Here is a 288,358-nt window from a genome sequence, read left to right as displayed (position 1 = left end):
AGGACATGGAAAGAGCTTTACAGGATGGGTGGGAATGGATGGATTGTGGCATAAATCATTGGAGGGATCATGCACATGGATAAAAGCTACACTGGAGTATCCCTGATCAAATTACTCCCAAATGACTCTATAATCCAGAGATTCATCAGAAATAACAAGTGGCCTCTCAAACTAGTGCAGTTTTGTCTCTATATTAAGAGTAAGACTCTCCCACCCTCAGAAACCAAATTTTTTTTAAAAATCAATATTCCCTCTGCATACTGAAATGTGTCATGCCAAGTATAAGCTTTGCCCAAAAGATTTCTCAAAAACTCACATATCAAGTGAATCCTCCCCTCTCCATCATCTAAGCAACAGCAGAACTAAATATCCTGCTTTCTTATCCTATGGCAAAGAACAGGCACCATGAAGAATCAAATCCAAGGTAAAAATCCACATCACTTGAAGAAGTCAGCCTTGAAGAAGAAATTGTAGAAATTTTCTAACCCCTCTCTTTTTTATAAAAACAAACAAAAACAATTATTTTTGCAAGGACTGGTAGGTAGATCTCTAACTTAATCAGTATAGAGAACTACCATTGTGGAAACTCCTTCTGCTTAAACAGATCAACAACTCATTTATAACATGTGCCCTCAGAGTGGCATAAAGAGCTATACTTAACCAAAATTCCACCATTTTTGGTATAATATTTTCTTTATTAAATGCTAAGGAAGAAAAACTCCATACTGGGCATGTATTTAACGATGCCAGCTAGGTGGCACAGTGGCTAGAACACTGGCCCTGGAGTCAGGAAGACCTAAATTCAAATCTTACCTCAGACATTAGCTATGTGACTCTGGGCAAGTCACTTAATTCCAATTGCCTTAAACATCCAAGGCCATGTCCAGTTATCCTGATGTATATCTTGCCACTGGAGCCAGATGCCTCTGGAGGAGAGAGGGAGGTTGGTGACTTTGCACAGCCCTCCCCCATTTAAATCCAATTCAAGGCAAGACATGACATCACTCTGATGTCATGGTCCTCTCGGGAAATGAGGGACAAACAACAATAACCACCATTGTCTGTCAATGGCAACTTGCTATCTTCAAGCATTACAAATGAAAGTTTTTGTTACATCAAAGATATTAGATGTGATATTCCAGTGAAGGGTTTAAAACCCATATGCTTGACCAATCATATAGAGGGACGCACACATATATCTGCTAAAAGACTACAGCATAACTTAGCTTTTTACCATTATTTTGAAATGGAAAAATGTTTTAAAAGAAAGAAAACATGCAACAAAGAAAATTTTTAAATTAAACACACAATAATAAATACATGTCAGTGGAGCCAGTGGTGTAGATATGAAAAAGTATTTGGGGAATTTCTTGTATTATTGTCAAAAAGTCTGAGAATTTAGAGGAATTCTGAGTCACCGGACCAACAAGATGGTGAACTAGACATTTTTGTAGTCCCTATTAACTCTAAAGAGCCTCCAAAAAGAGGAATTATGTGTTAAATATAGAACTTCATGTGAATGCATAAGATGAAAAAAAAGAGAACCCTGAAAAGGTAAAATCCTTTAAAATTAACATCAGAAGATGTTATCCCCTAGAGCTATCACTCAGAAACACTTCCCCACTAGCTTTTACACTCACATCAAGGACATGAAAACTGCCCTTCCACCCACTGCTTGAGCCTAAGGCCCATGTCAAGACTCCATCCTGTTCCAAAGACTTTGATAGCATAACTTAACTTTTGCCCACCCCCAAAAGCTCACCATAAGCAGCAGACATTAATTCTGCCCAGCTTTGTGAGGAGGGAAGAGAGTGTGCTACCTTCCGACTGGAACAGTCCTTTTTTTTTAGGGATCCCCAAGGCTGCATAGACTTTCCAGGACACCCTCTTTGTCCTTCTGAAATGTGAAAAATTAGCAGATGGTGATTCATCTCAGCCAGAGAAAGAAAGGAAATCCAAGAGAGGAACTGGGCCAATATTTGATTGTACCAGACCCGAAAGAAAAGTAAACTTAAATAAGGCTAGTCTTGTTCTTTCAGAGTCTTCTTAGGGCAAAGATGAAGACCAATAAAACCTAAATCCCCCAACACAGGAAAAGGCTAATGAAACACTGTAATCCAGATCTAAGAGGGTATCAACCAGAAAAGGAGGAAAATCCAGAAAGTGACAGAGGAATATAATGTAAAACCTTTAAAGATTTCAAAAGAAAAAAAAATAATAAAAATCCAGAGCATCATAATAATAACAGTAATGATGACAGACAGACAGACAGACAGACAGACAGATAGATAGAGCAAGCTTATATAATGCTTTAAGTTTTGCAAAACACTTTACAAATATCATCACATTTCAACTTCACAACAACCTTGGGAGGTAGATGTAATTACTATAAGCAAATAAATCAATAGAAAGGATACCCAAAATTAGACAAAATAATGAACTTTTGTTGTTCACTTGTGTCCAACTCTTCATGACCCCTTTTGGGGTTTTCTTGGCAAAGATACTGTAATGATTTGCCACTTCCTTCTCCAGCTCATTTGACAGATAAGGAAACTGAGGCAACAGGATTAAGTAACTTACCCAGGGTCACACAGCTAATAAGTTTCTGAGGCCAGACCTGAACTCAGGAAGATGAGTCTTCATGATTCAAACCCCAGTGCATTATCCACTGTGTCACCTAGCTGCTCCTAGAATAATGAGTATTTGTCCCTCAGAGAGAATACAAAACTCCATTAATTTTTTTTTAATTAAGAAAAAATACCAATTCTTAATGAAACATAGACTGCTGTGGAATCCCAAGAGCATGGAATGAGCAGGAAGTTCTAAAATTGCTTTCAAAAAAGAGAATGAATTAGGAATTAAAATATATAAAAATGTATAGCTCCAAAAGTAGACATTTTTGTTTGTTTGTTTTTGCGGGGCAATGAGGGTTAAGTGACTTGCCCAGGGTCACACAGCTAGTAAGTGTCAAGTGTCTGAGGCCAGATTTTGAACTCAGGTCCTCCTGAATCCAGGGCCGGTGCTCTATCCACTGTGCCACCTAGCTGCCCCTTGACTGATTTTTTCAAATGTCTACTTTGGGGGCAGCTAAGTGGTACAGTGGATAAAGCATCCATCCTGGATTCAGGAGGACCTGAGTTCAAAATCTGGCCTCAGAAACTTGACACTTACTAACTGTGTGACCCTGGGCAAGTCACTTAACCCCAATTGCCTCAAAAATAAAATAAAATAAAAAGACATTAAAAAAATCAATTGGGGCAGCTAGGTGGCGCAGTAGATAGAGCACCGGCCCTGGAATCAGGAGTACTTGAGTTCAAGTCCGGCCTCAGACACTTAACACTTACTAGCTGTGTGACCTTGGGCAAGTCACTTAACCCCAATTGCCTCACTAAAACAAAAAACAAAACAAAAACAAAAACAAAAACAAAATCAATCAACAGATTGGAGGAGAGGGGGGAAGAGAATCAAGCTATATCAAAGACTTTCTCCAAAGAAGCAAAAGAGATGAACAGATGTGGAATTTTTAAAATGAAGGGAAGTAAAATCAAGCAGGAGAGAAGTAAAAAGCAACAACATGAAAAACCACATTGATTTAGCTCACTTCAGCAGAGTATATGCTGAACATGGAGTTATCCCACATTTTTAAAGTTCTAAGAAACTATTAAAGAACAAGTAACTATACAACACAAATTATTCTTTAAAAATAAGAAAGAAAACACTATCAGACTCCTTTTATGTGACAAATATAATCCTATTACCTAAACCAGAGAAGAATAAAGCAAAGAACAAGAAATACAGACCAATTATTAATGAATACCAATTCAGAACATTTAAATAAAATCCTGTCAAACAGATGACAGCAATTCATTCAAGAAATCATTTATTATGTCCAAGTTAAATTTACACCAGTGATACAAGGATGATTCAACATTAAGAAAACAATCATTATATTAAAAACAGTAATATCCCAAACCACGTGGTTTTCTCAATAGATGTAGAAAAAGATGTAAAATTTGATACTCATTGATTACAAAAACCCTACAAAGTAAAGACATCAGATCTTTTTAATATCATTTTAAAAATACCTGTCTGAAACCAAAAGCAAGTATCATTCAGGGATACAATAGAAGCTTTCCCAGCAAATACAGCTGTCAAGCAAAGATGTCCATTTTCCTTGCTATTATTTTATATAGTCCAAGAAATGCTAGCAATAGAAATAAGACAAGATAAATAAAGGAAGAAAGAGAGGAAGAGAGAAAATAAAAACAATGCCTTATTTGCTGATGGCATGATAATTTACTTAGAAAATCCTAGAAAAACACAAAAGTTACTGAGATAACTAATGACATCAGCAAAATGACAGGCTACAAAATAAACATATAAAAATCAACAGTATTTCTACATAACAATAGAAAAAGAAATCCAATCCCAAATAATGCATAAAATATTTGAAGTCAAACTGCCAAAGCATACTCAGTATTTTTATAGATTCAGCTACAAAATGTTCATTAAAGAAATTAAGATAACTTAGAGAAATACTCATTGCTAAAGGCATTTTATTGCACATATATCTATTCTAATAGAATAAAAATGACCATAATACCAAATACTGTATATTAGCCAAATACTATATAGGTTAATATACAGTTTTAATCCTATCCCAGACTAACAAAGCTGTACTTTAAAGAACTCAAAAAATAGCAACAAGACTTTAAGGGAAATAAAGTCTACAATATCAAGAGACTAATGGAAAAGGAAGGAATGAAGGGGCAATAGTACTTCCAGATTTCAAACCATATTATAAAGCAACAGTCATCACAGCTACTAGCTACTAACAAATATATATATATATATATATATATATATGTCAATAGATTTTCATTAGACTAGACAAAGAAGAAACAAAAATAATGGAACTTAATAATCTAATGTTTGATAAGCCTGAAAATAAAAATTACTTTGGAAAGAATTCCCTGTTTGATGAGAACTACTGAGAATAGCAGAAAAAAACTGGCAGAAATTAAACCAACATCTTATAACATATTCTACAATCAATTAAAATTGGATGCACAACTTGAATTTTAAAGATTGCACAATAAAAATAGTTAGAAGAGAAGCTAATCATATCCTTTCACAGTAGATGAATTCCTAACCAAGCAAAGGATAGAGTTAATTACAGTACAAAAAATAAAATTGATAATTTTGATTATATTACAACCTTTTCACTTGTACACAAACAAAATTAATGTATCTAAATAAGAAGGTAACTGGTCAACTGGAAATAATGTATTATATTTGTTGGATAATGGTTTTGTATCCAAGATAAATAGAAAACCAGTAGAAATAGGAACAGCAAAAGCCATTCCTCAATAGATAAGTAGTCAAAGGATATAAACAGTTCTCAATAGAAGAATTATAAGCTCTTCACAATTATATGAAAAAAATGTTCCAAATCACTAACAATAAAAATACAAATCAAAACACCCCAAAGGTGACACCTCACATCCTGCAAATTGGCAAAGCTGGAATAAGGTGGGGACAGTCCATCTTGGAGGGGTTGCAGGAAGGGAAGGGAGAAGAGTTTGGGTCAAATATATATCAAACTTGTCAGTGAAACAAGTAGAAATAGAGGGATATTTAGGAAGGAGAATGATACTAGGGAGGGAAAGATAGACATAAAATAAAACTCCTGATCATAAAGTGGGGAAGGGTCAAAGGGAAAAAGGGAAAAAAACCTAGGATCTAGAGGGTGCCTTAGATTGCCTCTTGGACAACTGAAGAATGGCTGAAAAAAGTTATGGTTTATGAATGTAGTGAATTATTGTGCTGTAAGAAATGATGAAAGAGATGATTTCAAAGTCTCTTAGGTAATACGAACTGATGCAGAGTAAAGTGAGAAGTGGGAGAACAATTGATACAAAAATAGTAATGTTGTAAAGAAAAATCACTTTAAAAGATAATAACTCTGATCAATGCAATGATTAACTATGTCTCCAGAAGACCCACGATAAAGCATATATTTTTGATGTGGTTATTGTATTCATTCATTTTGCTGATTATGCTTATTTGTTACAAGAGTATTCTTTTTTCTTTCTCTTGCTCTTTAATTGGGATGGAAGGTCAGGGAATGATAACAATATCAATACCCCCCCCCAAAAAAATGAGACATTATCATACTTTTTAGAAAATAGGAGATCTTTCAGAAGGAAACACAAATAAGCAGAATAATCTTGAACATAATACGAAGAAAATACATACTTTTTTCAGCATACAGTATAGAAATTGACAGTTTCATAATCGCGCCCTCTTTTAGTGTTTTGCTTTGTGCAGGGAAATTGTGTGAGTTTTTAGATGTATATATAAGACCAGAATTTTAAAAGTTTAAAAAAAAAAAGACATCTTTTTGTTCCTTTGCAAAGCAAGGGAGTCCCATAAGCACATGATGTCAGATTTTTTTAATGTATTCATTGATTTTGCTGGAGCTTCTCTTTTTCTTTTTTCTTTAAAAAAATTGTTTTAAGAAACAGCTGTTTGATGTATAACCCATATCTGATTGCTTGCCACCTGGAGGGGGGAGGAGGGAAGAAGGGATAAAAATTGGAACTTAAAACTATAAATAAAAATGTTTATTATTTTAAAAAGAAAGAAAGAAATGGCTGACAGAAGGATTGGATACTTGGGACATTTTATGCAACATAAAAACAAAAGATAGCAATAAAATTTATTTTAATGACATTATTTCTATATAAGCCAAAGTCACTGAAATTAAAGATAAGAGACAGAGAGACAACTTCATCATCAGAGATTTCCCAAAAGAATATGACTTTGTTTTTTTTTTAATTATTATTTTTTTTTTTTAGTGAGGCAATTGGGGTTAAGTGACTTGCCCAGGGTCACACAGCTAGTAAGTGTTAAGTGTCTGAGTCCGGATTTGAACTCAGGTACTCCTGAATCCAGGGCCGGTGCTCTATCCTCTGCGCCACCTAGCTGCCCCATGACTTTGTTTTTTTAATGAACACACCATTCAGGAAATAATACAAGAAAACTTCCCAGAACTTCTGAATCTAGAAAACAAATCACCAAACAAAAGAATTCATGGATTTCCTCCAGAAAAATTCCTACACTTCAAAATCCAAGAGACATAGTGGTTAAATTTAACAATTTGAATGACAAACACTAAGCAAAAAGTCAGGAGTAGGATATTCAAATATAAATGAAAGAAAATTTAAATGACACAAGATTATTTCACACCCACTAGAAAGTGCCTATTTCTCAGCACCACCTGGCATTTTTACTAAAATAGATTATGAATTAAAGTACGTTAAAAACTGCAAATATATGTGTAACTCATATTGCCATGGAGATGAGACCCTCTAGCAGACACAACCTCAGAATCTACCAGTTAGTCATTTGTGTTTTGGACTAGGAATTCCAGCACTGCTTTGCAAAGATTTGAGAGAGAAAGATGACAAAAGGAATATATCCAAGTAATGATTGAGTGTTTAAAGTTCATTCTCCATCTTGGGACTACATGGACATTTCAGAGTTGAGCACTGAGCTGGGTATCTGGGATTATGGTTACCACCTGCTCTTCCCCTCCGGAGAGAAACTGAAGCCAGTAGATGTTATTGCCATTGCTGCTGCAATGGATGAATACATTACTGTACACACTATCAATTCATTTGATGAAATAACCCTAGCCCCCTTTTACAGATATTTTCTGTGATAAAATGGGTAATCATCTCTTCTCAATGAGGATATAACAGTTAATCATATTCTTCCTGACCTGTTTTTAGGACAAAGGTCTCAGATCCCCTCCTCCCTACCTCTGGCTAAAAATCACATGGTTCAAGGAGCCATGGTCTCAATAAGGTCCCTCTGGAGTTGTGTCCATATAAGGAAGAATAAGGTCCACTCCCAAGTTATTCATATAGAGAGATAGAGATAGAGATAGAGATAGAGATAGAGATAGAGATAGAGATAGAGATAGAGATAGAGATAGAGATAGAGATAGAGATAGAGATAGAGATAGAGATAGAGATAGAGATAGAGATAGAGATAGAGATAGAGATAGAGATAGAGATAGAGATAGAGATAGAGATAGAGATAGAGATAGAGATAGAGAGAGAGATAGAGAGATAGAGAGATAGAGAGATAGAGAGATAGAGAGATAGAGAGATAGAGAGATAGAGAGATAGAGATAGAGAGAGATAGAGATAGAGATAGAGATAGAGATAGAGAGAGAGATAGAGATAGAGATAGAGATATATAGCTAGTTTTTGCCAATAGATTGTAACCCTTGAATAATCGGACCAATGATGAAAAAGGGGAGGGTCCATTCATGTTAGGGACTAGGGTTTAAAACAGGGCATGCAAGTCCCCATTCTGGGCACCCACTAGCTGCACACTAGGGTTCCTCTTTCTCAGGAGAAGGAAATAACCAAGCCTTTGTCACATTGCTGCTGAGTTCCTGAGAATTATTGAGAAGGTTGTTTTCCCTCACAATTTCCTTCTACCTTGTGACTGAGTTAAGGAAAGAAGTAACTACAATTAATTTAGTAACTCTTTTAGTTTCCTAGTTTCGTTGTGTGGGGGGGGGGGGGCGAGGGGGAAGATTAGGGGAGGATCAAAGTGTCACAGAAGAGGGAGGAGCCTAAAATGGGAAAAGGCAATTCTATTGAGTATTTTCATGAATTTTACCCCTCCTCTTTAAGCTGTTTTTTTTTAATTGCTTCCTCCTCCCCTTGTAGGTGAAAAAAGCAAAAATACTAAACAAGTCCCTTATAGATTAAAATGTAATAAAAAGAGTAATCAATTCAGGGAGCACAAACAAAATATAGAGACCTAAAACTTAATAATGAAATTCTAAATAATGAGTGGGCCAAAGAACAAATCATAAAACTATTAATAACTGTGAAAGAATGAAAATGACAAGAAAACATGCCAAAATTTCTGGCATGTAGCTAAAGCAATCCTTGGGGGAAATATTCCATCCCTAAAAAATAAACATTAACTGGAAAAAATAGGGCTTTAGTGAGATTAATATGCAATTAAAAAACAAAAAGCCAACAAATTAACAAACCCAAAATAAGCACACATGAGAAAATCTTTAAAAATCAAAGAAAATAAATTTGAAATCAATAATACTATATAGGTCTGATAAGCAAAACTAACAACTGGATCCATGAAGAGACTAGTAAAATTAATAAACCTTTAGCCAACCTATCTAAAAAGAAGGGTATGGAAAATCAAATTTTAAAAATTAAGAATGATGGTAAAATCACAACAAACCCAGGATATTTTTTTAACATTACCAGAATCAACCATTCACAGTCAGATACCTAACAAAACTGAGAATTCAAAAGAGACTACATACAAAAACATCAAATACCCAAATTAACAGAATACCAAATAGAGATTTTAAATCATCTAATGGGGTGGAATAGAATTAGCTGCAAAAGAACTAACAAAGTTGGAGAGGACCCTCTTCAAGATGTAGAATTCTATCAAACATTTAAAAACAAAACCTATCCAAATTATTGTCAAAATCAAGAAAGAAGGAACACTATAAAAACTCCTTTTATTAGTTGTAGTCATGATGCCTAAACCACAGAAGAATAAAGCAAAGAAAGAGAACAATAGGCCAATATCAATAATGAATATAGACCCCCCCAAATAAAATCCTAACAATAAATGCTTTTTTCTTTATTCATAAATTTAATGGAATATTACTGTGCTATAAAAACTGATGAATATGATAAATACGGAGAAGTATAAAAAGACTAATGCAAAGTGACGTAAACAGACCCAGAAAATGATATGACTACTACATGTAAATGGAAAAAACAGCAAAACAATCTGAAGTGAATTACAAAATTATACTTGTCATGGGGGGAAATAGGTGGTGGTGTGTGTGGGGGGGTGGATTCTTAGGTATTACTCTTTAAAGAATTATACCTCTTCTAACACAACCTGATTAGAATAAAATGGTCTTTTATTTGAGTGCTAGATAAAGTGACCAAGAGGGAAGTCAAAGCCTTCCCTTGAGGGGAGACATGATTCTCCAAGTCACCTTTCTCCTCAACCTGGGAGGGAAGCCAAAGCCTTCATAGAGGATGGATGGTAGGGGGAAGGATGGGGTGACCACCTGATTATGAAAAGTTCCCTTTGGAGGTGGGGTCGGGGAAAGATTCCTGAGTGTCAGGGAGAATTTTCTTCTGGAATGATAGTCCTGACCTCTGGTAGTAACTTCTGGCTCAGGTAGTAACCACACCTAACTGACTTTCTTGCTATAGAATTTAATCTCCCCCTACACTTCTTAGATGTGTCCATTCTTTAGTTTAGCTTCTCAAGGAGAATTATTACCCCAGACCCATATCAATAATGATGTGCAGTTAATTTAGAGTAAGGCATATATCTTTGTAAGAATAAGGTAATCCTAAAATTATAAGACTTTTTACTAGGCTAAATTCCCTATTCTGGCAGTTGGAGAAAAGTGGGGTGGGGTTGACTAAAGGTTAAGTTCTGTAGCTCCCCTTCTCCTGGACTCCCTGAAGTAAGTTCAAACTACAGGTCCCTTTAAAATAAGCTTTTTAATTGCAAAATGCTACACCTGCAGAGCAGAGATTAATAAAGCAATCTCACTTTGACAGACAGGAGATAGACACAGGACCTAATCCAGTAGAATATCACATTTAATAGTTATCCCATCCTAGAAACTCCCCATTATGCCCCACACACACCCAGCAGGCAAATATTGCAAATCAGTCTACTGCCCTATTCTTATTATATTTCCCTATTCCTGTAATTTTTATGCCTCTTTTCTGTTATAAAAATAAGCTCTCTAAATCATTCTTTTGTCTCTGATTTCTGAGGGGGTCGATGACCTGATTTGATTTGCAAAATTCTAGCTTTGCTAATTAAATTATTATACTTGGAAGTGTTGTGCCTGAGGATTTTTCTATTTCAGATCATTAATTTAATACAACTCAAGCATACATACTAACAGGGTATAACTCACGTGAGGGCTGCGCTGTGTGGAGGAACACCAAAGCAAGTCCCTTCAGCAGAAAGGGGGAGGAGGTGTTCTGATGGGGGAGGGGTGCACCTACTGGAGGAAGGGGAGGGTGTGCTCCACAGTGCTATTGTGAGAATGAGGTTCTTTTACACTGATTTTTGATGGACTCCCTGGAGGTGACCAAATCGTGTATCAGGGGTCAAGACAAAATAGTATTTGGGGGGGTTGTTATCAGGGAGAAAAACAAGCTGGTGGTTGATTATAAACTCCTTGAGGACAAGTATTCTTTCTTTTTCATATTTGTCTCCTCAGCACTTAGTCCAGTGCCTGGCATATAGTAGGCCCTCGATAATTGTTTACTAACTTTCTTTACCTTTTTCCCTTATGATTCTCCTAGGATGCAGAAAGGTTTGGAAGAAGAGGTTTCTCCCTTCTCTCCTCCTCACTGCTCCCTCTACTCTGCCACTCCATAGCTGCAGCTGATGACCATGTGCATGGCATAATCATAAGACAGCAGTACTTAGGTGGCACGGTGAATAGAACACTGGGCTTGGAATCAGGAAAATTCCTCTTCCTGAGTTCACTTAACCCTGTTTGTTTCAGTTTGTTCATCAGCATTATGAGCTGAAGGAGGAAATGGCAGACTACTCCAGTATCTTTGCCAAGAAAACACCAAATGGGATCATGAAGAGTTGGTCATGACTGAAATGACTGAACAACAACATAAGCAGTACATACATAAATGCTCACAGTCCAAGAAGGTAGTTCATGGACAATGCACCTAAAGCCCAATGTTCTATGTAAAAACATAGATATTTTCAATTACTTAGGCAATGAAATCCCAGAATCTAGCTTCCTGGACAGAGCAGGAAGATTTCCAGAACTGCAGGAGGTCAAGAGATGGTAGCAGGTGGAACACTGAGAGATTCTCTGCAGAAGCAAGTACCCACACAGCCAAATTACAAGAGTTCCCAAGCTCAGATATTCACGGGTCTGACCTTTTAGAGGAAAGATTTCCTAATGCAGTATTCCTCATGGAGAAACAAGAATCTAGTCCAATGTTCTACACAGCATCTCTTGGAGAGTAAAGAGAGTTACTTGGGCAGGGCATATCTATTTGATTGCTTGTTTAGCAGCCCCTAAATATATATTTTAGAGAGAAATCTAAACCACAAAGAATAAAAAAAAACTGTCACAATATATTTTTAAATCACTGTAACCTCAAACTCTCAGAGAATTTATTCTTCATATAACACAATACATGTAATTAATTCTCTTCTACTATGAACTACTCACTAAATGAATTCATCTGGTCTGAGGAACTGACTAATCTAATCAAATGAAAATATTTTGTCAATATTTCTCTATATTTTTGTTCCTGACCCTTTGCACACAACTAAACTACCCTTTGTTTACAGGAAAATTGTTAAGAAAAATAATTATCTGGGGCCATCATCACTTCTACTACTTGGGATCTCTACTTCCACTTTTAAAATGAAAAATTCAGAAATGGTCTGGCCAAAATATTACAATAAATTCAAATTTCAGAGCAACTAAAATGATCTTTAATAATTTATTTTTAAACATTTCTTTAATACAGTTTTATTCTTTTATTAATGGATATCTATTTTTTCTCTTTCATTCCCATTGAAAAAGAAATAAAAGAAACCAAATTCCTAGTAACAAATATACAGTCAATGGGGCAGCTAGGTGATGCAGTGGATAAAGCACCTGCCTTGGATTCAGGAGGACCTGAGTTCAAATCCAGCCTCAGACACTTGACACTTACTAGCTGTGTGACCCTGGGCAAGTCACCTAACCCTCATTGCCCTGCAAAAAAACAAAACAAAACAAATATACAGTCAAGCAAAATAAATTCCCTTACCCACTATGTTCAAAAAATGTATGTTCCATGCTGCACCCTAAATCCATCACCTCTCTGTCAGGAGATGGATGGCACGTTTCATCCTCTGGAAACAAGGATAATCATTACACTGATCATAGTTCTTACAGTTTTCAAATTTGTTTGTATTTATCATTATTCTAAAACATGTAAAAAAACATAAAGAGAACTAGACTTTTTATTCATCAGTTTATATAAAAGTCTTCAGAATTTTTTCATAATATTGATTTTATAGTATACATTGTTCTTATGATTCTGCTCACTTCACTCTGCATCACTTCATACAAGTCTTTCAATTACTCTTTGAAATCATCTATTTCTTCATTTCTTACATTATTATATCATATTCATATAACACTGTTTGATCATCCATTCCCTGGATGATAGGCATCCCTTTAGTTTCCAGTCTTTTTCCGCAATCCAAAGAGAGCTGGATCTTTTATATATAGGACTTTTTCCCTCTTTCTCTGATATCTTTCAAGTATAGGCCTAGAGCAGTGGCATATTTGGGTCAAGGGCATACACTATTTAATAACTATTTGCATACAATTCTAAATTGCTTTCCAGAACAGTCACAACCTTTCACAGGTCCACCAGAAGTACATTGATGTGTCTGTTTTCACAAAGCCTTTCCAACATTTGTCATTTTCTTTTTTTATCATCTATGCCAATCTGAAAGGGTGTGAAATAAAACCTCAGAATTGCATTAATTTTTATCTCCCTAATGATTAGTGATTTGGAAATTTTTTCATAGAGCTATAGGTAGTGGTGGTTTCTTCTCTTAAGTAGGGCCTATTCATATCCTTACACAATTAGGTAAATAGCTCTTATTCTTATATATTTGAATCAGTTCTTCATATTTCTTTGAAATTAGATCTTTATCAGACCCACATGTACAAAAATATAGCAGCTCTTTCTCTGGTGGCAAAGAATAGGAAATTGAGTGGATACCCATCAATGGGGAATGGCTGAACAAGTTGTGGTATATGAATGGAATGGAATATAATTGTGCTATGCTAAGAATTAATTGTTATTTGAGGTTTTTATGACTCCATCTTTTGGCTAGAATTTTTTTAAAAACCAGGCAAGCACACTGGCCTGGGGATCAGGCGCAGCACCTCCGCAAACAGCACGGTGCTCCACCCACTGGTTGTAGTCGTCACCATAGCACTGGCACCTCACATCATCACCACTCCCTGATGCCTACATGGGCCTGGCAAAATTATAATGACTGGAAGCCCAGTGAGGGTAGTCATGTGACTGTCAGTCAGGGCTGCCGGCCAATTGGCTTGGGGGTGTGTCTGGTCAGCCTGGGGTCTGCTGGGAAGAAGAAGGGAGGAGTTTTGCCATTCTAGCTTGAAGCTGGAAGGCACCAGGATGCAGCCATATGTTCTCAGCTGATTTCTGGGCGGTGATGTTATTCAGGTCATATCATGTCCCTTCCCCCATTTTCTTTCCTTTCCCTTAATTCTACTAATCTTGCTTGTGATTTTAAGTTCGTTCTTGTTAATAAACCCAGTTCTGTTTTTGAGGGAGGCTGTTGGTCTCCTTCTTTGCCCCAATATTGCAGTGAGCCGCCTAGCTAACACTCCCCAATTAAAATTTGGTCCCTACAGCTATAAAGAATGATGAGCAGGCAGATTTCAGGAAAACCTGGAAAGGCTTATATTAACTGATGCAAAGTGCAGTAAGCAGAAACAGGAGAACATTATACACAGTAATAACAACATTGTGTGACAATCAACTATGATAGATTTAGCTCTTCTCAGCAATACAATGGTCCAAGGCAGTTCCAAAAGATTCATGATGGAAACTCTCCACATCCAGAGAAAGAACTATAGAGTCTGAAAGCAGATTGAGGAATACTATTTTTCACTTTTTGTTTGTTTTGGTTTTCTTGTTTTCTGGTGGTTTTTACTTTTGTTTTGATTTTTCTTTCACAATATAATTCTACTATATGACCTGTATCAGATTGCTTGCTGTCTAGGGTGGAGAGAAGGGAGAAAGGAAGGGAGACAATTTAAATTCAAAATCTTACAAAATCTTACCAAAATCTTTACATATAATTGGGAAAAAATAAAATACTATTAAGTGAAAAAAAATTAAGTAGAGGACCAAGAAATAAATACATGACAAGGCAGAAAGCAGCTACTTGCAAAGGCTGAATCGTTTCCATTCCCAGAGAGATCCTGAGCCATAGAATTCATCAGCCTGGCTTCATATCTCCCAGGATGACAAAAGGGAGCTTGAATGCATTCAAAATGAATGCACCATCTCATCATCTTCATTATCATCATCACAGTACCTGCTCTACTCCAGGTACTGTGCTGGATGCTTTAAAAATATTATATCCTTTAATTATGCCTTCCCATGGCTTGGTTTTGCTAGCAAACTTGCCTCCTACTCTGCTGTATGCTCCACGTGGGATGTGGTGACCTCCCTGAGCCTCAGTACAAGGCTCTGCAGTCAGGATGCATTTAAGAAGTGTTTCACTTGAATTTCATTAGGTCTAATTGAAGATGTCAGGAGAACGAAAGCTCCTTGAGGGGAGTTTTTCATTTTGGTCTTTGCTTCATTAGTGACTGTACCATAAGAAGTACTTAATAAATGCTCACTCAAGAAGGAAGGAAGGGGGAGAGAGGGAGGAGGGAGGGAGGGAGGAAAGGGGGAAGGAAAGAGGGAAGGGGAAAGGGAAAAAGAAAGGGAAAGGGGACAGCTAGGTGGCGCAGTGGATAGAGCACTGGCGCTGGAATCAGGAGTTCCTGAGTTCAAATCCGGCCTCAGACACTTAACACTTAATAGCTGTGTGACCCTGGGCAAGTCACTTAACCCCAATTGCCTCACTAAAAAAAATTAAAAATAAAAAAAGAATATAAAAAAAAAGAAAGGAAAAGGAAAAGAGAAAAGAAATAGAAAGAAAATAAAAGAAATTAGACCTTTATAAGAGAATTTGATGCAAAGATTATTTTTCCCAGTTGTTTCCCTTTCAATCATAGTTTTATTGGATTTATCTGTACACAACATTTTAAATTTTATGTAACAAAATTATCTATTTTCTCTTCTGTGATTCTCTCTAGCCTTTGTTTGGTAACAAATGTTTCTCTAAATCTGATAGGCATTTTTTCCCATTTTTCTCTAACTTGTTTATAATGTGACATTTTCTATATAAATCATATATCCATTTGGAACTTATCTTGGTATATTATGTGAGGCGTTGGTCAAAATCTAATTTCTTTTATACCTGTCCCATTTTCCCAACCATTTTTAATTAAATAGTAAGTACTTCTCCCAGTAGTTGGGGTTTTGATATTTATTGAGTACAAGGCTACTAAATTCATTTGCTTTTGTATGTTGTGTACCTAATCTGTTTCACTTATTGATCTCTCCATTTTCTAACAAATACTAAATTATTTTGTAAATTATTACTTTGTAGTATGGTTTGAGATCTGACACTGCTAGGCTCCCTTACCACTTTTTCCCCCATTATTTTCTTTGAGATTCTTGATCTGTTTTGCTTCCATATGAATTTCACTATTTTTCTAGTTTTACAAAGTAATCCTTTATTAGTCTGATTGGAAAGGCATTGAATAAGAAAATTAACTTAGGTAGAACTGTCATTTTTATTGTATTAACAACTGCTACACATGAGCAATTATTTTTCTAATTATTTAAGCCTATTTCTGGAAACAGCGTTTATAATTATATATGTTTGTATGTGTAGTTATTAGGTGTAACTTGGTGGGTACACACTCAATAATTTTATACATTCTGTATGCTAAATGGAATTTATCTGTACCTGCTGGGTTTTACTGATATCATACAGAAATGCTGATGATTTGGATTTATTTTATATCTTGCAATTTTGCTAAGTTATTATTTCAATTAATTTACTAGTTGATTTTTTAGAATTCTTTGAGTATACCATCACATTATCTGGAATAAGTGATAATTTTGTTTCTTCTTTAAGTATTCTTATTTCCTCACTTTTTTTTTCTTGCCTTATTTTTTATATCTGGTATTTCTAATACCATGTCAGATAGAAGTAGTGACAATGGACATCCTTGTTTCACCCTGATTTTCTTATTTAAACCCCTTATATATAATAATTGGTTTTAGATATATACCATTTGTCACTTTAAGAAAAGGTCTGTTTTTTCCTGTTTTCTAGTATTTTCAACAGAATCATGTGTTGTATTTTGTCAAAAGCTTTTTCTTCACTGATATGATCATATGATTTTTATTGTAACCATGTACATATGGTTAATTTTATGGTTTTCCTAATATTAAACCAACTCTGAATTCCTGGTATAAATCCAGTCTTTTCATAGTGCCTAATCTTTGTGAATATTGTCATAGCCTATTAGCTAATATTGGCTAATAATAAATTTTTATTTTAAAATTTTTGCAATAATATTCATTATGGATGTTTGTCTATAGTTTTTCTGCTTGAGGTTCTCCTCTGCTAATGAGTCAGACAACATCTGCTTTAGAGAAAGGATTTTGTAAGATCCCTTCTTTTGCTATTTTTACAGAGTTTATGCAAGAGTGCGCTGGTAAATGTTTAACAACTGGCTCTCTAAAAATGTACAAGAAAATGTTAAGTTTAATCAGCATTGTTAACATTTTCTCCAGCATTTTCTTAATTTGTTGTTTAGAGGTGAAGAGCTGGACTCTTTCCCAACTTGAGGCATACTCCTTGACTGAACTGCTAACCTCTTAAATTACTGGCTTGCTACAGGGGTTAGCTGTTGAAAGTCCCAAAATGTGGCCATTCTTCAGTCCAATCTCACCACCCTTTCTGATTCAGAGATAGATGTTCATATTTCATAAAGGGATCACCAAATGTTAACATCTCTCACAGTGGATAGAGCACTGGACCTGGAGTGTGAAAGATGCCTCTTCTTGATTTCAAATCTGGCCTCAGATACCTACTTTGTAATGGAAATTGATAGATGGCTTCCCTCCATTTATTTCATGTGGATGACCAATGAAGATGATGCCATATGATTGGCCTAATTCATTTCATTCCCTCCCCCTCTTCCCACTCACCCAACCCATTTCTGCCTCCAGTTAACAATTAAATTGATTTGGCAGCTTACTGATCAACTGAAGAAAGTGGTTGGGTTTTTTAGACCTAACCTTAGTTTACTACTTCACAAACACTTAGGAATGCTTTCCAGTCTTTGGAAGGCCTTAATAAGCTCCCAATTCCAGAGTAGAGGAGTTCATTGGATTTGGGGGTAACAGGACCTATCTTTGTATCCCCTTGTTGATAATTCCAGACTATATCCCATACCTGGGGCGGCTAGGTGATGAAGTGGATAGAATGCCAGGCCTGAAGACTCATCTTTCTGTGGTCAAGTTTGGCCTCAAATGCTTCCTAGCTGTGTGACTCTGTGCAAGTCACTTCACCCTGTCAGCCTCAGTTTCCTCATCTGTAAAATGAGTTTCCACTACTATCACCTCTCCAAAATGTCACCAGTCACGTAAAATGTCACCTTTATGTAAGAAGCACCACATAAGCACATAATTAAAGATCAAATTAATTCAGAATAAGGTTTGTCCACTTACTTAATAAAAAAACGATGTCTCTCACAAACTTGTTTCATCTTTACTAAACATATGGTGTTTCCTTCACTCTAGTGCCTTGTTCTTCTTGTCCCACATCATCAATTTAACTATCATTCCTCCAGTTCCCTAAGAGCATAAAAGATCACATAACAGCTGGCAGCTATGTCTCCTTTGGTTGAGGGCCTACAAGGTACTCTAGACTTCAAAGTGGTTACTATGATAAACAACATGCCTTTCCTTGAACAGCAGAGGAAAAAGAGACCTTAAAACACCCCCACTGGCTGACTAAGTCAAAACCCACGTTGGATCTGACTCAAATTTTCCAGAAAAATATTCTGACACTTTCCTCTAATCCTTAACTTCCACAGATGAGTCAGAATAACCCCATTCATTTTTCTTCTACACATATCATCTTTCCCCCAGTTTGCAAACTCTATTCAAATTCAAATCAAGTACAAGAAACCAAGAAAGATCACAAATGGGCACACTATATCTAAGATAGGTAGATCCCAGAACTCCTTCAAAGACTTGAAGCAACTTTATACTCAAAGCAAGGAAAGCCTCTAACCCAGTGGTATCAAACTCAAAAGAAACAGGGACCACTAAATCATACATGAGGATCCCTGAGGCCACATTATTTCAGATCAAATGGTAATTTTTTGGTTAATCTATCAACACATTCAAATCAGATAGGAATTACATTTAATCTGGTTCAAGGTGTGTTAATACCTCTGCTCTAAATGTCTTAAAACAGTTGTCTCACTTGTCAATAACTTAGCATGTCCACACTCCCAACCAATCATTTCTACTTTCTCAAATGGAGTTGTGATCTCATCTTTTTTACTGTTCCCTCCAACAATTTAGAACAAATATGCCTGCCCATCCTGGGCCACCATTTATTGTTCATGACCCTCAGTTGGGTCATCATGGGATCCACCTAATCTATGGGGTCCTCTAATATGGAATCTCATGTTCTCTACATCTTACTGTGACTTTATGATGGTAAAGATAGGGTTTACTTTGAAATAGTATTGTTTTGTTTTGTTTTGTTTTTTGGCAGGACAATGAGGATTAAGTAACTTGCCTTTGAACTCGGGTCCTCCTGAATCCAGGGCTGGTGCTTTATCCACTATGCCATCTAGCTGAAGGGGGGTAGCTAGGTGGCACAGTGGATAAAGCACCAGCCCTGGATTCAGTTTTTTTGGTTTTTTGTTTGTTTGTTTTTGGTGAGGCTATTGGGGTTAAGTGACTTGCCCAGGGTCACACAGCTATTAAGTGTTAAGTATCTGAGGCCGGATTCGAACTCAGGCCCTCCTTAATCCAGGGCTGGTGCTTTATCCACTGCGCCACCTAGCTGCCCCCGAAATAGTACTTTTTTTAAAGGAGGTAGACTTCATTCAATATCTTTGAGATTAGTTGTTTGGTATTTTTATGCCCTTAGCCTGATCTGGCACATATGAAATAACATGGATATACCAAGATACAGCATTCAGTGTCAGGTCTCCTCAAAGATGAGCAACATCAACTTAGTTACCCTTTAGGGGCAGCTAGGTGGCACAGTGGATAAAGCAGTGGCCCTGGATTCAGGACGACCTGAGTTCAAATCCGACCTCAGACACTTAACACTAGCTGTGTGACCGTGGGCAAGTCACTTAACCCTCATTGCCCCACCCAAAAAAAAAAAAACCCTTAGTTACCCTTTGTGAGAAAATGGGTAGTTGTCTCCTCTCAATGAGGATATAACAGTCAATCATACTCCTCCTGACCTCCTCGTAGGACAAAGGTCTCAGATTCACTCCTCCCCCTCTGGCTAACAAAATCATATGGTTTAAGGAGCCCTGGTCTCAATAAGGTCCGCTCTGGAGTTGTGTCCATCTAAGGAAGAATTAGGTCCACTCCTGAGTTATACCCATATAAAGAAGAGGGGTGGGAATACTGGGTTCAGATTAGCTAGTTTTTGCATGTAGATTGTAACCCTTGAGTAATCAGGCCAATGATGAAAAAAGGTAGGGTCCATTCACATTAGGTACTAGAGTATAAAACAGGGCCTTCAAACCCCCTTCCTTTGCACCCACTAACTGCATACTAGGGTGCCTCCTTCTCATGAGAAGGAAATAAAAGAGCCTTTGTCACATCACTGCTGAGTTCCTGAGAATTATTGAGAAGAGGATTTTTTCCCTCACACCCTTATAGTTTTCACATTTATTGAATAAAGCCTACTAAAATGGCTAAAATACAATGTGTACTTGTTTATCCTTGGTTAGCAAAGAAGACTGTGACCTCAGGAGGAGCTGTCATGACTTGTGCTGAATTGGATTCAAGAAAGCGTGAGCGAGAGCTGTGCAAAGTCACCAGCCTCACTCTCTCCTCCAGAGCCATATGAATCCAGTAGCAAGATATACATCAGGATGACTAGAGATGGCCCCAGATGCAGTGGGAGACTTAGACCTTTTTAAGCTAAGGTCTTTCCCAAGTGTTTGCCTGAGACAACACCCATTCAGTGATTAAAGCTAGGTAAAGAATGGCCTCCTTTACTTAGTCAAAACAAATAATGAATGAATGAATAAGGGAGGGAGGCAAGGAAGGAAGGGAGGGAGGGAGGGAAGGGGGTCTGGTAGGACAATTGGTACTTGTACATTATTAAAAGTCAATCATTACAAAAGCCTGCATTTTCAGCAATACACAACTGCAAAAATTCATAAATGCCATAACTGCTGAATACTATTTCTTGCTCTATATATGGCACAACAGGTATAATCTAAACTAGCAAAAAAGAGGATGGGGGAAATGCACAAGAAAGGAGACACAATGGGAGTGAAAAGGAAGGACAAGGGAACTATGAAAAGGCAGAGAAGGAAAGTACATGCACTGGTATTTAACAGTCAGAAGCTAAACAGTTCAGAACAAGGCCTGCCCTGTCAAAACAAAAGCTAAAAAGACAGTTATATTAAAAAATTAAGGTTAAACCCCACTTGTTCTCCACTCTGATTGGCAATGCCTTTAGTGCACATGTAGATTATTTTTGTCTAACTTTTATGTCAAAGGCCAAGTAGGAATAAAAGTTAGTAGTAGTTGATGTTCTGGCAATCTTTTTCCAGTATTAAGAAAGTCTGGGGTTATTCCCCAGACCTCTTTTGTACCTTCCCTCCTTCAGTCACCTCGTGCATAGATCCTTCAATGCCTTCGCAATTGCGCTACTGCCCAAATCGATCTCTTCTCTGTATCTGGGTCTCATATAGCTGCTTATTCTTTTGGCAACATTTTTGCTCATTTTTAAAGCATCTAGGTCTGTGATGTTTGCATCCTACTATAGTGTTTCCACTGTCCTCAAGGGTGAAAAACAATGTTGTTGTTAACTCCTGTCCCATCTCCTCACTGGTGAAGAAGACTGCCCTGCCTTGGGGAAAGGGTGAGTGAGGCTGGGAGAGAGCAGGGGAGCTCCAGCCTGCTTCGGCATTCTTCAGGACCCCCGGAATATCCCTTTACTTCAGGCACTTCTGGCTTCCAGATTCAAGAGGAAAGGCAGAAGAGGCCAACTCCACTCCACATCACTGAAAGAAAAGAACCTGGGAAGATAGGAGAGGAGTTGGCAGCCTCCTTCACATCCCTCTGCCTAGCAGGCTACTCTAGGGACTTCTGGGAAATTCCCCTTGGTCAAGATCTCTCTCTCCTTCCCCTCTCTGTCTCTCTTTCTCTGAGGGGTAGAGCTTCACTCTGTGTTGTCTGGTGTATATTCTGTGTACACCTCTGATCTGTTTTGCTACAATTTCCTTTGCTATTTGTTATGTTGGTTTGTTGTGGAATTGATATTTGGTAGGAAAAGAATTAAGCCTTAGATATTGAGGGGACCAAATTTTAATTGGGGAGTGTAAGCTAAGCGGCTTGCCACAATATTGGGGCAAGGAAGGAGACAGACATCCTCCCTCAAAACAGAACAGGATTTATTTAACAAGACCAAACTTAAAAAAAAACACAAACAGGATCAGTAGGATTAAGGAGGGGTAGCTAGGTGGTACAGTGAATAGGGCACCAGCCCTGAATTCAGGAGGACCCAAGTTCAAATCTGGCCTCAGACACTTGACACTAGCTGTGTGACCCTGGGCAAGTCACTTAATCCCAATTCCCTCACCAAAAGAGAGAGAGAGAGAGAGAGAGAGAGAGAGAGAGAGAGAGAGAAGGATTAAGGGAAAGGAAATAAAATGGGATAAGGGAAATTATACAACCTTAACACCACCACCACCCAGGAATCAGCTAAGAACACACAGCAGCATCCTGTTGCCTTCCAACTTCCAGCTAGAATGCCGGAAAAACTCCCTTCTTCCCAGCAGACCCCAAGCTGACCACACACAGCCCCCAGCCAATTGGCTGGCTGCTCTGACAGTCACATGACTGCCCTCACTAGGCTTCCAATCATTACAATTTTGCTAGGCCCATGTAGGCGTCAGCGAGTGGTAATGATGTAAGGTGCCAGTGCCATGGCAACGGCTACAACCAGTGGGTGGAGCACCATGCAGTTTGCAGAGCCCCAGGCCAGTGCATACCGAGGTGGTTGGTTTTTTTTTTTTTTTAATTCTAGCCAAAAGATGGGGTCATAAAAACCTCAAATAACAATTAATTCTTTACAATATAGAACTTGGCGTTCCTTCTCACACACACACACACAAGAATGAGAAACAGCAGTTGGGAGCTCTATTGAGCCTGATCACATCCCCTAGACTAACAATATTTAAGAAAGCAGATAGATAAAATCCCAACCCCATAGTCCCTCTCTCCAAGGAGAGCAGAGTGACCTTCAGCTCCAACCTCCTGTTTCCCCTTCTGACAAGAATGAAAGTCTCCCTTGGAGAAAGGTGGAGGAAGAAGAGGTTAGAGATGTCTGTTCTACACCTCCAAACTATGGGTGGTGGTGGGGAATGACAAGCTCTTGTTACATAGACCTTATTATACACAGACTTCTCTCTACATTATCAAAATCCTTATATATCTTTTCCATTTCTTTGTTTGTTGTTCTTCCAAACTTAAATGCCCTCAGGATGACTTAGCTTAGTCTATCTCTTGCTGAGTTTTCTTTAAACTGATTATATCCTATATGCTTCTCTCTATTTTAATGGGAATATTGTTCTTAATCTTCTTTAAACCAATTTTAAACAACTTTCTATTCTAAACCAGTATTGCTTTTAGCTGCCAGATCTCTTCCCTTGAGAAGTTAAATATTTGCTGACTAAGGTGCTCTTAAAAAAAAAAAAACTTCTGATATCTTCTGGCAATTTACATCAATTAAACTTGTGTATTAAATAATTATAGTCTGTTTATAGCCTTTCCTCTATCCCTTTCCCTCTTTCCATTATCAATAATTTATATAAATAGGTCATAAGTTATTTCAATTAGTCATCATACTGTATCTGATTCTCCCCTATATCCTTTTTTATAACTTTGTACTAATTTTTTTTTACTTCAACAAATTTGTGGTGTAATTGTACACATTAAATGAGGAATGATTCCCATATCAATACAGAGCTATTTCCTATCTTTAAAATATAGTTAATTTCATGTTTGTGATATTAATCAGGGCCACATCCAGTTCGTACCAGTGCTTTTCTCAAAATAATTGATATATAGGCATGAGCCTTCTATGAAGTTGTTTTTCTCTGAAGTAACTTAATAATCAAGTATATGTAGACTCTTGTAAAGTTTTTCATAGAAATTCTCTCCCTCTTCATCCTCCCCAGGAAATGATGATGCATCAATTGAAATTATTTTCATGGTGGCCTTTCTGTAAGTACAAATTATGAGCACTGGAATATAAGAAGGCCAAACATCCTATGAGATGATGTTCTTTATTGTCTTGGGGGACATAGTATAAGCAACTCCAGCAGTTCTTTTACTTGCCACTCAAGGGAAGGGAGAGGGGAAGGACCATCTGTGAATAGCAGGAGAGCTTGTGAAGAGAAAAATAATATGGAATGCAAGGATTCTGGAACATAAAGACACAGAATCTCATCTCCGGGTGGTGGCAGCGGCAATATAGATGGCATTGTTTTAATGCTCACAGTAATGATTGCTATGGGGACTTGCAGGTAGAGAAGGGAACTAAAATCTGTTTCCTTAAATAACTCACACTCATCATAATAGAATAAGAAAGAAATTGACAGAATCTAAGGTTTATTGTTGGAAGAGAATTTAGACATCTAATCCAATTCTTTGATTTTACAAACTAGCAAACAAACTCAACAGTGAAGTGATTTACCCAAGGTCACACAGTTAATAAGCAGCAGCAGACTTGGAATTTGGAACCACGGCTTCTAGTTCTAAATCACTGTGGGCAAGATCTAAGTATGAAAACAAAATGAAGATTTTTGTCAAGGCAAGTGTATATATATATATATATATATATATATATATATATATATATATATATATGATGTTAGTTTTGCATAACAAAACAGCAAGAGTAAAAACAATCAGCACCCAGGTGTACATCTGAAACAGTGGGATCGGCCTTGATCCAATATCATGGGCAGTGTACACTGTGAAAAGAGCACTGAATTTTTTTTTTTTTAAGTGAGGCAATTGGGGTCAAGTGACTTGCCCAGGGTCACACAGCTAGTAAGTGCTAAGTATCTGAGGCCGGATTTGAACTCAGGTACTCCTGACTCCAGGGCCGGTGCTCTATCCACTGTGCCACCTAGCTGCCCCAAGAGCACTGAATTTTGAAGTCAAAGAACACAATTCTTGGCTCTTTTACATGTGTGACCTCAAAATAAGCTCCTGATCCTCTTTGGACATCAGTTTCTTTATTTGTAAAATGAGAAAATTGGACTAGATATTGTCTAATGCCCCTTCTTGTGAGAAATCTATGATCCTATGAATTAATGAATTTTGCCTTTGAAAGTGTATATATTTAACTTTGATTTATTGTTTCTCAAGAGCCGAGCTCTCTCTTAATTATAACCCAAAGATCTAAATAAAGTCCATCAGGACTATGAAGTTCTCTGCAGTGGTTGATGACACTGTAGGAGTTCTACTCAAAACTCAAAAGCAACACAAACAAATCCAAAATCACTAATCCAAAGTTACTTACCCTAAAGAGAATTTAAGTGGTTTTTTTTTTGACTATTCAACCCTGAAAATATTTTTATCAACATCTCTTTACCCATCTGTGTTTATATAAAGGAGTGTCTAATGTTGAAATCCTGCCCTGTCTTCATTGACTCCATTATAATTATGCCAAAATAAGTGTTTTGTTCTGTTTGATCCCAGTTCAATTTAAACACTGATTAAATAGGATATAAATTAATATAGTGTAAGTGGGGGTGGCCAAATCTTACAGTTGCACTTTCCAGCTGAAACAAACCACCTACTAATGAGTTAATAGTATTTTTATTTGAAGTAGAGCATTTGATGTAATCAAACGGAGTGAACATTTATGTGTCCCAATAAATAAATGGGCTCATTAGAAGAACTATAGCAAATGGGACTAATTTCCTAAAGACTTTCCATGCTGCGATAAGCAGATTGTAATTAGAAAAATAATATGATTCTGGTAAGTAACACAAAGATCTTCTGAAAGAGTTCTGGCATATCACCCTTCCCTTATCACCTGGGCATCATAAAGTTATAGCCCTCTTAAACCGGAAAGACCATGACTATCAATTTCCAAACCCATGACAGACCCTCATTTAAAGCAATAAAAAAATAATGACTTGGCAACCTGTATCATATATGCCCTCATAAATCAGTAAAGAAGAAATCTGGAGGTACTTGTGGAATCATAGAACTGGGAAGAGACCTTTAAAAATCATCAGATTCAATACCCTTTACAGATGAAGAAATGGAAGCTTGGAGAAGTCCAGTATCACATAACATCTCTTGTCACAGGTCTAATCTAATTAGATCTGAGTGTTGTGGGGGAGGGGGGAAATCCACTGCACCATATACTTTCTATCATCCAGGCTAATTTCCATTCCCTATATTTGGGGTTTGTAAACTATTGTCAGGTACTCCCTGATTCATCTTCATTCATTGGTCAGAGAAAAGATGTCGAAGATAGCAAAACCACCTAAGGTTTGATAAACCATGATCCCCAACATGGATTTCATCTGGCATCGTTAGACAAAACTGTGCAGAATTTACTTTAGTTGATCCATTGCTGGCTACAACAGTGTCTCAGACTCCACAGTCTTGATTTCCGTTACTTGGTCACAGTCCAAGTTAATGGGATATATCAATCCTGAGGGTCACCAGAACAAAACCCATCAGTCTATTGGTTAAACCCAATAATAAAAATACATGGGAGGCAGCTAGGTGGCCCAATAGATAAAACACTGGCCTTGGATTCAGGAGGATCGGAGTTCAAATCCAGCCTCAGACACTTGACACTTACTAGCTGTGTGACCTTGGGCAAGTCACTTAACCCTCATTGCCCCACAAAAAATAAAAAATAAATAAATAAAATAATTTTTTAGGGGCAGCTAGGTGGCACGATGGATAAAAGCACAGGCCCTGGATTCAGGAGGATCTGAGTTCAAACCTGGCCTCAGACATTTGACACTTACTAGCTGTGTGACCCTGGGCAAGTCACTTAACCCCCATTGCCCCACAAAAAAAAAAATACATGGACATAACATTAATCTAAATTTTTAGGGCAGCTAAGTGGCACAGTGGATAAAGCACCAGCCCTGGATTCAGAAGGACCTGAGTTTAAATTTGGCCTCAGACACTTGACACTTACTGGCTGTGTGACCTTGGGCAAGTCACTTAACCCTCATTGCCCTGCCCCCCCAAAATTTAATTTTCTTTTTATTGTAAACTTGTTAAAACTCATATCTCAAGATACAAAGAACAAGAAAGCAAATTATATAAGAAACTATCTGCTACATACTTTTTAAAAAATAAATATACATGTTAAGTTTAACAAAGAGGCAACAAAAGTGCTCTGTCTCCTCTTATCCATTTATTTTTTTCTCTGCATTTTAAAAGCTATTTACTACATGTTCCTTTCCCTCATGTTTATCACAATTCAAGGGGCAGCTGGTTGGTGCTGTAGATAGAGCACTGGCCCTCAAGTTGGGAGGACCAGAGTTCAAGTTTCACCTCAGACACTAGCTAGTGACCCTGAGCAAATCACTTAACCCCAGTTGACTTAAAACATTGGGAACCATGTCCAGTTATCCTGATGTATATTTTGCCACTGGGCCCAGATGGCTCTGGAGGAGAAAGTGAGGTTGGTGACATTGCACAGCCCTCCCTCACTTAAATCCAATTCAGTGAAAGTCATGACATCACCCCAATGTCATGGCCCTCTTTGACAAACAACAATCACTATCCAAAAACTCACCCATATCCCAACAACACTAACGAAAACCCTCCCTTATATCGTGTATAAACCAAGCAAAACAAATCAACATATTTGTCATGTCTGAGAATGCATGCCTAATTTTATACCTCTAGTTTATCATATTGATCAAAAAATAGGAGAGATTTTTTTTGTCAGTATTTTGAAGTGATAAATGAACACCACTTTGGTGAGAGTTAACGGCTTTCAAAACTGATCATTATAAGAGGCAGCTAGGTGATGCAGGTGATAAAGCACTGGCCCTGGATTCAGGAGGACCTGAGTTCAAATCCGACCTCAGACACTTCACACTTACTATCTGTGTGACCCTGGGCAAGTCACTTAAGTCTCATTGCCCCGACAAAAAAAAAAGAAAAGAAAAGAAAACTGGTCATTATATAAGATGTTGTTCTGGGCTAAGTCTGATTCAGTTTAGTCCTCCGGCAGTTTAAGTTGGAAATTGGAATAAAATGACACTTGTAGGTCATACAAATGTAGACAAAAGGAAACTTACTTAACCATAGCAGAAGAGTATTCACCAGAATAGACACTGAGAAGCCCTGAATGGATTGAGCTGAGCGAACCTTCCATCTCATCCATCAGCCTAGCTTCTGAGAACCTCTCTGGTTCCTGGAGGCTGCTTTGTATTCAGGGGATAGGGAAGTGATGTCTGAACTCTTAGTCTCCTGAACCAACCAGCTGTCAAGGAATGTCTCAACATATTTTGAAGAAAAACTAGACTAACCTGTATGGAGTAGGGGTTAAGATAATTCTTCTATGAGAATTTTTTAAAATCCATCATGATCTCGTAGCACAAAATAATTCCATTGCAGTCATGCCACAAAATTTTAGGGTCCCTGTTTTTTCCTCCTTAGTTCTTCAGTAAACAAAAAAAAAAGTCTATAGACATATATATATATACACATGTGCATGCATATATGTGTATATATATATTCCTATAGATTCATTAAAATGTAAGAACAGTTTTTAGCTGGATATAGATATAGATTTTTATAAATGGCTAGTACATTTGACCAAATATGCATCACCTCAAACTACGTGGAATAAAAAGCTTTCAAAACATAGAGACCTAGAAGAAGGAATAAATGATTTTTTAAAAAACACATTTATTAAGCAATTACTATGTGCAAAGCACTGAGGCCACACATATAAATAAGCATGACTGTCTGACCTCAAGGAGATTACACTCTAATAAAGAGAAATAGCACATTTAGGGGAACCAAAGATAAGGATTGGGGAGCAGTTGAGGGCACATGAAATCAAAACCAGATAGGAACAGGATGAGGTACACACAATCCTACCCTCCTAATTGCTACTAGAGTTGTCCTGACAATGCTTCCAGTGAACCTACACATGAGTTCGCTTTCCTTCCAATACTTGTTTGTCAATTACACAAAGCAGCCATTTTGCCCACCCATGCAATATTCCACAGAACATAAAATATTAAAAAAAAATAGGACAGTGACTTGTACCCAGAGCATTTCTAACCAAATTGCATTGAAAAAATGCGATAATAAATTTCATACTTATAAAGCCTTTTACAAAGAATTTCAAAGCCATAGGATGCCCATGACAACTGACTGTAAGGGCTCAGCAACTTTTCTGAGACAGGCATACCCAAGAGTATAGGGAAGGACTCAGAAGGTTATTGCCAAAGACACAGCTGCCAATGAAGTTGCAACAGCATCATCCCTGCCCAGATGTAGTCTATGCCTAAAACCACCAGCATCTTAAAGTAAAATGCAACATATAAGACTTTCCCCAGAGCAATACACAACTCAGAGGAAGACAAACACAAACACACACAGAAAAGTACTTGGGCATTCAGTGCCAGAGCCAGAGCTACACTGTAAAATTACATACAATGTGTTCTCACCTGACTCTCTTATTCTTTCTCCATCTGAAACCCACAGCCCCACAATTACAAGAAAAGAACTAGTCTGATATCCACCCAGAGTCTGAGGCTCTGCCTGGCTTTATATGCTGCCTACAGGCAGCCTCCGAATGGGGAAGAAGCTGTTACCCTCCAAAGAAGTATTGACAACAGCTGCTGCCTTCTTGACCTTTGGTTCATCTCCCCTGCTTTCCTGATGATGGTGAAAAACAACAGCTAGAGAAACAACTTCATGACCAAGTACTTCGAGGATTACCATCACCTACAATTTTACAAATGAAAAAAACTGAAGTTCAAAAAGGTTAGGAACTCACCAATAATCACAGATCCTGGGTTGTCTGACTCAGCCCAGGGTTCTTTCCATTAGAGTCCCCAGAAGTGTTAGTTTGCCAGATTAACACAGTCTTTGAAAATAAATGAATGTGTCTGTGTGTTTGTCCTTCATTCTCAAAGAGGACCATGACATCAGGGTGATGCGATGACTTGCAGTGAATTGGATTTAAGTGAAAGAGGGCTGTGCAAGGTCACCAACCTCACTCTCTCCTCCAGAACCATCTGGGCCCAGAGGCAAGATATGCATTAGGACAACTGGAGATGGCCCCTGATGTTTATGGCAATTGGGGTTAAGTGACTTGCCCAGTGTCACAAAGCTAGTAAGTGTCTGAGGTGAGATTTGAACTCAGATCCTCCTAACTCCTGGGCCAGTGTTTTTTTTTTTGTTTGTTTGTTAAAAACAAATATTCCCATTCCAAAAACATTCCAAAGGAGTGCATGCAAAAAAGGGAATATTCTAAGGAATCATCGGAGCACACCTTTTGATTTGCAAGAGATTATATAGGACATGTAGTCTAGTTCCCTCATTTTATGGATAAGGAAACTGAGGCCTAGGGAAATCAACTGACCAAGGTCACATAGGTGATAAATGGCATAGTGGTGATTTGAAAATACTCGGGTCTTCAGATTCCAAATCCAAAATTCTTTTTATTGCAGCACACTGCCAAAATCTGGCACTGTTTTCTGAGACAGTTCAGAATTCTGGTGAAAGTTGGTGGCTAGCATACTGACCAGGTCCTATAAAGTGTTAAAAATTTTATACATTGTGGCAGCTAGGTGGCGCAGTGGATAGAGCACCGGCCCTGGAGTCAGGAGTACCTGAGTTCAAATCCGGCCTCAGACACTTAACACTAGCTGTGTGACTCTGGGCAAGTCACTTAACCCCAATTGCCTCACTAAAAAAAAAAAAAATTAATTTTACACATTTTTCAGGTTTTGATGGGCTTATGTAACAGTCTGCTTTTACCCAGCAAGAACACATTTGAAGCTAATCCAGGAATTACATGTGTACCATTAACGTACTATGAATCCTGAGTCAAGAAAAGAAATGAGGATGAGTAATGCAGGATTTGGATGTAAAACTCAAGAGTCTGATGGAGGCTTCAGTAAATACACACTTTGGAAAAATTACCTGGAAGCTCAAAATGAAGTAGACCTGTGGAGTTTAAATTGCCAACCTTGCCTCTCAGCCACCTGCTCTGAACAGCTGTATGTGTTTACAAGGTATTCCTATGTAAGCGTGTTTTTTGGAAGCTCTACTTGTTTCCTACCCCCATCCCCCTTCCAGGTGTCTTTCTCTGTAATAGCTGTAGCCAATAGAAGAATGGGTAGATGAAAAAAATCTAGGCTGTGAATATGCCCAACTTTCAGATTTAAAGTTGTGGTGGAGAGGTTAAGGGCAGAGGGTGCAAATTAGTCACAGATCCCAACCAGCTCAGATGCTAAGCACCTACTGTGTTCATCTGCTTCCATGCTTTCACTATAATTTCCAAGCAGGAAAGAAAAGGGTGAAGGCATAAATCAGAGGCTGAGGGATATTGGATACTGTTTTCCATAGATGTTTGCATATGCTGTTGGGTTTTTTTGTCCTTTGTCTGGAAGAGTACCAATGACATGGGGGAGGTGATATCACAACTTGCAGTGAATTGAATTCAAGAGAGGCAGGATCTGTGCAAAGTCACCAGTCTCACTCTCTCTCGCTGGAGCCTTCTGAGTCCAGTGGCAAGATACAGATCAGGACAACTGGAGATGGCCAGATAGAGTGGGAGACCTTTCCCTTTTTAAGTTAAGGCCTTTCACAGTTTGCCTGAGGTAATGCCCATTGAGTGATTAAGGCTAGGTAAGAACTGAGGCAAAGAAAGGCCTCTTTCACTTAGTCAAAAAGAAAAAAAGATAGATAGATGGGTGGAAGGAAGGAAGGAAAGATAGATGGATGGATAGATAGATGGATAGATAGATGATAGATAGATAGATAGATAGATAGATAGATAGATAGATAGATAGATAGATAGATAGATAGATAGATAGATAGATAGATAGGGAGGGGGGGACCCGCAGGGTTTCTGACCAAAATAGAAGCAATTGCTATTTATACCCACTCTGAGCCATCCAGAGGCCAAACAATGTCCAAATGAGACCTGGGCTGAGACCTATTGTTGGCCAAGCAATGAGAACCAGAGATATTTGAGTTTAAGAAGTGATCCTTAGAAGAAATCTAGAACTTGAGAGGGAAGAGGGAGAAGGAAAGGCTTTATTGCCCAACTGAAGCTGGCCAGCTGGATCCCCAGTGGGAACACTGTTACTCATAGAATGTCGGTTGTTGTTTGTCCTTCATTCTTGCATAAGATGAAGCTCACATGCAAGGTGACTGAATGATCAGTCTATTATTGTGGCTTTGCCTGTGGCATATGAGGAGAATAGCTAACATTTCTATAGCACTTTAAGTTTTGCAAAGTATGTTACATAAGTTATGTCATTTTACAGGGAGAAAAACTGAGGCTGAGAAGTGATTTGTCCAGGGTCATAGAGAAAGTATCTGAGGTAGAGATTTGAACCCAGATCTTCCTGTCTCAAAATCCAGAGCCCTATCTATTCACCACCTAGCTACCTGCAGATATTTCTGATTAGTGGGCATTATGCCCTAACAAGGGGGAAAGCAGTAATCTAAATTTTGTAATATGTTAATAAAAATAGTTTAATTAATATGATTTATTTCTGCTATTGCTTCCTACAAATGAGGAATCACTCCTTTGTTTCTAATATCCTCTCCAAGATTATTCAGAGATTTATTTTCTGTAACAATATACCTAACCCAAGAGAGACACTGGATATATTTGAAGAAAACGGAAATTGATCATTTTTTTCCTCATTCAGGAGTCATGTGTGTTTCAGGCCTCATCTACTTATAGCTAAGAAAAAAAAAATGTATATGATAGTTCTCCCTAGCCACACTGGCCTGAGTCTTAGGTACTCTCGCTGATAAGGAATTTTTTTGGCATTGATGATTTTTCCTTATCAAGATATAAAATCCGGGGCAGCTAGGTGGCACAGTGGATAAAGCACCGGCCCTGGATTCAGGAGTACCTGAGTTCAAATCCGGCGTCAGACACTTAACACTTACTAGCTGTGTGACCCTGGGCAAGTCACTTGGCCCCAACTGCCTCACTAAAAAAAAAAAAAAAAAAAAAAAAAGATATAAAATCCCTCATTGCCTCTCCCCCGAGAGAGACAGAGACAGACAGACAGACAGACAGAGAGAGAGAGAGAGAGACAGAGAACACAAACTAATGAGGACTCTGTTCTGGCATTGAAGATATCTCCTTGATAAGGTGTGAATTCCTTGCCTTGTCCTGGTTTGCCCCACTGACAGCACCTTGAAGATTATTGATTGAGTCACAGCCAATCACTAGCCCACACCCTTGGACCTCCTCTAAAAGAGAGAGAAGAGTCACAGAGAACAGAGAAAGGAAAAAGAACTGGGAAGTCAAACAGAAATAACATTTGGGCAAATATAGATTCAACTCTTTGAAAAGGAGCCCATGTGGCCCTTTCATGAAAAAATGTGCTCTAGGGAACCGTATATCATGGGGTTTATGAACCAACAGAGGAATGAATGAATACTTGAATCAGATGGGCACTGGGGCTGAGGAGTCACAGAATACAGAGCCATGATCTGGGAGCAAGTCCAGACTTTCCCTTCATCCTTCCTGAGAGGTCCCTTGGGTTAGTTACAACAGCACCAGCCTCTATTTAGGCCTGCCTTCAGACTGGGCTTCCTGTGGTCCCCTAGACACATCAACACCTCATAGTCAAACTGCCTCCTGGCCAAGATTCGGGGTGTCCCCCAAGACACAATAATAGCCCCAAAGGAGGCAGTTTAGGGTAGTGAAGACTCCAGGTTGAAAGCCATGACCTCGAGGCTTCTAATTGTTTGCCTTCATCATAAGAGCACCTCCCATCCATTGATATTCTACCTATAATCACTTCCCTAATGGTTGGTGTAGTCCTACTCCCTCTTGCTCTTAGCCCATCGAACCTGAAACTACCAAGGAAAAACTCTCTTGCCTATTCCCAACTGTCTTCTTCATTCTCATACACCACATACCTACCCTAACAATGTACCACTCCAGGTCTGTCTGTTCCTTCCAATGTGCCCTCTGGAAGTCCCTCTCTATAATTAATAAACTTTCTTTCATTTTAGACCTTTTCCCTCTCTTCTTGTTGTTTTCATTTGGTGGTATTCACTGAGACCTGGCTTCCCAAGATGACACTGAATACCTGGCCATCCTTTCCACTACTTGCAGCACATTTTCTCATAATCCCCTGACTCATCAGTAGCAAAATGAGAAGGAATACTCCTTACTTTCCATATCACTTCTGGTTCTCCTTCCTCTGTCATCATTCAGCAGCCTCTCCTTTGAAGTTCACTCTATCCAGATGTTATGACCAATCCAGATCCTGGTGGGTGCTATCTCCTTCCTCTCTCTCTCTTTTTAATTGAAAAAAAATTTTTTGAACTTACCTAGTTCCAAAAAGTATTTCCACATACAAAAGAGAACAAGAAAATAGGATTGCCTATGAAGCCATGAAATTTGTATCATGAACAGCTTACTTTTAAGTATAGGCTCCACACTAGATAGAGCTCTGGGTCTAGAATCAAGAATACCTGAGTTCAAAGACAGCCTCATAAACTGTGTGATCCTTGGCAAATCATTTAACTTCTGTCTGCCTCAGTTTCCTCAGCCACAAAATGGGGAAAATAATAGGATCTACCTTTCAGGGTTGTCATGAAGATGAAATGTCTGTACAACATTTAGCATAGTACCTGGTACAGAGTAGGTACTATGTAAATGCTAGCTGTTATTATTACTATTATTGTAAGTAGTAAGTATATCATAAATTCAACACATTATTTTCAAAGCTATCCTACTTATCTGTGTTTCCCAATGACCTATGTTCTATTCTCATCCATGCATTTTAAATGCATCAATGACTTATTTTTTTTCATTTTGGTAACCCCATCCCTAACCCCCTCTTCTATTTCCAACTCTCCCCCAAAAATGAAAAAAAAAAGTCAGAAGTGTATAGTCAAGTTGAACAAATGCCCCCATTGGCTTTGTCTGAAAATGTATATCTCATTCTATGCCTTGAGTTCATCATCTCAGTGTCAGAAAGTGGGTTATCATGTTTTATCACATGTCCTTTAAAAGTATTTCTGAGGGGCAGCTAGGTGATTCAGTGGATAGAGCACTGGCCCTGGAGTCAGGAGTACCTGAGTTCAAATCCAGCCTCAGACACTTAACACTTACTAGCTGTGTGACCCTGGGCAAGTCACTTAACCCCAATTGCCTCACTAAAAAAAAAGAAAAAAAAAGTATTTCTGGTCATTGCATTGATCAGAGTTCTTTAGGCTTTCAGAGTTGTTTTTCTTTTGTTGATGTAAAAATTGTTCTCCTGGCTCTCATTTCATTCTGCATCAGTTCACACAAGTCTTCTGATACTTGCCTGGGCCTGGTCCTTTTGTCATTTCTTACAGTATATTTGAGAGGAGAGACTGGATGAAGGCAGACTAATTAAGAGATTATTCCAGTATTCCAGGTAAGCAGTGATGAGGGCCTCAACTAGGCTGATATATATTTTGGGGAGATAAAGGGGATGGATTTGAGAGATGTCATGGAGGTAAAATAGACAAGGAAGAATTGATGGATGGATAAATGAATGAATAAAAAAGCAATCATTAAACACTTACAATACAAAAATAACTGTGCTAAGCACTGAATATACAAACACAAAGCTGAAACTATTGATGTCCATAAAGAGTTCATGTTCAAATGGAGAGACAACACTTATAAGGATAGTGGTAATAGGGGGTTAGGGTTCCTCATGGTCAAGATGGTATAGCAACATGCAGGGCAAATGGCAAGATAATGGCTGGGGTAGAATATGAAGCACAGAAGCAGACAGCTAGTCTATGTCAAGAAGACATCAAGGGTTCTAGGGGAGAGGTTCCATAAATGAGAAGATGGAGTCACCCAGGGAAATACAAAAGAGTAGTAGGAGGCATGCTTCTTGCTCTTTACTGCCACTTCCAAATTCTCCCTCTATTACCATCATTCCTTTTTTTCCTTCTTTTTTTTTTTAGTAAGGCAATTGGGGTTAAGGGACTTGCCCAGGGTCACACAGCTAGTAAGTGTTAAGTGTCTGAGGCCGGATTTGAACTCAGGTACTCCTGAATCCAGGGCCGGTGCTCTATCCACTGCGCCATCTAGCTGCCCTGATTACCATCATTTTTTAAGGCTGAATGCCCAGATATATCACCCAATACAGAGCATCCAGTTCTGTCCCCTTTTCCAGGCCACCATCCCTACTCTGGGCTTACTTTTCCTCCTTCAGAATTGACTTTATAGTTAACAAATTCAATTTTACAACTCCTTGTATCCTTGACTTCCTTGCACCCTGGTCCTATTACCTTCAAGGATGAAAGCACAGGCCATGTAAACAAAAGATTGCAGGTTCAAATCTTAGGATATTTTTAAAGGCATCATAACATAGCAATATAGTGCTAGATTTGGAGCCGGGAAGACCTGGGTTCAAATCCAACTTCAGACATTTACTAGCTTAGCTGTGTGATCCTAGGCAAATCATTTAACCTCACTATAAAATGAGGAGATGGGACTAGAGGGCCTCTGATGTCCGGCTCTAAATCTATTAGCCTATGATCTCTTTCCAAATTCCAACCCTGTATTACTAAAACCATCCACCTTCATTTTCACTTACGTTTCTGAGTACTCCTTCTTCTTGATGCCTTCCCTCTAAGATTACTCCCCAACTAATCATATCTATCTTGTTTGTACTTGGTTTTTAAAATGTTGACTCCCCCATTAGACTGAACTCCTTGAGAGCAGGGACTGTTTGTTGCCTTTCCTTGTATCTCCATTGCTTGGAGCAATGCCTGGAACATACTTAGTGCTTGATAAATGCTAGCTGACTGACCACTAAACACCAATATAGGAAGTCACACAACCACATTAAATGGCTCTGATGCAAATTTATATTTTGTATGATTAGCTAGGCCCTTACTACTACACATCAATCCTTTTACTTCTCCCTGATTAACTGTATCATATTTGGCACATCAGTATCAAAGTATATACTGATTTAATTTGGAGGCTCCTATCAAGTTCTTTGTAGAATTTCCCTTCTCTTGAAACCTTTGAATTAGATGTTTAAGCTATAATTATTGTCATGGAAATAGTTGTACAGATACTTATCATAAACACTTCAACACAAAATGACAAAACATCTCATGAAATTATGTTCCTTGTTACCTTTAGATGCATAAGAACCACCCCCCTTATTTACTTCTCAAATATAAACCTAGAAGGCATCCTGCCATTTAGCTACATCTTTGTGGTTTCACTTATACAGAAAATATTAGTTGATATGATTCAGTTCCTTCAGGCCAGTTGTTGATTATTGAACAATATATGTTTATAATATTTAGAATTAAAGTCTACAGATGGTACAAGAATGATGTGATTCTTAGCACCATCAGCCCCCTTTCCATGACTCTACTTATTGGCACTGCAGAAGCTAATAGGGGCCATTTTGTATTTTTCTTTGCTTCAAACCAATGTTTCCTTCCTTAAAATAGGAAGGTCTAGGGGGCAACAAGGTGGCACAGTGGATAAAGCACAAGCTCTGGATTCAGGAGGACCTGAGTTCAAATCCAGCCTCAGACACTTGACACTTAGTAGCTGAGTGACCCTGGGCAAGTCGCTTAACCCTCATTGCCCCACAAAAACAAAAAAAAAAAAAAACAACAAAACAAAATAGGAAGGACTGGATTATAGTCCTCATGAAAGTAAGAGACCAATTCCATCCACAAAAGTAGCTGGGCAAACACTGGAAAAATTTCTCAGAGAAATCAGCTAAAACATCTCCTGTCTAACCTTTACTGTGCTTCAGCAGGCAGGTAGATGTTCAAACCAGATGCAAAGATATACTTGGCAGCATCAATTTTCATCAAAAACTAATCAAATCACCTAAAAGACAGTAGGCATCAAATCCAGTGCCAGCTCTCCTCCTCAACACATGTCCCTAACATAAGCATTTTTTTTTAAATGAGGCAATTGGGGTTAAGTGACTTGCCCAGGGTCACACAGCTAGTAAGTGTTAAGTGTCTGAGACCGGATTTGAACTCAGGTACTCCTGACTCCAGGGCCGGTGCTCTATCCACTGCGCCACCTAGCTGCCCCTAACATAAGCATTTTAATGTCATTTTTCTGTTGGACAAGCCATAGAAATTACAAAATTGGAATGTTACTTCCCAGAGACTATCATCATTACCAGGCAGTTTCTATTCTTGATATATCCTAGAGAACCTCACAATATATCTAACCTTTCTCCATATCTTGCTTTATATAATTCTTAATGTCTTCTTCATAGATAACGTAATTTAATTTCCTATTTAAAGAAATAATGACACATATAACTAATAATTACACATTATTTCATATACTGAGAAGGAAATGTCTTTATTACAAGAGGAAAATGGGTGGACAATGATGGATCAAGTAAGAAGAGGAGTAATTTAGTGCTAAAAAAGGTTTTGCATCATATCTTTGCTGTCTAAAACAGTGGGTTCTTAATCCCAGATTAGGATCTGGGTTCTGTGAATGTTTTTTTAAAATATATTTATAGGGGCAGCTAGGTGGCGCAGTGGATAGAGCACCGGCCCTGGAGTCAGGAGTACCTGAGTTCAAATCCGGCCTCAGACACTTAATACTTACTAGCTGTGTGACCCTGGGCAAGTCACTTATTAGTTGTACAGTGAGCACCTGAAGTGGGAGAAGGATTCACTACAGAAATAAAGGAAAAACAAAGGGGAATTCAGAAATATATGAGACAAATATGAGTGATTGGTGTCAGATCTTAGTGGGCTTTTAAGCAAGGACAAGGAATACTACAAAAGAGGAAATGTGTGCAAAACAGACATGGAAGGCAGACTTTCCTGACCTCATAATTTTGCTAAGGGCTTGTCCCTTTTACCCCCATGTTCAGAGGTTGCCTAGGGAGGTATTTTGTGTCATATGGAACTAAACATAGCTTAGTAAGAACTTTTGTCCCTGTGTTGTGCACAGAAAAACTTGCTCTGCCCAGGGCTAAATCTTCAGATCCATAGAGGACAGGTAAATTATAATTAAATAGTGATTTAACTTACACTATGCAGTGCCTTTAAGAAGGGCCAAGATTCAAAAGGTAACCAATATATCTATAATGTACTTCATGCTCATAAGCCTTAGAGAAACTGGGTGCCATTTTGGGATCCATCCCAAAAGCCTAAGTCATGGGAAGATAGATTTGAAGATGGGAAAGGAACTTGTAGGCCATCAAATCCAACCTTCTACAAGAAACCTTTCCTGAATCCCCTTACTGCTAGTCCTTTCACTCTGTTGATTACCTCCAATTTATTCTGAATTTATCTTATTTGTACATAATTGTTTTCATGTTATCTCCCCCACCAAACTATAATGTCTTTGAGAGCAAGGACTATCTTTTGCCTTTTCTGTATGCATAGTACTTATTTAGCACAGTACCTGCTAAATAGTAGGTACTTAATGAATACTTATTGACTTACTGACATAGGATCCAAAAAAGATCTCAACTGACTGATGTGGACAAGATTAAATATAATAGAGAAATAATATGAGAGAGTGGTTTGGTTGAAAGAATAATTCATTTGAGGGTGAAAGGAGTTGGGTTCAATTAACACATCTAAAGTTTAGAGGGAGTGGGAAGTGCTACAGTACCCAGAACTCTGGGCTTAGTTAGAGTCAGGAAGACATGAATTCAAATCCTATCTCTGACACTTACTAGCTATGTGATCCTGGCCAAATAATTTAACCTCTTTCAGCCTCAGTTTCTTCTAAATTGAGAGTTTTTGACTTGATGTCCTCTAAAGTCACTTCCTATGAAGTGTGTGCACTACCTGTGTGACTTTAACCTCTGAAATGAGGGAACTAAACTAGATAGATGGTTTCAGTGATCCCTTCTAGTTCTAACTCTATGGGTCTAAAGTTTTAAACTTTGGGTTTTTTAATCAATCAATCAAGAAACATTTATAAAGTACCTACTTTATACTAGGCTCTGTGCTGGGGATACAAAAAGAGGCAAAAGACAAGTCCCTGCCCTCAAGGGACTTAATGAGGAAGACAACATGGATACAAATACATACAAAGCAAGCTATATACAGGATAAATAGGAAATAATTAATACAAAGAAAGCACTAAAATTAAGAAGCATTATAGAATGCTTCCAGTAAAAAATGAGATTTTAGTTGGGACTTAAAGGAAGCCAGAGTTAGGTGGAGCAGGGGATGGAGAGAGTTCTAAGATGGAGGACAGCCAGAGAAAATGCCCAGAGCTGAGAGATAGAGCATCTTGTTCATGAAACATCCAGGAGACCAGTGTCATTGGTTTTTGCTACATGTAGAGGTGCAAGGCATAAGAATGGAAGGGTAGGGCCCTAGGCTATAAAGGGCTTTGAATGCCAAGCAGAGTATTTTGTTTTTGATCCTGGAAGCTATAGGAAACCACTAGAGTTTATTGAGTTGGGGAGCAAGGTGACATAATCATACATCTGCTTTAAGAAAAACACTTTAGTAGCTAAATGTAGGATAGATTGAAATGGGGATTTGAGGCAGGCAGAGCCACCAGCAGGCTACTGCAGCAATCCAGGTGTGAAGTGATAATGGCCTGCATTAAAGTAGTAGTAATGTCAGAGGACAGAAGGGGCTGTATTCCAGAGATGTTGGAAAGATAAAATCAACAGGCCTTGGAAACAGAGTTGATATTGTGGGGTGATAGATGCAAGGAGTCCAGGATCACTAAAAAATCAAATGTGCAACTGGTGTCCATTTGTAATAGTGTACAGATGGTAAAGATGGAACTAGAAAGCAATTCATGTGAAAACACATTAGTGATCTACAAGCTTAATGAGGCAACAGTGTAACCTGGAAGCCAAAGATGCTAATGTATTCCTATGTCACAATAAAAGTGGTGTCCAGGGGGTTTGAGCCAAGATAGCAAAATGAAGTGAACATTTTTGTTGAGCTCTCTTAACATACCCTCTAAACAACTTTTTAAAAGTGCAGTGGGAAAACCAAAGAAAAGTCACAGCAAATCATTTTTATAGTCCAGAGCAGCTTAGGAAGACAGAGAAGTCTGAGGATACTGGGGTAGGGACTGGACAGGAGCATACTGCACTGGAAATGGCACTGGCTGTGAGCCTTGGGGGTGGAGACAGCAGCCCTGGCAGTACCAGGAGATCAGCATAATAAAAGGAATGAATACCTGGTAAGAAATAAACTATTCAAATACCGGCGAGCCACTATAAAGGAGAAGAGTACTCAGAATATGATATTCCAGAAGGCAAAGGTGCTAGTATTATAACCAAGAATAACCTACCCAGAAAGTCTGAGAATAATCCATCAAGGGGGAGAATGGATATTTAATGGAATAGAGGACTTTCGAGCATTCCTAATGAAAAAAACAACTGAGCTGAATAGAAAATTTGACATTCAAATGCAAGACTCAAGAGAAACATTAAGAAAGGTCAACATAAGTGAGAAATCATAAAGTTCTTAATAAGGTTAAATTGTTTACATTCCTATATAGGAAGATGATTTTTATCATCATTAGGGAAGTTATAAGGAGTCTACTTAGAAAGAGGTAAGGGTAGGGGCAGCTAGGTGGCGCAGTGGATAGAGCACCGGCCCTGGAGTCAGGAGTACCTGAGTTCAAATCCGGCCTCAGACACTTAATACTTACTAGCTGTGTGACCCTGGGCAAGTCACTTAACCCCAATTGCCTCACTAAAAAAAAAAACAAAAACAAAAAAAAAGAGGTAAGGGGTGTGACCATTATATTAGGATGATCTCAAAAGAAAAATTTAACAGTGAAAAATAGGGATGGACTGAGGGAAGAGAGAAGAATGAGATAATGTTTTCACATTAAAGAGGCATATAAAGGAGGAATTTTTACAATGAAGGGGGAAATGGAGAGGGGGAGCAGTCAATGCTTGAATTTCACTCTAATCTGAACTGGTTCAAAGAGGGGAGAAAATACACACACATACACACACACACACACACACACACACACACACATGCATATATACATGCAGTTGGGTATAGAAACTCATCTTACCCAATAGGTAACTAAGGAAGTACGAAGGGAAAGGGCTAAGAAGGAGGTAGGGTAAAATAAGAGGGAGACAGTAGTTAGAAGCAAAACAGACTTCTGAAAGGACAGATAAAAAAAAGATAAATAGAAGAGAATAGGACTAAGAGAAATACACAGTTAGCAACCATAACTATGAATGTGAATAAGATGAACTAACCAATGAAACAGAAAATAGCAAAATGGATTAGAAACCAGAATTCATACTCTATTTATTATCCAGTACCAAATAGTTTTGATGATTTCAGCTTTATAATATAGTTTTAGGTCTGATATAGCTAGGTCATCTTCCCTGGCATTGTTTTTCATTAATTCCCTTGATATTCTTGTCCTTTTGTTCTTCCAGATGAATTTTGTTATTTTTTTCTAGCTCTATGAAATAATTTTTTGGTAGTTTGATTGGTATTGCACTGAATAAGTAAATTAATTTAGGTAGAATTGTCATTTTTATTACATTAGCATGGCCTATCCATGAACAACTTATTTTTCCATTTGTTTAGATCTGATTTTATTTGTGTGAAAAGTGTTTTGTAATTATGTTCATATAGTTCCTGGGTTTGCCTTGGCAGGTAGACTCCCAAATATTTTATATTTTCTTCAGTTATTTTAAATGGTATTTCTCTTTCCACGTCATGCTGCTGGACTTTGTTGGTCATATATACAAATACTGATGATTAATGTCGGTTTATTTTATATCCTGCAACTTTGCTAAAGTTGTTGTTTCAAGTAGCTTTTTAGTTGATTCTTTAGGATTCTCTAAGTATACCATCATATAATCTGCAAAGAGTGATAGTTTGTTTCTTAACTGCCTATTCTAATTCCTTCAATTTCTTTTCTTCTCTTATTGCTAAGGCTAACATTTCTAGTACAATATTGAATAATAGTGGTGATAATGGACATCCTTATTTCACTCCTGATCTTATTGTGAATGGCTCTAACTTGTCCCCATTGCATATAATGCTTGCTGATGGTTTAAGATAAGATACTGTTTATAATCTTAAGGAAAGCTCCATTTATTCCTATACTCTGTAGTGTTTTTAATAAGAATGGGTGCTGTATTTTATCAAAAGCTTTTTCAGCATCTATTCAGAAAATCTTATGATTTTGGTTAGTATTGTTATTGATGTGGTTGACTATGTTGATAGTTTTCCTAATATTGAACCAGTCCTACATTCCTGGGATAAATCCCACCCGGTCACAGTGTATTATCATGGTGATAAATTGTTGTAATCTCTTTGCTAATATTCTATTTAGAATTTTTCCAGCAATATTCATTGGGGAGATTGGTATATAATTTTCTTTCTGTTTTTGTTCTCCCTGGTTTAGGTATCAGCATCATATTTGTTTCATAGAAGGAATTTGGTAGAATTCCTTCTTCACCTATTTTTCCAAATAGTTTGCACAGTATTAGAATTAATTGTTCTTTAAATGTTTGGTAGAATTCATTTGTAAACCCATCTGGCCATGGAGATTTTTTCTTAGTAAGTTCATTAATGGTTTGATCAATTTCTTTTTTTTTTTTTTTTTTTTTAGTGAGGCAATTGGGGTTAAGTGACTTGCCCAGGGTCACACAGCTAGTAAGTGTTAAGTGTCTGAGGCTGGCTTTGAACTCAGGTACTCCTGAATCCAGGGCTGGTGCTCTATCCACTGCGCCACCTAGCTGCCCCTGATCAATTTCTTTTTATAAGATAGGCTTATTTAATGATTTTTATTTCCTCTTCTGTTAATTTGGGCAGTTTATATTTTTGTAGATATTTATCCATTTGGGGGGCAGCTAGGTAGCACAGGGGATAAAGCACCAATCCTGGATTCAGAAGGACCTGAGTTCAAATCTGGCCTCAGACACTTGATACTTAACTAGCTCTGTGACCCTGAGCAAGTTACTTCACTCTCATTGTTCCACACCAACCCCCAAATCACCCATTTCATTTAGATTGTCAAATTTATTGGCATGTAGTTGAGCAAAGTAGCTCCTAATTATTGCTTTAATTTACTCTTCATTGGTGGTGAGTTCACCCTTTTCATTTTTGATGCTCGTAATTTGGTTTTCTTTTTTTAATCAAATTAATCAAAGGTTTATTTTTTTTCATAGAACCAGCTTGGTTTTATTTATTAATTCTATAGTTTTCTTACTTTCAATTTTATTACTCTCTAATTTTCAGAATTTCCAATTTGGTATTTAATTGGGGATTTTTAAATTTGTTTTTCTAGCTTTTTTAGTTGCATACCCAATTCATGGATCTTCTCTTTCTCTATTTTATTCATGTAGGCATTTAGAGATATAAAATTTCCCCTAAGAACCGCTTTGGCTGCATCCCATAAGTTTTGGTATGTTGTCTCATTATTGTCATTCTCTATGACTTGTTGTTTGACCCACTCATTCTTTAGGATGAGATTATTTAGTTTCCAATTAATTTTTGGTCTATCTTTCTATGGTCATTTATTACATATAATTTTATTGCATCATGATCTGAAAAGGATGCATTTACTATTTCTGCCTTTCTGCATTTGACTGTGAGGTTTTTATGACCTAATACATGGTCAGTTTTTGTGTATGCTCCATGTACTGCTGAGAAAAAGGTATATTCTTTTCTATCCCCATTCAGTTTTCTCCAGAGGTCTATCATATTTAATTTTTCTAAAATTCTACTCACCTCCTTAACTTCTTTCTTATTAATTTTGTGGTTAGATTTATCTAGTTGTGAGAGGGGGAGGTTGAGGTCCCCCACTAATATAGTTTTGCTATTTCTTACTGTAACTCATTTAACTTCTTCTCTAAGTATCACTTGGTGCATACATGTTTAATATTGATATTACTTCATTGTCTATGGTACCTTTTAGCAAGATGTAGTTTCCTTACTTATTTCTTTTAATTGGGTCAATTTTTGCTTTTGCTTTGTCTGAGATAAGGACTGCTACCTCTGCTTTTTTTTATTTCATCCAAAGCATAATATATTCTGCTCCAGCCTTTTACCTTTACTGCGTGTTTCTGTCTCAAATGTGTTTCTTGTAAACAACATATTGTAGGATTTTGGTTTTTAATCCACTCTGCTGTTTCTGTTTTATAGTAAAGTTCATCCCATTCACATTCAGTTATGATTACCCTGTATTTCTCTGCATCCTCTTTTTTCCCTGTTTGTCCTTTCCCCTTAGTTTTGTTTCTGCCCACCTCAGTCTACCCTCCCTTCTATCAGCCCCACCTCCCTTTTATCCTTTCCCCTTTCACTTCCTAGTTTTGCCCTCCCTTCTATCAGGCCCACATCCTTTTTGTCTTTTTCCCCTTTTCCCTCCTAGTTTTACCCTCCCTTCTATCATATCCCACGCTTTTCTTTCCCCTTTCTCCTTTTATTTCCCTATAGGAAAAGATAAAATTCTATACCCAATTGAGTGTGTGTTATTCCCTCTTTGAGCCAAATCAGATGAGAGTAAGATCAAAACAATGCTCACCCCTCCCTTCTTTCCCTCTATTGTAATAGGTCTTTTGTGCCTCTTCATGTGATGTGATTTATCCCATTTTGCCTTCCCTTTCCTCCTCTCCTTTTTGTTTGTTTTCTTAATATTATCACATCAGAATCAACTTATACCCACACCTTCTGTGTGTACTCCTCCTATCTGCCTTAAAGATACAGTTCTCAAGAGTGACAAGTATCTTCTTCCCATGTAGGGATGTAAACATTTTAACCTTATTAATATTTTTACTGTTTACTTTTTCACACATCTCTTGAGCCTTGTATTTGTAGATTGAATTTTCTGTTCATTTCTGAGCTTTCATTAGGAAAGTTTTAAAGTGTCCTATTTCATTGAATGCCCATCTTTTCCCCTAAAAGAGAATGATTAATTTTGCTGAATCGTAATTGATTCTTGGTTGTAATCCCAATTCCTTTGCCCTCCAGAATATCATATTCCAAGCCCTCCAATCCTTTTATGTTGAAGCTGCCAAGTCCTGTGTAATTCTAATCGTTGTTCATTGACATTTAAATTGTTTCTTTCGGGCTGCTTGCAGTATTTTCTCCTTTACTCGGTAGTTCTGGAATTTAGCTATAATATTCCTTGGAATTTTCCTTTTGGGGTCTGTTTCAAGAGGTGATTGGTGGATTCTTTCAATGACTAATTTTTCCTCTAGTTATAAGGGCAGTTCTCCTTGATAATGTCCTGAAATATGCTGTCTAGGCTCTTTTTTTAATCATGGTCCTCAAGTAGTCTGAGTATTCTTATATTGGCTCTCCTGGATCTATTTTTCAGGTCTGTTGTTTTCCTGTATTTTATGTTGTCTTCTACTTTTATATTCTTTTGATTCTGCTTTACTTCTGTCTGTTGTCTCTTTGTGTCATTAGCTTCCATCTGTTCAGTTCTGATTCTTAGGGAACTATTCTCCTTTTCCAATTGTATTTTTAAGACATTATTTTCTTTTTTGAAGCTATTGACTCTCTCTTGCATAACTCATTTATTTTCCCAATTTTTCTACCTCTTATTTAGTTTATAAAATCCTTTTCAAGCTCTTCCAAGAGGGCTTTTTGGTCTCAAGATCAATTCTTCCCCTTTAAGGCTTCACATGTAGATTTATTATTGTCTTCCTCTGAGTTTGTTTTGATCCCCCCTGTCAATGGTAAGGGTTCCTTTTTCTTTCTTAATATTTTATTTTATCCTCTTTTGTGCCTTTTAAGGTTGAGTTCTGCTCCTGGGGTACAATATGCACTGTCCCAAGCTGCTTTTGCTGGGGACTGGGGGCCAAGTCACCAGCTCTGCTCTGAGGCATCAGCAGTTTGCAGCTTCTCACTGTACTAGAGTGGCCCAGATTATTGGGCCTTTTGGGTAACCAATACCCAGCTTGCAGATTGCCTTCTGTGCTGGGGTTGGAGGCCTCACAACTGGCCTGCTGTGCCACTAGCTTGCTGTCCTAGGACTGCAGGTCCTCAGCTATTGATCTGTACTATGACTAAGAGCCTTTTGCTTGCTTGCCCAGACATTCTTTTTTTTTTTTTTTTTTGGGTGAGGCAATTGGGGTTAAGTGACTTGCCTAGGGTCACACAGCTAGTAATTGTTAAGTGTCTGAGGCTGGATTTGAACTTAGGTCCTCCTGAATCCAAGGCCAGTGCTCTATCCACTGTGCCACTTAGCTGCCCCTTGCCCAGACATTCTTTACACTGAGCTGTGCTCCCCTTTTACCGAAATGAAACAGACCTTTCCTGAAGATCTTCTAGGTTATCTTAAGTCAGAAAACTGTTTCACTCCATTTGTTTTTTTGCAGGTTTTGCAGCTCTAGAATATGTTGAGAGGTTTAATTTACCATTATTTCTGAGGGAAATTTGGCAGAGCTCAGGCAGCTTCCTGGTTTCACTCTGCCATCTTGGTTCTGCCTCTGGAACTCCTATACTGCTCTTTCTTAGTTCTCACCAGTCTGATCACTCTTTCTCGATCTCCTTTGTTGAAGTATCCTCCATGTCTTCCCCAAGACTCTGTCTTGAGCCTCTTAATACAATCTCTCTTGATAAGCTTCATTGGCTCCCACAGGTTCAATTATCATGTCTATGCAGATGATTTCCAGATCTATTTATACAGCCCTAGTCTGTCTCCAGTCCCACATCCAAATTTTCCTATAACTTTTGAGGATATTATCATTCTCCCAGTCACTTGGACTAAAAAATTCAGCATCATCCTCAACTCTTCATTTGCACTCAAGTACCCCAAATAGCTAACCTCATATCAAATCTCATCATTTGTACCTTTCACAACAGCCTAATTTATCTGTCCCCTTGTCTCCACCCAGAGTCACCATCTTTGTATAGGCCCTCATCACCTCTAGCCTGGACCATTACAGCCTTTTAATTGTTCTCCTTGCCCTAAGTCTCTCCTCAATTCAAGCCATTCTTCACTCAGCTGTCAGTGATTTTCTACAACATTCCTCAAGAAACCTATAGCTTACTCTTACCTCTGGGATACCACCTAATGCCATCCTCTGTTTGGTATTTAAAGCCTGTACCAGCTGCCTCCTTCTTCTTACTCTTCCAAACTTCTTACATTTTATTTCCCTCCACACCGTCTATGATCCAGACATATTGGTCTCCTTTCAGTGCCTCAAACACAACACTCTATTTTCTTTCTCTGTACATTTATACTTAATCTCCTCCATGCCTAGAATGTTCTCTCCTTCCTTGCCTCATTTCTTTTAAGATTGCTCAAATCCCAGATTTTCTTGATCCTATCTGATGCTAGAGCCTTCCCTTCTAAGTTTGCCTTCTGTCTACTCAGTATACCTTATGTACCTAATTATTTACACTTTGTTTCCTTGATTCAAATATAAATTTCTTGAGGGCAAGGACTATTTTTTGCCTCTATTTGGAGACCTATGACCTAGCAGTATCTGCCAATAGTAAACAATAAATATCTGCTGATTGACATCAAATGGAAGGATTAACTCCTGTTCTGTTTGGTTCCAGAAGGGTGAAAGCTGTAAAGAGGCACGTTTAGATTTAATTAGAATGGGATCAGGGGCAGCTGGTGGCACAGTGGATAAAGCACTGGCCCTGGATTCAGGAGGACCTGAGTTCAAATCTGCCCTCAGACACTTGACACTTACTAGCTGTGTGACCCTGGGCAAGTGACTTAACCCTCATTGCCCTGTCCCCCCCCCAAAAAAAGAACCTCAAGAAGGTAATTAATTTCCCTTTCATTGAAGGTCTTAAAGCAGCTCAATGACCCTAGATTTACAATAGAGGGATTAATTTTTAATCAATAGCCAAGCATTTATTAAGCACTTGCTATATGTGTCAGACACAAAGGAAACAAAGAATGAAACAATCTCTTTTCAAGGAGTTTTCTGTTCTAACATTCATTTCAAGTAAAGATCTCATGAGGTGGCCATTGAGGTAGGTCCCTTCCAACTCCGACATTCAGAGATTCCCTCCCTTCCAGAACAATGCATATATAATGAAACCTAATGTAGTTTGGGTTTTTTTTTCTGGATGGTTCAATATGAATAGCCATTGTTTAACTGTGATGCAGTACAACTCAGTGCTTCAGTTTTCCTGTCTCCTCCTCCCAGGGCAAACTCTTAGCTTTAAATTATATAGCATCTTACCTCCTCCCCTTTGATTGAAATCTGGCTCTTCCCTGAGGATACCATATAACCCTCTCCCTTAGACAGCTCCTACCACTTCCTCAAGCTCATAGGGATAGAAAGGTTAAGTATATTCTTCAAATCCTAATGCCCCTTCCATAATATTTCCCTGCTACTACTATAGCTCAATGTTGGGGGGCATTTTCCTGAGTTCCATGCAATGTTTTTACAACTCTCATTCCCTTCCTCACTAGTCAATCAACTAGCATTCATTAAGCACTTTCTGTGTGCCAGGAACTGTGTTTAACACTGGGGATACAATGGCAAAAAACAGTCCCTGATCCCAAGGAGTTCTCAGTCTAAGGGAGACAAGAAGCAAACAACTGGTTACAAACAAGATGCATACAGGATGAGTTGGGGATAGTTTCAGAGGAAAGGCACAAAGATTAAGGAAGGCTAACAAAGATTTCCTGTAGTAGATGAGACTCCAGGGAAGCTAGGAAGTGGACAGGAGGAGGGAGAGCATTGTATGATAGGGAGAACAGGTATGCAGGACAGCAAGTGAAAAGGCTGTCAGGAAATGCAAAGTCATGTGCCAGCAACAGCAAGGGAACTTGGTTTCACTGGACTGCAAAGTGCAGAGTACTTGGAGGGGAGTAAGATGTAAGAATACTACAAAGGTGGGAAGGTGAGGTTAGGAAGGGCTTTGAAAGCCAAAAAGAATTTTACCTTTGATACTGGAAGTAAAGGGGAGCCACTGGAGATTTTTTAATGGAAGAGGGGAGTGATAGGGTCAGGTTTTCCTTTTAAGAACTTTTTGACAGCTGAGTAGAAAACAGATTGGAATGGAGACCTGAGGCAGATAGACCCACCAGCAAGCTATTACATTAGTCCAGGCATGAAGTGCCTGCCTTCACCAGGGTGGTGGCAGTGTCAGAGAGAGAAGGAGGCACGGGGAGGGAGTAATAAGGAGCAAAGGAAGACACCTAGACTAGGAACATTGATGACTGGGAGGATGGCAGTGCTTTCAAATAGTAATAGGGTGGGGCAGCTAGGTAGTGAAGTGGATAAAGCACTGGCCCTGGATTCAGGAGGACCTGAGTTCAAATCCAGCCTCAGACACTTGACACTCAGGGCGTAACCCTGGGCAAGTCACTTAACCCTCATTGCCCTGCAAAAAAACAAACCAAAACAACAACAAAAAATAGTAATAGGGAAGTTCTTAATGGGGGCAGGAAAGAGAGGAGCAGGCTTAGGGAGAAAGGTGAGTTCAGTTTTAGACATATTGAGTTTGAGATGCCCTTGGGAAATCCAGTTCAAAATGTCCTACAGGTAGCTGGAAATGTAAGACTGGAAGTTGGAAAGGTTAGGGATAAATAGATCTGGGACTCATCTTCATAAAGAGAACATCAGAGGTTGACTCAAACCTAAGTGTGGGGAACTCCCAATGGTCTGTCCTGGGTAGTCATCTTTTCTTTTCCCTCTATGCTATTTCACTTGGGTTCAATCATTAGCAAAATTGTATGTGTAGTGGATGCCCATCAGACAGACTCCTAAGTCTAAATTAAATGGTAACTTATCTTATGTAATAATAAGATGCTACTTGCATAATTCAATTTTCCTAAAGAAAGGTCACAAAAAATCTCTAGGAAAAAAAAAACTATTGGGATTCTTTCTCTAAAACTATTCCTGTGCTAGAAAAATGAAACTTCCCTAACCCAGCATCCTAAAATGGGACTTGAGGACAATACAAAATGCAAATGAACAAGGCTAATGCCACTTCAGTGATGAATAACCGCATCTTCAACCAAGCCATCCAACCACAGCCAAAGCAACCAGAATGTTTGTGCTGCTTATAAAATTAAAGTATTCTGCATTCAATTGTTCTAATAAGAGAATAGCAAAACAAAATAGTAAAACTTTAGCTGATAGTAAGATCATTTATAACCAATTACTGTACAAACTTAATTCAATAAACAGTTCTATTCCGCTCCCAGGACAATAAAGGGAGGACATTAAAAGAAATGTTTTATTTTATACATCAGTGACCTTAAAGTACAATGTAATTATGGCATTAGATAAATGTTGGAAGTCATTATCCAAATGATACAACCATATTGTTTCTATGCACTTCTGTAATTACAAATAGCATGATCATGACTTACAAAAGAGCACCCATTCAATGTATCTTTGACCTTGAAATACACACTCCCCATAATTTGATAGTTTACAGACAACAATGTGGAAGAAATGTCTTTTAAATGTTCTCTGATTTTACTGAACTAATGTGAAAAATAAATCAATGATGCACAAGAGTTCCAAGGTTCTGAAAAATATTTTTGAGAGATACAAAGTGAAGTTTGCAGAACATTAAGATTTCTAAGAACCATCTTCCATGTCCACATCCTGTTGTAATTTGAGCACCATTTTTTCTTCCAACTGTTTTCCTTTGCCTTAAAAAAAAAAGTAGGGAAAAAAATCATCTCGTGACCTCAGAATTCATAACCACATTCTCTACAGGAGTCGTGTACTTTGAAATATGCATTCAACTATTTGAAAAAAAGTTATGTCTCAAAGTCACCTTCTACCAGTCCAATATCATTATCTACCAGTTATAAATCTGAATTACCTAGAAGTTTTTACTGTGAATTCAGGAGACTTCAAACTTCTTGTTATACAAGTAATTTTTATAAGAATATTCTTTGAAAGAAGTGGGCCATAGGCTAGGCATTAGAAATCTTTTTGTTATACAGATGTTACCACTCAATATTTGTTATAACAGAAGCTGTCCTATGCTAAGACTTAAACATTCTGGAATCTAGTTTGAAAGCAAATTCTACCTGTCTCTGCTCTCTAAAAATTATTTGGGGTATAAATTTATATCAATTTACCATGCCCCAAACTGACCAAATGGTTCATGTAACAAACTCATGTAACAAAAAGTAGTTAGATGAACTCAAAGGGAAAGCTGTAGTTTAAAATATTACTCTTTGGCCAAAATCAGATGACAGGTATAAATTATATGTGTACAAATATTATCAGCATTATTTTTAAGATATTTTGTGCAACCAAGACTGTAATAAACATTTTTCAAGTATCACAAGTACAGCAAAAATCCCTTTATAGATGCAACAAAAACCTCAATATAGTAACAACCTGCTCCCCTAATTTATCTTGCCAATAAATCCAGTCTTGCTTTAAAAAGAGCCCACATGTACCGTATTTACCTGCAAGAGGTGCTCGGATAAGGTGGATGTTTTGTTTGACTTCATTGATGGCCTGGACTTTCTGTAGTTCTTTGCTCTTCTTTAACCTAAGGTAGGAAATACAAAATAGCATCACAATTTGGAATAATAATCTCATTAAGAAGCAGTACTCATTATACAGTGTCCAAATTTTATTATTAAGCCAACCAACAACTAGGAATGCCTATACTTAACTAATGTTAAATACTAATTGAGACATTCCTAATGTAGGGAAACAGCACTTAGGGCCTACTCCCCAAGGCTCCTCAATCAGTCCAGTCCATATTGCCTGAACATTTGTTCTGGCACAGAATGTTATTTAATTGTTCCACGTGGCTAGCCCTTGGCTCCCAAACTAAACTGTAAGTCTACCTAACAGTAGAAACTGTTTCATCTTTGTGCTGCAACAAGAACTTTATATATGTCTTTATATTTGGCTTTACTAACATAAAACTGCACTAAGATTTTTGGGATGACCTATAGACTAGGTATTCACTAAATACTTGATAAATAAATCTATGTTGTTGAACTGTTAAAAATTAGTCCCATATAGGGGAAACATGCTTCCTGACCACTCTAGCCATAATGGATTTCTATAGTCTTTAATTAGTATTGCTCTTATATATCTCAGGACTTTAGAAATTTCATCACACAATTAGGGCTTTACTAATTATTGCCCTTTTCTCTAATTATATGCTGTATATGATAGACTTGCAAGATTCTTATAAGGAAAGACTGTTGTCCTATTTCTTGTGAAACTGCCAGAGCATCTAAGCACAATGTAAATAGTCGATGAATTCTCAGTTCATGGAATGAATGACACTTAAACATCAGATGTCCCCTTTCTCCTAATTCTTACAAATAAAGGCTAGGAAGTGAAGTACATTTTTCCCTCTGCAATAAGATAGCCTTTCTAAACAACACCAACAACCCAGGGAATTTCTGCAGCAATTATTTTCCAATACTACAGTTTGATAAACTTCAAATGATTCGTTGAAAACACACCACTTAAAACAATACAAACTGATTAATACCATACAAGTAATACTGTACTTGAGTAACTGGTCAAACAATGTTACAAAAGTATTTTGAGGTATTAAAAATGAAATCGGATCTAAAACATTAAAAATGTTCATCAGGACAATGTTATATATAGTATAACTATAGTTACTTTACTCAAATATTCCTACCTGTTCATTATAAATTTAGCTTGACGTTTTTGTTTGATCTCTTCTACTCTCTTCATGGCATCAACTGCAATAAAAAAAGATAAAAATATATTTACAAAACTCTAACATAAGCATATGCTTTCAACCCCTGAAATTTAAATGCACCTGTCCTTTAATGTAAAATTTTTGTTCATTATCCTAGAGTTCCTAATTTAGAAAACACTGAAATTGAAACAGTGATTTCAAACATCACCACCACAAAAAACTGGGGATAATGTGGACATCTGCTGATATGTTACAAATTCTTAATTATTCCTCATTAATTCATCCTTTCATAAATACCGTTTCTCTTAATTTTTTAAGAAGCTTAAAGGCTGTTCAGTTTTGATCTTGTGTGTGTGTGGTTTTTTTTAGTGAGGCAATTGGGGTTAAGTGACTTGCCCAGGGTCTCACAGCTAGTAAGTGTTAAGTGTCTGAGGCTGGATTTGAACTCAGGTACTCCTGACTCCAGGGCCAGTGTTCTATCCACTGCGCCACCTAGCTGCCCCTTGTTCAGTTTTGATCTTAAAGAAGTATTTTAACAAGGAGATGACACACTGTAGTTGCAAAGAATGTGAAGGCCTAAAGTTAAAGAGGGTTACAGAATATGCTTTACCAACTAACAATACCAGGAAAACAAAAGAAGGAAGGGAATTATAATAATGGATAGATATTTATCTATTCAAAAGTATGTGCACTGCTTAGCTTACACTTGCTTCTTAATGACATCATGAATGCTATTTAATGAAGACTATACAAAATATCTCAGTTATAAAGCATGTAAAAACAAAACTGGAGCTGCTGTCCCCAATAAGCAGTAAGAAAATACTGCAAGGACTAACACACTTATACTGAAACCTTGCAGAAAAATTTTATGGGTTAAAATGTTAGGAGTGCTGGGCTAGAAAATTTACAGAAAACCCAGATTCTAGTGCCAACTATAGCATACTTGCAAGTCACCAAACCTCAGCAAGCTGCAATTACATCTTCTGCAAAATGAGGATACTACCTACCTGACTACCTCTCCAAGGATTAAGGTAAGGATCAAATAATAAAAATAACATATGTAGAAAAGCAAGTTTTGAGAATATAGAACACAGTTGTACCACTACTTAGAAGCACAGGTGAAAGTAAAAGCATTAACAAAGGAGACAAATTCATGCTCCTACAAAATTTCTGAATCCAAGATTCAAAGAAAGGAAAAGTACCGCAATAGGAATGAACCAGACTACAAACTAAGCAGTACACATTTAGGACTTGATGCTGAAAAAAGTGCTTTCAAATATCACAGCATGTTTGGTCAAAGAATGCCATGTGGGATTCTGACAAGCATATCTCTCTCCTGAAACATAAGATCCAGAAAGATATTCGCAAAGCACATCCTCTAACTTTTCTTATTTTTCATTTACTTCAGATTCCACCATCATTTGCAAGCTGTGAAACTGGCCTATGTTGATAAATAAATCAAAAATTAAATTAACATGTGAAAAGGTACAGAAGCTTCTATCAACATAGACAAAGTTTTCAGTTTTCTGAATAATAACAATAACTAGCATTCAGAGCTTTATGGTCTGTAAAAAACTTTTTAAAAATTACTTTATTTGATCCTCATAACAACTCTGGGAAGTAGGTGTTTTTTCTTATTATCCCCATTTTACAGATAAGGAAACTAAGGCAAATGGAAGAAGGTAAGTGACTTGCCCAAGGTCACAAAGCTAATAAGTGTCTGAGGCTGTATTTGAACTCAGGTCTTTCTGATTCCTAGAATAGCACTCTATCCACCTCGACACTTAAGGTGCCTTGAAGTATATGAAAATAACAAAACTGAAGCATAGAAAACTGCTGACAGAGAGCTCCCGGTGACTAAAGTTAAAGTCAGTAAATATGGAAAACCTCTGCCCTGTCCACAGCCCTTTTGCCCATGAATAATTTTCTGAAACGAGTATTTTCAAGTAACCATGTGCCATAGTGAAAGCATCAAGCCCAAAAGAAAACATTTTCTTTGTTTTGCAAGCATCTCCAATGTTCTTGTGAAGACCTACTAGATCCTCCCAATGAAAGTGCTATAGATATAGAGAAGTTCAGACATATTCACAATCCCCAACAGAAATGTCCATACAATAAGGAAAGGAACATTAACTAGAAATTATTTAGTTTTATGACCTGTCAGATCAAGACCTATTATCTACAAATAGGGGACTCCTATTTAACATCAGTTCTTTCTTGTGTTCAAAGTTTTCTGATTCTCATAAAAATACCTAAGAATGTAATAAAAACAGCATTTTAAAAGACCAGTAAGTTCGTTTGAAATTTTATTTTAATGAAATATATTTTTTATGAAAATTTTATGAGCAAACCATATTATACATTTTTATACTCCTAAAATAACAAAGTAGCTTTGGATCAATAAAGAATATTAAATTAGTAATATCAATATTCCAGTTTTTTTCCCTTGCCTGCCCCCAATTGTAACGATTGGAATAACGCCACCTGCTGGATACTTACTGTAGAGGAGTTCTGCCCATGAAGGGAAGGTCTTTGAGGGCAAGACCAGGAGTCAGGAAGTGACGCGGGCTAGTGGGAGGAGGAAGGAAGAGACTGGTGCTCAGTCTCGCTCTCTTTCCTCTGGACTCTGGCGGAGAAGGGAGCTAGAAATGTGCTCTCCCTTTAATAGATAGGAATCTAGGCCTTTTTCTCTCTCTTTACCAAATTCTTATTCTCCTTAATAAATGCTTAAAAGTCTAACTCTTGCTAAAGCTTATAATTTATTGGCGACCACTCATTAGATATTTTAGACAGTTTAGCTAGAATTTTAGCCCTTAACAGATGGTGACCACGAAGAGGAAAGCTAACCCTCAGTCTTCTTCTGATCTGCTGGTTGGGTAAGAAATTTCCCCTCCCTCTCCCTTTAACTGCTAAGTACTGGTGTACTGGCTGTGTTTTTCCTTTGAATTTTTTCGAATGGACCTTTTAAACTCCCTAATTATCCTATTTTTGATTTTGGTCTGTTTAACCAGACAAATGGGAGATAAGATCATGTTAATGCTTTGTTTTTGTGGATTTTCTATTTTTCTTTTTATTTTTGTTAAAAGAGCCAGCAACTTACTCACACAAGGAAATTGTCTTTTATTGTTCCACGTGTATCTTCTTCTATTCATTCATCTATCTAATTTTGAAACATGGTTTTGATTTCATAATACAATGTTAATTCTAGGAGTATTGTGCTCCCATATTCTGAGTTGTTTGTTTTTGTTATTTTTTTTTTCCTCAACTGATTATTTGATCAAACTCTTTAAAGCATTTCCCTGGCAAATTGGTTGCCATGGCAAGTGTAAATTGATTCTAGAAGTATTATTTTTGATAAGCATATTCCCAAAAAAAAAAAGAGAGAGAGAGGAACATTTGTAAAAGTTTTCTTTTTTCAAAAAAAAAAAGTTCTTTGAGATTCTGTTGTGCTTTAACTTGTATTTAAGTATGTTCTGATTTTTCACAAAAGTAATTGTATACTAAGTAAAAAAAAAGGGGTATTATTTGAAATTGTTGCATAATTATATATTGTGTTCTGAGTCAAGATGTATTCACATTTTTTGCAATCATTTATTATCCTCAATTTTTAAATCCATATGAGACTTGCATTATGGGAACTTATCATTTAAGACATTAATTGCCTTTATTCTGAGTTATCAGATGCCAGTTGGCCAAGATGCCATCCAATCACAAGAGGAATACATGCAAGAGCAGACACTGAACTGTCACATGAGGGGAGACATGCATGAAGTCAAGGTATGGCCGAGGGAACGGCTTTTGACAAATGTTGAGGTTGGATTCTCTTGGTTTAATATTTTATTTTATTTTTCCCCACAATATTGTACAGATGGCTGGAAGTATTCATCCCACCCATCTCGCTCCTACACCTGGCTTCTATGCTCCCTCCTATATGCCTGATGCCATGGACATCTCAATCCCATGCATCTGATTAAGTCTGACTCAGTTTCCTCCAATATGTTCGGTGGCATGGACATATATTCCATCCACCTATTTTAGACCTGGCATACTGCATGGGCAGTATATATTGCTCAAGTGTGGGAATGCTCATATCCCATCATTTCTCTGTTCTTTTATGGTAACCCCCATAATTATCTCAGGTGTCATGATAAATACAGTGTTGAATTTGGCCTTGACACCTGTTACCAATTATATTAGATTTTTTAATTTCTCATAATGGCATGAGGATAATTAGGCAGATGATGCAAAAAGTGATGAAACAAAGATAAAAAATTATTTTTAATAATTAATATCGCAGCAATTGTCTTCTCAATTACCCTCCATAAGGGGGGGACTATAGTAATATTATAATTTTAAAGAATGGTTCAATTTTTGTTTTATTATATGTTTCATGTGTAACAACTAAGATTCTGAATTCCCTTAGACATGTTTTTGAGAACTTTCATTGTTTGATTTGATTATTGATAAAGCTATTTTAAAGTTGTGTTAAGCTCAATTTTGTAGGAAATTTTCCTGGCTGATTACCAGCATCCACACATCAACCCCTGAAAAGACTTCCATTCCACGACTACACCTAGAGGACATCTGAGAAAAGACTTTCAGAGACTTTAAATGAACAGTTTTGATTTGTTGTTTTTGTTGGTTTTTTTTCTCTTTCTGTTGTAATATACACCATCTGTAACATGTATTCTCTGCAGAGGCCCTCCCTTTGCAAGACTAATGTCAAAGCGTCGGTTCATGAGGACAAAAAAAATTGCCCCTCTGGACAAAACTTTCCTCTCTTCCTTTTCTATATTGTTGTTCACATATTATTAGTTAGCAATAGTTATCATATTGTTTTTACTGTTCCGTCAAGGAAACATTTTGTTTCTTGAGGAACAACAGGGGGGACTGTAACGATTGGAATAACGCCACCTGCTGGATACTTACTGTAGAGGAGTTCTGCCCATGAAGGGAAGGTCTTTGAGGGCAAGACCAGGAGTCAGGAAGTGACGCGGGCTAGTGGGAGGAGGAAGGAAGAGACTGGTGCTCAGTCTCGCTCTCTTTCCTCTGGACTCTGGCGGAGAAGGGAGCTAGAAATGTGCTCTCCCTTTAATAGATAGGAATCTAGGCCTTTTTCTCTCTCTTTACCAAATTCTTATTCTCCTTAATAAATGCTTAAAAGTCTAACTCTTGCTAAAGCTTATAATTTATTGGCGACCACTCATTAGATATTTTAGACAGTTTAGCTAGAATTTTAGCCCTTAACACAATCTCGTTATAAAGAAAATTTGTAGGCAAACTCTTCTACACATCTTAATAAAAACATTATCTAGATAGTTATACTTTGGCATTAAATAAAGTATTACTTATTAATTTCTCTAAACCAAAGGTAGCTAAGACATAATCACCCACAGTGTTATAGAGGAGTTGCAATTTAGTGGGGGTGGGGAGAGTTCCTTTATCAACAAAGCCACATAACAAATCAGTCTGACTTGAAGAGCCTTATAAATCCCTTGCATGTTACCTGTCTTATTCCATAGTTCTCTCTGGTATTTGACAGGCTCATTTCTACGTTTTTCAAATTCAAATGAATTATCCTGCATAGAAAAAAAAGAAAAGTTATGCATTTATGAGATAGAAACTTTAATTTGAACAAATAGTTAAAATAGCATCTTTTACAAACAGATCAAACTATGTCAAACCAAGCACATTAATTTCTTATTATATAATGACCCCAGTAGAAGCATTTTTATCCATTCACTCAACTATATGGGAGACACGGCTAGCTATTGTGGAAATAAAAAAGAATAAGCCATAGTCCCTACCCAAAGGGCTTACAGAGTAGAGGGCAATAAGATATACATAAATGAAGAGAATACAAGATAGAATTGAAAGCAAAAGGCATTGAGAATAGGAGTTGAAGAATACCTGTAGGATACTTTTGTACTATAGGAGAACAGAAGATCTAATTTAAAAGGTGCCATCTGAGTCAGGTCTTAAAGGATGGGTGGAAAAATGAACATGGAGGGTTCATTCTAGAAAGATGGAGAGAGGATCACTCTAAAAACAGAAGATGAGTCAAGGCCTGAAAGGAAGAAAGTGGCAGGCATATCTCTGACTTCATTCAAATTTGATCTTTTACAAGAAGCTTTTCCCAGTCCTCTTCAATTCTAGTGCTTTATATCTAAGACTACCTTGAATTTATCCTGTATATATATCTTATATGTATATAGTTGTTTGCATGCTATCTCCATCTGAATGTGAGCCACTGAGGAGAGAAACTATTATTGTCTTTGCATACTCAGGACTTAGCATAGTGATTGGCATACAGAAGACAACAAATGCTTATTTCCTTCCTGACCTTAAAGTCTGGAAAGTACAAAAGGGGTTAATGGAAGATAATGCTGGGAAGTTAGGTTGGGCAAAATTGAAGGGGTCTTAAATAGCAAAATAAGAAGTTTCAACTTTATTGGCAGCAAGTGGGGAGTACAATCACAGAAGCTTCTTGAACAGAGATGTAATGGAATCAAAGCTGTACTTAAAGATTAATTTGGTAGCAATATGTAAGGATGGACTAGAAGGTAGAGAAACTGAAGACAAAACAAGTTAAAAGATTAATGCAAGAGTCCAAGAAAGAGTGATAGTAAGTGCTTAAACCATGATAGTAATAGCAGAAATAAAGAAAAAGAATGTATGCAAAACATTTAAGGGGCAAAATCAGCAATGTTTATTTTTATGATGCAAGGAAGGCTAAAGTCAAAAGAGATTTACACTGCAATTTAAGTCTGAGTGCCAGTGAAGAAAGTGGTACTATTATGAGAAAGAGAGAAGTCAAAAGAAGATTTGGGGGAAAGGTTCATTAGCTTGGTTTTGAAAACACCAAGGTGGAAATGCCACCTTGAGGTAGAGATATTCAGAGAGGGAGAGAGAGCACATGTGAGCGCATTCTGGAAATCAAAATCTGCAAGGCATCAATACGGAATTGTTAGTTGAGTGTTAGGTGGTAAAAGAAGTTATATTATGGAAAAAATATTTCACATGTTCTTAGCCCAAATTGGCCAAGAATACAGAGCCAGTAGGAGACCCAGGAGTTCATGCTCTCACATTTACTAGTTGTTTGATCATTGCCAGGTCACTTAATTTTTCTGAGCTTCAGTTCCCTCATCTATAAAATGGGGATAGTGATACATATGCTACATCAAGCTAAAGCACATTATAAATCTTATACAAATATAAGTAAATATTGTTATCACGGGGTTTCTGCAAGATCAAATGTAGGAAAAGAGGGCCAAGAACAGAATCAGGGGGAATAATAGTATTTAGAAAATAGTACAAAAAAGACTTTTTAAAAAAATGTACCAGGAGAGTACATTATCAAAGAATTCAAGGGAGAGAAAAATTTCAAAAAGGAGGGTCATTTATTAGTGGTATACAAACTCAGACATAGGATGAAATTTGAAAAAAAAGACCACTAACAGTTACCTGATGACCTTTGAAGGAATGATTTCAGCATGTCAGGGGAGCAGAAGCCATATTGCAAAGAGTTAGTGGAAAATTAAAAGCCAGCTGGTCAGACTACTCTTTTTTTTTTCCTTTTTTCTTTTAGTGAGGCAATTGGGGTTAAGTGACTTGTCCAGGGTCACACAGCTAGAAAATGTTATGTGTCGGAGGCCAGATTTGAACTCAGGTCCTCCTGAATCCAAGGCTGGTGCTCTATCCACTGCGCCACCTAGCTGCCCCCAGACTACTCTTAAAAGAGTGTTGGTAATAACGGAAAAAAAAAAACCAATAAGAATATTCTGTAATGAGGATATAAAAGACGAGAATAGAGGAGAGACTGAAAATACAACAGAGGAAGGATAGAGCAGGATATCTAAAATGGCAGAAAAGGAAGGAAGGATGAGATAGGGGAAGAGGAACACTTCTTTCTGAGTCAGGAGGAATAGAGAAAAGGATGGAAAAAGACAAAATCTAAAGTGTTAAGGAAGCTGTAAAAACGTAAAAAAATGTAGCTAATATATCATTCTAAATAAATTGTTCCCATAATCTATTGGAGTTAGAAAAATTTAGAGCAGAGACAGCTGCAAATAAGATCAAGTCAATCTCAAAATATTTTTAAATGTTTAGAGTTGAAAATTATGATGAAAGTGTCATTAATTATGCTATTAGATACTGATGTAAATATTGATATTGAAAAATAGTATTCAAAGGAAATCCACCAAGGTTAGCACTTTGCTTCTATTTATGACCTCTCATAAATGACAACTATCACTACTACATCCATTTATACAGAATTTAACACTATTAAAATCTTCACTGAATTTATCAAATAAACATTGACAGGCTTAGAGAAAAAAACTACTGACATTATCAATTCATTGACAGTTTCCTCAGCATTAAAAAAAAATTTTCTAGAGTACCCAAAACACTAATTTCAACACAAACTGGCTAATGTTTAAAAAAAAAAAAGTAAGAGATTAAAATGCTAGTGATTGAAAACACTAAGTTAGGGAGGGGGAAAAATATTATAAAAATCTTTTTTTGAACAAATAGCCATCCCAGCTATGCAGACTAACATTCACCATAAGTGATCCCTTCCCTCCAGGGAATTCCCACTTTGTATATCTCACTTCTGCACTCTATACTGTGTTTATTTGGGGACATCATACTTTCTTGGTGGATTAAGAGATCAAGAAGGAAAGGACAAAGTTGTCACATTATACCCCCTCAGTACCCAGAACTGTATATATATCGCATAATAAATCACAATTAAGAGCTGACATTTTAGTGAAGAAGACCTAAGTTCAAATCCACCCTCTAACAAACAGGCTGGGTGATCAAAAGCAAATCACCAAATTTCTGAGTGCCCCAAGCAACTGTAAAAAAAAAATTATTAACTATAACTAATCTGAAAATTTTATAACTGTGGGCTATATGAAAAAATTATATCTAAGAAAAATTATAACTTTAGAAAAATTATAATTGGGCCATAAATCCCTTCCGTGGTTGCCATTCAAATGTAGAAATATTTTAACTGACTAGCTGGGGTCTAATCTAACTGGGGGCCTAATCTGTGGATGTTTGACTGGCTGGCTATCTGACTGCTATTAACTTAGTACCGGCTGTTTAAAAATTTCTCCACACTGCTCCACTCCCAAATTGATTAAGAAGCCTCTTAATTAAATAATCAAAGCAGGGTTTATTTATAAAAATAAATGTAAGAGATAAGAAATGCAAAGTTATACCAGACCAGACTGCTTTTAATAAGGGCCATTGTGCTCCCCTCAGGGCAGAAGGAACTGGGGCTTTCCCCAGCTGTGCTGCCCAGGCAGCCTCGGCCCTGCTTCACCACAGAAGCTGAGGGGGAGGGGCACCAGCCCCTCTTACACAGAGAAGACTCCTGAGGGCCTAAGGCTTTTTAATCTCAGCCCAAAGGCAGTGTCCCCACATCACAATAAATTTCCACACAACTCTCTAAGTCTCTAACTTGCAGGGAAGGTGACATCTATTTTAGGAAAGAAAGGCCCTTCCAGGAAGCAAAAGTAAACAGATGAAATCAACAGATCCATAAAAAAGTGGATGTCATTCACCTAAGCTTATCCAGTTTGCCCAATCCTACATAATGCTGTCTAGATGACTATTCACTGTCAACTCAAACTGAATATGGCAAATATTAAAAAAAAAAACAAAAATGAGCAGCTTTACATCCAAGTATGATCACCATAATGCCATAACTTTCCCAAGATTCTAAACAAAGAATATAATCTTCAATTTAAATTTGACCTCTTAGCTTTTTGCATACAATGAAGGCCAAATCAAGTTCTTTTTATATCTCTAGCATCTAGCCCTTCAATCACAAAAGGCAATTCCAGGGTTTAGTGTACTTGAAATTAAGGTCCTATCATCACAATATCTACAGTAAATAGTAAAATGATCAATCCAAATAATAAGTCACTCTCCTAGTTTTTTTTATGCCACATAACATTTAATTACAATTCTATTCACAGGTTTACAAATGACAATGCTAGATTTTTAAGATGCTGGACTTCTTTTTGTTTAGGGATTCAAGTCTTTTAGGAATCTGCATGCATGTGAGAACATAGACACAGAAATACACACAATCTGTTTCTGCCTCTTTCTCAAACAGAAATTATCACTGCAGTTACTCACTTAAGCCTGTGATTTCCACATCCCATTAGGCTATTATTTCTGGAGACCTAAAAGCTAATCATTCTAGAGTGACTTTATGATATTTGCATGACTCCAGCAGTTACTGAAATTAAAGTAAAATCACTGAGATTTCCCTAATGAAATAAGATCTGTGCTATTGAATTACTTTTAAAATGCCCTAGAAACTGCTAAGTTAGTAAAACTTGAGTTTTTACTTTAGTTGTGACTTTGTGGCTTCTAGTTTAGTTAAATCTGAGTCAATTTCTAATGTATTACTAAAAAGGAGGTAGGTTGCATGCACTTGACAGAAGTCCCCAGCTAATGGGTAAACAGATGGTAATTGTGAGAAGGTAGGTGTCAGATCATACGCTCTCTGAAGAGGAAAACTGTTATTCATTTTTGTATCTCCCACATCAACCTACACACTGTAAGCACTCAATATGTATTTGGCTGAATCAATGAAAGAGATAGGAAGGTGAGTATTTCATTTAGCAAACAACCACAGGATACTAGTAAACTGAAAATCCCTCAAAAGATGCTTATGATCCTCAAAAAGGTAATACAAAGGATCCTGAATTCAAATTTTCTTATATTTTATACCATACAAATGCATTTCTCCATCTAAAGATTTTTTTTTCCCAAGGATAAACCTCTAGGGTGGGACATAAAAGGTACAAATCAGAGCACAGCTGATAAGTCACATTCCAAAGCAGACTGAGTCGCAGAAAAATATGTAAAATTGTTATAGATTCTCACCAGAAAGGCTTGAGATTCCTAATTTTTTCTTAATAGTCTAATTACATCTTGATAATCTTCTCAGTTCCTTAAAAATTTCTATAATACCACAATTCCAAAGAACTAAAGTTGAAGTATTATCACCCACCTCCTTCTAGAGAAGAATACTTTGGGACATGGCCAACGTGGCATTTGTTTTGCTTGACTAAGCATATTTGTTTATGAGGGTTTTCTTTTGCTTTTAAAAAATTGTTCGATTTTAGGCAGAGGGGGGAGCTAGGTGAGAAGCAGAGAAAATAAATGCCTATTCATTGGAAAAAAAATTTTAAACTGTTGAAGTAACTGCTACAATAAAGTGCTTTTCCCTGAAAAGCTCTATAGATTTTTAACTACTTTAATTTCTTTGATTCTGAAAAATACAAATAATCCTTGATAAGGAACAGCCTTGACCAGAAAGGATAACATTAGAACAATTAAAATAGTAAATTAATATTTTTTAAAGAAGCCTATAAAATACTGCAATTGTGACCATACTAGAGGCATGGCTGAATAGATTTGAATATTCCTTTGTTAATTAGCCAGCTACCAGATAAGGACAAGAAGCATTACAGAGTATGTTTCACATGTATGTTGATGGAAATAAAGGGCTGTCCATAAGATAAACAAACTGCCCTAGATTAATAGAACAGAGAGGTCACTTAGCATGGTGAAGATTAGGAAGCCCTGATTTGAGTTCTGGTCCTAGCTCTAAAATTTCCTATGTTCTTGTTTCCTTAGAAGGTGGTAAAAACAACTTTTTCCCTATATATTTTTATTCTTAAAACTTTCAAACATCATACCATACTTTACTGCCTAATTATGTCCTTAAGGCATTTTAAGTGTTATTTTTAAATGAGAGCCTGTTCATTAACTAAGTCAAACCTTACTACAAACAATTTGTCCACTTAAAGTGGATGTTTATACAGCACTTTCAGGTTTGCAAAGCACTTGACATACATTATCTCATTTGTGGGTAGATACAGTAAGTACAGGTACCACTTTACATAATTTACAGAGGCAAAATGAACAACAAAAGCAAGGCTCTGCACTAGAAGGTTCTCTCTTCAATTACCTAAAAAAAAAACCCTCTTGAGGGAAGTTCTAAAATGTGAAACAAGCAGCTATGCATTTACTCCATCCTATGACTTAAATCATGTAATAACTTGGGGACACAAACTCAATTCAAGAAGAGATTAGAATTTACAATTTTAAAGCTTCTATGGAGAGGTTATCTTAGTTACCCTAAACAATTTAAGATTATTATTATTGTTGCTGTTGTTTGTCCTTCATTCTCAGAGAGGACCATGACACTGGGGTGATTTCATGACTTGCAGTGAATTGGATTTAAGTAAGGGAAGTGAGGCAGGGCTGTGCAAGGTCACCAACCTCACTCTCTCCTCCAGAACTATCTGGGTCCAGTAGCAAGATATACATCAGGATGACTAAAGATGAAAGGCAATTGGGGTTAAGGGACTTGCCCAGGGTCACACAGCTAGTGTCTAAAGTGGATAAAGTACTGTCCTTGGATTCAGGAGGACCCGAGTTCAAATCCAGCCTCAGACACTTGCTAACTGTGTGACCTTGGACAAGTCACTTAACCCTTACTGCCCTACCCAACCCCCCAAAATGCTATCCATCCCCAGAGATAGAACTGACAGTATCTGAATACAGATTAAAGCATTTTTTTAACTTTATTTTTCTTCAGTTTTTTTTTTCTGTTTTACTTTCACAACGTGACTAATATGGAAATGTTTTGCATGTATAGAATTGATTGCCCTCTCAATAGGGGAGAGGGGCATGAGGAGGGAAGGAAAATAATTTGAAACTCAAAGTTTTAAAAACAAATGTTAAAAATTGGGTTTTACATGTAATTGGGAGAGAATAAAATACTAAATAATTTTTAACACACACATATATATTTATATATTTTAAATAGTTTGTCCTAAAAAAAAAAACCTACAAGTTTTGCAACTTCTCTGGTTGGCAGGAACAATGCTCCATTATCTACCTATCTTCTCTGTGACTGATAGGGCCTTACTGTGCAGACTTTCTATACACCATGTATAGCCTCTAATTTGACTTTCTGTCTAGGATTCAATTCTGCTGACCCTCATAATTTTCTTTGGTGTTCTCAATAGTTCTTCACTATTTTTTTTTTCCATTTTAGAATATTAAAAATTGAAATTCACTCTTTAGTACCTCAAGCACTTTGCAAAAGTTATGCCACTTAAGTCATCCCTAGGTTATAATATACTGAGCTCTCTGTATCCCCCCAGTAATTAGCAATAAATATCAGCAAGGTTCTTCATCAGCTTTGTCTGATTAGAATACTGCAAGTTACCATGGATGGACTCAAAACTCCTTAAAAATCATTAAGTATAGTACTATTACTCTTTATCAAATATTTCCTAAAAATGCATTTATCTAATATCAAATCGTGGATTGGAGAAATTATCTACCAAAATGAATTATCCATACCACAGTTCCCTTCTATTTTCATAATGACAAGAAATCTGAATTTTTCAAAAGACTAAATATAGCAGAGTGCTCCTGCACACTGTAACTTGACTGGCTTTTATTTCTCTTATTAAGTTCTACAGAATTATAATATTTAACAATTCTTGAGAATTACAGATTATTTAAAAAATTAAAAGGTAAAATTAGTCAATCATTTTTACTAAGAATCCATCTGATGATCAACTATCACATATTGCTATGATAAAAATCAATGTTTTGAAAAATATCCAGACTACTCCCCAGTCCATTGTACTCACCACTGTAAGTTCTTTGCCAGCTGCCTTTCGGAAGGCTTTAGTCCATCTGACCTTACGAGGATTGCGCTTCTTTTTAAAGTTTTTGTGGCATTTAGATTTGCAAAATCTGAAAACCTGAAGGAAAAATAAAAATAAAACCAAATAAGTTAGCATTAAGGCTCCTCCTGAAACAAAATGTTATTGTCCCAAGCCAAACATAGTTAACTAAAACCAAGACACAACTGCTATGCACTTTATTTCCTGTCACCCACTTAATTTAAAAATTGATCTGGGACCACATGCAACACTTGACTCAGAACAAATCCCAGGGAGTAATTCACTGAACAAGCTGGAATCACTAGAAATATAGAGTCAAGGTTTACTTATTTACTCTTTTATAAATTTAAAAAACATGGGGTGGCTAGGTGGCGCAGTGGATAAAGCACCGGCCTTGGATTCAGGAGTACCTGAGTTCAAATCCGGCTTCAGACACTTGACACTTACTAGCTGTGTGACCCTGGGCAAGTCACTTAACCCCCACTGCTCTGCAAAAAAAAAAAAACCATAAGGGGGCTAGGTGGCGCAGTGCATAAAGCACTGGCCCTGGATTCAGGAGGACATAAGTTCAAATGCAGCCTCAGACACTTGACGCTAGCTGGACAAGTCACTTAACCCTCATTGCCCTGCAAACCAAACCAAAAAAAAAACAAAAAACAAAAAGCAAAAACATTAAATCCTCCAAATTAATCACCCAGAATGAGAAAGTCAGTAAGGTCAATTTCTAATCACCCTTTATTCTCAAGAACTCTTGTGCATTTCAAATGTCTTTAAGAGAAAGAAAAAAGACAGAAAGCAATTAAATGCTAGGCCAGCTGATTGGGTTTTTTTTAAGTAATATTTTTATATGGACTCAAATACTGAAGGTGAAAATCCAATCGAATATCTCTCATCTTAACAAAAAGCTAAATAGATTTTAAAATTCACTGAATTTTAGCATTGTTATTTTGATAAATGAGAGGCATCATAAAGCGAGCTAGAATCACTCATGAAGTCCTGGATTCAACTCCACCTCCTGATACATACTGGCTGTTTAACCCCTGGTAAATCACTTAACCTCTCAGTGCTCCAGACAATTCTTCGAGATTAAATTGGAGGGCAAAAGTTAAACTGTACTGGTAGAGAAAATACCTCATCTGAAGCTCCCAATAAAGATGAAATTACAAATCTTGTTACAAGTTGTGGGTTTTTTTAAACGGATATTGTATTTACATTTAAAATTATACCTATTCACATATCTGATTAAAAATAAATAAAATTCTTTAGTAGTCTCTTAATAATGACTAATAATCCAACTTCCTTTTATAGTTGAACATAGACCAATGCCCTCTAAAACTTTGTAATGCTGTACTACTAAAACTATTCATTCAAGTATCATTATGTAATTAAATTGTCATTAAATGTCATTTGTTCTACATTCTGCAGAAACAGTGGAGAAATTTTTTTAATGTATTTCATCATTGTGGAGTTTTGTAAACAAAATGAAACTGATTTATTGTACATTACTGAAGGTGACTCATAATGAGAATAGGGTAGCAGGCAAACAAGTAGTCATACTCAAGGAACAGTTTGAACTGCTGAATTCAAAAGTATCAAGAAGATCTACAAATAGATGACATCAACCATCACACACCACTGTAGCATTAATATAGAACTTTCTGATTTGAGAACTTAAAAGCAAACACTCTTTAACCCTTAAGACAGTCCTATGAAAACAGCAGGTATAGAAGATTTCTATTCTGCATAAAGTACATAAAATATCAAGATGTTTCTCATATACAAAAGCAAAATATAACATTAACTTTTGTCTCAGTTCAGTCAATAAATATTTATTAAGCCCTACTACATGCCAGGCATTGTACTAAGTACTGGGGATACAAAAAGAGGCAAAAGACAGTCCCTGACCTCAAGGAACCGAGGAGATAATAGGCAAACAAATATATACCGAATAAATAACTGAGGAAAGGCACTAACATTAAGAGTTGTGGATGGGGGCAGCTAGGTTGCGAAGTGGATAGAGCACCGGCCCTGGAGTTGGGAGGACCCAAGTTCAAATCCAGCCTCAGACACTTGACACTTACTAGCTGTGTGACCCTGGGCAAGTCACTTAACCCCAACTGCCTCACCAAAAGAAAAGAAGAGTTGTGGATGGTTTACAGTAAAAAATGGAATTTTAATTGGGACTTCCAAGAGAAGTTAATAGGTGGAGCTGAGGAGGGAGAGTATTCCAGGCATGCCCAGAACTGAGAGAGTGGATCCAAGAATGTAGGGAGTAGGGCATAATAAGACTGGAAAGATGGGAGGGGGCTAGGTTACAATGGTTTTATGTGTCAGAGTATTTTTTTATTTGATGTATTTGAGGTAATAGGGAGCCAATGGAGTTTACTGAGATGATGTGATCAGATCAAAACTACAAGAAAATCGCTTTAGTGGCTGAATGGAGGATGGAGAGATGGGCTTTATATCAAAGGTTTTTAACATTTTTCTCAGAGCCCTTCTTAGAAAAAAGCTGTTAAATAACTGAAGGAAATTCTAAATTTCAGTTAGAAGTTAGTGAAAATAAAAATGTATTTTTTCCTATTCCAGTTCAAAGACCCTCTGAAATCTGTCCATAGATCCCATATTAATATAAACAAATACATGACTATCTTCCTTTCCTGCCTCACCTTTCCTACTCAATTTTATCCTCCTCTTTAAGAATCAAAAGATAAGGCAGAAGAAAGAAGAGTACAAAATGCAGGGATAATAATTCCACTACATTCTTTCCATCACCAAGCTTTACAAAGTTATTCAGATCTCCAGTTTGTACAAGGGCACAACTCGTATTTAGAAAGCATTTCCTTCTTACTTCCACTTCTTAGAACTCTTTAGTCCCTAGTGCCACCTGCTCCAGGAAGCCCTTCAGCACCCCTCAGGTATTAGCATTTCTCCCTCTAGGGATCACGTAGTAGTTTTCTTTAAATTTTGTATTTACTTACTGGTCCCTAAACTCCTTTAAATCAGGAAATGGTTTCACGTTTTTTTGTCTTTAGTATCTCCCAACATTTACACAGTACATATTAAATGCTTGTTAGCATTGAGTTGTTTCTGCACCGTACCCTACCCCCAAATAAAACATATGCTCCTTTACTGCAAAGTATATTTCCTTTTTCCTTCTAACCGCCCCCCCCATCCCTAGCAAGTGCCTCGTACAAAGCAGAACTTCACAAATGCCTGTTGAATTTAAATGAATGGAACTGTATCCCCCAAGCAGGATGTTAATTCCTTAAGGACCATTTCATTTTTGTGTTTCTGTTCCCTAACCTAACAGTGTCCCCTGCCCTTCCATGGAAGAGGCTTAATATTTATTGAACTGAATTGTTCGGTGTTTAAATTATCTTGTCCTGTAGCCCCAAGTGAAAAGTGGCTCAAAAGGCGGCCTTCTCTATCTAAGTCCGTTTCTCCGGTGCGAGGCTCCCAGTCCCTGACCAGCCCGGGACTTGACCACAACCAAAGGCCTGGCCATAATCAGGGCCTGATCTGCCCCGCCGACCACCCGCAGCAGGTCCGCAAGCTACCCACAACACAGGAGCTGGGGACCGGAAGCGACCCAAAACACTACGGCAAGTGAGCGAGTCCTTTAAAGAGAGCATAGTCACGTGGTGGAGGTTGGGGGAGGGAACCTCCGAAGGGCCGGGGAACGCACGCCAGACCCAACACGCGCTCACCCCAGCGAGCCCACACCTAACACCTCCCCCAGTCCCTCGCCCGCCAGCCGTGGCCTGACCTTACAGTCGTTGCGGACAAACATCATGCCGTGCCCCGGGTAAACCGGGCCGGAACAGAAATAACACTTCTCTATGCGCATCTTGAAGTCGAGCCGCCACCTTTCCTAGAGACCAGGGCGCTTGAGAGGAAGTGACGAAGAGGGCTTTTCCGGAAGTACGTTTCTCCTTCCAGGGCTTCTTGCTAGCTTCCGAGACGGCGCGACAGAAGGGGGCGGGCCCTCTGGCGCCATCGTGTGGGCTTTGCTGGGGGAAACAATTGATGGGATTCGCCTGCGTTGCGCCCTCTGGTGGAATGCGGGAGATTCAGCCCTGGAAGGTCCGTGAATCCTAGGGAATCATATATAGATCTTTAGCGGAGAGACCCCAGAGTTCATCTACCCAGGCTTTTAGAAGTGAGGAAACTGAGGCACAGAGAGGTTATAGAGTCAGAGTTCGAAAGAACGGTAGAGGATCCTTCCCCTTCCCGTATAACAAATAATATTTCAAGACTGAGTTAGCTGTAAAGCAGGAATTGTCCTAGTGAAGCTCCAGCATTAATTATGTTACATAACATAAAATGCAGAGTCATCGTTGACTCCCCAGTTTCCCAATTTGTTGACAAATCCTTATATCTTATGTGTCTCCTCCTCTTTATCCATGTCCACCACACTGTTGGAGGTTGTCATCAACTCCAACTTTGCCCATTGCAATAGCCTCCGAATTGATTTGCCTGTTTCAAGTCCTACCTCTTTGCGGTCTTTCCCTTTACACTGCTGCCAAAGTGATGTTCCTAAAACAAGTCTGATAGTGTCCCTCCCCTGCTCAGTAAACATTACTAGCTCCCTATTACCTGGAATATCCAATACAAATTCGTCTGTCTCACATTTAAAGCCTGGCTTTAATAACGGCTCCAATTTACTTGATCACCTGACACCTCATCTCCTTTTCCACCTTTAGACGCCTCCATGCCTGGCATGTATTCCTTCTTTAACTCTTCTCTTAGACTCCCTTGCTTCCTTTGAAGCTCATCTTAAGTATCACCTTCTACTGTCTTTTTCCTCAGATGATAGCACCTCCCCCCAGCAAAAATAATTACTTTGTATATATTTTGTACTTATTTCTCTTTATGTCGTCTCTTCTGGTAGGATGTGAGCTTGGAGGACAGGAAATATTTCATTTTTTGTCTTTGGATCCCCAGTGCTTGGCACAATACCTGGCCCATTGTAGGCTATTAATAAATGCTCGCTGGTTGAGTGTAGGAAGGGGAGGCAAAAATTAAGGGACTTCCACGTAGAGTCCCAGGGACAATGCCCCCAAATACCTCCCTGGTTACAGCCCCGAGATCACAGAAAACTAATTTGAGAGAAACCCTCAGGTGAAACCCTCTTTGATATTTGATTGGTCATCCAGCCTCCTTGTGAAGGTCTCCAATAATAAGGTATCTGTCGGGGCAGCTAGGTGGCACGGTGGATAGAGCACCAGCCCTGGATTCAGGAGGACCTGAGTTCAAATCCGGCCTCAGACACTTGACACTTACTAGCTGTGTGAGCCTGGGCAAGTCACTTAACCCCAATTGCCCCACAAAAAAAAGAATAATAATAAGGTGGTCTCCAGAGTCCATTACACATTTGAATTCCTCTGAATCATTAGGAAATTTTCCTTGTATCCATTTGAAATCTGCCTCAATGCCCCTGTTGTGAACCGCTTCAAGATCCTTTTGACTCTTGAATAATTCAACATGTTAGCCATCCTTCGAACTTTTTTGTGTTATCTACAAATTTGATAAGCATGCCATCTCTGCCCAAAACAAAGAACATGCCACAGTCAAAAATAGATAAGGGACTCCTGACTGTGAGTCCAGTGTATATTCCATTACAACATGTGGCCTCAAAATCTAGAACAATCTAAGTGCAAAATTATTTTTTGGCTTTTTGTGGATGGTGAAGATAAATGTAAGAAAAAAAATGATCTTCTTAAACATCAAGGGGTGTCCCCTAGGTCTAGTATGTAATGCTAAGTAAACATTTAAGAAATGCTGTAGAATTGAATTTGAAACAGTCCAGGAGGATTTGGTGAATCAGGTCATGCTACCTCTATCTGTTTCCCTCATGGATTTATACAAACCCAGTCTAGTGGAATTTTTCACTAGGTTCCATGTCCTAGGGCATAAAACCTAGAGAATCTGAGTTCAAGATCCCTTCACTAGCTATCTGAACTTGGGCATTTTATATAATGCTTTATAATTTACAATGTGTTTGTCTGCCAATAGGCCTGAGAGGAAAGCAGCAAAAAACTATCATCTGTAAGCTCAGGGAAGTCAATTGACTCACTCATGGTCACCCAGGTACCATGTCTTCAAACCCAGGTCTCTCAATTCCAAGTTTGGAACTTTTTCCACTATATAGTGCTAATATCTTCATGCCTCGGTTTCTTTATGTATAAAATTAGGATAGTAATACATGCATTATCTACTTCATAAAATTATTGTGAGGAAAGCCTTAAAATGCTCAGAAAAGCAAACAAGCTATTATCACTATTATTGAGGAATCTCTTTCCAGACAGAATGAATGTTAAGCCTTTCCTCATCCAACCAGCCCCATCCATTGTTCAGCTGGTCCATCACCACTACATAGTAATCCTTTCATTCATCTCTCATTGATTTCCTATTACTCTTTTTTTTTTTTTTTAGTGAGGCAATTGGGGTTAAGTGACTTGCCCAGGGCCACACAGCTAGTAAGTGTTAAGTGTCTGAGGCCGGATTTGAACTCAGGTACTCCTGACTCCAGGGCCGGTGCTCTATCCACTGCACCACCTAGCTGCCCCTCCTATTACTCTTTATAACTGTTGTACACCTCTTCTCTCCTCAAGAAAGTACCTCAACCCCTTCCTCAGTAAATAACCTCACCTACTTTGCTGAGATGGAACTATACTAGGAATACCACCATCACTTATTCTCCAAAGCTCAAAATCTCTCTGTGACCATACCCAAACTATCCTCCTTTACTCCAATCTCAGAAGGTAAAGAGTCCCTTCTCCCCTTCCCTACAGATCCCTGTCTTTTATGGCTCTTCTGGGAATCTACATCATCAATCATTCCTTCTCCCCTTTTTTTTTTTTTTTTTTTAGTGAGGCAATTGGGGTTAAATGACTTGCCCAGGGTCACACAGCTAGTAAGTGTTAAGTGTCTGAGGCTATATTTGAACTCAGGTACTCCTGACTCCAGGGCCGGTGCTCTATCCACTGCACCACCTAGCTGCCCCTCCTTCTCTCTTTCTTAACTCCAATTTCTCCCTGTCTACTGGCTCCTTTACATCTACCTATAAACGCAGTCTTCCCTACCCTAGAAAACACTTTCTCTTGACCTTGCCAAATCCCTTAAGCTATCACACTCTTTCTTCTTCCCCCTAGAAGAGAGCAATGTCATGAAAACACAAAGAAGAGAGAATGTTCAGGAGGAGAAGGTCACATCAGTGACAAATGTTTCAGAAAAGTCAAGAAGGATAAGGATTAGGGGAGAAATTATTATATTTGGCAGTTAAGAGAGACTTGGTAACCAAAGAAAACAGTTTTAGTTGACTAATGAGGTTGGGAGAAAAGGAAGTGAAGGCACTCACTGACTTTAAACCACTTTTTCAGGTAGTTTAGAGGAAGGAAGGAGATACAGAACAAGAGCTAGCAAGAACAGTTAATGGGCTCCTATTCTGGGTGCATTCCTCTGGATTCAATTGTCACTTTTATGTAGAGGACCTTCCAATTCATATCTAGTCCAAATCTCTACTGTCCACTCCAATTATATATCTCCAAATGCTTTTTTATGGGCATCTCCACCTGGAGGTTACACCAGCACCTTAACTCAACATATACCAAATGGAATTCATCCCTTCCACCTCTAAACTTCCTTATTTCTCTGGAAATCATCATCATATTGCCAGTCTCAAAACCTCAAAGATATATTTTTTTTCTTCCCTCCTTACTACCACTAATAAGTTACCAAGTTGTTGTTATTCTACCTCCAAAATATCTTACAAATCTCTTACATGTCTCCTCTCTACTTACATAGCTACTGCCCTAGCTCAGGTTCTCATCACACATCATCTGGATTAGCACCCAGTTTCTACCCCCTGGTTAGTCCATACTTCACAGAGCTTACAAAATAATATTACTAGGGGCAGATAGATGGCACAGTGGATAAAGCACTGGCCCTGGATTCAGGAAGGCCTGAGTTCAAATCCAGCCTCAGACACTTGACACTTAGTAGCTGTGTGACCCTGGGAAAGTCACTTAAACCTTATTGCCCCAAACACACACACACACACACACACAAATAATTATAATATTACTAATACAAAGAAATAACCTTCCTCTCAAAAACTGGCTCCAGTTGGAGCTCTGGCTAGATTTAGTCTTTAATTAGTTTAGTTCTTTAGTCTAAATTCCAAAATCTGGTCCTCATCTACCTTTCCAGCATTATTTCACACAAAGAACTTCTTTTCCCTTCATACAATATACATTATAGGTAAACTGTAGTGCTAGCTGTTCCTCAGGCTCACTATATTATCTCCTGTCTCGGTGTATTCTTGCAGGCCATCTCTCCTAGAAATGGACACAGGGCACATTCCTTTGTCACTATTGGTCTCTTCTCAAGCCTCATCCTCTCTGAAGCATATGTTACTGTTGATCAACTTCTCCTCTTGGATATTCTCTCCCTTCTGGGTTTTCACAATACTGCCCTCTCTTGCTTTTCATTCTACTCCTCTCTCTCCTTTGCTGCATGATATCCTCCTGTCTCTTAACTGTGAATTTAACCCAAGTCTCTGTACTGGGTCTTCTGTTTTCCTTTCATGCACTCTAATTTGGTGACCTTATCAGCCCCCATGAATTTAATTGTCATCTTTATGCCAATCATGCCAAGAACTATATAAATTGGGCCATAATATCTCCCCCAACTTCCAGTCTCACATCATCAACTGCCTATCAGACATTTCAAGCTGTATATCCTATAGGTATCTTCAACTCAACACATCTAAAACAGAACTCATTGTGTTTCCCCATCCAACCTATTCTCCTTCTTAACTTCCTTCCCTATTTCTGTCAAGGGCAGAATCTTCCTTTGTCACACAGGGTCATCATCAACTCTCCCTTCATCTTGCACATTTACTCCCTTGCCAAGTCTTTTTTTAAGCAACAAACATTTTATTTTTTCCAGTTACATGTAAGGGTAGTTTTCAACATTCATTTTCATAAGATTTAGAGTTCCAAATTTTTCTCCCTCCCTCCCTCCTTTTCCTCCCCCTTCCACAAGACAGCAACCAGGTTATATATGTACAATCCACAAGTGCTCTTTTTATTAGTTCTTTCTATAGGGGTGGATAGTAAGCCTCGTCATTAGTCCCTTGGGATTGTCTTGGATCATTGCTGAGAGTAGTTGAGTCATTCACAATTGCTCATTGAACAATACTGCTGTCACTATACACAATGTCCTCCCAGCTCTGCTCACTTCACTATACATCATGAGTCTTTGCAGGTTTTTCTGGGATCATCCTGTTTGTCATTTCCTATAGCACAAGACCATTCCACCACAATCATATACCACAGCTTCTTCCATCATTCCTCAATTGATGGACATTCCCTTGATTCTCAATTCTTAGCCACCATAAAGAGCTGCTATAAATATTTTTTGTATTTTTTCCCCGTTTCTCTTTTTCATGATTAGTATTGTTAACTGTTTCCCTTCCATCCTATTCCCTTCCCCATGATATTTATTCTATTATCCATCTTCTTTCATCCTATCCGTCTTCAAAAGGGATTTGCCTCTGTCTGTCCCTTCCCTCAATCTGCTCTTCTTTCTTTTGCCCTTCTCTCTTTATCCCCTTCCCCTCCCATTTTCCTGCAGGGTTAGAGAGATTACTCCACCCAATTGAGTGTGTATGTTATTCCCTCCTTGAGCCAATTCTGATGAGATTGAGGTCTTTGAGCCAATTCTGATAAGTGTTAGGCTCATTTACTGCCCAGATTAAATAGATTACTCCACCCAGTTGAGTGTGTGTGTGTGTTAATCCCTCTTTGAGGCAACTCTGATGAGTTTAAGGTGTTTGAGCCTTTTCTGATGAGTGTAAAATTCATTTACTGCTCCTCCCCTATCTCTTCCCCAACTCCATAAGACTTTTCCTGTTTCTTTCATGCAGGATTTCACCTCTGCCCTTCCCCCTCCCCCAGTGCATTCCCCTCACCCCTCAATTTAACCCTAAAGATGTCTTCATGGGGCAGCTAGGTGACACAGTGGACAAATCATCACCCCTGGACCCAGGGGGATCCCAGCCAAAACCTGGCCTCAGACAAAAGACAGTCACCCCCTGCACTATCCCAGGTATGTCCCCCAACTCCAATTTTTATGGTTCTTTAGGGTCTTGTATTTGAAAGTCAAATTTGCCATTCAGTTCAGGTCTTTTCATCACAAATACCTGAAAGTCCTCTTTTTCATTAAAGTCCCATTTTTTCCTCTGAAAGATCATTATGATCAGTTTTGCTGGGTAGGTGATTCATGGTTATAATCCCAATTCCTTTGCCCTCTGGAATATCATATTCCATGCCTTCTGGTCCTTTAATGTAGAAACTGCTAGATCTTGTGCTATCCCAACTGGGGCTCCACAGTACTTGAATTCTTTCTTTTTGGCAGCTTGCAATATTTTCTCCTTGACCTGAAAGCTCTGGAATTTGGCTACAATATTCCTAGGAGTTTTCCTTTTGGGATCTTTTTCTGGAGGTGATCAGCGGATTCTTTCAATTTTTATTGTAGCTTCTGCTTCTAGAATATCAGGGCAATTTTCCCTGAGAATATCTTGGAAGATGATGTCTAAGCTCTTTCCTTGATCATGGTTTTCAGGTAGACCATAATTTTCAGATTATCTCTCCTGGACCTATTTTCCAGGTCAGCAGTTTTTCCCAGAAGATATTTCACATTGCCCTCTATTTTTTTTTTATTGATTTGGATTTGCTTTATTGTGTCTTGGTTTCTCATAAAGTCACTAGCGTCCATTTGTTCAATCCTAATTCTTAGACAATTATTTTCATCAGAGAGCTTTTGTACCTCCTTTTCCATTTGGCCAATTTGACTTTTCAAGCTGTTGACCTTTTTTCATGTCTTTCCTGCATGATCCTCATTTCTCTTTCCATTTTTTCCTCGACCTCTCTAACTTTATCTTCAAATTCCTTTTTCAGTGCCTCAATGGTCTGAGACCAATTAATATTTTTCTTGGAAGCTTTAGATATAGGGTCCCTGATGTTGACATCTTCCTCTGAGGGTACACCTCTATATTCCTTGTCACTGAAGAAACTTTCTATGGTCCTCACGTTTCTCTGTCTGCTTATCTTGCCTTTCTTTTACTTGACTTTTTTAGCTTCTTAAAGTGGGGCACTGTTTCCAGGCTGGAGTATCTCAAGCTTCAGAAGTCCCAGGTGGTATGATTTAAGGAGGATCAGGTTCTTCACTCACCTGGCCTGTTCCCTGGTCTGTAGATGACCCCAGACCAACTTGCTAATAAACCAGCTTTGTCTGTTGTGGTTGTCAGCTCCAATGAGCCTGTGCCCCTCCTCCACCTGGGCCACTGCTACTCAAGCCTACCTCCTGGTTCCCAGCAGGGGTGAAAAACCCAAGTTATGCCTCAGCACTAGCAGAGACCCCTGTAGTCTCCCCCCTGCCAAGGGCTCAGCCCTCTCACCAGACTGTGAGCTTAGTTCCAGATGACACTGGTTCTTCAGCTGATTCAGAAGCTCTGGGGGGTCTCCTTCTCTGGTGAGGCCTTCCTGGACTGGATCTGTGTCAGGGTGACTGTGGGGTTGGGGGATCCACTCCTGTCTCAGCACAGCAGCTCCCTCCTTTTGACCTTCCAAGCCGTTCTTGGTTAGAAGATGATTTCAGCATATTCTTCTCCCTTGCCAAGTCTTACTGATTCTCTCCCCCACCCCCCATAGTAGTTCACATTTTCCTCTTCTCTCTGTTCACACAAACACCACCCTAGTTTTCAAATCCTCATCACCTTTCACCTAGATTATTACAGTCACCTCCTTAATTTGTTTCCAGCCTTACTCCTCTCCATTCCATCCTCCACATAGCTGTCAGAATGCTATTCATAAGGAATAGGTTGAACCATATCACTCCTCTGCTCAGAGAAACCTCCAGGGGTTCCGTGTTGCTTTTCAGATCAAATACATACTCCCTCTGTCTGACATTTAAAGCTCTTCACAACCTGCCTCCAGCCTACCTTTCCAGAAGTCCTATATATTAGTCTTCTTTGTACACAGTCCAACCAAAGTGACCTTGCTTTTCCCCACAGGTGACATTGCATCTTGTATCTCCATGTCCTTGCCCAGGTTATTTCCCATGCCTGGAATTCACTTCCTCACCTCCAATTCTTAGAATTCTTAGCTTCCCTCAAATCTCAGCTGAAGTATTGCCTCCTCCATGAAACTTTTTCAGATCCTCACCTGACCCAATTACCTTGTATTTATTTCGTATACAAAATATGTGTGTGTGTGTGTGTGTGTGTGCTGTCTCTCCTGATAGAATGTGTGTTATTTAAAATTCTAAATGTAGGTTCTGATCTGTCCCCCCAGTTTTTGGGGGAAACTGACTAAAATCTCTGATAAACAAGTTTAGATTTTTAAGGGTTTATTGAAGGATAGTAAAAGAAAAAGATTGAGAACAGATTTCCTATAACCTGGCAAACCTAACCTTCCTCAACCTCCCACTTCTGAAGTTCTCTGCCACCATGCGATGTCTCGAACCAAAAAGAGAGAACTCTCTCATCAGTGTCTGCTTCCTCCTTCATCTTCCCCTCCCAGAAATGGGAGGTTCTTCAAGCCGATTGGCTAGTGTCATTCAAATTCATTGGTTCACTGGACCTGAAGGTGGTCTCAATGTAAAGTTCCAAGTTTTTAGCTTCTGAGAACAATACCTTCTTAAGTGCCCTTAAGTATCAGACAGATCTAGTATGATCTAATAAGCAGTAAACAGTCAGTGGCCTTATCCAATTCGATCAGTTTAAATCAATCTCCAGGTGGGCCTCTGAGTATCTGCTAAATCTCATCTACCACATTCCATTATCTTGACGCAAATGTATGTTCCTTGAGGTCAGGAATAATTTCGTTTTTGTCTTTGTACAACCCAGTGCTAAACACAATGCCTAGTATGTAGTAAGGATGGGGACTGAACCCATCATTTCACTGATCAAGGAAACTCTTGATGAGGAACTTCCTCTACTGATGTAGGTCAAGCACCTTCCCTGTAGCATAGTCTTAAAGTTGCCTAGGGCACTGGCCCAGGTTCACACAGACAATGTCAGAGGCAGTCACAGAGATACCAGCTAAGCCTAACTGGATCTCTGAGACTAGCTTTCTTTCCACTATCCCACAATGCCTCTCATGGCAGATGGTAGACGATTAATACATACCTGTTGATTGTTTGACACAGTTGTCTCTCTTCAAGGCCAAGCTTAGGTGCAACTTCTTCCATGAAGCTTTTCCCTGCTCCTACCTGCTGAAGGTGACAACTCTCCACATTCTACAAGTTCACTTTGCCTTAAACTCTCCTTTGTTGCTCTCCTAGGCTACATTCTGCCATACTTCCTCGTGTACATGTTGTAATCCTCCCTACCTGAGGGTATTGAGTTTTTTCAGCTTTGTATTCTCATCAGCTATCACAGTGTCCTGCATCTCATAGTTGCTATAAATCCCCAGTTTTTAGTATTCCTTTCTCAGCCCTTAATCTCCATTATATTTTTCTTAAGAGGCTACCAACCAGAACTAGACACAGTAATCCAGGAATACCTGAAATAGTTTTGTAACAAGTCAGGTGTTCTCTTTTCTTTGCTTTCTCCAGTGGCTTCTCCTAGCCAAAATGTCTAGTATTTTGTTGACCTTTCAGTCAGTGCTTTAGGGGACCAGACTAGAGTGACTCTCTCGATTTGGAGGTATTACTACAGAGACTCTTATAAAAAGAGTTAGATTATCCTGCCCTAAATGTAGCACCATACTTACCTGGGCCACCCATCTGGTATTTCATAAACAAGAATTGTCACTTTGAGACCAGCACTGGGGTTTTTTTTATTTGTTTTTTGGGGGTTTTTTTGGTGAGGTAATTGAGGTTAAGTGACTTGCCCAGGGTCACACAGCTAGTGTTAAGTGTCTGAGATCAGATTTGAACTCAAGTCCTCCTGACTCCAGAGCCGGTGCTTTATCCACAGTACCACCTAGCTGCCCCAGAGACCAGCATTGTTTTAATAAAACTAAAAGAGAAGGTTCTTTTCCAAGGAATACTCTGACCACTTAAATTAAAATATAGATACCACTAGAAATAAAAGTCAAATTCACATACAAACTTGATAGACCTTTTTTAATTATGCATAATATGTATAAGTGACACAAGATTAAAGCTCATTAAAGATACATTTTACTTTTTATATAAGACTATAAATAGAAAAATATGTTGTAGGACAAAAATATGGCACTTTAATATCAAACCTAAACAAATGACTCCCCAAGAAAATGGACATCATTTATTTCAGTAGCTAAACATGGCTCTTGTGTGGGCACATAACACTTTTAAAAGAATTGCATGAGATTTAAACCTTAACTTTCCTTTAAGGCTAATGGAGTGGGCAGCTAATGATGCATGTAGTTCTTTAAAATTAAATATTAATGTTTGACCACATGTAACCTGCCTTGAGAGACGAATCAATCCCAGACATGTGCCAGCAGGTTACACACAAAACATAAAAGTATAGCATATGTAGATACTTATTTTAAATATACAAATTATCTTACAATATACATTCTGGTTTCTACTAAAATCATTTACTCTACCATAGCACCTTTAGAAGGCACTCCTGAGTAAACTAAACTTGATCCAGTGATTTCAGAATCCATTTTCTTAGAATTGCACATTATAACAATACAAAATACAGCATATGCACAAGCCTTCACCCCTGTCCATTTCTGAAAGAAGTTCTCTCAGACATTTCAGGTGCAGATCAGAAATCAAAATTTAGTATTTCTATATTATTATTAGCAGGGAAGAAAAGTACATAATACTTTAGAGAGCAAGAGGCAGGAGGGAAGCCCTACACTTGACTGCCTTTAAAAATTCATCAGAAAGTTATTCTGTAAAAGTAACTATTTTTTCATAATTTCATTTTCTCAATTTTAAACAAACATATGATCTGTGCAATGCATTTTCATTTTTAATTTAAAGTATATTAGATATCATCACAGAATAGCTGGCCATTGGATTTTCTAAGGAGTTTACATTTCTTTATTGAAACTCTTAATAAATATTATTCCCCTGAAAGAAGTAATCTTGATTTCTGTAAACAAAAGTCTATGAAAATGCCTAAAAAGGACCTGCAAACCACTTTAAATTTGGTATAAAGCCACTTTGGCAAGGTATTGGGGTTACATGTCCAGATGCACAGTGCATGGTGACCTTGACAAAAAAGGCTGCAAAACAAATACTCATTAATCGTTTTTATACTGCATTAGAAATTAAATGAGAATTTAAAAGCAGCAAAAAATATGCCTTCCACTAAAATAGCAAAATCAACATTAATTCCTTTGATTTTTCTAGTAAAAAAATAAGAAAGAAATTTGAAAATATCAGCTACAAACTGCCCATGGGTCAAGTGGAAGATTACTTGGTTTATAAACTGAAAATTAGCTAATTTAAAACATAACCAGTTGGCAACTGGACCAATGTTAGAAATTTAACCTAAATTTGAAAGAAATTGTTCAAAATGTTTTCTTGTTTACAAATAATTTCAGTGCAAAGCACCAGCTATAATAAAAAAAAAATTTTGCTGGCCAAATATAACTGTGTCAACCAAAGTGAATTAGGCCCATAAAAGACAATTATGCTGACTATTCTCTATGGTAGAGACACAACAAAGAGCCAGAAGCACCAATTTTACTGCTCATATGACATTGAAACAATACCTAAAAAATTAAAATAAGTGGCTTTGGGATCTTGGTCCATTTAACCCACAGTCACACAGATATAACCACAGCCTGGCACATATTCCTATTAAGACATAGGGAAGTCATATTGTAAGGTGGACAGCAACCTGGGTGTCAATGCAGGAATTTGGGCAAAAGTAAAAAAAAAAAAAAATCCCCTTTGTTTCCCCCTCAGCAGAACTAGCTCAGAGCCACTTGCTGTTTAAGGTGAGAATAAACAAATTCCTTCTAGCTCCTATCATAGAAGAGCTAATATTATACAAATTGCCCCAGAACATCACTGAACAATACTAGAGAGGTCAAAGGTACAGTAAGTTTCACCCTGCATTTCTAAAGTATCTCCAGATCACTGTCTCCCTTAGACTTGAAACAAACTGGACATATGTGTATGTGTGTGCCTTCTAATTTAACATTCAAGTGGCATAGATGGTATTTTATAATTTCATATATGGTACAGCTGGAGATTTTTAAAAATCAGCTTCACAACTGCAGCTTGCATACAGTAGTATAGTCGGGTTTGGTTTCGATTTTATAAATACAGTCTCGAGAATTCCCTAGATAATGTTTTCAATTGCTTATAACATCACCAAACAGGAGATACTCGGTGTTCCTACACCAAGTATCTGTAAATAGCTGTGAAAAAAATTTCAGGACTAGATCTCTGAAAGACCCTTCTAGCCATAAATTCCATGATTGTATTATTGGATCTTCCGATGACACATACAGTTTTGTTGACTGTTACTGCTGCAAAATGCTGGATCCCTGAATGAATAACTCTCATGGACTAAGCAATATAAATACATTTTTTCAATTAAATCCCAGGCTGAATATTTTATTTTTTTTTTTATTTTATTTTTTTTACCCAGCAGGAGTCAGTTAAATCAGTTAGGAAATACTACTTTCTGTTTTCATAATTCCTCACGGAGATCCATTCAGCTGCAACTGTACCAAACAGAAACTATTTTTTTAAATTACGTGAAAATACACAGGTTACTCAACTCATCACAGTTCACTTTACTTTTTTAGCAGCCACATCCCCCCTTTTCTTTGTTTTCATTTAAATGTTCCGTTGAGTTGTGGCCATTAGATCTCACTACTCCCTCAGGGATCCAAGACTTGTCCACACACCGCTCCATTCTTTTCATGATCAGGTCCAGGAGCATTTCAATTGCCTTGCTGATGTTGGTGCCATTGGCAGCACTGGTTTCAAAGTATGGGATCCTGGAAGAAAGAGCACACTTGGGTTAATGCCAGGTGGTTCTCAGACTATCTCCATTTCCCATTTTATTACTCAATTTTTGCATATGAATACAGTACAAGTATAACAACAACAATGATAACATTTCCATAGTGCTTACTAAGTGCCAGATGCTAAGTGCTCTACAATTATTATCTCATTCGATCCTCACAGTAACCCTGCATTAGTAATCCCATCACATCATTTAGGAGAGTGAGGCAAACAAGGTTAAGTGACTTGCTCAGGATCATACACCTAGTAAGTGTGTGAGGCTGGATTTGAACTAAGGTCTTTCTGACCCCAAGGCCCATCATTCTATTCATTGTACCACCTAGCTACTTATACATTTTATCCAAATGGTTTCTCTCAAAGAAGAAAAAGAGGCAATAAAAAATGAAAATAAATTCCATTATTTCAACAAAATTAGGTAATACACACTGTACACATGAAAAGAAATGCAAAACTTTTTGGAATTTGGAAAGGCGGGCAAAAAATTCTTTCCCCAACCCCATTTTTAGGGGGTGGAAGAAGGGAGTAGTAATATTAAAACAAAGTATAAAGATATAGACATGGACACTATTTAATCTTAGTAGCCTTTAAAGATCTAATATCGTGTTAGTTTAGCATTCTTCCCATTACACAGGTCAACCCCTGTAGGGGCAAGATCTACTTATTGCATCAACAAGGGGGCCATCTTCACTACCCCCAAAATTAATTTGTTTCCGCTAATTATAGCTCTGATCCTTATGCTCTTAATCCCAAATCCCATATTCTTCCTACTATGCCAAACAGCAGTGTGGTGTGTTCAAATAATACAATATTCAAATAAATCAAATAATTATTACAAATAGTTTAAGTATCTTGACTTTCTGTTATGTTTCTGCCAATTATTGAACTTCAAGGAATTGAATTTTTTATTATATTCAATAGGGAGATTTATTGACTATTTATTGACTTTATTTATTTATTTATTTATTTATTGGCTTCTCTGTGAGAAGTAATGAAAAATCTTAAGAACATAGGAAATTTTAATATCATAGCATCATAGAACTTAGAACTGGAAGTGATCACAAGAGATTCATCCCAGTGCCGTTAGTTAATATGGCATTATTTATAGATTACAGAGGAGGCAACTGAGGTCCAGATAGTTACTTGTCCAAGAAGCAGAGAAGAATGAGGATAGCCCACATTGCCTGATTCCTTACTTCCTTTTGTAAAATGAAGGAAGTTATTCTATTTTCTCAACTGGTATCTTCTACCATGTCAAAATAATACAGAAAACATTAATGGGCAGGGGAAAGTAGTAGAGGGGGAGAGAAGTGGAGGGAGAAGGAACCTCATCAGATATAACTCTGTCCACCTGTAAAGTATAATTGTTCTCATTTTCTGAGCTATCAACAACTTGATTCTTTTTAAGTTTAATTTTTTCCTTTTCATGGACTTCTGAAAACACATTTTACCCAACCATTCTTTCTTCATTTGGTATATCGCCAAAGTCTGTCACATGCTGCAGAAGATGAAGGGGTCAGAAGCATAAAGGAAGCAAGGGAAAAAAAGGCTGATGAATAGCCTTATATAGCCCACGTTGGAGGTTTTGTGAGGGGCGTGGGGGAGGTGTGAAGAGAACAGTTCTGTACTGGGAAAGGCAAGCAAGGTTTTAAAAGAAGAGCATTAAAATAAGACTTTTAAAAATGTTATCCATGGGGGGCAGCTAGGTGGCACAGTGGATAAGGCACCAGCCCTGGATTCAGGAGTACCTGAGTTCAAATCCGGCCTCAGACACTTGACACTTACTAGCTGTGTGACCCTGGGCAAGTCACTTAACCCCCATTTCCCCATAAAACAAACCAAAACAAATAAAAATGTTATCCAATATTTCAAAAGCAAGACTCTGAGCAGAGTCTCAGACTACATTGCTGAATTCCTGAAAATGTACAATGCTCAGTAAGTTCTGAATACATTGTTGGTTTTGTAACCTAGCTGGATGAAATAACTTTGCTATTAGTACTTATGAAATAGGACTTCAAAATAATGAAGTTGTTCTGTGGCTTATGCAGGGTATCCCAAAAAGTCTTAGTGCAGCTTTAAGCTATTAAAACTTAAATGTTTTATTATAATCACACTTCATACACTCGTGCTTTAGAATGTTGGGTTCAAGAATTTTTGCAGTCAGCAAAAGTGAATAAGAACAAAATGCTTCCCATTTCTTAATATATTATTTCATGTTATTTTCCTCTGTATTTATAAATTAAAATACTCCTAGATTTCCCTTGTGCTCCCTCTCACCCCCCCCCAAAAAAAAACCCCAGTTGACTGTTATGTGAGTCATTTGGTAAAGAACGTCTGACAAAAAATGCATGATGTACATGCAGTGGCTACTGAAGAAATTGGCTTTGGCATCTCCATGCCTTTTGGCAAGTATGTATCTTCAGGAAGGATAATTGCAGTTAGTGTGCCCATATCTGTTGAAGTGTATTAGATGAAATAAAAGAGAAACTTCCCAAAGAACTTGACAAGATTCTCCAAACCAAGTCAACTCTGAGACTTGGTGACTTCAGTGGAAAAGTGAGCATTCAGGAGAGACTGATGAAAAAAGACTGCAAATACAGTCTGAGATGGGGGTGGGGAGGTGCAGACAGAGACTTTCATGTCTTGAAGGTTTTCCTCCAAAAGAGAGTCAGAAGACAAAAGAAAGACAGAAGAAAGTCTTAAGCTTTGGCTAACAACATTTTAAAAATAAATTAAATTGATCTTAGGAGATGGGAAATAACTGACTATCAATATAGGAGTCTTTTCTCAATAAATGTATATGTCAAAGGGCAGAATCAATAACAAATAAAAGAATGAACAAAAATGACAAAAACACTGTAGACAACCATGATAACCTTCCTAACTGAACTAGTCTAACCAAATACGGATACCAAAAAATGGAGAATAAACAAAGGAAATGATACCAGCAACAATTACAGCACTTACTTCAAAGTATGGGACTATTTAGGAAAGGAAAAACAAAGTAGATAAAAAAGCCGAGGAATTGCTTTAACCAACAAACACTGGATGAAAAGAAAGGCCTGGCAGCCAATATCAGTATAAAATATAAACTCATTTACAAAATCTTAACTCGTTTGTTAAATGTTAAGGTGAAGGGAGTGGTAAGAAAGAGATTATGAGAAGTATCACCTCATAAAACTGCAAAAAGGACAACTTGACCAAATGAAATCATTCCAAGAACATTTATATATGAAACTGGTAAAAGAACAAAAGACCAAAAAAAAAAAAAAGAAACATTTAACAACATTTCTGTGATAACCTGTTTTCATCATCTACAAAAGAAAAACTGAACACTCCAGTCTCTTGGCAGTCATATGAAGAAAATGAAACTAGGAAAAACAGCTGGACCAGGCAAGAATAGCTAGAAGAAATCTATGTCGAGGAGAGACAATTTTGAAAGCATGGAGGGGTTCAGTTTAAAGACAGTCCAAAAAAAGGAAAGATAGTGAACAATTTGATAGCGTCAAAAAAGGTGATAAAGAGAACTCCTAAACCATATGTGTATTTTCTCATATCGAAAAAATTTTATGAGAATGCTCTATAGACACATCAAGAGTAAAACTCATGAAAAGAGAAGGGAATGGGCAGGCTCTCGTGAATAATTTTATGCGGTAGATTATATCTGCAGAGTGACACAATTGAATGAGAATATTAGATCCACTGGTTTATAGGTTTTTTAAATTAAAAAATAAATATTTGTTTCAGTAGAGAAAAATACAGGCTTAAAGGTTTTGCTCCAATCTAAGGTCTCTCATGTATATGTTAAGATCAGAGAAGATTCCTTGATGAATGTAACCAAAGAGAAATTTCCTCAACCATTCACTGACTGTAGTTCTATATGCAAAGTATAAAAAAAAGAGATATGTTTTCACCAAATTTGCTCACCTCTAATATAGACAATGCCCTGCACAGTGTTCAAATAGAAGATTCCCTTTAGGTGGTGAACTCCTCCAGAAGTTACCACTTGCACATGATGTTATGATTACATCAAACTGCACCCCCCCCCCCCAGCAAAATTGTAACTTTTTCTCATGATCTCTAAAATTAGCCTAACATTCCACACAGGAAAAACTAAATGGATGAAGAACCCCTATTGCCCAGACAGGTCATGTTATATAACTGGGTGGAAGTTCCTTCAATTAGTCCTTCATTACATCTATCTTAGGTATTGTAGATGGACAGTGAACAGGACCCAGAACCAAAGAGGCAGAACAGAACAGGCTGGTTTAAATTTGAGGAACCAAATAGTACTTTCAATGATCCCAAGCAGCTTCTCAAAACAAAAACCCATCTTTTTAACACCACTGTTCTTCCAGGGATGCTATATGATGATAAATCATGAAATACTACAGTCATCAAAGAATTAAAATAACAAGTGATCTTGATCACACCAAAAATGTGTGGTAGGCACAAGTAGATTGCAAGACATTAACAATGTTAACTTGTGTGTGAAAGATGTATCATTAATATATCATCTAAGATATGTATGAATAGAAAGGGAAATGGGTTATTGATATAGCAAGAATATAGGATAACAGATGGATAGCACAAGGGCTACACTAATACCCACAGAATAGATTATTTTTAAATGTTTAACTATTTATCCATTTTCTCCCATATTTTTTCATATTGTATTATCATTCAACAAAGGTAATACCTTACTGTTCCCTATATTCTATAGGACCTTACAAAATTCATATGTTCTTCAGAATCTGTGTAAAAAAAAAACTAGTTATGTTTGAATATACATATTTGTCCATCATCTAGTTCATAACACGAGAGTGATTCACTGATTCATCCTTTCACAGGTCCATTACCTGTTTAAATTTTACCTCCAAAAGATACGTGCTCAAAGAAATTCTGCTGGGGAAAATGATGTAATGAGCTTAGTAATAACTTTTTAAAGTCAGAAACTAATATTTAGACTGGAGAAGACAGGGGGTCCCTGATATTTGTATGCCAAGTATCAAAATGTTAGATTAAACTTGTTCTGCTTGGTCCTGAAAAGTAGAACTGGGAAAAGCAGGTAGATGTTGAAAAACTTAGGTTAAATGTAAGAAAAAACTTGCTAACAATTAGAACCATACAAAAGAATGGGAGGATCCTTTCTGGGTGCCTTCTCACCGAAAGTCTCTGCTTAAAAATGCAATGGCTGGATAACTCTTTGTCAAGCATGATAGAGGGGGATTCTTGCTGAGTCAATTACATGGCCTCTGAGGTTGTTTTCAACTTTAGGGTTATACAGTTCTATGGTTTGAAACTACTAATAATAGTGATCCACAAAAATACTACAAACCCTTGGCCTCTTTTTTCTGATCTTCCTATCTACAAATGAAACCAGTGGGAACTCACACACAAATGCATCCATGCACACACACAGTTGCTTACAGTATTTGATTACCTGATGATATTCATTAGGTAGTTCTTTGTGATAATATTTTAAAAGAGCAATTCTGGCTCTAGGACACTAAAAAGAAAGTCTTGAATTTTCTTCATCCTGGGTCTCCTACTTCATTTATACCAAAAAGGGAATTTATTATGTCTTCAGACACTTTTTATATCTGTGATATTTTGAAATTCATATTTCATCTGGCAGTGTTCAAAAGCAGAATCAAAAATGCCTTCTTTCTAGTTTCTACAAAAATAAATGGATCCTACTGAGAGAATGGAGTGGATGCAAATATGTCCACCAAACTCTCCATCAGAGGTTCTTAACCTGGTATCTAAGGACCCCAAGGAGTTCATGGATGGATTTCAAGTGTCCACGAACTTTGTTTTTGTTTTTTGTTTTTTAGTGAGGCAACTGGGGTTAAGTGACTTGCCCAGGGTCACACAGCTAGTAAGTGTTAAGTGTCTGAGGCCGGATTTGAACTCAGGTACTCCTGACTCCAGGGCCGGTGCTCTATCCACTGCTCCACCTAGCTGCCCCTCTGTCCACGAACTTTGATGGAAAAATAATTACATCTTTATTTCCACTAACCTCCATGTAAAATTTAACATTTCCTTTAGTTATTTGAGAATGTTATTCTGAAAAAGGATCCATAGATTTCAACAGCTTGCCAAAGGCAGCCATAATACCAAAAAAGATTAAGAAACCTATTTTAGATGGTGGTACCCTTCCCCCACCCACTCTGGATTTAAATTAATCTTGTTCTTGCCATTAAGAGTTGTGCTACTTGTCCTCAAGTACACAGCATATTCCAAAAGTCTTCCTGCAGTTTTAAACTATTAGAGCTTAAAACTGCACTAAAATTTATATAATGCACTATAGAAAAGCTTCAATGACCACAGATACTATGCATATGCAATCTTCTTACTGCATAATTTCTAGAAAGCACTTTGGGGTCATAATGGCATTTTATTTCAAACATTTTATTCTACAAGTAAAATTATTCTATAATTCTTTTTTTTTTTAAGTGAGGCAATGGGGGTTAAGTGACTTGCCCAGGGTCACACAGCTAGTAAGTGTCAAGTGTCTGAGGCCGGATTTGAACTCAGGTACTCCTGACTCCAGGGCCGGTGCTCTATCCACTGTGCCACCTAGCTGCCCCTATAATTCTATAAGTGAAAACTGTTTTGGAAAACACACAAAACTACCCTAGAGAAAACTCCAGTCTTCTTTTTTTCTTCTTGAATATCTCATTATTATTTGGCTTATATAAGTTTTGTGAATTCCTGAGCTTAAGAATTCAAGCCTTCATTCAATTACACACTTTGTATTTATATACAATAACTTGTATTCAAGTGTATCTTAGAGTTTTGTATTATTCACTACTCTCCACAAGATGGTGCTAATGTAGTATTGCTTTTTGGTTAACTACTTGTCTGAAAATGTTTTATCTTCTGAGAAAAGGTACATTGATGCCTACTTTCAGAATGTTAAAAAATAGTACAAGTTTCTGGGAGAAGGGAGCATGATTTCAAAAAGATAACAATGATTAAAATTGTACCTGGTCTTTCCTTGTTGCCAAAACTTTACTTATAACTTATTTCCCTAAAACATCACCTCTATTGGTTCTTCTAAATCTCTAGATTCAATTAATTCCAGCTTCTCTCTTTCTGCACCACCCCCAACCTCAGCAATTAACCCCAACTATTTTGATGCTATCATAGCTATCCTCAGTGTTACCCAAGATATACTTCTCTACAGCAATCTTCTCAAGCATGCTCACGAGATCCAAAAAGATGTTTGAGGAGTCTACTTCCAGGATTGGGCCATCATTCACCAGGCCCCCATTAGTCTCCTAAGACCAATTCCTCAATCTATCGCCTAGATTTGATTCCTTCCAATTCTTGAGGATCCTCTCTATCATGCTTTATCTCCATCTTCCTGTACCATTACCCAACATCTCCCTCTCCCCTGGATGCTTTCCTCTATCCTGTCACACACAGCTCTTCCTTCCTCTCATCTTGGGAAGAAAAAGAATACTTTGCTTGCCCCAACTATTTTAATGGAATTACAGACTTTCGATCCTGGAAGAACCTTGTAGATCATATAGTCTTATTTTGCTCCTTTCCTTTCACTACCTCTATTTTCTTACTATACATTTCCTCCTTAACCTTTTGCAATTTGGCTACCATCTTCAATAATCTGCTTAAATCACATGACTTCAGAATTACAAAATCCAAAGGCCATTTCTTACATCTCATTCCCCTTAATCTAAATCTTTCTCTTTTCATGCCTGTACTACTATAATCAACCTCAAACTGATCTTCCTGTCACCTGTCTCTTATCCTTCCTATCTATGCTTAACACTGCCCCCAAAACAAATCTTCCTTAAAAAAAAAAACACACACAAAGGGGGCAACTAGGTGTTGAAGTGGATAAAGCACCAGCCCTGGATTCAGGAAGACCTGAGTTCAAATCTGGCCTCAGCCACTTGACACTTACCAGTCATGTGACCCTTTGCAAGTCACTTAATTCTCATTGCCCCACCAAAAATAAATAAATAAAATTTTAAGACTAAAAAAACCCCCAAAAAACACTACTAATTTAGCGTCACTTCCTGCTCAAAAACCTTCAATGGCTCTCCACTACCTACAGAACAAAGTCCATATTCCATAAACTAACATTCACTAGGCAGTCTGGCATAGTGGATTGAGAGCTAATCTCAAAATCAGGGGAAAAAATGTTCAAGTTCTGTCTCTGACACCTACTGGCTCTATGACCCTGAATAAGTCACTTAATCTGTTAGTGCCCCTGGTAACACTATTTACTGGACAGGTGCCAATATGTATTAGCAGAGGGAACTCTCTATACCAGTGAAATCACAGAACTGGTAAAAAAAAAAAAGCAACATAGTCCTACATAGTCTAAACATATGCTGCTTACCCAACCTTATCTCCTACAGCTTCTTGGCACACTTTCCCCAAGTAGTTTCTGCTGTTTCCAAGAATAAATTGAGCAGAGGGGCAGCTAAGTGGCAGTGGCCCTCGAGTCAGGAGGACCTGAGTTCAAATTTGACCTCAGACATTTGACACACACACACACACACACACACACCTTTTGCCTCTGCACTGCCACACTTGGGTGGATCTTTCTATTGAATTAAATGAGAGAAACCTGAGACCTTTGATGAAAAGTAAACTTCCTTTTTTGGAAAGGTCCTTCTACAAACAGTAACAGATGACTCCTCTAAAATCCAGTCCATAAACCCCTGGCCACTTAGTAAGATAGACCAGAATCTCAGAAAATATTTTGCTGGCCTACGTACTACATCAACACATCCTAGCCCAAAATAGGATTCTTCCTAAGCAGCCTCCCTTTCTCCAACCTCTCTCCCCTTCCATTCAGCCGGCACACTGTGCCCAAACTACTCTCTTCACTCAGTCTAGTCAGTCATCCAACTAGCATTTAAGTATTTACTGTATGACAGACACTATGCACAACACCAGGGATACAAAGAAAGGCAAAAAATATCCCTGCACTCCAGAAGCTGACATCCTAATGGGGAGACAACATACAAATAACTGTACAAACAAGATCTATATGATGTTAATGGGAGGTAACCTAAGAGGGAAGGCACTGGGGAATTAAAGTCCAGAGACTTTAAAGCCAAGACCATGGCTGGGAGGCTTGATTGCAATTCCTCTGCCCTTGTGCTTCCAATTTTGACTCATTTTAGTAAAAGATTGGACTCCTTTGACTCAGAGAAACAGAAAGTACCCTAGTTCCATAATACTTACCTGTTTATACTCTATGGGGAAAGTAAAAGCAACTATAGCTCCCTTCTGGACATCAGATAGTCTAAAAATAGGAAACAGAGGTCCTTAAAGTAAAGATTACTTAGTATCAACTCAACCCTAACCTAATATTCTCCTTTCTGCAGGGATCCATCAACCTAAAAAATAAAATGAACTGGAACATCACATAAGCCTACTTCCTTTTTCTATGAAATCCACTACAATCGGATCTTGTGTGTCTCCAAAGATCAACAGGTTTATTATACTGAGCCTTCAGATTCATATAATAGTCAGCTTTTTTAAACCCAACACTTTCCTTTTCATCTTGTCACAAAAAAACTCACCCATATTTTTCAGCAAGTTCTCTGGCTTCCTCTTCTTTTACTACTCTCTGGTCTTCCAGGTCACTTTTATTACCACAGAGCACAATATCTGGGCTTTCACAGTATGCATGCATTTGGAGTTGGCCTATCAATAGAAAAATAAACACAAGAAGTGGTTACAGGTGAACAGTAATGCAAACAGCTTAATTCTTAAAATAGTTCATTTAAATTGTAATATTCTGGGGTGGAGACCAAGAACAAAATAATTTTACATAAGTGCACCCCAGAGCTTACAAATATTGCATGAAGAAGGGTTTAAAATTTTTCAAGCTTCCTTCTCTCTTCCCAACACACACCAAGAAATGTATGCTCACTCATACTTTTATTAAGCAAATGATTTAAAAAAAAACAATAGGTGCTGATTAGAGCAATTTCTACTGGTACTGTTCACTTCCAAACTTAACGCTGTTGGGTTTTTTTTGATATTCATTCTCAAAGCTTTTGCTATAGCGATCAAATAAAAATGACTTTCTATCTAATCCATTTCTGTCTGATTTTTTTTCCACTGAATTTTCTTGTTTCCCACTACATATCTTTTCCACTGACGTAAGTGTAGGACAAATAACAGAATTTCATTGGGAGGGAGAAGATTAGCAGGCACACCAATGAAATAAATCATGGGGTCAAAGAGAACCCTCAAGAATTCTAGGAGGCCAAAATAACTACAATTCTTATCCCTTGGGTCTATAGGTTTTTTCATTGTTGTGCTACTCTAGACACAAGAGAAAACACAACTAAACCATATAATAATAATGTCAGCTAGCCAAGTACCACAATCTCTCAAGGAACAAAGATTTTTTTTAAATGACCAACCTTAGAATGTCAGTCTCATGACATAGACTTTCCTAATCCTTTCATTGCCACATTTTCTTTCAAATCCAAATGTTCTCTCTTCCCTCCTCTCTTCTTCTCTCCTATTATCTTGTTTTTCTTCTCTTTTTTTCTATCTTTGTGTTCTTTCATTATATTATTCCATTTCCTTTCAAATTCCCTCCCCCTTTTGTGTCATTCTACTCTTCCCTATTCTCCAGTTTCATTAATGTAGCACTTTGAACATAGAAGAAAAGGTTCTATTTTATCAGTGTGGGAGATTCAGTGTGGGAACTCTCTCCACCAAGGCAGATTGCAGACCATCCATGACTTAGTTCTCAGTTCTAGGTAATTTCTTGAGACATATAAAGGTGCACATGGTTAGTAACTGTCCGAGGCAGGATTTGAACCGAGGTCATTCTGTCACCAAGCCCAGCAGTCTTATTAGCTATACTAAGCTGCCTTTGTATATCAGAATGCAATGTTATTATAAAACTATCTTCAATCACTAAGTGTTCTGAGTCCCTATTTTGTCCCTCCCACTAGATTGTTAGGGCTTTCTAGGCAAGGACTTTATCTAATCCTTCTTCAGCATCTCTAAGAGCCTAGCCCTATGCTAATCCTTTTTGATTAACAGAGGACGCAAATATTCAATTCTTTTAGAATTTAATGTTTAATAATGTCATGAGTCTGTGATAACATGAGAACTGTGATAACAAACTTTCAATGCCTGAGTTCCGCTAAAGAAAGTGACAGGATTTGAATCAGCTTAGTTGAGATTTATATTCACTGACATCAGAAATATTTATAGGGTTTTTAAAGATCACTCTGTGTGTGTGTGTGGGGGGGTATATGAATATGCAATATAGCTATGGTGGGACAGAGATGAGAATGACTTTCAAATACTTTCTGAAGCACCCAGAAACAGAACCCATTCTATTGTTTTGGATTAAAAAAACGCCAGAATTATCATGAGAGAATTAGTTCACATTTACTACCATCATGAATTTAATGTCTCAAATGCCTCTATCGTCTATTGGTTCCGAAAGAAATCAGCATTATTTGCAAAGGGCAATAAGGCAGATAGAGAAACTATGCACCCACACCCCATCTCATCCCACTCTAATGCCAGGAACAGTACACCTCTGAATCAATAATGGGTAAATATTGAATGAATGTATCACCTCTAACTAACCTCTAAGATCCCTTTCGCTTTATGTCTCACACCTAAGAATTATCTCCATTTTTTTAAGCAGAAACTGAGGCTTGGATGGGGCGGTGACTTGCCCAGAATCACAAAGATAGTGTCACACCTAGGAGTCAACCCAAGTCTTCTGACTCTAATATTCTTATTGCTGCTGCTGCTGCTGCTGCTGTTGTTCGTTCATTTCAGTAGTATGCGACTCTTCGTGACCCCATTTGGGGTTTTCTTGGCAAAGATACTGAAGTGGTTTACCATCTTCTTCTCCAGCCCATTTTACAGATGAGGAAACTGAGGCAAACAGGGGTGAGTGACTTGCCGAGGGTCACACAGCTAATAAGTGTCTGAGGCTAGATTCGAACTCATGATGATGAGTCTATCTAACTCTAAGCCCAGTGCTCTATGCACTGCACCACCTACCTGCCTAATATTCATTATCATACCACAAAATCATGCAGAACAAGTATCTTTTAAGGGTTTTTTTTTCCTCTCTCAAAATATAGAAGGGATTTTGTTTGTTTGTTTCTTTGTTTCAGAATTCTAATTTCATTGGTGTAGAGAAGCCCCAGTGAGGAAGTTTCCTCTACCAGTGCAGATAATTCATTGTTCTGCAGTGTATAATCTTAAGAGGGTTGGCAGGGCTGCTGAGAAGTTAAGAGGCTAAATGACTGTGTCTGAGGTCACACATCCAATATATGTCAATGGCAGCACTTGACTCCATGCCTCCCTGACTCGACGGCCAACTCTCTATCTACTATATGCTTGGTTACCTTTTGGAAGGAAGAATTAGAAAATAGAGCAATGCCGAATTTTTTTTTTAATTCCAGCACATTCTGCAGCCTTCAGTGACTATTTAAAATATAATCAGAATAACAGAAAAAAATACAACTAACCTGCATGAGCAATTTAGTTTAACTGCCAAGAAACCTAAACAATGGAAGATAAGGAATTTTCATTGTATAATTTTTTTTTCTTTTTTTAGTGAGGCAATTGGGGTTAAGTGACTTGCCCAGGGTCACACAGCTAGTAAGTGTTAAGTGTCTGAGGCCGGATTTGAACTCAGGTACTCCTGACTCCAGGGCCGGTGCTCTATTCACTGCGCCATCTAGCTGCCCCTGTATAATTTTTTAAAAGAGTTGTAGTCTTATTTTTTTTATCATGGTCATGGTCTACCTGAAAACTGCCAAATAAATTAGATGATTTCTCAAAGTCTTTCTATCCTTACATTTCTATGATTTTTTTAGGAAAGAATAATTATTGAAAAGTTAAAATGGAAGAAAAAAAATAAATGCTCTAATAAGTTATAAATTGGATTAGAGTTAACATAAGAACCTTCCTCTAAACTAAGTCATATTTTTAAAAGACAGAGAATATAATGGGAGATAAAAAAACTACTTACTTATCCAGTTTCGGACATTGAGAAAACTTTGCTCATTGGTCAGATCAAAAAGGAGAAGAAAACCCATTGCATCTCTAAAGAATGCAGTCGTCAGGCTACGAAACCTAGGAACACAAAAGCAAAGCTATAAGTCAGTGGTCCTTTCATGGGAAACCAGCCACTTTTTTAAACTATGGCGTCGTGGAAGTTGCAATGTTGTCATGAAGGTCGTTTGTCTTCAGTAATACCTAAAAACATAAGACTCAGATGATCATGTACAAAAGTATTACACCAATGCTGAATTCTCTTATTATCTTTCATATACACTTATTTAGCTATTTATTTGGTCACAAACTCCACACAAAGGCTAGCTGACCCAGTCCACTTAACAAAGATAACAAAAGCAAATTCCTGAGCCCATAACTTACCTAATAGTTTATGATGGGTCCATGAATAATTAAGCAATGAGCACTGATGTGTGCACTTGTGTATATTTTTTTCTTATTTAATTTTTTATCTTCTTATTTAATATTTTATTTCCCCCAATTACATGTTAAAACAATTTTTAACATTTTTTTTTTAATTTTTGAGTTCCAAATTCTCTTCCTCCTTACTTCCCCCCTCCCCACCTCATTGAGAAAGCAAGAAATTTTATTTAGGCTATATATGTGCAGTAATGCAAAACATTTCCATGTTAGTTATGTTGTAAAAGAAATACTTGTGTATATTATATATTTTTTTTTTTAACTGGATTTGTGATTTCATCAATATAAGAAGCTCCTGGCAAGAAACTTCCTCTACCAACACACTTCTGAGGTTGGTAGTCTTGGATAGTTGTCTGAGGCTAAGTGATTTACATGCTCAAGATCTTCACAGCCAATGTCTCACTGGCAAGATCTGAACCCAGGTTTTCCTAATTCTGAGGAGAGCCTTCTATTCACCTTACCACATTTCCTCTAAATGTATTTATGTGTAGAATATTATAGACATACATAAACATATATGAGAGGAGAAAGAGATGGACTTGGGGAGACCTAAATACAAATTTTGCCTCAGACACTTACTAGCTATGTGAATGTGGGCTAGTCACTTTATCTCTCTCACCCTCAGCTTCCTCCTCTGTAAAATCATGATAATAATAGCATCTTCCTTCCAGAGTGGTTATGAGGATCAAATGAGATAACATGTATAATGCTCTGCAAAATTTTAAAGTACTATATAAATACTAGGGGGCGGCTAGGTGGTATAGTGGATAAAGCACCGGCCCTGGATTCAGGAGTACCTGAGTTCAAATCCGGCCTCAGACACTTGACACTTACTAGTTGTGTGACCCTGGGCAAGTCACTTAAACCCCATTACCCCGCAAAAAAATAAAATAAAATAAAATAAATAAATAAATACTAGCCATTATTATGGCTATGGTGAAAACTCTGGGATAAGATCACAACAAAATCCTGCCACATATAATATCTCTGTACATGTTTTAAGTTTTATAAATCTCCTTACATATTTTAATCTCATCTGGATTTCACAGCAGCTTTGGGAGATAGGTATTATCCCCATTTTACATATAAGAAGACTCAGGTTCAGAGGGAGAGAGAGAGGTTAAGGGACTGGTTCAAGGTCACATAGCTAACAAGTACTGAAGCAGAGTTCTAAGTCAAGTCTCTCCTGATCACAACATTCTTTCCACTATTCCTCACTACCACCATGTGTCCTCTGACCTCTAAATTCAAGTTTCTCCCAAAGGCAAATATTGTCACTGAGTTTGGAGAGTAGTAATGACTCAGTCACTAACCTCACCTATTTCCTTTTCCTGCTTGTTTCTTTGAGTCATGTGCAACTCTGTACCTTTTCTGCCCCACCTTTTTTTCCCCTTCTCTGCCCCCTTCCACCCATCTCAACCACCAGGCTTCAAGGAACACATGTAAAGTGAATTGAAGTCATCCAACTAGGTGTGCTAGGTTTTCCTCAAATATTGATTTCAAATAACTATCATTCAAACATTAAAAACAGCTGTTTCTCAGATCCAATAAAATGCTAGGCAAGTAGCCTTAGAGAGATAAAGAGATACTGAACTGAAAGCAACATCATGCCAAGACTACGTGTCCTATTCCTGTTGGGTCTCTAGATTCTGATAATGAGAACTCTGAGGCACCCCGAATTTCCAGGAATTTCCAAGCAGTTGAGTTTTAATGATGCACCCACACTTATTCAAACACACACACACACACACACACACACACACACACACACAAACAAAAAGAAATTAAGGAAACGATGTTAGGGAAACATATGTTAATATAAAATGAATGGAAGATAAGGAATAAATTCTGAAAAGATTGTTTTTCCCTTTAAACTTAATGGAAAACAAAACCACCCTTCTCACGTCAGTCTGATAAATTTCCAGTTCATTTGGCAGCCCATTGCTTGGCCAGGTGCATGTCAGGGAAGTGGACAGTTCTCTTCTGATCATGCCATTGTATGTAGATCATTGCTTGCTTTGGGTACCTCCTATAGCTAGTACAGGACTCCAGGCCTCACCTCTCTTGCCCTGCTGTGTCCCATAACTGCAGGTGGATTCTCTGGCCTCTGCCAACTGCTCCGTCTGGCCCGTTGGCCCTGTATACCTAGAAGAGGTGAATTTCACACAGTAAAACAGGGAAACAAAACATAACTTTAGTGAACAGTAAACAATTACAAGGAACAAAAGCAAAATCTGAAGGTTATCCGGTTCCCCCTGAGAATCTGAACAATTAGGAGGAACTCCTACTAAAAGGAGACTGACTACCTTTGAATCAGTGAGGTTAACATTTAATAGCAAATAATGAGACCAGCTAAGATTTTAATTTTAAAGTAAAATTAAGTTCTCAACAGGATTCATTACTTGAAATAGAGAGGAAAATACATAAAGGATTTTTTAAATTTTTATTTATTTATTTTTTGGCAGGGCAATGGGGGTTAAGTGACTTGCCCAGGGTCACACAGCTAGTAAGTGTCAAGTGTCTGAGGCCGGATTTGAACTCAGGTACTCCTGAATCCAGGGCCGGTGCTTTATCCACTGTGCCACCTAGCCGCCCCCTAATCCATAAAGAATTAAAGAAAAATATTCCCCAGAAATCGGGGTGGAAGAATTCTAAATGCAGAAAGAGAAGTTGCTTTAAAGTTACTGTATTTGGGAGAGAGAGCCTGGGTCCCAGCTCTGATGTTTACTATGGATGAGACTCTGAGCATGACACTTAACCTCCCTTCGGCCTCATCATTGTTCATAAACAAAAGCGCTGGACTAGATGACATTTAAGATGCTTTCCCAGCATTAAGCCCTGTAATGCCTGAGAACACATTTAAGGACCCCCACTGAAAGTTCAGCTTTCTAACTAGCCTAACCAGAGTGATAACAGCTGATTTCTGGGCCTATGACACCTCAAAAAACTTTATCCCTCAGATGAGGGATCAGGAAGGGAGGTATTCTTCCTCTTTACTCTGTGGAGCAGTGCATGGTGGGAGAGGGGAATGATAGGGTTGAGGGCTGCTCTCTAACCTGCTACCTTATCAAAAGCTCCCTGTTTATGGAGATCAGCTGATGAACCTGCTGTCCCCCATGGAAAGAGGAAGCTAAGTCCCCCATTTCAGATAAGACAGGGCTTTCTTCCCGACCCTATTCCCTTCCCATGATGTTATATATTAAATTGCAAAAAATAAATATTGAGCTAGGATGTTGGAGTTGTTTTTTACCGTATGTGTGTGTGGGGGGGTGGCTTTGGGGTTTATTTTCTTTAAAAAAGATAGGAAAATGACAGAATTTGAATTTTGTTAATTTGTGTTTTTTTAAAAAAACATTCTTATTCACTCTAGGGATAAAAAAGGAGCTAAGGAGCAAGCTATTTTGATTTCTCATTCTAGCAAAGTAGGATTTGAGACCTTCTTAAAAGGCATCACATTGTGTGTGTGTATATATATATATATATATATCCCATATCAGATTGCTTGTTGTGTTGGGGAGGGAGAAATCTTATAAAAACAAATGTTGAAAACTATCTCTACATGTAACTGAAAAATAATAAAATACTTTTATGAAAAAAAAGTAAAAGGCATCACAGCAGTTACTGGGGCTGAAGGTCCCTTGCACCACTAGCATACAGCCCATTTTGCTGTTTTTGATACAAGTATAAAGTGGCACTGATCAATGGGACCCCCATCCTCACAGTACAAGAACTCTCTGAGGATGGGGTTCTCATTGAGCAATTAAAAAATACTACTTGAGCATTATTTATTAATATTATTATTATTAATGGTAGTATCACCATCAGCATGTTTTGTTCTTGTGATGATTTCTTATAAATGATAACCAGTTGTACATAAATGCTAATGAACACTTCTTTAGCAAAGTCAGACCCATAATTTCAGATACAATGGGCAAAAAATACACTAATAAAAGTAAATGATTCAGAGAATGTTGGTGGTGGCATGGATCTTAAAAAACATCTAGTCAAACTACCTTCACCTCACTTTACATGAGGAAAATAAGACTCAGAGAAAGTGATCTGCTGAGGGTCACATAATAAATTAATGATGGGATCTTAGTCTCTTGACTCCTATTCCCATGCTCTTTCAATTAGGCATTATTAGCTTTTGTATATTTGGCGATATTTGTGGATTTTTTAAAATCTCTTTGCTAATGTTTTTTGATGGTCTTAGGTCAAATGAGATGAATTTATTATTTCTGTTTTTCACTTTTGCATGCCAACCTCTGCCCTCTCCCATGTCTCCAAAGTCAGTAAAATAATACAAGCAAATCCTAAATGTTTACTCAGGGTTTGTATTTTTAAATACCACAGACAAGGGCTGGGAACTTACCACTCTCTTTTCCCTGAAATCAATGCCCACAGTAGTGATAAATTTGGAGTTAAATTTGCCATCTGTGTACTGATATAGTAAGCTGGTCTTCCCAACTCCAGAATCACCCAAGGCTAAAAACTTGATGAGATAATCATAATCCCCATCAGACATAATGAAGAGCTCAGTAGTTTACCTTCAAAACACAAAATACAAGAAGAATGTTAGCATTCTAAGTATGTCAAAAGACTTAGCCTACCAGTGGATTCAACAGTGTTTATTTGACAACCAGCTGTGTGTTCAGCATTGTACTATGGGCTCTAAAGGAATATAAAAGAAACAATTTCCTGCTTTTTGAGACCTTCCATTAGCTATGGCATATATACATGAAATATGTACATCAATGTGCAAGAGAAGGAAGGGTTTGGGTGTTTTGTTTTTTAATTCAATAAGTATTATATGATTTGGTCAAAATAAAAAGTTCAAAGATATAAAATAATAGTAATTCATGTTCACATAGAGATTTATGGCTTACAAAATATTCCTCACAAAACCCTGTGAATTATCCCCCAGTATGATTATTATTATCTTCATTTAACACATATGAGGAAACGGAAAGTCAGAGAGGTTAAGTAACTTGCCCAGAACAGGTTAATAGCCCTAGAGTATTACTAGTAAAACCACCAATGAATAGGAACAGAAACAGAAATAAGGGAAGAGGGAAAAGGTCAGAGGAGGCATGGGTATAAAGAGACTAAAAAATACAAACTCTTGACATTATCATCTGCAAGTAGGCCCAACTTCTTCCCCTTCTCATTTCCTTCAGTAAGAATCTCCCGATGCTATATCCTTGGATCTTTTATACTTCTTATTTTGAATTCTGAGATATCTCATGCATACCAAAAACAACAGATAGAGTAGCATGTACATGGGATATGGAGTCAGAAGACATGAGCACAAATCCTGTGGCCACCACTGACAATCTGTGCGATCCTCCGTTTCCCCATTTGTAAAGTGTGGGAAATACTTTCATTACTAACTTCACAGGGTTTGTGAAAAGACCAAATGAGATTTAAAAATGCTTTGTCAACCATAACACCTAGGTGAACGTGAGTTAGGATGACACAAAGCAATTTGCAAACTGTAAAGCTCCATATAAGTATAATTTCTATTACTCTATTCGGTTGGATTTTTTTATCACAAGGATGATCAAGTTCTCATGAGAGATAAATCTAAATATTTCAAGCTAATTTTTGCAGGCAGAAATCTTTCTTCCCACTCCACTGTGAATTATGAAATCAAGAGTCAGCCAGCCTTTGCACATGTTCCAGAAGATGGTAGGGAAAAACTCACCTTCCTGGAAGATCACCACTGCTAATTAAGCCTAAGGTTCAAGTTCTAGGTTTAATTCATGAGGGAAGAAGGAGAAAAGAAGACACAGAGACTTTAGTGACTGAGTGACCAAAAAAAATATGGTCTCCCTTATACTTTTCTTGACTCTGCCCAAAAGGTTGTTGACCTTTATACCAAGTATTCCTAAATATCATGCACAATTATATTCTTTTTTTTTTAATACCAGAATGGCTATTTCTAGTTAGTAGTAATTATTCATTTGTATTGAGGTGGTTTTGTTCTCCAAAGTCCTTTGAAATTCCAAAAGTCGATCCATTTGGAAATTCAACTGAACCTTGTTTCAGGATAGCTTACTTTTTCTTAGCTCCATGTCTCCTACACAGAAAATCCACATGAAGCTCAGAGAATAACCTAAATACTATCCCATCTTCAACACTTCTACCTTCCTACACAATACACACACACACCGTACACTAGATGCTTCACAAAGAAAATATTTTCAAGATTGTTAAATTTCCTCCTGTTTGTTGTTATTCACTCCTTTCCACCAGAATACTTATGTTCATAATCTTTATTTCTTGTGTAATTACTTCAATCTTCCTCTTTTCTTCTCATTAAAATTTAGGTATTAAGACTGCTACCTTTTCCCTTCCAATATGTGGAAGAAATACCATTTTTTCCTCTTTTTCCACTTCCCTTCCCCAAGATCCAGGTACAGACACTTGCTCAAAATTTCCCCCACCTGTCTGAACACTGAACCTTTCCTCTACTCCAACGTGGTCCAGGACACATGCCTGCTACCCAGCAGCTCTGGCCTGTTCAGCTATCTTGCATCCTGTTTCTCATACCACTGCACAGTCTATAAGGGCAGAGCCTTTGCAAACATTTATAATTCTATTTACACAATATGAATTATGACACTTTGACTGTAATAGTTTTCCATTTATTGGCTTCTGTATATATAGGTGTGGTAGACCATGATAGAGCCATTGGGTCTTTGTTCCCAAAAGATGTCCTATCTCTATCACTATATCATAAGATGATTACATTATAGAGTAGGAGAAAGAATACTTTACTAGAAATATTCTAACATCCTGCAACTGTAACATCACCAAAAGGTCTAAAATAAGAAACTGAGATTTGAAAATTAGGTCCTTAAAACTTAACTAGATATACCACCCCTTTTACAGTCCCCTCTCTTTTAGTGAAGAAGCAGAGAACACATCAAGTTCTGCTGCAAAAATGCCAAAAGAAACAGGCAAGACAGCAAATATTGGTTTTCTTCAACTCACCTCTATCTTTAACTCATTTGATACATTTAGGGAAAAGATAACCTTAACAATATTACCACATCACCAAAATTAAAGGATCATGTGATGTAAAAGAATTTAATTCAACAAATGAGTAAGACATTGTCCCTACCCCAAATAATAATAGCTCAGATTTATATAGTGCTTTTCAACTTACAAAGAAGTCTTCTCACAACAAACCTGTGAGACAGATAGTACAAGAATTATTGGTTCCATTTTACAGATGGAAAGACTAAAGCTCAAGGGATCAAATGTGAGCAAAGGGGATACAAAAATGAGTAAAGCACTGTCCCCGCCTATTATAACAGCTCAGGTTTATATGGCGCTTTATGATTTACAAAGCACCTTTCTCACAACAAACCTGCGAAGTAAAAAGCACAAATATTATTATCCCTTATTACAAATATGGAAAACGAGGATCGAAAAGGTGTGATGGCATGGGCTAGTAGTAAAATTTCAGAGCTAGGATTCATAAGCCAGCTCTCCAGCCCCTAAGATCAGTGTCCTTTATCCTACTCTACAATATAAGAATCATATGATATGGTGGTGGGAACATGACATGAAATCTCTTGTACAAGGTAGGATAGAGGCATGATGGCTATAAGAGAAAAAAATCAAGTTCAAGGGTTGTTTAGAAGGCAGAAAGATCATGTTCAGTTGGGGGCATCAGAGAAAACTTCATGGAAGAGACTGAGCTTGAGCTCAGCCTCAAGAATGTGTGAGTTTAACAGGTGAAAGACAGATGGAGGACATTCCAGGCAAATGCATGAACAGAGGTTTTGAGGTAGAAAAGCATGGAGTGTGTTTGAGGAACAGCGAATAATCCAATCTGGCCAGAGTAGGGGAATGAGAGTAATGAAAGATAAGGCTGTAGTCATGTGATGGAGGACCTGAATGGCAGGCTAAGGAATTTGGACTTGAATCAATAAGCAACATGAAGGCTTGAAAGCACTGGTGTAAAATGATTAATGATAGATTTAAGAAGATTAATATGACAGTGTATAGGCTGACCTGAAGGGCTAAGGGACTGGAGGCAGAGATCCACCAAGGAGACATTTACAGGTAATGAGGGCCTATACACATGTGGTGGCAATTGCAGAAACAAGCATGAAAGATAGTGTAGAGGTTTCTCCATTTTCTATAACATATCAAATCTACTGTAATAGATTATGAAGATTTAAAACAATAGTTTCTCTAGACTGACAGCAGTTGATAAGATTCGCCCAATCCTACTATCTGAAGAATTATACATATAAATATGGGCAGCTAGGTGGTACAGACCTGGAATCAGGAAGACCTAAATTCAAATCCAGCCTCAGACACTTACTAGGTAGGTAACCCTGAGAAAGTCACCTAATCTGGTTTGCCTCAGTTTCCTCATTTGTAAAATAAGGTGGAGAAGGAAATGGCAAACCACTCCAGTATATTTGCCAAGAAAACCCCAAAATGCGGTCATGAAGAGTTGGAGACAATTGAACAACAACATGCTAACATCATTCAATAACATTTTTAACATTTAAAATAACATTTTAATAAGTTTTTTCTACTCGTTATCAGTGGCATATACTAAATCAAGTTGAAGTCACCAGAATCCACTAATTTTAAACAGAGCAGTTACTAGGTGTAACACCTTCACCCACTCAGGTTGTGCTGTAATCATGCTGCACCATATGTGTGTTAATTTACATATGATGACTGATTGGCTGAGAGAACACTAAGCTGTGATATTAGGTTCCTGTGTGAATGGAGAAAAATCTTCTTTAGAGGATTGTACGACTTTGGGAGATGAGGTGGTTGTGAGAGGCAAGCTGGAACTTCTGAATAACTACTGAAAATCCAAAGAACTGCAGACATGTAGGGAAGTTGTTCCACCAATTGTCTCTTGACTTCCAATGATTGCAACCCTAGAAACTTCTAAGAGTAAATTCTTTTGGTGAGGACAATCTATCCTTGGTAAGCTGAGATCTTATCTGCCTCCCAGCTAAAGAGTTCTTTTATTCTTATGAATTCTTTTTCTTTTTTCTTTTTTTTTTTTTTTTTGGTGAGGCAATTGGGGTTAAGTGACTTACTCAGGGTCACACAGCTAGTAAGTATCAAGTGTCTGAGGCTGGATTTGAACTCAGGTCCTCCTGAATCCAGGGCCAGTGCTCTATCCACTGTGCCACCTACTTGCCCCTATTCTTGTATTCTTTGGCCTATTTTATTTGAATGATCAATTTCTGTCTACTGCTCACTTTGATACAGAAGTTTACTAGATTTTGTCACAATTGTTTGTATAACCAATATTTGGTAGGAGGAATCTAAGCTGGTGATAAGAAGCCAAGTATTACCCTCTTCTTGAGTGAAATCAGGGAAAATGGCATTTAAACCAGACCTCAATGTATTGTGCACCAGACCAGAGATTTTTAACCTTTTTTTCTTTCACAGACCCCTTTAGCAATCCAGTATAGCCTATGGATCCCTTCTCAGAATAATGTTGTTGTTTTTTAAATCATATGTGTGTGTATATATATACACATATACAAATAATTATTGAGGAAACAAATTAGGTTGAAAAATAATTATCAAAAAAGAACATAAGCCCTAGTTGAAGAACTCCTGCTCTAGACTAGTGATTTCTATTGAGAAGTTTGTGAACACCTAAGGAGTTCATGATGATGGTCCAAGGGGTTAATGATAAAAATTCTTTACCAGTACCTTAAGAAGTAAATAATTGTGCAATTATGTTACAAATATAATTTACTTTATCACAATATGTGTGTTCATGTTTGAAGCATTACAAGTTTGTTTCTGCAATGATTCATGATCGTGTGCACAATTTTGGTGTGTGTTCACTTTTTATATCAAACTTAGCTTCTAAGTTCAATTAGTACAGTCTTACAGTTTTTAAACTTGTCATCAAATTGTTTCCAAACCACCACAGGGGCTTAATATTCTAGTGCAAACTTATTCTAGTACAAATTGATGATACATATGCATACCCTCACTTTTATTTTGAACGCTACACCAGAGTAGTTACCTCAGTCCTCTATAACCCTATAATCATACCTCATTGTCTGTGTATTTACATAATCAAGATGTTATAAATGCGTACATTCTTGGAGCATAGATATCAGGATATTTGAAAACTATGATGTATATTACAAAACCATCTTGAGACCATCACAGATCACCATAAATATTCTGCAGAAACAAACTCTAGAGTGCTTCTCATCACAATATCAAAATCATTTTTCAATTTAAACTTAGCTTTCACTTTTGTTACTATTTTTCTATCTAGAGAATATTCAAATTAACTATTTGGAAACACTGGTCAGTTGCTGAGTTGAGTTTCTGTGAGAATAAAGTTGATGGCCAGTGGTAGAAGAAAGATTCTTTCCTTACAAGGATTAGTTTATATATAAATGATGTTTAAAAATTAAATAATATATGTAATTGAACTTTAAGTATACATACATATGTGTGTGCGTGTGTGCGTGTGTGTGCGTGTGTGTGTGTGTGTGTGTGTGTGTGTGTGTGTGTGTGTAAAATTCAATGAACAGCTAGGTGGTACAGTACATAGAGTACCAGACCTGAAGTCAGGAAGACTTATTTTCCTGAGTTCAAATACGGCCTCACACAATTACTAGCTATGTGACCCTGGGCAAGTCACTTTACACTGTTTACCTCAATTTCCTCATCTGTAAAATGATCTGGAAAAGAAAATGGCAAACCAGTCTAGTATTTTTGCCAAGAAAAGCCCAAATGGGGTCACAAAGAGTCAGACACAACTGAAACAACTGAACCACAACATATATTTAATACAATGCTTACTATTGGTCTATAGAAGAGTAAATATTTTATATCATAACTATTCATTTTTGTCAATTGGTGATGTGGTTAAAAATTTTTTAAATGAACTTTCATCTCTCAGCAAGAGGGCTTATAACATTTTCCTTCTATTTGCTACTTCATATTTATATAATGTACATTTTTATGTTGTTGTTGTTGTTGTTTAGTAGGTTAGTCATGTCCAACTCTTTGTGACTGTTTGGGGTTTTCTTGGCAAAGATACTGGAGTGGTTTGCCATTTCTTTCTCTAGCTCATTTTATAGATGGGGAAACCAAAGCAAACAGGGTTAAGTGACTCAACGAAGGTCACATAGCTAGCAAGTGTCAGAATCCAGATTTGAACTCAGGTACTTCTGACTCCAGGGTCAACATTCTATCCACTGTGCCACCTAGGTGCTCCCATATTTTTATTTAAATAAAAAAAAAACAGAAATAAACTCAATGTGGAACTAGATTGAAGATTGTGTTTGTTTGTTGTTAAGCCAAATATTATAAACCCTGTTCAAATTTAAAAGTCCATATTGAAATTCACTTTACATACTACTATTATATCATATTAAACACCTTCCAAATTTTAACATATTACATTAAATAATAATATTCAACAAAATTTATAAAATTAAAGAAATTTAATATGAAGTCATAAGCATATAAGTTCCTATTGGATTCCTTCTTTTAATTCTTATAGAACATCCTATCCAAAAATAATTATTATTTAAAATTAGAAATGTAATAATTTTATAGTTCATTTTCTTAGTTATCGGTAGAATAATATTTTATATTTCATAATTATAATTATGTAATAGAAAATTTAATTTGGAATTATTTTGGACAAAAGTTACCACTGTAGTTTTAAACATTTAATGAATAAATATAAAATAATATTATGAGTAGTATATCAAATTACTATTGGGGTTCACAACTTTTTGTTGTTATTGAAAAGGGTTTGTGAAACAAAAAAACATGGGGGACCACTACCCTAGACAATAAATATTGTAGTGTAGGTAATATAATTGTAGCTCAATACCCCGCTTGGAGATAGGAGAGGGAAGGAGACCCAGCCATAGCATTCCTACTCCCCACAAAGGCAGAAATCCCATTCTCCTTTGGAGAAGGAGATTCTGATCAGATATATATCCATGCCACATGCAATCTGAGCTATATCTTTATTAGACAGCCACCTACACATATTCCACAGACAAGAATTGTCACATAGTTAAATTGTAACAGATTGTCACAGCAGCACTCCAGGGGAATTGGCCACAAGAGCTACTAGCAAGAAATATAAAAAGCCCACGGATCTTGCTTCCAGCAAATATGGAGAGTAGGGAGAAATTTGCAGTGACATAGAGTACAGCATGTGATATTCATCTTCCTTGCATCTCCAAGTAACTGGCCTCAAAGTTCAAAGTGGGGATCGGTCTCCTGGTTAAAAGAGAAAATAAGAGGGCTGTAGGAATCCCCATCCATCTTCTAGGTTATCAAGGAGAATGAAGTGCTCCTTAAAAACCAAAACAACAATAACAATAGAGAAGTCCTTCAGTGTCATAACAAAGAAGAAAAAAGGGATCTGAGGAGACAGAAAAGAATTCTGACCTCTGCCAGAAGGTTGGAAATGCAAAGACTGAAGAGGAAGAGGAAAGGAAGAAGGACCACCAAACATGTGAAGGTAAGTAATGCATATGAAGTTCTTCACCAAGAGGATGGAGCCAGCCCTTATGAAAAAGAAGCAGCAGCTTGTCCTCCAGGGATGTTATGGTGCCACAGATGTATCATCCAATAAAGATCAGAACAAGAAGAGCCAAGAAATGGGCCTGATGGATATATTTGGAGGGCTCCAGAGGCAACCATTTGCCAGTTTAGCATTAATAATAAAAAATATACATTGTTATTCTAGGGAATGTATTTGGGACATGTTTGGGAACCTCCCAAGCCTTTTCTTTCTTTTTTTTTTTTTGTTGTTGTTGTTGTTGTTTTTTAGTGAGGCAGTTGGGGTTAAGTGACTTGCCCAGGGTCACACAGCTAGTAAGTGTTAAGTGTCTGAGGCCGGATTTGAATTCAGGTACTCCTGACTCCAGGGCCGGTGCTCTATCCACTGCGCCACCTAGCTGCCCCCCAAGCCTTTTCAAAACAAATGATTACTACCCTCTTCTAAGGAATGATATGGGTACAAACAACACTATCTGAAGGATTCTATAAAACATTGCTAAGTATTAAAGTCTTTGCCAAAAAAGAAAGAAAAAAGACCTCAGAGGCTCATGTGGTATTTTCATCATGTGTTTTGATTGCAGAAGAGAAAGGCAGACTGAGGGAATAAATATCTAGTAAAGAAGATACTGGCTGAGCAGCAGATTTGGATTTCTGAACCATGGCTCAAAATACAGGAACAATTGGCTTTTATTAAATGCATCTCTTCCATAGCTGAAATCATGAAAGGTAAGGTAAAATTTATTTGCCTAGAGTCCAACAAACATAACCCAAAGAGCTCTAAACTGAAAGGGAGAGGAAGAAAACTGAGTCTATGTACATGTATCTAGCTAGATACCAAAGAACAGGGGTTCTTAACCTTTTTTGTGTCATGGTGCCTTTTGGCAGTCTTGTGAAGCCCTTCTCAGAATATTGTTTTTAAATTCACAAAATAAAATACATAAGATTACAAAGAAAATCACTTATGCTGAAGTACAGTTATCAAAATATTTTTGTGTGTGTGAGGCAATTGGGGTTAAGTGACTTGCCCAGGGTCACATAGCTTGTAAGTGTTAAGTGTCTGAGGCCGGATTTGAATTCAGGTTCTCCTGAATCCAGGGCCGGTGCTCTATCCTCTGCACAACCTAGCTGTCCCATCAAAATATTTTTAAAAGAAGATTCACAGATCCCAATTTTTAAAACCTTGCCATAGACATAGGTATAATATAGGAAAAAGAATGGGAATGAAAACACTCAATTCATAAAAGACAAGATCCAAAGGAAGAGCTGGAAGTAAAATACCAGGGTTTCAGATGTCGGCATACAAAACACAAAGAATGAGTAATAAAACAGATCCATTTACAAGGAAGCAATTTTTCCTCATAGTTATCACTGAGATTTAGTGGGATATAACTTGTGACAAGAATATGACTCTGGAGGCATATAACCTTTTCAAAAGAAAGGAGGATCAGTAAATGGGGGAGGGAAGAGAATACCAGTATATAATATGAAGATATAGTCATGTAAGGAGATCTGGGAACCAGAAAGGGAACCACCTTGGAGAACATCTGGGTGATGATGAAGGGCAGCAGAAATAGAAGCAATAATGCCAATGAAATCTAAATACATTATATATGGACCTGTATGTATACATACATACATACATACATATACACATGTTACAAACAACCTAGACCAAAAGAGGAAATAGACAAGAGATGTAAAAGACAGATCACAAGACTGACATGGAGGCATGGTATAGGGTGACAGAGATCTTCAATTATCCAGACAGCTACTAAAACTGTCTCTGTCTAAAGAAGGGCAGCTCATAATTTCTTTGTTTGCCCTAGAGAAAATTTCATCCTTCAATACATGGAGGAAGCCATGAGTAGAACTGCCACTTGGGATCTGATCCTGACTAATAAAAAGTAACTAGTAAGGGGAAGCTAGGTGGTGCAGTGGATAAAGCACCGGCCCTGGATTCAGGAGGACCTGAGTTCAAATCTGACCTCAGACACTTGATACTTACTAGCTGTGTGACCCTGGGCAAGTCACTTAAGGCAAGTCACTTAACCCCCATTGCCCCACAAAAAAAAAGTAACTAGTTGCTGAAGCAGAAATGATAGGAATCTTGAGGGGAAAACAACCATCTTAGAATCTATAAGAGAAGAAGAGCTGGCACAGGCTGACATATACCCTAGATCTGGGAATAGTGGATATCATGTGACATCCAATGGACCACACTTCTATAGGGAAAGTGAGCACAGGAAAGATAGGAAGTTTTCCAGAAGGAAATTCTGAAGAGATAAAGATAGACAATTCCAGGGGAAATGGAGGTCAAAGGAAAGCTGTTCTAAGACACTGATGTGAATTCACAAGGAAAAAAAAAACTTTAAAAAGATTAAAGATCAGGGACATATAATGAAAGACAAATAAAAGAATGGGACATGGTCCCTTTAGGATAGTCAGGAGTGCTAAATATTAGAAAAGGGCTAAAACTGGTGATGAATTCTAATGACAACTTAAAATTAAAAAAAAAAAGGTTTGGTGGTGATGCTTGTTGTTTTTTAGTACACTGAAGAAAAGATAAAGAAGATCAAAGAAGAGATATGGCCCACTGCTAAAGACAGATGAAATGATAATGGATGACACATGAATCTATCCTTGCTTCTCTGCCTCTTAAGGCAGCCTTAGGTGGCACAATGGATAGAGCACTGGGTCTGGAGACAGGAAGACCTGGATCCAAATCTGGCTATAGACACATACTGGGCAAATCATTTAACATCTCAGTGATCAAGGAAACTCTAAGACTGTAAAAGAAAAATACCCATCTGCAATGGTAGAAGAGTTTCAGGAATTTCCTATGCCAATGAAATTACAGGCCCAGTACCTAACCCTATTCCTATCCCTATAAACTTCAAGGGAAGGGAAGGCCAACTTCTCCTACCCCCTTCATAACATTAGAAAAGGTGTAGAACTCAGACAAGTGGCTGGCTTCCTGATGTTTTTTTACATGAATTTACTCCCTGTACCTGGAAGATTATATTCTTGTTACCAAACATGCTGTTTGTTTTCTTTGGATTCAGAGATCCATGCTTGTTTTCTTCAAAATCCACTACACTACGCCCTCAACACTCAATTTCCATGATGTCACTACTGTGAGAAAAAGATTTGTGGAAGCTGTAGACAATGATCTGGCAGACAGGATATCCTTTGAAAATGAAGAACATGGGGCAGCTAGGTGGTGCAGTGGATAGAGCACTGGCCCTGGAGTCAGGAGTACCTGAGTTCAAATCCAGCTTCAGACACTTAACACTTACTAGCTGTATGACCCTGGGCAAGTCACTTAACCCTCATTGCCTCACTAAAAAAAAAAAAAAGAAAGGAAAAAAAAAAGGAAATGAAGAACATGAGGTGTGATGAACTGCTATCACATATATCCTGTTCTGTTTTTTGACCCATGTCCTACGATGGGGTCTTCCAACTGTTTTGTGGCAAGATTCAGAGCATAGATGCTATCCTGCCCAGGATGGTAGAACTTTATAAGCAGAAGAATATGGTGACATTTGCATCCCAAGAAATTAAGTATCCCTATTCTTGGGTTTTAAAGGCCCCCAAAGTCACAAATCTGTAGTTATTTGACCACTAGATAGCAGAGTCAGCAATATGGTTTCAGTGCTTTAAAGAATTTGAGAGAGGAGAAGAGAAAGGGAGAGGGAGAGAGGAAGAAGAGGGAGAGGGAGAGAGGAAGAAGAGGGAAAGGGAAAAGGAGAGGGGAAAAGAGAAGGAGAGAAGAAGAAAGAGAGAACTATACTTGCAGGAAAAGGTCTCCATTTTTATTAGAAAATCAAAGTGGCTTTATAATTAAACTTTCATCATTCAAGTGTTCACTAAACTTCAGTGCTAGAAGGGAAATTTAGCAGTTAAATGAGAATGAGGATCCAAACAGGCTAGAATAAGATGAAATTTTATAGAAATCAATGTGAAGCCCCATGCTTGGATCTTTTTTTAAATCAACTTCACAAATATAAAATTAGGAGTTGCGTCTAGACAGCAATTAATCTAAAGTTTTGGAGATCTGAGTGGACTGGAAGTTCAATATGTGTCAAAAGTGATATGATGGCCAAAAAAGTCTAATATAATCTTAGCCAACATTAAAAGGACAGCTAGTATACATAATTGAGAAAGTGTACTCTGTGGGATACCATGAAAAGAGCAGTTACTTGTAGATAGGGAACATTGATTAAAATCCTGGGACTACAATTTACTACCTGTGTGACCTTGGGCAAGCCATTTCACTTCTCTAGACCTTAGTTTCTCCATCTTTAAAATGAAGGAGCTGTCTTAAATAATTACTAAAGTTTATTCTAGCTTTAAGTACTGTGATCTTGTGCCCTGATCAGTCCACCTGTGGAGTATTGTGTTCTAGGTGCCACACTTTAAGAATGTCATCGATAAGCTGAATAGCATCCTAACCAGGAATTTTTAATAAGGGCTCCAAGGATAGATTTCAGGTGGTCCATGAACTTGGATAAGGGCAAAATGGCATATTTGTTTAAATATAACTGGTTTCTTTCATAATCTTATGTATTTTAAGCATTTAAAAACATTATTCTGAGAAATCTACAGCATTTACAGACTGCCAAAGGAGTCCATGACGCCAAAAAAAGTTAAGAATTCTTGATAAGACAAATTAGATTATCTCATATGAAGATCAGTTAAAAAAAAAAAACCAGGAGGAGACTGGATAGCTGTCTCCCATATCTGATGTGTCTAAAGGAAGGGGCTACCACATAGAAAAGAGATTAGATGTGTTCTGTTTGGCCCTATACAGTGAAGTTAAGTAAAGAGCATAACTTTCCAACAAGCAGAGCAATTCAAAAGTAGATTGGGCTGCCTCAGTAAGTAGGAGGTTCTTCTCTAAAGATCTTTAAGTAAAGACTGGATGACCATTTGTTGGCAATGTTTTAAAGGTGGATTTTGGTCAGGTACAGGTTGGACTAGATGGTCTCTGAGATCCAATGTCCAGCTCTGATATGCTGCAAGAGCAAACTTACAAAGGAGAAAAAAATCTAAATGCGGTCGGCCAAGTCTGCTGAATTTCTCACAAGAAATCTCTATCTCCTGAATTTTACAGTCTGCAAAAACCAACATTCTTATAGTTAATTTTACAATTCCCTCTAAACTTAAATGTTTCAACATTGTGTGTTGATCAGCTGTGATAGACTTGACTCTTCTCAGCAATACAATGGTCCAAGATAGTTCCAAAGGACTCATGATGGAAAATGCTCTCCAAATCCAGAAAAAAAAGAACTATGGAATCTAGATGCAGATTGAACCATACTATCTCTAATTTTTTTTTGTTTTTCTTTTTTGAGGTTTTTCCTTTTTGCTCTGATTCTTCTTGTAAAGCATGAGTAATGCAGAAATATGTTTAATCTGATTGTACATATATGACCTATATCAGATTGCTTGCTGTCTTGGGAAGGGGGTAGGGAGGGAGAAAAAAATTGAAACTAGAAATCTTATAAAAACAAATGTTGCAAACTATCTCTACATATAACTGGAAAATAATGAAATACTTTTATGGGGGAAAAACTTAAATATTTCAACCTTACCAATGGCTACCCAGTGTCTCTAACACATCTGTTTTACAAGGTACTCATCTTCCTGCTTACTAGAGTAAGAAACTATCTTAATTGAAGTTTCCCCCAGTGTCCATTGATTGGTTTCCATTAAAGTAAAAGTGAGTGGCTAACAATTTCTCATGGTGGAAGAGCTAACTTTCTTTTCGTAGCTATACTGTGGCTTTCCCAAATCTGAACTATGTTTTATGTCCATGTTTGTTAAAATCCCCCTTTAGCAACAGGAAACCCTCTTAAAATCACCAGGAAACCCTCTTGAAATCACGAGGAAACATCAGAGGGTTTTTAAAGCCCATGAAGCTTTACTGAGAGAAAGAATAGATGCCATTTTGGTTCTCACAGCTTAACTGTCTACTTTTGCAGCACCAGGACTTCCTGTGTTGCTATACCTCTACTAGGGGGAAAAAATTACTGGTCCTCAATACAAATGCCCTAATACAGAAAAGATACAAGTTTACAGGTATTGAGGAATTAATTCTAAAAGTATCAGAAAGAAGGAAGTAAAAGTATGCCAAAGGTTTGGGGGGGGGGAAATCTCAGATAATATTGTTCTTCATAAAAGCTGACAGAAACTACTAATCAGTATCATTTCATTTTCCTCCTTTCTCATTTCTATAAAACATCTATTAAAAGAATCATGGGGATTAAAGGCATCCTGGATGAAGGTATGAGCTACAAACTGAGGGTATTCTACATCAGAGCACACCTTTACATTCATGCAATTGACTATATAGGTAAAGAAGACAAGATTCCATTGTGTTTCTTGAGTGCGCATTATAAAAAACCAGTAGATTGGGCAGAGCAAAATGCTACTTTAAAGGCTCTCCTCCAGTAAGGTATTTCCTATTCATGTGTCAAGAGTACACAAGATTCCTTGGAAAATGTAATCATAAAGTATTTGTAAACCTTCTTATCAAGTGAGACATAAGACAGGGAGTCATATGTTTGCCAAAATGTGTTTGCCACTGTCATGAAGGATGTTCAGCAAAGAATCCAAATCAGAAAATGATTTGGTCCACCATATGCCTGTTTTCAGATGACATTATGCTGATTCCATTAAGTCTCAAAATGTTGCTGAGTCTCCTAAGTGAGATCTATAATACCACAACAGAATTTGGCTTAATTATCCACATATGAAAAGCCAAGTCAATAAGGAATGCCTATTGAATTGAATATCGAGTCCAGTTAGATGGACAAGTCATAGAACTAGTCAGTACATCAGTTAATCAATTAACATTTATTCAGCACCTACTATGTACCAGGAACAGGGCAAAGCACTGAGGATGCAAATACAAAAAGAAAGAAGGATGGGGGAGGGAGGAAGGAAGGAAGGAAGGGAGAGAGAGAGATTTAAAAAAGAAAGAAAAAGAGAAAGAAAGACAGTCTCTGCCCTCAAGGAGCTTACAATCTAATAAGGAAAGATAACACACAAAAGGAAGTTGAAAAAGCAAAGGAAGGGGGCAGGAAAGGTACCTGGAAAGGAGAAAAGGGGGTAAATATTTTAAGTCAGAGAAATGCCAAAACAGTGCAGTCAGATGAGAAATAAGATGTTTTGAGCTGAGCTCCCTCCTTAAATAAAGATTTGGAGATGATGTCTCTACCCTCAATCAGGAAAACAATGTGGTGATGAGGTGTAGTACCAAGGCTGATGGGAACTTGTGGGATGATGAGATTTTCCCAATAATGAGCTGCCTGGGGCATGATGGAGAAATCAAAGAAGTCTCTAAACAGAGGAGCCAGGTGAAAAAAGAAGAGGTACATGTATCTTGCTTGAATAGACACTAAGCATATATAGTGAACTAAGTTCAGAATTGAAAAGGAAGAGAACAGTCTGATTCGCCTTTGGGAAAATGGGAATACTTTTTTAAAGACCACAAGTATCTCTCTTAAATAAATATTCATCTGGTAACTGATGTCCTTCTAATATTCTACTAATGCAAGAAGGTTGAAAGTCATGGAACAGCATAGTCTAAAAAAAAGTGGGAGGTTACCCAAAAGGCAACGATGAGGCATATAGTAAGTATGAGCAGGCCACAATCTATTGCCAGCCTAGTAACACAAATGTTATCAGAAAGCTGCATGACTGGAAAATAAAGTGGATCAATCTAGTGGCAAGAGGAAAGGATAACCCACAGAAAGCTCGAGTGCTCAACTGATAGCCATCTAATTTCTAGAGAACTTTAGGTGGAACAGAGCAGACAATTTACAAGTGACCAGAATCACAAAGGTTGGGGTTAAATGAGATCTGCCTATTTAGAGAGAATACTCACATCAGTGAGATCTTGAGTCCATCAAACTATTTTAAAGAAGCCAACCCTCTTGTGAACAATTCAACACTAAACTTATTATTTTATAGAATAAAGTTGGTTTTTTAATCAAACACAAATCGTCACACAAACTATTCAATATACTTTACATGTTCCACAATTTAAAAAAGAAAAGATGTGATATCTCATGAATTTTTTACCACAAAAATATGTGTGTATTTTTTCTTGGAGAAAAAACAAAACACCTGAAAACTTAAGGGCTATAGTTTTTCTTTGTTGTGTGTTTTTTTAAGACAGAGGAATAAAATGTTTAAGATAAGTTGTTATTGCAGGAAAACAATTTATACAATATAAAAAAATGGAAAGAATAAAATAAAAATGGAATGTTATTAATTAGTGTTTTAAAGTTTGCAAAGCACTTTATACATATTATCTTATTTTATCCTCACCAGAACCCTGGAAGAAAGGTATGTGCTATTAACTATTCCCATTTTACAAATGAGGAAACTGAAGGAGACAAAAAATGACTTGCCCAGGGTCTCACAGTAAGAGTCTGATGCTAAATTTGAATTAAGGTCTTCTTGACTTCAAGTCCAGTATTCTATCCTCTGCACCACCTAGCTGCTTGTTGAATAGTAATAATGACCAAAATTGGCTCTAGAGAAGACCAGTTGTGTGAGATTCTGGCTAGGAAACATTTGCCATATTATACTTTCAGGCATGGCTGGTCTTGTTGAACTTTTTTCTTCCTTTTAAAATCTTTGTTCTGAGGGATGACTTTTTGGGTAAGGAAGGAGAAAAAAATAGTTTTGGAAATTTCATCCAATGTAAAAACAAAAGGTATCTAGAGAAAAGAGTCTGCATACAAGATCTTTCAAGTTACTTTGTCTGTAAACAAAAAGACAGGCCCCTGAAGCTCAGGGGAGAAACAGCCAAGTTCTGAAAGCTCAATACTAGAAAGTACATAATAGTTAGAAGTGATTCTTTTTCCTTACTAAAACTACAATACCATTTACCCAGATGGTTCCTTAGCAAGGAAGAATCACCAAAGCACTATTATCAGTCTTGACAGTCCTAACACATGAAAGCACAAATGTACTGGAGGAATGACACTGTGCCAGAAATTCAACTAGTATTTTGCCAAAGCATTGTAACAGAAGAGAACACTCTGGCACTCTGGGAGTGTATCCAGTGGAAAATATAGAAAGTCCTACTAAGTGTGGTGAGGGCACTGATATAGGGAAACTGATGGGAGAAAGCACGTGGGTCCTTAGGATTCCTCTGTAAAGAATTACACTCTCGCACAAGACCTAATCAGGAATAAGAGAACAGGTTTATTGGGGTACAAGAGAAACCGGCCGGGAGGAAGGTTTTGCCAGAACAAAACGCTTCCCCCCAACTGACTTGTGGGGTGCCATTTTATAGGGTTTAGATGGGGGGTGGGTAAGAGTCTCTTATTGGGTGAGGGGCTAGTGGTCTTCCCGCGTTGCGCTGTGGTAGGAAGAATCCCTCGTGAGAGATCTGGTGGTGGGTGTCAACTTTGTCCTGATGGGTCTAAGCAGTCTGCTGATGGGCGGTTCCAGGTGGTCTTCTCCTGGATTACCTCATCCAGATGCTTAGGAGGACTGGAATGTGGGGTGATGGTCCTGGAGCATGCTCAGTTCAATCTGTGCCTCTTATCTCCGTTAGGTGGGTGTGTGTGTCCTTGATTGTGTTCAAGGAGAGGCCTACTTGATTTCAAGGGAAAACCCCTGAGGTTTCAAGGAAAAGGTTCCTTGAACCCCCCAGAGAATTGTTGGGGTGACCGGGGCCCATAATCCTCCCATGACAGCACCCTTCTTCCCCCCCTCCACCCCAAAGCCTATTGTGCCTGTAAGTTGTCTGACAATACTCATGACATGAAAGCAGGTGATAGATCAAAGTGGATAAAGAACTACATATTACTATGAGATGAGCATCCCATGGCCTCAAGCTGATTTTTGAGAATGCAGCATTAAACTCTTTTCAAAATATAAGGCTAGGGAATACTGGGCATATACCCCAAAGAGGTCAGAGACAGAAGAAAAAGTCCCAGATATGCCAAAATATTTATAGCAGTATTTTTTGTGGTAAAGAAAAACCCGGAAACAAAGTGGGTGTCCATTGATTAGAGGAAAAACTGAACAAACTGAGGTATATTAATATAGTGGGAAATTATTATTTATTAAGAAACACATATGAAGAATTCTGAAAAACTCAGGAAGTCTCATATGAACTGATGTGGAATGAAATAAGCGGAACTAAGACAACAAGCTACCCAAAGGCCACAATAATAAATATTAAGTACTAAAAATACTTAAAAGGATCTTGATTCCAAAGAATCAATAATGAAACCTACATCTTTCCCTTTAGTAGGGAAAGGTGATAGTCTACTGGTACGGAATGAATCATAAATTAAATATAAAGTCTACAAAGCATTTTTACATTTCTGTTTTACATAAGTGAATTTTATTACAAAGAAACCATCTCTTGGGGGGATATTAAGAAGTGAACATGATGTTATTTTTTAAACATCAATAAAACATCAAAAATAAAAGAGCTTTATAAAACATGTAAAAATTGAACATTGTCACCACTGTCTTCTGAGAAGGAAATGTAAAGAATTCAATAAAAAAACAAACTCTACCAGGAAACCAAATGGGATAAAGGAAAGGACAATGTCCTTTGAGAATTTCCAGAAAAATAACTATGTTCTTATACTGGAAAAGGATGTCTTCTTTTACAAAACTCCCTGAAGATTCTAAATCCATTTTCTGAGCAATCACTGTTTCTTAATCAGTGAACTTTGGTCTGACATTCTTTACCCAATGGCCCAGATAAAATCAACTATTTTTGAAAAACTAAGTGTATCTCTACCCATAATTACAAGGAAAAGTAAAGTGAAGACTTGATAAAGAAATAGGAAGAATGGGGTCAATGCTATATTGGATAACAGTAATAACCAGGCAAGGAGGTTCAACAAGTCACCCCTTCCTGTTACAAAATGATTTGGAATTAACTCTCTTCCTTGAAGTAAATCATTCCAAAGAGAGGCACAAAAGAGGACCGAAACAAACACTGAACCTTGATGTCCCTGGTGTGTGTGTGTGTGTGTGTGTGTATTTACACACACACACGCACACACATATATTTATACACATATACACACACGCAGAGTTGTGACACTATCTATTTATGTGTTAATTTCTCTAAGTCTTGGTTTTCTTGCCTATAAAATAGGAGATATTTACATTATTTGCTGGTACTGGATTTTTATGTGAATCAAGTTGATTTACAGAATCACAGAAGAATTGGAAGGTATCTCAGGGATCATTTAATCTAACCTATATCCAATTAGTATCCTCTCAACAGTATTCTGCACTAATGGTCAACAAGTGATTGAGGCTTGATAGTGAGGGAGAGCCCTCTGCCTTCTAAGGCTGTCCAGTCTACTTTTCTTTTTCTTTCTTTGGAAGCAATTGGGGTTAAGTGACTTGTCCAAGGTCACACAGCTAGTAAGTGTCTGAGGCCGGATTGGAACTCAAGTGCTCCTGACTCCTGGACCAGTGCTCTATCCACTGCCCCACCTGGCTTCTCCTGTCTACTCTTCAATAGGGCTGATAAGGAATTTTCCCCCCTAACTTCAAATCTAAAATAGCCTCTTTGTAACTTCCACCCAGTTTTCCTAATTCTGTCCTCAGTAACCAAGCAGAACATGTCTAATCCAAGCTAGCCCTTCAAACTGATTATTTTTCCCTCTTCTTAAGTATATTATTTTCTAAGCTAAACACCCTTGGTTCCTTCATCTGATCCTCATGGGGCATGAACCCAAGGCCCTTTAATCATCCTGGTTGCCCTTCTCTAGATAGCTTACTGTTTAACAATTTCACTCCTAAAATGTAGTTGCCAGAGTGGTACAAAACTCCAGATGTGGTCTGAATAGGGCAGACCTCCTTGGTCCTGAACACAATGCCTTTCTTAATACATCCTAAGATCCCTTAAGCTTTCTGTGTAGCCATATTACATTATTGACTCATGTTGAACTAATAATAATAATAACAACACTTATATAGTGCTTTAAGGTTCATTATATGCTTTACGTATATTAGGTGGTGGTGGTGGTAGTAGTAGTAGTAGTAGTAGTAGTAGTAGTAGTAGTAGTAGTAGTAGTAGCAGCAGCAGCAGCATTTATATAGCACCTACTGTATAGCAGGCACTGCACTAAGCGCTTTATAAATATAATCTCATTTGTTCCTCAGAACAACACTGGGAGTTAGGTGCTATTAGTTGCCACCATTTTACAGTTGAGGAAACTGATGCAAAGATTAAGTGTGACTTGCCCAGGGCACACAGATAGTAAGTGTCTAAGGTTATATTTGCACTCAGTTCTTCCTGACTCCAGGCCCAGCATTCTATCCAATAATGTAAAAACCCAGATGTTGTTTCAAATAAAATGCTGTTTAGCCATGTCTTCCCTATCTTTTACTTGTGAAGGTGACTTTTTTTTAATCCAATTGTATGACTTTACAGTTATCCCCATTAAAATTTATATTAAGTTTTGGCCCCATATTCTAGCCTCTAAAGATTTTTTTTAACATTGATTCTCTTTTAGGTTGTTAACCATTCCATCCAACATTGTATTATTTGCTAATTCAGTAAGCACAGTCATTTCTGCCTTTATCCAAATAATTGATTAAAATGTTAAACCACAAAGAGCCCTGGAACACTCCACAAAAGACCTTCCAAACTCACATCAAACTATTAATGACAACTCTTTGGTTCCAGCTATTCAACTGGTTCCAAATCCATGTAATTGCACTATCAAGCTTGACTGCCTTTCTCAATGTTTTCCAAGAAAAGTATTTTTAAATGCTTTACTAAGTTTTAGATTAATTGTATCTCTTTGCATTCTCCTGATCAAACAGCAGAACCCTAACAAGGGTGCTGTGACAGGGACTTTGCCCTCAGGGCACTAAAATTCTGAGGGTGCTGACGGCATTCACACACTGTCAGTAGTTAAAAAATAATTAAATTTCCTCTCTACCCCAACCATACTAAAAATAAAATCAACCTCCTTTCCCTCCCCCACCCCTTAGCACCAGTGGTCTCTCTTTGTTCCAGAGTCTATGAAACATAAGTCTTTGCTCCTTTCCCCCCAACACATGGAAAGTTGGTTTCAGGACACTTTTTGTAATGCTTACTCAGGGTGTGTGTGGGGAGGTTGGGGAAGGTTGTGGAAGGTTGTGAAACTTACCCCAGGTGCGAAAAGAAAAAAAAATGCTTGATATGATTACTTCTACCCGTTTAGTAAACCTGTCGAGAAAAAGAAAATAAGGTCAGTTTGATATGACCTGCCCTTGATGAAGCCACAACAGCTCTTTGTAGCCAATGCTTTCTTGGCTATATGTTCTCTAGCCAGCGAATGTCACATCTAGAATTTTGCCAGTAGGGACCCAGATGGCCCAGGCTATAGACCGCCTGTGAAAATTAAATCTCTCAACAAGAGCTGCCTGCTGATGGAGAATGGCAAAAGCATTGTTACTAACCCCACCATTTCTTCAAAATGACAGTGTCAGGTGGAGCAGGGGTAATAAGCGGCCTCACTATGGCAACTGTCTGAGCAGACTGCTAGGGTGCCTAGCCCACTTCTCTTTCATCCAGGATATGAAGAAAGCCTCTCTATGTCCCAACAAGGAGCTTAGTAATGTCAGACACTTTAATATAAACCCCCTTCCGGGCAGCAATTTTCAGCTGAGGTACATTCTGGGGGTTCTCACCCTTTTTGCGTGTGGCAAGGATCCATTTGGCAATCTAGTGAAACCTATGGACCCTTTCTCAGAATAATGTTGTTAAATGTATAAAATAAAATACACAAAACTTACAAAAGAAACAAATTGTATTTTAAAAGTTACCAAGAAAAATTTAATAGATTCACAGACTCCAGTTTATGAATCTCTATTCAATTGGTCAGTACATTCAGTTTCTAGAAGTGATAACTACTTGCTATTATCCAGCATACAAACAAAACGAAAGTCAACATCCCATTCTTGTCTCTAAAAAAGGGTCAAGTTTCAGGTGACCATAGAAAAAGACGAGGAACGATCAGGCCTTCATTTTCACTCAACAAACACTTACTTTGTGCCAAACACTGTACCAGGTGCTAGAACTAGAGACAAGAGTCAGCCCATGCCCTGAAGGAACTTAATATCCTATTCATATACAACTGGTATAAAAGATAGATTTTTAAAAATTAATACAGGGGGCAGCTAGGTGGTACAGTGGATAAAGAACTGGTCCTGGATTCAGGAGGACCTGAGTTCAAATCCAGCCTCAGACACTTGACACTTACTAGCTTTGCGACCCTGGGTAAGTCACTTAACCCTCACTGCCCCACAAAAAAAAACAAACAACAATTAATACAAAGTAATTTATGAGATTTCAATGGTACCAGCCCCTAGGGGAAGTCAGGAAAGGCCTTTTGTAGGAGGAGGCACGCAAGTGAGGCTGAGTAGGGTTGCACAATTTTATCCTTGCTTTCAGTATGCAGGAGAGAAGCCATTTGAGGATCCATGTCCCAAAGCCTTGTGGGAGACACAGATTCGAAGGAGATCGAATTGGAGGCGAGTGAGAAACAAAAAGAACCAAAACCTTTGTAGCACATGGGCCTAACAATATCTCATGATGTAGGAAGAATATGTTGGCAAAATCTCAGGCAGAGTGCTTCCCAATCATTGTCTCATTTGTTCCTCACAACAACCCTGGGAGGTAGATGCCATTATTATCCCCATTTTACTGATAAGGAAACGAAAACAAACAGGAGTTAAGTACCTTCCAAAGGGTTACAGATAGTAAGTATCTGGGGTCACATTTGAACTCATGTCTTCCTGACTCCAAGCCCTGTGCTTTAGCCACTGCAGCACCTCAGGATAAATACGAGGTCAGAGCCCACTCATGATGCTAACAGTACCTACTGGTATGGGTGTTCCATAGCGAGGAAGACTTGGCCAGAAATTAATGACAGAATGAATTCAGGCTGAGGGTAGTTTTGTACCCATGAAGGGCTATCATTCTGGACCACCCTGGATCAGGCCCTTGCAAGTCTCCTAATTAGTCTCTCTGTATCTAGCCTCTCCCCTCTCAAACTATCCTCCACCTGCCTATGTCACTGCCTATGTCATTCCTCTATGCCAGTGGTATAGCTCCCTACCCCCAAAGTCTCATGGGAGATGTGGTACAGAGTTCTTTCCTATCTAGACAAAGGTCTGTTCCCAAACCCTGTGAGGGACTCAATGTGGAAGCCACTGCTCTATGTTTGGAAATTTCTCTCTCTCTGTGTCTCTCTCTGTCTCTGTTTGGAAATTTCTCTCTCTCTCTCTCTCTCTCTCTCTCTCTCTCTCTCTCTCTCACACACACACACACACACACACACACACACACACCAGATATGGATGAACAAAGAAGCTTACTTTCCTTCAGGCAAGCCTGTGTTATGCCCAGTTAGGATCCATGGCATAAAGCATCCCCTTCTCTGGGACGGGGATGGAAGTAATCTCAGTATAATTCAAAGAGGACCTCAAGGCTGGATCCGAAATACAGTTACATCATCATTTACAGTTCCTCTGCTGTAAGTCTCTCCACTCCTCAATCCATCCTACACCCAGCTGCCAAGGTAGTGCCTCTGAAGCATGGGTTTGACCATGTCACCATCCTACTCAAGAAATTCCTGCAACTCCCTCTTATCTCCAGGATCAAATACTGGATAAATTGGAGATAATCTCAGCATAGGGGATGGGAGTAAGGAATCAGGAAAGGAGTCTTGCAGAAGGTGGGATTTTAGTAACGACTTGAAGGAATCCGGGGAAGCCAGAAGGCAGAGATGAGGAGATAGGGAATTCCAGGGAGTCGGGATAGTCAGTGAAAATGCTCAGAGTTGGGAGATGAAATGTCTTGTGCAAGAACCAGCAAGGAGGCTGGTGCCACTAGATAGATCTCTGAGTATTTGGAGGGAAATATGGTATAAGAAGACTAGAGAGGCAGAAGGAGCCAAGCAAACAGAAGATTTCATATACATACATACATGCATATATATATATATATATGCATATATATATATGCATATATATATATATATGAGGTACTAGAGTTGATTGACATGTGCTTTGGGAAGACCGATCTGACAGCTAAGTACAGAATGGACTGGAATGCGGAGAGACTGGTGGCAAGAAATCAAGGAGCAGCTACTGCAGTAATACATGTAAGAGGTGCTGAGGCTCTCCACCAGAGGAGGGAAAAGGGCTTGTGCAAGAGATATGATGAAGAGAGAACCCACAGGACTGGAAAACAAATTGGTTATCGATAGCATGTTCTAAATAAAATGAATTGGTTATGGATTTTGTTGTTGTAGTTGTTATTGTTCAGTCATGTCCAGCTCTTCATTGACACCATTTGGGGTTTTCTTGGCAAAGATACTGAAGTGATTTTTTCCTTCTCCACCTCATTTTACAAATAAGGAAACTGAGGCAAACAGGATTAAGTGACTTGCCTAGGGTAGTAAATTCTAAATAAATGCTTGTTGACTGACTGATTTACATCCCCTCACATTCCAGAGCAAAGCTTCTTATGAGCTCTGAAGCACTCTCAACACCATACCCTGTTGTTGTTGTTGTTATTGTTGTTGTTCAGTCATTTTCAGTTGTGTCTGACTCTTTGTAATCCCATTTGGGGTTTTCTTGGAAAAGATACTGGAGTCATTGGCCATTTCCTTCTCCAGATCATTTTACATATGAGGAAACTGAGACCAACAGGGTGGAGTGACTTGGCCAGGATCAAACAGCTAGTAAGTGTCTGAGACAAGATTTGAACTCAAGAAGATGAGTCTTCCTGACTTCAGGCCTGGCACTCAATCCACCTTGCCACCTAGTTGCCTCACTTCATTTAGCTATTCCTTAAAGCTCCAGAACAATGGGAACGTCCCAGGGTAATTTCCAGTATTCTGCAAGGCACCATCATCTCACTCTTCTATTTCTGTCCCTTCTCCTCCCCACCAGCCTCCCACCCCAACACCCCACTCGGGCTAATTCCCCCTGTCCTGATATTCACTTTAGTTTTCAGGACCTATGAGGATGAAAGGGTGCTGCCAGGGACATCTCAGAAAATGAGCAAGGTTCCATGTGGCAAACACATCCACTGTGTTTGAGATTTTTCCCCCTTTACCCTCCTCTCAGTTTCTTTTCTCGAAATGAATAGCCTGTTTAATATTTTGTATGGCAACATGACACAGGAAAACTGTGGCTAGCTAAGAACCACGAGGGGGAATAGACAGCATTAAAGCCTCCCCAGGAAGGATCTCTATCCCTTTCCTTCCCTCTCCCAGGACAGGTGCTTCCCGTCTGACGTGAGGCTGACGCTGCTGAAATACAATGAAAGCACTTGATTTTCTAGTGTAGCGTTTCTTGACTAGCATGCAGATGAGCCATCTACTTAATCACATGTTTTTGTTTTTAAATAGGAAGATTCTGTTAGAGATGAGTAAATATTTTTGGCAATAAACAGCACATACTGTTCTAATTTCTCCATGCATCATCACACTGCCCTGACTCAACCCAACTAGCTTTCTTTTCTTTCTCTTCCTTCCTTCCTTCCTTCCTTCCTTCCTTCCTTCCTTCCTTCCTTCCTTCCTTCCTTCCTTCCTTTTTTTCTTTCTTTCTTTCCCTCCCTCCCTCCCTCCTTCCTTCCTTCCTTCCTAAAGGGCAGGGCTTAGAGTGAGGAAGGCCTAAGTTCGAATCCTACCTTAGACACTTTCTAGCTGTGTGATCCTGGACAAGTCACTAAACATCTCCATGCCTCTGCTTCTTCATCTGTGATAATAACAGCACCTACTAAAGAGTCTTGCTGTGCAAATGAAGGAGAAAATGAAATAATATACATAAAACCATTTGCAAACCGTAATGGACTATATAAACTATAACTATTTTTTTAATTCCTAAGAAAAAGTTAATATGTGCTGCCCGGGTTCTTATCTTTATCCCTGGTTCAGACTACACACTTGACACTTCCAGAATTCCTCTTCTCTGTGCCAGAAACTTCTTCATCCTGAAGCCTCAGGCAAGCCCTGGTATTCACAAGTTGATTGGCTGGTTCCTCTCAGAACCTCTATTTCAAGGAGAGTGCCAGGGGCAGCTAGGTGGCACGATGGATAAAGCACCTGCCCTAGATTCAGGAGGACCTGAGTTCAAATCCGACTTCAGACACTTGACACTTACTAGCTGTGTGACCCTGGGCAAGTCACTTAACCCTCATTGCCCTGCCCCCCACCCCAAAAAACTGTCAGGGGCAGCTAGGTGGCGCAGTGGATAAAGAACAGTGCCCAGGCCAACCACGTCTTCCTTTCCATCTAGATTGAGTCCCTCAATTTCTTGGAATTTTTCTACAATGTCTACATTTTGCCAGATACCTTCATTCCTTCTCTTTCTCACCTCACCCTCCTTTCTGCTTCTTTTTACATGTTGTTTTCCTCCACTAGGGTAGGGACTCTCTGCTTGTATTTATAGCCAATCCAATAAACATTTATTAAGTGACTGAAACATGCTGGGCACTGTCCTATGCACTGTAGATAAAATGAATAAAAATATAGCCAGTCCCTTCTCTCCATAAGCTTGCAATCTAAAGGGTGAAACAACACACAAAAAGGGGCAGGAAGGAAGTGAAATGAGACACCAGGGGTTACTGGGAGGGGGGACCTCTTATTCCGTAGTCAATAGCAGGCAGGACAGCAGATGAAAAGTGAGGTGGATATTCCCAGCACTTAGCACAGTGCCTAGCACTTAGTAAATGCTTAATAAATGCATCTTGACTAAATAGAGTGAAAAAAAACATGTTAATCCTGTCTTGAAGATTTAGTATCATCACAAACATAGTTTATTAAGGAGGTAGCATAGTATGGTGGGAAGAGTGGTGGGTTTCAGGTCAGAAAATCACTTTACGTCTCTGGTCCTCACCTGTAAATTTTTAGGCAAGGAGAGGAGGAAGATGTTGGACGAGAAAGCCTCTAAAGTCCCTTCAAAGTCTAAATCGATGATCACATGACATGCTAAGGACAGAAAATGCTATGCAATGAATACTGCCCTCAGACTGATGAACTATAAACTAGTTGGCATGCCTTCAGCATGGCACAGATGCCTTTCAGGGGCTAGAGAGCTACAGGAAGAGTGATTATTTGTCCCCCTCTCAGCCCCACCTAGGGCAGCTAGATGACACAGTGACTAGAGCACTGGGCCTGGAGTCAAATCCAGCCACAGACAATGACTTAGCTGTGTGACCCCAGGCAAGTCACTTAACCCTGTTTGCCTCAGTTTCCTCATCTATAAAATGAGTTGGAGAACCGGGGCAGCTAGGTGGTGCAGTGGATAAAACACCAGCCCTGGATTCAGGAGGACCTGAGTTCAAATCTGGTCTCAGACATTTGACACTTACTAGCTGTGTGACCCTGGGCAAGTCACTTAACCCTCATTGCCTCACCAAAAAAAAGATAAAAAAAAATGAGTTGGAGAAGGAAATGGCAAACCACTCCAGTATCTTTGCCAAAAAATACCCCAAAAGGAGTCACAAAGAGTTGGGTGGAACTGAAAAATGCCTGAACAATAGCCCCACTACTTCCAAACATATAGGGCAATGCATTGTGCCTTCAAAGTCCCAGCCCTGAGGCTACCAGTTATTCCACCCTCCCTCTCTCCATCCCTAACTGTCATCATCCACACTGTCCTGTTCTCTGCTATTCTTACCTCTCCCTCCCCCAGTATCTCATCAGGACTGCCACTGCTGATCTCCACCACTGTCCTCCTCTCTTTTTCTCCATTTCTTTCTTTCTTGTCTCAGGGGTCTCTTGTTGCTTTTCTCATACTCACTTCGAAGCTCTGGTGCTAAAAGAGCTGGGGCCTTTTGTGGCGGCTCTCAGCCAAAGCATATTCCTTCTGGGATATGGATTCTGGATCCATCCATCATAGCACAAAAGAAGACTTGTTCTTTCAGTCTTTGTAAATCTTGGCTGTTCGTTAAGGGGCTGCTTCTTCACAGCTTTGAGGTATTTGAAGATTGTGTTTATTTCCAAATCTGGAGTCATTTGAGGAGCTTGGAAATTAGCATATGAGCAGCCAAGAATTTACATCGCTTTTCTTGTTCTACTTTAATCCAACCATTTCTTTCTTCAAGTTTTTGTCTTCATAACCCGACAAAAAGTGGTAAGGCTAGATTCCTTCAAGGTCCATGTAGTTGCACTCATAACAAACATTTAAAAGAGTCTAGTTTTTACAAATTGCCTATTTTGTAAAAGGTAGCAAGGTGGCAAAGTGGATAGAGCATCAGGCTTGGAATCAGGAACTCATTTTTATGAATTCAAATCTGCCTTCAGACACTTAGCTGTCTGACCTTGGGCAAGTCACTTAATCCTATTTGCCTCAATTTCCTCCTCTGTAAAAGGAAATGGAGAAGGAAATGGCAAACTATTCCAGTATTTCTGTCAAGAAAACCCCCAAAAGGGGGTCATGAAGAGCTGGACATGACTGAAAAGACTGAACAAAAAAAGATTATAAAAAAGGGTTTTAAATTGGATGTAACAATGATTCAAGAGCATATCAACTTATACAAAATTATGTTCCTAAACTAAAACTTTGCAGCTAAAATGGTGATTTTAAAAGATAAGTACTGCACAAATTTCAACCTCCTCTCTAAAAATAATTTTTCTGCATAAAAATGGGTGTGAAGGGGATTTTCCCCCAGGGTTTCAAAATTCCAGATTTTTTATCTCTACCTATAATACACAGGTACTACTTTGCCCTGAGTAAATCCCCAGGCATAGAATTAAAGAACATTGGAGTTTAAAAGACCCTGAGAGTTCTAATGATGATGATGATGATAACTAGGTTTGTTAACAATAAAAGTAAAATTCAAATAGAATGCTCAGGTAAAATCTATGGAAGATTGAAAGGAGAAAGGAGAAGCTTTTTAAAGATATGATTAAATACCAAAAATTCCTCTTTCTGCAACTAGGGATCCAGAAGGTAACTTTTATTATCATAGAATCTACTGCAGGCTTGACATCTGGTTTGCATGCAAATTTATGAAAAAGATAGTACAGTCAAAAAAGAAAAAGAAAACCATGAGCCAGAGTAGCTAGCCACAGGTTTGAAAGAAAAGTGGTTATAAATGTTGCAACAGTATGAAATTTCACAGGAAACTGTATATTAGAATATAAATAGTATATCACTTCACAGGAAAATCATGAAACAGAGCCACAAAGTTAGATCATCTGAATTCATTTTAATGACACCTAAGCTGTGGGTGGCACCTGGATTTCTGGGCTCTATATTTTTACCCCTTTTGATGAGTGTTAACTAAGGAAAAAAGGGGAAGGCAAATTTTAGGGTCCTAGTCTAGTTTATCATGACCGATGTGATACATAAATATAAAACATATATGTGTATATGCACATGCAAATATATGTACACATGCATTCATAATACATATATTGTATGTATGTATGTATGTATGTGTGTATCCACAGGGTCATTTTAAACAGCTTCCTAAACAACCTCTTAATAACTTAAGCATAAAGAAAGAAAAGAAATTCACTTCCATCATGGTAATGGGTAAAAAATATTCTGCAACAGGCCAGAGTGACATCCTTCTTATTGCTCTAAGAAGCCTTTCCTTCTTCCACCTGCTTAGTACATAGACTATCAGGCCATGAGTCACCTGTTTGCACTTCTAGCAGCTGGGGTTTATGGAAGGAGGTGTGCCCTGTGTATCAGGTTATGCACAAGGACTGTTGACCGACACCTTGTACCAGCTAGCCATCATAAAGGAACCCAATCAAAATCTCTTGCATTCTGAAACATGTCACTCAGCTTTCACACGAAAAAAAATATGAAAGTCTATAGAAGTTCAAGATAACAGTCACGATAATGAGGGATGGATTAAAAATGAAAATGGCAAAAATATGGGTTTTTTTTAATTGTTATGATATAAGCCAAGGGTCCTTGACACTTGTTGATAGTAGTTGATCATATGAATAATATTAGCATTATTAATTAATATTAAATTATGTAATAGTTAATATTAATACTATACTCTAATTTATGTTATAAATAGTAATGTTACTTAATGATAATTGATTCTATGAATTGGTCAACATAAAAAAGTGAGACTATGGAGGTTAGGTGGGTTACAAAAAGGAAGAAAGGAGAGGAAGGGAAAAAAACAGATTAAAATACTAAGTTGTTGTTTGTCCTTCTTTCTTGAAGAGGACTATGACATCAGGGTGATGTCATGACTTCCACTAAATTGGATTTAAGTGAGGGAGGACTATGCAAGGTCACTAACTACATTCTTTCCTCCAAAGCCCTGTGAGAATTGGTATGGCACCCCCTGCTGGAGAGATACTGTAGGGAAGCTCTGCCACGAGGAGAAGGCATGTGAGGACAAGCCATGTGACGTTAGCATCCGGAACTGACCTTTTCTGGGATTCCGAAGGTCAGCTGGCGGCCAGAAGTTACTTCTGTAGAACCACCTGTGGGACTTGTCAATCAGGGCTGCCAGCCAATTAGCTTGGAGGTGTGTGTGTGTGTGTGTGTGTGTGTGTGTGTGTGTGTGTGTGAGAGAGAGAGAGAGAGAGAGAGAGAGAGAGAGAGAGAGAGAGAGAGAGAGAGAGAGAGAGAGAACAGCCCTGTTTCCTGTTGGAGAGGAGGCTTCTGGGAGGAAGAAGGAAGCACTGGGGTCTTTTGGAGTTCCTGACCTCGGTTTGGAGAGGTCAGATGATGGGATCTCCTAGAAATAGTTAGATCTTTACCTCTCTATATCTCCTCACCTACTTCTGATTGTTCTTTAATAAATTCTTAAAAGACTAAACTCTTGCTAAAGCTTCAAATTTGGGGTGACCATTCATTAGATTTTAGACATCATAGCTAGAATTTTAGCCCCTTACAGATGGCAACCTTACAGCCCTCTGGGTCTAGTGACAAGATATATATCAGGATAACTGGAGATGAGTCTGGATGTTTAAGGAAATTGGGGCTAAGTAATTAGGGATGAACAAGAGTGGAAGCAAGAAAATAATAGCAAAAGATAGCCTTTGTGGAATCATGATGCTGAATTAATGAAGTGAATTAGAGTCATAACATCATCAATGTAGAGCTGACTCAAGAGTCCATCTTATCCGGGCAGCTAGGTGGCGCAGTGGATAAAGCACCAGCCTTGGATTCAGGAGGACCTGAGTTCAAATCCAGCCTCAGACACTTGACACTTACTAGCTGTGTGACCCTGGGCAAGTCACTTAACCCTCATTGCCCTGCCCCCTCCAAAAAAAGAATCCATCTTGTCTAACCTGCTCATCCTACACATGAGGAAACTGAGGCTCAGGGAGGTTAATTGAGTCACCAAAGGACACACCAATAGTTAACATCAGAGGTGGCATCTGAAAGCATGTGCTCTGACTTAAGAGTCAGGACTCTTTCCACTGTGCCATCTGTTCTCAGAAAAGAAAGCACTGGGCTCTACAAGGAAAGAAAAGTGAGAACATAATGTAGAAACAATAAAGACCAGTGAAATGTTACAAAACTGTCAGACTCCACTGGTTGTGTGAAACTGTGTTGGTTGAGTTTGTGAAACTGTCTCTTCTAACTTTTTTTATTCTTCATTACAAGTGATGGATTCCAAAAGGTTTGTCATGCCGGGGTGGGAGTGGGGATAAGCTCCCACTCTCTATAAAATGCTCCAATGGTATGCGTCTCAAATAGCCTCTGACAACCAAAGCCCAACTCCTGGCCTTCTCGTGGCAGAACCGTTTCCCTAACAGGAGAAGGGGCGAAGGAAAGTCACTGGCACCTTAAAACCAGTCACTTTGGGCAGGTGGGGCTTTTTACCCTTGGCAGGCAACCCGCCTAGGGAAAGGGACCCTGATTTTAAACCTGTGAGATTTAAAATTATACTCACTTTTTAAAAAGAACAATCAATGATTCTCTCTTTGATAACAAGATAACAAGAAGAGAGATTGTGTGACACTGTGGCCTCAGAGAGCCAGGAAGACATGGCTTTGAGTCCTTCCTCTGAAGTATACTGCCTGTGTGACAGTGGCCAAGTCACTTAAAACTTCCTTGTGCTCTAATGCTAACTCTCTAAGAATGCAAATGGAAAAGAAGGTGCTGTTGACCTGTGTTGGCGGACTTACTTTATCTGGGACCTCACATCAATGAAATCACACATCCTATCCCTACCTCTAACAACAATGGTCATCAGGGTATGTAAAGCACTTACATTATGTAGTGAACATGCTGTAGACCCTGATTACAATTATATCAGTTAAGCCTCACAGCCATCTGGTGGGATATTACAGATGAGTAAACTGAGGCTCAAAAGTCCTGGAACTTGCTCATGGTCTCAAAAGAAGGAAATGTCAGAGATGGGATTTGAACCCAGGTCTTCCTGACTCCAAGTCCTTAAGACTATGCAAAGATATGATGCATAATATAGTGAAAGGAGCACTGATTCTAGAGACAAAGGCCTTGGATACAAACCCCACCATTGGCATTACTTGTGTGACCTAGGGCAAGTCATTTGACTTCCCTAGGTCTCAGTCTCCTCCTCAAGGCACTTTACACCTCTAAATCCTATGATTATATTAGAGGCAGGGGTCAAAGGTCTGTAGAACTTGACAGTCATAGAAGCTAGGAGAGATGAGTGTAGTAGGTATTACTTTGATAAGAGCCAAGGGAATTCTGAAGCTTTTTAAAGCCAGAAAAGTTTAGTCCTACCCTGCCAGGTCATCCCTAAAAAGTTTCAACTCAGCTCCTTTACTATCATTTTACCCAAGCTTAAGCCCCTGGTCTCAAGAAGAACCCAAATATTTCTAAAATTCAAGGTTTGACTCTCACCCTAACACCATCCCAAACCCAGTCTTCATCACTGTGGTTGAGGGGGGAAAGCTTCATCAATTACCATAGTCACAATGAACAATGAGTTGACTAATATGGAAATATGTTTTGCATGATTGCACATATATAATCTATATCAGTTTGCTTGCCATCTCAGGAAGGAGGAATAGAGGGAGGGAGAGAATTTGGAACTCGTTTTAAAAAACAAAGGTTAAAATTTGTTTTTATAGGCAATTGACGATAAAACAAAGTATGATTCATTTTAAAAAAATGAACAATGAGTTCAAATCATGAAGGCCAGATGAACTACATCCCAGGGAATGGAAAGAATTCTTACATGTTAATGCTAAACTACTATGTTAATTTTTGAAAAGGAAGGACAGAAGGAAAGAAGGAAGCAAGAAAATGGGGAAGAAAGGAAGAAAAGGGGGGAAGGAAGGAAAGAAAGGGGAAAAGAAGGGAGTGAAAGAAGGAAGGAGGGAGGGAAGGAAGGAGGGAAAGAAGGAAGGAAGGAGGGAGGGAGGGAAGGGAGGGAAGGAAGGAGGGAAAGAAGGAAGGAAGGAGGGAGGGAGGGAAGGAAAGGAAGGAAGGAGACAAGGAGGGAGGGAAGGAAGGAAGGGAAAGAAGGAAGGAAGATTCTTTAAACTCTAGGTTGATGAGCTTGATTTTAATTCTTGACAAAATTCTAGAATGTATCCTTAAAAGGAACAGGACTATGAGCACTTAGAAAGTGAACCTGTGATCACTAAGAGCCAGCATGGATTCTTGAAGAATTTTTTTTATAAGATTGAGCTTTTACTAAAGCAGTAAATCAGGGAAAAAACAATAAGCACGTCTAGATGGCATTTGAAAGATTCTCTCAAGATATGCTCATGGACAAGGTGGAGATACTGTGGACTAGATGATACTATAGAGTAGTGATTTACTAGATTAATGTCTCCCTGAAAAGGAGGTGGAGCACCCCCAGTAACAGTCATTGGTTCTGTTCAATTTTCTTTTATCAGTAAATTGGATAAAGGCATAGGTGGCACACTTATCAAGTTTACAGATGACACAAAGCTGGGAAGACTAGTAAATATATTAGGCTACAAAATCAGTATTCAAAAAGATCCTTTTGACCTGTTAGAACAAAAGACCAAATTATCTAACGTGAAATTAGGAAAAAATGTAATCTCCTACTTTTAGGTTAAAAAAGTAAACAACCTGTGCCAATTCAAGATAGGTGAATTGTGATTAGACAAGTTTAGGGGCTTTAGTAGAGAGCAAGCTCAGTGTGACACAACAGAGTGACACTAGCCCCCAAAAGCTAATACAAGTAGGCTTCATGAAAAGACAAACTGTCCAAAAGAAGGAATTCCCATTGTATTCTGAGTTGGTCAGGTGTCATTTGCAATACTGAGTTCAGTTGGAAGCATCTCATTTTAAGGAGGACACTGGGAGTCCTGCATGTACTGGATGAAAGAACTGGGGATGTTTGTCCTGGATTTAGAAGGGGCATGAGAGCAGTATTCAAGTATTCCAATGGCTGTCACATGAAAAGAGGGAATTGCTCTACTTGGCCTCAAAAAATAGAACAAAGAACAATGGGTGGAAATTGCAAAGAGGGAGATTTAAGGTTGGAGGGAGGAAACATTTCCTATGGGAGCTGTCCAAAATCAGAATGGGCTCCCTCAAGAGAAGGTGGTAACTCGATTCTGAAAAGGTGTCTTTTGCTCTGAATTGGATGATAAAAATGATGGCATGAGGCCATGAATTTCAAGTTTCTAATAAGTATTTCCCTCTTATTTTCTCCATAAAAGGCTGATGATCATAAAAATAATTAGTATGCATTTACTATGGGCCAGCCACTGTACCAAACACTAGGGATACAAAGGCCAAAAAAAAAATGTGTCTTCAAGGTTACATTCCAATGAGAGAAATGATGTTTGTAAGTAACTAGGCCCATAAAAGATCTATGCAGAGTACCTGAAGGATAACCTGAGAGGGGAAGGCAATAGCAGGTAGAGGGCTCCAGAAAGGCCTTCTGTGGAAGGCAGGATTTGAACATAAGGAAAATAAGTGATAATGGGGAGAAGGCAGAGCGTTCCAGACATGGAAGGATGGCCAAGGTAAAGGTATGAAGATGAAGGGGGAGTGCTGCACACGAGGAACAGCAATATATGAAAGTATATGAAAGATATCATGAAGATCAAAATGACAAGATTCTTCAAGATATTCATTATATGGTGTAAGTGCAAGTGAGGAGTTCAGGATAATATTAAGGTTTTGAATCTGGGTGACTAGGAAGAGGGTAGCTAAGCAGCATAGTGGATAGAGAGCTGGGCCTAGAGTCAGGAAGTCTCCTCTTCCTGAGTTCAAATCTGCCCTCAGACACTTACTAGCTGTGTGAACCTGGGCAAGCCACTTTATTCTGTTTGCCTCAGTTTCCTCATCTCTAAAATGAGCTGGAGAAGGAAATGGCAAACCACTCCAGTATCTCTGCCAAGAAAACTCCAAATGAAGGACTAATCATGAAACATACTATCCACCTACAAAGAAAGAACTAATATTGATTGAACACAAACTGAAGCGAGCTACTTTCTTTCATTTTTTCCTTTTATTCAAGTTTTCTTATGTAAAATGACTAATACGGTAATGTTTTACATAAAGGCACATGTATGACCTATATCTGATTGCTTACCAGCTCAAGGGGGGGAGGGAGGGAGGGAGGGAAGGAGGAATAGAATTTGGAACTTAAAACTTTAAAGAAAAATGTTTATTATTAAAAAAAAAATGGGGTCATGAAAGGTTGGACAGAACTGAAAATGACTGATCAACAGACTGGGAGGAAGGTGGTGCCCTTGACTGTAACAGGGAAGTTGGGAAGTAGGGAGGGTTTGTGGGCAACGATAATGAGTTCTATTTTAGATATAGCATGCTTGAGACAGCTCTGGGACATGCAGTTTGAGATGTTTGAAAGTAAGTTGTCAGTATGGGAATGGAGCTCAGGAGAGAGAGACTAGGATTGGATATAAAAAGCTGAGAACCATCAATATAGGAATGAGCATCAAACCCAGGAAAACTTATGAGATCACAAAGTGAGATGATAAGAGAAGGGAAGAAGGTCCAAAGCAGAGTCTTGGGAATCACCCAGAGTTAAGGAAAGTGACTTAGATAAAGATCTAAGAAAGACTGAGAAGGAATGGTCTTACAGGTAGAAGAGTCAAGAGAATAGTGTCATGAAAACCTAGAGAGAAGAGAGCATCCAAGAGGAGAAGGAGATCAATGGTATCAAATGCTGCCAAGAAGTCAAGAAGGATAAGGGTTAACAAAAACCATTAGGTCAAGTACAAGTCACCCAGAAGAGGTTATATATCTTACTCGTGGGCAAAATCTCTATTAACAAAGAAAAGAACTAAAATGGACCTATTGACATTCAGACTCCACTATCAAGACCTACTAATATTCTATGGTCTCTTGAAAACATATCTCTCCCTAAGTATCTGGCCCACAAGAAGTTCTACAAGCCACTGATCTCTTCCTATAGCCATTACCTTGATTTTTGCCCATCAATTCTCCTCTCAGGTTTGTTCTCACCTTGCAGGCACTTTTACCCAGGCATCTGGCTCTAGTCATATTTTCTGATTCCTAGGATATATAAACCCCAAGTTTTTTAGTCCACTGTTATATTTTTTTTCTTTCTCTCCCCTCTCTGGGTCATATATCAGGGTTCTCTTACTCACAAAAAAAATTGCCAGTCCGAAGTAACTACATTTCCCTAGGACAGATCTTATCTAAAGTTAAAATGGAGTGATGTTGTTTAGTCATGTCCAACTCTTCATGACCCCATTTAGGGATTTCTTGGCAAAGATACTGGAGTGGTTTGCCATTTTCCTCTCCAGCTCATTTTATGGATGAGGAAACTGAGGCAGGGTTAAGTGACTTGCCCAAGGTCACACAGCTAGTAAGTGTCTAAGGTTAGATTTAAACTGAGATTTAAAATAATTCCACACCCAGTACTCTATCCACTGCACTGCCTAGCTGCAGGGAGTACACATGATATTTGGGAATGGGAGACTATTAATCACACAGGTGTTGAATATAATCCATGTTTCTTTAAGAAAAACACCCTGAAGGGTTCCAAGTTATATTTGAGGTTTAATTTCAACTCTGCATTTGACTTTGTTCTGAGTATTGATGCTGTATCTCCCTCTTCTGGCTTCTGGATGTTGAGATAATGGATTTCCTGAGGCTTATCATACATCATTGAAAAGAACATGCAATCCACAGACACATTTCTGCACACTTGTTCATAAATATTTTGCAACTTAACAGAGCCGGAAGGGTCCCTGGCCCACACCCTAAACTCTGATTAAGGATGGGATTATTCTTACTTCTGTCAGTGAGGTTGTAAGGACCAAGGGGAAAAAGGTTACTCAATAGAAAAATGCTCTATTACATGGCCAAATAAAGGTGTAGTTGAAGTAACGTGTAGACATGGCATAGTTTTATTTTTAATCATGTAGGCAGTGTCTGGCAGGCTGGTTATTTCTTTTTCCTTAAAGTACTATGGCTAAATTTGATTTTTTTGGACAAGATATTCCTAGGCAGGGAGGTGTCCATTGAGGACCTGCATAGAAAAAGAAGTGAAAATCCATGGGATCACCCACAGTACTTAACAGTTGATCCATCACTGGGATTTCTGGGGAAAATGCACTTCCCAAAGCAAGACACGAAACATGGCATCAAATAAAGACTGGAAAAGGAAACAAAATAAAAACCCAGCTCCTCCTCTTCTCCTGACCCTTCCTCTTGGCTCTACCCATTCCCCTTCCTGCATCACACATTAGCAGATCAGAAATATAGTCATTTGGTTTTAAAGAGAAATAGAACTACAAAATAGAATTAGAAGGGACCTCAGAAATCATTAAGTCCAACCTGTACTAGGAAAAGGACCCCTTCTACAACACACCTGGAAAATTGTCTTTGTTGGAAGACCTCTGATGGGGAACTCACTACTTCCCAAAGCAGCTTATCCAGCTTTTGGACAGTGTAAGTTGTTTGAGAGTTCTTCCTTACTTCTAGCCTAAATGAGCCTCTCTAACTTCTACCCATTATTTCTAGGCTGGCCCTCAAGGACCAAGCAGAACAAGTTGGATCCATTTTCCCCAGAAATAGCTATTGAAGATCAGTAAGTATCTTAGTCTGCCTTCCCAATCCTACCCCACAAGCCTTTTCTTCTCCAAGCTCAATTTAAAAAAGGATGTCTGAACATGAAAAAATCCAGGACACCCTGTCTCCATGAAATGTTTGCTGTAGAAAAGAACTTAAGTTTTTTTTAAGGCCTTAAAAACTACATTGGATATTATTTATTATCCATCCCAAAAGGCAGGGATTGGTCATTTTTGCTCAAAAGGTAAAATCCAAATTGATTAATTATAGATAGAACTGGACAGAAATGAATGAATAAATACCAAGGATATCACAAAGATACTTCAAGTAAGCTCGAAGTTATCCAGGATGGAGTGAGTCTGCGGGGCTGATTGCCAGCTAAGTCCCAAACAGCTTAGAGGCCCTCCAGTTGAATAACGTTGGGGGAGGGGACTGTATGTAAACAAAATGCAATAGATTCTTCAAAGCTGGAATAATCCACAGGCTTTGGAGGATTCACCAAAGCATAGAAGCATGGGTTTAACACAGGCTCAGGTCTCCCCCTTTTCTAAAAGAGCAAGCAGTTTTCCATGGGCCCTTTGTCTTGTCTCTCTCAGGGATACAGGCATTGAGAGCAGGCCTTCCCAGTTAGAAGATCACCACTCAGATAACACAGGAAGGAGAGAGGCCCGTCACAAGTCTGAGGTGAATAGAAGAGATGCAATCAGCTTTCCAGAATGATTGCAACAGATCTTCAACTTGACACGGTCTCAGCTCCCTATGGAGTTAATGGGAAGTCGAGCCACATACTTGGGCCATCAGGCTGTCATCAGATTATTTATTCCGTTCTCAGAATACTGTACTCCGGAGCTTTGGGTCTCTGAAATGAAGGATAGCCCTGTCTACTCCAGCGGTTTCTGATGGAGGAAAAGTAAAACTCGTCTTGCAAATGCAGGCTCAAAAGAATCGCAAATTTGGGGACTGGCTAAACAAATTGTAGATGTGAGTGTAATGGAACATCACTGGGCATCAAGACACAAATCTGAAAACTCAGAAAAGCATGGGAAGACCTATATGAACTGGTTCAGAGTAAAATAAGCAGAATCAGGAGAACACCACAGACCTAGGAGTGTGGAGCATTGCATATATCGACAGAGGGGCTGAAGGGTTAGAAGGTCTATTGAACTACTTTTTTTCCACTTCCTTTTTTATTCTTTGTCACCAGGGGATAAGCAACTAAGTGGAGCAGAGTGACATATCTGGAGTCAGGAAGACCCAAATTTAAATTTGACCTAAGACACTTATTGACTGTTTGACCCTGGACAAGTCACCTAAGTTCTGTCTGCCTGTTTTCTCATTTGTAAAATAGGTATACTGATAGCACTTTCCTCCCAGGGTTGTCATGAGGATAAAAAGAGAAAATTTATAAAGGGTTGTGTAAACTTTAAGGCACTATATAAATGTTAGCTATTTTTAATCTTTTTAGGGGGGGTAGGTAGAGGTATTTTCAGAAATGAAGGTGCTGTGAAAACAAAAGATATTACTTTTAAAAGTATTTCTTTTAAAAATAAGTCAATCTCTTTTGCAGATAGCTATTTATTTCTTCTTTTTTGGGAAGGGTTTTAATAGCCACAACGGACATTTTGAGCCAAGAACAAAATAAGTTGGGGAAGTGACAAGTCAGAAAGAGCCAGAAACAGCACTGGTAGTTCTGACCCTAATTCCAACCAAAGCAAAAGCAACAAGGGAAATTCAAAACAATGGTGCATGCATGGCCCTTATTTCCTCTTCATGCTGAATCTAGGGCAGTATTTGCCAGGCCTGAGAAAAGGAGATAGAGATAGAAGAGAATTCTTTGCCCTTGTCTATGAAGTGTAAATACTGGTGACCATCAGGTGCCATCTTACTGAGGGCGGGGTTTCCTTGTCTCCTTTTCTTCCAACCCTAGTGACCACCAGAAGCCTCCTCCCACTGTGGCCACTGCTAGTTGAGTGACAGCAAGCGAGAAGAAAGGGGCCAGGATATGTGTGGTGACTAGACTCCCATAACAAGAATGTTGCCACAAGCCCTTCTTGGCTCTCGCTTTTGAGAACCCTTCCTGTGATAAAAAACAAACCAATAACAAAACCAAAGAATGAGTCTCCAGCCCAACAGGCTCGAGATTTTCACAATAAATACTTTCTTATACAATGAATGCATTACATTGTAAACATCCCAATGATCTTTCTCTTCAAAACTAGTCTCAGTATGTAACTGAGAAAAATAACTGAGGTGTAGACCTTTCCAAAATAGAATACAGCAACTGCTATGTGAATATTTAGAAAAATTCAACTTTAAAAGTATTAATCATGGGGTCGGCTAGGTGGCACAGTGGATAAAGCACCGGCCCTGGATTCAGGAGTACCTGAGTTCAAATCCGGCCTCAGACACTTGACACTTACCAGCTGTGTGACCCTGGGCAAGTCACTTAACCCCCATTGCCCCACAAAAACAAAACAAAACAAAGTATTAATCGCAACAGCTGTTTACAAAGCATTTTAAGACTTGCCAAGTGCTTCGTAAACATACATTGTTTCATTCATTCATACATGTCTTCATTTCCCCATTTTACAGATAAGGAAACTCTGGTTCAAAGCATTAAGTGTGAAAGGTGGCATCCAGTCCCTCACCAAACCTCAGTCCCTTCTGGTTCTAAGTCCTTATAAGTCTACCCCATTACACTGCCTCCGAATTATTAAAACTTTAAAGAAAAAAAAAACATTTCTCTAAGGCAATTTTAGCTAGATCAGATAGCTCGACTATGTAAAAAATACAAAGATTAGCTATAATTTTCTACCATTGAGGAAACTGGCACCTCCATTCATAGATAAAACTGGCATAAGCCATCAGAATGTAATCAGAACACTTTCAGTAATCTAACTTATCAGTTAGATTCACTAAACACATTATCCACCATTTAAAAAAAAATAAATTCATTTGATTTTGTTAAAAGAGAGAAACAAATTAATGCAGCTAGTGTTCATACCCACCCTCTTACAGTTAAGACAGCACTTTCAAACTAAACTCAGGAAACTTAGCTGTGGTTCCAAAAATTGGGGGTGAAATTTAAGCGAATATATGCAATACTAAGTTTATTTAAATCAAAGTATCTGAAAATTGGCCACAGAAAGCAATACCCCCCTAAGCAAATAAAATCTTAAACATACCTGGGCAGGAAAAGCAAAATTTTGGTTGTTTTTCCAGATACTTTAGATTTCAGAGTTCCCACTACTGATGCAAGGGAATGACTTTCAATCACATGTCCCCATTGAGAAGGTTATCTTTCATCTTGCCCAGACAGAAAAATTTAAAGTCAAGACTGGAGGCTGATAGGCTGTTCAAAGAGGTTTGCACAAGCTTACAGGAACGCAGGAGAATACAGTATCTTGGTAAAAACTCACTCTACCTAATTACGCTCAGCTGTTTGTCATGTGGTCTTGGTGCTGATGAGTCAAGTGATTTCTCCCCTCCACCCCATCCCCCCCTTCAAAAGTTTATCAAGATTCAATTATTTGGTCTATTTTTGAGCAGGAGAGGACTTTACTGAACCTGTTACATAAAGCACTAAAAACTTACTATTTAAAACATTTTTCTTAATCAACATAAGTCCATCGCTTGTGTTTTCTTAAGAAGACATGAAAGCAATGAAAAAGATCCATAAAGTTTGCTAAAGATCACACCAATGATGTGGAACATTAAATATACTTTCACACTCAGTTGATGCACTGGTTACTCTTACTGAATTCCTTTTTTCCCCTTTTCCTTTTTTGCTTTTTGTTACAAGGGATGCTTGAGTAGGGGGTAGGGAAGGATATATTTGGAAATGAAAGTGATGCAAAAAATAAAATACATCAAAAAATTCAAATGACAAGAAAATATTTCAGCAATGATTATCATTTCTTCATAATCACAGTGTTTCTTTAGACTAGTAGGAAGTTCAAACACTCAACTTCCAAGATAAATTAATTAGCATAGCACTACAGAGTAACATAGAAGTGCTGATTACAAGAGAAAAGGATTGTTAGAAGGATGAACGACATATGATTGAAAGTTCCATTTAGTTCCAACCCAGCTCCCTTTACAATGCTATCTGCTCCATTATCGAAGTCATAAACGGAAGTACTAAATAATAAAACCTAAGACTAATTTTTAGGAACATCATTCTACATGTTCTATCCCCAACCCCTATTCATTCTACCAGTCTCACAATAATGATAACTTAAATTATCATAAATTAAACAGTTTATTAAATATTATCATTGTTGAGTTGTTTTCAGTAGTGTGCAGTTCTTCATGAACCCATTTGGGGTTTTCTTGGCAAAAATACTGGAATGGTTTGCCATTTCCTTCTCCAGCTCATTTTACACATGAGGAAACTGGGGCAAAAGGGTGAAGTAACCTGCCCAGGGTCACAGAGTTAGTAAGTGTTTGAGGCCAGATTTGAACTCAGGTTTTCCTGACTCCTGGCCCAGTGTTCTATACATTGTGCCACCTAGCTACCCTTATTAAGTTTTGTTTTGGGTTTTGTTTTGTTTTTTGTTTTTTTTTTTTAGTGAGACAATTGGGGTTAAGTGACTTGCCCAGGGTCACACAGCTAGTAAGTGTTAAGTGTCTGAGGCCAGATTTGAACTCAGGTACTCCTGACTCCAGGGCTGATGCTCTATCCACTGCGCCACCTAGCTGCCCCTACCCTTATTAAGTATTAAACAAATTAGATAAACAGTTTGCATAAGCAATAATTTACAAGTGCCTTAAGTTTTGAAAAATATTTTACACATATCATCTCATTCTAACCTTATAACAACTCTGTGAGGTAGGTTCTACAGGCTTAATTATCTTCATTTTACAATGAGGAAACTAAGGCCCAAAGAGTTTAGTGACTTGACTTTGGTGATATAGCTAGTGTCAGAGGCAAGAACTGACCACAAGTCTTTCTTTTCTAAGTAATCCTTTATACCACACTGCCCATCAGTTTCACCAACCTTCCTATGTCATAAATATATATAGATATAGATGATATAGTTATAGGCATAAATATATGTATGTATATGAGCTCAAATTCATTTGCATAAAACTCTCCTCATTAGTGGCTCTGTACCTGGGGAAGGGATGGAGTTGGAAAAATCTTGTCTTCCAGCTTCAAAGAAAACAAAAATGAAAAGATTTTCTTTACCTTCGTCCATCTCTCCCTGAAAAGCACCTAGAAGAAATAAGTTTGTCCTCTCTTAAGGCTGGAAGCCAGGAGACAAAGGATGTCTTCTCTCCCAAGCTCTCACTGACCTTGCCCCTCATAGAGGCACAGAAAATTGAGTAATCAGTTTCCACCAATGAGGAAAGTCTTATGCAAATAGTCTTGGGGGGGGGTAGGGGAATATGTGTGTGTGTGTGTGTGTGTGTGTGTGTGTGTGTGTGTGTGTGTGTGTGAGAGAGAGAGAGAGAGAGAGAGAGAGAGAGAGAGAGAGAGCGAGAGAGAGCGAGAGAGAGAGCGCAAGTGCAAGCGATCTAAAAAGTCACTGAAATTTATAGTTTAAGCTAGGCTTAAAACTGCACTGATACTTTTAGGTCATCTTATATTAAATAGATGTTTATAAGGAAAGAATTGGTGTCATAAACATACTATTAATGCAGTATACATTCTCATGGCATTTGAAGCAGATTGGAATTTATCTCAAAGTAGAACTATAATAGAAAGTACAGAAAAAGGATGGAATGTAGGGCAGACTGCTATACTTTTTTGATCCTACTGTCATGGAAATAAGTGACTCTAATCAGAGAAAGTCATCCTGAACACTGGGAAAATTACATAACATCTGAAGAGCTTTTCAGCATTTGAGATATTATTGGGGGGGGGGGAACAGGGAAGTGCTAGATTTAGAATCAAAGGACATGGTTTAAAATCCTGCCTCTCCCACTCATACCTACATGAAGTCAGACAATTTACTTAACCTCTCTGGTCCTCAGTTTCCCCATCTGTAAAATAAAGAGGCTGAACGAGATGCCCTCTAAGGTCTCTTTGAGTTCTAAATCTATGGTCTTCTGCCTGCCAGCTTTCTATGAGGCTGCGAGGTAACAGCTTCAGGGAAATGAAAATCTCCCCAAAGTAATGTGAATTTGTGTTGTCTACCAATGTCTCCCCCTGCAGATCTATCTCCGCTCACTGTAATTTGGTCTGGTCTAAAGCAAAATGAGGATAGTTAAGAATGAAAACACTAGAATAATTATGTTTGGGGAGCACAGATATTCTCTGACATTGTTCTAGGAATTGTTCCTTTGAATTTTTGTTTTTGTTTTCAAATAGCAATACATTTAATTTGAACAGAAAAGAAAGGTAAATAACAGGAAAAAATTAAACTGCAGGATTATTCTCAGAAACCAGGGAAAGGAATATGCATTTATAGAGACATACTATGTGTCAGGTTCTTTGTTAAACACTTTTTACAAATATCTCATTTGATCCATACAACAACCCTAGAAGGAAAGTGCTATTCACAAATTAGGAAACTGAGGCAGAAAGCAGTTAAGTGACTTGTCCAGGGTCACACAGCAACTGAGTGTTTGAGGCTGAGTTAGAACTCAAGTCTTCCTGACTCCAGACCTAGTGCTCTATCCTGAGCCACACACCCATAGGAAAACACCCTTCCACATTCTCACAGGCTGGTGTAGAAAGGAACAAATCCTGCTCCAAAGAGAGCAGAGGTTTCAGTGCCAAACTGTCCAGCAACCTCTCCCACTTGACCTTCATGCCCCTGTCTCTTGCTAACCCACTGTGCCTCACTGCCATCAGTGACCCTACCTCCCATAGCTCCTTGGTATGGTTCACTTGCCACTGCTGCTCCATTCTTTCTCCGATGTGATCCACTGAATTAAACTGCCCACTGTAATGACTCTCTCCCTCCCAAGCTGCTGCCCAATGATTCTCTGCAGCAATGTTGCTTTTGTGCATGCAGGTGTTCACCCCTGCCTCTGGTCTCTTAGCTGCCTACTTCCACTGAAGCTTCTTAAGGAAAGTGTCATCTGCAGGGCTAGTGAACACAGCTCCAGTCTCCTGGATTTCCTGGATGGTGCAGAAAGGGGAGGCTCAGGAAGATGTAAGACTTCAAAGCCATGGTTCCCAACAAAAGGTCTCAAGCTCTTAGTTGAGTTAGTGAAACAATTCCATTCACTTCTTTCCTGCCTTATGGGCTACAGACAAGGGGTGTCCTTCCTCACTACTATTAATGCCTGATACTGTCTTTTTGAGAATGGGAATAAGCACACCCCTTTTAATTTGCCCTTTCAATTCTTATCATGCTTCTTTGTAACCTATGCTCAGGTCTGTAAGTTGTCTTAAAAACTAAAGTGCATCGGAAAGAGCTCTAGGTCCGGAGTTGAGGATCTGGGTTCAAATCTTGGTTCTACTGACTTAAATAGCAAATTTTACATACATTAAAGTACCTAGTAAATGGTGGGAGTGGTGGGAGTGGTTATTGTATGACCTGAAACAAGTCACTTACCTTTTCTAGATACTGGTTATCTCATCTATCACATGTAAACAGGAGCAACTAGAGGATCTGATCATCTATAGGGAATATACACAACTCTTCTATTTGGACTCTGTATAAGACATCACCCAAGGTGGTGATGATAACCTTCAGTGAACTAAATCAAGTTCTGATTTGAGACATTTGCCAATTTTCTAGCTCACTTAGAGCCGCTAGATAGTGCAGTGCATAGAGCGCCAGGCCTGGAGTCAGGAAAACTCATACTCCTTAATTCAAATCTGGCCTCAGACACTTGATAACTGTGTGACCCTGGACAGGTCACTTAACCCTGTTTGCCTCAGTATCCTCATCTGTAAAATGAGCTGGAGAAAGAAATGGCAAACCACTCCAGTATCTTTTCCAAGAAAACCCCAAATGGGGTCATGAAGAGTTGGACATGACTTGAACAACGTAGTAGTAGTAGCAGCAGCAGTTTTATTTATTTCCTAGGGAAAGTCTACTGAGGAATTGCACAATTAATTAGACATCCAAAGGCAAAAACCACTCATTCCGCTTTTCTATTATTAAATCAAATTACAATAAAGCATTTTGGCAACAGAGGAGAAGCATTGTTGATACACACACACACACACACACACACATATATATGCATGTCCTTACAGCAATCTGCATTAGAACTTATGACTACAAAATTTATTCCACATGTATAGCCTTTGATCTAGCAATATTACTGCTAGGTTTACATCCCAAAGACATCCCCCCAAAGAGAAAAAAGACCTATTTGTACAAAAATATTTCTAGCACCTCTTTTTGTGGTGGCTAAGAATTGGAAATCAAAGGAACGCCCATCAATTGGGCAATAGATAAACAAGCCTGGTATGTGATTGAAATGGAATATTATTGTGCTATGAGAAATGACAAGTAGGATGATTTCATAAAAGCCTGGAAAAACTTATATGAAGTAATGTATAGTGAAGTGAGCAGAACCAGATGAATATTGTGCACAGTGACAGCAATATTGTTGGATGAAGAACTATGAATGACTTAACTATTTTCAGTAATCCAAGGATACAAGACAATCTCAAAGAACTAATGATGAAGTATACTATCCACCTCCAAAGAAAGAATTGATATTGATTGAACACAGACTGAAGCATGCCATTTTTTACTTTCTTTCATTTTTTTCTTTTATTCAATTACAAAATTACAAATATGGTAATGTTTTACATAATTGCACATGTATAACCTATACCCAATTGCCTACTGCCTCAGGGAGGAGGAAGGGGAAGGAGGGAAGGAAAGATAGAATTTGGAACTCAAAACTTTAAATAAAAATGTTTATTAAAGTAAAAAAATAAGAAAATAAAAGTTACCCCAAACTTAGTTCACTGTGATGTCTCAAGCAGTGTCCATTCTCTCTTTTTTCTACTGTCTTCTTCAATACCTGCTTATAGTCAGACTATTGAACTGGATGACATTTAAGGAGAAATATTTAACAAGCTGCTTTATTGAGCTGTGTTCCTTTCTCTACAAAGGTACATTGTTTTTAAAAAATGTTTTCTTGATGATCATTTTTGGGTGTATCTATCACTATCCACTACTTGATGTCTCCCCTAGGAGAAGCCTTCCCTTCTAACAAATAGATCCAGTCCAGCAAAACAAATCAACCCGTTAGCCCTGTCTAAGAATACACATCTCATTCAGGATCTCTAAAGGTAGGGGGCGGGGTAGGCTTCAATCACAGTCTTTTGAAGTTACTGTTGTTCCTTGCTTTGATCAGAGTTCTTAACTGATGAAAAATGAAACAAGTCAACTCAACAATCATTTATTAAGTATTGGGCCAGGCACTGTGGTAAGCAGATCCAGGAGAACAGTTTACAACATGACAACAACAATAATATGAGGAAAAACAACTTTGAAATGTCTATAAAAAATTAAAGACAATGTTTTAGTAGAGTCTGCCTTACCAATACTCCTAATCTAATAAGAGAACTAGCAGAAGAAACCAAAGTCATGTGGGAATGGATGTGGTACCCATCATCCCCATCATTCTGTCTCCTACTGGATTTGTCCTGAGTGCTTTCAGTGAGTCTACAAAAGATTCATTTTCATCCTTACCCTTTTTCTCAATCACAAAAAAGCTGCTGTTTTATCTGATTGTACAATACAATGCATCCCAAAGGTCTTAGTTTATATTTTAAGTTTTAATAATTTATTATTTGTATTTAATTGATTAAAACTACACTAACAATTTTGGGGCAAGACAGAAGAGGAGAGGCAGCAACCCAGCTGAACACTCCCAACATTCCCTTCCAAATAACCTTAAAAGAATTCTTCAAATCAGATTTTGGATTGACAAAGCCAACGAAAGGTCAGGGTGAGACTTTTTTCCAGCCTAAGGCAATGTGGGAGGTCAACAAGAAAGGTCTGACACTGGGGCTAGCCCAGAGTCCATGCAGCAGTAGCACCAGCAACAGGCCTTGGAGATGGCTGGAATAGGGGCAGAAACATCTTCAGGAGCTCTCAGTCAAGAGATGGGAAGGGGGTCAAAGAATTGGTGAGAAAGAGACTACAGGGGACCCTTTTCTGGCACTGGGTGCAGCTGGCACTGATTGGCAACTCTATCGTCCATACTTAGTCCCAGGGCAGACAGAAGTGGTTGCGGTTGTTCACAAGGGAACAGGGGACCTGATCAGAGTTTTAGGACCAAGAGGAACAAGGGAACAGGGGACCTGATCAGAGTTCTAGGACCAAGAGGAGCAACAGTACTTGTGGCTACAGGGGAGCAGGGGTCCTTCCTGGGTAAATACCAGAGCTCAGACCAGAAAAACAGTGAGCATCCTGGAATACACCACCTTGGAAGCACCAAAAATGTATAGACTCCCAGAATTAGCTCTGAAAACAGCATCATGAAAAAGCCTGAAACTTGGGACAGTGCCTCCCTACCCTCAGATGATCAGAGCCCAACTTTAACATAAAATTTAAAGGCAAAAAATATGCTGAAAGAATGAGCAATCAACAACAACAAGAAAAGGAACCTGACCATATAAAGCTGCTACAATGGCTGGGAAGACCAAGACACAAACTCAGAGGAAAATAGCAATGTGAAAACAGCTATAGGCAAAGCCTCAACAAAAATGCTAATTGGACCCACATCCAATAAGATTTTCCTGGAAGAGTTTAAAGAGATAAGAGTCGTAGAGGAAACAATGGGAAAAGAAATGAGATTGATTCAAGAAAATTGTGAAAAGTTAATTAACAGCTTGGTAAAAAGAAGCACAAAAAACCCACTAAAAAAATAACACCTTAAAAACAGAATGGTCCAAATAGTAAAAGAGGCACAAAGATTCCTTGCAGAAAAGAACTCCTTAAAAAGTAGAACTGGTCAAATTGAAAAAGAGGTACAAATCTCACTGAGGAAAATACTCCCTTAAAATTAGAATCTGGTAAATAGAAGCTAATGATACCATGAGACATTAAGAAACAATAAAACAAAGTTAAAAGAATGGGGGGGAAATAGAAGACAATGTGAAATAGCTCATTGGAAAAACAATTGATCTGGAAATAAGATCCAGAAGAAATAACTTAATAATTCTTGGACTACCTAAAAGCCATGATCAAAGAAAGAACCTAGACATAATATGTCAAGAAATGATCAAGGACAATTGTCCCAATATCTTAGATTCGAGGGGTAAAATAGAAACTGAAAGAATCCACTGACTGGTTCTAACAGGGATCCCAAAATAAAAATTACTAGCAATATTTATAGACAAACCCAAGAGCTCCCAGATCAAGGAGAAAATACTGCAAGCAGTCAGAAAGAAGCAATGAAAATGTCATGGAGCCACAGTAAGGATCACACAAGATTTTGCAGAGCTTGGAATATGGTAGTCTAGAACACAAAGGAGCTAGGATTGCAACCAAAAATAATCTACCCAGCAAAATTCAGTATAATCCTTCAGGATTATAAACTTAATAAAAGAGGGATCTTTAAAGCATTCCTATTGGGAAAAAAATAGCCTATTAGAAAATTTGATAGTCAAACAGAAGATTCAAGAGAAATATAAAAAGAATAAACATGAAAGAGAAATCACTAGGGCTTCAAAAAGCTTAAATTGTTTATATGATTATATGGCAAAATGATATGTGTAACTCTTAAGATCTTTATCATTATTAGGGCAGTTAAAAGGAGTCTACATAGACAGAGGTCATGGGTGTGAGTCGATTACATTGAGATGATCTATAAAAAAATGAAGGGATAAGAAAGAAGAATGTATTGGGAGAAGAGAGAAGGGAGAGGTAGAATGGGGAAATTTTTCTCACATAAAAAGGCACACATAAAAGAGTTTATACAGTGGAGAGGGAAACAGGGAAGAGTGGCAAGTAATGCTTGAGCCTCACTCTCATTGGAACTGGTTCACAATCAGTTGGGTATAGAAATCTATCTTACCCAATGGGAAAACAGAAGAGGAAGGGGATAAGAGAAAGGTAGCAGTTGGGGGTGATAATAGGACAGATAAAGGGAGACGTTCATCAGAAGCAAAACAGACTTTTGAGGAGGAATAGGATAAAGAGAGAGAAGGCTAAACATTAGAAAATGGAATGGAGAAAAATACAGTTAGTAATTACAACTGTGAGTATGAATGGGATGAATTCACCCATAAAATGGAAGATATCGGAATGAATTAGAAAACAGAATCCAGCAATATGTTGTTTACAAGAGACATACTTGAAAGAGAAAGATACACACAGAGTTAAAATAAAGGGCTAGAGCAAAATCTAATATGCTTAAGCTGAAGGTTAAAAAGGCAGGGGTAGTAATCATTATCTCAGACAAAGTAAAAAGCAAAAATAGATCAAATTAAAAGAGAAAATCCAAGAAATTACATTCTGTTAAAAGGTACCATGGACTATGAAATAATATCCAAAAAATTTACAGCAGGTATATATACTAAGTATATATACTATAATATGTACTATACTGTATATACTATATATAGTATGTATACGATATATGCTAAAATATATTATACTATGTATATATTATAATATATAAGTATATATAAGTCTATATTTTATAAAGACCTCATTTCTCAAATATATACTTAATGTACTACTGAGTCAAATTTATAAAAATAAGAGCCATACTCCAATTTATAAATGGTCAAGGGATACGATAGGCAGTTTTCAGAAGAAATCAAAGCTATCTAGAGTCATATAAAACTACTCTAAATCACTACTGATTAGAGAAACATAAATTAAAACAACTCTGAAGTGCCACTTCATACCTATAAAAAATGATAAATGCTGGAAGGGATTAGAGAAAATTGGTAAACTAATGGACCACTGGTAGAATTGTAAACTGGTCTAACCATTCTGAAAAGCAATTTAGAACCATACCCAAAGGGCTATAAAATCATGCATACCCTTTGATCAAGCAATACCACTACTAGGTCTGTATCCCAAAGAGATCAAAGAAAAAGGAAAAGAATCTATATGTATAAAACTATTTATAGCAGCTCTTTTTGTGGTGGCAAAGAATTGGAAATTGGGGAATTGCTCATCACTTGGGGAATGGCTGAACAAGATGTGGCATAGGATTGATTGTGATGGCATATCATTGTGCTATGAGAAATGATGAGGGAAATGGTTTCAGAAAAACATGGAAAGACCTATATGAACTGATGAAATATTATAATGATGATCAACTGTAAAAGACTTAGCTTCCCTGATCAATACAATAACCCAAAACAATTCCAAAAGGCTTATGTTGAAAAAATGTTATCTACCTCCAGAGAGAGAACATAAATTCTGAGAGCAAGTTGAAGTATTATTTTTCACTTTCTTTATTTTTCTTGCTTTTTTGGGATATGGTTAATACAGAAATATGTTTTGCAAGATTTCACATGTATGCTGTGTGACCCTAAACAAATGGTTTAACTTTTCTGTACTCTTAGATCATTCTCCAAAGCCATAAGTGACAGAAAAGATGCAAACCTACATTAGTAGTGGGAGTTTCCTCAATAGGAATTTACTACATAATCGAAATCACAGAGCTAGTCCCTATGTATATTGTACAACCCATATTTCTCAAGATGTTTTTATTTCCTTCCTATCTGTCCCTGATCAGCTTCTCTTATTTGCAGGTGAAAAATAGGAAAGGTATGAGATGGAACTTCAAAAAATTTTGAAAACTAGAATTTCTAACCTTTGTTATTCCATTATACGAGGTTGTCAGGATCAGAAGGCCCAGAATTTCATTGATGTGAACTTTGCCCACCTCCCCAGTTTGTAACAGGGCCTATAAGGTATTTAATGGCAGATTCGAAATTGCAACCTTTCTGACTCAGGACTTGAATCGTACTAGAGGGAAAATAACAAACTTAAGCCAGGTTCTGGTCTAGGCACAGACTGCTTTTGCTACAGAAGTCATCATCATTAGCTAGTCACAAGCATTCCATGGCCTCCACATAGAAAGTAAATGTAAAAAAGAATACAGCAATCCCTAGAAACATTAAATTTTCTTTCCACATTCTGGCAAAACACATTCAGTGCCCATGAAGGACTGGAAAATGATTCATTAAATATGATAGTTCCTTCCTTGCATAATAATTAAAGTTCATATCTTCTAAACAGATTAGGTAGTGTTTCCTATCTCAAAAATAGAAAAAAAAACCACTAATCTTTCTACTAATTGGATGAAAAATAACTCTGCTATTGCAGCATGAAGGAAGTTGCTAGCATTCATGTCCTACAAAGGAAGGAAGTTGCTTAAGATAATTATGTAAGTTGAACAAGATAATGGAAGGTGATTGCAAATATAGACATAGAAAGCCAAAACCCAATAGAGGGCCCCTGCAAGGACAACAGGGATGAGTGCCTCTGGGTAATTACTGAAATAGCTGTATCAAAAGACAAGACAGACTTCACTAAGCATACCTCACAAATCCCACTCTACACATTTCACATTTAGCTCTGCTTCTCTAGGACTTAACCTTAGTCCCCCAAGAGCCAGTTTGTATCTGCACAAAGTCTACTGGCATCTAGACTAGAGATAGGTTGGAGTGAATGTACCTAGTAAATAGGTAACTATACTTCTGCAAAGAAACATACCCATTGTGTGAAGACCATGGTCAATAACAGTTCATCTTTTGCATAAATGCTTCCAAGGAAAACTGGTGGCTAACTTAGGTTTATTCTAGCCAACTTTAAGCCTTATTTTGATTGAAAAATATAAATACAGGTGGGTGGATAGAATCCACAGAAGGTTGGAGCTAAACGGGACTTAAAAGGTAACCTAGTCCAAGTCCCCTCCATTTTGTAGTAGAAACAAAGCCCCTGGAAGGTTAAATGATTTGAGTTCTCTCCAGTCAATGGCAGACACAGAATTCAAACCCCAGAAATATAACCCCAAGGTCAGCACTTTTTCCAGTATCTTCATCAACCCAATCCAGTTCAACAAAGGTTTATTAAGTGCCTACTATGTTCAAAGCACTCTGCTAGGATCTGAGGAGACAAAAAAACAAAGACAACACAGCTCTTGTCCTTATGGAGATTATAGTATAATGGAGAACAGTAGGAAGAGGGACCTTACCAATGCAGGTCGGCACCTTCATAATCTTAATTCATAATCTTAGAGAGTTGCCAGTCAGGCTGCATGTGGCCCCCCCAATGCTTCCCAAGTGCCACTGGAACCAGATTCAAATGTATTTGGAAAATATTTAACAAAATAAATAAAAATACAATAAAACATAGATACTATCGTGTTTTAAAACTAAGTCACTATGCAACCTGTGGGAATCTTTATGTACAGTTTGGTGGCCCCATTTCTATTTGAGTTTCACAGCACTGGCCAAGAACACTGAGCATTAAGTGGCTGGCTTAGTGTCACACAGCCAGTATGTGTCAGAGGTGGAAACTCAACCTAGGTCTTCCTGATTCTCAGACTATCTCTCTATCCAGTACACCATGCTGCCTGGCATTGTACCTATATACAAATAGATATGATACAAGGTACATTATAATAGAGCAGTTAGGTAGCACCATTGTGCATAGAGTGTCAGGAAGACTCATCTTCCTGAGTTGAAATCTGGCCTCAGACACTTACTAGCTGTGTGACCCTGGGCAAGTCACCTAACCTGTTTGCCTCAGTTTCTTCAATCTGTACAATGAGCTGGAGAAGGAAATATCGAAGCACTTCAGTGTCAAGTCCTTTGCAATTTTTAAAGCCCTATGTGTGCTAGATATTGTTATTATGAAAACGTAATTGAATTAGAGGCTCTCTAAACTCCCTTTCAGCTTTAAATACTATGATCCAAGAATGAACAACTTGCCTTTGAATGAACAACACCTGGCTTATGAAATAAATTGTATTTGGTTTTGTTTTTCTGAGAAAAATAGATTTAGATGAAATATTCACTTTCTCCCAGACCTGCTGCTTTGATGCACTGCGACTCACACTACATTAGTTTCACTTTCTGTGATGTTTCTGAAAAGCTGTTTCTTAATGAAACAGTATCTGAGAGATCATCTTGAAGAAGACCCTCCTCAGCAAATTGGCTTGCCAACAGTTACCAGTCTAGATCAGCACATTTCAGAATACACCAAATACAATTTTGCTATCCGGATGTCAAAACGGGCTCATGATTCAGAAGTTGTGGATCTTTTTTTTCTTCTTTTCTTCCATCTGAAAGAGAGACTTCAGTTTAACAGGAAGTTATAGGGTCAAAGAACAAATGCATTACCATTTCATTAAGTAACTCTTGTATCAGGGATGTCTGCGGCATAAAAAGCCCAGTTTACCTTATCACACTTATCTTGGTTGGAAAACCCCACCAAGAAATATGAGACATTCTGTTGCACTGCCCAGCACTCCTCACTTGCACACTCTTATAGTTCATCACCAAATAATGTTTAATCCACAGATAAAATTAGAACCAAAAAAACTGATTAATAATGCCTATAACTGTTCCCTGGTTCCCTGCTTGGGAAAACTGATTTCACAAATCATATGCTAAGCAATCAGAAAAGGAATACTCTACTTATAGACCATACTAGCCAGAAAAAAAGTCTAATAGCAAAAGGATTTAATCAAGACATAAAGTAAATAAGAGGTAATTCAGTAGTAGTGACCATTTGCAAAGAGACATCATCTCCTACATCCCCTAAGTGGTATACAGGATAGAAAATTCACAGGGAAAATGTATGCTAGGGTAAGGAATTAGCTTTCAACATGCAAGCAAATAGAGTAAGGAAATTTCTCATCTCTTTTCAACATGCTTTCAGAGGCCAACAAGTAAATCCATATCACAGTACCTTGGAACTAGAGTTGCAAAGGCTCCAGGATACAAGTTCCCAAGAATCTATTTCTTGGCTTTACAAACTGAATATAAGTGAGGCACAAACATCTCCTGTTCGGTAGACTGTATCTTCCAAATCAGTCTGATCCTGTTCATCTCTCTGTGCAAGACTATTCACAAATACCCACAGCCTCATCCAATCCCCATCACTCCTTTTCATATCACCTCCCATTTCTTGCTTCTGGGTTTTCTCCAAGTGGTTTTTTTCCCTCTTATCTTTATTTTCTAATTCTGGACTTCCTGACAAAATCCTTCATTTAAGCACAAGTCTAGGTGTATTCTAATGTCCTGAAACTTTCTTCCATGAGTTTCTTTGCCTAATCACTATGAGCATTTGAATCCATGTTGGAGAGTCCCTATTAAGGGTAAAGGCAACTTCTGTCCTTATCACATACAATTATAAAAACTCTGTGCCCTTGCAGAAAGCAATCCACTTGCCCTAATCGCATTTTAAGAGATGTTCGAGGTCAGTTACAGCCAGAACCAAGTATGTCTTAATTACCCCATTTCTATTCCCTACTGGCCTGAAAGAATGTATAGTACAGTAGAGCTGGCTCTGGAATCAGAGGAAGTGGGTTCAAATCTTGCCTTTGAGGTTTACTACTACCTGTGTGACCTTGAGCAAGTTACTCAATTGAAATTTCCTCATCTATAAAATGTCAGGGTTGAGCAACATGACTTCTGAGGGAGAAAGGTGGCAAAGTAGATAAAGTCAGGAAGACCTGAGTTCAAATCTGGCCTTAGATACTTACTAGCTATGTGACCACGGGCAACTTATTTAATTGTCTTTTGCCTCAGTTTTCTCAACTGTAAAATGGAAATAATCACAGCACCTCCCTTGCAAGACAGTATTTGTAAAGCATGTTGCCTGACATACAGAAAACTCTATATAAATGCTTACTTCCTTTCCCTTTCTCTTTCAGTCCTAGATCTATGAAGGCTGTGATTTTGTAACTTTGAATACCTTCTCAAAGGTATTTGCTTTTGGTACTAGGAACTACTCTCATAGAGACTTGTTATGAGATTAGGTAGCATTTGAATTATCTAACCCTTGTTTCTCATTTTTAGGAATGAATGTTACATCAAGAACAAAAACAAAAAAATGAAGTATTGTTGTATCCTCTCAAGAGGTGGCACATTCCTCCTCACCAGAAATATCTTACACTGCTACTGACTTCCATGAGCAAATATCCATTTAGGGCAGGGGTTCTTAACCAGGGTTCTGTCAGTCAATAAACATTAATTACAATTAACATTTCTGTCGGTCAATAAATATTTATTATCACTATGAGCCACGTAAGGTTCTAAGGGTCTGGAATATAAAAGAGAGAGAGAAGATAGTTCCTGCCCACAAGGAGCTTACATTCTCATGGGGGAGAAGACATTCAGACAACTATGTAAATTGAAATGCATTAGCATTAAGGAGGCTCAGGAAAGGCTTCTTAGTAGGAGATGGGATTTTAGCTGAGAGATAAAGGAAACCAGAGAACAGGGGAGGCAGAGAACAGGAGGGAGAGAATTCTGGGCATGGGAGCATCCAGAGAAAATACTGAGAGTAGGGAGATGGAATGTCTTGAGGGAGGAATAGCCAGGAAGCCAGTGTCACTGGATCTCAGAGTTCATGAAGGAAGTAAGAGGGTCTATGAACTGGCTTCTTGTAGTTGTTTTTAATATTTTTGATAACTCACTCAATATAATTCTTTTGTAATCCTGTGTATTTAATTCATTTCTAAGACACTGGAGCACATTATACAATTTTACACACACACACACATTCATTCTCTCTCTCTCAAGAAATAACCATCACCATAAATTCAACCTAGAAAATGATTTGACAAGCCATTCATACTGAAATTTAAATAATAACTTATTGTCATATGTCTGGTTCACCACTCTCCAGATAAGGCCAAAAGAGCTATAAAAATTATACCCCCAAAAATGTAACCTATAATTTTAAATCCAAACACTTTCATTTCTTTTTCTTAAAAGATATAGAGGATGACTATACACCTATGCCTGATCAGTCATAACTAGTGAGACATCCATCTGATTGGCATATCTGTTGTTTCCAGGGCCTGGTAGACAGGCTACAGTAAATCAGACCAATGAGATATTTTGGTCTCTAAGCAACCACTTTTTATTATAATGCTTTGACCCAGCAGCTGGTTAGGCTATATATGAATTCATCAACAAAGCTATGAAAAACAAGATCACAGTCTCTGAAATACTGTAACCTGGTTGACAGGGAAGTAAGGGTTCATGTCATTGGTTTTCAGGGTTCTCTTTTCCAACAAGCATGCCTAACAAAAATGTGAATGAGCTTCTGAAAGGTGGCACCTCCTCAATCCCACATCTACCTGCAGGAATGAGTGCCATGTTTTTCTTCATATTCAGGCTAAAAAAAGTATGAATAATAAAAGGGTATATCACCAAACAACTGATCTCAGAAGAGTCACGTGTGCCTTTTGAGTGGTCATTTGACAGCTATTTGATAGATGGGCACTATAGAGAAGGGGTTATTAACTGGGTTCCATGGAAGGGGGCTAAGAATAGATTTCAGGGGTTCTATGAACTTGGATAGGAAGAAAAAAGACATCTTTGTCATCAGTAACCTTTTACTTCTCTAGTAATCCTATGAAATTTATTTTATGCATATAAAAACAAAACATTATTCTAAGAAGGGATTCAAAGCATTCACTAGGCCACCAAAGGGGTCTATGACACATAAAAGGCTAAGAACCCCTGTTGGGACCCTTGGGCATGGACCATGTGCCAACAGGCTTGTCTAATTATTCCTTTCAACAAGCATTTATTATGCACCTACTATGTGACCAGTAAGGTGCTAAGGACCCAAGAAAAAAAGCAGAACAGTCCTTGCTCTCAGGAGGTAGGAGAGAACACTATATATACAGATAAATCAATTCAAAAACAGGGACAGGGACTAAACCTGCCATTTCTTTGGCATAGGGATTAAGAAATTCTACCAATTCTGGCCAGAACCTTCTCTGCAGCTTATAGTCCTAGAAGGTTGCATAGAGCAAAGCTTCTTAAACTGTGGGTAACTGAATGTGGGGGTCAAAAAATTGGCAGTAAATGTTTGATTTGTATACCTATTTTATAAACCTATATACCCAGGGTCACCCAAGAAATATTTACGTTACCCTGAGCATAGAAGTACATAAAATAGGTATTTTAACCTTTTACTGTTGCCCAGTTTTTAATGACACCCACATTCAGTTATATGAACCACAGTTTAAGAAGCTAGGGCCTAGAGCACCCAGAAGTTAAGTGATTTGTCCACAGAAACCCAGCCAGTATGCATTCAGAGGCAATGCCTGAACGCAGGTCTTGCTGGCTCCAAGACTAGAAATGGAAATGCAAATTAATTTGGGAGGTGGGAAAAAAAATTGCTAACAACCTGGGAAAAGAGGAAAGAAGGAGATCAAGGAAATAGCTCAAGTAGCAGGCAGCGACTGAGTTAAGTCTTGAAGATGGCTAGGCTTTGCCAAGAGGTGAGAAGAGAGGAGCCTTTGGGGCATGGGAAACAGCCTGCACAAAGGCATCCATGGGATCAGAGGAACAGAGAAGAGCATCTGGGCTGGCTTAGCTGGAATGTAGAGGAAGGAAGTATCACTTTCTTCCTTAGACAGGATATACACATAGTCAACAGACTGGACCATGACATGTTCAGTCTTAGATCATCTCTGTGATCAATTACTTTCATGCATGTTACAAATAGAGTTGGAGCCAATTTCAAGGGCCTGTTGTTTTAAGATGGCAGAATGACTTAGAGCCAGGGGAGATCAGAGTGACACCTGTTGTATGACCATGACAGAGTTACTGGCCTCTCTTAAGCCTCAGTTTCCTTAAATAGGAATAATGGGAATAAATGGGTAAATAATGGGAATAATCATATTTACACTACCCACTTCTCAGGGTGATTGTGAAGAAAAGCACTTTGTTCACCTTAAAGTATATATGGAAATGTGAGTTATTAATTAGTATTATCACAAGAGGAAAAACAAAATGAGAAACTAATAGATGGGGTGGCAGAGAAACTAAAATATTTCATTTTGCTCATTCCAGAGTACATAGTTTCTAAAACCTTTATTGGAAAGAAAAAAAAATATGAAGTTGATGGTCCTCAAGTCTTGTACAATCAATATTAGTCACTGCAGAGAGACTAGGAAACCAAAAAAAACCCCATTTAATGCTGTCAAAATTTGGCTCTGTTGTCATAAAACTACATTTAAAGACCTTTTACCTTTCTGTAAGGGTTTTTCCTACTCATCTGTTCCCAAAATAGTTGCAATTAAATTCCTCAGACATTTATTAAACCACCTACTATGTGTAAAGTATAATCAGAACAGGAGGTTGGTTTGACATGCAGCACAAGTGACAGCTTGAGCTATACTGATATCCCACACAATGCGGGCAGACCAAACGAAGGCCTTCAGTACATTGGAAAGATCAAAAGATCTGGTAGGAGAACATAGACATTAGTCATGTAGGATGAGAAGGCCTGGACTGATGTAGATACTGAATCAAGGCATTATAAAGCCTAAAAGATTCCAGACCACAGATAAATCCCAAACATCCTTGACCTGAAGACAAAGGCATCAATTCTGTCCATGTAGCCCTGGGGCAAGGGATATGAGAAGAAAGAATCCTTCTTTGTAAGAAATTTGCTCTAAAAAATCATAGAGATTTTTGCTTAGAGCCTCAGTTTTAAATTGTTTTTTAAATTAAGTTTTTTTCAGTCATTTTTCAGTCACATCTAACTCTTTGCAACTCCATTTGGGGCTTTCTTGGCAAAGATACTAGATGGGTTTGCCATTTCCTTCTACAGCTCATTTTACAGATGAGGAAACTGAGGCAAACAGGGTGAAGTGACTTACCCAGGGTCACACAGCTAGTAAGTGTTTGAGGCCAGATTTGAACTCAGATCTTCCTAACTCCAGAAGTCAGGTACCCTATCCACTGTGCCCACCTAGCTGCCCCAAGTTTTAAAACATTGTCTTAAGTTTTTAGTCTTTCCATATTATTGTACCAAACCAATGATAATATCTCTTTAATTATAAATAAAAAGAACACATCATATTGGGGAGGGGGAGTTCTCCCATTTCTGAAGTAAGGATATATATATAGTCTGTCTTCTTTGATAAGGTGAAATCACAACTAGGGCTTAAATAAAAGATACAAATTCTAAAAAGGGAAGATAGAAACAGTAAGTGCTAGAAGAGATGGATGCATCTTATGCACCACTAAAGAAACGACTTTAGAATCCTGAGAAAAAAGTAAAAATTAAAGTTTCTATAAGATTCAGTGGAGTTGAGAAGGAAATACAGAAAATGGGCAGTAAAGAGCAACTTTAATTTTTCCCTCCCTAGAATTCAATGAACACCCAGGATGCATCCATAAAGAGTAAAGAGAGCTGTCCAACCCTCCCCTGCTCTGGCCTGCCCAGTCCAACATGATCACTGTAGAGGAGGCGCACGCCTTTGTCACTCTCTCAAAGAGATGAACTCCACCCCTCCAGAAAATGAAACACCTTCCTTTTTTCCTCGACTTCCTCCCTCCCTTGGTAGAGCTCTTGGTAGAGGACCAAGAAAGTAGGTGGCAATTGTGACTGCATCTCTCATCCTTTTTTAAAGAGGACAAAACTTTTGTCTTTGTATATTGAAATGCTTGTTTGTCGGGGCAGCTAGATGGCGCAGTGGATGGAGCACTGGCCCTGGAGTCAGGAGTACCTGAGTTCAAATCTGGCCTCAGACACTTACTAGCTGTGTGACCCTGGGCAAGTCACTTAACCCCAAATGCCTCACTAAAAAAAAAAAAGAAAGAAAGAAAGAAAGAAAGAAATGCTTGTTTGTTGATGATTGCTCAGTTCACACAAGAGTCGGTTTGTTGTTTCTTTTTTAAACAAAAAGTAACAATTCACAGTTATATCCATCTTTCCCTGTCTTATAATCCTTTTCTTTATACATTAAAGTGTTCTGGGCCAAAAAAAAGCTCTGATGTTTGTTCTCATTAAACCAAGAAATGCTTCCTGAGCAAATATATAAAGTACAAGTAACAGCCTAGTCTCTATACCTAGGTCATCTCCTTGTTTATAAGCTGAGGTTGTGTATACTAAACATTGACTGTGGCTCCTAATTTCTAAGCAAAGGTAGAATTCCTCTTGGTTACAGTGCTATATTACCAGAGGTGACTTTTGTTTTGGAGGGTATGAGTTTTATAACCAAAGTTTCCCAGTATGCCAAGGCCCAAAACAGTGGGAGACCAATTGGAGAAAGGCCAATTCAACTCAATAAACTTTTCTTAAGCGCCTATTGGCCAGATCACTATTATATTTCTGAGAAACATAAGAGAAAATTTAGATAGGATAGACATGACCCTCATGGAACTAAAGGTTACTAAGAGGATGTGTCATAGAAAAGGGAGAGGGGAGCATGAGAGAAAAAATAATTTTTCCTTAGTGTGTACAAGGTGCTTTTCTCAAAAGAACCTTGGGAGTTGATCAGCAAAAATCCTGTATCCCTGTTCTAAGAGGAGGAAACTGAGGGCCAAAAACATTAAGTGGGAGTTGGGACTGGAGCCCAAGTCTCCTGATTCCAAACATGACTGTTTTTCCATGTACCTGCCAACAGTAGTTTACTCTAATATTTCTTATCTAATTCTTCTTCTTTATAGAGACTATTTTGTTCACCATGAAAAGCACCTGATAACCCAGAGGCTCAGAACAGCACAGCAGGTGAAGAAAATACTAATGAGAAGCGAGACCACTGAGCAGGCCATGAACCACCAAAGAAAGGGCTTGGACACCCACCACCACCACCACCACCTTTCTCCTTCACGTCGAACAGAGCAAGGAAAGATGTGAAACTCTGGAAAACACACACACACACACACACACCAGTATGTACCTTATTGGGAAGCCCAGAAGAAGGGCTTTTGGCCTTAAAGATGACTCCAGTTGTAGAGAAGTTGGCTGAAAGAATGACAGATCCCTGGCTGCCTAGGGCCAAACTCCACCAACTGTGCTCTAGGGGTTAGGTAAAGGAATAAAATGAAAAGCAAAAGAAAATGCACAGAAGAAAGAAAAGTCTCAGGGCTTTCTCCTTTCTTCCTCTCTATTTCTAAGTCTCCTGTCGAGGGGATATTTCCTCCTCAACATCTGGTTACATAGCCCAAGGTAGATCTTAAGTTCTGTGCTCCAGTCGTACCGCATCAGCCAAGTCTCCCACTCAAATCAACCAATCTTCTCAATCTGGAATCCATCTCTTAGACTTCTGTCTGTCATCTGGCCAGTCCCAGACCGCCTCCCCATAACAGGTGGCACCTCTCCAGAGCTGCCCTGGAGGATTTAGAGCTCCCAGAAGCAAGTTTTCCGCTATGGTCAGCCCAGGAAAGTCCGAAGGCTAGAGCTCTGGGGGTGAGGGGGGTGGGATGGGGGACACCTCTGTCCACTCTCTTTCTTCTCTTGTCCAACCTCCCCAGCCCAAGACGAAACACTCGTGGGTCCTATCCTACTAATCACCATAATCCGCAATCCGCCAGGAAAAAATATGAACCACCTCCCTAGAACCACACTATCAAGATGCCCATCATTGCTTCTCCCACCCAGCCTACCACACCCCAGCCCCCCACACCCTAGGCGGATCTCGTCCATAGGAGACGGACTAAGGAGGGCTCTGCCTTGCTCTTACCTGTCTGCAGGGTCCCGCCGTCCCCGAAGCAGCTGCAGGTCCACGCTCAGTGCGCTCAGCGCCCACTCTGCTGTCTGCCCTTTTTTGGGTCCCTGGCGGGTATGTTCCGTCCGGCCCCACATCACTTCCCGTAAAGGAGCTGAGAGGTGGGGGCGGGTCCTCCTTTCTTTCCTACACCTCCCTCTTCCTCCTCCTCACCCGCAGGGTACCTCCCCACCGAGGTCTTCGGTCCTTGTGCCCACGTGGGAAGTTATGTGGCTTTGGCGTCCTCTGATCTTTCCCTCTGGGGAAGGAGGGACGTACGCAGCCCGAGCCAGGACAGGGACGAGCCCTGCACCTGCTGCCTGATGCCCCACGGGCAAAGTAGGAGAGGCTACAGGGAGGACCCCGCCCCGCAGCTGGGGAGAAGCCACCTGAGACTTGGGGGCGGGGGGGGGGGGCGGACCAGTGGGAAGAGGGGATCCCCGAGCTAGGGTTCCTGGGCTTCGCGGCCGATTTTCTGTCCCCCACAGGGGAGGATCTTCCCGGCCTTGACTGCAGGGAGTAAATAGTGTGAGGCTTCTACCAACTGGGACTTAAGATTTTTTAGCTGGGCTGAAGAAAAGGGTTAATGTTTAGTTGAGGAGAAATGAAAGCAAGAGGAAAGAGAGCACCGTTTAGATGGGTAGAAAGACAGATGGGAACGAACATGTAACGTTCCACTTCAGCGTCACTGTGGCATTTTGTTTAGTCACTCATTAAATTTGCATTGCCTTCCCAAGAGCCACTTTCAGAAGACGATTCCAGGGGCACAGACCAGTATGTCACACACATTGCTGCCCCAGCATGGCTGACCTGTACCCTAACCCTGGCTTCCTTTAGGGATCGGCCCTTTGTCATTTCACCTACCATTGAGTCCTAAGCCTAGGATTTCCGCTCAGGATATACACACCCACAAAGCATAGTAGATAGCTACGTCCCTCTCATCCTTTATTGGTCTCTAACTTCTGACTTTTGTCAATTTCTCAAGACCTTTCCTTCGTGAAAAAGGGGAAAAGGCAATAGCAGTCAGCTGCGAAAAGGAATCAAAGGTGGCAAAGGAAATGGAAAAGTCAGGAAGTGAAAGATGAGCACAAACCATGGAGGTTATAAATGAAGTTCTTCCTGGTATGGACTAATTCGGTTTAAACCGAGAAACAGGATGCATGGCCTGATTGTATAACAAAATGAGATATAACCAAATTGATGAAATCTGCAAGCCTTTGCTGCCACCTAGCGATTCACTCTTAATGTCAGCTTAGTTTCTCTAAACTTAAGGTCTGGTTTAACAGCTGAACGGCTGGGCTCCTATCCAAAGACACCCTGTTCAGGCCTGGTACTGGGATCAAAACAGTTAAGTGCTGGATTGCAGCCCATAAGTCACTCCTAGTAGCCTGTTGTTGAGAAAGCCCTTCACCTGTACCTAAAGGTATCTGGGAAGACCAAAGAATATCTCAGAGGCTCTGAATTTTTAATCAATCCATTCTTGAGAATTCATTCTTTGCCCAAACCAATTTTCTCCCATAGGAACCTCCATGGGAAATGGTGTAAATTGAAGGAAGTTTGGGATGATGTTTGGGAGGTGGATCCAAAGTTCATTTCAACCCAAATCATACTTCTTTTGCAGAAGGATTAAGAGGCTGAAAAGCTGGACAGGAGTGGATCGTGTGTGCAGGTGCAGAGATCTCAGAAAGCAGCCTCCCAAGACTGCATGGGTTCTGACTAGAGATACTTCCTGCTCTCAGCCTTTCAGAATTCTTGTCTTCATTCCCCACATCTGACCAGGCACTCCAATTCCCATTCTGGGATCCTAGGCTTCTGATTCAGAGACCAGTTCAATCGGGGCCCGCCACAGTGCTTCAGCCACCTTCATACCATGTCTCCACCCTCATACCATTTGCCCATCTTTGTTTTCCACCTCTAGCCCTGGGAACCAGTTAAAGTCTACCATTCATAGAAAGGTTATATCAATCAATTGCTCAATAACTCCACTTGTGGAATTTCCCTAACCACAACACCATGCGTAGCCATCACTCCCTGATGTGTTATCTTCCTCCATTAGAACTTAAACACTTTGAGGACAAGAACCGTCACAGTCTCCATCTCCATCTCCTCGGGTAACTTTTATATACGAACAAATTGTTTACTTGAACTGAATCATTTTTTAAAAAATAAGGTCTTTAGGATATGGGAGGCCATACTCATTGCCACCAGAAGTGGGAAAGTGTATACCATTGGTCTATTAAAAGTGAAAGAGCATGGGGGCAGCTATATGGCGCAGTGGTTAAAGCACCGGCCCTGGATTCAGGAGGACCTAAGTTCAAATCCGACCTCAGACACTTGATACTTACTAGCTGTGTGACCGTGGGCAAGTCACATGACCCCCATTGCCTAAAAAAAAATAAAAAAATAAAATAAAAAGTGAAATAGCAGAGGTAATCTCTAAAGCTGTTATCACTCATTTAGTATCGATATACTACTCCACATTATTAGTTATCTTTGTAAAGTGTTTGTGTATTTGTGTGAGACTTGGACTGGCAGATACAGTTGGATACCTGGTAGGTTCAAAGCAAAGCTTTGTGTATAGGAAAGGTGATAGAGCATAGTAAAAATATGTAACACTCTCTTTCTATGTAACTCAATACTGATCCCTAATTCCCTTTGTGTTTGTGTATTTGGATTCCCCAAATAAACTATAAGTTCTCTGAGGGGAGAACTCTGGTAGTATCCAGGAGCTAGAAAATATTGTAAGGAATGAGATGTCTTGTGCTTCCAATTCCTAGCAAATGCTAGAACTTTAGATCAGTGTCCTAGCTTAATGGATACTTAGCGTTTTACCATAAGCAGTCCCTGAATTATAACCCCTGGTTTACTATATCCCTTACATGTAAACAGTCATGGCACTGCCCCCACGGAACAGAATATCTACTCCAGACAGCAGGTAGCAACAGTGGAGAGAGTTGCATATTTTTATGGATGAGCTTGCTACTTCTAAAATAGTAGGGGCTGGGCAGTGGCACAGCTCTGAGGGTCATAGGGCACCTCCATGATCTTATAGTTACAGCAAAGGAGAAGTTCCCAGGCCTACCCTCTAAACTGAGAGTTCCCAAATAGGGTATAGATGACTGGCCATGATGGTCTTCCTGTCTCAGGGATCCTAGTCTTGGCTTGTTTAGTGACTTTTCTCCTATTAAAGAGGCTTTTGTGGGCTAGCCTGGGGATCTATTAAAATGAGAAAAAAGGTTTCTGAGTGTCAACCAACTACTGAAAACACAACCCAAATTTGTAACTTGGGAACAATTTATCTAGTGCTTTCTACTTCTCATGACACCTTCCCATTTATCATCTAATTTGATCCCAGGCTTTTTGGTATCTAGTGCTTTGGCACTGATGACTGTTTTACTTCCATGTAAATTGTGATGGATTTTTATGCAATTTGCAGCTAACATGCATTTTGGCTTTAGAAAGAAACCAATTTCTCGATGGTCACTCTAGGCAACAACCCAAAAGCTATTTTTAAAATTCTCAATAAGATAGACTGAAAAGAATATACTAATATTCTGTCAATTGGGACAATTACTTAGGAAACAATGCTATAAATTTCTCTCAGGGATATATTCTCATTATGGAATTAAAATTCTTCGCAGTAGATACTACTGCTATACTTAGAGAGAACTTCAGAGTTGCTTTTTCCCTAGTATGTTCTGATTTAGGTTTGGTTTGGTTTTTTGCAGGGCAATGAGGGTTAAGTGACTTGCCCAGGGTCATACAGCTAGTGTCAAGTATCTGAAGCCGGATTTGAACTCAGATCCTCCTGAATCCAGGGCCGATGCTCTATCCAGTGCATCACCTAGCTGCCCCAATATGGTTTTATTTAAACCTAATAACATACAGATCAGGGCTTCTTGAGATTTTTCCACTCATGACCCCTTTATGCCTGAGAAATTTCTGTTCCATTCTGGGTATGTAAGTATATAAAATAGGTATATACTTATTACATAGCCAAATTTTTCACAAGCCCCACAGTTACGTGACCCCAACCCACAGCTTAAGAAGCTCTGATATAGATGAAACAATCTATTCTGTGAAATTTCTGTATATAGAACTTTACTCATGCAATCTGGAGTTCTAACAAAACATTCATTTCTGCTTTACAGCTAAACTGTGTCATCATTTACATTGTGGTTAACACTAGCAACCATTCAAATGTCATTTTGCTGTACTGTACTGGTTGAGCCAGGATTTGACATCAGAACATTTGTTCACCAGTCAGATCCTAGTATCTTGGTTTTTTTGGTAATTATTTATAGATTTTAATTATATATGCTAACCATAAATAATTTAAATTTAGACTTAATTTACTAAATTCACTCAGCAGTGAAAACAATTCTTTACATTTGAAAAGCACTGTACGTATCTTTGTTAATATAAGTTAAAGGCTCCACAAAAGCTATCAAAATACTAAGCCTTGAAAACTGGTATTGGGTAGATGATAATGGTGACAATTTAAGTAATTTTTATACATGTTTTTTGAATTATAGCTTTCCTCTCTTCCTTCTCTACTCCACTTTTTTTTGTTGTTTTTTTTTTGTGAGGCAATTGGGGTTAAGTGACTTTGCCCAGGGTCACACAGCTAGTAAGTGTCAAGTGTCTGAGGCCACATTTGAACTCAGGTCCTCCTGAATCCAGAACTGGTGCTTTATCCACTGAGCCACCTAGCTGCCCTCTACTCCACTTTTTGATCCCAAAAATTTATGATTTAGGGACCAGTATTGAGTTACATAGAAAGAGAGTGTTACATATTTTTACTATGCTCTATCACCTTTCCTATACACAAAGCTTTGCTTTGAACCTACCAGGTATCCAACTGTATCTGCCAGTCCAAGTCTCAGTACTCCTACACTTTACCAGAGACTGAAGACAGAAATGGTGAAGGTTGGGGAAACTTGAACAATGAGGAGCTTCTGGTCAGTTGGTATGCATTTGAATCTTTTCAAGCTAAGTGTGGAAACTTCTTAATCAGGTAGTTGCCCAGCTCACCTCCTCCCAAGTCAGGAATTCTCTATCTTTTCTGTCATGGCTCCCTTTTTGAAAAATGCTGTTAAATAGATAAATATATGAATAAAAAAGAAACCAATGATATTGAAATGAAGATATAATTTTTTTCTTATAGAAGATCAGAGACCCCCTTCCCCCCCAAATTTTTAGACCCCTCGGGAGTCCATGGAGCTCAGGTTCAGAATTCCTGTCCTAGACTTGCTACTGTAAACACCACTAATACTCATTTGTGTTAACGTCCCCAAAATTGCCACCATAAGCAAGTGGCCATACTACAAGACCAAGGAAATTGGTGCCAAACATAGAACTACAACAAAATATTGATTTTAGTGAAAGGAAATGAATAGGCTTGAGGAAGGTCGTGTCAATGTGACAAATAAGAAAAAGAAAAAAGTACTTGAAAATTCAAACACAGTGTTAAGAACCACTTAAATCATTATCTTCGATTTAATCATACTCAAAATACTAAGTATATCTTGTGTATTACTTGGGTTTTAAGCATCTAGTACAGTTCAAGTCCATTGTTAATTTTTCTTCTCTTCTGATTCTTGAACAATTTGTGATTTTTCCTTTAATATTTTCTGATCTCGAGAATACTGTTCAAAGATTGGTTGATAAATATATATTCCTCCAGCAACTCCAAGGACACTTGCAAGAATCATTTGAGGAAAAGTCAATCTACCGAACATCTTATCAACAAATGCAGCAGCCCACAATGGATGTTTTCAAAAGTTATGTGTGTATATCCACAAAAATATCTTCAGGTCTGTATACAAAGAAAGAAAATGGAAAATATTAATTTGGTTTATCATCAATATTTTACGTAGCCTCCTTTTGTTACTTTGGGAGAGAATGGAGCCACATCCCTTTAACATTGTTCAGCATGGTATACTATTCAAAATGGCATGATTGGTGGATAAATGATTTCTCTCATAAAACAGATTACATGGTCATTTCACTTTGTCATCAAATTGGGAGGGGAGTGGAATACCCATGGATTTCCCTGTATTAATATTTTCAATATTTCCAATCAAGGAATTTCATTCTTTAAAATTTTCTGGATCCTTATTACCTACTAGTGAAATTAAAATTCCTTTCCCTAGCATTTAAAGTCCTTCACAATATGGTGCTACTTGACCTTTATAAATTTTTAATGTATTACTCCTTCATTGTTGTTGAGCCAGCTGACTCTCCATGACCCCATATAGGATTTTCTTGGGGGGCAGCTAGGTGGAGCAGTGGATAAGGCACCGGCCCTAGATTCAGGAGTATCTGAGTTCAAATCTGGCCTCAGACACTTGACACTTACTAGCTGTGTGATCCTGGGCAAGTCACTTAACCCCCATTGCCCTGCAAAAAAAAAAAAAAAAAAAGGAATTTCTTTGCAAAGATACTGGAGTGGTTTGTCATTTCCTTCTCCAGTTTATTTTACAGATGAGGAAAACAAGGCAAACAGGCTTAAGTGACTTTCCCAGGATCATACAGCTAGTTAAGGGTCTGAGGTCAAATTTGAACTCAGGAAGATAAGTTTTCCTAACTTCAGGACAGGCACTCTATCCACTTTGCCACCAGGCTTTATTACTTCTTTATATATACTCTGGCTAAACTGTACTAATAGGGTCCCTCAAATATGCCCTTTGATTCTTCACTTACCCCCCCATCCTGGTCTCTGTTCTTTATTACCTATGCTTGGAATGCTGAATTCCTATTCATCCTTTAAAACCCAACTCAGTCATCCATGAAATCCATGGATAAATCCATGTTCCACGAAATCATCTCATATTCTTGTTCTCCACTGCTAGTAACTTTTCCTCTTGAAGTTCCTATAGTATTTTGTATCAGACAGCTGCCCAGCTCACCTCTTCCCAGATCAGATTTTTTACATTTTCTGACATGGACCCCTCCTTAGAAAATAAGTAACCTCTTGAACTTCATACAGTATTTTGATTTGTAACCCTCTCATGTATTTATCATGAAATATGGTATATCATGGTTATCTGGTTTGTTGTTTTCCACCACCACTACCCCCCCCCCAAAAAAAAAACCACACACTGAACAGTCAGTGAGGATAGGGGCAAGTGTCTCTTTACAATCTATTCTCCACACATATGCCAAAATAATCTTCCAAAGATTGAGGTCTGCCGAAGTTCTCTCCCCAGTAAAAATCTTCAGGGATCTCACACTGCTTATAGTATAAAATAGAAAGTCCTTAGCCTGGAAAGTCCTCTACAACGAAGGCAGTCTATATAGCATAAAAGACAAAGTAACTACTGACATGGAAAAATGTGTGTTCAAATCCAACCTCCAGCATTTGTCTGACTAGAGGCTGGGTAAGTTATTTAACCTCTGTGGGCCTCATAGTAAAATGAGAATAACACTTGTAATGCTAACTCTTCACAGGGTTGTGATGTAAGGTTCAAATGAGATAAAGTATATAACCAAAGCATTATATAAACATTAGCTATTATCACCTGGCCTGGCATGACTTCATATGATGCCCCTCCATAAACTCTTTTCCTGACAAACTGGAATGCTGAACCTTTCCCAAATTTGAGAGTTTATCTTCCACCCCCATTCCCCACTCAATTCCTTCCGTTGTGAGCTTTGCCTCTCCAAAACCTTGTCAATCTTCAAAGTTCAACCAGAGCGCCACCTTCTCTAAGAACCCTTCCTTGCTCCGCCCCAGGCCATGATCTGGCTGGCCTCCAAATGCTTTGTACTTACTTACATAGATCTGGTGGCCTCCTCTTTCCTACAATGCCAGCTCCTCAAAGGCAGAGGTTTTTGTTTAATTTTTTTAAACCTTGTATTCCTTGCACCTACCCCAGTGCCCTGCAAGAAGCTGGTCATGTCTGTTGCAATAAATTATCTAAACCCCCATCTTCCCCAGCTCCTAGCAGAGCTCAGCAAACTAAGTGGGTGAATGAAAGAATGACCAAATGCCGTGGCCTTTCCCCCCAAAGTCTTGGGAAGCAAGGGATTTTTGTTCCCAAGTCCAATATGATGCCTTCATAAGATTTATAAGATCTAGAGCTGAAAGGGGGCTTGGAGAAGTCTCCCAAGCGGCTCCCGGCCGGGGGAACTTTCGCCTCCATCCGGGGACTTCCCCTCCATCGCTCCCGAGAGACAAAGGCGAAAACAAGGTGGGGTTGGCCCACAGTCCCTCACCTTCCCTGAGCCCAAGGACCGGTTCCAGGATTAATCGTTCCTCGGAAGTGCAGGAGGCCTCTCAGGCGGGAGGACACCACCTGGGCCCTGGCTGGGGGGGCGGGGGAGGAGGGAACCCTCCAATTCCTAGGCTCCCTTGCGCCAGCCAGTGACGGCGGCTCACAGAGTCCAAGCGGAGCAGAGGGCGAAGCCCCGCGTTTCCTCATTCGCCTGAGCCGCGGAGGGCGGGAGGGGCGGGAGGCGAGGAGCGAGAGCCGCGGGCCGGCTCGGCCATGGAACGGGTCGGAGGCAGCCTTTTCTTCAGGAGGCGCCGGAGCAGTTCCCCCGAGACAGTGAAACTGAGGAAGAGAAAATCTGTACTGTACAGCAGCCCCCCAGAAGGACGCGCCGGGAGCCGCTTCGGTGAGGGAAGGAGGGAGGCGCAGAGCAGAGACCCGCGCAATAGAAGCGGGGCACTAGGACCCAGAGGGCCGAGCCCGCGTCCCGGCTCCTGCTCCGGCTCCTGGGCGAGCTTTTTAAGCACCTGAGCCGCCCCCCGACACTTTTTCGGCATTGCTTATTGTTAATTATTTGTGATAACTGCGACTTGTCTCGCACTTTCCGAATGCCTGGAATGCCCTTCTTCCTCACCGCCACTCGGAATCCCCAGCTTCCTCGCCCTCTCCAGCAGGAAGTTGATCTTGTTTCCCCTCTTCCCCCCGCCCCCGTTTGTTGTATCTATTTTATAACGCTCCGATTGGCAGAAAGCGCGACCGGACCCAGGCCCCGGGAGTCCCAGAGAGAGACCCCCGGCAGCATGGCGTGAGGCGTAAGGCCTGACACCCCGCTCCACGCACACCGGGGATTACTGCCAATGCAGGAGACCCTGGAGCCGACGTGGGCAGGAGCCTTCCCTTCCTCAAATTCCCTCCTCGCTACCCCCACCCTTCAGGCCTTAAGATCTTTCCACTTTGGTAGCATCCATCAGATCTTAAGCATTGGGGGCGACCCCAGGTCAACCTCCACACCAAGTTAAGTTGTGAGAATAGGCCAGAGCTAGATGGAGCTAGGTGAATGGAGCACGGGCCCTGGAATCAGGAGGACCTGAGTTCAAATGCAGCCTCAGATGCTCACTAGTCGTGTGACTCTGGGCAAATCACTTGCCTAAAAAAAAGGCCAGATTTAATAGGATGAACTTGAATAGGAATAAATATAAAACCCTATTCATAGGTTCAGAAATGGAGGTGGTCAAGTAGGTCCATGAACTTGAATGGGAAAAAGATAAATCTTTACTTCAATATAAAACCAATATGACATATACCAATTATATAATATAGTTATTATAGTTATAATATAGTTATATATATATAATATAGTTATTATAGTTATATAATAACACAATATAAACCAATTGGTTTCCTTTGTAATCCTATATGTTTTGTTTTATGCATTTAAAAACATTTGGAGAAGGAGCACATAGCATCACCAGACTGCTATGTGGACTCTAGTCCACGACACAAAAAAGGTTAAGAATGCCTCACCTAGTTCGGACTCCCTAATTCACAGCCAACAATGTGAGGAGGGGAGGTTGATTTGCCCGGAGTTACACAGTTTTTAGGAACAGAGCACTAGAAGGACAGTAATTCGGGTGTACTGCCTAGAAAAGAGCAAGCACTTTTTGGATTAAGGAAGAGAAGACAACAGCCACCTACCAGAGAAGGGTATGGATGGCCCTATGTAGGACTTCGGTAAATGCAAGACCTAGAGGGAAAAGTTGAGCCCTTAAGGGAAAAGGCAAGGTGGTAGCTGTAGCATTATGTGTCCTCAACCATACATCAGAACCTTAAGGTAACCAAGAGCAAATATGGAACCTTTATTACATTGCTAGGAAGTACTATCTGCCTGAATTTAAAGAAGGAAAGAATATATCTCCATCCAGTAGTTAGACTGGCAAAATTTATCTTTCTGTGCCAGGCAAAGAGAGAATGGTGTAGGGTATTCATGCTGGACCAGCACCAGCAAGCAACCTGGCACTGTCAGAGGGGAGAATAAGGGAGCAGAGGGACCTGGAATCCAGGTGATAGGCAGATTTTTAAAAGTAGCAGATATTCCAGACGGGAGCAGATCAACCAAGTTTGCTCCTACAGCTGGTATGCCACTGTGCTTTGCATGGTCAGAGCTGTGGTCCCAAGCACCTTATTAGTAGGATTTTTCCATAGAGAGCTACATGTGGGAGTTGTCTGGTTAACCCATTACATGACAAACCAAAGTTCTTCTTTATGAAAATAACTTGTATGCAATTATATCTCTACTACCCCCCCTTTTCATATCTTAAAATAATCCTAGGGAGGAACCTCCCTCCATCAATTCAGTTGGCTAGTTCTTCAATTTATAATTTTAGAGAATTGCCTGGGGCAGTGGTGTACAAATTTTTATAACTGCATTCCATCAGTAAAGTTTTTTTTTTGTTATTTTTTTTTGATGAGGCAATTGGGGTTAAGTGACTTGCCCAGGGTCACACAGTTTAGTAATTGTCAAGTGTCTGAGGCTGGATTTGAACTCAGGTCCTCCTGAATCTGGGGCTGGTGCTCTATCCACTTCACCACTTAGCTGCCCCCCATCAGTTAAGTTTTTGATCACAAACCCTCAAAATGTATATACTAATTTTGGTATCTGCTATATAAGTGGAGAGGAACCTGATGGGAAGGATGTTGTGATGGTAATGATAATACTTGACAAGGTTGTATATGAGAGGTGAAGTGGAGGAGATAAAGATAAAGCCATCATTACCAACCTGTGTGACTGGAAGGATGGTAGTGCCCTCCACAGAAAGTCTGGAAGAAAGGTGAAATCACAAACCATCCATGCTTATTCATCCCTCTTTTCCATTGAAAAACAAAAAGTCAGTGTCAGCTCACCTGCTGGGAGTTTGGGTCTGGATAGGTTGCGACCCATTCTTTTGGGGTGTTTGAAGAGGGGTTGGTGAATAGTATTCATGGGGGTGACATGATAGACTATCTTTCCACTGGTTGGTCACATAACCCTTTTGGATCAAGTCAGTGCAATGCCTTAAGATTATTTCACAGCCTCTTTGGGGCCATGGGCTTCATCTTGGAGACCACTGACCTAAGACTACTACTATATGAGGATTATACAGTTACCCAAATAGTGAGAAGACTTGAACCTGAACCCAGTTCATGACTCTGTCCACTGCTCTATGTTACCTCTCATAAAATTTTATCATGTGTACAGACATGTTAGAGAACATCCTCCTTCAAAGGACAATGGCACATAATAGGCTAAAATCATCCAGTTGAGGTCCTGGCCATTAGAGTTGGCAGAAATAGGGGCCTGTTCTCTCATAGGCCCATTTCTAGGAAATGGCCTTGATAAAGACCTGCACAAAAGGCTACCTATTAAATGTGCTTCAATTGTATGTTGCTTGCTAAATAAATTAAAGTTGGAGGAATTAACCCATTTAACTTTGGTACCACAACTGTTTTCGGTTTTGCTTTCCTCAGATCTTCTTGGTGAAAACATTTACCTGGTCTTGTTTACCATAGCGCTAAGAATACTTAACTGCTTTTTAATCCAGACAAGCTTTGTTCCTGATGAATATTGGCAGTCTCTTGAAGTTGCACATCACATGGTTTTCAAATATCCTTTGGAGTTTTGTTTTTTTTCCAAACTAAAAATATTCTAGGGAGTATGCTCAACCCCTAATACATATTTTAAACTAATTTTCAATTTTCTTATATTTTTCTTGAAACTACCTCTTGTACTTTTCTTTAGGGGCAGTGTTGCTTCAATAAGTATTCAGTAAGAATCTGTTAAGCACCAATAGGCTGCATGCTGTGAGGGGGATACCTGAGTAGAAAATATGCTATGGGCCTTTGATGGCTTGGACTCTAAATTGTGAAGGAGGCTTTTCCTAGAATTCCCATTTAAAAAGGGGAAATATTTTGGCAATCCCTAATGCTTTTTGAATCATTGTTTAAAATCAAAGAATGCGTTCGTTGACATTTGGAAATGAGAATAGGAAAACTATTTTGCACTTCAGTATTATTTGTCATTTTGTCCTTAATATTACTAATTATGGTTATTTGACCTGGGAATGGGCTGAAGGTTTAAGGGGTTACTCTTATCCCTTAATCTTTGCAAGCATTTATAAGATTCTGTATCTCTTCGCAAAGGATAGTGTCCAGTTGCTGGTAAGTTTAAATAAAAGTAACCAGGCTATTTGTTACTGCTAGGTTTATTTCATTTTTCTGTAATATCTCATATAGCAACTAAAATATTAAAAATTAATATTTGCACAATGTAAGTTTGTTTCAATGATATTCATTGAGGAGCTGGATATTATCATAGGTCAGATCATAGCTGTGAGCTCCTTGGCCCCAAAGGCCTCTGACATACTAATCACTCTATAGATGCAGAATCTAATATAAGATTCAGTAGCCCTTATTAAAGAAAACCTGATTTAAAAAACTCACACCACCTTGGGCAAATCACTTAACCCTCATTGCCCTACAAATAAACAAACAAACTCATAACAAACCCTGATAGATAGGAACTGCAATTATCATTGCCATTTTATAAATGAGTTAACTGAAACTCAGAGAAGTTGTAGCTTTTCATCACACTAGCATTAGGACATCTCTTATGACTCTGAAGTCCATCACTCTTTCCATTGTTTCTCATAAAGTACATACAAGTGCTTTGCAAAGGATAGCACAAATATTATATTCACAAAAGTCATCACCACAGACAGTGTTTTCCCAATCATATTTTTAAACTTAGGGGGGGAAAATTAACTAAGAATTATCAACAATTGAAGGTAAAAACATGTCTGAAATTTTAATGGAAAACCACGATTTGATTTGCAGAAAAACATACATATTTCAGAAATACATTAGTCGGGGGCAGCTAAGTGGTGCAGTGGATAGAGCACTGGCCCTGAAGTCAGGAGTACCTGAGTTCAAATCTGGCCTCAGACACTTACTAGCTGTGTGACCTTGGGCAAGTCAGTTAACCCCAATTGCCTCACTAAAAAAAAAAAAAAAAATGAAAAAAAAAAAAAAAGAAATACATTAGTCTTATAAAAAGGAATTTTAAAAAACTGACAAGATTTATTTCTGGGTGATTATATAGCCTTGTAACTGGCTAGTTCAAGTTTAATGAAGAGAAATCACAGATTTCCAAGTGATTGGTGAGTTATGAGGATTTGAAGGGAATTGCTATTTTAATCAAAAACATGATTTTTAAAGTTTACCAGAAGCCTTTATTTTGTTTTGATTTATTTACATTATTAAAAACTAAAAATACTTCCAAAATGGCATATGCATTAATCCAATGACTAATATTTCTTATAATTTTGAGTTACCTTTTTTATTAATCACTAATATTATAGTGATAGCAAAGGATGAATGGACTACAGTCTGCATAGTTGGAGAGTGCCCAGATTAATGACACTGCAGCTCCATCAAAGTGCTAACTTTATTAATTGTCCAAGCTTCCCATTTAAATAATAGTCTTTATATAATTCTCCGTTTTTTATGCCTTTCATCTGGTGGATTATATAAAATCTCTTAGTTGTAGGTCAAGTGTAACATTTAGGATGCCAGTTGAACCAGTCTTTTTAGCTCCTTTTTTCATTTTGGACCAAAAGACTTTTATTTTTCTTTTTCCTTTTTCAGATTTGGGTACCTAGGCTTGCCCAAGCACTTCTCTCTGCTGTAGCAGATGTGAAGCTTTACTCATTGGTGAAGCAACTAGAAAACCAAGAAATGGCAAAATGGGTGGTATGTCTTTCCCCTAAACTCTTTAAAACTGCATCTTATTTGATTGTTTCATATAGGCATAAAGAATATAGAAAAAGACCTAGAATTTTGTTACAAGTACCCATAAGCAATTTCAGTAATAATAGCTAGCATTTATATAACACTTTAAAGTTTGCAAAGTGTTTTATATTGCCAATTTGGTCCCTACAACAACCTTGGGAAGTAGGTACTATTATTAGCCACATTTTTACAGATGAGGAAAACAAATGGATAGAGGTTAAGTGACTTGCCCAGAGTCACACACCTATTAAGTGTCTGAGGCAGAATTCAAACAGGTCTTCCTCACCCTTAAGTACAGCATTCTAGCCATTGTAACACATGTATGTGTTTGTATGTATATACATATGTACACATGCATAAATTTATTCTTTTATTTCCAGAAAACAACTCATGTAATTATGTAAATGGTCTTCTTGAAACCTGTCAATACAAACAGTTTCTGCATCTCCATTCCTCTTACCCTTTCTTAAAGGAGACCTAGCCTGTTATTGCTCCTGCTAACTATTAAAAATACAATATTTTAATACAAGTACAGGGACTTTGAAAACATAATGATGATTTGAAACTTTCTTTTTCCTCCAGAAAAGCCCCCCAAACTAAAGAGCTAATTTATTATGAATGACCTGATGCTATAAACATTAACAAAGCAGGATTATGAAAACAGTTCATTGCTAGAATCAGTGTAGAATTCAGTGATTTAATGTAACCTCAGTATTAGGATTTTAGCATGCAGATGTTTCCATGTCTCAGGCAAATTGTGCAGTAATTGACTGATTTTTTTTTTAGGAAGTTTCACTGAATAATTCTTATAAAAGTTAAATCCATTTGAACTGTCAAAAATATTTTTTAAATATATAAATGGAAGATAACACTTTGGCTAGGAAATGATACATCTGAATAAATTTTAAATATTATTGTAGACACTAAGAACTTTTTCTGTTGTGTCTTCCTTTGGTGAGGAAGTACTCTAAATTTCTCCTGATTTCTATGTGATCGTTTATAAGCACCTAGAAGTGTACAACTAGTTAATTCCTAGTGATACTTTTGTAAATAATAAGTAAATTTAATTTTTATAAAGCTTTATTATTTTAAATGTTATATATTGAATCCACTTAACTTTAATTGTTGCCAATTTAACACTTACCCATCTTGAGAATCTAAACAGAACTTACCATTTAAATTAGCACATTTCAGGGTTACAAAGCAGTACTGTTAGGCCTTAAATATTTCATAAGATTATTTAGCATTCCTGTACATTTGTTAAAAACAAAGCCACGTATATTATAGATCACTGATCATAAATGAGTCAACAAGTATGTATTAAGTATGTGCCAGGCACTAATAGGTTTTGCCCTCAAATACTAATAGAATCAACATCTCTAAGGAGACATTCAGTTCCAGAGGTTTAAAAGCATTAAATAATTATCTTTACTGAATTTACATGATACAGCCAGACTTGTGGATACATAGTACAACTTACAAAAATTACTACATGGGAGCTTGTTAAATTCTTTGGGTTTCTTTTTAAGCACTGTACTTTGTGAGTTTCCACTAAATCCTAGCTCCAAAGTTTACTTCCTGTATGACCCTGGGCAAGCCATTTCACTCCTCAAGGCCTCGGTTTCTTCATTTGTAAAAGTGAGAGAGTTGGACTAGAGATTTTTGCTAGTTTTAAATCCTGTGATCTATGAATATTTGATGTGGATAATTATCTGATATCAGCTAAATGACATTTTTTAAAGCACTATAGAATTGTGTACTTATTTCTGTAAGGAAAGAGTATAGCAGGACCTTTTCATTCTCTCCTCCATACACCATTGCATAATTGTTCTTAGTTCTTCTGCCAGTTGTGCTCTTGGTTTACATGGTATTGCTGTACCAGAACACTCACAAACACCATGGAAACTGTCCTCACCATCTTTGCTCTTTTCTACTACCCACTGGAAGGTTCAAAGTCTGTGAACAGGTGAGGCATCCTATTTTAATTAGATCTTTGGTTATAATTATTGATCCCTGCTGTAGGAAACTGGAAATACCAAATAAAGTAATTTCTCATTAAATTCCTTCTCCTGATGCAGATCTGAAAACAACAAAACTGATTTCTTTGCTGTATTCACAGTAAACACGGAGATTCTCATAAAGTGTCCTCTCCCTCCTAAAACTTTTATAGTTGTTAATCTACATATGTGTTGTATTCCTTCAGTAGAAAGAACATTTTTGAGAGCAATGACTATACCATTTTTTAAAAATTTCCATGTCTAATAGTGCTTATTAAATATTTGTTGAAATACATTGAAGTGAATTATTGGTGTTTCCAAAATGGTTTATTCTTCAGCCATTCATTGTGCTGTCAATAAATTCTATAGGATTGAAAACTTTTAACAATTCACTTCCAAATCAAAATCTCTTATTTTGAAAGTCACTGCTTACACTGCATTACCTAAGTATTGTAACGATAACATTTATTTAACTTAATACTAATTTTACAGTTGTTTTGAGTACTGAAGAAAGGATTCTAAGTGTCCTTTCTCTGACAACTTTGTAAGACCTCTATCCTTTGATCAATAATGTTTTTAGAAGAGTAGTGACAAAATGAGACATACATTTTTGGACATAGCCATTGCAAGAATTTTTTTTTTTAACAAGGCATATCTGTTAAAAGGCTTTGGCTTTTCTTTTTTCCTTTTTTTTCAATTGAGGGGGGAGGTGAACCAAAAGAAAAAAAAGAGGGGGGAGGTGAAAGGAAGAGAAAAATAAATGTTTGTTTAATTGAAAGATCAGAAAGTTATAGTTGCCTTGGGGAAAAAACAAATTTGATAATTGGGTACTGGCACTAAAAAAATGGCTAGTGACAGAGGTGTATGATAGTGTGCTTTTAAGCCATATTTGTATATTTTATAAATTAGACATTAGCATTAAAACATGGGAATAACTTCTTTAACAAGGAGGAAATCTTTCATTTTCAATACCCTTTGTATACCAGAATTTGAAAAATAACCTTCAAAATATTAGACCTTTGACACATTTTATTTGTTTATAGTTTTATGTACTCATCCCTGGTAGCACTTGCCTTCATTATTCGTCCAACAGCTGTCATTCCATGGATACCTTTGCTCTTTAGACATTTTTGGCAAGAGCAGAAAAAACTTGATCTTGTTCTGCAGCATTTTATACCTGTTGGGTAAGTATCCTTTAAAACTGTCTATCAGTTTTTCTAACTTTGAATATGTATTATGAATAGGATTTTAATTATATCATCCAGGCTTACAGAATACTTTTTGAAGGCAGTGAGAAATATTGTAGTGCAAGAAAGGGATAAAAAATGTCAACACTTTAATCATGCTACCTTATTGTAAATCTGTAAGTACTGTTTACATAAAAGGTTTTTCTTTTATGTCATCTTATCTATACTTAGAATTTGCCCCAATCTGTATTAACTCCTAAATAATCATTTAAAATATCTCAATAAACATTCTGAATCAGTATTATTATTGGTAGCAAGCTTAAAAGGCATGTAAGCAAATAGTAGCATTTTTTGTATTAATCAAGGTTGTTTTGAATTCTCTTCCTGTCATCCAACATACTGCTACATCTAATCAATTGAGGATTGCCTAACAACATAATGAACATACTCTTCAGTATTTTGAGCATATCATTTATCAAGGTATTAAATTTTTCCAGGCCCCAAATACACCCTGCTCTGTTATTTTATGCCATGTTCAATCCACACTAAGACACTGATAATGTTCTGAGATATTATAAACTTTTAGGGTGTAAAACAGACTAGTTCTACACTCAATTACAACCTATTTAAAACTTAGCTTAAAAGAAAAATAGAAGAAAATATACCTCAAAATGTCAGATTAAAGGCAATTTCTCATCAGTGAAAGCTCACTGAGAATTCAAAACCATTTACTGTATATTATAGCAAAGCAGTATTAAAAGGTTTAATGCAGATGTCTTAGGAAACTTTAGAGTTGTAAATATTTTGTTTTTAGTAGATTCAGAATAAAGCAAATGATCACTTTTTTATTTACTTTTTTTTTCCAGGCTAGTCACTTTGGGTTTTTCTTTGATAATTGATCGCATATTTTTTGGTCAGGTGAGTCTAAATGTATTAGTAGCTATTTGAAATTTAGTACAATCAAACCTGAATCAACCAGAATACTCAATTATAATTTTTTTCTGCCTTCAACTTTGAAGACAAAAAAGGGGAGGATATAAGAAAAACAGCTGATATGGACTTGCTTTAAAAAAAAATAACTTCCAAAGTATGCTCTAGTGGCCAGTGCAATTCAACCTAGTAGTTTATAATTTAACACAATTCCTGCTCAGTAGATTTAGCAGTCTTTAGTTGATGAATCAGTCAGAGATTTTTTGTTTTTAGCAAAAAAAAAAAGGTTGAAATTAAAAGATATTATTTAATAATTTACTTGTGCAGAAAATTAATCAAATCACCTCATCGCCATTCTGATTAATAAGAGTTATTAGATTAAAATAATGGCATCTGATTATTAGTCATTTACTTTCACTTCCTTAAAAACATCAGGTATAGCTGTAAGAAAGCCCAATGATTCCATTTAGTTAAAGTACACGGTGTATCTCCATACAAAATGATCCTCAGTCCTCTGTAATCATTTCTACAGTAACTACAACAACACAACAGAAAAGGGGATGGAAGCTGCTGAAATCAGTTTTTAGATTTCCTTAAAGACTAATTTGACTGTTGGTACTCTAAATAGATCTTTTTCTGATATCTGAATCAACATAATACTGGGCTAATGAAATCATCTTAATCTTCACATTTTCATGGAGCTAAACATAACAAGAAACTTCATGGGATAGTTAATAGTCTAATACTGCTATGCTTCTTATGAGCATTTGCAAAAACACTGCCATGAATATAACCATAACTTGTGTACCAACATATGTTGCAGATGTTGAAGAATAGAGAAATTCTACAAAAAAATTAAAAAGACCCTCCAAATTAAGCCAATATATACTTTAATTCACTTCAATGCCAAAGTGGACCCATGAGAAGACAGCAAAAAATACATTGGAAAATAATGACTCAAGATTAAGAAACAAAGAGGCCAGGGGCTTGTAAACCACAGAACCCCACATATGATGGATGCTTCATTTAAGAAAAAAATCAGGAAGTGGTAGATGTTTCTTAAATTAAAATGATTAAATTTTAACATACAGGAAACAACTATTTAGTGATGTGGGTAGGAGTCTTCTGAATCAATTAGCAGTTTGACTGACTCGTCAGGCCATCAACTGAGTAAAACAAAGGTCAAAACTCATGTTAAATTAGAAGACAAAAATTAAAAGAGCAAACAGCAGACACCTTCCACCTGACCTCCTGAAACAAGCTTATTAATGGGAATTGGAATCATAAATGGAAATATAAATTAAAAATGGAAAATGGAAAAAGGACATCAACAATGACTCTTTCACAGTTTCCTAAGGAACTTTAACCCAGTGTTAACTAGTCACCACAATAAGGTGGACAATTCTAGAAACCACATCAGCTGGGGAAAATGCAATTTCTTTACAGGCAGAGAGATTGGGTAGCCAAGGGCAAAAAGAGGTTTGGAATATAAACTTATTTGTAAAATCTTATAAAGGCTGATGGCTTGAAAGATTATGGGCAATATCATTTCATAAAACATTGAGAAGTAAAGGGAAAAGCAAGTCTACAGAAACTTTGGGAACAGACTTAAGGAAGCCAAATCATCGCCAGTGCATTTAAGGGTGAAATTGGGAGGAGGAAAACAGATGAAAAATGGGAAAGTTCATCAGGGTTTCAGTAACCAACTTATTTCCCCAGCAGTGATACTGAAACTACAGCATTCAGACTCAGAACATGGTAGTCCTTGAAATGCTACATTAGAGTATAGAAATGGCACTAATGGAAACAGAAATGGAAAGAAAAGCTCTAACAAACCAAATATGCAGAGAGGTTTGTGCTGGAGGCAACACAGTATTGAGGGTGTTGAGGCATTGAGTCTTAAGATATCAGGAAGAAGACAATACTATATGCTGGGGAAAATCATAATCATTATTATTACTGGGAAAAATATGACTGAGACTTTATCATCACTATGGAGTCCTATGCCTACTTTTCCATTTCTATAAAATTTAATGAGAATAACCTGCACGTGTGTTGAGGACATCCCTCATAAGGCATAAGGAGGGGAAAAGTAGACTTTTGTGCTGATATTCTATAACAGATGTCTTTATAGACAAGCAATAGTCTGGAAGATGAAGAGAATATAAGATCTTGTTATGCTTATTATCTATTGACTATTAAAAAGTATTTCAATTAAATGAAGCAAAAAAAAAATATTTCAAGGAAGCAAAACACTTTACCTTAATGACTCTCCTCCAATCTTGTGACTCCTAAGCAAATGTTAAAATTATACAAGTTTTTCTAAAAGATGCAAAAACAGAGATAACTTTGTTCAGCAACACTCTGGTATCAAGGGAGGTCATAAAACAGCTGTATGCATGCCAAAGATGCTGGACACTAGCATGGAATATGTCCAGAGCAGAGACCCAACAGAAGAGAGATTACATACAGATGATAAAGCTTTCTAGATGCACTTGTGTTGACTGCATCAAGTTCAGCCCAACTATTCACACAATAAAAACCCAGGGGATGAAAGATGCTTATTTTTCAGACTGATATAGTACATATATCTTCAACACTATAGTAGATGAAAAAGAACCTAACCCAAAATTTAATAGGAGGAAGATAGTGGACTGGATTTCATTTGTGAAATTGTATAGTGCTTTTAATGACCCCAAGCTTCTCCTAGACTTTTTAACGTCAATATTCTTTAGAGATGCTATTACTGCCAGTCATGGAACTGTGGATCAACCAGAGTACAACAGAGAGATGCCTGATGAACATGAATATAATGTAACATGTTACCAATGAATTGTGCACAAGAATGACATAAGTCATTTCATCAAAGATGTATAACCAAACCAAGAGGTGGGCTGATCCTATAACAAGGGATATCTGACAGATGGAAAGCCCACACACGTAATGTCAAGACCCATAGAAGATTGCTCCCCAGCTCATCAGGTGGACCACACCTTTGGAGGATTTATGGGAGGATATGGACAGATATACAAGATAAGGAGTGGATAGGTTAGGGCAGCTAGGTGGCACAGTGGATAAAGCACTGGCCCTGGATTCAGGAGGACCTGAGTTCAAATCTCAGACACTTGACACTTACTAGCTGTGTGTCCCTGGGCAAGTCAACCCTCATTGCCCCACCAAAAAAATAATAGTGGATAGGTTGAATTCTTCACCATGGAAGAGGAAATACCCATATCAATGAGAACACAGATCCATAGAAGTGTGTGTGTGTGTGTGTGTGTGTGTGTGTGTGTGTGTGTGTGTGTGTAAGAGAAGCATATTATTTCAATATATGGTCTAGTGAGATATAGAAACATCTCACTAGAGCATTACTAAATATTAATTTTACAAATATTAATTTAGGAATCCACTAAAAATTGTAAACCTAGGCAAAATTTTACTAATTTTGACTAATTAATGCCAAAATAAGTGTGCTTGTATACTCTGAATCTTTAAAGCACTATTTTCAAAATGGCACATTGGTTTTCAGGCCAGAAAAATAAAGATTATGAAAACAATAATAGTAAAGAATGATTTAGTTATTATAATAACTAGGTATAAACACAGGACTGCTTTTTGGATGCCAGCATTCTAGAAACTATTCATTCATAGTTTTAAGGTATTAATAGATGAACTTGATACTTCACACTGGTCAAGATTGTATTAGATCCTGAAATGCTCAGGATTCATGTAACTCTGATGTTATTTCTAACTCCTATTTTTTTCCTTCAAATATTTCAGTGGACATTTGTTCAACTTAATTTTTTGAAGTTTAATGTGCTAAAGAACTTGGGTAAATTTTATGGAGCTCATCCATGGCACTGGTATGTGTGTCAAGGATTCCCAGTTATCTTAGGCACTCATCTACCCTTCTTTATTCATGGATGCTTCCTAACTCCGAGGAGATACCGGATACTGTTAGTGGCTGTAGTATGGACAGTGCTGGTTTATAGGTAAGATTTTATTTTTTCTTGCACTATCTAAAAATAAAAACAAGGGAAGAATGTGCTCAATTGTGTAAGTGAATAAATGCATCATCTTTTAACAATTCGTTAATGCTCAGGTTATTCATGGATTGTTTAGTGAACCAGAAGAGATTAATTATTAAATCATTTCCTAATGCTATTTAACAAATGAGGGCCCCAGAAATGAAAAGTTTCTTACCAAAGATTGCTCATTAATTTAATTGAAGTTTCTTTTACTGCCTAAAATCACAATTAGCATTTTGTAATATGGAAATGCTCATAAATCATAATAGATATCAGAATTAGAGCATAATGAAAAAGAAGCTCATTGCCAGATTTTCCAGAGGGATGAATTTTTTGTTCAAAACAATTATTGAAAACCATGTACAAAGTCATATTGGGGCTATGATTTTTATTACTAGTGGAAGTACACACACCAATGAGCTTTAGTGTATTCAAATGTAATATCTGGAACCCTTACACGTGGGTACCCTGAAAGCTACCTCAGATCCTACGCAAAAGTCCCCACTGATATGTTTCTTTACCAAACAACAATAAAGCCATTTTCTTAAACAACAAAGCAAATAAGTAACAATCATTATTTTTCCCACCTCCATACACATGGGTGCCCCTTTAAGGCAGTTACATGGCACAATGGATAGAGTGGTAGGCCTGGAGTCAAGAAGATCTAAGTTCAAATGTGTCTTCAGACGTTTACTAGCTGTGTGACCCTGGACAGGTCACTTGTCTGCCTCACCTTTTTCAGCTGCATGGAGATAACAGCACATACTTCTCATAAATCTTGTCTCAAATGAGATAACATTTGTAAAGCACTTAGCACAGTGCCCGGCATAAAGTAGGCTCTCAATAAATGTTTGTGTACAGTGCCTCCAATGAGAGGGGGCACACTTAGGAAATAAATGTGACCAGAGATTATAGGATTATAGAATAGGAACTGAGGCCCAGACAACTTAAACTGCTTTTCCAAAGTTACCAGATCTGGTACTGAACCAAAGTCCTTCACAACAAATACTACATTTTCCCCACTATACTATTGCTGCCTCTCATACCTTGACTGAACATACACATAAGGAATGTATGTGGCCAGAGAACACGTGACATGGGCAGCTCACATCTCTAATGCTGCTGCATTCTGTATAATGTTCTGTGGACACAGAGCAACCGCTGTCCTGTCAGACATAACAGCATACCTGCCAGAGTGCTTTTCGATGGGCATCATTGCTGCTATTGCTTTTTGCTGCCATCTGCTGAAAGGCAGAGGGGCCTCTAAGCTCTTTTAGGCCTAACACCCCATGCCTGACCTGCAGTGGTTATTCCAGCTATTTATTCTATGTAAGATATGGACACCAGCCAGCCACGTTTAACTAGCCAGGTTCAAACCTGTCTTCTGAATATACTTGCTTCTGTCTCACTTGCTACACACTGAACCCTAAGGTACTATGTTTCTGGTAGGACATTGAGGTTTGTTTTTTTTTTTTTCTATTTTTATAATACCATTTGTGGTCGATGCACATCCCACCCTAGGGGTAACACTGAAATGGGTTGGATAGAGTTGTTAGCTCTGCTAGTAAAAAAAAGTTACTAACCTCTCTACAGAAGAATTGCTATTTTAATGTAGAAAATGTAAAAAATATACAGTGCATGTTAATTTATATGCTATGATTCTGTTTCTAGAAACAACATGTTAGTTGATAGAATGCTGGATGTGGAGTTGGAAAAACCTGTGTTCAAATTACAGTTTTAGACATTTAACTAGATGTGTGATCTCAGCTAAATCACATAACCTCTCAGGAAATGAGGTGGTTGGATTCAATAAGTTTTAGGGTCACTTCTAATTCTAAAAAAAAATCTGAGCTCCTGCAACATTTTTTTCCAACTTTATTACAAAGTATTTTGTAATTCAACATAAACACAAAATGCTTTTCATATTGATAATTTATAATTGGTTTAACAGAATTATGATTTGTTTTCTCCAGCATATAAGCACATTTATTCCTCAATTTTTTATTTACCGTACAAAAGAATATATAAAGCCTTCTGTAATATTTGTTTTGTTACAGCTTGTTGAGCCACAAAGAATTCAGGTTTATCTATCCAATTTTACCATTTTGTATGGTATTCTGTGGTAAGTACTTTAACTTATTATGGAAACTATCTTTTATCTACAAAACTCTTAACAAGTCATGTTTGGCAAATTCCATTGAACTTTAAAATATTCCTTTCTTTTTAGCAATGAATATAAATTACCTTGGTTTTGTTGTTCAGTCATTTCTGACTTTTTGTGACCCCATCTGGGGTTTTTGCGGCACAGATACTGCAGTAATTTTCCATTTTCTTCTCCAGCTCATTTTACAGATGAGGAAACTCAGGAAAACTAGGATAAGTTACTTGCCCAGGGTCTTATAACTAGCAAGCATTTGAGGCCAGATTTGAACTCAGGAAAATGAGTCTTACTGAATTCAGGGTGCTTTATTCTATCCACTGTGCCACTACCTAGCTGCCCCAGTCCTCTTGTTTAACACAAATTACTGGGCATGCCTTCTTATTACTTCAGTATTATATCAAATCAGAATAGCTTTGCATTATCATCTTGTGCCTATATCTCCCAGTATCCACATACACACATATCTATATACATATACAGAAAAGATACATGTATATTAATCTGAAGTTTATTCTTATTTCATTTGGTTTGGTTTGGTTTGGTTTGGTTTTGTGGGGCAATGAGGGTTAAGTGACTTGCCCAGGGTCACACAGCTAGTAAGTGTCAAGTGTCTGAGGCTGGACTTGAACTCAGGTCCTCCTGAATCCACTGCACCACATAGCTGCCCCACTCTTATTTCATTTTAATGAAGTATTATCATCTTGTAAAGACTATTTTGATTTGATAATAATGAAGTAACAGGAAACAGTGTTCAAAGATTAACTTGTTTTTAGCAAACAAGGGATCTACACACACATAGTATACATAAACTAGCTAGTATCTCTTAACATGCAACTTATAAAAGTTTATGAAATAAGGTTCTCACCAAGAAAGAACAAAAATATACACATTGAGTTTTGTTTTGTTTTTTTGTGGGGTTTTTTGGTGAGGCAATTGGGGTTAAGTGACTTGCCCAGGGTCACACAGCTAGGAAGTGTTAAGTGTCTGAGGCCAGATTTGAACTCGGGTCCTCCTGAATCCAGGGCTGGTGCTCTATCCACCGCGCCACCTAGCTGCCCCTTGAGTTTGTTTTTTAAAACAAGTTTAAGCCAAGATTTGTTTTCATAAAGGAAAAAAAACCCTTCATATTAAATGTTGTTGGAACCTACTTAAAATGCTTTTCCAACACAAAGAAACACTTATTCTCTCAAGATTAAATATAATGCACATTTGTAGTTTTTAAAATGATTCGCTCCTTTGGTCATATTTAAATAAGCACCTGAACTGTTTGGATTTATCTATAAAACTGCTTTTCACTACAGTTTTCTACTGGAGATTTAATACTTGCTTTGCATGTGACTTGTTTCCTGTTTTTAAATGATTTTATTAATTGAAGCCTATACAAATTATTTTTATAAACTAGGAATAATTCCCAACTGGTTTATGGGTTTTTAAAAAACCTAATGCAAGGTTTTCTTCAGAGTAATTATTTGTCCTCTTTTGATCTTTTGAAAGAAGAAAAGCACTTGGATTAGGAGTTGGGGAGACCAGATTAGGCAGCTATTATGATCAAAACTGTTTTTAAAATCCTGGACCAGAATTAAATTGCCTCATCTATGCAACAGCTCAGTTAAGAGGTCTTCAGAACTCATTCTGACAAAGTCTGACAAATTCTCCTATACAGATATAGAACTGTTAGTGTTTGTATGTACATTGTGACTGCAAGTCATGAACTAAATCCACAAGTCATCATCAGTCCAACTTATTAGTTACTTTTCACATACAAATAGAGTGACCACTCAGAAGCCCCTACCGTAAGCAGATGTATATCTTCTTAGGACCTATGTAGAGATTTGCTGATTTGGTGGTCTATTTGCAAAGGGTCAAACTGACCTTATCCAAATGTGGTTAACACTAAAACTGACTTGTGGAGTTTGGATGGTCTATTAGGATTTTTGTTGAAACCTACCCAAGCTGCAAAGCTCACCTGCATAGAATGTGAACTTTGACTAGTCGGGAATTAGAAGACAGATGGAAAGACAGACCCATCCCTTCTCTAAGAGGAGTACTTTTTATCCTTTCTCCTTGCTTCTATTCTCTCGTAAGTCACCCATGCCCATAGGCACCTGTTCATTTATTCCCTCACACCTGTTTTGCTCAAGAAAAATTATAGTCTGTTCAGACTATAAAAGGGTACATATAGGAAGAGGCCTGGATGCTGGGCATAAAGGGTTTATCCCCATGTGTTAGGTAGGCCCTTCTATGGAAGTGTACCTTTTTTGAGATAGGTGGCTTATTTGCAGAATAGAATCATTTAAAACCATTAAGATCATATAGCTCAGCTCAGACCTGAGATAAGCAGAATAAAGTTCAAGTGAGAACTAATTCAGACACAGTGTGTTCATCCTTGAGTTTCTTGGGTTCTTCAAATTTGGTCAGGGCTATTTGGGCTTAGATAGATATATAATATAAACACACAGAGACACATCACTGTACATCTATGTCAAGTGAGAATTTTATTGTTTTTGGCCAAAATCCATTCTAAGACTTAGAGCATGCATGATCTTCAGAATAAGTTATAGCATTAGAACAAGTTTCTAAGCATGAAAATATATAACATTTCAGAGGTAATTTCATAAAGAGAACCATTTGACCAATAAAGCATCATGCTGATTTACCTGTTACATAAAATAGCTTCAATTCTGAAGCAGCCAAGACAAAAAGGGAGCTTCTGAAAGTTACAGGTATCTTACCTTTTCCACTGTTAATTTTTTGTTACTACTAAGAAACTTCTGGTTTAAATATATAAGGAAGAATAAGAAATAATATAGACGATCCTTCATTTCAGGAGCTTTACAAAATACATATGGGGGTGGGGCTAGAGGATATCAGTGATATCTTGCTTTTGGATAATAGCAGTAGGCATGGTCTGGAAACAGATGGCTAAAGGCTTCCCTAAACTTAAGAAACTAAGATTGCTCAGTTAAAAATATCTGTAATAAGCTCTAATTACCCAGTAGCATCTACAGAACTTTGTGTCTAATATAGGCAGCCTAGTGAGCATACTTTGTGTGTGTGTGTGAGGCAGTTGGGGTTAAGTGACTTGCCTAGAGTCACACAGCTAGTAAGTGTCAAATGTCTGAGGCCAGATTTGAACTCAGGACCTCCTGAATCCAGAGCTGGTGCTCTATCCACTGCACTACCTAGCTGCCCTGAGCATACTTTTAAAAGATCTAGTTCTAAGTGTCTGATTTTGAAACGACCTCCAGGTCCTTAGTAATGGGATATGGTTGAAGCAGCATAAAACCTATATAAACCCAGCACTTATTTATTTCTTTTTATTTTCCTTTTTGTTTTGTTTTGTTTGGGGGTTTTTTTGCGGGGCAGTGGGGGTTAAGTGACTTGCCCAGGGTCACACAGCTAGTAAGTGTCAAGTGTCTGAGGCCAGATTTGAACCCTGGTCCTCCTGACTCCAGGGCCAGTACTCTATCCACTGTGCTACCTAGCTGCCCCGAGCTGCACATCTTTTGATTGCTCTTTCCTCTAATTTCTCAGAACCCTTTGCCTAGCTGTTTTTCCACTCATTGTGGTTCCCTTTGCATATAGCTATGTGAACACATAACTTTGCCCCCACTATACTTGAGAAGGGACTACATTGAATCTGTCTTTATATAACCAACAACTTGCACCACATCCCAATGCCTTGCATTTAGTAGTCTTAATAAGCTATTTGTTGAATTTGAATTGAATTGAATTACTACATGAACATTGGATCTAACTGGTGGAGTTAGATCTGTCCACAACATAGTGGACAGAGAAATAAAAGGCAAAAGGATATTTTTTAAAATGAAAACTACTTTTTAAGGTTTCTTCTTTTTTTAAAGTCTGTATGTTGTTCCAGGCTCACTCCACTGTGCCCAAAAGAATGTGGGATACTCCTTTGTTTTAGAATTTTCAGTAAGTACTGAACAGCTAATTAATTGTCACTATCCTACTGCTATAATTTTTGTTATTGCCAGATGGTGAGGGTACTTGGGATGAAGACTGATGATGAAGAGGTGGAACTTTGTACCTGTGAGACAGGACCCTCACCACCATCCAAGTCCTGTTAAGCAAATAATCCAAAGGAGCTCCTGTGAAACATACATTCCTGTAACAGGATGTTGAATCTCTCCAGGGGACATGGCTCATACCTAAGGCTTTCGAGAATCAAAATAATAGACTTTTAGAACTGGAAAGGAACTTAAAGAGATTTTTTTTTTTAGTGAGGCAATTGGGGTTAAGTGACTTGCCCAGGGTCACACAGCTAGTAAGTGTTAAGTGTCTGAGGCTGGCTTTGAACTCAGGTACTCCTGACTCCAGGGCCAGTGCTGTATCCACTGTACCACCTAGCTGCCCCTGGAACTTAAAGAGATTTTAATCACAATTCTGAACATGAGCAACTTCTTTAATCTTTCTGAGCCTCAGTTTCCTCATCTGTAAAACAGGGATAATTGTGTACTGTTTACCTAACAGAGCAGTTGGGAGCAAAGCACTCTGTATAGTATAAAGCATTATGTAAAGGTGAGCTATTAGACTTTCAGAGTTTTTTCATTCATCCTTTTTTCTCTAGTCAAAGGAAGTATGTTTCCTCCTTATGAAAGCTAGCCCATGCATGAATTCCCATAATCATGTCACCTTGCACCTCCTCAGGATTTTACTTCATGAATCATCATTCATGTCCTGCATCACCCATCTTTGCCCCTGTCCTGCTCCCCCCTCCAACAAAAACAAATAGGCTTATCTCTCCTCTCCAAAGAAGCAAAAATCTTTCCTAGTCTCTTTTGTCTCACAACTTTCGCCCCAACTTTCCATTGCCCAAACTTCTTGAAAGTGGTTTACACTTGCCACTTCCACCTCAACAGCCATTCATGCTTTTAAGTACCTTGCAGTGTGGTCCCTGCCCAAACCATAGTATTAAAACTTCTCAGAGGGCACCATTGACTCAATTACAAAATCCTTAGAACTTTCTGTACCTCCCAGCAGCACTTGAGATGGGGGATTTCCCCTTCCTCCATTTCTAGAAATTCTGCCACCCTGTTATTCGTAACATTACACCCTCCTGGTTCTCCTATCTCTCTGGCCATTCCTTCTGTCTCCCAGCTCTTCATTCTTTTTGCCTCCTGCACCAAATAGATGGGCATTCTTGAGGTTCTTTCCAATTCTGAGATTCTCTATTTTTTTCTTTAGCTGTTTTCTGTGAGCCCATTCTTTTATAATCTCACTCACCCCTAAGGATTTAACTACTTTTCTATGCAGGTGTCTCCCACATCAGTTATCTCCATCTCTTTCTTCCTGAATCCAGAAGCACATTTCTTAATGACTTCTAAATTCCTTCATCTGTATAAATCTGAAATATTAGCTCCAAGACCTGTTTCTCCTCCCGATTTTCATATTTTTTGGAATGGCATCACCATCCTATCTTCATCACTTAGTCTTGAAATCTTTGTGTCATCTGTCCCCTTTTCCTTTGCCCCACAAATCCATTTAGCTCCCAGATCCTTTAGATTGAATTGTTTCTTCTGTTTTCCCCTTCTAAATAACTACTGCCCTTGCATTGTTGCATTCCTATGGTCTGTTGAATTTGATGTTCTTCCCCTCCTTTTTTATGGTATCAAATTTCCTTGGCTTCCATGATCTTCTCAGGCTCCTTTACTAATTCACCATCCTCCAACTTCACTAAATGTGGGTTCTCCAAAGTACTGTCAAATCCACTTTATTATACACTCTTCCTTGGCAGTCACACCTATTTCCAGTTTGTAATCCCCCATATGCAGATGACTCCCAAATCTAGCTCCTGTTCCTCTTCAGAGCACATTCCAAATTTCCAATTTCTTGATGGACATCTCTACCTGGAATATACTGCTGACATCTCAAATTCATCGTGTTCAAAACTGGATCATTATTTCTTCCCAAACTATCTCCTACTCCAGTTTTCCTGCTTCTGATACTACTTTCCTTTCAGTCATCTGGGTTCAAAACTTGGGAGTCTTCCTTTATTCTTTCCTGAGACTCCCCATTTCCCCCCCACCCATTTGGTAGTTGTTAAAGATCTGCCATTTTACTTCTGCAGTATCTCGTCATCTCCCCTTTTCCCTCTGTATTTATTTTATCATCCTCTCCTTTTTATCTAGACTACTCTAATAGCCTCCTGATGATCTGCTTCTCCTTTCCATTGCATCTTTTACTGAGTTGACAATAGCCTTATAACCTTGGACAAGTAACTTAACCTCTGAGTCAGTTTTTCATGTTAAATGAGTTAGACTAGATTCTTCCAGTCCTCAAATTCTTTATCTCATGGCTGAATCTGTATTCTGCCGTTTCAAGCTATGACTGTTCACCTCTACCTATGTTACTGTAACTAAGCTCACCCTGCTCCTAGTAAGACATAATCCATCTAGAACTGAGATGCCACCCTTTGGTGATAACATTTAAACAGAGGGTTGTGCCTGTGGATTTTGTATAATCTCTACATATTTGCATTTCTGGTATTGGTTGCTTGTTTGAATTTTACCAGTTTTCTTCCCATGAAGTCTCTCTTAAATTTCCCTTTAAATTTGGATAGGAGCTTTTAAGACTTACACACGTTAAAATAAGACCATAAAGTGTGTGTGTGTGTGTGTGTGTGTGTGTGTGTGTGTGTGTGTGTGTGTGTGTGTGTGTGTGTGTGTGTGTGTGAGTGAGAGAGAAAGAGAGAGAGAGAGAGAGAGAGAGAGAGAGAGAGAGAAACATTTTGTAATGGCTAATTAGAGAAGAAAAAAGATTCTGGGCCATATACTCTTTTAAATTTGAAAACTCCAGAGCAGAAATGAGTCACAAATAAATGTTAGTGCCACTAAGTTTGAACCACTGCTGATCCTACAAAACCATTGTAGGGATATTAGTTAGAATTAGACATGCACAAGGAATCGAACAGTTTCATGTAGTGAATCAAGGACCAGCCTGGGGGCCTAAAATATCTGGCTTCAAGTCCTCCCTCTTACACAGGCACACACTAGCAATATGACCATGGGCAAGTCACTTTAGCCTCACAGACAATTTAAGTGATTTAAGTGACAAGAGGAGTTGCTGATCTGCCTTGATTAAATTTATATCAGGGAATTCCCTATGCCAATGAAATCTCATGTTCAGGCCAAATATACATGTATAAATATAGGAAATCCTTGGTATTACAGATGTGTCTTCTCAAATAAAGGAAGCCTGAGCTATCTAGAATCAAGGGAAGAGGTAGAGGGGAATCTAAGGTATGAAGGACCATGTTATTTCTATTACATTCAAAAGTTAGCAATTGGTGTATATACCATTTTTGCTTTCAGAAGTGGTGGTAGGACTAGTTTTACCTTGCAAAAAGTTGGCACTTAATTGTTTAAATGAAGCAACTGGAGACTAGAAAGACTTGCTTGCCAAAATGATTAAGCTGAAATGAAGTTTGGCTGAGGTTTTCTGCATACTAAATGGGCCCCTACATCTCAACTCTGCCAAAAGCATAAGTGATTTTTCAGTGGTATATCAGTTGCTACCAGAGCAGAATGGCAAAGTTTGGCAGAGTTCTTCCCCAGCTTTCATTCCTTGTCTCCTTAACAGCCTAAGTGTCCAGAACCTTCATGCTGTCAACCCATCTAAATTTCTACATCTCAACTACCCTCTAGCCTATGCCTCTCTCATGAAAGTGAATCTGAGTAGAAGTTCTTAACTGGGACAGGGGAAAATGAGGCTGTGAAAATGGATGGTAAAAAAAAATACATTTTAATTTCAATATAATTTTCTTTTTAATTCTGTATTTTATGAAATTAAAAATGCTGTTCTGAGAAAGGATTCATAAACTCCACCAGACTGCCAAAGGAGTCCATGACACAAAAAAGGTTAATAATCTGTGGACTAAAAGCATGTCAGTGAGCATTAATTAAGTGCCTACTCCATGCCTGGCATGATGCTAAGCATTGTGTGACCTATAGGTTTAACTTATATATTTGCATCCCAAATGCATCTGTCATTGTATAAATATTTTTGCATAAGAGTAGAAGCAGAGTATCTCATAATGCCTTTGGTCAAGACAGGCAGACCTGCCTTCCTAGCCGTTTGTATTTTCCCTAATAGATCAGCCAAGGAGTAAAATGCATGAAGCCAGAATTGTTAAGATGCATCTAACTGAACCTCCCTTCCCCCCCTCCCCTTTCCTCCTTCTTCCTTTGCAAATGTTTCTACAAAGTCATCCAGATTAAGGAAGTTCTCTTATACCTCGCTGGACTAGATAATAATGTTATGCAGCTATCCAGTTGTTGATTTTTCCACTTCTGAAGATAGCTTGCTCATGGTGTATTACAGCCTAGAACAGGACTTCTTAAACTTTTCCCACTTGCAACCTCTTTTTGCCAGAGAAATTTTTATACAACCCTGGGTATCTATATATCTATATCTATATATAAAATAGGTATACATAACCTTTTACTGTTGCCAGACTTTTCACAACCCCCACATGCAGTTACACTACCCACAGTTTAAGAAGCTAGGCTTTAGAAGTACCATCATGTACCATTTAGAGATCTTTACCTAGGCATCTAAAAACTTGGATTGTATTTCCTCTGAAAGAATTAAAGTGAATGGTTGCCACTCCTAGTCAGTAAAGCCTTTCCTTTTCCTTTGAGAGGAGCCTTATAAGATAAGCACTGAGAAATAGTTTGATTCAATATAAGGAAGAGATTCCTAGCAATTCAAACTATCAGAATTGAAAAGGACTGCTTTGTGAGGCCTTGGATATCCATTACTGAAAGCTGGACGGCCATGTGAGAATCTGTATTTTCAGTTTGGACAAATGGCTACTTTACAGAGTGTTCTGCCTAGGATAGCATTTGGGACTTCATGCCAGACTGTGTAGTGGACCTTCTTTATCTATTAAGTAGACAATTTGGATATAGGATGCATCCCAAACACAAATCATAGAGATCATTGATCTTTATTGAACATTGATAAAATTTTCAGTGCCCACAAGGGACATTCAGTAGTTACAATACTCACAGGAGACTGGACTAGTATTTCTAAAACCCCTTTTCCACTTCTTCTGAGCCTATGGGATACAATGGGTTTCACACACAAATATACACAAAGATAGGTAAGCAACTGCACAGCTTGATGCAAAGATGATAAAATGAATAAATGAAGAGGTAGGCTTGAACTAAATGATAATAGGTAGAGCATTAGGAAATGATAAAAGACATGATCAGGGCATCCTAGCAAATCTTTAGAAAACAAACCATTAAATTCTCAGTAAATTAACGTTATTAGTTACCATCACAACATACACAACCCCCCCCCCTTAAATATTGTCAATAATTTGGGCTCATTTTGTATATCCTTCTAGGACATTCTTTAAATCACTTGAAAACCTGGAAGAAACCAGCACTAAGTTTTCTGTTTTTATCAAATGTGGTCCTAGCCCTCTATACTGGTTTGATTCATCAACGTGGTTCTCTTGATGTCATGACTCATATTCAAGAACTCTGTGACAACAATTCCCTTAATCAGTCTTCAGCCTCCGTCTTTGTAATGATGCCTTGCCACTCTATTCCTTATTACAGGTAACTAAATTAGTTCAATAATGGCACTACTTTAAAGTGTGGTTTTTTAAAGTCCCTGGATATAAATTTACTGATGACCAAATGATTTTTTAAATCTATTTAAAACATTTATTCAGATATATTAGTATTGATCCTTAACATAAAAAAATAAGTCAAACTCTGTCAAAGAATAAGGCATTCCTAATGAAGTTTAATAGCATTTAAGATCTTGTATTTTTAAACTTATTTTCAAATAACTTTTCTTAAAATTCAATATAATTTAAGCAAAGAATAATAAACAACTCTAGAATGTGATGTGAAATACCAAAATAAAGTAGCCCATCCATTCAAGTTTTAAAATAGATCCACATAACTCTGTACCTATGTCCCCAAGAGGTCAAGACAACCATAAGTTACTGGCAAGAGGTCACCAGTGTTGGAGTCTGAATTTTTTTTAGTGTGAAAATTTAACCACCTAGGATACAATGATGCACTCCACCTGACTTAAAAGAAACCATCCTTCAATAACCCCAATTTTGGTGAAGCATATATGTCTATGTCTGTGCTGCTTTTGGTGTCTTGGTTTCCACAGAAAGTGAGAGATATGGCTTCCCTGAAATTCAAGGCAAAGAACTGGTTAATAACTCCCATGCCTTGCTATCTTAGAGACCCTTTGGAGTATACCTTAGACCTTATCATCTTTTTAAAAATCCCCCTTTAAAGATTAGAATTCTGAAATTATCCCCTCAGTTTACAATCTCTTTTGTTCCTTCCATCTCTCCAGCTACCTTGCATCTAGACCCTGACCTTTGTCTTCATAGTGACTTCATTTCTTTGGTCCCTCCCTCTTCTCCTCATCCATCAGCCCTATTCTGGCTTTACTTCTTTCTCTTCATATTGTTAATCATAATTCAGCCATTTCAATATGGCAGTGTTTTTTCATGTTCAAAACATTTGCCCCCTTGTCTTTCCACTTTCCTACCATATTAATCCCTAACCTTAGGCCAATATTAAGCACAAATAATAATAATTATGAAGAATAGCTAAGATTTACATATTTAAGGTTTTCAAAGTACTTTACATATATTATCTCATTTGCTCCTCACAATAACCTTGTGAAGTGAGTGCTATTATTATCCCCAAAGGCTAAATGATTTGGTGACTTGCTCCACTAAAATTAATGCAGTCTTAAGTTCACCTAGGCCGCTACAACTAGATAGGAATCCAATCATCTTTTAATGAGTCCATACTACACTCTTCACAATAGTAATTCCAAACTACTTCCTCTACCTCCAGTCCCCAGTTCTCAACAAACAAGACCATGCATGGTAAGTCCTCCCCACAACACCTCAAAATTTCTAATTTCACTCTCTTCTTCCCTTAGGTTGAAAATGAAGTGACTTCTTTTTGCCAAGACTTCTCCACTGGTTCCCTTGATCTCATCCCTTCCCCTCTTTCATCTTAAATCTCTCCCTCTACAGGGTCCTTCCCTCAACACACTTGCTTAGGTTTCCTTCTAACTTAAAAAAATTTCTCCTTGACTTTTCCATCTACTATTAACCTACCGTTCTCTCTCATTCTCAAGTTTAAAGAATATTGTCTCTATTTATGTCCCCACCACACTATATAAACTGTTTGCTTTACTATAGCTCTGTTGATGACTTTAATTGCTAACTGTCCTTTATCCAGTCTTCATCCTTCTTAACCTGCTTTTGTCCTTTCTTAATCTTTCCATTTTCTTCTCTGGTTCAGTCTCTTCCTCCCTCTAGATATGGGTATCCTTCAAGGCTTTGTCCTTCACCCTCTCCTATTTAGCATCCCTTAGCAATCTGATTCACTCCCACAGCTTCAAGTATAATCTATGTTAAAATTACTTTATTCCCATTTCCTCACATTGCTTTGCAAATGTTTGAATTGTTTCCCCTTTCTCCCATGAGGCAGGAATTATAGGAGATTTCTCAAATTATAAAAGTCAATAGGAATAGTGATTTAGTATTATAAAAATTTACAAGCAATTAAAAAAACATGGCTTATATAACAAAGTACACCTGTGGTATGAAATTATTTCTGCATTATAATATCACTAGGGCTTCTTAATTCACTGAGGAATTGAGGTTTAATTTTTACTTTCACAATTTAAGAAATGAAGATTGGTTAAATCCACCTTAGATTGCATGACAGATAATTTTTATATGTTAAAGGATTTTTTGTTGTTAAATTGCTCATCGATTTCAATTTGCATTAAATTAAACCTAATGTTTGCTTGAAATGAAACTAAGGGGAGAATGAGGTGGGGAGGCTTATCATTTATAACTATTAATTTAGGTTTCTATTGTTTTTTTTTAAATAAATAAAACAACATAAGACTTATTCTGGGCTCTCCCAAGCTTAAACAAAGCCCCAGTTTGATTAGGCCATATAGCTTATAAAATAAAGCTTAACTTTAGGGCAGTTTCAATATTCTCCACATTTTTTATCCTTTTGATTTTTTTTTCTTTAGCCATGTACACTGTCCACTTCCAATGAGATTTCTTCAGTGTCCCCCAGACTTGATTGGAAAGGAAAATTATCTTGATGAAGCAGATAAATTTTACTTAAATCCATTAAGCTGGCTAAATAAAGAGTTTTCCAGTGATATATTATTGCCAACTCACTTAATCATCTTCAGCGTTTTAGAAGAGGTGAGTAAAGATGAAAGAACTTTGGGAAACTGCCAAAGGATGTTAATCTCAAACTCCCACTCATGCAGGTGGTATTTAAAGGCACTGTCATACTTCAACCAAATCACTTTAACCTGGCTTTTTTTTTCCTCCTAACAAAAATCAATCCAAATCCTTTGAAGTTCATTGTTTTTATCAAATAAACTGATTTGCTAAATTTGTTATTGTAATTTAGAAGTTGTTGAAAAAGACAGATTAATGTACTTAAGCAACTAAAATAAGTTTCTTTAAAAATCTTCAATTCAAATGTGATCCCATACTTAAAGTAACTCTTTTATATATTTTACATTTATAGGAAATAAAGACCTTTCTAATTACAAATGGCTACAAAAGAACTGCTGTTATCTTCCACACTCATTTGCCTGAAGGCCGAACTGGAAGCCATATATATATTTATGAAAGGAAATAAAAATTAAGTCAGCAGAAGATGAAATTTCAAAATGTACTATTTCTTGGAGAAATTATATTTACTTGTAAAAATATGAAACCTTTTGGATTTTTTTAAAAATTGGGACATTTTATGGAAAAAGTAAACAACAACTATGAGCCACTCTTACCAAGTGACACTATATGATCCCCTTTAGATGAGGGAATAATCAAAGAAATTTTCTTAGAGCAACAGTAAAATCACATACTTAACATTGCTACATTGTCAATAAAGACCTTTTTCCCCATGGTGTAGTTTTATTTTTCCTTCTACAACATTCAGATGTGTAAGAAATTTCAAAAATGAACAAGTCAGCAAGCTCATTAAGAAGGCAGCAAATTCTTCACAAGTCAGTGGGCTCTTGAACCCAAAGAAAAAACAAGAAGCAAGTTTATAAAACATTAACAGAGATGAAATTCCATCACAATGTATTTTTCCAAGGCAGCTCAACACCAAAGTTAACAAATATCAGTGTTAATTATACTTTGTCATATATAACTTGAGCTTGTCTTACCTTAAAACGAAAGGAAACTTCATTTCATGCACAAAACCTATTGCATGCCTGGCTTCCCTAATGGTAAAACTACAACCAAACTTATTTCCATTGCCAAAAAGTATTCAGCAGAGCTAAACTACAAAGAAAATGCAAGTTAGTAAGCTTTGACGGATGCTTTTGAGTTAACAGTGTAAAATTCACCAAACTGATAATTAGAGATGAAAGACATTGACTTCTTGGTAACTTCAGTTTTAGTTTTCAATACTGAACAGAGTAGAGAACATCCACAATTCTCTTAAAGTTATCTAATTTACTTAATCATGTTCAATATTTTGGGTCAAAAGGTAACTGCCCCAATTCTATTTCAAGGTTTGCCGTGTGTCTTCCATTACTTCGACCATGTTTATGCCATTTACCTTCCCTCTTATAATGCTGTGGCTGAGGGTACTTCTGCTCTTGTTTTCGATGCCTGGAGTTTTCAATATTAACCATACGATGCTTTTTATCAGGGCGACTGAAAGCAGTAAACACATTTTTTTCTATGTTAGAAAAAAATTTCTTTAAAATTAGGGAAAGAAAATAAAGATTTTTCTCCATTAAATTTTAAACAACCCTCTGAAAAACTATTAAAATCAATTATGTCTTAAGAACTTTCTCTAGAAAAATTAGCCTTGAAATACCCAGTTTTACAGTAATATTAAGTATATTTCTTCATGAATATTGTTCTAATACCATTCTTTTAGGCCTCCTGTCCCCTCCCTGTATAAATTCATCAGAATCTCCAGAGTGTGAACTCGGCATATATGCATGATTAAAAATAGAAAAAACATCTAAGTTAGTGATTTTTAAAATTATATCTTCTTGGTTTAAATGAGGATTTAATGAAAAAGTAAAAAGGAGAAAATCTTAGTTTAAATCATCAACAAATGACCACACGGCCCCAGAAAATAGCTAAGAAAATGCAGCTCCCTCTCTTAAAGACACGAGAAACTATGGGTTCAGGGAGCAGAACATTGCATCCACAAATTAGGCTAACTGGTAAGTTTTGCTGAACTGTTTCCCATTCCCTCCTTCACGTTCTTTCTTAAAAGGAGCTATTTCACTGGGTATTAAGGGGGAAGGATATGTTGAAAGGTTATAGTGATACAAAAACAACCAATTTTTTTTAAATCTAAAAAGGATATGTTAAAATTAAGTAAAACTACTAATTCTTAAGAGAATTACAATTTTATTAATGGGAAGAATATTTTGTGCCTGGATTACTCTGATAGCTTAAAAACTCTTCTACCTGCCTTGAATCTCTACCCATTGTGATCCTTTGAGAATAATCTTTCCACAAACAACCCTCTCACTAATGTTTCTGCTTTAAGAATCTGGCTCCTTAATGGACCAAGTCCCAAGTTTCTAAGCCCGTTGTTTGCCAAGGCTCTCCACTGACTGATACCTAACCAAACTTCTCTCTCACGACTTCCCAACACAAACCTTCACATATAGTTAACCTATTTTTATGAACCATACTCACACTCCTACTACTATGTTTTTTAACTTTGTCTTTTCTCTCCTCATTTAAGTGCAAATTCTTCCTCTATAAAGCCTTTCTTAAAATCTGGTCCACATCAATTTCCTCTTTATCTGAAAATGTCTGTAGTACACATACTAAAGACCTAATTTTTTAAAACCCATAATAAATCATTTATATGTCATTTATTCTCCCAATTAGATTAAAAGCTGAATGGCAACAGTGCATAGAGCACTGGGCCTGAAAATCAGCAAGATCCAAGTTCAAATCTTGTCACTTAGTAAGTGTGACCCTGAGCAAGGCACTTAACCTTTGTCTGCCTCAGTTTCTTCACTTGTAAAATCAGGATAATAATAATAATAATAATGCCTATTTCCCAATACAATTGGAATAAGAACTAGGTGGTGCGGTGGGCAGATTGCTGAGCTTAGAGTCAGGAAGACCCAAGGTTCAAATACAGTCTCACACATTTACTAGCTGTATGACTGATGGCATGTCACTTAATCTCTGTCTGCCTCAGTTTCCTCAATTATAAAATGGAGATAATAAGTAGTACCTACCTTCCCAAGGTTCTTGTGAGGATCAAATGAGAATATTTGTAAAGAGTTTCGCATAGTGCCTGGCACATTGTAGGCATTTAAAAAATGAGAATCCCTTCCCCCTAAAAGTTCTACGATATTGGAACCCTGTGTTCCTGTGTAACCTAAGGTGCTAGGCATACAGAAGATGCTTATAACTATTTGTTGACAATATAAAAATTGGAAGAAGGCAAAGTGTTGTCTCTTAGAGTTCCTTGGGGAAAATTTTTTAATAGATTAGAATGACATAATTAGTATATCAGCTATTTATATCTAATCATTTGCTTTTAAAGTACTCAAAGCAGCTCTAAAAGTTTGTTCTCCATCAAACATTCATTGAAATCTCCTTTACATAATTAATGTTTAGCAAATCCTGTCTTCATTGGTAGTTACATGACCCAGCCTACTATAATTATGTAAAATTCTCTACTGTACGGATGTAATCTTGAAAATATTAAATCACTGAACTGAAAAATAACTATAGAGACATATGAACTTAAATTGAGATGAGTCATTTTGTTGGACTAGCAGGATGCCCTGAAGTTCATATTTTAAAAATTAATCTTATAGGTATTATGGTTAAGAAATGTAAAATAATTGTGGGATGACACTAAAATATGAATATCCTCAATCAATTACAAAGTCAAAAAATAGTGGGCTACTTAGGGGACACTTTTCAAAAAGAAGCCACACTGCAGGAAATATACACAGAAAAGATCTCTGTTATTAAGGCCTCATCTGGTAGGTCTCAAATCTTTCCATTTTTCATTTCCAAAATAATTATAAATGTGCAATAACAGAAACAGAGAGGATACTGTTGAAAACCTGTCTGGCAGCTTCTCCTTTTGAGATGAGAAACTTGAACCATCTGTATCCTCTTTTTCAGCTGTCATTCTAATATATGCATCCAAAAGCAAGGATTTTCAGTGAAGAATGTATTTTTTTTCACCAGTGGAAATGAAAAGCAGAAAAATGTTACTGTTTTGACAAAAGACAAGTAAGAAATCATAGTATATACAGTGTGACTAAAAAAAATGGGATCAGATTTCCATAAGCTATACTTTTAAATTGGGATTTTTATAGTCAAAATAAGGATATTCAAAATACCATTTTTACATGTAAATCTAAGTTTCTGGATGGTTTTAAAAGACTAAGAAGTATGCTAATAAAATTTCATTTATATGTTAGGAAAAAGGAGAAAAATTAATTTTAAGATTCTAAATTTTTGACAAATTTTTTTCAAGCCAGATTATTTTTTAATGTGTCCATAATTTAACCTGGAACTACCTGGGAAAATTTCCATCTAGCATTGAAAAACACTTGCTCATTTCAATTTTTCAGTGGTATCAAAAAACTTTTCCTATAATCTGTAGCTATGTATAATATTTAAAAGCTATTCCAATCATACTGTACTATAGAAACCAACCTGGGTCCATACTGAGGGGAAAATGTGTCACCAAAGAAATGTCTATATATATAGTCATCCAAATCCTCAAATACTCCATGATTATCTACTTGATATTCCTTCATGTCTTCAAGATAATCTTTAACATCATTAACAAAGTCAGTGAATAACATCTGATCATGAATAAAGACACTGTTATGGAAAAACTTATTGATGAACTGCTGAAGTTCTCCCCAATGATGGAAGTCATTTACTTCTTGCTGTACATATCTTTGCATTAACTGATTAAATTCATCTATTCTTACAGGGTCTAATACTCTGTTGAAAAGGCTAACAAATTCCTGATGAGCACATTCAAAAACACCAGAACAGCCTTTTGTTAGACGATGATTTTTCACACAGTCTTTGTCAGTGGTGCCTTTCTGGGAGTTTGTGTTTTTACCAAAGGTTTCAAACTGAACTGGTGGCTTTTCCTGATGACCACATTCAAACAAATCAGAAGGGTTTTTTAAAAAATGGTAATTTCTTACTGAGTCTTGGCTCATGCTGCATTTCTGTGAATTTGTGTTCTTCCCAAATGTTTCAAACTGTACTGACTTCTGTTTTCTTCCTGATCTTTTATGATCAGGACTTTTATGATGTGTGTTTTTGGAAGGCGGTCTAGGTTGAGGATGCAAATATTCACGATAAACAGTTTTGGCTTTTTTAGTTGCTTCATCTCTTTTATCTCCAAATTTTTTATTGCCCTTTTCATCAAAGATATTTTTGGTGGTATCTTTGAAATGGCTGAAGGTAGACTTAACAGAATCTGAAAATTTTTTTAAGTTTTCCTTAACAGCTTCTTTAGCCTGTTTAATCTTTTCTTTATGGTGCCTTACAAACTCCTTTGTTGAATTCTTCATGGCATCAAAAGTTTCCTTAACTGAACCAAACAAGGTATCTTTAGACTTCTTAGCCTTGTTAGTACCCTTGCTACTTTTATTTTTTTCACTGTTTTCTTGTCTTCCATTTTGATCTTTTGCTTCAACATATAATCTTTCCCACAAATCAGATCGTTGTTGTTCAAAGGTTAGCTTCCATTCCAACTCTGCTAGTCTTCCTCGTAAAATTTCTATTTCCTTATTTTCAGTCAATGTACTGGGAGAGTCTGCATCACCGGATGACTGCTTACTGCTTAAAAGATCCAGTTCTTCCCTTAAGGCAATGGTTGTTTGTCGTTCTTTTTCTAGTTCCTTCCTTAGCATCTGTGCTTCTGCCAACAGGGTCTCCTTCTGACTGAGAAAGCTATGAGTCTTTCGCTTTTCCTCTTCTAAATGCTGTTTAAGTTTTTGATTTTCAGAAACTATCAATTCAGTACTTGTTTCTTTATCTTCCAAATTCCGAATCTGTTCCCTTAGTTTCCTTAACTCTTCCTGTAAGGAGGACAAAGCTTTTTCTTCCTTCTCCAGAGACAGTCTTAAATGGTGGTTTTCTGTAGCAAGGCTTTTCTTCTGTGTTTCAAAGGCTATCTTCTCTACCTCAGTAAGTCTCAAACATGATGCAAGATTTTCTCTCAGTGACTAACATTTTTAAAAAGAAAAAAAGGAAAAAGTTATTAAAGAAAAATTTCAATATTGCTTATCTAATGATAATATTAAAAATTTACCTTTTTATCTATGTATGCACAGCAAGCATTTATTATATAGAAAAATATCTCTAAGCAATTTACATTTGCCACATGCTATACAGCATGAGAATTTTATAATATGAGCCTAGAAATCCCTAATGAATAATCCTTCTAATGACTAGTATTTACAAGTCATTTATTGGTTTATTGTCAAAGAAGACTCTCCAAAACTATCAGTGACCTACCTAAACAAAAAATATTGGCAGGACATATAGAAATCTTATCATTGCTAATTTCCCTTACTTAATTTTAATTATCTTGAGGTGTGAGAGGTGTGTGTGTGTGTGTGTGTGTGTGTGTGTGTGTGTGTGTGTGTGTGTGTAAAGAATATGAAAAAAAAGATAGGTTGAATACCCAAAATGAGCCCTGCCTCTTTGTTTTTGTTACAACCACATGTAAACTGTGTCAACAAAATCAGTTTCACACACTAACCCACTTGTTTGTTGCTACCTCTGCTGGTTCTGCTCTACCACTACCAGATTTCTTTAACATTAAATGACAAAGAAATTTCCAAATGCTGAAAGGTCAGCATGAGCACAGCAGGCTATTGTAGCTGCCTAATTAGCAACTACTGCTAACTCTACAAACTAAGTGCTTATAGCCAGTTAACTCCCCTTTGAGAGAGAAAGTGCTTCTGCATGAGCAACACCTCAAGAACTTTGCCACATATCCAGGAGAAGCTTTCCCAACCTAGAAGATGCTATGGCCCATAAGAAGGCCTATTTGAAAGAGAACTTAGAGGAGCAGCTGTACATAAAACCCTTCAAAGGTTCTATCTAATTAACTACTAAATGTAGGCCAAATGGGTAAAAAAAAAAAATCTATGAAATACTAGCAAACTTCACTTAGACAAAGTGCATTTTGATGAAGACTTGGATTCATAAGGTTCATGAAGTGTGGCAGTACTCTTATCTACATATCTAATTTATCCAGCTATCATAATCCACAGACCTTTAGAAATACTTTCAAAGGAACTCCCTACTTAATTCATTTATATGAATGAGGTTAGTATGGGATACTTCATGCCTGAAATGCTCTCCCTTTTCACCTGGGCCACTCTGAAACCCTTAATGTCTTCAAGGTACTGAATACCTATATTTTTAGTCAATGAATTATTTCAAGGGGAAGGAAATACTAGAAATTAACAGATATTCAGTGATATTAAGAAACTGAAAAGATTATTAGCAATAGAAAAGTTATTAAAGACTCCTAAGTGAGTCAAAGCATTATAATAAAGTCGGAGGAACTGTACTAGTTTTGTGTAGACAACCAAAGCATTTGATGGCAATGTTTGGCATTCTAATTAGTCAACAAAGTACTTATCTAATTAACAAGCTGTAGGAAATCAATGAATTTTGTTTTTATAAATGATTTTATGTCAGCCCTAAACTATTTGTAAATACTCTGTCTTAAAAAGTTTTTATGTAGCATGCACATAACTTAAAAAAAATTTAGAGAAAACATCAATACCCACCTTATCACCAGAAGACCCTTGTTCTTGCTGACACTGGTAAAGATAATCCTTCATATCACTCAATTCTTCGGCATGTATCTTTCTGACTAGTTCTTGACGTTTTTGAATCTGAATGGTACCTAAAACAATATTTATTAAATTCTTATGACGGCATTTTTCATTCTAAAAACCAACTATTTTACTTGAAGGACAGTAAAATCCCATTTATCCAGACTGTTGGGTAAAATTTTGGTGTCCTAGTAAACAAAATGTTAATGTATCCTGTAATTCACAATTTTCAAAAGAATTATTAAAAATAATTACCAAAAGAATGCTGAACATAATTTAATAACTGATTAAGAAGACACTGGAGGATCTCATACCTTTTAATCACCATCATGAATTCTACTGTGTCAGTATACAGACATGAACAATGTGTTATGGTTTTTGTTTCTGATTTTTCTTGACTCTTCTGAAAGAAGGGAAATGAGTGAAATAAAACTTGTTTCTGTTCTTTGTGTAGGGAACACAGGCAGGTTTCATTATTATCATGTTAAGTTTAAAATATACTTAAACTGTCAACAAAAGTCACCTTCATATACAATACTTTTCATCAGTTTTGAACATGTTGATATGTTTATCTGTTTAAGTTCATCATAAAGAATTTTTTTAAATGTCTATATCAGAATGCAATACTTGAAAAATTCTAGTTATCTGATCTTTTGGTGGTTTGGCATCTGGATAAATGAGGTTACTGAATGATTGTTTAAATCTTGATTAAAGTAATGACAAAAGAGAATATAATAAGTTATATTATTCATGTGCACTTTTTGTGTGCACCAACATAATATGAGGTTATTTTTTTTAATAACAACAAAACTAAAGAAAAACTCTCACAATTACTTATAGGGTTTCATTTTGGAGTGTTTTGTTTTTTAAAACCTCTGTGAGAAAAACAGTAGTATTGCTCTCCTTTTACACAGGCAGAAAATGAGGCCCACGAAGTTCAGTTTTGTACAGATATACCTCATTTTATTGTGCTTTGCTTTACTGCACTTTGTAGATATTGCAGGTTTTTGTTATGCTTTGTTTTTATAAATTGAAGGTTTGTGGCAACCCTGAATCAAGCAAGTCCATCAGCACCATTTTTCCAACAACGTGTTCACATTGTGTCTATCATAGTTTGCTAATTATCTCAAAATTTCAAACTTTTTCCTTATTAATATGTCATGGTGATCTGTGATCAGTGAACTTTGAAGTTGCTATTGTAATTATTTTGAGGTGCCACAAATTGCACCCAAATAAGACAGCAAACTTAATAAATGTTGTGTGTGTCCTGACTGCTCCACTGACCAGTCATTCTCCATCTCTCTCCCTCTCCTCTGGCCTCCCTATTCCCTGAGAAACAATATTGAAATTAGGCCAAGTAGGGTGCAGCTAGGTGACTCAGTGGATAAAGCACTGGCCCTGCATTCAGGGGACCTGAGTTCAAATCCAGCCTCAAACACTTGACACTTACCAGCTGTGCGTCCCTGGGCAAGTCACTTAGCCCTCAGTGGCCCACCAAAAATTTAAAAATAGGCAAAAAAAAAAAGAAGAAATTAGGCCAAGTAGTAACCCTACAATGGCTTCTAAGTGTTCAAGTGAAAGGAAGAGTGAATGGATGTTGCAAACTCCATTGTTGTCTTGTTTTAAGTAATTGCCACAGACACCCCAACCTTCTGTAACCACCACCCTGATCAGTCAGCAGCCATCAACATCAAGGCAAGACCATCCACCAGCAAAAAGATTATGACTCGCTGAAGGCTCAGATGATGGTTAGCATTTTTTAGTTATAAAGTATTTTTACATTAATGTATGTACTTTTTATTGGTTTTGGTTTTGGGTTTTTTTGCAGGGCAATGGGGGTTAAGTGACTTGCCCAGGGTCACACAGCTAGTAAGTGTCAAGTGTCTGAGGCCTGATTTGAACTCAGGTACTCCTGAATCCAGGGCCGGTGCTCTATCCACTGCGCCACCTAGCTGCCCCATGTATATACTTTTTAAAAGACATAATACTATTGCACACTTATATTGCAGTTTGGTGTAAAGACAACTTTTATATGCACTGGCAAACAAAATAATAAATTCATGTGACTTGCTGTATTTTGATATTTCCTTGTGGTCTGGACCCAAACCTGCAATATCTCTGAAGTATGGCTATTATCTGTTTGCAATATAAGCCATGAACAAAAATGAAAATGTGATTTAATTTTTAGTTCTATTTTTTCCATACTGTATATATTATGAATGCAGCCCAAAAATAGGGAAGGGAGGAAAACCCACCAAATCTCATCACAATGCTGTTCTTAAAGTTAATTCTGGCAGGGCCCCATGGAAGCAGTTTTAGAGGACTCTTAGGAAAGCCACAGCTCTGATATCCTCTCAGAAGTAAGAAAGAGCTTAGACTGAATAGGAGTTGGCATATATTTATCTACTGTAAAACATGCTATGCAAACTGCTTAGATATACATGCTACACACATGCTACTACATGCTTCATGCATACAAAAAATCACATTTTAATAGAGTAAAAATGCATTTGGTAAACAACTCATTTTTAATCTTCTAAATTTTATGATTTGAGTACCACCAAATAGGTACTTTTGCAGGAAGCAATAAGATGTTGCATCAGTAACTAACTCATATTTTCATTAATATTTTTCCTATTTTTTTTGGAGGGTTAGAGAGGAGAGTAATAAAAGTAGTAGAGAAAAGCAAAAAATTTTGATAATATCTTAGTCAAGGATCTAAATAAAAATGCCAGGAGATTGACATATTAACATGTCATGTAAAAAGTTTAATATTATTCAAGTATAACTGATATGTGTACCTTTTTCATTTGCTTTTTCCAACATATGAACATGTAACATATTAATCTATTACCATTCTTTTGCTTCTGATGCTCCTTTAATCCTCTCAAATCTATCAACTTCGCTTAAAAAGAAACTATTTCCATCCTTTTAACATTTTGTCCCATAATGAAAGGGAAACCTCATATTTTTTTATGTTGCAATAATAGATATTTACTTAAAATTGAAGCTGGACACCAGCCGAAGTAGGGGAAGGCAGCATGTGATAACAAAAAAACAAAACAAAACAAAAAACATCTTTGGAGTCAGAGGAGAAATGTCTGGCTTTGCTACTTAATATCTACGTAATCTTGGGGCAGTCTCTGTGGACCACAATCTTCTTATCCAAAATACTGGGGGATGATCTCCAAGAACTCTTCCAATTTTAAGTTCCATAAGTTCATTGGATCAGTTATTTTTTTGTCTCTGCATTGAGATGTTTGTAAAGCTGTTGGGAATTAATAAATTATAATAATTATTATTAATAAATTAATAAATGCTTAGTCTGTTCTCTTCCTTTAAAACCATGCTGTCAAATGTATGTTGAATTTAGTCCCTTTTTAAAAAAATAATAAGGGATCATTTCAATAGACCTTCTAGTCTCCTTTCTACTTTAAATCAGACTATCTGAATAGGGGCTAATTTAGGTTACTTTGTAGAACGAACTGATTTATTTCACCTGATTAAAAAAAACTAATGTCAGTACTAGCCAAGAGAATACAGAAAAACAATTTTCTGTGAATTTCAGCAGTCATCCACAAAATATTTCTTTTCATACTTTGCCTAGTCTAGTCAGACTTATTGAGCTACCTGAAAGTGTCCTGTAATCTAATCAGACCAAATCCTAGTAGAGGATGAAAACTAAGGCCCATAACAAACTAAATGAGAAAGTGCTTCATGACAGCTACAAACATTTTTAGACTACCAAAACTGATTAAACATACAGAAACACACACATACACTTTTTTTTTTAACTAAAATTATTTATAGAGGCTTAATTTGATAATAACAATTCAAGTCACGAGGTTCATCTTAAAGAGATGGCTGGAGAAAGACTGATAAAAACAACTTAACACCCCCTGTAGAGTATTTTGTAACGTGTTAGTACCCTTTTCTCAGGCAAACTCCTTTTAGAAAGAAACCTATATCAGCATCTCTGCTTACTTTCCTCTCACTTTTCTTAACTCTTCACAATCTGGCTCCTTGCCTTCATCATTCAACAAACTCTAGTGCTAAATTCCCAATGATTTAATTCCCAAACAAACTACTTTTTCTCAGTTTTCATACTTTACATGTCTTCATCTGACACTGTCAAGCAGCCTTTCCTCTCCTCTCTGGCTTTTTGTGAAGCTGTTCTCTTTTGGTTCTACCTCCTCCCTTCCTGAGCTCTCCTCAACTTACTTTGCTGGTTTACTACCTACCTTATGCTCAATGACTGCAGGTGTACCAAAGGCTCTCTCAGTCCCTCTGTTCTCCTCTCTCTATAGTCTCATTTATTGCACAGATGACGACCAGATCCATGTACATATCCCCACATTCTCTCTCCTGATCTCCAGGCAGGCACCACCAACTTGTCTATTAGACATTTTAAAATTCTCCATCTCAAACTCGGTTTTGAATTCAGGTCTTCCTGACTCTAGGTCCAGTGCCCTAGCCACTGAGCCACCTAGCTGTGGGCCTGGAGTCAGTAAGAAGTAAGACTCCTCTTTCTGAGCTCAAATCCATCCTCAGACACTTACTAGCTGTATGACCCTGTACAAGTCATTTAGCCCCATCTGCCTCAGTTTCCTCATCTATAAAATGAGCTGGAAAAAGAAATGGCAAACCATTACCCATTCTTTGTCACGAAAAACCTAAATGCGGTCATAGACACTACTGATTACTAAACAGGTGAAATTGAGCTAATATAAACACCAGAAGTTTAAACTATAAAAGTATCCAAGTTCTATTCTGTTTTTCTTGTATAATCTCCTCTTCTTTCCCCAGCTATCAACCTGTGTACTTTACCCAAGACCTCCTGTTCTCTCAGTATTCTATGTATATAATTTATTCTCATGACTTTAATTATCACTTTTATGCCTATCTTCAACATAATCTGTCTTCCACCAAGCTTCAAAATTGGATCTACAAAAGTTCTATGCATTTTCACCAAGAAATCTCACTGCCACCTCCAACTCAAAATATTCCAACTTGATCTCAATAAAAACTGCTATTTGAAAAACAAATGTCTATGGTAAGGCAATCTGATTAATAAAAATACCATAAAACAACTTGACCTGATTCTTTAGAATACATAAATTCATTCAATAAGCAAAGAAAATAAGAAAAGGAGACTACTTCATAAGGAACTTTTTCTAAATCTTTAATGAGAATTCCCCTAGTTATATTTTAAACATTAGCCTCCTATACAATAAAAAGCTTGCTTAACCAGCATTCTTTCTCTTTTACATTAACAAAACAATTCTGCATTTTGTTTGCATAGTGATGTTTGTTATTATGACCCTGAGGTACTAACAAGGCCTTCTGAAACACCAAAGATCCAATGTCAAATATAACTTTGGACTTAAATTCATCTTTAGTCTGATACTTTAAATATACCAGTAACCACACATAATTTAACTATGCAAATATTCATATTAGGCACTCAATCTGAGAAGACATATGAAAATGGGCCTAACAGAGTCTTACAAACTAATTATGACAAAACACACATCCACAAATAACTGTGATACAAGATAGAATGTGACAAATGCAAGGAACAAAGAACTGTAAATCAAGGGCAAATGAAATTTTGAGAAATTTTGAGAAGGAAGAAATCGCTTTCAAGTGGGAGCAGGATGGAGAAAAGCAGGAGGAAAGGAAAGCTTGATTGTAAGGTTGCACTTGAATTGGGCCTTAAAACAAGGGAAAGATTCCAACAAATGGATTTTAAGGAGAATCCATTCCAAGAATCAGGTATAAACAGAAGCAAGTGTATGGAAACAAAGAGAAGGGAAAATGAGAATGGTGAGCATGCCAAAAGTTCAGACTGGCTAGACCATCAAACATCAAGGGGAATAGTATGAGAGATCTGAAAGTAGAATGGAACAAACTTTTGAAGGGCTTTAAATGCTAAGATCAGGAGTTGTACGGAATGGAATGTTCTATAGGCCTATGGAATCACAGGCAGTAAAAAAAATTAGGAAACACATAACTTAATCAGAGAAGGGAGTTATAGGAAGATTACTTGATCAGTGATGAGAAAGATGGATTGGAAAGGGGATAAACTAGAGACTAGAAGACAAGTTAGCAGGTCATTATGAGAGTGTGAGAAGAAATGAGGGAATCAACTAGGGTGGTTTCAGTGGGAATGGAAAGGAAGAAAGGATTTAAGATAGGTTTTAGAGTAAGAATCCAAAGTATATAGTAATTGATTAAGCATGGAGGGTAAGGACAAGGGAAGAGCCAAAGATGAATCTAGAGCGGCTGAGTAACTGAGAGAACAGTGGCATCTTCCACAGAAATAGTACAATTAGGAGCAAAAGCAAGCAGTAATGGATGTGGTATTTATTAGGGAATGAGATGAGAAGTGCTATATATTATCTCAGTGATCTTTCATTTATTCTCAAATCTTCATTTACAGTTCTAAGGTAAAGATACATATCTCCCAACTAGCTATAGAGCATCTCTACCTGGAAGGAAGCATTATGAGTACATTAAACTAAACATTTCCAAAATCAAACTTATGATTTTTGCCTTAAATGTATTCCTTCTTTTAGTTTTATCAGTGCCAATAATTCAGTACCCCAGATTAGAAACCCTGATGCTATATTTGAGATAAGAACAGAGATGGGGATTTCATTTGTACAGGGAACTCCCAGATAAGGAAACCCCATCTATTGATGCAGATTAGAATTTATTTGCAATTTACCATTATCAGTGCCCAATGTACTGGGAAGTTAAGTGACTTGTCCAGGGTCTCACAGGAATTTGTATCAGAGGCAAGACTTGAACCTAGGTTTTCCTGGCCATGAAGGAAGTTCTCTATCCACTAAGCCATAGTGTCTCTCAATCTCTGACATTTTTAAGGGCAAAGGAGTGGCCTGGGTCCTTTCTCTCATCTCTCATATACAATTGGTTAACAAGTTCTATCAATTATATCACTGTATAACATCTCCTGCCTCTGCCTCTCCACCCCTAATCCACTGAAAATATACAAACATAAATTATGACTTCTAAGGTCCCTTCTAGCCCTATATCTATGATCGTGTATGATGATACTCTCCTATATATTCTATTTTCCCATGAAACTATTATTTTGTTCCCGAAATGTGTCCCATACTTTTTCCAATTGTTGTGCACTTAATCACAAAGTTCCCCAAGCCTGGAATGCCCTTCCTTCTCCTTTTAAATTTCTATTGTTTAAACCTTTTGTTTAAAGTCCAACCCACAGAATTCTTCTTTTATAAAGTCTTTCCTGGTGACTTTTTTCCCCACATTCTAAATAGTAATAACAATGCCAGTCCTCCTCCGGCCTCTAATACATTTACTAGAATTATCTATGTATCTCTTATTTTATAACTGAGACATGATGACAGTATCCAAAGAACTGAAAATTACTATCATTCAGAGTGTAATGGAGAAGGCTACTGGTGAGCATGAGCAGGCTGTAATATATCACAAATGAGGAAAACCTTGGAAAATGAGTTCAGGATATTATCAGGAAAATGTATGATAGAAAAAGAAGATTGGGGGCAGCTAGGTGGCACAGTGGATAAAGCACTGGCCCTGGATTCAGGAGGACCTGAGTTCAAATCTGACCTCAGACACTTACTAGCTGTGTGACCCTGGGCAAGTCACTTAACCCTCATTGCCCCACCAGAAAGAAAAGAAAAGAAAAAGAGTCCATATTAAAAAAAGAAGAAGAAGAAGATTGGCCGCTCCTGTAGAGAGGATGAGGGATGGCAAATGGATAGCCCAAGTACTTACTAGTATCTATGAAGAAAAAGTGAGGAAAGTATTTAATGCACTGGGTGGACTACACTATGGAGAATTTATAGGACAACATGGACAAGAGTCACACATGATGAGCAAGCTAGAATGGGTTAATAATTGTATCTTTTTTTTTTTTTTAGTGAGACAATTGGGGTTAAGTGACTTGCCCAGGGTCACACAGCTAGTAAGTGTTAAGTGTCTGAGGCCAGATTTGAACTCAAGTACTCCTGACTCCAGGGCCGGTGCTCTATCCACTGCGCCACCTAGCTGCCCCCAATATTTGTATCTTAGGAGAAACCGTCCAAACCAATGCAATCACAGAACTTTGTATTTAAGTATGTATGTCTTATACCTGTATTACACTATAAACTCCAAGATACTAAAGACCACTTTCTATCTATATTTTATATCTTTGTTTGAACCTAGTACAGTGATCTACAAGCAATACTATTTATGGAATTTGTGAAATTTTGCATTGGTAGAATATGTTGAATTTGAGGTGCTGATTAGGTATCCAGGTAGAACTATCCAGTAAAGATTAAGAAATATGGAATTTAGTTCTGGAAATAGGTTGGAGATAGATATATAGATCTGAAAGTTAATGACTAAGGTCAGAGTAGACAGCATCAACAAAGGTAAGAGTGTAGGAAAAAAATGAAGCCAAGCATAGAACACTGAAGGACACTTAAGTCAAGCCAAGGGAAAATAGATTATCAAAAAGGAGATGATCAGTATGGTCAAAGAAGATAAGGGCTGAAGCCACTAGATTAGAGGGTGATTAGTAACCTTTTGGAGGGCTGTGAGAACTGAGAGGAAAGAGACTAAAATTTTTTATCTTGAATAATTAATTTAAATATACAAAATGTGAATAAATACAGGCTAGGAACCGAAGCCACATTCTTCCCACCACGAGGACTATACATGGCATTAATTTTCAGTATACACTTGTACTTTTTTTTTTCATTTCCAAGTCTTTGTTTTGGGGACGCATCCTATATTCAAACCAATAAGATTATACAGGGTGGGCCAAAAGTCACAAAGGGGTCTGTTGTTTTAATAACTTTTTGAAAATTATTTTTTCTTTATTTTTGCCATTTATGAGATTTTATTATTCACACATGATGTAAATTCATTTTTATATGCACTGTATATGATGCTATGGTATTGTATATTAAAAACAAAAAATACAGGAGTTATTAAATATTAATGACCTTTCCCCTCCTGACCCATAGTAGAGTGTTTGGATGGTTTGTACTATGTATTTGTGTGTCTAAATATACCAGAACTTTCTATATCCAAAGTAAACCTTGAGAGTACATTATCTGTTCCCATGATATTGCCACTGAACTAAAATATTTTTGACACTCCTTTTTTGAAACTGCCTAAAGAGAATGTAGAATGTTATTTAAAACATTCCCAAGAGATATTCAAATGTTTGCCCTTTTGAAGGTGAATTTGATTTTTGAATATAATCAAGTCTCATGGACAATCTATGTCACGTGCTGTTGGGGCCCAATGATATAACTAGAAGTACTGAATTTATTTGTGCTATCTGTATCTTTTCTGAGTGCTCAAAGTGTCTCTAAAGATAATTTCAAAGAGCAATGGCAACAGCACTGAAATACATATATAGTTTCCCAGGAGTAATTACTTAGAAGAGCAATACTTATTTGGCTATTTAAATTCTGGTATTTTTTTAAGTCACTCATTACTTTAAGGTTATACTCATTATATTATAGTCATTCTCATACTCTCATCACCAAAAAAGCAATTTAGGAGCATAAGACATAATTACAAAAAATAAGTCGCCATATCTTATTCTAGTTATTCTGAATAGATTAGTGTAGAAAATACAAATGTAAATGTGAATGCCTTATTACTTCTAAGCATGGAAATACCATTTTTATAATATTTTTAATAATAGGGAAATAGTTCTCATTGAACAGGTACCTTTTCTTTCTAATTTTTAATTTTTTACCAAATGCTCAAAGGACATGCAATGTTGTGAGTATTTAATGCCACTTGGGTTAATCATTAACTTTGATATTTTCTGGTGTTAAATTTTTCTTAAGCAAGAGAATAAAAGATACTGCTTATTACCTGCAGGTTTACCTGTGGAAAGACAACATTTTATTCAAATAAAAAGCAGTATAAGTCCAACAGTTAACTATTAAAACAACTTTAGATATACAAATATATATACACACAAAAATATGCAAAGTATATCAAGGGGAATACCTTCAGAGGATGGAAAGAATGGGAACTGTCAGTAATGATTTGGGTATGAAGGAGAGAAAAGAGCTTAGGGAAGGCTTTCTGGAGGAGTAATTATGTGAGCTGGACTTTAAAGGATGAATAGGAATTAAAGAGGGGAAAGAGGGACTTTCTAGGCATGAGATCAAAGGAACAAGAATTCTAGTGGAAAAAAGTCCCAGTGTGACAACTCCTTCCTGTAACAGAAATCTCAAATCAAGCTATGTGACTTAGTAATTCCCAGAGAGCTGCCTGAAGCACATAAAGGTTAAGCAATGGGTGGCTGTGGAGTGGAGATAAGGGATGTAAAGCTTGTGTGAAAGTTAGGATTTGTACCTAAGTCTTCTAGTATATACTATACCAGTCTACCCCTTACATATACATATATAAAATATAAAATAATATATGTAAAGTGCTTTGAAAACCTTAAAGCACTATGAAAACGACAGCTACCATTAATTTGACCTATACTGGTCATATCCCATTATAAAAAACTCCAACTGATTATTCAAATTGTAATATCATTGTGCTAAGTTTTAATAGCTTGGAATGATCAAAACAGGTAATCCACTGGACTTGGAAATATTTGTTATACAATAATTTTAATAGTAGGGTAGGACTTTTAAGGTAAGTATTGGAAGTAAAGGATACAAATATTTGATAGCAGCTTTATAGAAAAATGTACAGGGTAGGCCAAAAGACATGAAGGGGTTTCAATACTTAATAACCCCTTTTAAAAAATTTTCTAATAGGGGCAGCTAGGTGGCGCAGTGGATAGAGCACCGGCCCTGGAGTCAGGAGTACCTGAGTTCAAATCTGGCCTCAGACACTTAACACTTATCTAGCTGTGTGACCCTGGGCAAGTCACTTAACCCCAATTGCCTCACTTTAAAAAAAAAATTCTAATACCATAGCATCATATATAGTATATATAGGAAATGAATATCTGTTTTTTATGAAAAAATCAAATCTCATAAATGGCAAAAATAGAGTAAAAATAATTTTCAAAAATTATTAAAACATCATGATTTTTGGCCCACCCTATATATAAATTTTGGGGTTTTCTGCTATATAGTAGTGCTAGTATACTGTCGAATATGTATGTGTGTGTAGCCTATTTCAATATGTCCCTTTGAAAATTCACAGTAGGTAAATATAATGGCATCAGTGTACTGAGAGGCATCTATAAGAAATTAAACCTCGGGGATATGTAGCAATCTGTCAATACCCTGAGGAATTAGGAGCCTATCATTTCTCCTAGTAGTACTACTTAAAGTTTTTCTGGTAACCCAAATAGTATCTGTTTATTTCCTAACTTATTGGAACTGCAAAATTACTTTAGCTGCCATTGGAGGCGGCAGGTAGTATTGTCTTGATTTTGATCTTAGGAAGTGTTTCTTGTTAAGTGCACTGAAAAGCTAATAGGCATGTTTCAATAAAAGACAACCTCACTAGAACTTGGTCATTCTTTGAGTAGAAATAGAATTAAACTGCCATACTATACTGTGAAAGCTATGGCAATCTTGAAACTATAGCTCTTGAAAATCAGAAGACACAATGTAAAGATTTACAAGTGTGAAGTAATTAATAAAGTCTATTTCAGTCCATTTACAAGTGGACCTGCCAAAAATGTCTTTCTATAGCTTGTTTGCAGCCACTTGTTTTTGTCATACTGGCAGAATAAAAACAGAAAGGAAGCTAAACCAACCACAAAGGAAGCAGACCCCAAAACCCTATAAAAAGGCACTTAAGACCTGATAAAGCAAAATTTTAGATTATGTGGTAAACTAAAAATATAGTTTAGAATTAAGTACAGATTAGATATAAACATCAGTAGAGTTAATTGTCACATCCTTTGCAAAAGAGCTCTTCTTGGAAGTTCAATCCCCTTCTGCCAGTACTATTCTTTCCCAAAATTTCCCCACCTTTCTTTAAGGCCTCTGACTACCTCTGAATTCTTTGCCAGACTCCAAATGTTAGGGAAGACAGTGTGCACTTTGAAGTTTTCTATTCTATCTTTGAGAAAGGCAACACCATTCAAAGAAATTAAAATAATTGAATTTTCTCTCTCAGTTATTGGCTATGTAATCCTGAGAGAGGTCACTTACCTTTCTCTGAACCTCCCTACCCTTTTGCTATAAAATGAGGTTAATACTAATACCACATACACCTCACAAGATGAATGAGGGAAGCACTTGTAAATTTCAAGATGCCATATAAACTTCCTGTTAGAACACACAGAAAATGCTAAGCAAAATGAATTGTGCTGACAATGATATCCTAAGTGAAAGGGATAAGTGACCAAAAGGTTTCTTCCACTGTTTCACTTAAGTTATAGATGCTCTAAGAAATAATTATTAATAATCAGTACCTTGTGGGGCAGCTAAGTGGTGCAGTGGATAAAGCACTGGCCTTGGATTCAGGAGGACCTGAGTTCAAATCCAGCCTCAGACCCTTAACACTTACTAGCTGTGTGGCCCTGGGCATGTCACTTAACCCTCATTGCCCCACCAAAAAAAATTCATTATCTTGGGGGACCCAGTGATCTCCCCTTCATGCTCCTTTCTCCTCCCCCATTGCAAAATCTAGTTAGCTCATCTGGGTCAAACCCAACCCAACCTTACAAAGAATCTTGGATAAAGACAGATTCTTTTGTCTAGAGAGCTAAAGGACTGATGAAATTAAAGCATACCTAGGTGGAAACTATTTTCAGGGGGGTGGGGGGGTGTCTTACATTTTTTTCTGCGATGTCATCTTTCCTGAGAGTTGAGTGACCTGAGTCAAGTATCCCCAGACTTCATTTTAATATAACCCACCTCCAATCATGTCAACCAATTAGATTTGATTTCTGTTAATCAATTTGATTTGATTGCTATGTGATGACAGCTAGAACAGTATATGAAATGAGATCCCATCACCATGAGGAGTCTTTGGTCTGAGAGAGATGGCCAATAGATATCTTTTTATTAATAACCTGCCAGCCTATTAATAAAATGACCAAATTACCCAAAAACTATGTCTCTCACATTTTTAATCATCACGGCATTATGTACTTTATAAGCAATTTGGTGAATGGAAACACTGATATGTTAAAATATAGGGATGTCATAAGGAAACATCCTAAATTTTACTAAATCATAGCAAAAGTGATAGTCAAAATAAAACACCTATATATAAACAGTAAGAAATCAGTAACAGTATGATTTTAAATGTAAATTTCAGTTAAATATCTCAAAAGCATTTCACAAACAATTTATCATCTTCACACTATTCCCAAGTGCATAATGCTAGGATGACTAATTTAATTCCTAATGGCTACTAAAATAACTATTTTGCTCATAATATTATAGTCAGAATCATAGTAAAAATCTGTATTTTTAATCTCACCTAAAAAAGAACAAATATCTTTTTATAGAATACACTGAAAATACTAAAAAGCCCTTATATGTGTATAATACTTAATACTTTTCAAGGCAGAACCATTATTTGGGGATTCTCTCACATTAACCCTATGAGAAAGATATATATTATATATATATATATATATAATATGTCTGTCTGTCTCTGTGTGTATTCACATACACCTATATATACATATGTAGGTATTATCCTATTTTACAAGAAAAAAAAAGCCCAAGGAGTTTAAGTGTCATAACCACATTAATTCACCTAATTAACCATAGAATCACACTTCTAAGTAGGACAACACAGACCTGATCTTAGTACACTGATCTCTCTATTGCATTAGCCTGCCCATAATATCAGACTAATTCTTAATTCTTACCATAGAAATGTCCAAAACCCATGCTGATTGCAATCACCAAAGCTAGTATAATGCACTTGTTGAGGCCGCTACTGAAGTGGCGTTGATGCACCTGTTCCCTGAGAGAATCAGATTCGTGTTCATTAGGTGGTCTATCCTCAGATTCTGAACAAGAAACTGTCTTCTTTCTAGCACGTCGTCTTCTCATTGCAGGACTGGGTTGATGACTTGTTTCATCGCTACTTGATTCATCGTCAGTAGGCCGAGATGGAAATACTATTAAAATTATAAAAAATAATTTTACAAAATGGGAAAAATAGTTCTAAAACTTTTCAAACAACATATAACACTTAAAAGTTCTATATGATGTTGAATTGTTGACATATATATATTCCACATGTATTCCCAGAAGGGGGGTGTTAGGGATGGGGGTACAGGGGAAAGAGGTATTTCTAAATACACAAATTCTTTAATCTTGGGAATTTTCTTCATTCCATTTCCCACCTGTGGAAAAGTAATCATTCCATTCTAGTCTATTCTTAGCTTTCCAATAGGAATAAAGTTTATAAATTGTGTTAAATCAAAAGAAAACAGAAAACACTTTGTCAATTTGATCTCAAGGAGACAGAGACAATTTAAAATGAAGGAAAAAAGTACAACTAGATACCTACCTAACAAACTTACAAGGTGCAGACAGTATTTACTTCATTTCCATCATTCCATTATCAAGGTGAGGAATTTTATGTTTATCATAAACTAGAAAAAAGCCTTCCTTTAATTTCCTACTCTTACTAGACAAATATGATTTTACCAATCAGCAGATATCAGCAAAAGAAAGGAAAAAACTGTATTTCACTATTAGAAATAGCGCTTCTGCAATGTAGCAGCATATGATACTTATAAATAAATCTATAAATGGAAACAAGGTAATCTAAATTTCCAAAGGAAAACTACATAAACTAAAAAGTCTCTGATAGAGTGACTTTTACTTTTCTTTTCCAGATGCTTCCCCAGGATATTGTTACGCCTTTTTCCTGGAGTTTCAATTCAATGAATCAACACTTCAGTGTGATCAGTAGCAGCAGACTGATCTAAACTTAAGGTGAAACTACATAAAAAACAATGTCCACAATCTAATAAGGAGAAAGATCAATTAGGGGAAGACCAAATCAAATGAGCTCCAAAACAAATACTCATGCACCATGTATTTAAGCTGACTATGCAAGTAAGAGTAACAGTCATGCCGCAGCCAATCTGGTAAGTTTTTTAGGCAATGCTTTTCCAAGGTAGATCATATAGATTCAGTTAAGTCTCAGAATTATGAAAACTAACGCAGACATAAAAGGCGCAGATTTCCTAATTTTTCATGACCAAGGAAAAGGAGAGTAAAATAAGAACATAAAGGTAAAGTCAGTTTTTCAAGTATAACTTTTTAATATATTATCTTCAAGGGTATGACTTTTAAGCTAAGTAATGGAAGCAAAGGACAAGAATATATTCCTCAGGTGAATTCCCATTTTCTTGGGCAAAGACAGAATTTAAAACAAATCCTTACTTAAAATAAAGGCTTTCACATCAGAATCTGAATGGATCATGTAAAGTCAGACTCCTGTAGTTATTGTTAGAGTAGTCAAAGTAACATTAAAGAATCGTTTTCTAACTATAACTGAAGAGATGTAAAATAATTTTCTTTTACATGTCAACATTTGCAGTGTTAGCTAAAAGGCCAATATAAACTATTTCAAACAGCCCAGGCCACACACTTCCTCATTCAAAACCTATTTCATCTAACATTGCTTTGCTCTGCAATCCAAGCAAAATGAGAGCTTAAAGCAATCAGGTGATAAAATGGATTCTGAACTTTAATTTCATCCAATCCATAAAATTTAAGTAACTGAGTAACATGCAAGAAGCTTAAGCCACACTGGATTTTTTTTTCAATATGGATAACTTTGAACACTTATTTTAGTATCACAGAGCACAACTGGGTCTTTAAAGCACTCAATAAATGTGACTGGTTACATTCAGCTCTATAGAAGCTGATCAGATTTAGTCACACCACCTTGAAAGAGTTGGCTCGGAACGTGGTGTTTCAGTTGATCATCCCATCCCCTTATGTACTCTGGAATCTTCCACAGCTTCTCCCACCACCTTTCTTTTGTGACTAAACAAGAAAAAGATACTTTTAAACCTTTGCTATAAAGAATAAAATGGAGAGATTTGGATTTACTTTGGAAAAATGTCACAACAATAAAATTTAATCTATTTATACTATAACATTTAACTAGGTCATAATTCATCCTTCTGCTTTTTTTGATATAAGACCAAAAATAAACCACTACCACCACAGACACTAAATAACTGACTTAAATAATCTTTTACAGATGCTAAAACATCACTAAGTACTTTTTTTTCTTTTTAATTTTTGTTTACACTAAGTACTTCTTAACCTTATTCTGTTTCTGGTTCTCCACCAACCTCTATAAAAATTTATTCAAAAAATGGAGAGACTGTTACTGGCACCATGGTACTTCCAAAATTATAATTATTACATTTTGTCAATGTTTGTTATTCCTGATACCAACAGTATATTACTGACAGGAAAAACAAAACTTGTCTGTACAAAATTACAGTAGCACTATTCATGATAGTAAAAACTGAAAGAAAAAAAATCATGTACACAACAATTGGGAAGAGCTTACCACTGTTGTGTCTACATGATGTAGTGCGAAGAACACTTTTGGAATATGGAAAGACTTGGGTACAAACCCAACATCTTGTATTTCTTAGCTATTCTCTATTAACCACAGGAAGTTCCTTAATGTCTATGAACCTGAATTTTCTCAACTGTAAATAAAATGAAGTACCATCGTTCTTCTTTTTAATCTAAGGATTAAATGATATGTTGTAAGCACTTTGCAAACTTTAAAACTCTATTATATATTAATAATATATACAAATGGTATCTCAGAAATTGATAAATATACATAATTCAAGAAAATAAGACTTAAAGGAAGAGATGCAGAATTTAAAAAAAGAAAACCAAAGAACACTACACACACTGATAACAACTGTGTTAACCAATAACAAAAGGAATAAAAGCAAGAAAAGTTTAGAAAGGGATATGAAAACAAAGATAATTGTGTTATTACCCTCTTAAAGATAACATACATAAAAAAAGATAACATACATTTTCAAAACTGTGAATTAAGTTTACAATTTCATATATAATAATTTTTTCTTTGTTCCTAGTTATGTCTGCCTATTTTGTGCTAAATGTATAATAAATCCTCAAATAATGTCCCACTACATACAGGACATCATAAATTAGAATAGAGTTGTGGCTTATAAACAATGGGATACAACTGTACAGTAAATGACTCCCTGATGAAAAAAAATAATCATAACAAACTACCTATCTTTTCCCACAGGGAATATTGATGAATTATTAGGTTTTCTTTATTTCAAAGTGATATCTTAAATTCTTCCTCTCATCTCTTTGGGATAAATTTGAAAAATATCACATGCCTTTTGAATTGCTTGGTATATCTACCATATGTCCTATCTGATGTCACTTGAAAATATAATATATTAGTAAAACAAAACTCTACAATTCTACTATTTTTTTAAAGAATAGGCCAAAATGTTTTGCATGACTACACAAGTATAACATATTGAACTGCTTGCCTTCTTAAAGGGGGTGAGTGGGGAGGAAGGAAGAGAATTTGGAACACAAAGTTTTAAAAATGGATGTTAAAAATTGTTTTTACATGTAATCAGGGAAAAGTAAAATTCTAAATAAAAAAAAGATTAAAAAACCTTTTTAAAGAATGGGCTGCATATTGTACTGGCATATAGAACTCCCAATAAAGAAATTCCCTCTCTAATGCAAATTGGCACTTGCTCAACACCTCACATGATCTTAGAGAGTTGCCCAGGACACAGAGATTAAGTGAATTGACTAGAATCATATAACCAGGGTGTGCCAGAAGCAGGACTTGAAAGGTTCAACTTTCTTATTGTGCTTAATATAATGCTCTTCTTTCAACAACCTAGTACCTGAGAATTTGGAATAGAAAGTTATGTAAGGTTTGGCTAGAGATCTAAAGGCTCATATTCACAGATTCTTAATCTTTGTAAACTTCTTACCAGTATCTGGCTGACAGAATGTATACTGGCTACTAGAGGAAGAGCCTAAGTTAAAATCTTCAGGACCCTGAATGTCCTTAACAATTATGACTTCTTCTTGTGCTCCAATTTCTTCTAACTTAGGTGGTTCAAGGGTAACGATGTCAGAATCATCACTGATAGCCCCAAAATAGACATTGTCATCAGGTGATTTTTCTCTCTCTGTCTGAGGAATAAGCAAAATATTGTAAATTAGTATAATACATACATATTAGATACCTAAATACTTTATCATCCCTGGGGGAGAGATATAAAAGTAGCAGATGCAGGGGATATAGTGAGGGAGAAGGTTAGTTCTCACTCCTGCCACAGAAACTTGAATACCTTACAATGAACAACTGTGAATACCCAACTCATAATTTAGAATATGTACAATAAAATGTGTCAAAATAAAATATCTTATTCATAATAATCTTTGGGTAGAAAGTTCAATTGTTTCATTTTGTTTAAAAAGTTAGGATACCCTCAAAAAACCGAATTTCATTTTGTCTTGTATTTTAGTTTAAATTTCTATTCTGATTTTTTTTTTTGCAGGACAGTGAGGGTTAAGTGACTTGCCCAGGGTCACACAGCTAGTAAGTGTAAGTAAGTATTTGAGGCCAGATCTGAACTCAGGTCCTCCTGAATCCAGGGCTGGTGTTTTATCCACTGTGCCACCTAGCTGCCCCCATTCTGATTTTTTTTATACGAACTATGACTTCAGTGTTATAGAGTGTGCCTGGAATACTGAAACATTATTAAATGAAATGCCTAGGGTCACATTGCCAGTATATGTTACACACACAGAACTTGAACCAGGACACATTGTATAATATTTCTTTTATTGTGTACAATTGTTCTCCTGGTTCTTCTTACTTTGCATTAATTCATGTAAGTCTTTCCAGGTTTCTCAGAAATCATCCTGCTCATTATTTCTTTTTGGAGAGGCAATTGGGTTTAAGTGACTTGCCCAGGGTCACACAACTAGTAAGTGTTAAGTGTCTGAGGTCGAATTTGAATTCAGGTCCTCCTGACTCCAGGGCCGGTGCTCTATCCACTGCGCCACCTAGCTGCCCTGCTCATTATTTCTTAAAGTACAATAATATTCCATTACAATCATATACCATAACTTGTTCAGCCATTCTCCAGTTGATGGGAATCTCCTTAATTCCCAATTCTTATCCACCACAAAAAGAGCAGCTACAAATATCCTTATACAAATAGGTCCTCTCTCCCCCTTTTTTCAATCTCTTTGGGATACTAACTTAGTATTGGCATAGCTGGGTCAAAGAGTATGCACATCTTTATAGCCCTTTGGGCATATAAAATAGATTTCTAAGATATAGAAATTAAAAGTGATAAGGTTTTTTTCATTTGAAGTTTATTTAAGAAATTTTATTATATATTTTGAATATTGATTCATTTTGTTCATAAAGATCAAATATACCTTCTATTTTGACTGTGAATTAAAATCTTGAAGATATTTTAGTTCAGAAGAAATGTATTAAGGAAAACCTAATTTAGTAATTCTTCCCTCACCTGCAATGAAATTTTCCTGCAAATAGCTAAGCTTCTTTAACTAGACTGAAGTGGTTTAATAGTAATTTAACTTTTTAGCTCTTATGATTGTGGTAAAATTATTAGAATTTGGCTAATTCATTTGGGAGGGGCCACACCTGGTCCGCCCTGAAGTTACATATGCTTCTGAGGTCAGGAGAAACCTCTCTCCATCGGAAGCTTTTGAAGGACCTCCCCTTTTGGGGGAGGAAAAATAAACACTCACTGAGGGGAGTCTGTGGCCCTTCTGGAGCGCGCTCTCTCTTTTTCTTCCCTTCCGGTGGTGCGAGCACGAGCAACAGCCAAGTCATTCAAGCCTGGTTGTAAGCTGTGCTTTCCATTGAAGCTACAAGCTCCAGCTGGTAAGTTACTCTGCTCTTAAGACTTAGGTTAGAGGTAGGAGGATTATCCATATTTCTTCTCTCCTATTTCCTTGTCTTTGATTTTATTAATTTCACCTTTGCTTTTACTTTATTCTTCCTAATAAAACCTGATTCATCTGTGGAACAGAGGCTGTAAGATTCCTTTCTTATTAGGCTGGGAGAAATATCTAAAAAGGCAGTTTCGGAGGGGAGGGAGCTTTAAACCTAGAGGTCCCTCATTATCTCCAGGACCCCAATATTTAGGCGAGCCACCCAATTAACTCTTCATATATTAAATTTGGCCCCTACATGATCTATATACATAAATCAAATGAGAGGCTTATTGTATAGTGGATAAAAGGGCTGGCCTCTTTTTGTGGTGGGTAAGAATTGGGAATCAAGGGGATGCCCATCAACTGGAGAATGGCTGAACAAGTTGTGGTATATGATTGAAATGGAATATTATTGTGCTTTAAGAAATAATGAGCAGGATGATTTCTGAGAAACCTGAAAAGACTTACAGGAATTAATGCAAAGCAAAGTAAAAAGAACCAGGAGAACACTGTACACAATAAAAGCAATATTATACAATGAACAACTGTGAATGACTTAGCTATTTTCAGTAATACAATGATCCAAGGCAATCCTAAAGGACTCATGATGAAAAATGCTCTCTACCACCAGAAAAAGAAATGATGAAGTCTGAATACAGACTGAAGCATGCTATTTTTCACTCTTTTTCTTTCTTTTTTGGTTTGGGTTTTCTTTCACAACATGACTAATGTAGAAATATGTTTTACATTACTGCACATGTATAACCTATATCAAATTGCTTACTTTCTCAGGGAAGGAAGAAGGGAGGGATAGAATTTGGAAATCAAAATTTAAAATAATGCTAAAAATTATTGTAATTGGGAAGAATTAAAATATTAAAAAAGAAAGGAATATTGTTCAGCATTTAACCATAAAAGAAATAGGAACCATTGAAATTTACCTCAAGGACTGAGTTGGCTTCTTCCAAAGCTAGATAAGTAGTTTCTCCCATTAACATTGTACCACCTTCTCTATTTCCTGATACAGAACAAAGATAAATTACATTATTCCTTTATTTTAATTGCCTTGTTCAGTTTCCCATAGAGTACCACACATGCCAATAAAAGCATAGTTCTAATACAGACCAAATGCAAATATAAACACCACATAACACAAAATGAATTATCTTTGAAAGAAAAGATGTCAGTACAGAGTAATTACTCCAAGTAACATATATATATTTTTTTAGTGAGGCAATTGGGGTTAAGTGACTTGCCCAGGGTCACACAGCTAGTAAGTGTTAAGTGTCTGAGGCCGGATTTGAACCCAGGCACTCCTGACTCCAGGGCCGGTGCTCTATCCACTGCACCACCTAGCTGCCCCAACATATATTTTTAATGTTACTGTGAATTTCTTTTTTTTCTTTTTTTTTTTTTTTTTGGTGAGGCAATTGGGGTTAAGTGACTTGCCCAGGGTCACACAGCTAGTAAGTGTTAAGTGTCTGAGGCCAGATTTGAACTCAGGTACTCCTGAATCCAGGGCCGGTGCTCTATCCACTGCGCCACCTAGCTACCCCATACTGTGAATTTCTTAAAGGTTTATTTCAATTAAAATATAATACTGAGTGACAAGACTATTGGACTTGAAGTTTACCTTTTCTGGACCTCAGTTTCTTCATCTGTAAATAAGGAGTTCATCATAAAGGCCTCATGAAAATATTACTGCTGTATACTTTTCCCCATTTCTTTAGAAATTTTTTTTCTGTGCATCTTACCTTCTTGATCTAAAGGCAGTTCCTGATGTTCTACTTGCACTAAAGCTGTGTACTCTTCTGATGCAAACTCAGGGCTTTCATTTGCTACACCATTTTCAGAATTCACTGTCTCTATATCAGACCCCTAGAAAAAGTGACAATAATGAAATGTTAATAGTTGCTTATCACTTTAAAACTGGATTTAACTGCTTTGCAACTCAATCCTCCTTTCTCAAAGAGCTTACATTCTAACAAAAGAAGGAAAGCAGATATAAGTATATTCAAAAGAAATATAAAGAAAAGAAATATAAGTAAATAATAAGTAGTTCAATACAAGAAAGTTTAGGAGAGAAGCCACCAGCAGTTGGGGAATGGGGGAAAGCAGTACATGTTGAAAAGGCTCTGTGTAGACAGTGGTGCTTGAGATGAGTATTGAAAAAAAAAAAAAAGAGAGAATCTATGGGGGAGTGAGGGACAGAAGAGGGCATTCCAAGGACACTGCAAAAAGCACGGAGATGAGAGATGGAGTGTCATATTTGAGGAAGAGAGTACAGGCAGAGTTGTGTCCAATGAGGCTGGAAATAGAGTTTGAGGCCAATTTGTGTAGGGCTTTGAAAGAAAAACAAAGGAATTTATATCTGATCCTTGAACTGAGGTTCTTTGCCTCCCTTTTGTGTTACAGACCGCTTGGTAGTCTGATAAGCCCTATGGATTCCCTCTCAGAATAATGTTTTCAAATATATAAAATTTATACATAAACAAATACATGGGATTACAAAAGAAACCAATTATATTGAAATAGTATCAAAGTGCTTTTTAAAAAGTTCATAGTTGGGGCAGCTAGGTGGCGCAGTGGATAGAGCACCGGCCCCGGATTCTGGAGGATCTAAGTTCAAATCTGACCTCAGATACTTAACACTTACTAGCTGTGTGACCCTGGGCAAGTCACTTAACCCCAATTGCCCCACCAAAAAAAAAAAAAGTTCATAGTCCTCAGATTCAGAACCCCTGTCCTAGAGGCAACTGGAAGCCACTTGAGTTAACTGAGTAAGGAAATATCCAGGTCAGGTTTTTAGCAGCAGTGTGTGGGAGAGGCTAAATAAAGTGAAGAGAGATTTAAATGAGGGAGACCAAGTAGGAGACTACTGTAATAATTTAGGTGGAACATAATGAGGGCCTCAATTAAGGTAGTGGCAGTGTGCGTAAAAAGAAGGGATTCAATGCAAAAGATGTGGAGAAAGAAACAGCAAAATTTGATTGTGTGAGGTCAAGGATAATGATAATTTGAGGATATGGCAAAGGATAGGAACCTGGTAGCCTAGAAGAATGATAGTGCAGTCAACAGAAATAGGGAAGTTTTGGAAGGGGAGTGAGTTTGCTAGGGAAAGAAAGTTCTTTGGATCAATAATCAAACGCAACTCCAGAGGAATGATGATAAAGCATGCTACTCACCTCTTGGCAGAAAGGTTATGGACACAGATATGCATTTTCCAGCATAGCCAGTGTGTGGATTTGCTTTGCATGACTATGTTTATTTGCCTCAATGGAGATGGGTTTGGATTGTTTGGTTTTAATTGAGGGGGGAAGGGATGGGAAGGGAGGAGAGAACATTGAAGCACTTTTTAAGATATAGAATAAAGGACTTTGGAAGGAGGCAAACAAGGAAGTCAGCCTTAAAACTAACATTTAACCAAAATTTAACATGTCAAATTTATATTTTTAAAGCAAGTTCTAATAGAAATTTGTCAGCCTAACATGTTGTAACAAAGTAGAGTGAAGTAGAAAAAAGGGAAAGTATAACCATGAATCAAGAAGAAAAAAGAATGTTAAAAGTTGGACTTTGTAAATCAAAATTATCCTTGCCAAACCAAGTGTCTAAAAGGTATGTGGTTGGTGAGTATTGAGGTTCCCTTGGAAAATCTCAATCAGTTATTTACACGTGGTAACCAAATCAGATGGAGGGGGGAAACCTCATATACTAGGCCACATAACCTTAATTCTGGATATATTAGTTTTAATAAAACCAAATGAACCCATAACTATCATCAATGCAAAAATTCAAAGAATGTTAAGATTTAAAAACCTACCTCATGATTGATGACAGTCCAACCACAAGATGAATCACTGTCACTGGAGTTTTCAGACATTTTTCAAGTATCTAAAAATATAATACATTTATTTGTTAAGAAGCAGCAAAAAAAATTGATGAACATTCAAGTGCCTACTATGTGCCATCCCAAAGTTGTTATTATCAAAGGAACTTACATTTGTAACTAAATATTTAGATAAATCTTGAGTGCTCTAGGCAAGAAGTACAGATTAAATACAGAGGATGGATAGTAATCACAGTGTACTGTAATACTCGAGGAAATTTTCCTGAGAAAGGCTAGACTTGTACTGAGAACCAGAGGATAGACACTGAAAAGGAACCTGACATCATATAAAAATCATTTCCCCAGGCCCTAGATTTGAGAGCCAGCTCTGCCACTTCTAAGATACTTATAACACATGATAATCTACTTTATCTCTCAGCTTCAGTTTGCAAATCTATCAAATGGGCATTATAATGCACTACCACACTCATAAAGGCATAGGAAAATAGAATTCAAAATTTAGACTAGCCACCTTATTTTACAGATGCAGAGATAAAGTCCACAAAGCTTTAGGTAAGTGACTCGCCCAAGGTCACACATAATAAAGTTAGACTTTGAACTATGGTTCTCCAACTACAAACTCAGCACTCGTTCCATTGCACAACTCCGGGAGGAGTCCTTTGTAAAATGTACTTAATAATAATGATGATTGGGAGCAGCTAGATGGCGCAGTGGTTAAGGCACCGGCCCTGGATTCAGGAGTACCTGAGTTCAGATCTGGCCTCAGACACTTGACATTTACTAGCTGTGTGACCGTGGGCAAGTCACTTAACCCCCATTGCCTAAAACAAAAAAAAAAACAAAAAAATAATAATGATGATGATGATTATCAGCTGGAAAGATGGTATACTTAGTAGACTATGAAATGAAGAATCAAGCTAAAGTGGGCAATTCTTGTTGGGGAATAGTGGGAGAAAGTTTAAAAGTACACTAAGATTTTTGAAACATCATGCATAATAGGATCAGATTATAGGGTCTCAACGTTACTCTGAAAAAAACTGTACTTGATATTTTAGGCAAGCCAATCCAACAAATATTAACTGTACATACATAGCATTATGGTAGTCACTGGAGAATACAAGACTACCCTGACTTCTCTTCTGATCTCTCTATATACCTTCTCTTGCTTATCTCCTCAGCTCCCATGTGCCTATCTCTATACAGAAAACCCTCAATCTAGAAATCCAATCCAAATCTCTCTCCCATAGCTCAGCACAGCATCACTAACTGCCTGTGGACATCTCTACCTGGATATCTTGAGGCATCACAAACTCTACCATCCAAAATTGAATTCCATATTTTCCAATCCTTCCTGCTCTCCTCTCCCTCCGAAAAAAAAAATTCCACATGACTAATGTGGAAGTATGTTTACATGCCTGCACATGTATAACCTATATCAGATTGCTTTCCAACTTGGGAAGGTGGGATGGGACAGAGGGTGGGAAGGAGAAAAAAAACCTGAATCTCAAAATTTTATAAAAATGAATGATAGGGGCAGCTAGGTGGTGCAGTGGATAGAGCCCTGGCCCTGGAGTCAGGAGTACCTGAGTTCAAATCCGGCCTCAGACACTTAACACTTACTAGCTGTGTGACCCTGGGCAAGTCACTTAACCCCAATTGCCTCACTAAAAAAAAAAAAAAAAAAAAGAATGATGAAAATTATTTTTACATGTAATTGGAAAAAATAAAATACTATTTACCAAAAAAAAAAAAAAACCATACACACACACACCCAAAAAACCCTCCTTCCCTTCTTCCAGATATTCCTATTTTTATTGCAGGTATCACCAAACTCCCAAAACATTGGGGTCCTCCTTGATTTTTCAGCCTCCCTTATACTCCCTATCCCAATCACTTGGTCCATTGTACTACTAGAACATCTCTTTAGTTGTTTTCCTTTTCTCTACTTACATGGTCACTGCCTTATTTAAGGTCTGTATAACTTCTCATTTGAATATAATAAGTAATAAGTTCCTGTTTCCAGTCTCTCCCCACTCTAATTCTTCCTACACATAAATGTCACAATTGAATTCTTAAAGCCTGAACACCCCACCTCCAAGCTCAAGAATTTTTAGTGATTCCCTATTGCTTCTAGGATAAAATATACATTCTTCTGTTTTGTGTTTAAATCCTTAAGTCTACCTCCCAGGATGGAGGAAGTGGGAGAGGGGGAGCATAAGGAATGGGGGAGGCTTTTCCCCTGGTTAGATGTCTCCCAGAGACTGCTGGATTATATCTACTCAAGGTGTGAGTGGGATTTTACTGAAAAGCTTCCATAAGTGACCCGAAATAATGAAAATAGCTTCAACATGAATCAGAGCCAACAATTTTATTTGAGAATGTGGTTCAGCTTTAATTCACCTTGATATGGGGCTACAAGCCAGACTGCCCTTGGGATTTTTGATGCAGCTTTTAATTTCACACAATTGTCTATCAGGTGCACTAAGGAGAGCAAAGCATATGAGAACAGGAAGATGAGACAACACAGTCCCATCCCCACTAAAGCCCATGTGCGGTAGGCAGGCATGAAGGCAACCCAACTTTAGACAGGATTATTTAGCAATTGGTCAATAGAATTGATACATCTACAATACCAAACCTGGGAATGGGTTGTGTGAGTGAGATTTCCCCCATCCCTTAGTTATAAGTGATTTAATTAAGATGATAATCAGTATATTAACTAAAATTGTGATTTATTATATTTAGATATTATTTTTATTAATTATATTAATAGGTTAAGTCTCTCTTCTGACTAACGTTCCAATGTCAAGCATTAAGTAATATCAGAAGATACAGTACTCAGCAATATTATATTTTAGAAACCATGAGTGTTGTATTTGACTCAAGGGGGTCACGCAGCTTACCAGTGGTATACTTGACTAATAGAAGGGAGTCATGCAGCATAATTATGACCCTGTTGCCACAATAAGATTGATAAGAGTATTGGAAAATGCTGATATTTGTCACATAGGCAGTTTTGATATTTCCTAAAGATTTCCTAAGAATACGCTTTAATTTTAGAAACTTCTAATTAATATGTGATATAAGTATGCAAATTCTGGAAGGGTATAAAAACCCATTGATTTTGTAACTCAAGGTCTTTCAGGTCCAACCCCTGAATGACTGGCTTTATTGTGAGACTAAAACTCTCTCAATAAACCTATTTCCTTCAGCCTAGAGACTTTGTTGTTTCTGTTCCTCCATCAGACTCAGATATTTTCCCAACAGTTGTTAAGAACGGGACAAGGTTGTTAATCCAGCGAACTACACAAGGGGTGCTAATGACCTGGATGTGATCATTACACACCCCCTTAATTAGTGTGAAAACACCAATCCCGCACCATCAGACAAAGAAAAAATAACCCTTACCATCATACAAGAAAAATACAAAGGAACAAGTAGGTAAATTAAGCATTAGAATGTTTTGTGTGCAAAAATGACTTGAGTAAGGTTGGGTAAGAACATTTGGCACTTATTCCATAACTGCGTGCTGGTTAGAACAGCATGATACCAGTCCAGTGTGTCAGAAAAGTTTAAATGGATGTAACAGCCACAAATCCCCTGCGACTGACAGGAACTGATTTTTCTTCCAGGTCTTCCTCTTTCTCCTTCCCACTCCTCCTCCAGTTAGCCAAGTAATAAAAACTCAAAAAACAACTCATGAATCTCAATACCAGCCAGTCCAACCACTCCCAAACTTCTTCCTCCCTCTTCCCCCTTTGCCCCCAACCCTACCCTTTCCATTACCTTTTTGCTTCCTGATCAAAAGAAGTAGCTAATCTTCCACCCCAAACTGAATCCAGGAAATAGAGGGAAGGAATAGAACCCCAAGACTCCAGCATCTTTTTTTTTTTTAAAGCAAGTTTTGGAAGTACCAAAAGTGGTGAATGTAAAACAAAGGGTAATGATTCCAAGACGACTCTTAAAATCTTGAACATGTGTAGTTGAGACAATGGTTGCCAATATAAGGAAGCTAGGAGGTACATAATCAATTTGGATTAGAGAAAAGTATGGAGGAGGAGGGTTCCAATTGAAGGTCGTCATGGTAAAGTGGAAAGAGTGTTGGACTTCTAGTCAGAGGAACTCTGAAACTTATTACTTGAACATTGAGCAAGTAGCTCTCTGCATCCAGCCTACCGAGAAAGACAGGGATGGCAATGGAGAATTTGTCAGATGCTGTAAAGTAGAGCTTCAGGAAAGCTAGAATGGGTTGGACAATCAATTCTCTTAAAAGTCAAGGAGCATGGGGCAGCTAAGTGGCGCAGTGGATAGAGCACCGGCCCTGGATTCAGGTGGACCTGAGTTCAAATCCGACCTCAGACACTTGACACTTACTATGTAACCCTAGGCAAGTCACTTAACCCCAATTGCCTCACCAGGAAAAAAAAAAAAGTCAAGGGGCATGAAGAACATGACAAGGAGGAACCAAGACCTAATTATAGTGATATTCCTTTATATACTTTTCCCTTGCCATCAAACACAGATTTCCTTGGTTGATTGTTGTCCTTCATTCTCGAAGAGGACCAAAATGACATCACTATGTTAGAGTCAAGTTACAGTGTGTCCAACTGCAGCTGATCAGACCAATATGAACTCAGAATGCTCTACCACAGGTTGGGCACAAATAATCCATGTGGATATTTGGGTTGGATTCTCTAAATTTGCACATCTCACATTTCTTTTTAGCTACTTTAATTCTGCTTTGCTCCTACAGCACAGCACCTTCTCTGATGAAGGCACACGATGCTGAGTGGTCCTGTGCCAGTGTCTCCCATGTCATACAATCAAAGTTCTTAAGAAAAACCTTGAGAGGGTTTCGTGATGGGTAAAACTATTTGTGGTCACCTTATTTTTGTCCCAAGTTTGGGGAAAATTAGCTGGGGTTTCTAATATATTGCTACTTATAAATTAGAAGCTTTATCACCAGTTTGGGGACATTAAGTATTTATTAAAGTATATTAGATATTAGTAAAGAGAGATATCACATGGCTCAGAAAGTTAGGAAAGCCTGGCTAGGATAGAGAAGGAGAAAGAAAAAGGCAACACCACCTAGGAGTCTCAGGCCAAAAAGGAAGTCCCTATAACTGGGAGCAGAAACTTCCTGTAGGTCAGGAAGAGAGGTGGTCCCTACACATTGCTCCAAGCTAATCGGCCAGCATCTCCCAAATCCATTGGTTCACTGGATTTGAGGGCAGTCCATGAGCAGAACTTTGCCCAGAGGTCAGAGCTCAGAGAACACACCCTCTGAGGGCCAGGCCCTCAGGTAGGTGTGGTTTCAACCAAGTCAACTTCAAGTGAGTTAATCAGCAAAGTCAATCCAATCAATCTCAATATTATCCCCTTGAGCAGGGCCTGTGGGGAATTCCAAAACTCCATTTTATTTTCTCACAATTTTTATATTACTTTTCTGACCACCATTCTCTGAGTTCTCCATAAAATAGTCTTTTAGGCAAGAGTAAGTTTGGCATTTGAACAATGTGGCAAGCCCATTGGAGTTGCGTTCTCTGCAACAGAGTTTGAATGCTTGGCTGTTTCACTCAAGAAAGGACCTTATTCTGTCAGGTGATCTTCAGAATCTTCCTAAGACAATTCGAATGGAAGCAATTCAATTTCCTGACATGGTGCTGGTATACTGTCCAGGTTTCACAGGCCTACAACAATAAGGTCAGCACAACAGCTCTGTAGACCTTCAGTTTGGTAGTCAGTCTAATACCTCTTCTCTCCTACACTTTCCTTTGGAGCCTCCCAAATGCTGAGCTAGCTCTGGCAATGGGTGCATCAACCTCATTATCAATGTGTACATCCCTGCAATGTATACTGCCATGGTAAGTATTCAAAATTTCTCAATTTGCTGTAAACTGATGGTTCCACATATGGATGGCATAGTGCTGGCTGACAGAGGACCTATGTTTTCTTGGTGTTGTTAGGCCAAAGTTAGCACAAGCAGCAGAGAATCAATCCATACACTTTGTTGCATCTCAGCTTCAGAGTCTGTATTGAGTACACAGTCATCTGCAAACAAAAAAATCATGCACGAACACTCTCTCTCCTTTAGTCTTGGCTAGTAGCTTTTTCAAGTTGAAGAATTTAGTAGCATCAGTGTGGTAGCTGACCTTGGTGCCATGTTCATCCTCATTGAAAGCATTTGACAACATGGCTGAAAACATGCTAAAAAGCATGGGAGCAAGCACACTGCCTTGTTTCACTCCATTGGTGACTAGGAAAGCACTGGAGCATTGTCCATTATCCAGAGCCCAGGCAAGCACACTGTTGTGAAATCGACATACGATACTGATGAACTTCTCTGGGCAACCAAATTCTGACATGTTTTCCATAAGCTCTCATGACTGACAGTATCAAAAGCCTCGGTCAGGTCTACAAATACTGTGTACAGACCTCTGTTCTTCTCCTGGCATTTTTCCTGGAGTTGTCAAGCAACAAACACCAAATCGACCATTCCTCAGCCCTTTCTGAGGCCACACTGGCTCTCAGGTAGATGGCCATCTTCTAGGTAAAGGATCAGTCTATTAAGGAAGACTCTAGCAAGAATCTTTCCAGCAATGATTAAGAGAGAGATCCCCCTGTGATTGTCCCAGGACAATCTAGTTCCTTTACCTTTATAGAAATGGACAATGGAGGCATTCTTGAACTCCTTCCTGGTGGATAACCTCTTCTTGCCATATAAGCTGAAAAATTCAGTCAGCTTTTGTATGTGCAATCACTCACTCATCAACGAGACTCCATCAGCACTGAGTAGCTGAAACACACCATATGCCTTTGGCCCATAAACAGCCTTAAAAGTGCTTTGATTTGTTACTATTAGCATAAAACTGAATTTCGTCTGCCTTCTAACTGAGCCAAGAATCCTGCATCTAAGTTTAGCTTATACTTTATTTTCAATGGAGTTAAATGTTGCCTTCTTAGGGATGAATGAACTCTCCTGCTGGTAAACCCTGTGGAGTTCTTGGTTTTTGTTTAGTAGCTTCTGAATTTCTCCATCATTTTCATCAAACCAGTCTTGATGTGTGTGTGTTCCAATGCAAATAAGCAAATCTCTGGAAGCTGCCCACTCCTTTTCTACTCCACTATTGTCAACCATGTGTTCACTCAACTTTCCCTCCAAGTCAGCAACAAACTCTTCCCTCTCAGAAAAGTGCTCTACTCTGTTGACATTAAGTCTTCTGGTGATCATTTTGCCTTGGGCCTTTCATTTTTGTTTAATTTGAATATTTAGCTTGGAGAGGATGTCTATGATAAGTCCAGTATTCTGTGCCATCAAATCACAGATTTCCACAGCTTGTTGGATATCATCAAAAACTCACAATTGTCTAATATAATATTTTAAAGCTCCCAACACTCTTTAAATTTTATTTATTTATTTTTGGCATTCTTTTCTTTTTAAATTTTGAGTTCCAGATTCTCTCACTCTCACCCCCACACTGAGAAGGCAAGCTTACAAGGCAAGCTTCCAACACTCTTACATGATCTCATGCCCTTTTCTCAATTTTCATCCTACAGAGGCTCTCTGCAGCATTTAACACTGTTGACAAGCCTCTTTCCTCACTGGGTTTTGGTGATACTACTCTTGTCTGATAACTACTTGTCAGTCTCTGCTGGCTCATCAAACATACCACACCCCCCTAAATGTGGTTGTAGTCCAAGGATCTGTGCTGGGCACTCTTCTTTCCCTATACTCTCTCACTCATTTAGTGACCTTCTCAGCTCCTAGGAATTTAATTATCATCTCCAAGCAGATGACCTCCATATTTATAGGGCCAGCCTGAGTCTCTTCTCAGTTCCAGTCCTGCTCAGAAACTGCCTATTGGATATTCCAAACTGATGTCCTATAGGCCTCTCAAACACTACATGTCAAAAAAAAAATTCATTATCTTTCCCCCCAAATCCACCCCAGTTCTAAACTTCCCTATTACTGTGAAGTATTCCACCATTCTTCCGGACACCAACAGTCATCCAGCTTCACAACTTTGGTGTCATTCTCAACTCCTCTTTCTCACTTATCTCATAGAATTCAATCATTTGTCAAATCTTATTTCTCTCACCATATCTCCCATATCTATTCCCTCTGCACACAGCTATCCTTAGTTTGTGTCTTCATCATATTACCTCTCCCTAGAGTACTGAAACAGCCTAATTAATTTCCCTGTAGCAAATTTCTCCGTATTCCACACAGCTGCTAAAAGGATTTTCCTTAAGTATAGTTTGATCATGTCACTTTCTTCAATAAGTTCAAATGGCTTCCTATTATTATTTAAGATCTAATATAAGCTCTTCTATTTTGCCTTTAAATTCTTAAAAACCAATCTCATTATATGATGGTGATGGAATATTATTGTGCTATAAGAAATGACAAACAGGATTAAGTCAACAGCCTGGAAAGACATCTATGAACTGATGTGTAGTGAAGTGAGCAGAATCAAGAGAACACTGTGCACAGAGATAGCAATACTGTTTGATGAAGAACTTTGAATGACTTGACTTTTCTCAACAATACAATGATCCAAGACAATCCCAAAGGACCACTGATGAAACACACCTCCAAAAAAGAACTGATGTTGATGGAAGAGACTGAAGCATGCAATGTTTCACTTTCTTTCATTTTGTTTCTTTTAATCAAATTTTCTTGTACAAAATGACAAATATGGTAATGATTTGCATAATCATACATGTATAACTCATACCTGATTGCTTTCCACCTCAGGGAGGGGGGAGGGGAGGGGAGGGAAGGAAGGACAAAAATTGGAACCCCAAACTATAAATAAAAATGTTTATTACATTAAAAAAAATTTTTAAATAAAATAGAGACTGTAAAAAAAAAATCTTAGCACAGTGCCTGGCATAAAGTAGGTACTTAATAAATACTTGTTGACTGAAAAAAAACCAACATCCTCATTATACCCACTCATTATACTCACCCATCCCTTCTATGGTCCAGCTAGATTGGCCTTTGTTTCTCGAACTCAACACCCCTCCCCCTCCCTATCTTCATGCCTTTGCACTATTCCCTATACCTTTTTAAAATTTCCCTATAACTTTGATATACTCCCTCATCGACTCTGTACCTCTTGTAATCCATTGTTTCCTTCAAAACTCAGCTCAGCTACCAACTTCTACATGAAGTTCTTCTGATCACCCCCATACCACCACCCAAATGGCTTCACCAGCTGCTAAATGGGCATTGTCTAATGGATGAACCAAACCACTAACGTCTCAAATGCACCATGTCAAGAACAGAACTCATTATAATCTTTTCCCCAAAAAATCCTCCCCTCTTCTCCACTGCCTATACCCAGGCTAACAATTTCATTGTCATCCTTGACTCTTCTCACTCTAACCACATATATCCAATTTGTCATTTCTAGCTTCGCATGTTAAATAAGCTCATAAGTCCGCCATCTTGGGCTCTGATCACTCCACTCATTCTTGTCAATCTCTCTGACTCATCTTTTCCCACTCCAGTCTATCCTCCACTTAGTTGCCAAAGTGATTTCCTAAAACAAAGATCTGTCATCCTCCTCAATAAATTCCAATAGTTCCACATTATCTCCAGGACCAAACATAAAATCTTATTTGGCTTTTAAGGCTGTTCACAATGAGTCTTTTTACACTTTACTCCACTCTACATATTTTATGATGAAAGAGCCAGCCACACTGGCTATTTTGCTGTCCCTTCTGACATGAACCTCCTCCATCTCTGATTCCATGCTTTTTCACTGGCTGGTCAGCATGCATGGAATGCTTTCCCTGTTCACCTCTACCTCCTGGCTTCCCTGGCTTTCTTCAAAACTCAGGTCAAATCCCAGCTTCTACAAAAGGCCTTTTCCAGTCATTCTTACTACTGTCTTACCTCTGTGGTTATCTCCCATTTATATTGTTTGCAACTTACACATACATAGTAGTTTATATGTTGTTGCCCCATTAGAATGTGAGCTTCTTGAAGTCCAGGACAGCGTTTTTATCATTTTTTGTATATTTAGCACTTTAGCACAGTGTCTGGCTTAATCAATGCTTCATTGATGATGACAATATTTATTTTATATGTAGTAATAAATAGACATAGTTTCTCCAGCCAAAATGTAAACTTCTTGAGAGCAAAGACCAGTTCATATTTTGTCTTTGTATACCCAGGACCTGGCACATGGGAAACACAAATATGTGTGTGTGTGTGTGCGTGCGCACACGTGCACACACATTTATTTATTTATTAGTTCCTTCAGCCTTATAAAATGTGGGGAATGGACTAGATAACCTCTGAGAGTCCTTGTAACTACGACACTTTAATAAAATAAAAATCTTAGAAGTGGACATATAGATTAGGGAACTCAAGTCTTTTTCACTATCTTTACTATTCTTTTAACCTCTACAATCAGGAGATATATATGTATGTGTATGTATATATGTGTTTATATGCACATATCCATATGTGTGTGTGTGTGTGTGTGTGTATACACACACACAGACAGCTGTTTTAAGGAGACAATTTGTTTTTAACCCCAGATAAAATGGTATAACATTCAAACCATGTAAGAGAGAAATGCCAAGTGGTGGAAATAGTATACCACACAAGCAGTTCTGGATACAAGAAAGTCATATAAAATATGTCTAGATAATACAAGAAAAATTAAAAGTTTCTAATAAGAACAAACATTTATGTGGCCCTTTAATGTTTATGCTTTATATATAAATCTTAAGACATTCCTTATAGTCACTACTTTCAATAAAAAGAACATTTAAAAGACCATGGGTTTAGAACTGGAAGGAACCTCAGAGATAATATTTGAGTCCACACCCACCTTGCCTGGCTCATTTAACAGAAGGGAAAACTGAGGTTCTGATGGGTTAAGTAACTTATTGGAAGCAACTGTCCATCATTTTTCACTCTCCTACCCTCCCCCCCCCCCACTAGAGCTTTGGAGAACTGGCACACAGTAAGCAGTTAATAAAAGCTCTAACAACCAAAGGAAGGAGAATCAGAAAAGACTTTTTATAAAGCCTTAATTTATCTCAAAATGGAGACTCTAGGCAAGGGTTTTGAACTACCTCCTTTTAAAAAAAAAAATCCCTTATAATACTTAGCGGAAGTGTCATCACAGGGCATCTATCTACTAATATGCTGGACTTTGGGGTCACATGACCAACAAGCAGAAAGATTAGAAATTTTCTCCAGTGTTTAGTACCTCTCAAACTTTTCTAAAATAAAAATTATGTACAAGAGATAAAACAATTTTAGCTGTCTCCATAGTCTAAAATACCAAGAACTGATGGCTAATAAAAGAGGCTAATCCCTATTTCCTAACACTCTCAATCAGCACAACCTCCCCCACCAACCACCACAAGGAAAACCAAAAGGCAGAAGAGCTTGCTCTGGATGGGACTACACTATGGCAGTGTTCTGTACTATAACAATACTCAGCCAGAGAAGTGAACTGAAGAAGGACCTGGGGCAGGATGCTACCATGTACAGGGATCCACTAGGCCTGAAACAAAGGAATATGGCATCCAGCTGGGGTCAGTTCTGTCCCCCCCAGAAGGCACTTGAGATAGAGAACAAAATAGGTAAAGCCCTTAGCCTGAGAGAAGACGGAGATAGCTTTGAGGAAGAGCTATTAAAGGGGAAAGAGTCAAGAAGTAAGCAATAGAAGAATATAAGGGGAAAAAAGATGAAATTGCCAAAAATCTTAGGAGGAAGAAAAAACTCAGTTAAAGACCTTGGGCCAATGAACCAGCAGTTAACATTGTTAACAGAAAAAAAAAGATGGTTTCCAAATCATTTAAATAAATCCATATATATATATATATATATATATATATATATATGAATGAATAAATAAGGCAAAGGAAAATAAAATCAACAAATAATGTGGCAGTGGGTTCTCAAGAAAGCATGAACCACAGAAGGATTTCCTGAATGGTTTAAGAGAGAAGTAAGAATTTTAAAAGTAGAAATGATAGGCTGCACAGCAGAAATAATAACAGAAAAATCCATGGTGGTAAACCTCACCAAAGAAACAAAAGAGAAAAGAGCAGCTTAGGAAGGAAGTGAAGGGCATTCTCAAAGAAAAAAAGCAATAAATTAAAAGAAAACATGATTTCTATATAAAGGAAAACATTAATCTAGAAAACTGCATAAAGACAATTTAAGATTTATAAATCTCAGGGCAGCTGAGGGTACAGTGGATAGGGCACTGGCCCTATAGTCAGGAGAACCTGAGTTCAAATCTGACCTCAGACACTTAATAGCTATGTGATGCTGGGCTCACAACCTCAATTGGCTCAAAAAAAAGAAAAAAGATTTATATTTATAAGTCTCCCAAAAGAATATGACAAAAGTAAAAAGTTTTAACACCATAAAGTGGTATATCAGTTGGGATCATTCTCATATACTAACCAACATGTCCGCAATGGGGGGGGGGGGGAGGAGGGGGTAAGGAACTTCTTATTTCAACCAATAGGGGGTAAGAGGGGGAAATGAATGAAAGTGCAACCTGTGTTGGAAAGGGTGGCCTGTATTATTGGAAAAGAAAAAGGTCTTAAGAGCCAGAAAAAGAGCCTGGTGGTCACAGCTAGAAGACAAAAGGAATAGGAAAAAAAATTAAGATGAAATTAAGTTTGTTTCTCATAGAGCAGGCATTCCAGAGGTAGGGTAGCTTTTAGTCAGGACCTAGGGTCAGGGGAAGGGGTGTTAGGGGAATGAGAATAAGGAATAAGACAGTGGGGGGGGGGAAGTGAATGAGGCCCAGATGATTACCTAGGAAGTTTCATAATCACTGGTATGGGGAGAATATGACCAGGAGAGAGTCTGTTCATCAATAAGTAAAAAATTTGGAGTGATTTTCAAAGTCAATAAATAGTATTATGATCTCTCGGGGTTGGGGGTGGTATGGGGAAGAATCCATTCAGAATCTTGGGCAGGTCAAGCAAGAGAGGAATAACTTGGAGCAGAAGTGGTGATAATTCTCCATCCTCTTAAGGCCAGGCTAGAAACCTAATGAAATGGCACCTTTTCTTCTCATCTCAATGGCAGGAAATTGGTCCAATGGAATGGTGCTTTTCCTCTTCCCCTGGAGGCTGGAGATCAAGCAGGAGACACACAAGGCACAATGGTAAGGTGTCCATTAAATATAGTTAAATAGATATTAGGCAATTTGGGAGGGAGGACACTAGCATTTGGGGGAATCAAGAAAAGATGATGTCTGAGCTGCATCTTAAAGAAAGAAAGGAATTCCATGAGGTACACACTAAGGAAGGAGTGCATACCAGGCATGGAGAACATCCTGTGCAAAGGCACAGAGGTGGGAGATGAAATGTGATGAATGATGCACAAAGAGCAGGCCAGTGGATCACAGAGTCATGGAAAAGGTAATGATATCCAATTAACTGGAAAGATAGTTTTGAAATCAGATTGTATAGGGCTTTAGGAAATAAACCAGAGAGATTATATTTTATTTATTTTATTCTAGAAGCAAAAGAAAGCTACTGAAACTGGATGAGGAGAAGACATATGGTCACATCTGTAATTAGGGAAAACTACTTTGACAGCAGTGCGTAAAATGGAATGGATTGGTCAGACTTGAAGGCAGAAAGACCAATGAGGAAGCTATCAATAATCTAGGACAGAGGTGATTAGATGCTTTGTGACTGAGAGAAGGTTAGAGGTGAGAGATGTTATGAAGATACAAACAGCAAGATTTTAAAAATTCATTAGATATATGGGGTAAGAGGAAGGAGGCCAAGATAAATGCCTAGACTACAAACCTGGGAGGTTGGAAAGATGTCTTCAACAAAAATTGGGACGTTTGGAAGAGAGGAGTATTTAGAGGAAAAGAAAACAAGTTCAGTTTCAAATACTCTGAATTTAAGATGCTTCAAAAAACCACTTGGGGGAAAAAACTGAGGCTGGCTATGTAGGACTGGTGGTCATCTGCATAAACATAGTGGTTAAATCCATAGAACTTGATGAGGTTTCTAAGAGAGAAGAGAACCCAGGCCAAAATCTTGGGAACAGTCACAGTTAGGGAATATGATGTGGAAAATAAGTCAGCAAAAGAAACTAAAAAAGGGCAGTCAGAGAGGTAAGAGATGAACCTGGAGATAACAGTTTCATGAAAACCCAGAAAGAAAAGAAGAGACTGGTCCTCCTCCTCTCTAAGAGGAGAGAGAAGTTAATATGTCAAATGCAGCAGAGAAACTGAGAAAGATTAGGACTATGGAATGACCATCAGATCTGGCAATTAAAGTATCACTGATAAGGTTGGAAAGAGCAGTTTCCAGTTGAGTGATTTGATGGAAAGTCAGACTGCAAAGAGTTGAGAAGGAAGAAGGGAGGAAGTGAAGCCAATGAGAGGGGACAAGTTTTTCAAGAAGTATGGCCAAGAAAGGAAAGATAAAAATGAATGCTTGAGGGGATGGTAGGATCTTTTTTTTTTAAGGACGGGGTAGACTTGGGAATGTTTTAAGGCAGTAATGAAAGGAACCAGTTCATAGGAAGAGGCTGAAGATTTGAAAGAGGCAGAATGACATAAGATGTATTCTACTGAAGTCAGGAGGGGTTAAGATCAAAGGCACACACAAAGGGTTTGCCCTTGACAAGGAGAACTGGGGGGGGGGGGAAGAGGAGAGAGTGGCCTAAGAACACACCAAAGGGTAGAAGATTGGAGGTCTTCATAAGGGCGAAAAATCAGCATGGAAGAGGTGAGGCATAGGGAAAAGTGGAATAAGAAGAGGTTGTGATCACTTACATAAGAGAATGTCAGTTTCTAATTATGGGATATGAAATACTTGTGAGTAATGTCAAGATCTAGTGTGTGACCAACCCTACATATATGGCTGAGGTAGAGTGACAGAGGGAAGGAGTGGGTCCTGGGACTTAAAGAGTTTGAGGAAATGAGCAATTAGGAAATTACAGAAGGATAAAATCTCATTCTGTCTTGTTTTCCTGAGGGCTGAGCTAGTACCAAGGGTAGAAGTTAGAGGAAAACAAATGTCCATTTAACTGCTTTTCAAAAATGGAAAAAGCTGTCTTGTGGATAAGTGAGAGATCCAGAAGTCCTTAAAAGTATTAAAACATATAGACTAGATGACTGCTCTTCTACCACATACCTGAAAAATGAACTCCATTAGATCTAAGAATGTACTAAATTGTTGCTCAAAGGTCCCTTTTATCCATTGAGTCAAATTTTGTATGCTTGTTATATTTAATACAAAAAGTACTTCCTACTTTTGCCACTATAAAGTTTAATAGCATTTTTTTCAAGAATTAAGTACACAGGGGCAGCTAGGTGGCGCAGTGGATAGAGCACCAACCCTGGATTCAGGAGTACCTGAGTTCAAATCCGGCCTCAGACACTTGACACTTACTAGCTGTGTGACCCTGGGCAAGTCACTTAACCCCCATTGCCCCGCAAAAAAAAAAAAAAAAAAAAAGAATAAGTACACAGTTTTTTCTAAATTAACTTTGTAAATAAAAGGAATCTTTTAAAAATTCTTTTTCCCTGTACCATAGAAATCAAGATATACAGGATATTCTATGACATTTACCTATAAATGTTTCTCATTGAACTAAACCTTATTTTAATGTAAAAAAACATGAATTCAGAAACCGATGTGTAGGAAATGAGTGAATTAAAGGGAAATAGAAATTACTATCACTAAAAACAAACACATACAAATACACTCATTTCCTTGCTTGCGCTTTGCTATACAAAGTAATGATTCTAATCTCAAGAAATTAGAGATAGATTAGTTAATTGTTACCTGATATGATGGTACCCTCATCATTCCTGAATAACTACATTTTACTATGAAAAAGAACAGGTTTCCATAACCTCATCTTCTAGAATACAAGTATGATGGAGAAGAATAGGAGCATTATTCTCCTACATGGCTAAAATTCTGTTCTAAAGTAAACAATGGGTTGTCAGCAGAGGCCCCAGGAAGATTCAAAAGGAAAATGATATATATTAACATCCTATTAAGTGATTCAATGAGTAACATCACTTGACATTTTCAACCTTTAAATTGCCTACCCACAGTATTTCATCTAAACCACAGTCAAAAAATAAAATGCTTTTCAAAGACTTTCCCAAAATCAAAGTATTACATATAAATAACTATAGTCTGTTAACAATTCTCCAGATTAGCCTATCCTGTTTTGGAATAAGGACACATTATCTGTGGAGTGAATCATGAAAAATAATAAGCAAAAGTCTTGCCTAACATTTCTCTTCATTGCAGAAGAGCCACAAAGGGGCTCTTTCTCTGCTGTATACAGGTTGATGATGTAATTAAGTAGTAAAGCAGTCTATATAGAAAGGGGTTTATAGTGAAAAGAGCAGACTATAGACTAGGCCTTTACTGTCAGGAAACAGTTTAAAACCTATCTTTGACACTTAAAACCTAGTTTTATAAGGGTAAGATATTTAAACCATAAGTTGTCATATGTTATTTGAAATATCTGCTTTGAAATTAAGTTGACAAGCAGAAGCCTAGTTTTGAGGACAATCCATGCATAAAGATGTGCTTCTTTTTTAAAAAGCTGACATTTTTCCAGTGTAGTTTTCCTCATAAATTGTCATTTCTTCATAACTTCTCCTCGATACTCTCTTTAGATTTTCCTGATACTGCTTTCACCTGGTTTTCTTCCTTCCTGTCTAACTACTCTTCAGTATCCTCTAATGGATTTTCATTCGAGTCATGCCCACTCACCATGGGTTTCACCCAAGCCTCAGTCCTGGGCCCTCTTTTCTTTTCCCTCCATACTATTTTATCAGCTCCCATGGATTCAATTATCATTTCTATGCTGATGATTCCCAGATCTCTTTGTCCAGCCCCAATCTCTTTCTTAACCTCCAATCTCACATCTCCAAATGCTAACTAGACATCTCAAACTGCATGTCTCATAGACATCTTAAATGCAACATGTTAAAACTGAACTCATTATCCTTTCCCCTAAACTCTCCCTTCTTATTAACTTCCTTATTACTGTCAAAGACACCATCCTCTCAGTCACCTAGGCTTGTACCCTATTTGTCATCCTTGATTCACCACTCTTGCTCTCCATTTTTCCAACCAGCTGTCAAGTCAGCAACTAGGAGAGGATTTCAAGTGATCAAAAGACATCATCACAATGTAGTTAATATGCCCAAAGGGCAATCAAACTATGCATGCCCTTTGATCCTCCAATATCACTAGTAAGTCTGTATCCCAAAGAAAATTTCTGTGGTGGCAAAAAAATGGAAATTGAAGGAATGCCCATCAATTGGGGAATGGCTGAACAAGTTATGATAAATGAATATGATAGAATACTATTGTGCTATAAGATATGATGGGCAGGCGGATTTTAGAAAAACCTGGAAAGACTTACATGAACTGATGCTGAGTGAAGTGGGCAGAATCAGAAGACCACTGTACACTATAACAGCAACAGCATACAATGATCAACTATGATAGACTTAGCTCTTTTCAGTAATACAATAATCCAAGACACTTCCAAAACACTCATGATGGAAAATGCTATCCACATACAGAGAAAGAACTATGGAGTCTGAATGCAGATCAAAGCATATTATTTTCACTTTGTTTTGTTTTGTGGTTTTTCCCTTTGTTCTGTTTCTTCTTTCACAACATGACTGATGTGGAAATATGTTTAACCTGATTGCACACATATAACCTACATTAGATTGCTTGCTATCTTCAGGAAGGGGGAGGAGTGAGGAGGAGGAAACTTTTTTAACTCAAAATCTTATAAAAATTAATGTTTAGGGGCAGCTAGGTGGCCCAGTGGATAGAGCACCAACCCTGGAGTCAGGAGTACCTGAGTTCAAATCCGGCCTCAGACACTTAACACTTACTAGCTGTGTGACTCTGGGCAAGTCACTTAACCCCAATTGCCTCACTTAAAAAAAAAAAAACAATAACAACAACAAAACAAAAAAATTAATGTTTAGGGGCAGCTAGGTGGCACAGTGGATAAAGCACTGGCCCTAGATTCAGGAGGACCTGAGTTCAAAGCCAGACTCAGATACTTGACACTTACTAGCTGTGTGACCCTGGGCAAGTCACTTAACCCCCATTGCCCCGCCAAAAAAAAAAAAAGGAATTAATGTTTAAAACTATCTTTACGTGTAATTGGGAAAAAATTAAATAATATTAAAATTATATAATTAACAGATTCAATGTTAGTTAATGTGAGAAAATAAAAGTCCAAAAACTTCTGGAACTCAACGTTGGTGAAGTGTCAAAGGCGCTTATTTATTGTAATTCTTGCAAGAACAGGCTGCCCCCTAGCTGAGCAAACCCCAAGCTGGAGGCTCACAGGCCTTTTATCTCTTCCCATCCCTAATGGTGATTGGCTCCTCCCCTAGGGTTAGCATCAAACACAGCATCCCGTTTGTCAGTACAAATTGATTCTTCTTCTCCTGGGAACCTTCCTTGAGAAGTCCTCTATTTGAATTAACCCCCATTTGTGGATATTAGCATTTGAGTCCCTGCTTCTACTCTAATCAACTCTCCCAGCTGAACCTGAGTCCACTCCCCAGATATTAAATCATTAAATCACCTATAATTGTCTTTCCAGACAGCTCCAATCAACTTTGAGGGGAGTCCACTTTTCCCACAATCCTTCCTCTTTATATTCGACCATTGGGCTCCCCTCAGTTCTTTTTTATTTTTTTCCTCTGCCCTTTGGTCTAAATTTGTGAATATAAGCTTTTCAAGGTTCTAATTATTGAACCATTAGGGGCAGTATTATCTGGAATAAAGGTACAGGATTGGATACCCAGCATGACACACATTCCCCCTCTCTCTGCTAACATCATCTTTGTAATTTCAGTGACACTCCCCTCCCCAAGTGTCCATTCAGTTAGCAATTTCATTGTGGATCTCAGGTGTCCCATATAGTTATCTGATCTCTGGAACCACTTTCCTTGGGGCAGTCTGGAAGATGTCTTGTCTCCAGGGCATTTCTCCAGTAGATACATTTCTTATAGTTCCTATTAAAATCTCAATAAAATTATAACATGAGTGCCCCTCCCATATTGTTTACAGCTTTATCCAATTCTATCTTTACCACAGAAAGCAGAACTCTTAAATCTTTCCAAATTACATATATATATATATATATATATATCAATTTGACCAACAATTTTTGAAAAATTCTTACTCAATTGTTTAAGATATAATCCTCACATAAAACTTAGGTTACAAAATGCCTATATAAGAAAATGATCACAAATGAATTTACATAAAAGGTAGTACATTTAAACAGTTAATTTCAAAACAGTGCATGTCAAATAAATAAACCAGGTTTGTATGCTCTACAGACAGATGTTATCTCCACAATGCATAATAAAACAAACAGAACTGACTTTTCATCAGGTGTAACAAATCATTCTGTGAGTTACTATAGGTGTTAAAATTAGCCTCAGGCTCCCCAGGCAGAGCTGCCCCTCCCCCTCCATTTCAGCTGGGGGGGGGGGAGCCCTCTGAGCTGGGCTAAGCTGTGAGGATGAAAACCCGGCCCCAGATGTGGCAAGGCACATGCAGCCCGTGCGCATAGCACACACACACAAAAAAAAACGGGAGGGACACTAGAGCTTGCTTTGCCTAGCTCAGAGGCGGGAGGGGGAGGAGCAGCTCTGCTGGGCCTGAGGCTAATTTTAATGTCTACATTACCTTCCTCTACTTTTCTTGAAACAAACTTGAGCTGTTTCTGATAAAAACTTTCCCAAGCCACCTGCTAAGGAGTTCATAAAGTTATACTCATATACCGTTCTTTAATACAAGGCAAGAAGAGAATTTTCATCTTTATTTCATCACTTTTTGCATCATCTGCCTAATTATCCTCATGCCGTTATGAGAAATTAAAGAATCTAATACAACTGGTAACAGATGCCATGGCCAAATTCAGCATCATGTTTATCATGACACCTGGGATGATTATGGGGGTTACCATAAAAGAACAAAAGTTGCCAAGCCTCATGGAAGCCAGTGAAATATGTGGAGGGGAAAATAAGTCAGGCTTAATCAGATGCATGGGATTGAAATATGGGGAGGGGGAATTAAAGCAAGAGAATCCAAGCTCAGCTCTTGCTAATGGCCATTCTCTTGGTCTTTCCCAAAGCAGTACAGTACCTGGACTTTGTGCATCCCTCCCCTTCTGTGACAGTTCAATGCCTGCTCTTGTATGTCCTCTCATGGATAACTGGCACCCTTGGCTGCTCAGATCTGATAACTTAGAATAAAGGCAATTAATGTTTCAAATGGTAAATTTCCCTAATCCAAGTCTCATATGGATTTAACAACTGAAGATAATGGTGACAGCAAAAAAAAAAATGTGAATTTGAGTACTTCTAGAATTAATTTATACTTGTCATGGTAATCAATTTACCAAGGAAATACTTTTTTTTCTTTAAAGATTTTGTGGGATTTTTTTAATTGTGTATTTTTTTCTTGTTCAGTATTTTATTATTTTCCAGTTACATATAAGGACAGTTTTCAACATTTGTTTTCATAGGATTTTCAGTTGCAAATTTTTCTCCCACCCTCCCTTCCCTCCCTCCTCCCCAAGACAGAAAGCAATATGATATAGGTCATATATGTACAATCACATTAAACATATTTCTGCATGTCATATTGTGACAGAAGAGTCAGAGCACAAGGGAAAAACCTCAAAAAAGAAGAAAAAAACAGCCCAAAAGTAGAAACAGTATGGTTCAATCTGTATTCATAAACCACGGTTCTTTTTTCTGGATGTTGAGAACAATTTCTATTATGAAGTTCTATGAAACTGTTTTGGACCACTGCATTGCTAAAAAGAGCCAAGTCTATCATCATTGTCCATCACACAATGTTGCTGTTACTGTATACAATGTTCTCCTGGTTCTGCTCCTCTCAGTCAGCATCACTTCATGTAAATCCTTCCAGGTTTCTCTGAACTCCTCCTGCTCGTCGTTACTTTTCACATTGATTTTTTAAAACTTCGTGTTATAAATTTTCTTCTTCTCTCCCTCCTCATCCCTCCCTATGAAATCCAGCAATTCAGTATTAAGTCAGACATGTACAGTTATGCAAAACATCTTCTCATTAGTCAGGTTGTGAAAGAAAATAGACAAAATACCTTTAGAAAGAGGAGCTAACAAATAAAATTAACTCCAATCTGTATTCAGATACCATTAGTTCTATCTCTGTTGATGGTTTGCATTTTTCATACATCCTTCTGATAGCATCCTGCTCATCATTTCTTTCAGTTACTATTGTTAACTGTATTACCCTTCATCTTAATCCCTCCCCTTGATATTGTTAAGGGCTAAAATTCTAGCTAGTCTGTCTAAAATATCTGATGAGTGGTCGCCAATAAATTATAAGCTTTAGCAAGAGTTAGACTTTTAAGCATTTATTAAGGAGAATAAGAATTTGGTAAAGAGAGAGAAAAAGGCCTAGATTCCTATCTATTAAAGGGAAAGCACATTTCTAGCTCCCTTTTCCACCAGCGTCCTCAGGAAAGAGAGCAAGACAGAGCGCTAGTCCCTTCCTTCTTCCTCTCACTAGCCAACGTCACTTCCTGATGCCAAAGAAAAGACTCCTGGTCTTGCCCTCAAAGCCCTTCGCTTCATGGGCAGAACTCTTCTACAGTAAGTCTCCAGCAGGTGGCATCATTCCAATCGTTACAATATTTACTCTATTATCTATCTTCCTTCAACCAAGGAAATACTTTATAGAGTGATGCATTGACAGAAGCTAAAGGGGGCACTCCCCTTTAGTAAGTGGACATTATAAACAAAGAAAAATTAAAGGGGGCACTCCCCTTTAGCAAGCAGACATTATAAATAGTGCATGCAATGGGGACAAGGAAAACAGGAAAATGTTCATTTAAGTCTTTGAAAGTCTTATTTCAAATGGTTCTTGGGATGTCCTCTGGGTGTAGCTGTGAAGTGAAAAGACTTTTGTCTTTTGGGTGTGGATGCTCATGATCAGCTGGAGAGTTTCAGGTGTGGTTGTAAAGTCTCTCAGGTGTTTCAAATACTGATAATCAGATGGAAAGTTTCCTACAAAACTGATCTTAACACAACTTTAAATAGATTTGCCAATAACCAAATCAAACAATGAGAGTTCTCAAAAACATGTCTAAGGAAATTCAGAATCTTTTAGAGATTTTATAATTTTTATCTAGTTGTTACACATAAAACATATAATAAAAAACAAAAATTGAAACATTCTCTAAAACTTAATATTACTATATACCCTCTTACTGAAAACATTTTCTAACAGAAGCAGATTATGTAACAACAAAAACTAACTCTATACCCTCTTGAAAATAAGTTAAAATAAATCATTACAATTAAATCCAAGTAAACTATTGATACATCCATGACATTTGCTAAGAGTATAACCAAATAATACCTTAAGAGAGACAATGAAATAGTTCACATTCATTTCACAAATAAAATAATGAAAAAGGAGAAGTTCAAATCCTATTCTTAAGCAAACTAGAATATAAACAACTCCAACATTAAAACAGAAGTAAATCTACCGGAAACAGAAAGACATTTAAAACAGTGGTAAAAGGTACATTAAGTTTAGATCCAATAAAACAGAAACAAATTCAAAAAGATTGGAGATCGCTCCAAGAAGTTAAAAGAACAGGTTTGCTGTGTGAATAATGAATCCATGAATCTTTCCACTGCACTAGAACTTAATTTCTCATGTATACCAAATCACCAAATCAAAAATCATGTAATTTCCTAAATTTACTTAGACTGCTGCCTTTGTGGCTTGAGAGGGAGATGACTTGAGAGATCAAAAGCCGCCCTTCACCCAACTTCCCCCAGCCACCACCAGTGGGGGATGGTCCTCCCCCAACAAGAGAACTTTCCACAGTTAGATGATCATCTCATCAGACCACCATTGGTCCTCTATAAAAGTATCTGCCTGGGGGGCAGCTAGGTGGCACAGTGGTTAAAGCTCTGGCCCTGGATTCAGGAGGACCAGACACTTGAAACTTAGTAGCTGTGTGACCCTGGGCAAGTCACTTAACCCTCACTGCCCTGCAAAAAAAAATTTTTTTTAAAGTATCAGCCTGTCTTCTGCTCAGGGGAGACAGGTATCTCAGAGAGCCACGCCTCTGTGCCATGCCTTCTCCCCATGAGAAGAAGTCCAAGGATTTCTCTCTTGGTTTCCTTTCCCTAGCACCTAAATAAACTATTATTTTATTCTAATTAAATTTGTGTAGAAGAGGGTGTAATTCTTTAAAGAAGAATTTCTAAGAACCCCTATCCCAAACTCCCATCTATTTGCCCCATAACAACTTATATCTCCCAGCTCTGTCTCTTAGGAGCCTAATTGCATGGCACAGGCTCTTCAAGATGTATTGAACTGAATACTAATAAGTCAATACTAGATGACTCAGTAAATACAGTTTGGGCCTTGGAGTCAGGATGACCTGATTTCAAATCTTGTCTCAGATGCTTACTAGCAATGGAACCATGGACAGGTCACTTAACCTCAGTATCTTAGTTTCTTCATCTGGAAATGAAAGCACCTATATAGGCTTTTGTAAGGATCAAATTAGTTAACATATGTAAAACGCTGAGAGAAATTATTATTTCTCTCTTATATTAATAACCAATCATTGAATTAGCACTAAGGTTTTCCCCCTTTTCTTTGTCCTCATTCAGAAACTAGCCCCTGTTGGATATTCAAGCAGCCTTTGAAGTTCTGGGCTGATAATGAGATGGAAAATTTAAATCTGATCAGAAGGAAAAGAAATTCTAGTTTAGGTGAGTTGGTGGATTCCCGTTGTGTGTTTTAGTCAGAGAGGTCTGAATAGAAGTGGATTCCCCTTTTTGTCTAGATTCCCCTAGACAGGGTAGTATGGGTATAGATAAGTCTCTTTGTTCAAGACTGAGAGTGATCAGAGTCACATCCCCCATGCCCTTATTAGAATAAGCCCAGCTCTTGTTATAATATTCATTCTCTAGTTTACTTGTTAACCAATTGGAGTTGATATCTACCCTCAGGTACACCCACTCTTCCAAGGGTATATGAGGGGTCTTTGGTTTATGAGAGATGGCCAAATGAACCTCCTTTTTAGTAATTACTTGCTAGCATAATAAAATGGTTACCCAGAAACTATGTCTCTCAAACTTTTTATAGTCACAGTGCTCTGCAAAGCTTAAAATACTATGTAAGTGCTAGTCACTATTAATAATAACACAGGTAATAATAATTATCCAAAGAATCCAGGATCTCATCCTGGATGAGAGTACATGTGAGTATATTCACTAGATCAGCCCCAACCCATCCAAAACTCTTCCTACTAAATTCCTAGCCACATCCTCCCATTATTTTTCAAGGAGGATCTAGTCAGTATTCTAAGGGTCTTTTAGTATTTTATGGATACAGCACTCAGTTTTGCCATGTGTTATCCTTCATTCTCACTATATGACTAGCCCACCTCCTTTTCTGATATTATTTCATGGATAATATTATCCCTTATATCACTTAAATATAAATACCATCTTACATAAAGCTTTATAAGGTACTTCTATGATTGACAATTATATACCATATGTATATGATCTAGCCGGATCAAGCAACAAGAATTTATTGAGTACTGGAAATACAAAAACAAAAACCAAAATAAGTCCCTACCCTCAAGGAGCTTATATTCTACAGGAAACAGCATGTACATGCAATATAAATACAAGATAATTTTGAAGAGAAAGCAACAGCAGTGGGAGCATCAGGAAAGGCCTCATGTTGCAAACTGCATGAGAGCTGAGTGTCAGGAGGAAAGTGTTTTGTAAACCACAAACCTCAATAATTGTCATCATCAAGTTCCCTGTGCACAAAAGAAATTAGCGATGTACCTGATTTTTTTTTTTTTTTGTAATCATAAGATCACAGATAAAGAGCTGGAATGAATCTTTAGAACCCAGTCCATCTAGCCTGTTCCACCTAAGCATTCCCTTATGGTTAGTTTTCTCAAACCCCAATATATGACTTTAATAAGTTAGTCCTTTCCTAATTTCTAAAAAGAGATCCAAAGAGGACAAGCATAGCTGTAATTGTAATAGAAACAATGAAATCATCTTGTACAAAGAGAAGATAGGTAATTTCGGCATTCTGGTATGAATGTATCATCTCATAAAAAATAATAAGCAGTTTATCCTAGTAATAAAGAGTTACATTTTTTAAATGGCAACTTCCTCAAGAGAAGTTTAAATTAAGAAAATAATGTTACTTATTTTGGAAATTTTTGTTTTACAAGAGTCCACAGGATCATGTTATTACCCTGAACTTTTGCTTACAAATATATGTCATGAGAATGGTTGTATAAAAAACTTTTGCCTACAAGAAGTAGAATGGGAAAGGGCTTCTAGTTATAGCATTAACTGAAGTGCCCTGAGGCAAACTAGAACCTTGGGCGATTTGTCTTTTTAAAATTGGAGGTGGAAGCTTCAATTCATATTTTAGTAACAGAGAAAGTGAGATGGCAACAATGATATTCAGTAGATTAACTCTTTTTTTAAGCCAATATTTTTTCTCTTTTGCTAAAGAGAGTTGAGTCAATACACAATTACTCCACACATATTTGAGGTAGTGAGGTAGTAAAGAACGGCATTCTGAGTTTGTTTTCTTCTATGGTGTAACATCCTTCAAATTGAGAAATAGAAGCAACAATTGCTATATCTGAAGATAGAGCGATCCTTTCTGGTTTTCTTGATCTAAAAGACAACAATTTATAAGAACATGTACTCACACTAAGTGACAAAATGAACCCAATATACTAAACTTAAAATCCGGAGAGTAGGTATAGTGTTTTATTTACTTTTTGGAAATCCCCCGATGCTCAGTACAGAGGAGTCAAGGAATCATCAAGTGTCTTTTCTTTTTAAAAAGTTTATACACCCATATATAGAACAGGATAAAGAACAGTAGCCATTCTTAATAAAATTCATTTAATTTTGCATATGAGACAATATTTCATATGGAAATCTCTTTAAAATTATCACTTAGTCATGTAAACTTGGTCACTGTAAAAACACAAAACACCTCAAACTTTTCCATATTTAATAAAGTATAATCTCTATAATTTTTGCTTTACATCTGTTTTGCAATTGTCTTAGTGAGGTGTCAAATGATTAAGAGTCACTAGGAATAGCCAAGGGCTGAAATGTCACCATAACCTAACTGTTCTTTGGCACAAAAGCTTGTACTTATCCATACTGTTGATATTTCAGATAAAGTGGAAGCAAAGCCTTATTTCAAAAACATAAGAAACAAATAACACCCTATTCTTATTAATTGCACTGTCTGATCTCTTCAGACTAGAGACACAAAAATAAACCCACCAACATTAAACTGGAATTTCAGGACCTTTATATTCAGCAGGATAAAATCAAGTCACTCAGTCAAGATGAGGCTATATTTCTTCTTTCTGTTTAGGAGGGGGGAAAGCCAAGCTAAAACATTTCAAGAAATTAAAAAGACCTTAATTTTTCTTAAGAAACTTCTTGGGCAAGCTTTTACAGTGTGGTCTAAGTATTCCAAGCCAGGCTCAATTCTTGCTGACTTAGGCAAAGAAAGCATTTAGCTTCTTTTCAATCTACTCATCTGTGAGAAGGGATTAATAATAACGCCTGCCTCATAGGATTGTAGTGAAGAATGAGAAAATATATGCAAACTGCTTTGTAAACCTTCAAACACTAAAAATTTTAGCTAATAGTTATAAGATGGCTGGACTAAATAACTTTTAAATATATGATTCCAGGCCATATTGTTATGGGGAAATTGGGTGGGGGGTTGGGATAGGGATAGGGATAGTGGTCCTTAGGAATTCCTCTTTAAAGAATTAATTACGGGGGCAGCTAGGTGGCACAGTGGATAAAGCACCAGCCCTGGATTCAGGAGGTCCTGAGTTCAAATCCAACCTCAGACACTTGATATTTACTAGCTGGGTGACCCTGGGCAAGTCACTTAACCCCCACTGACCCGCAAAAACAAAAAAACAACAACAAAAAGAATTAATTACACCCTCTTGCATGCAAATCCAACTAGAATAAAATAATAGTTTATTTAGGTGCTAGGGAAAGGAAACCAAGAGAGAAATCCTTGGACTTCTCATGGGGAGAAGGCATGGCACAGAGGTGTGACTCCAGGAGCAGGAGACAGGCAGATACTTTTATAGAGGACTGATGGAGGTAATCATCTGACTGTGGAAAGTTCCCTTATTGGGGGAGGACCATCCCCCACTGGTGATGGTTGGGGGAAGTTGGGTGAGGGGTGACTTCAGATCTCTCAAACCATCTCTCTCTCCCTCAAGCCACAAAGGCAGCAGCCACACCTAATCTTATCTTCCTGAAGGGTGGAAGAGACTGGAATGAAGGGTGGTGGTCCTGCAGCTAACTCAGTGTCAATCCAGTGCTGTTTATCTCTTTAGGTGTGTCTGTCCTTTGGTTTAGTTTCTCAAGGAGAAGGTTCTTTTGATTTACCCCAGAAAACTATATTGATTGTTTCCTTAATTTACAGGTTAACAAAGGTTACAAGTATCAAACTATTTGGATATACCAATGTTAATTTAAACTGACATTTATATAATGTAGCAGGAACCTCTTCCTTCAAACATACTGCTCTCCTATAATTTATCAAGTAAATCTCCTGGAACGTCCAATAGATTTCTATTACTGCTTATTTCCTTACAAATCATAAATATCAAAACTTAAAAGGATAGCACACTTAAATTATGTAAATTTTAGTAACAAAATCCATAACAGAAATGGTTTAATTTTCCAAATAATGGCTTAATAAGCAACAAAACAGGAACTGAGAAGAATATCCTTTCCATTAACCAGAAATCAGTGTATGCTAGACGCTATAGCCCACTGAACATTATCCCTACTTATAACCTAACTACAAATACTAACGAAATACATTAAATCTCAATATTTACAAAATCCAATGCCTTATCAAATACAGGTTATCTTTTTCTGGAAGATTAATGTTTTGTCGGTCTGTAAATTGATCAAGTGAGCATGAGATATCACCTAATTAAAAAAGAAAAGCCAAGCATGTAGGTCTTATCTGAATATACCAGTCAAATAAGAGGAAAATTAGATCAAAATAAGATCAGTTTCTACTCATATGTTAAAAGATATCATATTTATTTCCTGTTGGTTTTGTATTTCTAGTCCAACTGTTCATTCCCTACCCCCAAAATACTAGTAAAATTTATCAGCCAAATGAATTCATTTGCTTAGTCTTTTTATCTGCTAGGAAAATGACCATGAAGCTTAAGGATAAGTGGTATATACTAATATAGTATAATTGCTTTCAGTCTAGGTTTCTCAAGATCTTTCTTCATCAAATTTAATTGAAAAGAACACTGTATTAGAAGATGGAAGATGGGTTCTGGCCTCCATTCTGACATTTACTAGCTCTGTAATGATGGGCAAGTCTCTGAACCTGATTCTTCATCTAGAAAGAGGAGACAGGAATAATGAGCCTGAAGGAAAGACGGACTGAGAAGATCTGTCAGACAATTAAGAAGAAGAGGAGCAGACTCTGGGACTCTTTTAAGGTTTGTTACAAAAGCACTCACCTCACAATGTTATTAAGGACCTCAGTATATATCAATATAAGCTATTGTTAAAATTAAATACTGCTACATGCAAGAATACAAATGTAAAAAAAGAACATAGCCCCTACCTATAAAAGATATAAACAAGTAAGCATAATATAAAATAAAATGTGATCATAGTACAAGCAAGATTCAGACAAAATGTTCTAAGAAACTGTGAGGGAACAACAATAAACTATAAATTCAAAAGAATCAAGAAGAAATCCACCAGCCAAAACTTGACATAGGGACAATGAATTTAAAATGCACAGAGACAAATATTTCCTTTTTTTTTTTTTTAGTGAGGCAATTGGGGTTAAGTGACTTGCCCAGGGTCACACAGCTAGTAAGTGTTAAGTGTCTGAGGCTGGATTTGAACTCAGGTACTCCTGACTCTAGGGCCGGTGCTCTATCCACTGCGCCAACTAGCTGCCCCTGAGACAAACATTTTCAAACATGGCTGATATGAAAATTTGTTTTGTTATACTATGTATTGAATAGTTTGTTTTTAAATCTGCTCATTGTGGCATATGAGAGAGATATTAAAAACATACTTGTTACTTGAAAATAATAAATTATAAACCATTTTTAAGAAGAAAATGTGAAAGATCACATTCAGCTGGGATGGAGGATGTGGTACCTGAGCTGGGACTTGAAGGACCAAGACTTCAAAACATTTGGAGATGGGTAGGGAGTAGATTCCAGGCAAGGGGAAAAGCCCGTCTTGAATTGTGAAGGAAAGGGCATAGGATGGGATAGTTGTTAGACCATTGAGCATCAACTCAACCTGAGATCCATAAACTTATTTTAAGAATATCTTTATGGCTACATTTTTAAATTAAATATTTTTTTATTCAGCAAAAATTTGCCATTTCCCTCCTAACCACCACACCCCACAAAGAGAATGAAAGAAAAACAAAACCTGTTACAAACATGTATAATAGTCAAGCAAACAAATTTCCACACTGGACATTCTAATGTGTGTGTGTGTGTGTGTGTGTGTGTGTGGACACACACATATATGTATGTTTGTATGTATGTATGTGTATATGTATGTGTACATATATATATCTTAATATATGTTTCATTCTGAACTCTGAGTCTATCAGAAGGTAGATAGCATGTTTCTTCATGAGTGGCTAGTCATTACACTGATCAGAGTTCATGAGTATTTCAAAGATATTTGTCTATACAATATTTTTGTCATCATATAAATGATTGTCTTGGTTCTACTCACTTCACTATACATCAGTTCATTCATGTCTTCCCAGGTTTCTCTGAAACCATTTCTTACAACACATTTACATACCATAATTTGTTTGACCATTCATTGCTCAATGAATGGACATGCCCTCAGATTCCAATTCTTTGCCATGGCAAAAAAGGGCTATATATATATATTTGTGCACCCTTAAGAATTTGCTTACTTAGGTCTAACCCTTCCCTTAATCTACCCTCTTTCTAATTCCTGTCTCCTTTCTCCCATTTCTCTCCTATTTCCCTGAGTAAAATATATTTCTGTACCCAACTGTGTGAACTTTGACTACTTCATATGAGAATGTAGTTCAAGTGTCAGCTGCCTTTTTGTTTGAATCCATGTCTTATGAGATAACTTTCCCTAACCTTCCTTTCTTTGCTCCCTCCTCATTTTTCTTCCCCCTCCCTTTCCATTTTTCTTTTAAGATTATCCAAACATAACAGAACCACTCCCTTTATGACTCCAAATAATGATAGAATAACTGCATTTCAATATAATTTGTTTCCTTTGTGATCCTATGTATTGTATTTTGCATTTAAAAACATTCCGAAAAAGGGTCCACAGGCTTTACTCAATTGCCAAAGAAATCCATGACATCTTTTAAAAGTTTAAGAATTGGGGGGGGGGGGCAGCTAGATGGCGCAGTGGATAAGGCACCGGCCCTGGATTCAGGAGTACCTGAGTTCAAATCTGGCCTCCGACACTTAACACTTACTAGCTGTGTGACCCTGGGCAAGTCACTTAACCCCAACTGCCTCACCAAAAAAAAAAAAAAAAAGAATTGGGGGGGAAGGGAGAGATGGAGTAAAATAAACCTAGAAAAGTAAATTAGAGCCAGACTGTGGTTAAATGCCAGGGTAAGGTATTTTATCCTATAAATGAGAAGCCACTGGGTTCAGAACAAGAGAATGACTTGATATATTAGGAAGATTACTTTGGCAGCTATTGAGTGAATAGATGAGATATACTAGAAAGAAAAAGAATAGTTGGCAGGCTGTTCTAATAGCCCAGAAAGACATAAATAAGGTCCTAAATTAGGAAGGTAGTACCCAAATGAAAGCACTAGATTTGGAAACAGAGAATCTGGTGTCTTATTAGCTAGGTGTCCTGTGAAACTACTTTACCTCTGAAAGGTTATATTTCCTCAATATAAAATGGGAGGGGGGCAGCTAGGTGGCGCAGTGGATAAAGCACCCGCCCTGGTTTCAGGAGGACCTGAGTTCAAATCTGGCCTCAGACACTTGACACTTACTAGCTGTGTGACCCTGGGCAAGTCACTTAACCCTAATTGCCCCAATTAAAAAAATAATAAATGAATGAATGAATAAATAAATTTTTTAAATGGGAGGACTAGACTAAATGGTCCCTGAAGTCATTTCCAATTCCAAATTAGGTGAAAAAGGAGATGACATAGAAAGAGACACTGTACAGACAGACTAAATAAGTCTTGACAATTAACTGTACCAAAGTGAGGAAGAGGATTTGTCCTTAAATATCTGGCAGTATAGGGGTACCATCCAGAGTACTAAAAAAATTAGGAAGTGAAGGCATATAGAGAAATGATGAGTTTAATTTGAATACAGAGTTTGAGATACTGGTAGGAAATTTATGTGGAGATGTCTGGTAAGTAGTTGGAAATGGTAAGTTGGAGCTCAAGGAAAAAATTAGGGCTATATATATATGTTTATAAGTGAACTAAACAGATGAGATTGTTAAGAGATTATATAGAAAGAAGAGAGAAAGGAGCCAAGACAAAGCCTTAGTGTACATACATATATGGAGGAGAAGAAGATGAAGTTCACACAGATAGTGTTAGAAGCAGGATTTGAACCAAAATCCCGACCCTAGTCATTGTCCTCATCCCAGGCTGCCTGTCCCATCTTTCCTAAGTCAGTCCTTTCTCTCAACTAACACAGTCTCTACCTTCATTACTTCTTTCCTAGACTACCACTAGTAGAAAGAACACAAAAGGACCTGGGTTCAAATCCCCAGCTTTGCCAATTGCTGATTGTGCACCTGGACAAGTCACTCACTCAACTTTTCTGGGTGTCAGTTTCCTCATTTGTAAAATGAGACTGGACTACACAACCTTTAAGGTCCTTTCAACTCTGAAACAATGAGATATGAAGACTTTTTGGAAGGGAGGGGGAGGATAAGGAGAGGAGTAGGGAGAGGAGAGATGGAGGAATAAATGCTTACTGGAATGAGATCAATGAGAAGAAGGGATCAAAAGACAAATGGAGGGGGTTAGCCTTGGCCAGGAGGGGACAACTCATCAAGCTATCAAAGTGATAATCCCCAAGTGTAGCTCTGATCATGTCACTTCCCTTATGCAAAAGGCTCCACTGGCTCCCTGGTACCTCTAGGTATATACAACTCTGACTTTTAAAGTCCCAGATTTATCATAGGTTATTCCCCTTCCTGCATACTATATTCCACCCCAAATGGACTACTTGCTATCCGTCATACGTGTCATTCCATCTTCTATCCCGATGCCTTGGAACAGGTTGTCCCCTTCCCACCTCACTTCAACATCTTAGATCCCTAGCCAGCTTCAAAGCTCTCAGTTAAATATAACCTCCTGGAAACTTTTTTGGATCCTACAGGGCTGTCATCCCCCTCCTCCCAACCTCAGCTGCTAGTACCACCCACACCACCAACAACAAACAAAAGTGCCATAAATTTACCTTTGTATCTATATGTAGTTTACCCCCCAAAGAAAGTAAACTCCTAGAGGACAGAGATTGTTTTGTTTTGTCTTTGTATTACCAGGGATACAGGCAAAGTGGCAGGAGGAAGAAGTGCCAGGAGGAAGGGAGATCGAAGTATTTAAAATTGTTGAAGAGGTTCTTAAAATTTGGAGCCAGAGATTCAAAGTAGAACTAGCCCTATAAAAGTTTTGGAGAAAAAAAACTGTCCCCTAGTCTTCAATCCACCTAGTCCTCTATGCCACCCCAACAAAAGGGAAAGATCAATCATTCAATAAGCATTTATTGTGTGCCAGGCACTGGGATATTTGGGGGGGAGGGTGAGGCAATTGGGGTTAAGTGACTTGCCCAGGGTCACACAGCTAATAAGTGTCAAGTGTCTGAGGCCAGATTTGAACTCAGGTCCTCCTGAATCCAAGGCCAGTGCTTTATCTACTGCACCACCTAGCTGCCTCTCCATTCATTTTTTATTTAGTTTATTTAGAGTTTTTTATTTAGAGGGAATTAGGATTCCCTCCCTCTCTCCCACCTCTCCCCCATCCTTTTTCTGCCCCCATCCTTTTGCGAAGGCAAGTAATATGGCACCCATTATACCTGTGAAGTCTCATAAACCCTATTTTCATATTAGCCTAGAAACACTTCTTGTAGACAGCTTTCTCTTTGCTCTCCCTATCCCCTGCCCTTACCTATTGCCTAATCCCAAAGTGGTACACACAGGGGCAAGGGTGGTGCATCAGAAGGCATGTTGGATTTGTAGTCAGTGGGTCTGGGTTGGAATCACACATATTCCCCATATGAGCTCAGCCAAGTCATTCCTGGACATCACTGTCCTCATCTCTTAAATGAAGGATCACTGGATCATAGATTTAGAACTGGAAGACTGTTTAGAAGTCACTGAGCCCAACCTTCTCATTTTAGAGATAAGGAAACTAAGGCTGAGGGAGGCTAATGGTATTTTTACTTAGACTGAGAGCTAAGGAAGCCAGAAGAAGGAAATGAGGAGGGAAAGAATTTCCAACATGATAGAGGTCAATGAAAATGCATGCAGTTGGGAGATGGAGTGTCTCTGGCTTACAGAGAAGAATAAACTATAAAACCAAAAAGGAAGAAAGGGCTTTAAAGGCCAAACAATGGATTTTACCTTTGATCCTGGAGAAAACAGGGAACCACTACAATTTACTGGATATTTTAAGTGACATGGTCAGAACTGAAATTTAGGAAAATCACTTTGACAGTTGAGTGTAGGATGGAGTAGACTGGAGAGAGAATTGGGGCAGGTTGGCCAACTAGCAGGCTACTGGAATAGTCTATGTGGTGCTAGTGTCTGAAGAAAGAAGAGGACATTTATGAGAGATGTTCCAAAGCAATAATCAACAGGACATGGCAACAGACTGGCTAAGGGAAGTGAGAGAGAGAGCATGAAAGGAGTTAAGGATGCAAATCTGGATGACTGGAATAATGGGGTAAGAAAGTATAAAAGACACGAAAGCTCAAAGTGATACCACTCCCAGGTCTTCTGTAGGAAGCTTGAATTAAATTCCTATAATAGCTAACATTTACCAAATAAGCTTTCCTCACAAATACCTAAGAAATACTCAAGAATACTTTTATGGGGGGCAGCTAGGTGGCACAGTGGATAGAGCACCGGCCCTGGAGTCAGGAGGACCTGAGTTCAAATCGGGCCTCAGACACTTAACACTTACTAGCTGTGTGACCCTGGGCAAGTCACTTAACCCCAATTGCCTCACTTAAAAAAAAAAAATACTTTTGAGGGTCAAGTGAAGCTTCCCTACATCCCCTGAATTAGTACTATAAAAAGGCAGCTATCTAGGATGGCTAAAAGACTATTTTGTCTGGTTCCTTTTGGCCTATCCATCATAAGTTTCTCTTATTTAATAAAATATATTTATTCATCCAACAATTATTCAGTGCTTCCAGTCTGCTAGGTGCAGCAAGAGAAAAAAATGAATAGATGAAAGATGAAAGGATATAGACCTCAACCTCAAAGAGCCCTAAATTTAGTGGAAGAAATAGGATTAGTACATATCTCTGTAAAAGTATATATATTTTGTAAAAGTGCAATAGGGGAGTTATACAAATAGGAACCATTGATGGACTCGTTTGAACCTGAGTTCAAATTCCAGTTCTGTTTACTTAGGACAAGTCACTTAACTTCTTTGGGCTGATCAGTTTTCTCAGGTGTGGTGTTTAAAAATTATAAGTGCTCACCCTATTATTGTCCCAAGTTTACAAAACGTAGCTCGGGTTTATCATATATTTATTACTTAGAAATTAGAGGGGCAGCTAGGTGGCACAGTGGATAGAGCACCGGCCCTGGATTCAGGAGGACCTGAGTTCAAATCCAGCCTCAGACACTTAACACTTACTAGCTGTGTGACTCTGGGCAACTCACTTAACCCCAATTGCCTCACCAAAAAAAAAAAGAAAAAAAAAAAGAAAGAGCACATGGCCCTGAAAAAGTTAGGAAAACCTAGCTAGGGTCTAGGGGAGAGAATCATCTGCGTCCTGCCTCCTGTTCTTTTTTTTTTTTTTTTGGTGAGGCAATTGGGGTTAAGTGACTTGCCCAGGGTCACACAGCTAGTAAGTGTTAAGTGTCTGAGGCCGGATTTGAACTCAGGTACTCCTGACTCCAGGGCCAGTACTCTATCCACTGTACCATCTAGCTGCCCCCTGCCTCCTGTTCTAAGCCAGTGAGCAATCAGTGAGCCAGTGAGTGTAAGCTCTGAGGGAAAGCCAAGAGACCGCCCTTACATACTGCTCAAAGCTAAGTGGGGGGGGCAGCTAGGTGGTGCAGTGGATAGAGCACCATCGCTGGATTCAGGAGGACCTGAGTTCAAATCCAGACTCAGACACTTGACACTTACTAGCTGTGTGACCCTGGGCAAGTCACAACCCCAATTGCCTCAACAAAAAGCTAATTGGCTAACATCATTCAAATTTATTGGTTTACTGGACTTGAGGGTAGTCCATGAGCAGAGCATGCTGAGGTCAGAGTTCAGAGAACACACCATCTCAGGGCCAGGCTTTCAGGTGTGGTTTTAGTTAACTTTAAGTGAGTTAATCAGCAAAGTCAATCCAATCAATCTTAATATTATCCCCTGGGGGGGGCCCTCTGGGCATCCCAAAAAACATTATTTTCTCAAATAGGTGTAAAATAAGAGGGAGGTTCTAGATGTCCTTTGAAATCCCTCCTAGCTCTAGATCTAATAGGCTGGGAAACAGTCAACATATTTATTAAGCATCTATTATATGGTAAGTACTGTGCTAAAATCAGGAATACAAAAACAGGCAAGGCAGTCAGTCCCTGCCCTCAAAGAGCTCACAATTTAATAAAGGAGAGAACAAGCAAACAAATACAAACAAGTTAGATTCAGGATAAACAGTAAATAATTCACAGAGAGTGCACACTAGAATTAAAGAGTAGTTGGGGAAAAGCTTGAAGCCAGAAGGCAGAGAAGCAGTTAGTTCTGGCTAGGAGATTCAGGAAAATCTATTAACATAAAATTATCAAACATCTAGATCTGGAGATCTAATAAGGTTAAACTGATTTTCCCAAGGTCACATAAGTAGTAAGCATCATCCTCTTTCTTCCTTTCATAGCCAAACTCCGTGAAAAAGATATCTACATACACTGAGTATCTCCACTTTTCCACCTTCCACTGACTGCAACCCTTTACAATCTGGTTTACTTTCCCACTAAGATAGCTGAAGATAGGACTCTCCAAGTTAACAATGCTCTCTAGATTGCTAAATTTCATGGTCTTGCCAGACATGGTAGCACACTTGGATGTCCCACTAACTTCTCAAACTAGGCATGTTGAAAATATAACTTGTTGTTTTCTTCTCATGTCCTCCTTCAACTTCCTTATTTCTGTTGAGGGCCCCATCCATCTTCCAATCACCCAGGTTCACTACTTGAGTATCATCATGATTCTCACATCTCAATATCCAATCAATTGTCAATCTTATCATTTCTCTTTCCAACATCCCTCACAACTTTCCCTCTCTATCTACTCACATACCATACCACCTTAATTCAGGCCCTTTGAGCCCTCTCTCTGAACTATCCATGCAATAGCCTCCTAATTGGTGGCGTCCTTGCCTAGAGTCTCTCCATCCATCCATCCATCCATCACACAGCTACCAAATTTATATTGCTAAAGTGCAGGTCTGATCACCTCATGTCATTTCCCATTTTAATAACTATCAATGAGTCCTCTGTATCCCATTAGATTGTGAGATTCTTGAGAGCAGGATCTGTTTTCAACTTTCTTTTCATCCCCTGTGCATAGTGCCTGGCACTTAATAATGCTTGTTGACTTGACCACCTGAAAAGAAAGGCTTAAGTCAAACTGTGAAATACCCATCACAATCTGGATCCAGCCTCTCTTTCTGAAGTGATAACGTTTTTATGCTCACTTTTGGCTCAACCAATCTACTTGCAGTTTGCTGTCCACCACATTTCCTGCTTCTGTGGCTTTGCACAGGCTAACCCTGCCAAGCCTAGAATGCTCTCTCTGTCGCTTGCCTCTTGACACCCCTTGCTCTCTCCCCAGACTCTGCTCAAGGATTGCTTCCCTCAAGAGGCCTTTCTTGGCTTCTCCAGGTCGTTACTTCCCCCTCCCCCACTCACCTTGTATTTATGCTACAAATACTCTGTTATTACTTATCACAGCCTAGGTATTCTCCCGGGAGAAAACAAGCTCTACAGATGCAATAACAGTCTCCACTTTGGTATTTGTATCCCCGGAGCCTAGCGCAGTGAAGAGCACATAGTAGGGACTTCATAAATGCTTGGGAGTTTGATTGCTTCACGGGAGAAACCCAAGCCGGGGTGATGAGCGGGCTGGTACAAGGGCAAAGAGGTGAACTGCCAAGGAGGGTGGGAATGCTGCCCAGTGAGAGCTTCCTACCCCTGGGGACCTGAACATCCTTCAGCGCTCGGGCAGAGCAGGAGGCTCAATAAATAAAGGGGGGCTGAATTGACTCGAAATCAAGGAAACTTACGACCCTCCCTCTCCCCCGCTCCCCCTCGGTTCCGATGTGAGCCCTCTGGTCAGGATGGAAGCGGCAGCTCCCATTCCAGGCTGAATTCGGTCGTTATTAGACGGTTCGGGGAACAGACAAAACAAACCTCACAAAGCAAATTCGGTCAGCAGGACCTGCGGTCTTGGTGAAGCGTTAGACTCCACGCCATATGGATCCCCCAAGGTTCCGTCCCAGCCTAGGGAAGGACACCTGGCATCTGAAACCCCTTTCCTCTTTCCATAAGCTCAAGATACACGACCCCGGAGGGGTCAACAGACACCCGAAGAGTTAACACACACCGATGCGCACATCCCGGAGAAGCCCCGGAGCCTCTCCCCGGAACCCCTGTGTGAGCCGGGGCTGAAGCCCCTGCCCGAGCCGACCCCTGAGGCGCTGGGGAGGGTGCCCGCCTCAGGCAGAAGCAGCACCGGGAGCCTCTGGGAGAACCCAAACGTGACGCGACTCGTACCTGAAAGTGGCCAGAGCCACCTCCCGAAGCCAGCGCTGGCAGTCGTGCTGGCGGCGATCCGAGGTTCGGGTCCCCAGTGACGCCTCTCATAAAAACAACAACCTGCTTCACAGGCTCCTGCAGCTGAGGAGACGGAGGCGACCGGCGGTGGCACCGAAGGGCATGCTGGGACGTGTGGTTCCCCCCTCACCCCGCCTTTAAGGGAAGGTGGAGTCGGAGAACTACGATTCCCATAGAGCAATGCGGCCCCGCCGTTGGGCGACATCAGGAAGCAGCGGCTCGCCCAGGGTGTCAGCTGTGCGATCACAACATCCGGGACTTAGCGCTAAAAGGGGCGCGCGAGCTCGTTGTTATGGAAACGGGTTCGGGGACTTCCCCGTCGCTGATTGTACTTACTTTACTCTGATTGATCTCGAGGGCGGGACCCAGTTTGCCTCAGCTCTTGCACTCTAATCTGCTTCCAGGGGGAGTGGCGGAGCATCTAGCGCTGTAGCGGGTGGAGCTCTCTTGGCCGCCTCCTCACCCGCCCACAGCTGGCTTTATTTAGTGTAGCGGAAACCGGCTTTGCTGAAGAGATTGAAGGAAATGGTGAGACTTTCCTCTGGAAATGACTGAGGTCGGGGCAGGGGTGATGGGAGGGATGGGTGATGGGAGAGATGGGTGATGGGAGGGATGGGTGATGGAGGGTGGGAGCGGGGGCGGGGCGGGGGGGTATTTCTGAGGATTGAGGACAATTAGGAACTGGGGTCGGGGAGGGGGTTAGAGAATAGGTAAGGTCATTCTCAGGCTACCTTGGTTATAAAGTGGGGCAGATGGGGGTACGGGAGTGGGGAAGGGTATTTGCCTCAAAAGACCAAGTTGTGTTGATGGGCAGAGCTGCCAACCTTGAACCCCCAGCAAGAAAAGCAGCGTGAAAAAAGATGCGCGAAGAATAGACGATGTCGAATTTTTTTTACTAAGTGGCAAAGGAGTAGGTTAACGAGGACCTCGGATGGCCCCCTATTTAGAGCCAAGGCAAAGAAAAAAATTGGGAAAGAAAATAAGTTGTTAGCAAAAGATGTAACTGTACCTTAAATTGGCTTGGACAATTTCAAAACATTTTCACTTCCGAGGTACTTCCAGAATTCAAATGTAATTTAAAATATTATTGTCCTCCTGTAAGGGAGAGCAGCTAGCTGGCATGATGATCCAGGCATACTGAAAAGAGCACTGGATCCATTGTTAGAAGACCACCTGCCTTCCAGCTCTAACATTCTATTATACCACTGTTCTTTTCTGATAACCATATGAAAATCTCATGATAAAGTAGACATTACCAGTAATTAAATTGTAACTAAAAAACAAAGCCTAATGTTAAGGGTCAAATATGTTCAACACTTATATACTAAGTTAACAATTTTAAAAAATAAAATAAAAACTGCCAAATAATTCTTTGGTCTAAATTTTATTGAAGCTTCCTGTTTTGAATGAACTGGATCCTCCCAAGTCTAAAACAGACATAGTAAGTATAATAGATCAAACTTTTTCTAAGTACCTACTGTGGGCTAGGCCCTGAAGATACAAAGATAAAACGGTTCAATTCAATAGTATTTATTAAATTCCTACCACTTACAACACAGTCCTTTTGGCATTCAAAGAGCTTACGGTATTATAGGCACATATGCTGCAAAACATGTATTAGATAGAATACATATACTTTTATGCCCCCTGTGGTTCTTTAGGAGTTACACACTTTATGTTATACATGTTACAGCTTTATGTTATAGAAAACAGCATGGTTATGTATATACCTAACCATAACTGCCTGCTTATTATAGTCCTTTCCCTCTTCCAGGACAGGGGGGTGATTAACAGCCCTCACCTAGTGAAGATTAGACAATTTGGGGATGGAACAATTCTCAGATGGAGAAAATCCCCCTTCCCAGAACCAGTCTTCGAAGTTTAGTGGTAGCAGTTATCCAGGAAGATTATATAGGGAGCTAACTCATGATGGTCTAGGAAAAAAACACAAGTCTCAGACCTGGGATCCAGTCCTAGATTCAGCTGCTAACCAACTATGTAACTTTAGGCAAATAAAGTAGCTATTCTGTGAATCAGTTCCCTCCTGCTATAAAATGAGGATAATTATACTACCTCTAGTGGTTTTCTCGGAGATAAAGTAGTAAATATGAAAGTGCTTTGAAAAAGTCAAACATGTTTTATAAGTATAAGCTTTTGTTATGTTTAGTATACAGTGAAGCATTTGTGAGGTGAGCCATACCTCTTACTGTTTTGGGTCATAGTTTCCCCACTTCCATCAGGGTAAATGTGGGACTATATCCTCCATGCTTGTTTGGTTGCACTAAGGCTAAGAGCCTCTTACTGTTTACTTATTTCAACTATTTAATATCTTTAGTATTTATCAGAGTGTTAAGTGAATTGGTTCTATTAACCAGACAATTGCTATAACTGTGTGATTTAGTATTGCTCTTTTTTCCATCACATCTGCCACCCCTAACCCGAAGACCTAGCTGCACATCTTTGTTGCAGATTTTCACTATTTCAAACAGGGATTCAGAGATTTTTTGAGGGATGTACTTAAGGATGCACAATTAATTATTGTATCATTTGATCTAGATAGCATTTATGCCCTGGGGAAAGTCCTCTGGAACCTAATAGTTTGGGTTTTTTGTTTGTTTGTTTTTTCCCCACAAACTCCCTTCATCTTAAGTTGCTTTCTTTCACATTCTTGCCATCTTCTAGTACTCAAACTTGGAGTCCTCAAAGAAGGTATTTCATCCCTTCCCCCCTTTTCTTATGATGACCATTCCTTCTCTTATAGTATAAAAAAGCCTTTTTTTAGGAGGCCCAAGTGAGGCAAAAAGATAGGATCTGCAGGCAATCTACCACTGTAATTGGTCAAAAGAATTACCATGAAGAATTACTAAGGACCAAAGATTTCATTTCACACAAGTATGGAGAGCCAGAAGAATTTTATGATGAGCTGCATAGAGATTATCATATTTGTATTTCTGTCATTGGCAAGAAACTGATATCTAAATTCAAAATACAGGCCAGTCATCCTTCCAAAAAAGAAGGTAAGAGAGCTCAAGGAATGTTTTTCCACTTTCCAGTTAGCAGGGAGAGTATAGAAAAATAGAAAGGCTTAAGACACAGAGATAAAGAGATCATAAGAGGCAGAAATTAATTATGACCTATGTCAGAGCATTGCTGGCTAGGAGAATGGAATAAAGAGAAGAAAGAGAAGGACCATTGAATATTTGTAGTTAAATAATGGATCTCAGACTTTTTCTGCTGAGGGGGAACTTTGATGCTCTGAAGAGGATGCAACTACTTAAACTCCAAGGAATGATAATATGGATCTGGGATGCCATTAGGGGAGACGCCATGACTTGGGAGTAAGGATCAGAGTGGAAAGAGTCAAGTAGAGTTTAAATGAGTAGTGTTCACATTCCTTGAGGGGTCTTTCAACAATGGTTGGACAAGCAATTGTCAGGTATGTTATAGTGGAGATTTCTTTTGTGTATGAGTTTGACTATGCGGCCACTGATTGTTTCTGAAAACTCTGAAACTGAATCTATTAATGCACTAAGGAGTACTGAAGCAATTATTTGTCTAGCTAACATTAACAGAAAGAATCGCTATGTTGCTGAAGCATGGATCTAAGAAGTAACACAAACTCCCCAAAATTGTCACCCTTCATTGTTATTCTATGGATTCACATGGGAACAAATGATATGAGCAGAAAGAGCATAGAAAACATTGCTGGGATGATGAGGTCTTAAAGAAGAAACCGAAACCCTTAAGGACATTGATGGTATTTTCATCACAGCTAACAAAGGCAAGAGCTAAAGAGAAAAGCAGAAATAGGAAGGATCAGCTGTTTCAATTCCAGAAGACTTATGATAAAACATGCTACCAACTGCAGGTAGCAAGGTACAGAATGAAGCAAATCTGTATTATATACATACATAGTACATGTATATCCATATACACACATATTTTTAACATAGCTAAGGGACATTTATTTTGCTTGATAACATATTTGTAAGGTATTTTATTTTTCCATGAGGGGAGGGAGAAGTGGGAGGGAAAGAATTCAAAGCAAAATTAAATTAAATGAAAAAAAGAAAAAGATGTCATCTGACACTGGGATATGAAAACCTTTACCACAACTTGAGGCAGCAAAGTGATTCAGTGGATAAAGCACTGGGCCAGGAGTCAGGAGAACCAGAATTTAAATACAGTCTCACACACTTAACTAGCTATATGACTTTAGTCAAGTTACTTAACCTTTGTCTGCCTCAGTCTTCTCAACTGTAAAATGGAGATAATGATAGCACATACTTTGAAGTATTATTGTAAGGATCAAATGAGATATATGTAAAGTGCTTAGCACATTGCTAGGACATAGCGGTCACTTAATAAACACTTAAAAAAACCCTTAAAAGATAGAAATGAAAGGCTCTTAAGCATGGAATTAGATGTATTACATCTAATGAGGGCTGGTAAAAAAAATGAATTTGCCTAGAATCTTGCAAATCTAATTTTAAAAATTAAATATAAAAAGAGAAAGAAAATGGTCTATCAAACTAAATAACAGAATATTTACAGCATAAGAAGAGCAACAAAAGTAGAGAAACCCAATAGTTTATAGAAGATAGAACTCAAAAAACTAACTCTGGGGCTTCAGATGTCTGTATGCAAATGAACGAAGTATGGTAAGAAGAAAATGAATTAAAGATCCTAACTCAAGAAGACAGATTTAACCTGAAACTTGGTGAGTTGGGGGTGAGGGGTGGGCAGGGAACATAATGTAAATTTGGAAAATATATTCATAAGAGGAAACCCAAGAACCAGAATGGGGAAGCATGATAAGAGCATTTTGATAAAGATCAGTAAAGAAGCAAGTCATAATGTCCTAGGTTTATACCACAAAACACCTAGATGAATTTTGGAAAACATCACATGAAAATATGATATATATAATAGTAATGAAGGACTGTAATTATCCACATATCTGCTCTAGCTCTTTCTGCCAAAAGTAGTGTAGTTAATTAATTATTGGTTCATCTTTTAAATAATTTCATCTCTTAAAAGGTAAAAGAACCAGCAAAGGGGATCTGCTATCCACCTGATTTTCACTACCAATGGAGAACTGGTGCTTCATGCAAAAATGCCAGAGACCTTGGGAGGATACAACCTTCCAACTTAGAATTTATGATAAGTTTCCAAAGATTTAGGGAAGGAACAAATAGAACCTTATGGATTAAGATTCTGAAGGGTGAATTGCCCTAAAAATGACAGGAAGGTATAATGAGCCTAAAGACATTTCCAATGAAAAAGGAGTTTTCTAAAAACTCATGAAGGAATTCATGAACTTTTTTAAAAAGACGTGCAGAAGAGAAAAGCAAGAGCAGACAATACTGGATGAATATGAAGCAAAGTACTATTCTGTAAGAAGAGTGTCAAGAGTGCCTAAAGCTCGAAATGCACTAAGGCTGACAAATGTCAAAGATGACAAAAATGGGAGAAAAGAGGAGAATCAAAGAAGTGACGTTACCATTGGTTAAGAAGGATAGAGAAATAACAGAAGACAAAACAAAAACAAAAACAAAAAACCTTGGGGGCAGCTAGGTGGCACAGTGGATAAAGCACCTGCCCTGGATTCAGGAGGACCTGAGTTCAAGTCTGGCCTCAGACACTTGACACTTAGTAGCTGTTTGACCCTGGGCAAGTCACTTAACCCTTGTTGCCCCGCCAAAACAAAACAAAAATAAAATAATAACAGAAGACAGAAGAAACATCTCAACTCTTATGTTGCTTCTGTTCTCTGCCAAGAAGAATGATTTTTAGACTACAAAGAGTAGAACCAAAATAGCTAATGGGGGGAAGTAAAGCCCATCACAAATAAAGAGATAATAAAAGATCATCTAGCTGCCTTTTAGGAATTCAATTCATAAGGCCTAGATGAACTAGATTCCATTCCACAGTTCTGAAAGAACTGGTGAATATGAACTGAGCCACTGCCAAAAGACTTTACAAAATCATGAACAACAGGACTGGGCAATGGTAAATGCCCTGGCTTTTTTAAAAAGGAAAGAGAGTGCAATCTGCAAGCTATAGACTAAGAAGTTTGCCTTGAATTCCTAGCAAGATTTTTATGGTGTTTTGGTTTTGTTCAAATTTTTTTTTTTTTTTGGTGAGGCAGTTGGGGTTAAGTGACTTGCCGAGGGTCACACAGCTAGTAAGTGTCAAGTGTCTGAGGTCAGATTTGAACTCATGTCCTCCTGAATCCAGGGCCACTGCTCTATCCACTGCACCACCTAGGTGCCCCCCCCCCCCGCCATGATGTTTTAAAAGGATGATGAATGAACATCTAAAAAGGAAATTATCACAAATAGCCAGTGTGACTTCATGAAGAATTGGTCATCTTGTACTAATCTTTTTATTTTTATTTTTTTGACAGAGGTTCTAGGTCAGCAGATCAGGGAAATGCTACAGTATATAATTTCAGCAAAATGTTTGACAGCCTCTTGTGCTATGCTTGTTGACAAGATATGAAGAAGTATCATCACTGAAAATTCCTGTTATCCTATCTTTCACTTTTTCCCCAGACCATCACCATTGATTTGGGTTTGCCTTTTTCCCCCATAGGCAACAATTTCAATACGTCACTGCCCTCTATCCTTGCATCTTTAACCCTTTGTTCTTCAGTCATTAAAGTCCTCCAACATTCCTACTATCTCCCATGTTCCTTCTCCTTTTCTCTACATCTCATAACTCCTTCATATTATCCCTCATTCTCCCCTCCTTTACTTCAGGCTCTAATGAAGTCATGGCCCTTCTCACCAAGGCCAACTCTACTGTATGTACCCTCAACAATCACTATTTGCCTCCACACCTCCCTTTCCCCTCTGGGGCCCCCCTCCCGCCGTGTGTGTGTGTGTGTGTGTGTGTGTGTGTGTGTGTGTGTGTGTGTGTTGTCTGTCTGTCTGTGTCTGTCTGTGTGTCTGTATCTGTCTGTGTGTCTGTCTGTCTTTGTCTGTGTCTGTCTGTCTGTCTCCTTATGCAAACCACAACTACACTCTGCCATCCCCTCAAGCTATCTTCTTAAATTTGTCCTCTCTTTTATAGCCAAATTCTTTGAAAATCACTGCCTCCACTTTTCCTGTCATTCATTCAATCTTTTGCAACCTTTTCATCATTCAAATGAAATTGTTCTCTAAAGTTACCAAGCTTAATGGCCTTTTCTTAGTCTTCATCCTTCTTTATCTCTCTGCTGCATTCAACATTATTAACTACCATCTCTTCCTAAATCCTCTCTTTTCACTGAGTTTTCATTACATTGTTTTCTTGGTTCTCTTTCTACCAGTTTAAACACTCCTTAGTCTCCTTTGCTGGATCATCATCCATATCATGCTCTCTAACCATGGGTATATACCAGTGGTATCAAATTCAAATAGAAACAGGGGTCACTATACCATTATATAAGGAGCCCTGTGGACTGCATATAGACTTAGAAAACCACAAATGAACATCATCTATGTTTTATTTCATTCTTATTTATTTTTGTTAAATATTTCCCAATTACATCTTAATCTGGTTCAGGCTCCACTTAAGAGTACCCACAGGTTATGTTTGATATCTTTAGTGTATGCCAAGACTTTGCCCTGGATACTTTCTTCTCTTCTCTTTACATTTTCTTACTCTGTCATCATATCAGCTCCCATGGATTCAATTATCATCTCTATGTAGCAAGTGACTCCCAGATTTATACATATTTCCCTAGTTTCTTTCCTGAGCTCCAGTTCCATATTACCAACTACCTATTGGATACTTCATACTGAATGTCCCATAGACATCTCAAACTCAACCTGTCAAACAAAATTCATTCTCTAATCTCCCAAATCAGCCTGTCTTCTAAACTTCGCTATTTCTGTCAAGGGCACCACCATTCTTCTAGTCAAGAAGGTTCACTTGTTTAGTCATTTAGTTGGGTCTGACTCTAAGTGACTTCATGGATATTATCCATGGGGTTTTCCTGGCAAAGATACTGGAGTGGTTTTCCATTTCCTTCTCCAGCACATCCCCATTATACAGATGAGGAACTGAAACAAATAGGGGTTAAGTGACTTGCCCAGGGTCACACAGCTAGTTAGTGTCCAAGACCAGATTTGAACTCATCTTCCAAGTCAGGGCCTCTATCTACTGCACTATCTAGCCTTGGTTCCTCACTATTACTCATTCATATATCAAATCTATTGCCAAATATTGCCATTTCTACCTTTACTACCTCACTTGCATCTGTTCCCTTTTCTCTACTCACATGGCTATAATTGGTCTCCCTCAAGTCTCTCCTTACCCCAGTTCATGCTCCACACACCAACCAAAACGATTTTCCTTGAGCACAAGTCTGACCATGTAACTCCCCTACTCAAAACTCTACCACTTATTACCTCTAGAATCAAGTATAAACTCTATTTGGCATTTAAAGCCTTTTATGGTGAGGCCCCAACCCACCTTTCTAGCCTTATTACACATAACTCCTTTTCATGCATACCACCCCAGGTAATTTTTTTACTGTTCCTCATACACAGCACTCAAATAGCCTCTCCATGCCTTCCACTGGAATGCATCCCCATGCCTGAAATGCATTCTTTCCTCACTCACCTCTTTGAATATTCATTTTCTTTCATGGCTCAGCTCAAGCTCCACCTTCTACATGAAGTCTCTTTTTTTAAGTAATCAGGGTTAAGTGATTTACTGAGGGTCACACAGCTAATAAAGTGTCTGAGGATGGATTTGAACTCAGGTCCTCCTGACTCCAGGGCCAGTGCTCCTTCCACTGCACCACCTACCTGCCCCATGAAGTCTTTATCACCCTATGTTACTGCATTCCCTAGAAAATCACCACATATATAATTTACATATTCCTCCCTATTGTCTCCCCCAGCTAGATTATAAATTTCTCAAAGGGAGAGAATATTTCACTTTTGTCTCTGTATCCCCAGTATCACCCCCTCTCAAAGAGAAAGACTTATTTTTATCTCTGGATCACCAATCCATTTCACTTTATTTCTCCTTAAGCCCCCAATACTGTTCCCCTTCATCTCCCTACCAGATAACCTGACTATCCACTATACAGAAAAAATTGAGGCCATCCATATTGACTTCTCTTGTCTTCTCTACTCAATACTTCAAAAATATATTTATCAGTTGCCCTATCCTTCTTTGCACCAGTCAGTCTCAGAGTATGACGTAGTCCTTTTCTTTGCTAAGGCTAACCCTGTTATACCCTTAATCCTACCTTTCTCCATAGCCTCTCAGTCTATTCATTATTTTTTCCCTCATCTTTAGCTTTTCCTTACCAGCTCTTTCCCCCTCTGCCTACAAATATGTCATGGTCTTATGATCCTTAAAAAAAAAACTCCATTTGACCCTGCTGCTATCTCCTCAAACTTTCATCTTCTCCTTTTTACTGCTAATTTTTTGTTGTTGTTTGGTCATTTCAGTCATGTCCAACTTTTCATGACCCCATTTGGGTGTTTTGGGGTTTTTGGGCAAAGATCCTGGAGTGGTTTGCTATTTCCTTCTCCAGCTCATTTTACAAGATGAAGAACCTGAAGCAGAGTTAAGTGTCTTGCCCAGGGCACAGACAGAAAGTGTCTGTGGCCAGACTGAACTCAGGAAGGTGAGTCTTCCTGAATCTAGGCCCAGTAGTCTAAACTCCTAGAAAAATTTACATATGATCCTTGCCTCTACCTCTTCACTATCCATTTCCTTTCTTTCCCACGTAATTTAGTTTTACACCTACCACAATTAAACTGTTCCCTCAAACATCACCATGGTCTAATTAACTTTCTCACTCTCCTTGACACTCTACAGCTTATGAAATTGTACATCACTACATCATCACTCTTAGATATTCTTTCCTCCTATAACTTGCATGGCTCTGCTCTCTTCTGGCTCTTCTTTCTGAACTAGTCCTCTTTAACTCTCCTTTGATGAATCACTTTTCTTCTGTACCTCAGGTATAAATGTCTACCACCCAATCTATCTTAGACGACCCTTTTCTATTCTTTTACCCTTGCTGATCTCATCTGCTCCTGTGGGTTCAATTACTATCTTCTACACAGGTGTTCTTATAAATCTATATACCCAGCCCTAATTGAACCCCTGAACTCCAGTTTGTATTGTCAGTTGCCTGCTATATACCTCTACCTACATGTCCCATCAGTATCTAAAACTCACCATGTTTAAACTAATCATTGTCCCAACTGAATCCACCCTTCCTCCAAAATTTGCTGTGTTCAAAGAAGGTACTACTACCAACATCCCAGTCACACAAATTCATAACCTCAAAGTTATTCTTGACCTTTCTCTTTGTGGATTCAGTCAGTTGTTCCCAGCTGATAACTACCTGAAAGGATACAAATAAGCAGTTTTCAAAGGGAGAAATTAAAGCTATTAATAGCAATGTAAAAAAGGCTCCCAATCACTAATAATTAGAGAAATGCAAATCAAAGTAATAGGCAGCTAGATGGTACAATGGTTAGACTTCTTGACATGGAGTCAGAAATGTGTACCATCTTCTTAAGTTCAAATCTGACCTCAAATACTTACTACCTAGGTGACCCTGGGTCATTCACTTAACCTTGTTTGCCTCAGTTTCCTCATCTATAACATGATCTGGAGAAGGAAGTAGCAAACCATTCCAGAAAAAAAAAACAAAAAACATCTCCAAATGGGGTCAAACGTGGCTGTAATAACTAAACAACAACAAAAAATTAAAGTAACATTGATATTCTACCTCAAACTCATCAGATTGGCAAAGTTGACCCAAAATAGGAAAACGACGAATAATGGAGAAACTGTGGAAAAACAAGCACCTTAATGTACTGTTGGTAGAGCGATGAAATGGTGTGGCCATCTAGAAAGTAATTTGGAATTATGCCCCCAAAGTCATTAAACTCTGAATACATACCCTTTGACCCAGTGATACCTCTACTAGACCTACAGCCCCATAAAGATAAAAGAAACAGAAAAAGAATCCATACATATTATGAAAATATTTATAGAAGTTCTTTTTTATAGTAGCAAAATAAAAACTAAGGGGGTGTTGATTAGTTGGAGAATGGCTGAGCAAATTATGATTATATGAATTTAATAGAATACTGTTGTGCTTTAAGAAATAATAAAGGGAACAGTTTCAGTGAAACCTGGGAAGATTTATATGAGTCAACACAGAGTAAAGTGAACAGAACAAGGAGAATAACCTGTACAATAACAACAATGCTGTAAAAGCAAATAACTTTGAAAGCATTAAGAATTCTTATCAAGTATTTGCCAACTGTGAGTCTAGAGGACCAATGATGAAAAATTCTTCCCACCTCCTGAATTTTTATTGACAAAAATAAAATTTAATTAAAAATTGTATTTAGTCAGTTGTCAATTTTACCTCCACAATATCTCTAGAATCCATCCCTTCTCTACACTCAAATGCCTATCACCCTAGTTCTGAACTTTATCAGCTTTCACCTGGACTACTACAATAGCCTCATAATTGCTCCTCCTGCCCTCAGTCTCTTCCATACAGGTGTCAAATTTCCTAATCTACAAGTCTGAATTGGTTGCTTACTCTTGCTCTAAAAGCTTCGGTGACTTCTCTATTGTACCTGGTTAAAAATATAGGCCCTCTATAATCTGGCTTCAAGCTACCTTTCTGTCCCTGTTTCATGTTATTCTCTATTCATGTACATCCCTTGTATTCCAGCTAAACAGCATTACTGACTGTTTTCTGAATTTAACCTATCTTCCACCTATGTTCTTATATACAAACTGTGCTCCAAGCCTAAAAATGAACTTTTTCCTCATCTTCAGCTTTCAGAATCCTTATCTTCCTTTAACATTTAGCTTAGGTGATCCTTGCCTTACATAGCTTTCCCTAATCTTCCCTCCCCTGCATTCTTAGTATTCTTTCCTTAGCCCCTTAAATTTTCCAAGAACACTTGTCTCCCCCTTCCTTCCCTATCCTGTCTTATATTATGTTACTTAAGTAGGATGGAAGTTCTTTGGGGGCAGGAACTAAGGTATTTTTGTATCCCCAGAAATTCTCAAAATGCCTTACACACAGAAGGCACTTAATACTTCTTGAGTTGAATTTGTCAAGTTGAGTAGTCCTATTTCTCAAACTTGCTGAGAATAATATGATGTATTTATCTTTTAGGAAAAGAAAATTACTTCAACGAAGAAGAAACTGCCTGCAAAGAAAGAACCAAAGCCTGTAGACCTTCCTCCCTGTGTAAATCCAGGCAATCCTGTATTTTCCTGTATGTTGGATCCACCTACCCTCTGTACATCTACTACACTGTCAAAACCTCAGATGATCATGTATAAAACAACTTCAGGGGATTATGGCGAAGTAACACCTATAGCTCCATTTCTTCCCTGCAAATATTTCCCAAGGAATGAGACATTTACAAATCACCTTAGACTGACTGGAATGTTTCAGAATCATTATCTTAACACTGTTCTTGACAGAGGCAGAGTCATTGACTTTCCAAATTTTCAACACACTCTATGAAAATACTATTTGTATTTATGAGCAAAGTGTTATTTTGGGAAAATGTTCATTTAAAATTAGGGCTAAAAGTCATTCATGTAACAAAAATATTTGGACCAGGTTGAAGATACTTTAAATGAATAAACCAGGTGGTTAAGGTAATTGTCTTCTTACCTGAATGACAGATCTTTGATTTTAATGTTTCTCACCCTACCCCTGTAGAAAAATTATAAAATAGCAATTACCTCTCAAAGACAATATATTCAGAATAGGCGAAGTAAATAAATATAATAAAAGAAATGAAATTGGATATATCCTTATCGAAGCTATTTCTTTATACTTTGGATTTATCTTCAAAAGAACTTCAAAATGTTTTTATTATCTCATTTGTATGGAAAACACCCTTGTTATAAGTTGCTCTAGGCAAATAATGAAGTAAAAGAAGAATTTGCACCTATTTTCAGATTATTTTAATCTTTATTTTTAAAAAGCAAAATAGCAAATTAAAAACAATAAGGTGTTCAGTGTGTAAGTACCTATGTTTCTAAAACTACTTATGCTATTTTGTGTTCAATACGAAAAGAATTTCACATGAACATGTAACAATTCTATAAAATTCTCTGTAAGTAGTAACTGGTAAACCATTCCCTTCTTTAATGCATAGATGAAAAAAAAATTTTTAGTGTTAAGATAATAGGCTTTTGAATGACCATAGGAGAAAATTCAGGGTGAGGGAGGAGGTACTTAAAACAGATGAACTCTTTTCCGGTAAAGTTTTAAAAGCTAAAGTATTCTCATGGCAAACCCATAAGTAAAAAGTAGAATAGTTGCATAAGGAAAACGAGAGCAAAATGGTTGAATTTGACAGATGCTATATATAACTCCAGACCAAATAGTGTCCAAAAAGTATCCGGCTGAAATGTGTAACCTGTCATTATACACAGTTATTGCGCAATATCCCAAAACAACCTCAGATTGCCACTGTGACTTCCTTCTTAAAGATCTCACACAGTGGGGCAGCTAGGTGGAGCAGGGGGGCAGCTAGGTAGCACAGTGTATAAAGCACTAGCCTTGGATTCAGGACGACCTGAGTTCAAATCCGACCTCAGACACTTGATACTTACTAGCTGTGTGACACTGGACAAGTCATTTAACCCTCATTGCCCCGCAAAAAAATAAATAAAAAATAAAAGCAGTACTCTCCCTTTGGAAAACTGAACCGACCTCAGACACTTGATACTTACTAGCTGTGTGACACTGGGCAAGTCACTTAACCCCCATTGCCCCGCAAAAAAATAAAATAAATAAAAAATAAAAGCAGTACTCTCCCTTTGGAAAACTGAACCGACCTCAGACACTTTATACTTACTAGCTGTGTGACACTGGGCAAGTCACTTAACCCCCATTGCCCCGCAAAAAAATAAAATAAATAAAAAATAAAAGCAGTACTCTCCCGTTGGAAAACTGAACTACTTATATGCTTATTTGTTTGAGATACTGCATGACACAGTATATAGTTGGGCTGGCCTTGGAATTAGGAAAACTGGGTTCAAATCCTGCTTCTGACACATACTGACTGACCTTTAGCAGACACAACTTCTCAGTGACTCCAGCAACTTTCTAATACTGTAAGTCAATGGTTCTTAAGCTGTGGGTTGAGCTACCCCACATAGGGTCACATAACTGAATGTGGGGGTCAAAAAATACTTGTCAATAGTAAAAGGTTATGAGTACCTATTTTATATACCTGTGCCCAGGGTCACACAAACATTTCTTCAGAGAGGGGTCATGACTAGAAAAAAATTAAGAAGGTCAATCTATGTGGGTGGAAGATGTTTCTACACTAGGATCCCTATAGATAAATTCAATTACAGAATGCAGACCAGGAAAAAAAAATTGTTGGCTTTAGGATGTCACTTCGGAATTTTGGAATTAGCGACATTCAGTTGGTGTTTTAAAAAATTCACAGAACTGCTACAAAAGGATTCTCTTCCTTTCCAATTAGCAACATTTAAAAGTTAGCAACATTAAGGGGATCAACGTTTTTCATACTGTCAATGAAATGGACTTCTCATCACTAATTATCAACTACCTCAAACCAGGTGGACACAATTCTCTTCCAAGGTAATAATCATTTAAATCTATTTTCTCACAATATAAGTATTCTTTATAAACATAACTGTTTAGTTGATGAGTTAACACCAAGTGGTATTTGTAACAGAGTGAATAATACAGGTCTTATTATAAAAGGCACACACACCTAAGGGGGAGGTTGAAGTTATATGGGCTTCATGGAAGTTAAAGTAGCTACTTACCAAAAAGGGATCTTCAAGTACTCTTGCAATACAATTATGGAATGTTTCAATAGCTGGGATGTATTATGAGGTCCCTGGAGCACAAGTTTTATTGTTGTTGTTTCCTCAAGCCAAACTTTAAATACTTTCAACTAGGATTTTATTGTCTATATTTAGAATTCTGGGCAGTTTCCTACATTATGGTATTCAGGCTTTTTATTTTTTCATATTCTTGAGAATTGTTTCTGTGCATTCTGTCTTTTTCCTTGTATGAATTCATGTGTTCTTTTTAACACTGTTGACTTTTGCTTCTATTGGCCCCATTTTTCTCCACTTCAAAATTTTTGTGTTCCAAATCTGTTCATCGTTCTTTTATTTCTTTAGCGGTAATCTTCATCATGGATTCGTTTTTTCTAATCTACCAAGTGATTTTTAAAAAAATTCTACATTGAACACTCAAAGCTCTGGCCTACATTTTTTATTTTTCTTTTCTTTCTTTCTTTTTTTTTAGTAACTATTGTGGAGTTTGTTCTATGCTTTCTTAGAAATCTATGGTATTCTGTATTTCATCAAGCATTAGTTCACTTTGTTTTATAACACTTTTTGAGAGCTTTGATTCTCTTAGAGGATTTAATACTCATCCTTTTGTTTTTAGAATCATCTCTTTTGCTTTTTCTGATTGTGCTCTGAGCTATTATTGAACCTTTTTTTTCTTGACACAATTGGTCTTTCAATCTTTTAAAAAATTCCCATCACTCATTTCCTAACTCCATCCCCTTTGCTGGTGGACATGTTTCCAATGCTGGGCTGCAAGGCTGCCTCAGTCTCAAGTTAGAAACTATCATTTAGGGGCAGCTAGGTGGCGCAGTGGATAGAGCACAGGCCCTGGAGCCAGGAGGACCCAAGTTCAAATCCAGCCTCAGACACTTGACACTCACTAGCTGTGTGACCCTGGGCAAGTCACTTAACCCCAATTGCCTCACCAAAACAAAACCAAAAAAAAAAAAAAAAAGAAAGAAACTATCATTTACCAACCTAGATCCCTGCTTATTACTACCTTCTAGGGAGACAAGACTGATTTTGTCTGGGTTTTTTGTACCCTTTCCTTCAACAGCTGCCTATGCTGGTACCCTGCCCCCTTGCTTCCTTGGGTTGCCTCCTTTCCTTCTTATGGCTGAGAGTCTGCCATTTTATGGAATTTGGGTGTTCCAGGCATTCTTCATGGTCTAGGGTGTTGCTTACCCTGGAATAGGTCCCTGGCAAAAAGCAGCTTGTTTTTAGCCTCTCCCTTCCTCCTCTGATTCAGATACAGGTGACTGGGCAAAGACAGTGTCCATCCCTATTTCAGGAGGGGAGGATGGGGGATAGTTCTCAGTAGAATCTCTACAGCAAGGGAGATAGGAATCCCAAGATGAGCCCAAGATAGGGTGCTTTGAAGATTAGATTTCTCCAGTGTTGATTCATAAGGATTTGACATTGTAAATGTTCTTTCTTTTTCCTATGGATATGACTTTGTAATGATTCTATAAGTGGCACATAATTCCCTTTTTTTGAGGGTTTTGAAGTTGAAGGGATTTTCAGGTGACAAATTCACTATCTTGCTGGCCACATGACCTAGACTCCGTTCTATGATCCCCTTGAAAAACAGTGACAGATGATTAAATGATGATTTTCAATTTTTCAATACAAAAAGCCCTCTTTTAAAATCCCATGAATTGTGACACCTGGAATACTGAAAGGGGAAGTTTGGGTATTGGACCATAAAGATTTGTACACCACATAGAGAAAATAGGGTAGGGGGTTTGGGATAGGGGTAGGGGTTTGGGGTCCTTAGGAATTCCTCTTTAAAGAATGACACCCTCAGGGCAGCTAGGTGGCACAGTGGATAGAGCACCGGCCCTGGAGTCAGGAGTACCTGAGTTCAAATCCGGCCTCAGACACTTAACACTTACTAGCTGTGTGACCCTGGGCAAGTCACTTAACCCCAATTGCCTCACTAAAAAAAAAAAAAATTAAAAAAAAAAAAGAATGACACCCTCTTGCACACAAAATCAGTAGAATAAGATGGTAGTTTATTTAGGGAATGCGGAAGGGAAACCAAGAGAGAAATCCTTGGACTTCTTCTCAT

The 288,358-nt window shown here is 37.9% G+C and overlaps 6 protein-coding genes across 15 annotated transcripts; 2 read left to right on the top strand and 4 right to left on the bottom strand.

Annotated features, from left to right (window-relative positions):
• Positions 1-51,383: 51,383 nt before the first annotated feature.
• On the bottom strand, positions 51,384-71,479 carry RSL24D1 (ribosomal L24 domain containing 1). The gene is made up of 6 exons (XM_043988188.1): positions 71,334-71,479; positions 67,532-67,645; positions 59,338-59,410; positions 53,808-53,871; positions 52,600-52,685; positions 51,384-51,825 (listed from the first exon to the last, which is right to left on the bottom strand). Exons 1-6 carry the CDS (start codon positions 71,412-71,414, stop codon positions 51,752-51,754), a joined length of 492 nt encoding a protein of 163 aa, XP_043844123.1. The 5' UTR covers positions 71,415-71,479; the 3' UTR covers positions 51,384-51,751.
• A 10,223-nt stretch (positions 71,480-81,702) lies between these two features.
• On the bottom strand, positions 81,703-165,501 carry RAB27A (RAB27A, member RAS oncogene family). Of its 3 annotated transcripts, XM_043989875.1 has the most exons (8): positions 165,149-165,501; positions 164,366-164,484; positions 123,763-123,821; positions 102,420-102,594; positions 100,107-100,192; positions 97,584-97,687; positions 94,135-94,258; positions 81,703-84,540 (listed from the first exon to the last, which is right to left on the bottom strand). In XM_043989875.1, exons 4-8 carry the CDS (start codon positions 102,570-102,572, stop codon positions 84,342-84,344), a joined length of 666 nt encoding a protein of 221 aa, XP_043845810.1. In that variant the 5' UTR covers positions 102,573-102,594; positions 123,763-123,821; positions 164,366-164,484; positions 165,149-165,501; the 3' UTR covers positions 81,703-84,341. The 3 variants fall into 3 exon arrangements, with proteins under 3 accessions (XP_043845810.1, XP_043845809.1, XP_043845811.1); XM_043989874.1 differs by lacking the exon at positions 164,366-164,484; XM_043989876.1 differs by lacking the exons at positions 164,366-164,484; positions 165,149-165,501 and adding an exon at positions 143,767-143,867.
• Positions 165,502-170,652: 5,151 nt separating this feature from the next.
• PIGBOS1 (PIGB opposite strand 1) lies at positions 170,653-173,639 on the bottom strand. 2 transcript variants are annotated; one of them, XM_043981942.1, is made up of 2 exons: positions 173,393-173,639; positions 170,653-170,990 (listed from the first exon to the last, which is right to left on the bottom strand). In XM_043981942.1, exon 2 carries the CDS (start codon positions 170,911-170,913, stop codon positions 170,749-170,751), a length of 165 nt encoding a protein of 54 aa, XP_043837877.1. In that variant the 5' UTR covers positions 170,914-170,990; positions 173,393-173,639; the 3' UTR covers positions 170,653-170,748. The 2 variants fall into 2 exon arrangements, with proteins under 2 accessions (XP_043837877.1, XP_043837878.1); XM_043981943.1 differs by lacking the exon at positions 173,393-173,639 and adding an exon at positions 171,534-171,558.
• Positions 173,617-202,480, top strand: PIGB (phosphatidylinositol glycan anchor biosynthesis class B). 2 transcript variants are annotated; one of them, XM_043981941.1, is made up of 12 exons: positions 173,617-173,794; positions 176,893-177,028; positions 177,465-177,582; positions 179,068-179,172; positions 181,059-181,177; positions 182,252-182,392; positions 183,262-183,313; positions 187,106-187,317; positions 189,411-189,475; positions 198,891-199,107; positions 201,587-201,767; positions 202,102-202,480. In XM_043981941.1, the coding sequence occupies exons 1-12, from the start codon at positions 173,665-173,667 to the stop codon at positions 202,213-202,215; spliced, it is 1,590 nt and encodes a 529-aa protein (XP_043837876.1). In that variant the 5' UTR covers positions 173,617-173,664; the 3' UTR covers positions 202,216-202,480. The 2 variants fall into 2 exon arrangements, with proteins under 2 accessions (XP_043837876.1, XP_043837875.1); XM_043981940.1 differs by having other exon boundaries at positions 181,047-181,177.
• Positions 198,467-271,537, bottom strand: CCPG1 (cell cycle progression 1). Of its 5 annotated transcripts, XM_043981936.1 has the most exons (12): positions 271,372-271,537; positions 262,528-262,616; positions 233,189-233,259; positions 231,123-231,246; positions 230,310-230,386; positions 227,379-227,583; positions 225,292-225,393; positions 223,251-223,505; positions 219,314-219,325; positions 209,372-209,490; positions 206,253-207,790; positions 198,467-203,243 (listed from the first exon to the last, which is right to left on the bottom strand). In XM_043981936.1, exons 3-12 carry the CDS (start codon positions 233,246-233,248, stop codon positions 203,054-203,056), a joined length of 2,682 nt encoding a protein of 893 aa, XP_043837871.1. In that variant the 5' UTR covers positions 233,249-233,259; positions 262,528-262,616; positions 271,372-271,537; the 3' UTR covers positions 198,467-203,053. The 5 variants fall into 5 exon arrangements, with proteins under 5 accessions (XP_043837871.1, XP_043837870.1, XP_043837872.1 ...); XM_043981935.1 differs by lacking the exon at positions 262,528-262,616; XM_043981937.1 differs by lacking the exons at positions 219,314-219,325; positions 262,528-262,616.
• Positions 271,538-271,689: 152 nt separating this feature from the next.
• C2H15orf65 (chromosome 2 C15orf65 homolog) lies at positions 271,690-284,246 on the top strand. Of its 2 annotated transcripts, XM_043987909.1 has the most exons (3): positions 271,690-271,959; positions 272,825-272,872; positions 283,601-284,246. In XM_043987909.1, exons 1-3 carry the CDS (start codon positions 271,957-271,959, stop codon positions 283,955-283,957), a joined length of 408 nt encoding a protein of 135 aa, XP_043843844.1. In that variant the 5' UTR covers positions 271,690-271,956; the 3' UTR covers positions 283,958-284,246. The 2 variants fall into 2 exon arrangements, with proteins under 2 accessions (XP_043843844.1, XP_043843845.1); XM_043987910.1 differs by lacking the exon at positions 272,825-272,872.
• The last annotated feature ends 4,112 nt before the right edge of the window (positions 284,247-288,358 follow it).

This window comes from Dromiciops gliroides, chromosome 2 (assembly GCF_019393635.1).
Source record: "Dromiciops gliroides isolate mDroGli1 chromosome 2, mDroGli1.pri, whole genome shotgun sequence".
Classification (NCBI taxonomy): Eukaryota; Metazoa; Chordata; class Mammalia; order Microbiotheria; family Microbiotheriidae; genus Dromiciops; species Dromiciops gliroides.
This window is presented reverse-complemented; position numbering and strand designations above follow the sequence as displayed.

Bases quoted from the DNA above. Each gene is read 5' to 3' on its own strand.
- PIGBOS1 (XM_043981942.1), bottom strand. From the start codon at position 170,913: ATGTTCGGTAGATTGACTTTTCCTCAAATGATTCTTGCAAGTGTCCTT.
- C2H15orf65 (XM_043987909.1), top strand. The intron at 272,873-283,600 runs GTAAGTATAATA...TTTATCTTTTAG, and splicing joins CCAAGTCTAAAACAGACATA to GAAAAGAAAATTACTTCAAC.
- CCPG1 (XM_043981936.1), bottom strand. From the start codon at position 233,248: ATGTCTGAAAACTCCAGTGACAGTGATTCATCTTGTGGTTGGACTGTC. The intron at 230,387-231,122 runs GTAAGATGCACA...GTTCTGTATCAG, and splicing joins ACTGCCTTTAGATCAAGAAG to GAAATAGAGAAGGTGGTACA. The intron at 225,394-227,378 runs GTAAGAAGTTTA...TTTCTTGTTTAG, and splicing joins ATTCTGTCAGCCAGATACTG to TCACAAAAGAAAGGTGGTGG.
- RSL24D1 (XM_043988188.1), bottom strand. From the start codon at position 71,414: ATGCGCATAGAGAAGTGTTATTTCTGTTCCGGCCCGGTTTACCCGGGG. The intron at 67,646-71,333 runs GTCAGGCCACGG...TTTTTCCTTCAG, and splicing joins TTGTCCGCAACGACTGTAAG to GTTTTCAGATTTTGCAAATC. The intron at 53,872-59,337 runs GTAACATGCAAG...TTTTTATTGCAG, and splicing joins AGAACTATGGAATAAGACAG to TTGATGCCATGAAGAGAGTA.
- RAB27A (XM_043989875.1), bottom strand. From the start codon at position 102,572: ATGTCTGATGGGGATTATGATTATCTCATCAAGTTTTTAGCCTTGGGT. The intron at 97,688-100,106 runs GTGAGGCCTGGA...TTGTGTTCCTAG, and splicing joins GACACAGCAGGGCAAGAGAG to GTTTCGTAGCCTGACGACTG. The intron at 94,259-97,583 runs GTAAGTAGTTTT...TTCTATTGATAG, and splicing joins CAATGTCCGAAACTGGATAA to GCCAACTCCAAATGCATGCA.
- PIGB (XM_043981940.1), top strand. From the start codon at position 173,665: ATGGAACGGGTCGGAGGCAGCCTTTTCTTCAGGAGGCGCCGGAGCAGT. The intron at 182,393-183,261 runs GTAAGTATCCTT...TTTTTTTTCCAG, and splicing joins CAGCATTTTATACCTGTTGG to GCTAGTCACTTTGGGTTTTT. The intron at 187,318-189,410 runs GTAAGATTTTAT...GTTTTGTTACAG, and splicing joins TGGACAGTGCTGGTTTATAG to CTTGTTGAGCCACAAAGAAT.